General features: G+C 42.8%; 17 protein-coding genes across 31 annotated transcripts; 12 read left to right on the forward strand and 5 right to left on the reverse strand.

The window, feature by feature from the left end:
• Positions 1-1181: 1181 nt before the first annotated feature.
• Positions 1182-55426, forward strand: si:ch73-63e15.2 (protein strawberry notch homolog 2). Its single transcript, XM_047586872.1, has 33 exons — positions 1182-1348; positions 13514-13740; positions 14631-14719; positions 20033-20156; positions 37382-37555; positions 38464-38550; positions 39289-39394; positions 39928-40088; positions 40211-40344; positions 40498-40588; positions 40706-40849; positions 40969-41086; positions 41181-41286; positions 41465-41618; positions 41746-41922; positions 42238-42335; positions 42857-42939; positions 43237-43422; positions 43644-43765; positions 43902-44033; positions 44174-44309; positions 45249-45361; positions 46804-46875; positions 46970-47078; positions 47161-47232; positions 47326-47469; positions 47672-47766; positions 48754-48846; positions 48980-49111; positions 49860-49936; positions 50239-50429; positions 50775-51523; positions 51604-55426. Exons 2-33 carry the CDS (start codon positions 13636-13638, stop codon positions 52000-52002), a joined length of 4773 nt encoding a protein of 1590 aa, XP_047442828.1. The 5' UTR covers positions 1182-1348; positions 13514-13635; the 3' UTR covers positions 52003-55426.
• A 1273-nt stretch (positions 55427-56699) lies between these two features.
• Positions 56700-75346, forward strand: tjp3 (tight junction protein 3). 4 transcript variants are annotated; one of them, XM_047586457.1, is made up of 30 exons: positions 56700-56869; positions 63115-63171; positions 63695-63819; positions 63950-64052; positions 64144-64438; positions 64526-64629; positions 64731-64920; positions 65075-65150; positions 65249-65346; positions 65508-65580; positions 65891-66058; positions 66213-66316; positions 66806-66890; positions 67553-67629; positions 67985-68084; positions 68870-68955; positions 69929-70007; positions 70153-70226; positions 70560-70623; positions 70717-70873; positions 71257-71365; positions 71452-71671; positions 71765-71970; positions 72069-72164; positions 72270-72349; positions 72453-72663; positions 72791-72891; positions 73184-73753; positions 74295-74353; positions 74435-75346. In XM_047586457.1, the coding sequence occupies exons 2-30, from the start codon at positions 63124-63126 to the stop codon at positions 74559-74561; spliced, it is 3885 nt and encodes a 1294-aa protein (XP_047442413.1). In that variant the 5' UTR covers positions 56700-56869; positions 63115-63123; the 3' UTR covers positions 74562-75346. The 4 variants fall into 4 exon arrangements, with proteins under 4 accessions (XP_047442413.1, XP_047442411.1, XP_047442412.1 ...); XM_047586455.1 differs by lacking the exon at positions 56700-56869 and adding an exon at positions 59064-59563; XM_047586456.1 differs by lacking the exon at positions 56700-56869 and adding an exon at positions 60495-60773.
• A 267-nt stretch (positions 75347-75613) lies between these two features.
• Positions 75614-90107, forward strand: arhgap45b (Rho GTPase activating protein 45b). 4 transcript variants are annotated; one of them, XM_047586460.1, is made up of 24 exons: positions 75614-76218; positions 77172-77406; positions 77956-78138; positions 80236-80376; positions 80507-80591; positions 81625-81697; positions 81857-81926; positions 83013-83144; positions 83304-83365; positions 83464-83574; positions 83663-83743; positions 83846-84013; positions 84160-84297; positions 84391-84581; positions 84817-84941; positions 85041-85127; positions 85212-85313; positions 85392-85555; positions 86975-87163; positions 87254-87391; positions 88007-88278; positions 88405-88642; positions 89040-89151; positions 89269-90107. In XM_047586460.1, exons 1-24 carry the CDS (start codon positions 75943-75945, stop codon positions 89727-89729), a joined length of 3834 nt encoding a protein of 1277 aa, XP_047442416.1. In that variant the 5' UTR covers positions 75614-75942; the 3' UTR covers positions 89730-90107. The 4 variants fall into 4 exon arrangements, with proteins under 4 accessions (XP_047442416.1, XP_047442415.1, XP_047442418.1 ...); XM_047586459.1 differs by having other exon boundaries at positions 75617-76218; positions 77157-77406; XM_047586462.1 differs by lacking the exon at positions 75614-76218 and adding an exon at positions 76288-76717 and having other exon boundaries at positions 77157-77406.
• A 972-nt stretch (positions 90108-91079) lies between these two features.
• Positions 91080-95340, reverse strand: polr2eb (RNA polymerase II, I and III subunit E, b). Its single transcript, XM_047587312.1, has 8 exons — positions 95142-95340; positions 94541-94715; positions 92431-92546; positions 92231-92311; positions 92069-92127; positions 91895-91973; positions 91408-91480; positions 91080-91220 (listed from the first exon to the last, which is right to left on the reverse strand). The coding sequence occupies exons 1-7, from the start codon at positions 95196-95198 to the stop codon at positions 91415-91417; spliced, it is 633 nt and encodes a 210-aa protein (XP_047443268.1). The 5' UTR covers positions 95199-95340; the 3' UTR covers positions 91080-91220; positions 91408-91414.
• A 2319-nt stretch (positions 95341-97659) lies between these two features.
• gpx4a (glutathione peroxidase 4a) lies at positions 97660-101252 on the forward strand. 3 transcript variants are annotated; one of them, XM_047588107.1, is made up of 7 exons: positions 97660-97791; positions 99358-99452; positions 99531-99675; positions 100049-100200; positions 100374-100398; positions 100538-100597; positions 100899-101252. In XM_047588107.1, exons 1-7 carry the CDS (start codon positions 97726-97728, stop codon positions 100929-100931), a joined length of 576 nt encoding a protein of 191 aa, XP_047444063.1. In that variant the 5' UTR covers positions 97660-97725; the 3' UTR covers positions 100932-101252. The 3 variants fall into 3 exon arrangements, with proteins under 3 accessions (XP_047444063.1, XP_047444062.1, XP_047444064.1); XM_047588106.1 differs by having other exon boundaries at positions 97681-97818; XM_047588108.1 differs by lacking the exon at positions 97660-97791 and adding an exon at positions 98934-99105.
• A 961-nt stretch (positions 101253-102213) lies between these two features.
• Positions 102214-145912, forward strand: pip5k1ca (phosphatidylinositol-4-phosphate 5-kinase, type I, gamma a). 3 transcript variants are annotated; one of them, XM_047587240.1, is made up of 18 exons: positions 102214-102664; positions 118039-118070; positions 118900-118986; positions 119127-119257; positions 119366-119483; positions 122833-122985; positions 127467-127766; positions 128428-128636; positions 130272-130355; positions 130545-130593; positions 132655-132739; positions 133525-133686; positions 133954-134095; positions 134949-134981; positions 135183-135302; positions 137809-138082; positions 141476-141565; positions 142603-145912. In XM_047587240.1, exons 1-18 carry the CDS (start codon positions 102532-102534, stop codon positions 142603-142605), a joined length of 2205 nt encoding a protein of 734 aa, XP_047443196.1. In that variant the 5' UTR covers positions 102214-102531; the 3' UTR covers positions 142606-145912. The 3 variants fall into 3 exon arrangements, with proteins under 3 accessions (XP_047443196.1, XP_047443197.1, XP_047443198.1); XM_047587241.1 differs by lacking the exons at positions 141476-141565; positions 142603-145912 and adding an exon at positions 138245-141447; XM_047587242.1 differs by lacking the exon at positions 141476-141565 and having other exon boundaries at positions 102215-102664.
• Positions 145913-148424: 2512 nt separating this feature from the next.
• LOC125009476 (ras-related protein Rab-11B-like) lies at positions 148425-151977 on the forward strand. The gene is made up of 5 exons (XM_047587481.1): positions 148425-148560; positions 149464-149659; positions 149953-150146; positions 150286-150366; positions 150461-151977. The coding sequence occupies exons 1-5, from the start codon at positions 148521-148523 to the stop codon at positions 150604-150606; spliced, it is 657 nt and encodes a 218-aa protein (XP_047443437.1). The 5' UTR covers positions 148425-148520; the 3' UTR covers positions 150607-151977.
• An 821-nt stretch (positions 151978-152798) lies between these two features.
• On the forward strand, positions 152799-160515 carry marchf2 (membrane-associated ring finger (C3HC4) 2). Of its 2 annotated transcripts, none has more exons than XM_047586718.1 (5): positions 152799-153188; positions 156083-156358; positions 156673-156877; positions 157046-157255; positions 157338-160515. In XM_047586718.1, exons 2-5 carry the CDS (start codon positions 156162-156164, stop codon positions 157494-157496), a joined length of 771 nt encoding a protein of 256 aa, XP_047442674.1. In that variant the 5' UTR covers positions 152799-153188; positions 156083-156161; the 3' UTR covers positions 157497-160515. The 2 variants fall into 2 exon arrangements, with proteins under 2 accessions (XP_047442674.1, XP_047442675.1); XM_047586719.1 differs by having other exon boundaries at positions 152802-153188; positions 156673-156868.
• An 839-nt stretch (positions 160516-161354) lies between these two features.
• On the reverse strand, positions 161355-165673 carry LOC125009100 (ras-related protein Rab-11B). The gene is made up of 5 exons (XM_047586720.1): positions 165507-165673; positions 164039-164234; positions 163540-163733; positions 163088-163168; positions 161355-162077 (listed from the first exon to the last, which is right to left on the reverse strand). Exons 1-5 carry the CDS (start codon positions 165544-165546, stop codon positions 161932-161934), a joined length of 657 nt encoding a protein of 218 aa, XP_047442676.1. The 5' UTR covers positions 165547-165673; the 3' UTR covers positions 161355-161931.
• A 1417-nt stretch (positions 165674-167090) lies between these two features.
• On the forward strand, positions 167091-173149 carry LOC125009345 (signal-transducing adaptor protein 1-like). Its single transcript, XM_047587239.1, has 13 exons — positions 167091-167275; positions 168281-168352; positions 168445-168564; positions 168662-168718; positions 168808-168959; positions 169115-169246; positions 169393-169462; positions 170244-170346; positions 170438-170527; positions 171597-171680; positions 171829-171873; positions 171961-172086; positions 172192-173149. The coding sequence occupies exons 1-13, from the start codon at positions 167189-167191 to the stop codon at positions 172254-172256; spliced, it is 1203 nt and encodes a 400-aa protein (XP_047443195.1). The 5' UTR covers positions 167091-167188; the 3' UTR covers positions 172257-173149.
• fsd1 (fibronectin type III and SPRY domain containing 1) lies at positions 173043-183316 on the reverse strand. The gene is made up of 13 exons (XM_047587237.1): positions 183065-183316; positions 182229-182324; positions 181275-181406; positions 180421-180522; positions 180142-180164; positions 179551-179672; positions 176945-177154; positions 176760-176858; positions 175711-175858; positions 175544-175626; positions 174966-175217; positions 174744-174832; positions 173043-174656 (listed from the first exon to the last, which is right to left on the reverse strand). Exons 1-13 carry the CDS (start codon positions 183299-183301, stop codon positions 174546-174548), a joined length of 1704 nt encoding a protein of 567 aa, XP_047443193.1. The 5' UTR covers positions 183302-183316; the 3' UTR covers positions 173043-174545.
• Positions 183317-185316: 2000 nt separating this feature from the next.
• On the forward strand, positions 185317-190718 carry LOC125009534. Of its 2 annotated transcripts, XM_047587577.1 has the most exons (5): positions 185317-185718; positions 185926-186312; positions 186686-186739; positions 187179-187307; positions 190167-190718. In XM_047587577.1, the coding sequence occupies exons 1-5, from the start codon at positions 185676-185678 to the stop codon at positions 190331-190333; spliced, it is 780 nt and encodes a 259-aa protein (XP_047443533.1). In that variant the 5' UTR covers positions 185317-185675; the 3' UTR covers positions 190334-190718. The 2 variants fall into 2 exon arrangements, with proteins under 2 accessions (XP_047443533.1, XP_047443534.1); XM_047587578.1 differs by lacking the exon at positions 186686-186739 and having other exon boundaries at positions 185319-185718.
• Positions 190719-190943: 225 nt separating this feature from the next.
• si:ch211-129c21.1 (uncharacterized protein LOC563087 homolog) lies at positions 190944-205522 on the forward strand. The gene is made up of 14 exons (XM_047587956.1): positions 190944-191115; positions 197374-197868; positions 198083-198225; positions 199462-199524; positions 199895-199993; positions 201240-201339; positions 201677-201787; positions 201873-202024; positions 202147-202319; positions 202591-202747; positions 202832-203054; positions 203440-203555; positions 203744-203945; positions 204053-205522. The coding sequence occupies exons 2-14, from the start codon at positions 197760-197762 to the stop codon at positions 204796-204798; spliced, it is 2394 nt and encodes a 797-aa protein (XP_047443912.1). The 5' UTR covers positions 190944-191115; positions 197374-197759; the 3' UTR covers positions 204799-205522.
• A 1534-nt stretch (positions 205523-207056) lies between these two features.
• On the reverse strand, positions 207057-213138 carry scamp4 (secretory carrier membrane protein 4). 2 transcript variants are annotated; one of them, XM_047587749.1, is made up of 7 exons: positions 212989-213138; positions 212432-212458; positions 212178-212306; positions 211896-212052; positions 209590-209691; positions 208817-208934; positions 207057-208673 (listed from the first exon to the last, which is right to left on the reverse strand). In XM_047587749.1, the coding sequence occupies exons 2-7, from the start codon at positions 212436-212438 to the stop codon at positions 208485-208487; spliced, it is 702 nt and encodes a 233-aa protein (XP_047443705.1). In that variant the 5' UTR covers positions 212439-212458; positions 212989-213138; the 3' UTR covers positions 207057-208484. The 2 variants fall into 2 exon arrangements, with proteins under 2 accessions (XP_047443705.1, XP_047443706.1); XM_047587750.1 differs by having other exon boundaries at positions 212966-213128.
• Positions 213139-213938: 800 nt separating this feature from the next.
• chaf1a (chromatin assembly factor 1, subunit A (p150)) lies at positions 213939-224048 on the forward strand. Its single transcript, XM_047586793.1, has 16 exons — positions 213939-214228; positions 215498-215545; positions 216354-216949; positions 217178-217237; positions 217369-217613; positions 217709-217790; positions 217879-217947; positions 218111-218328; positions 219884-220052; positions 220163-220243; positions 220936-221037; positions 221131-221380; positions 221792-221948; positions 222069-222393; positions 222491-222575; positions 223243-224048. The coding sequence occupies exons 1-16, from the start codon at positions 214165-214167 to the stop codon at positions 223350-223352; spliced, it is 2661 nt and encodes an 886-aa protein (XP_047442749.1). The 5' UTR covers positions 213939-214164; the 3' UTR covers positions 223353-224048.
• Positions 224049-225204: 1156 nt separating this feature from the next.
• On the reverse strand, positions 225205-232944 carry ubxn6 (UBX domain protein 6). The gene is made up of 11 exons (XM_047586794.1): positions 232767-232944; positions 230868-231025; positions 230547-230611; positions 229910-230038; positions 229710-229807; positions 229006-229081; positions 228815-228899; positions 228456-228675; positions 227781-227911; positions 227496-227644; positions 225205-227095 (listed from the first exon to the last, which is right to left on the reverse strand). The coding sequence occupies exons 1-11, from the start codon at positions 232847-232849 to the stop codon at positions 226970-226972; spliced, it is 1320 nt and encodes a 439-aa protein (XP_047442750.1). The 5' UTR covers positions 232850-232944; the 3' UTR covers positions 225205-226969.
• Positions 232945-235820: 2876 nt separating this feature from the next.
• On the forward strand, positions 235821-245582 carry uap1 (UDP-N-acetylglucosamine pyrophosphorylase 1). Of its 2 annotated transcripts, XM_047588054.1 has the most exons (11): positions 235821-235959; positions 236734-237044; positions 238452-238656; positions 239136-239311; positions 239437-239609; positions 241678-241871; positions 241994-242134; positions 243314-243502; positions 243730-243771; positions 244711-244777; positions 244869-245582. In XM_047588054.1, exons 2-11 carry the CDS (start codon positions 236762-236764, stop codon positions 244959-244961), a joined length of 1563 nt encoding a protein of 520 aa, XP_047444010.1. In that variant the 5' UTR covers positions 235821-235959; positions 236734-236761; the 3' UTR covers positions 244962-245582. The 2 variants fall into 2 exon arrangements, with proteins under 2 accessions (XP_047444010.1, XP_047444011.1); XM_047588055.1 differs by lacking the exon at positions 243730-243771.
• Positions 245583-247234: the final 1652 nt, after the last annotated feature.

Genomic DNA, 247234 nt, shown 5'->3' on the forward strand with positions numbered 1-247234 from the left:
AGTATTTCATAGGTTATTTAGAAGGAGTAAAAAGTAGCAACAGCAAAAGCCATGTTTGATGTTTTGTGGACTAAATTTAGGCCCATGGCTTCTCTAGGTCCAAATACAATTCTAGGCCCCCGGGCTACATCGCTGTGGAACGTGTGGGTTTTCCTGCCTCCTCTGTCTCGGGGTGCCGGTCTGGCCCCACACATTGTTGCTGTAATTTACTCAAATATCATACGATTGTACCACATCGTAAATATTAAGGAGTATCGCTTCATTCACTACATCCTTATATACACATTCAGCCAATTATTCCATAAATACTAGTTTGTTAATGTTATTATTATGTCCAAACTATTTGTTCTGTTATTATTCACCTCTTTCCTTATGTTTGTATCTAATCTTATGTATAATAAATACAATAAAAAACTAAAAAACAAATACAATTTGTGAATCAAATATCATACTGATGAAATCACGTTTATCCACCTTATAATAACCTTTAAATGATACAATTTTCCCAGATATGTTTTATTCAATGTTATTTTTTAACTGTATGTGATTCAGTTATACTATCACTGTCACCCCGTTCTCCTGACTAAAACAGAACATCCAGTAAACAGCCCATTTCAACTGAATATGGCCTCAAGTGGTCCGTCAAGACAGTTATCTTTTTCGTGGAAGACTTTAATAGACCTATTTTACGGAAAAGGACTGACTCACGTAAAATAGGTAAGGATTCAGTTCACTTCTAAATTATTCATCTGTAACATTACACAAACTTACGCAAGGCTGTATTATATTGTATAAACCAAGGCAAATAAACGTACGTTGGCCTTGTTTTATTTTATACTTTTATACGTGTTCAATATATAATTCTTGCATAAAGCTCAACGAAATGTCGCATTTTAAATGAATAAGAATATTTCTATTTTACTAAGGTAATAAACAGCATGCACATGCAACCTGGTCCATCGTCATTAATGTGTTATTATTATTTAATGCGTTTATTAGCAAAAGGGGCAATAACTGATCTATAATTCGGTCATTTGCTCTCGTTTATCCTTATTTTATTTATTTGTTCCAACTTGCATTGGCTCAGGTGTAGCAGGCATTACTGATGAACTATTTATGGCCTGCCTGCTTTCTGCTCTCGATCAACAAGCGGCACCTCGCGTGACGACAGCGGCGGAAATATTTTTTCGCTATTCAAAATGGCACCGTCTCAATCAGGAAGTGGAGAAAACAACTACGAAGAATAAGTTGGATAAAATTCCTCGTTTCTGTTACTTTGACGCGGGTGTTCGCTCAAAATCGGTTCGTGGGCCCGGGGTTTGGATTGAGACCGAGTAACACATTAACAGTAAGTGTATTTCGAGGATATTGTGAAAAGGCGAACGACACATCGGCAGTTGCCTTATTACAAGACGCGTACAGGGCAGCCTCTCCTAGGCGCGCACGTTTTTTACGACGGGCTACGCCGGTTTCTGAGCGTCCGTCTTGAGCTAAGCGTTATCAGAGTAGACGTTATCTGTATACTTGGAATGAGTCGAGACTAAAATGAATAACGGTAGATGTAAAGCAAGCAATAGAGATGTGACGTTGGAAATATTTTACGGTGGCGTCAAGGAAGGCCATCAGCTATCTAAGCTAACTTTTTACTTCGGTATAAGCTATTGCTTTGATATTAGCTAACCCCCAAGTAATGTGGGTCATCATAAATCCTTGCTTAGTACGTTACTTTTCAAAGAGTACCATGACCGTGTATGCGACCGCTACAGTCACTTTATGTCAGAGTCAAGAAATCACCTGAGGTTCGCTTTGTTAAACTACGCTGAATTGTTATTCCATTAATATGCGCAGGCAGTGTACAAAACGAACATACCCAAAGTCGGAAAACGGCTAAGAGCTATGCTAACCTGGCTAGCATAATTAGCTAACCAAAGTACGCCCGCTGTTAGGAAATTAAATAAGATCTTGTTATTGTTTTTGCCATCCCCCGTTATTGGCAGAGAAAGTCAAGTTTATAAATCATCAATTATTTTTAAGGCAGCGTTTGTTCGCTTGGTAGCCCTTGCTACATGTAGCGTGTGTCGGCCGGGGAGCTAACAGTTTCAGTAAGACTGTACCTAGAGCTTTGGCTGCTTTCCTTTGTGCTTTGTAGGGACCAGTGTGCCTTTCTACTTTCCTACAGTGGAAGCCACATTTCGCCGCACACCGGTACAGATCGTTTGCAAAACGTTACTTAAAATCCACGTTGACAAACAAGTAGTTTTATCGAACAAACACGGACATGCGAATGTGTTGTAGCTAACGATAGTTGAATTAATCTTTTGGAACAATACGTTTTGCGTTTCCCCAAAGCACTTCGAGTTAGTTGAGAACTATTGCCGATCTTTATTTCTTTCCTCAGACAGTGTGAAATGTATTATAACCATTTGTTACAGTAAACGAGGAAAGGATAATGGTTCCCTTTAATTGTATGCTATTGTTGTAGCAGAGCTAAGAAGTGAGCGTTTGCTAAGAGAGACGTGGCTATACCGTGTGTATTCTTTACATATACTTTGTAACACTTGAAGTGATTAGTATGAAGAGTTGAGAGTAAAAATGGCACAGGTGTTTACTTGCATTTTACATCTTTTGTCATTTCAGATAAAAGTAAGTATTATTGAAAGCGTCAACTTGGCAACACAAGCCACCTCACTGTCATATCTGGGGGTGACTCAGAAACCTGAAGGAGTGACCAGGAGGAAATGAAAATAACTCAAAGCTGTCCCCTATAGTTCTTTTCTTTTCCTGCAATTTTCACTCTTTGTTGTTGCCTGCAGCTAATGCTAGCCAATCCTTTTGCAAGCCTTGACACATTAGGTTGCTATGGTGGCTGGCTATTTTTCCTAATGATGGCATTACTCCGTGTTGATGGATACTATTTGGTGACTGTGCAATGAGCAAATGCTAGGTTCCTTTCTCAGTTTAATTCAAGTGCCCCAACCCCCAGTGACACGGTCAATGGCCTTGGTGTCATTGTTTTCAAATCCCTCTCGCATTTCTTCATTTGCAACTCATTCACAATGCTGCTGCCAGAATACAGACAAACGTCAAGAGGAGAGAACACATTACTCCACACATTATATCACAGACATCAGCTTCCAGTTAAATATGTTCTTGAATTCAAGGCCCTACAAGTCTGTCTATGGTCTGGCCTCAAAATACTTTAGAGATGTGAGTACAGACCTGAAGGTTTTATTCAAGTCTGTAGGGAATGGTTTATGCTAAACACTTAGGCAATCAGTACCATTTAAAGTAGATATATCCCAACGTTTTTAAGACCAAGCCAAAGAGAGTTAATTTTTTCTTTGTTTTTAATAAGTCAGATTTTGTGCTGCCTTTTAATTACAAATTCTGATTTAAAACATTTTTTTGCATTCCATTTCCTGAATAATATCACCCCCTCTTTGTGATAAGGTGCTTTTTAACTAAACATGAATTCGAACTTGCAGCCAGATCTGTCTCATCTTTTAGAATTAAATAGCAAAGGATGGGTTATTTGTTTCAATTCTACAGTACATCTGCATGATAATGCTATTGAAGACGACCACAGGAGAAGTGGTTTGTGGCATAGTCATGTGTTTGTTTTGTCCTGCCATTTTTTTTTTTTATATATAACCAAAACAATAGTAAATATTTCACAAATAATACTGGCTGCTTTTGAACAATACACATTTATTATTTTCAGGGTGTGTGTAAATGCCAGAGATGCATGTGGAATAGTTGTGCAGATAAACTCTACATAGTGCTCGTGTGTATTCATGTGTGCGCTTATGCTTCACAGCTCCCTCTTTCCTAATTTTCCTACTGTGTCAGACAATTGATGGCTGCCTGCCCTGCAGGGACTCTGAGGGTCACAACACGCTAGAGCTGTTGGTACACTTTGAGCTCAAAGACTGAAATGCAGAGAACATGGGGTTATTTTCCCAATCAGAATAAGCAAATTAGTCAGATAACTTTTAAAGGAGTCAGGACATGTTTTCTGAAAATTTTATATGCCAAAAGTTTACGTAATGTTCAGGCATTGTTGGGCACAGTTATCTTAACCAAACAGAACACTGTATTTTGTTTTGGATATTAGTTGTTGAATCTCCCCGTGGTTTGGTGAATTCAAACACCTGTGATCCATGGCTCAACCATGGCTCATGCCCCCTGCTGTTTGTGATTTGGCCTCTATTCTCCCTCCCCCTTGTCTTTGGTAGTTCTTTTTCTCCCCTCTCCAGTTGGTGCCAGCGATAAATCTCATTTATGGCCAGTAGGTTGATTAGAGTGAGAGTGAAAAATGTGGAGTGGAGGAGGGGAGTGGGGCCTAGGTAATATGTTTGATTCAGTCCCTGCTTTCCTGGAATGTGTACTTCATCAGATAAAAGTGCATGCATGAGGCACAATATGGATTTTTGGTCGGAGGATAGCGACCGTTGTTTTCAATTTTACACTGTGACGAGAAAATGTGGAGTTTTTGAGTCTCCCGTGTCCCAGCTAGCATCCAGACCTGAAGGCTATGTGAATCTCTCTGAAGCCACGTAAGAACTCTGTAAGAGATGACTGAAATGCAGGAGAGCATGCGACACTTGACATACCTCACTGCCTTGTCCTTTGGTTTTCTGTGGAGAAACTGTGTCAAAATCCTTCTGAGAAAAAGAAATGGTGATTTCAAAGTGGGACTCATCCAGGAAGGAAATATGAGAGAAATATTAGTGTCCACATTGATGGATGGTTGTGTCGTGATCATCTTAGATTTATAACCGACTCCATGTAATAAACGGAGAAGGAAAGGAACAGTTATTTGACGGCTGACATACAGCCTAGGCTGTTGTTTAGTGCTCACATAGGTCATATTTTAGATTTAAAAACTGATCAGCTAATGTTTCCCAACACATGGGCGCCTGACTGCAGATGTCAGGTGTTATGCTTCTTACACAATATGAGAAATTGAAATGATTGTTTTATTCACACTGACCCCATTTAATTGGATGACCTGGCGCAGAAAAAGCTTTTAAAATGTTGGGTTAGATTAGAAACTGTTTTGATTAATTGTTAGAGTCCCTTTCATTCACCTGTCTAAAACCATCTGGATGAAACTGACAGAAAATTACCTCATATTTCTATCACTATTGCCTTGTTTTCCACCTATGAAGGACTGCCTGACACTCTTTTAATGTTGTCATCTTGTTCCATCCCCCTACTACTTCTTCTAATGGCATCTGATTGGAGAATTAATGAAACCCTTGTAGCATTTTACATTTCCATCACATCTAATATTTACGTCATCTACAGATCCATCACCCCAGCCAGACATTGAAACATGGTATATGGCAAAACATTTGGTAGTTCATTTTTTATATATCTTATACAATGTTACATTAATATAGAAAATGTGGACAGACCAGTGCCTGCCATTTTCCTTACATCAGTGTGTAATCATTTAGATTTTTTTTCTTGGAAATGTTCTTGACCTCTGTTTTTAGTCATCAGTGACTTTGTATTTCCTTGTCCTTTTATAAACATGTTACACCCTAAGGCCTATGTTTTGGCGAGTTGTTATTGTGAGTAAATATTTACAGTCCCTGTTTTCTTGGCACTAACTGGCACTGGCAATTCACCCCGGGATAGTTTTTGTTATTGTGCCCATTAGGGAGAAAAAAATATTTTATTAATCACAAACCGAGATTGTCTGTATGGGAGAGCCTAGTCTGGTGCAGTATTTGCAGCCGGCTTATTTATCTTAACTCACCTTTGTCCTGAAAACGGTTCAGTTAGTGTTACTCCACTTTCTCCAATTGGATATATAATTTTTTTTTTTTATTTTTCTGGTTAAGCAACAGTTGGATTTTTCCATGTCTGAAACCTGCCCTTCAGCCATCGGGGCTGTGTTCGAGGTGGTATTTGTGTGAAGATTAAATGGATTTGAGCCAGAAAAGGATGGATTTTGACAAATTCTACCACTTGCCGGAGAAGGATAATGCAGTACTAGACTGGGACTGAGACTTGTTGTGTGAGTGATATTGCCCCCTTGCATAGCCAGACTAATACAGGCAGGGTGGAATAATTCTATGTGTGAAAGTTAAACCAATCTGATTAACAATACTGTATTTCAAATGACGTTTATTTATATATATATTTTGCGTGTGTGTTAATGCATTACATTTTTGGAAAGAAAATAACATTATTGCAAGAATTATGACATGTGCAAGGCCATAAGCCTTTAATGCAATTTACCACTGAAAATTAGTCTTTGATGACATATATTAAGTACTAACTAGTAGACATAATAAGAGCTAAACACATGGGCCTTCATATTATACAGTACAATACTTTGCACTTTATAACTTATATTATTATAACTTCTAATAGTGATGCAGCTCTTTGAGAGAAAGAGCCAGGCAGCACATGAGGGAACATTTTACTTTAGTATTTTGCTCCCTTGTTCTCACACATGCAGCAGCTGAGAGTGGGTGTAGGCAGTCTGTACTGTGTTTTTTTTTTTTTTTTTGTTTTTTTTTACACACTTGCACACTTTTTACACACTAGACTAAGGCCCAGCTAATGGCATTTAATTCCTATGTAGCATTACGTTTCATCAAGAAAGAAAATATCCCGCACCCGAGCAACTATAGAAGTACCATATTAAAAACTGACAAATTGATATCATGTTTTGCTGTCCCACCCTCACGCAGGAATGTAGCGAAGTTATTACCAACTCTCTGGGACTTGTTTAATCATCAAATAGCAGCATTTTGTTCACTCATTGGGCCTTTGACCTCCTTTGTGTTGGCTACTCACTTAAACATCCTTTAAACATTTCTTGTGATCAGCCAGCAAAGCTAAACGCTGCAGTCAGCATAGCAAAGTGGCAGACACAAACAAGCTCCCTGACACCGTGCATGTGGCGCAATATTCTCACGCCTACTAGACAAGTGAGGTGCAGTGGAGCGCCGTCTGGATGGAGTGGAGCAGAGTTCACAGAATTTCAGTGCATTTTACAAGAAGAAGAAGCAGGATTTGTGAGCAGTGTTCAGTCCATTTTACTTCCCTTTGCTGTGTTGTGGGATTGTGACATGTGCATCTGATGGCTTTTACCGGGTGGTATGACTGACTCTCCGAATACCCACGGTTGGAGAGGGGTGGAGATTCAGAGACATGGAACCAGCTGCCTCCAATCAGCTGCAGAGTCTGTCTGGGGTTCAGACTGGGTGAAAGGCAACAGCCACCGGCGTGCTGTCACAAGAGAGAAGGAGCAAGGGGGAATGGATGCAAGAATAACTGGGCCAGGGTGACACATAGTGGGTTGCCACACTGCAGTAGTGGGATTGGGGTGGAAATGGAAAGGAAAGGAAAACAGCAGACCGCAACTGGTAAGAAAAGAAGTGATGAAGAAAGTGATGGAAAAGCAAGTAAGCAATATCAGAGTGTGTGCGGCTGGTGTTGGAGTCGGTGAGAATATTGAGTGGGAGGGTGACAGAAATGCAGAAGGAACCGGCCCACATTTTGAGAATCGAAAGGACCAATATGAGTAGGCTTCATTGTAAAGGTGGGAAGCATCTGAAAATAAATGCTGCCAGAGTTGTCTTTTTTGTCAACAACCTCTGCATTTCTCCACCCTGTGACAGTGAAACAGTGAAACAATACTTGTTATCAGCTTAGACAAACACGCAAACGCATACTTTGTGTAGATGTGTGTGAGGGACAAAACCACTTATTTAAACGCTGTTATATCAGGTACGTACTGACTATTTCTGTTAAAAATTTGTCTTGGTAAATGACACTGTTGCCTGTTCATCTGACCAGTTGAACTGGAGCAATAAGGGCTAAGGAGCCGCATGCCGCGAGCATGTGTCATCATCCCTCTATTCTGAGAAAATTAGACGACAGAGGAAAACGGGGCAAAGAGGCAGCTAAGTGGATCGTTTTCTCTTTGATCCAGTCAGCTTTGATCTATTTCTGGTAGGTGCTAGTGGTGCTAGAAGTAGAGGGATTTGCACCTAAATGAGTGTCATCAAGCCTCTCTAAACCGTAGTTTTTAATGCTTTTTTTTTTCTTTCCCTCCTTCGCTCGTTTCCCTCACCTCTCTTTCCTCTTTGCTCTCTGGCCCCTTTCTCCTCCCATCTGCTTGTGTTTTTATTTACCACAACAAAGCCGTCCTCTGCACCGCAACGGCGTGATGAAGTTCTCTCTTTATGGATAAATTACTTTAATGTCTAGTTCAGCTGGTGTTTGCGGGTGCACAGATATCCATCATCACGGCCAACTGGTGCCGAATAGCCACTTGCAGCGGGTTGGTGAAGATCTAATTAGGATTAATCGTTGTTCCCTTGCAAGCAGCTAAATCTTTGAACCCTGCCTTTCATTCAAGAGTCCTTTCAAATAACTGTGCATTTGTTCAGCGTGTTACTGTGCGCAGTCCCAGTCCAGAGACTCTTAAATGCAATAACAACAGTCTCTTAAAACCAAATTTGTTTTCATTTCCCGGCTCTTGATAAGACGCCAGATTCAGTTACGCCGTCATTCGATCATTATTCTCTATCTGGTGTCCTGCTCAGTTACTGGCCTGTTCACAGCCCCTTTATGGTAAAGACTGTTACACTCAATGGAAATTCTGTTGTGGCGAACAGAACAAGTAAAGCTTCAGGTTTGTGCTTAAGGGTATACATTGTGTGCGTGCGCGCACTTGTGCATGTGTACACGGTGGCGAGCAACAGACCCTTTGTGTCAAAAAGGTGCTGATTAATAATGCACGCCGTTTTGAATGATGGAGCCCTGTGTTTCCCTGGGAAGTAACTTGTTCCTTTTATGAATATTTCATCACAGTAGCTAATGAATCCAGCCAGTCAGGGAAATCATAACCAGCTAACTGCCCCCTTGTTGCTTTGGTGTGAGGCCCTGATCCTTTCTAACTGGATTACTGGTGATGCTGATGGATTCAGATTGGTGATGAGCGAGCGTCGTGCATCGGATTGAATGATCGTTGTCAGCTTGCTTATTAGTAGTGAAGGCAGAAGCAGACTGCAGGAGTGTGACAGATGCCAACAGATGGTTGTCGCATGGGAAACGCATGTACCGTATGTTTTCCCTGTTACAATACATGCAATTGCACTGAAAGTGCAGTTGTGTTACTTTCGCAGATAATTCGTGATTACTATACAAGCATCCTGGGCCATTTAATCCCATGGGTTTCACCTATAAAACATTGTAGCCTACAAAAATGCGCAGACACAAAATCGTTCCAAGAGAAACAGGGCAATCGTCAAAAAATAACTCAAAATTAGTGTCCTCGCCGTGTGAGTCTGGGGGTCTTGGTTGTCGTTTAGGAAGCATTCACGTGCTGCATCTACCAGTCTTTCTAGATTTATTTTTTTGTCCACGCTGGCACTTCTGCTCTGGACATGTTTAGCCACTTGACTGCTGTGAATGAACATTTAGTGTTCAATGAACTTCTGTTCTCCAGAGAACAGATGAGATGCATTCAGAGGGTCTCGTGTCTACATAATCATGTGCATTACAAGTCCGCAGTTCCCTTTTATGTGCAAATCATTTCAATGTGTGTGGAATTCTGATTACGCATTAACACTCAATATGTGAGTGTATAGTTGCGAGTGAGATGGCACACGCGCCAGACAGGGCGGTGGTTCTCCTCGTGAGCAGTAATCGTGATTTAGCAGCTTAAGGAAGTCACACTTCTCTGGCCGATTCCCATGTGCTCGGGCAGCCGCTGATAGTAAAGGCCACCAGAACACGAACGGGTTGTTCTTCACACCGCTGACTGCATTGCACCTTTCACCTGTTGTACTTGGCAAGCGCGTGTTGGCCGCTCTGTCAGACAACACACATCATGGATTTGTAAAATTACAGAGCCGTGCTGCTCGCTAACCTCTCGTCTGCCTTTGTCAGACGCAGTGACTCACACAGCTGAGGACGACCGAGCGGCCTAGAATAGTTCCAACGCTGGAAATGCAGTTTCTGAAACTCTTAAGACGCCCGGTCTCTATATTTGCAGTCCTTCTGCTCACGTTCAGTGAGCATTGTGTGGATTTGGTTGAGATTTTATGAAGCACAAGAAGTGGCATATATCTGCTCGCAGTGAGCCTTTGCTTCAGGCCACCCAGAGTGAGAGAGATAAAGGGGGAGACACACACGGGAGGGGGCTGCACAAAACCAACAGTAACCTTTGATAATTAACAGATTTAACAGATTACAGTGTAGAAGACTTCCTCTCTCCCTCTTTATAGATTCATTTATTTTGCCTGGCATCCCTGATTCGGAGCAATAATTAAAATATTGACAAAGCCGATAAATTTGACACAAACCAAGCTGGGGTACACACAACACGATTTCATTATGCTTTTTGTTGAATGAGCTACTTTATCCCACACGCTGCAGTGGGCATTCATCATCTGCGAGCCTTCTCTCCCCCACTTTGGCACCACTCCTTTCCTCTCTGCAGGAGTTGTTAGGGTGTTTGCCGTTTTCTGGTAATGAGATGCCTTACAGGAAGGAGATATCTGGGACCACTCTTATAATGATCAGTATCGATTATCCTCAGAGCCTCGCTGGAGGGGTGGGGGTTGGAGAACAGGGGACAGCAAAAGACACATTGTTCTGTTGCTAAGAGACAGTAACTGGCTTGATACCGGTGAGCTGTGGGTGGTAGGGGGGAAGAGGGATAGGGCCTTCTGGGAACCATGTTTTCTTTATTAATCACTGCAACAAGAGGCAATTTTGCCCTTTTGAAAGAATCATAAGACGTGATGGTGTTACACTGGGGTTTGAGACGTGGGTGATGGAATGACTGAGTGCCTGTCTGCTGAGGCGAGTCAGAAAAGCTGAGTGTTCTCAGCTGCCACACTTTTCACACGGACTCAAATTATCATATTTTTGGCTTAAAAAGCTACACTACTACCACTATCCTGAGATAATGTTGGACGGTTCACAATTTGAAACAGATAAAGTGCTGATTTATTGAGTGCGCATTCTTTGTTCAGACAGAAAATGTTGAGACACTTGGAGTCTAAATATAGTTTCGCCAGACATCATTGCCGAAACAAAGAATTCCGTCGTGTCACATTAAATAAGGTTTGCTTTCTATTTCTCTTTCTCCGTTCAGTTCACATCTGACTTTAAAGTGCGCCTCCACAAGCCTTTTGACTAACCATATGTGATTGACTCTCACTTCCCTGCTTTATATGCAAATAAACACTTTCATTGTTTGGGAAGCTTACACACTCGCGCGCAGCAAGATGCATGTGTGTGGAAATAATATCCTGTTATGAGTCAGTGAAACGGAAAAAGTTTGATTTAAAAAAAAAAAATAATAATCGTTTTTGACTCAAGTAAACAGGTCAGACTGACAGAGAAATATAAACCCACATGGTGTAGAAACGTACACAGTTACAGTAATGTTACCAGTATTGTGTTATGTGGGCAAACTTTGCTCATAAAATACATTTTTACCATGTTCTCTTGTGGCTTAATGAAGTCTATCTAAATCTAAATGTGTACAGACATCGAATAGCACTGTTCATGGTTCAGAATTTGCAGCAGACAGTAATCGGTTGCTTGAAGACGTCAGCTTTAAGCTACTGCGACTCGTGGAGACACATTTTAGAGCACTGGTGCTGATAAAGTTGGAATAAACCAGTGTGATAATGGCATTAATATATAAATAAAGTGTTCTTAAAACTTTATCAACCAAGCTTTTCCAAATAAATAAGAACATAAAGACGAATGTGTCTGTAAAAGAAAAACAAAAAAACACATTCCAAGTTTATGGGCAAGAGCGTACTCAGTCTGAGGCCCTCAGATCTATACGGCTCTGTGCTTACTGGGTACGTTCACGCCCATTCTTTGACTTGTCTGCTCCTCATGTTAATGAGAGATGAAGGCTGTGAACAAAGGCTGAACAATGAATGTTGAACCATTGAGATTGTCATCTGTTGGCTTCAGTTGCAGCTAAAAGGGGTGTAATAAAACTTACAGCCTGTCTGTAGGGTTTTATTTTGAGTACATTTCTGTTATAAAATGTATAGGCTCAGTCTGTAATTACCCCCAGCTCCACTGCTTTCCTGCCCCTGTTTTCATCTGAACTTGGCTGGAAGCGGGCCTTACACATCGAAAAAAAATATCAAATATACTTTTGCTTCAGACCTTCTGTCTAGGTAATTGGCCAGTCAGTTCTCTGCACTTGGCTACCTCTCATTTGTTTCACCCTCATCCAGACAGTATCACGCTGGAGAAAATGGCCTCCCTTTGTGTGTGTTGGCCATCCAAATGGTGAACACGTTGGGTTAGGTCTCTGTCTCGCTCACATTCACAAGCACACACTCAGCTACACAAAGGCCCTCTTATTTAGACCCTCATGAACTCTGTTAGGATTTATTACCTCAGCTTTGTCCCTGGTGAACACGTCTGACTTGTGTTCCAGATTGGGGGCAAACTGGAAGGAATGAACGGAGGCGAGAGGAAGGAGGGTTTGATTAGTTAGGAGCACAGGAGTGTTACTGATGTTACACAGACGTGCGTTGTAACGTGCTGAGAGACTGCCCTGATTTAGTTGTCAAACTGGTGAGATTTGTGGAACATTCGTGAAGATTTGGTCTGGTAGCAAAGAATCACTTCTGATCTATATGTTGTATGTGGAATCAGTAATTTACAGGGTGTGCACCATTATTAGAAAAAAGCGATTAAACATCTATTTTAGAATAGTAAAGGAGACCGTAATTCATACACATTAATCCACTTTGTGTCTTCATCAAAGTATCAGGTTGCACAAATACAGCGCATGCTGCCAGCTTTTGATCTGGGGTTATGCCATAAAGTATATCAGAACTGAGTAAGTCATTGTGGTTGCTTGTTTAAACTTCCTCTAAAGGGTGAAAGCTGCCAGCTAAAAATATGCTGCAAAACATCTATTGTTATGCCCTCAGATTTCTTCCATTTTCATGCAGAAAGAACACTGAAATAAAAACGAAAACGTTCACGTTGACTTGCTAACGGAGGGGATCACGTTACTGTATTTGGATCTGTGTGTTTATGAGGAAGCTGCAGACATTTAAGTGGGAACCCTGTGGTGCTACAGGAAGTTTTCCGCCTTGCACCTGTGAAACATACACACAGATGTCGTGTGAGTTTTGTATGGTTCAAGATGTCGCTGATGTTAATTGGCTCTAATAATAAATGTGGAACCATCAGTGATGTCAGATGACATCGACATAATGAGTCAGTCACTAAATCTAAGCTCAAACTTTGCTCTATGAATAAGATCTGAATTCTGTTTGCAGGTGAATTAAATCTTCAGCTCTAGAACACAGATAATATAAATAAATAGATTTACTGCGTTCCACATTTTTTTCTCTGAATTTAAAGTTAAGTAAGTTGTTTTTTTTTCATGATTCCTGAGCTTTGATTTGGTATCGATGGTCACATTTGTCATAAACATTCCTCTGCAGCATTTCTCACGTGTCACTTCTCCCACTCTCTTCTTCAGGTCATGGAGAGCATTCGCCCCTGGTAAAGAGTACTGTCTTCTACACAGCCAGCTCGTGGGTAGCGGTCGAAAAAGGTGCATAGTCAAAGTCAGCTGGTGGTCATGTGTGAAGCTGTGGTCTGATGCCCACCCTCCCCTCAGCGCTGGCCATGGACGGGGAGAACTACCTGCATCCAGAAGGCCCTCAGCTGGACGGTAGCTTGTTCTCTGCCCCCTCTAACCTGGAGGTACGCTCTGCCAATTTATTTGCCTTTATTTCAAGACCCTTTCACATAAAAGCGCACAGTTTAGTTTCTTGTCTCAGTAGTTAGAAGTTAGAAGTGTGACGTTTGGTTGAAAATAATACAAATATCAGTAGAACATAATTTCAAATGCGGTAAATATCATCTTCACTACTTGTTTACTTAAATGCATATAATTGCAAGCAAATAAGTACTGAACAATGAATTGGATAAAAGAGCGTTAGAAGACACACTGAGAGAGTTTAATGGTGTTGGTCATATTGGCCAACAACAAGCGAAGACACTCGAGCTCTACCTAAAAATAAAAACCCCTCAAACATTCACGGATGTCTGAAAACTTCAGTGGAAAGTTACAAGGAAGTGAGCTTACCTCTGGTATCATTCGCAGCTACCATGTGAATGTAGATTTGTCAAGGGATGCAAATTGTTAGATTATATCAAATGAGCCAAGCAGAATTTATTTAAAGGTGTGTTAAAGAACAGAATAATAAATGGAAAATACAATTGCCCAATGAGCCATTGTTTAAATATGTGTATGTATATATATATATATTTGATATTTGCTGCTATATACTAAAAAAAAAAACTTTGGGTAATCCTGCTTTAAGGTTTAAAATTCAAGCACCCTTAACCAACAGAATAGTCCCGAAACATTTTTGAGCGTCCAAACGAGGCTCCGCCTTCCGTTGTAAGAGCTCATGACTTAACGATTGAAGTTCCAGAGAATTTCTTCTGAATCACAAGGGAACAGTGAAAGTGAAACTATGTACTACTATGCCTACACACGTACACACACACGCACACTCTATATATGTATATGTATGTATATAAACATATATGTTTGGCATGACAGACTTTCATTTTCTGTATTTTAGAGTTCCATGTATGCCTCCTCGGGTCCCTGGGGATCCTTCTCTCAGCAGGCTGGATACAGCATACACTGCCCTATGCAATCTGGAAACCAGTAAGTCAACGCAAACTCAACACAAAGAACTGTTCCTGGTATGAGAAAAAACAGCGCAGCAGCAACAAGTATCGCGTGTGAAGATGGAGCGACTTAGAGTTCGCTTTTCTCACTTTGCAACAAGTTTCCACCTGGTGGTTAGGAGAGAATGCTCCATAGCAAATACCACACTGAGTACCTGGCCTTCAGACTGAGCTGTAAAGCGTTGAAAATGGGCAGTAACTACCCACAAGAGTTTCACACATGAAGTAACAGCCTCTGCGCTCTGAATTATTATACTTTTCTGGTGTTTGCCTGTCTAATGCTTTATTGTCAAATGTATTTCATGTCTGCCACATACACATAGCACACAAACACATACGTGGCATGTGAAATTTCAATCTGTCTCAGTGAGGACTAATCTATCTGACGATTGATCGATTGAAGATCTGTATTGACCCCTAATACCGTCTGACCACCTGTTATCCTGTCAGCAAACCACCGGCTCACATCACTGATGGTCTTTATTAGACCTCTTTCATTTCCTCGCTCAGATTGTTGTAATCGCTCTGCAAAAGAAACGTGTTTGTCTCTTTCTTTCCACCCAAGGTGTGTGTGACTTTCAGTGTGTGCGTGTCTTCAGCAGCGTGTGAACCAGGCATACGCAGTTGCACTCCTTATCAATATCTACAGTGTGTGCAATACTGTTGAGCATGCATTTTGACAGCATACACAGTAAAGCTAGAATGGTTAGCACGTTCTTTCCTTACTGGCTTTGGTTTGATGTGATTTATATCAGCTTTGGTGAAGAGGTGTTGTAATTAGGGAAGTTTCTTTTAACATTACCGATGCTTAAAGGTGTTACAGGGTTCTGTTCTTGTGCCTAAATGATAAATATCAGTGTGTTAAAAGTGCTAACATTAGCAGGGTGTTGTTAACCAGGAATACATAATGGGCGGGTCGATTACATTTAAGATTCGCGTGGGTTTGTACGACACAGTGATTAAGGACTTATTTTAAGTCTCATATCAAAACTTGACTGAAATCATCACAGATCTCATATATACAGCTGAAGCATGTGTATGAAGTAAGTCTGATCAAGAGGCAGTGTTTCTGTTGCTGCCTGTGCAGTGTTTCTTTGAAAGTTCAAGCGTCGGATGACGTGAAAGTGTGACCTGCGGTTTTCAAGTAGACTCAAAGTGGAATTTTGTGACATCAAGCTGGTTTTACACACTCTTATCGCACTCATTGACTTACAGGGGCCTGTGGTTCAGAGCAAGGTTTGTATGATTGATATCATCTACGTCTTTGTTGTAAAGACCCTCGCTAGTAAGAACAAATTCTTGTGGTTTTGAAAATGGCACTAATTGTAATTATTCTTGTAAGAACAGGATGCAGCAGACATTTTGAAAAAGACAACTAGGCTTCAAATTTTTTGTTCACTCATTATAACCCTTTTTTTTTCATTTCAACCAGTTTTCATCTCAGCTCAACTAAAGGGGGTTAAACCTAAAGTTTTGCACCTCTGCTTCTGATGCTCAGTCTGACTCCTGTTCACATGAGCATGCTCATCTTTTCAGGAGGGAACTGCAGCGCTGCAGAGCAAGCTGCTGCCTTGATGACTGACTTGGACTCTACACTTGGAATGTAATTGATTTGACTTGAGAGCCCTCAGCTGTCTGCTCACACGGCCATTGAGAACAAGCAGAGTAGTGGAGAGATCACATGACACCAGTGAAGGAGAGAATATGAATGACCCAGTGATGTTTGCACAGGTTAATGTGCAGACTGACCTACTGCGCTCACTCATAGCAGATACTATTTCTATGAACAGTGACTAAAGACGTCACATTTAGTGCACCTCACTCGGAGGGGAGCTGTAGTAGAATTGCATTGCGTGCTGATAATAGACACAGTTCGCTGAACGGTGTCTGTAGGGTTCGCTGTCCGCACAGAGTCGCATTTGCAGACGAGTGGATGAACAATTGTTTGCCAAAGTCATTAACTGACTTCAACCAGAACACTTACACATCTGCCAGTAGTTCCTGAGAGGATGCTAATTAGGCTGCATAACTGTGGATCAGCCGCCAGGACATAGCATGAAGCTTGAAGCCTGGGAAGGTGTATTTACTCATGGTTATGTATTTATTTTGGCAGTGCAGATCTTGTGGGGATCCACCCGCCTCACAATTCATTTCAGAGATGGAATAAAAACTAAGGCGGGTCGGACCACCTGTCGTCTGTCCAGTGACAGCTAAAACCCTGTGCTATTGACCCAAGTCTGTGTTACCAGACATCTGGAGGCAGCAGGTATCTGTTCCTTCTACGCGCTCTAATTGTGCTCTAAATGTGTGAACTATCACCAGACGGTTGTAAAGCACAGTAACCCCTGCGCTCATGTGAACAAAAACTGGATGTGTTGGAGATCGATACATTGTAAACAGTCCACACACTGAAATGATACTGTACATCAGTTGATACCTCCCTCCTCTCTGAAGGCTCCGTTGTTACTAGTCGTCTGTTGCCTGCAGCTGCAATGAACTAACCGAACTGCAAGAAAAGACATTATAAGCAGATTAATGTGGTTTTTCTACTTGTAAATTAAACCGCAAACTGCTTGTGTCCAAATGAGTCTGGGTGAATATTTTTGCATGTAAACATGACACGTCTAATTGAATTGGATTCAAGATTGTTTGACTTGACGCCTGATGTCAAGTGAAAACTTGGCACAACTCTGAAAACGTGCAAACTGTTGAGATTGTCTTTTGAAGAGACGTATCTTCTCTCGTGAGTGCGTTGAACTGCCGTTTCTCAACTCAACAATTCCCCGTTATACTCTACTAGACTATAAAAAGTGTGACCCGTTGTCTGCCGTCTCTGCGTTATTTAGACAAACTGGCTTCTTGCAGTACTGTGAAACTAAACACTTTATGCACACTACCGGCCGTGGGAGGGGTTACATCTCATGATTTTGATAACAACAAGGAAGTATTCTTCCAAGGAATCTGGGCCGTTGGAGTGTGTGCGTCTTTGTTTACCTTGTACTCTCTGGCACCATGTACTGTACACTTTGGTGGACTGTCTGTTGTGTTTCGATGGAAGTGGCATTGGTTCATTAATAATCAGTCTGAAAGGACATTCTCTGTTTACCTTCAGTTTTAGTGACTCCTTGTCTTCATCTAAGTACTGTTGAATTCTTTTAAATGGCGTGGTCCTCTTCTCACTCGAATGCAATACAGTACCTGAATCTGAGTCCTCATAGCTCAGTGGTTATATTATAGAAAAATTCCACAGTGGTCAGTGGTTGAAATGTTTTGTAACTTTGTTGCTTTTTTTTTCTGAACCCTCAGAGCCTTTAAAACTTTGGACAGGAATTTCACCGTTAAGTACAACTTCTGTTAAAAACTGTGATAAAGCTAACTGTTGCTAATTAATGAACGGGATGAAATGCACTACATCATGCTGTGTATTGATACCAGTGTATGAAAGTAGTGGCTTTTGGAACTATTCCTCAACTGTGATGGCGCGGGGTTGTCTTTACAGTTAAAGGGAACCAGGCCCTTTTATAAATTTAACACATGCTAGATTCAACAAGTGTTTAGCAAACACCGCATGGAACGAGCAGTTTGAAACACTCATTGATAAACCTTCTCGCAGTTGCCAGATGACGACCTCCCTCTGTCGGTCTAAAAATGACACGAGTCTGTGCGTGGCCACTGAACATCAAGAGATTGTGCAATGACAGAGAGAGATGTTGACATCTGTGATCGGCTACAGAATACGTCGTGTTGCGAGGCTCGATGCAGACGACTCTGAAGTCAGTCAGCAGCTTTGGCTGCCAGCCCTTGAGCAGCTTTGTGTTGTTGGAGAGCAGCTAATGCCGGCCTGCCAAGACTTCTGCTGTAATAATATCACAGTCGTATCACTATTGGCTGAAGGGCCACAAAGGGGATTTCCAGTGTGGATCGTTCTTTACCAGAGTTTTTCTGAGAACTAAATAGATTCTTCACCTCTTTTTCTGGTTTGTCGTCATCACGCATGATTAATCTTTTTTTTTTTTCCAATGGGCAGACCAGATTTTTTTTTTCTGTGCCACATTTCTTTTCTGTGTGTTTGACTTCATTAAACGAAACCGTAACAAATATCACATTTTAATTGTATGTGATTAATATTTCCCCTCCCCATCCCAAAAAGGACGGGGGCGTCTGTGGCTATTTAAAAGGATGATTCTTCTTTTTGAAAACAGATACTCCCCAAAAATAGAACATAGTCAAGCTTCAACATTGAGCGTTGCTGCATGTTGTTATTTTGTTGTTTAATAAAATTCCGGTAACCACGTTTCCATAGTATGATTTCCGTACACCGGCTCTGGGGCTGGCTTTTTATTCTCTTGGTGTGATGTGAACTTAAATCAATCAGTCTCACTGATCTCTGGCCCGTGGTTAAAGACACACAGACAAATCCTCTGAATAGCTTTGGCCGAGCGCAAAGCTCTCTGAGTTTAAGTCCTGGCACGTGATTGGGTGAGAGGAATATGGGATGGTACATTTACAGTTGCACCTTTACAGTAGTTCAGTTTTGCTTTCGCTTTGATGGTGTACTGACTTGTTACGTTATGACGACTTGTACTCAGCAAGAAACTGAAATTATCTCTTGTGGGGAACAGAAGGTTCGCTGATCTGTGTCACATAGTAAAGTAGGGTTCAGGCAAATGGTTGGTATTCAGGAAAAGTGGATCTTCATAGCAGGTAGGAGCTTGACTGTGTGTTGTCGCTTCTTAATCTCTCGCCTGTCTGCCTCCTTCTGCCCTCCTGAGCTCAGATAAGGTTCTTTTGTCTTTAGTGCGTCAGTTGAAGTTTCTGTTGCCAAGTTTGGAGACTTTTTAGTTCTGTTTTATTTTATTATTATTATTGTATTGTAATCATTATTGTATTACTGCTCTTCAATGTCCATAGACTTTTCCGGCCTTTGTTCCTTTTAGCGTTTAAGCTTTAACCCGTCGTCAACAAACAAAACTGAAAGTAACTTTGACCCATTTGATTTGAAAGATGATTTTTTTTTTTTTTTTTTTTGATTTGCTAAAACATGATCTAATGCAGTATTATGATGTTATATCACAATACCGGATAGCATCTTCAGAATACCTCTTCTTCCTCTGAAACTGAACTGCTTTACATGGGATACTTTTCAGTGGCTACTTATTTGTGCGCTGGAGCTGCTCATTTATCAGTAACGACTGTCGTCCTCGTGGCAGTAAGGTGTAAAACGACATGTGCCAGTTTTACTTTGGATAAGTGGCACCTTAACAAACCAAACCTCTTCCTTCCCCTACAGGCAATACCACTTGAACAGCAGCACTACCGTCACCACTCCGGATATGCACATGGACATGTACTCGGGATTCCCTGATGTGGATTTTCCCGGCCTCAACCTCCAAAGGAATGGAGACTTCTCCCAGGTTGGTTTCATCTGACCGTCGTAAACGTTGTAATTCATGCTTGCAGTAAAGTTACATTACACAAATCGTTAAAAAATTATATAAAAAAAACACTCATAATTACACTCAAACAACAGCTGAATGTATTGAAATGCTCGTGTGTGTCTTGTTGCTTTCGGGGTCAAGCACTCTTTTACCTGCTTATCAGAGGGAAGGACCGTTCCTCCCTCCCACCCTTTCATCTAGTCTTTCATGTGTATTCAGCACGGGTTACTTTACCCAGAGCAACCTTATTAAAGCCTAGTGTTGTCTAGACGACTAGCCTCGCCTGCCCCAGTCCTGTTTAGACATGTCATTAATAAGACACTGTAATTTAACATTCTTCCACACTGCACCTTAACACATCACAGTTGAACCCAAAATCTCTGTAATTTTCCCGGCATGCTGTGAGTTGTATCTACGATACAATTCTGCATTATTTTAGCTTTGTAAGATAGTTCTTGGATTGGTTTTGAGCCCCTATGAATAATTTGAGTGTCTGTGGGATTATCCTCGTCTAGGACATTCATTTGAGAAGGGTAAACGCTCAGGCATGGACAGCGAGGGCGCAGCCCTCCACTCGCTCACTGACTTATCCTGGCGTTCCAGATGGTTACTATGCATCATTTGCATTTTCTATTTCTGTGCTACTTTTGTGTCCTCCCAGCCAGCATTGTATAAGCAGGAGCCACTGTAATGACACACACCAGTGAGTTTCTCATCTTGAGCCATTTTGGCCTCGGTTAATGAGTGCCATCGTAGAGCCACAATAAAAAAATATAATATGCAGAGAGGATGAGCTTTAAAGAGGGGTCACCAAGTTGGATGGCAATTCCCAATTTATTATTAGCCTGTCTGGCATTAGGAAAGGCAAAGCTATGAGGCCCCCTCTTAGTTCAGCCTAACGCCAATTCAGTAAATAGTAACCGCTGGGCTGACACGTTATAACAGTGGCACTGGATGAGGCATTTGTTCCCTTACATAGCCGATCTGTTTATAAGGACTTTTTTTTAACTTGGACTTGGTTTTTTGGTTGGACAGTATTTCTAATCAAATATAGACGATCAGAGACATGTTCTCTAAATCACGACAGTAACACATTGTACATTAGCAGCTTAATGTCAATAGAATTCATTTGACAAATATGTCTTTTTATACTTAAGAGATTTATGCACATTTATAGAAAAGGAAATGGGAAGAAAACATATTTTTCATGCAGCTTAATGTTAAGCCAGATCTTTTAAAGCACACGCAGTTATTAAATGAATTTTTTTAATCCTTTAATTAATTCTAATATAGAAGTAAACATGATTTCATGTGCTAAATATGAATTACAAATAAACCACATAAAAATCAAGTAGTGCGATGAGCCAGTTTAATGCTAAAATACTTTTTGTTTTCCTCCTTTTTATCTAAGATTCGAGCAAATATGCAGATATCAGTGAATTTTGTAGAGGAAAACAAAATCACACAGTTGTAAGTAAATGGTTTTAATTCTATAAAGGTGGGATTTGAAGGACAAATGCTACATATAATTTTAGTTTCCATTTTGAATAAAGTGATGTGTCATCCGTCACGTGCATCGGAGTGCTGACACGTATGTCGTGAATCATGTGGGGTTTCCCTAGTTTTCCATCTGTTTTCGCCTGTTTGACGATCGTTTTCTTCCGTAAAAGTAAATATAGGATTCATGATTGTGCAATATGTGCTGGAGCCGATCGCCTGCGTGCACGTAATTAGAAGATTGCTGTGTAGATTAAATTAAAGTCGTTAGTGCATTCAAGACGAGCAGGCTCGGCCTCTCGGTGTCGGAGACGTGGATTGTTATGATGCCTTTCCGTGTGTGCGTGAGGGAGACATGCGTGCTGTGCTTTCTCAGCTGTTCTTTCTGGTTTTGGACACACCCTACCACGTGAGGCATGGAGAGAAAATGTAAGTCACGGGGTCATCATGACTAATCCGCTGCCTCAACGCTCAGACCCCTGTTTTCATCCTCCATTCCTCACCAACCCTTCCAGGCTTTCCTGCTGCCTGTGCACCAGACCTGTTGTTTCCTTCACGATGCAAATACAGAGGACTGTCAGGCGCCTGACTATGGTAGATTTTTTTGATGCGATTGCTTAGTTTGTCATGTGACTGTGACATTCACAGTAAACAAGAACTTCTTCAAGTTTGCGCGGATTAAAGTGAAGTAGTTTACGTAATACTGCAGTCCGCGTTTTGTAACTTTGAACCACGTTCATAGACTTCATAGAAATGAACGGTTCACGTTCGCTTTTCCAGGCTTGTTTTTTCAGACCTGGCGGAAACAATTTACGGAAAAACATGATATTTTTTCTCCAGGATCTGTACTGCTCTTTTCAAGTAACTCCTTCAAGTGTTTGGGTGGAATAAGCTCTGTTTGCACAGGATTAGTTTGACGTAATTCAGGGACGTGATTCAGATATGCCACGCCATGTGTTTGGTCTGTGTTTCATGTGACACTTTCACATGGGATAAATAAACTCTGTGTTTTACACTAATTTATGATGCATAGCTACGTCTCTACTACTTTCTGTCTCCCTCCACGGTGTGTCAGAGACAGCTTTAAGTATTTTGCAAATTACAATGGATAATAAAATATACTTTTGATAACATTTATTGCCAAGGAAGAAATTGCGTATGACCTGACGGTATTTAAATCAGCTCCACATTAAAGCCAAATTTAATGATTTCATTCATCTAAATGGGTGAATAGTTCAGAGACATCTCGACTTTGCACCATAACATTTCTGAAAACTTTGATTCATAGCACATCCTTCATAATTCTTCAGTGACGAGACAAATCAGAGATGCTGATTCACACTGGATTAGTTTTATGACAGAGAGAGAAAAGGGTTCAGGGGATTTTCAGGATAATTTTTACTTTACAAACTACGGACATGGACGATTCACATGGGCTTAAGATCACAGACGTCCTCCGACATCCTCCATACATACATACGTACATCCATACTCCCAACGACATCGAGTCCCATCGACTGAAAGCTCAGGTGGCGTAAAGCAGATTTTTTTTCCTGAATGTCGTTATTTCCCTCCAGACTGAGTGAAAGTCACGTCTACGCTCACAGTCGGAAAAACGGTGCGTTCAGTTCAGAATACGCAAAAATATGAACACCATGTTTACCTCAACTATTTCCCTGTTTCAGTTACAGCTGCAGAGTCATTAGGGAAATCACTTTTGGTTTGCATGGCTTCCCGCTGGGTTATAGTTTGTTTTTACAGTTCACCATAGCTCAGTTGGAATATCCTTGTATTGTAAGAGTCACCGTTGCAGCATGTGGACAGGAAGAATATATCTTGATTGCGTTTGACTTCAAACGAGCAGCTGAGTGTTTGTTTGCATTAGATTTAATGGGGCCCTTTGAGGCTTTTGGACGATCTGTCAGCTGCCATTTATCAACAGGTAACTAGTGAAAGACAATACGTGGCCCGTGCACCATGATGTGTCACATTTTTAATGACATTTATTTGATTTGGAGAATTGATCTGTACTCCAGTGGCGCCACAACACGTCCCTTTAATGACGTAACACAAACTTCCACAGAAACTTTTTGATTTGCTTGTGAGACATTGAATCGGCTGTAATGAAGTTAAACGTAACTGATGCTTTCATAATTAAGTCATTCTTATACCATAGTAAGTGGCATACATGTATTGGTTTTCTGTTTTATTTACGTTTTAAATTGTAGATGATTAAATTGTGCAGATTAAATGCTCTACAAAATAGTTTTATGATATCACTTATTTTAGTTTATATGTTATATATTTGAGTTTATAGTAATTGACCATAATTTAATGTCACTACCGAATCACACAGGAATATTATTGGAGAAGAAACTTCCTCAAATATAAAATATCTACTGTTATTTTAGCCCAGGGGCAGGAGCAACAACACCATCACTTAGCCTGTGTAATATAATTATTAACAAAACCAAGTTGAAGTTAATCTTATTTACTGATCTTTGCTCGTGTCAAGACTCGATGGTAAACAGAGTCTGACGTGTTGTTATCTTTATTATGGTCAACGCTGACGTTTCAACTAAGATGACTCTGTCCACATCGCCAAAGGTAATTTGAATAAAAAATGAGGCGTTGCAGTGTGAATGAAATGCCACAATGGCTCGAAGGAAACCTGCACAGTTTCCATAGGGACATTTGCATACGTATCCAAGCCTGACACGGGTGACGTTCTTGTGCAGAATATCAAAAGGGCAACAAGATTTACTGGAAGACAAAAGAACAAAAGTCATTCACTAACCACCCTGGCTAACCTCAAGAGGTGAGCTTGTACGTTTGTAGCACAGACATAAACACACAGACTGTATCTTCAGTGTACAGTACAGCGCACGTACTCTATTTACGCACGTGCTCGCGCTGCAGCACGCTTAGCCGCATTCCCAGTCTTAGTTGCTTGTTACGTATTCTTGTTCTGTCTCTGTGCGGTTCTTTTCACTATTACCTACACCTACCCTCACGTAGTGCATTTCTAGGAAGAGTTCATTTGCATTAAGTGTGCTTTTGCAGCTCCTCAGTTTTGCTTTTTGTAGAATTCAAAACTTCTGAGGTGCAGCCACAGATAAGTTATGAGACAAGTTGATGTCTCTACCTAAGAGGATGGTGTTGCTACATACTTACACCCCGTACATGTAGTTAGCAGCACAGACAGACAGAGACAAACTGCATGAGGAGGTTATGCTTCTCAACAATGAAAAAACCCCATTTAGTGTGAGAATTGACTGAGACCCACTGGCTCCTGTGATGCATGCATTCACTTCTGCACCTGCATCTGCAGCTTCACAGACCCATAGCATCACTTTCATGTGCAATATGCAGTCATTATCTGTGCAATTCAATGCTCTTTGTATGTATGTATATATATATATACACACATATATATTGTTTATTCTATTCTATTTTTATCTTATTATTTATCTTTTATACAGTCTTTATTCTTGTTATTTTTCTGCCTCTATAAATGCTGCTGCAAACATGCAAATAAAGGTTTTCTAATTCATATTTTAGCCGTTTGAAAAGTGCTGTGCCTCAGAGGTCACTGGCCCTTATCTCGTGCTTCTTGACTTTTGTTTTCAAGCCAATCATGATATAAATCAGTTGGTAGTTCTCAGTTACTTCCTTATAAGAACTAACACAGTCACTTGGCCTACTTTTAAAGGAGGAAGTCAAAGGTTCATTTGAATGGTTGGCAATGTGGACGCTGTTTTCCTTAGGGAATGTGTTTCACACCTGATCTCCTCCCCTTTTGTATCTGTATTTTATAAGAATCAAAAGTTTCAAAAGTAGTGAAGTGAATTAATTGGATCGCGTGAATCAAACTTGATTTTCTCTTCACGTTGCCTCAGCCGCAGTACACCTCACCGCAGAGACAGATTTAAAAAACAAAACAAAAATACAGCAGATGTAAATGTGTGTAAGTGGGTCAGCGGCTTTTTTGGGGTCAATGAAGTCAGACACGCATCTTTCTCTTTTAGGCTGTGACGCAACAGAATGTGTGTGATTAGGTGTTAAAGCGTTCTAAAGAAGCCTATCAATGATTCATTTCTCTCTGACGGCCCTCTATGTTCCACCACGCACACACACACACACACACGCGCGCGCACAAATTATTCAGAGGATTCCCACTCATACGATGATGCCACTGTGGACAGGCGCCACTCCGTCTCTGAGAGCCTGACTCCCCTTCAGCCTGACAGGACATTACAGTCCCTCACCGTGCGAGCTTCTTATATCTTGAGTTCCTGGAAGCTGGGTCCACAACTCGGCCCCTCTCTTCCACCAGTAAAGGAGATAAATCTCATTATTTCTGATTTGAAATACCACAAACTTCTCATTTGCGAGTGCCTCTCAAACAGTTAATATTGGTTACAGGAAAAACTCGCGCCGCGCTATCTCTGATCAGCAATTTGAATTCGTTATATCTGTTTTATCACCCCTAGTTCCAGTAAGCTTGAATGACTTGTAAAGATGAGGTATTTGTCTGTAATTGTGCACAGATACAAGTATCGACTGATGCACAAAAAACTGGCAATCTCCACCGAACGCCCCAACACATGTCTGACAGTTCATTTGTCTCATTGTTCTTCTCTAAATACCTTTGGGGCTTCTTTGCTGATTACCACAGTAAAGCTAAAAGCTACAGGTTAGCTGACAAATCAAGCCCCCCTTGGATGTGTATCTGCATTTTTGCAAGTAGCTCGCCTCCCCCCTTAGCTCATTAGACAACCCTTTTACTTCCTCCTTTTTTAGCTCCTACACCCCCGAGCTTTTTTTTTTTTTTAAATATATTCATATTTATTCATAACAACCTTGAATGTATAGTAAGAAGAGCAGCATGAAATGTACTAAAAATGAGACAAACAGTGGAGGATTAAACATGCGGAAGCAGCGGGAGGTGAACCTCTAAATATATGTTTAACTTAAATATGTGGCCAGGATTAAACATAGCGTCGGTGTGAGACGCAGTCAAGCGCATATGTTACATACAATGTGGTACCCTTAACAGTAAAATGGGCCCGACTGCCAGTAACTCTAGTCACTTACCAACAAAAGCATCATTTCCTGAAAGCTCCTCCCCTCCTCCCTCCCTCTCCTCCCCAGCTCTCCCCTCCCCTCCTCTGCTCTCTCACTCGCTCTCCAACCACCTTTTTGAGCTCTGAGGAACTAGTCCACAATCACTATGACTAAGCCCTCTATGCAAATACCTGCCTGTCCTGGTGAAGCAGGAAGCATGTTTTAGACTTAGGCTCTTGCCTCTGTTTGTGAGAGGAGCAGAGCTTTTTATGTGCCAGCTCATTGTCCAGAGCAAAACTGTGGCAGAGGCAGATGTGCGCTTTGAGCCAGAGGGGACCTGTGAAAGGGCAGTGAGAGTCCACAGTTGGCTGGTAGCACGCCAGCTGTAAGGTGATTACCAACACATGGAAGAGGCTGCCGAGTTCAGGGATTCGAGGTGAAGCGGGAGCGTATGCATGTGTGTGTGTATTTAGTCCCCCAGCCCATACTGCAGCGTTGGACCCATGTCTCTCATGCAGCTCTGGACTAAGTTGTATTCTCAGCTGGGACGACCGCTTCCCAAGGTACTGGTGCTGTTTGCTTCTTTTCGCCTTGTATAACAATAATCGAGTCTGCCGCTGTTAAAGTCTTATCTGTTGATTGACGTTAGAGGAGCTGCTTTTCTGAAGAGTTTTATTGTTTGCATTGAGGAAGTCACAGATAAGACCTGTAAGCAGTTCATCACGCTCTCACGGTTCGTTGTGTGTTTAATTTTAGCTTCCTTGAATGAATTTTGTAAATACTTTTAAATTACACCGCTGACGTAGATGAGACTTCAGACGTAGTCTGTTGTTAAAATACAGGTGCTAGAATATCATGGACAGCTGACACCTTAAGCATATGAACTAATAAAAAAAACAATTTTACATTCTTAAGTTTGTTTCTTGTAAATCTTACACGGGTGTCTAAGACTGACATTGAACTTTGATGTCAGGCTTAAATCAGATAACAAAGCAGTTTTTGTCTTTATTTTATCTTTTTACGACATCGTCTGTAAAGCTGGAAGCACGGTAAAAGTTTCTTAGTCAGGTGGTGAGTGTCGTTGCTGACGGACCATTCTTCCAGTCAGTCATCTGCTGCACCACTGAGTCTCTCATTTCCAGCCAGGAACTCTGACAAATGGTTGTCTGCCTCACTCCTTGCTGTCTTCCAGTAAGTGCTAGAACCTGATATCTTGTCAGGCTAAATAGCGCTCTCGTCGGTTTTCTGGATGACTATTAAATATGTCCATTGTTTTCTGCGCTGTAAATAAGAGCTCCGGTGTCTTTCCTGAGCCGCGATTCATTAGACTGCACAGTATTGGCAGAAGTGTCGCTTATACCAGTTTAATGAGTTTATTAGTGTGAGGCTTGCCGAGCCCATTGCCACAGAACTTCTGATGAAGCTGACTGACTCATCCTGCCCTGTCAGCATTTCTTCCCTCACAGAAATAAGAGAAATGACACAATAACTGGTTTCGAGTCAGTGATTATTAAGTAAATAAAAGGTTTATAGCATCGTAGCATCCACGCAGGATCACAATATCTCAAGTCGTCAGGTGAACACAACAAACAAAGCAGTTTGTTTACTGTAATTTTCCTATGCACGCTGGCCATTTAGAGGCGTAAGAGATGGCCGACAAAATCTGCCGTCCGTGTTGCTGAAATGCATTGAGAAATGACTGACTGCTGTTTCAAGACGGCAACAAAAAAAAAAATGTGAAACTGTCTTTTAAAGAAATAGGTAGTAGAGGAGCTGCTTGGTGGGCACATGTTGTCAGTTTCCTGGTATTACATCAAACCTCGAGCATGACCCCAGGCGTGCAGCTTACGGGAAGTGAATAAAAAGTGATGGTTAGGATGAGTGAGAGCTTTTGAGGGGGGGGTTCACAGATGAGGGAAGATAAAGGATGGGTGCTACTACGCCGGTTCCTTTTGCCGCAAGGTGCCTAACAGAATTTGATGTTATTAAATGCGTGTCAAGGGCATTGTGTTTAATGTACACCACAGCCAGCAGATTAAGTTATGGTGGTGCGAGATGAAGACTCACTTACATTGTACCTAACGACAGCTGACTGGTAAAAGCTATCCATGCTAACGGCAAACAATATGCAAGATTCAGTAAATCAGGAAGAGAGTGTTTCCTTCACTGCTCTGTTTTTGGCCATAAAAACAAAACTCGTCACTCTGATCAAATCCACTCCTAAAACTGTTATCAACAATCATTTTTTAAAGTCATGTGTTTTAATGTGGAAATTACAATAAAATATAAACAATAGTTGCTACTTCCTAATTCTGTTTTTCATTTATCTTCATGCGTTGCCTCACTAAACACCTCGCAGCCAACGAGAGCTTCTAAAATGATCGCGGGGTCGGCTCAACACTTCTCAAGTACCCTCTATATCAAATGAACTAAATATAAATAAGAAGCTTATTAACCCCGCAACGAGTTTCCCCTTTCCCTTTTACATTTATTAACTTTACATTTGCTAAAATAATCCTCCCTTCTGCTTTGCGGTAATAAACGATCCTCCAGTGGGTCTCTACTTATTACGGGGCAAAAGGTGAAATATTATTGGAGGGTGGTTGCATTAGGTTACGGCCATAAAACTCTGCGGTGCTACAGCAAGAATATTCTGGGTTCATATCTGCTGGCCAGCTGGAGTATTTATTTTTGAAATGTGGACATATTGTTTATCCAGGTCCTTCTCAAGGTCCAAAAATATGCCCCAAAATGTATGTCACACCGTTGTCCTACTCAGTGGATGTTGGTGTGTTTAATACTTTCCACATTTACTTCTTCTTCCACCACCTTTTGTTTATAAAAAATCCCTTCTCTCTGCTCTTTGTCTGGATGGTCGTAGATTATTGGTTATCATCTGCTGAGTACGTTTCACGCTGATGTGACGTGCGAAACGTTCAGTGAGGAGGCGGTGATGTCTGAAGAGTTGTTCAGAGCTCAGGATTGATCCTGCCCTGACCCAGTGTGACGGCTGTGTCCCTCTCCAGACTGAATTAATATTGAACCACATTCCCTCTCTCTGACCGAATGTGAAACTAATTAATTTCATTTCGTTTTTTAGTCAATTCTTTCACCTCTGGATTGTTGGCAGGATAATCCGGGAGAAAAATGCTCTTGTCTGCCAACATTTTATTGCCAAACAGTTGTAAAAGAGTAAGTTCTCGGAGTTGCATTTGACACTTGGCTACAAACCAAATCCGCAATTTACGGGCAATGAGCCCACCATCCTGACTCAGTGTGATTGTAGTCTATTGACCACAGGTGTGTGCGTGAATGTGTGAGTGTGTGTGTCACACACCGGGCCGAAGAGAAAGGTTATTTGAGGTGAACACCTTTTCGGAAACACTTTCCACGTAATGAAATCTCAACTTTTGTTGAAGACAGTACTGCGTAAAACTGAAGACACCTCTTCCTCTAAATAATATAATCTCATCTGTTTGTTCTTTAAACGTGTGACCAGTGGCCACATTCACCCTTTTTCTTCAGAATTTGATAACATTTTCAAAGTTCCGTTCAACTCTTCTAAAAGTCAGGGTTTACCCCTATTACAAGTGCTCTGTTATACGCTGTGTTGAAATTTCTGTTTAAGTGAGACGTCATCTTGCGTCAACACTCCCCTCACATCCCCTTCCTTCAGCGTTCAGGATGCAGGCTCGCACATGCACTTCATTTGTACAACGCATTCTGTGTGAATCATCCTTATGTTTGTTCTTTCTTCAACCTTGTCCCGAGCCGATCATGTTTCAGGGAGTACCGTGTACCACAAAAGCGTTTTACTTCTCATCTTTGCTGTTCATCACGCGACACCAAAATGTCCAAAATACCGTGTGCTCTGTAGCGCGATGGCTGGTCCAGACATGATGTCAACATTATCTGGGTGTGAGATATGTGACAGACAGCGGGCTCAGAGAAAAAAAACTACAAAAGAGCTATGTCAGCTTCTCCGTGGAAAAACACAACATCACTTAGGTTATATTTAGAGATTTTATCAAGGTATTGCTGTGATATTTACTAAGGCACTGGTTCATTTCTTTCAGGGAAAAGTACTGTGAACAACCTTGACGAATTGCGCAATAGTACTGAGGGAAACTTGTGCTATTTTAAAGGCCGATGGTAGTCACACTGATCGTTGGCCTGATTAAGTTCATCCTTGTTCACTGGCCATTTGAACTGAAACTATTCATGCCCAATTATTTCTGACAGCATTTGATTTTAATATCATTTTAAAACATCGGCTCAGCAGCGTGCATCAGCACAGATTCAAGGCGTCGGTTTTAACAGTTTAGATACGCCTCTGTGAATGTCACCTCATCCTCGTGTTACACGTCTGTGGGTGACTTCCTTTTGGCACCAGCGCACGTACAGAGAAGTTGACATTTCTCGCACTGCCATTTCTTGCTCTTTTCTCTCCTCTGTTTTGTCTCCCAATTTGTACGACTTGTCGCTAACTCGGGCTGTCCTTTGCTGGATAAGGCAGGATCCTTTCCTTTGTAGATTCTTGCTGCTCCTGATAGTTTCTAGTAGCCAGCTCGGCGTACATGCTCAGCAACTAGACCTCGCAAACCTTCTAAAACTTGCAACCAAACGCTGAACCAGCTCCGTCACTCGGGTGCACACTTGACGTCCTTTTTATTTTCCAGAACATATGAAAACACTGGAAAATTCCAGGAGGCTTGTAAGCAGCAAGCTTTAGTCAGACTTGGCATGACATGAAGGCCTGCCTGTCAGGAGGTTGTTGGACCAGTTGCGCGGCTTTGATTGGCCTGGAATTGGTCTGGAAAACGTTAGACTGTGACACAGTAATTTTGACCTTTAAACTTGAAAATGTAAATACAATGAAAACTAATTATTATTTCTCAGACCTTCCCTTCAAAATAACATTTGCACGTGTAGTAGCAGTGCAAGAAAAAAAAAAAAGGTTAATTATTCTCACTGATTAAATAATATTGCCAGAGGTGTGTGAGGAGTGTGTCCAGATTTTAAAATAGATTGAATGTATTTTCTGTTGAAGGGTCTTTTAGACCAAAACAGATGTGAAACTCTCCATGTGCAAGCCATTAAAATACAGTGGCTTGTTGACAAATTGGTTCCTTGATCAAAGGTCGGATCTGGCTGTATTCATGTCAAACACTGATCGTTTTTTTCAACAACAGGTTAACCACGGACCCGTTTTGCCCCCAAAAAAAAAAAAAAAAAAGGAAAGCAAAAGAAAACCTTCAAGCTGTGCTATTAATATCACAACGCTGCACATATGTCAGGGATGCGGGGCATGTAGACAGTTACGCATAACATAATCCAGACAGAAAGAGAGACACGGGTGGAGACTTCTCACTTCCTGGCCCCAGATCCACCTTATGAAAAACACACACATTGACCATCAGTCAGGTTCTGTTGACTGCGTAGACGAGGTCGACACCTGACCCCCGAGGGGCGGGGGAGCTCGGGTAAAGGTTGTTTCAGTCAGCTGATCACATGGGTGGTGTGAGTGATTTAATAACTATCCATCCCACCACCACACCCACATGCACAAACCACAGAGCCTGTCGCAGAACCTCCTATGACCCTGTCAAGTAGGTACACTGAAATATTATCTGACATTCTGCACTGTCCACATTTCAAACATGAACCTGCCCCCTCCTTTTTTTTTTTTTTAACCATGTATAAGCATCACTCTCCTGGTTGGACTATGACTCACACACTACTGTCCTTATTATTGTTATTTCAGGAACATTTTCAGAATTTAGAGGTAGGCTTTCTGCTTCTTTAGTTGGCCTTTTATTTTGTACAGTAGTGTACAATCGTAGTCTTAGATTTGTGTGAAAATTATCTACACCAGCTGTGTCCTAACGGAGTGATCCCGAAAAAAAAAACTGAGCCACACACAGATTAATATCAGCAAAGTGCTGGTTAAGAAGATTTTTTTTTTTCCCGTGGCCGAATTCTGTGGGAAAACAAAACTAGGATAAACACATGAAGAGGGGCTGAAACGGCAGAGAGAAGGGATGACTGGGAAAAGGGGTCGGGACTCGAATGACTCGGGAGAGAATATGCAAGAGACGATAGAAAGGCATGTGTAAGATGGTGAGGTCATTTAAGGTGTGTGTGCTGGCGTGTGGGCGTGTGGGGTAAGTGGCGGGCCAGGGTGACTTGTTTCCCTGGCCTTGGAAAAGCCGCCAAGCTGGCAATGTGTAGGAGGGGAAAGCCCTGGGCCCGGCCTGGCCGAGGCCGCGGTCTAGCCTTGCTCCGAGGCAGGTTATTGAGTTTAACAGGATGTGGCCTTGGAGGATAACAGCATGGCTCTTACCTGAGGCCTCAAGTATGAACTGAAAAGGCAGAAATAATCATTTCTTTCTCTTCACAAACTGCGTCGGCACCAATAGGGCGCCTTCACGGTTGGGAAGTCGCTAAGGAACCACGTACCCGTCGTTGCAAGGGTGTCGACATATCAGCATTTCCAACATGCCAGAGAAAATGCCAGGAAAAAGGAGCAGCGGATGCCGCTCACAGGAGTCATGTGTCTGTCCATGTACACTTACTTTCCAGTTTAGTGGGAACATGAGTGGAAAATAATGCATCCTAACATAACAGCCCTGCTGTGAATCCTAGTTTCATGAAGGTTATGGTATCCAGCATTAGTTTCAATTAGAGAGCTGTCGATTAGTTTGTACTGACGCACGTTTCTTTTATTTTGACAACCCCATGTATTCTAGACCAAATATCAGCAACACACCCAGTTTAACAGCACCACAAACTACATCCTCCAAAATGATCAAACGGTCGCAATATCACTTTTCTTACACATTGTAACAGCCATCAAGGGAGGTTTAGTGCAGGACTGTGACAATGGAAGGCATTCGTTTTAACTAGTGTACCTAATAAACTGGCAAGCAAGTATGCAGCATGCCTACATGGATGGTGTTGACAATAGGGAGGATTTGATTACTACAAACTAGTTCCAGTTGTTTTGACTGAGAAACTTGAACTTCTTCAGCCCCTCGAAAAAACCGTACACAGCTGTCATGGATGGGGGCTCTTAATTAGAGTTTTTACTTGAATAGGGAAGAGCAGTGTCTATCTATCAACACTGGTTTACAAAGCTTACTAAAAGATGAGGCTGCTTGACTTCCTTGTGTGGTTGCAGTCATTATATCAGAAACGGCTGTCCCACACTTCTCCCACGGTAGCTCTTCAAGCTGCGCTAGTAGGACTGATGAATGTTTCAGCTTACAGTAATGTGTTTCCCAATATTTATTTTAGCCAGTTGTGTAGTTTCCTGCGATAATGGCTTTTTTTTTTTTTATGATGCAGGGATCGTGTGACGGTGTTTAAAAAGACTCTTCGCACCATATAACTAAGCCCAGCTGTTTGTGCGCCGCTCATGTTTAAAAGTCTATTTCTCCCGTTCTGATTTTAAGAGCTGATAACCGCCGCCTTCAACCACAACCAGAAAGCACCTCTGCAGCTCTGCAGGCATGTTGTGAGCTGAGGGAGGACTGGAGCTGTTTGTCACCCCTTCGTGCTCACGTTAATTGTCAGCAGTCAGACAACCGTCATTATCCAGGCACTCACTCAAATACAATTTACTCCTTCTGTGGTTACACAATTTTCTGCACGCGCGTATGTGCGCTCTGCTGCAACAAATCTTCAACGTATCTGTGTAGCGTGTACGACGGAGGATATGTTATCGCCTTCAGAATTCATAGCAGCGGAGAAACTGAATATAAAACAGCAACACTTGAAAGGCAAAATACAGGATGGCAGTCACATTTCTTTTAACCTATTTCAGGGCAATAACATAAAGATTTCAAGCACTTTCATCCCCTGAAAGCAGCATTATAAGGAACGTGCACACACAGAAATGTGCACAGGTCCAGATATTTAATTTATTGCGCAGCAAAGGAAAAGAGTGACAGAGAAGGAGGCAGGATTAGTAGTTATAAGATTGCGAGGCTGCGCCGTGGAAGGAGGCAGATTACCATCAGAGCAGTTGGAATTCAAGCCTTATCTCTGCTTGGCAGGGCCCACTCTTAGGAGCAGTAGATGCAGTAGCCCTGGGTTCAGGGCAACCGGGGGACAAACACTGCTGCCTCTGTTCCGCTCCGCTTCACAACTTGATTAGCATGGTACTGAGGCTGGGCATGTCTTGCTTAGCACCGACCGAACTGCTGCGGTTGTTTGCCGCGTTTGCTCTCTGTCTGGTTGGGCCGTCTATTTAACAACACTGCGTTCGCTCGGTACACTCTGTTACATGTGCTTGCATGACGCAGGAAACCTAGAGGTCATATCTTAATGGAACACGGAGCAATGACCCGCAGGTTTAGACGCAAATCACATATTTATGAGAGTAATTTGGGGTCAGGGTTGGCAGCACATTGACATCATTAGAAATAAGGGTTTCATAACCGCAGCCGCTTTCATAACAAAAGCTATTATGACAGCTTTAATTGTAAGCTTAAGATTTGCAAAATCCAATCTGAGTGAATAGGTTTAGCTTGTTTTATTGTTGTGAAAATCATCTACTGCTAACATTTCATTTATTTCTGCTGGTAGATAGCTGTTGCGAAATAAGATAAAATACCGGAGACCGTGCGCATCTGTGGGTTTGATTATATTTCCTTGTAATGGTGCCGCTGGTGGCGTTGTGTTCCTTTTCCGAGCCTTGTTTACTCATCTGTGCTCCATTGGAAATTCCGAGAAAGGGAAGCTAGGAATGAGGACACACAATAGGGTGACATAGGAACGATCACACTTGGCAGAATAAATGTACAAAACAGAGAAAGGGAAGGTGGTGAAAAGTGACAGGGTATGTGTCTGGGCAGTGATATGTTTCCTCTGTCGCTGCGGAAAGACCAGTTGTTCAGCTTACCTGTCTGCAGGGTAGAGAAACTTTACAGAGCCTGCTTGCAGAGATCATGCCTGATCTTGCCCTCAGGAAGGGCACACAGGAGCACACAGACAAAGAGAGAAAAGGAAACAGAAAAGTAGTTGGAGAGAGCAACTGATTAGCGCCGCAACCTTTAAAAAGCACTCCTGTACATTTCCGATACGCAAAACGGCCGCATGTTATGGTCAGTAGGTTTCTTTAAACTGAATGTGTCCCCATGTACTTGCATGTGTAAGCACACGCAGGGCCGAGGCGGTCTGTTTACCGTACTCGCTATTCCCCATTCCCCCATGATGTCGTCATGTTAACACTGGGAGCTCCACGTCCTCTCATGCCTGTGAAACATTTGGGCTGCAATGTGAGTAATGGCTGGGAGTCAGCTATGACAGACCTCAGTGCAACTTCTCAGTATTAATAAGTAACGGCATATTGTTAAAACTGAGTCAGAATCACAACCAGTCGTTTATCTCTCTGTGGACTTTTTTTTTTATTATTATTTTGGCTTCTTACAGGACAGCATTGTTCTAGTCACAAAAGTCCTCTTCAGTCCCAAGAGCGTTCACAGTCCAAACAAAGAGTTGGACATTTCAAGTAGTATGAAAAGATTCATACGTGCACAAAGTCTCATCCTTGTGAATTATAAAGGAATGTTCCAGTGAGCTAACTTGGAAGACAGCTTGTCTCTGTTCAAATCCCTCGTAATAAACACTACTGTATGTCTTTAAGAATCACAGTTTTAAAAGGCTTATGTGCTCGACTATTTTTACTTTTTTTTTTCTCGGTCTGGGACCGATATCTTCCTGTAACTCCATTAGCTGTCGGGCAAATGTTGTGTGATATAGACACACTTCCCAAAAATGCATAACCGTTCCTTTAAAATGTGGCAGACCACTGCTGAATTAGCAATTGAAACCTCTGGGCGTATTCAAAGATGCTTCATCTTTTTTTGGAGACAGATGAGAGGGGGCGGGAATCTCCACACACGGCTTCGAGTTAGATGTGCATGCGTACGGTCACGCAGTGACTACGGGCGCACGCACGCTTCCAAAAATTTATATTTCCAAAAATTCACGTTTCCGCTTAGTTTGTCTTGGTTTTGCCATGCCTCATCACCCACATCACTTGATCCCTATCTCCCCACATCCATCTTTATAAGTCACATGGGGCCCAGAGCTGCCTGTGAGAGGCTAGTTAAAGAACATGGTATGCTAATGGTTTGGAAAGGACGTGAGCAGAGGGGCGACTGGAAGGCAGCCATAACTGAAATGACACACACACGCGCTCTCATTATGCCTTACCCCTGGCTTTCTATTTTACATACTCTAACACATCTGTGCATGATTAAATTTTGTTTAGGCTACTCGTGTTACTCATAAACTGGTGCAGTATTGACTGAAATCGAGATTGAAGGTGGCACCTTTATTGGGCAAGGTTCACCCCCATCCATACTCAATTTCACGCCTTCCTTTTCTTCTGGGTTACGCACATTATCACTGTGCCGCGTCTCGTGTATGAATAACTCGAATTTATATTCCTCCTTTATTTTTGCTTGAAGTCTGATGATGGATTGTTTGCGTGTGTTTTTATACGGCGGTTTTAATTTGTAAATCTACTGTGTGTGTCCCTTTCACCATGTTAAAATATCAATGAGCTCTGCTGTCTGTCCTGAAAGTTGGCCCGTTTTTTAACACGTCCTCTCTCCCTCCGTCTTCAGGACCTGTCCTGCATTGATGACCTCTCCACCAACTCTCTGTTTTCCTCTCCGGCTGACTCGCTGTCGGAGTATGCTGATGCCCAGTCCTTCATCAGCACAGACCTGAGCTCGGTGCCCACGCTCTGGGACATCAACACTAATAACACAACCACACCAGCACAGAGCCAGTTAGAGGTCTGTAGCAAACTCCCACATATATGTCACAACCAGAAGAACTGGTTGTTACAACAACACCTTATTCAGCGTATTCCTTATGTGATGTGGTATAATGTGATGCCGCCTGCCAAGCCGTATCCAAAAAACAAAGCTGAAACAAAGGGAACCGGACCTGTTGACATTTCACCACTCATCCAAATAGCTTCTTACGTTCTAAATGACTGGTGGGGAGTTTATATTTTTGTCTATAAGGGAAATCTGTGGGTGGTGTTCAAATGAAGCTCACATGACTCTGGTCTGTTAACAACAAGATTCTCACCTGCTATTTCAGGTACCCGAGTGGCGTCTGTTGTTTCTCAATCAGTGGTCCTCTCACTTAGATTTTGTACAGAAGTTTTTATGTAAAAAAACAAAAAAAAAAAAACACTACTGATTGTTGATGTTACGTGTTGTGTCAGGGAAACACACAATAGTGGTATGTGTTCACATTTATGGTCTCGGAGTCGGTGATCTGAAGAAAGCAGCTTTGTTCTCCAGTGTTGTTCCTCTGTCAAGTTTACTGCTGAGTCCTCTTTGAATTAGACGGGACCGAGCGTATCTTGTTGATATGATCAGAGTATATTTATTTCTCCTGCATTATAAAAGCCTTTTATGTCTTCCTTTTCATTCTGCCCTCATTTCATCCATTATGTTTCCCAGACACACGGCTTTATCTTCCTTTTGTTGTTGTTGTTGTTGTTGCTGTTGCTGGCTTTTCACAGCCAGACAACAAATTGCACATTGTTGAGTGCTGCTCCATAAGGCACCTACGTACATACAGAGGCAAACACACATTTATAACTCAGGGTTTTTTTGTTTCTTTCCCTGTGCATTTGTCTGAGTGTTTCTTTGAGTTTTCACTTCTTCATTTTATGTTTTGTTGACAGCAAAATGGCACCAATAGGTTTCAAGGCCTGGCCAGTTTGGATGATATAACTGCTATTATCACCACTCCACCTTTAGGAGGATTCCAGGTAGCCACACCAACCTCTCAAATCTGATGTAAAAATGAAACTAAGCTCTGTGTCTGTTCAGCACTTCTTAATAAGACGCAGATAGCCAGATTATGCTATATGTCACATTTGCAGCTTGTATGTTTGCAATACAGAAAACAATGCTGAGCTTTGCGTAAGCTGACGATCCCATTTTGACAATGCAGTACATGAAGTTAGAAGTACTTGGTAAGTTAAGCTAATACAAAGATTGGGTGAAAGATGATGAAAACACTGCCGCCATTGGACATTCTGCACATATATGTTGCAGAGAGATTCAGTGATACTTTGTACTGTCATTGTCTTTTTTGAATATTTTATATCATAAGAATAGAAGCAGTGCTATTCACCTGCCTGTCAAAAAGGGATCTTTTGAATTTTTACCTTCTCGGGTAACATTCAGCTGACATTGCCTAAATATGAAAACCATTCTTTTTTCTGCATTTCCATGCTTCCATGTTTCAAAGCTTTTCATTCTACTTCAACTGGTTTTGTGCGTCTTTCAGTTTGTCTTGTCATCTTATTCCTGGTTATTGTTCCTTGCTGAGGAGCTCTACTTGTGCTGTGTTCGTTTCTTACTAACTGGACGCTTGATTCTAACTTTCAGCATCTGTCTCTGTACTAATGTGTCTTCAGTCAAATAAAGCTGTAAGAACAGTAACTCAAATCCAGCTATTTCTCATGTGAATTACATTACTGAAGTCTCTATGGTGGTTACAGGCTCCAAGAAACCAGTCGCAACCAGAGGAGGAAGAAGATGCTGAGGAGGAGGAGACAGAGGAACTGGGACATGTAGACACATATGCTGAGTACAGACCTTCCAAATGTAAGTGACATGACGCAATATTTACATCTAATAGCCTATCCAGATTTTATTTAAATACCCGTGAAACAGCTAGCGGAGTGCAGTTTGTTTCCACACGTTCACTGTAAAAACTAAAAGCTACAGAGGTCTCCAAAAAGCCCCGTCTGCTTCGATAGGGTGAGCTCAGCTGTCCTCACTGGACGGCAGCAGCGTTGACTGAGAGAGCCTGGGGGCAGGGAGGGCCACAAAAATGTATCTTAAAATTAGCAGGCACACCTGAGGTCACGATGAGTCATCGTTTTTTTTAAATAGTTTTCCAGGAAGCAGAAGCTCCTAAATGCCATTAAGAATACAGACAGAACGGGTTAGTCGTTATTGTTTGGCCGGATACTGGCATCAAGTCACATGTAAGGTCAGACATGGAAAATTAAAAGGCTTCAAATCAGATTTCATGAGGACTTCAACATGGCGGTGCACTCAGTGTACTGTCAACATGTTTGTTTGTAAAACTGTCCTTTCGTTACACTTATGTTCCGTTTTTCCCTCCTCTTCAGCCACTATAGGAATTTCTCATCCTGACATAGTGGTGGAAACCAACACGCTGTCCAGTGTCCCTCCTCCTGACATCACATACACGTTGTCCATCCCAGAGTCAACTATTAACAATGGCCTGCTGTCCGCCCTGCAGCTAGAGGCTATCATCTATGCCTGCCAGGTACACACCGCAGCGCAACGCATGCAGCTCGTATTCTTCGTTTTGAATGATGAATGATTGATGTTGGGATTAGGTAGGTGGGTTTATTAATGTTGATGCATTTGCTCTTTGTGCATCCTCAGCAACACGAAGTGATCCTTCAGAACAAACAGAGGGCAGGCTTCCTGATCGGAGATGGGGCAGGGGTCGGAAAGGGACGCACTGTGGCAGGAATCATCCTGGAGAACTATCTTAAGGGAAGAAAGAAATCACTATGGTAGGAGAGCTTTACTACTCACGGAGGCAAAATCAAACTAGTCTGAAACATGATACCCGTAATAGACTTTAATGAATGGGATTTGTATCCACTTGAATGCAAAGTTTGTGCAAAAGTGGACTGAATGACTGATTTCCCCGTTCCCGCCCTCAGGTTCAGCATATCCAACGACCTGAAATTTGATGCAGAGAGAGATCTCAAAGACATAGATGCGCCGAATATTCCTGTGCATGCCTTAAACAAGGTGAGTGAGGTGGAGCTCGTGTGCTAAACTCCGAAAATCATTTTTACTCTAGTGGGTCAGAGAAAAAGATGAAACAGCGCCAAGCATATTGTAAATGTTAATGATCTGTCGCTGCAGATAAAGTATGGAGACACAGCTACCTCAGAAGGAGTCCTGTTTGCAACGTACTCTGCGCTGATTGGAGAGAGCCAGGCAGGAGGGCAGCACCGGACCAGAATCAAACAGATCCTGGATTGGTGCAAGCCAGACTTTGACGGAGTTGTATCCTTTCGATTTGACGTCACGTTTAATGTCACGTTGCTCTCGGATGACCTCACCCGGCTGCGGTTTTACACAAAGTGTATCTGTGTTGTTTTGCCCTTGACCTTCCACCGTTATAGATTATTTTTGATGAATGCCACAAAGCCAAGAATGCCACTTCTACAAAGATGGGCAAAGCAGTGCTCGACCTGCAAAACAAGCTGCCACGGGCCAGGGTGGTGTATGCCAGTGCCACAGGTGGGATGACGCACAAATAAACACACGCTTACATGCACAATTAAACACAAAAAGTTTGATATATATACATCTAATTATATTTAATCTGTTCCAGGTGCCTCTGAGCCAAAGAACATGATCTATATGAGCCGCCTGGGTATCTGGGGTGAGGGCACGCCCTTCAGAATATTCGATGACTTCCTGCACGCCATTGAGAAGAGGTTCGTTGGACGAAATTCAATCTCAAGTTTTAATGTTTTCCGGAACTTTTCTATCACTCGGTCACATATCTTCAAATTGCTTTGCTTACTGGAAAACGTCTCGCAATCAGTTTGTGGTTATGGCTGGTTGACACGTGATGAAACGATGTTGAATAATTAACATGCTGTTTGATAACAGGGGTGTCGGCGCCATGGAGATTGTCGCCATGGACATGAAAGTTAGCGGGATGTACATCGCCAGACAGCTGAGCTTCTCAGGGGTGTCTTTCCGCATCGAAGAGATCGGTCTGGACAGTGACTTCAAATTGGTCTACAACAAAGCTGCCAAACTGGTGAGGCTCCTGGCTGTTACTGTGGAAGAAAAGAATCAAATGGCTTTGTCTGTAATATCTATTTGAGCTTGTCGAGGGAAAGGAGAAAAACAAACTTTTAACTGACACATCTGGAATCTGTGTCCAGTGGGCGGAGGCGTTGCAAGTGTTCATGCGTGCAGCTGATGAGCTGGGCCTGGTCAGCAGGAAGTCTCTGTGGGGGCAGTTCTGGTCTTCTCACCAGCGCTTCTTCAAATATCTCTGTATCGCTGCCAAGGTCCGCTGCCTGGTGGAGCTGGCCCAAAAGGAGCTGGAGGCCGGAAAGGTCAGCACAACTCACTCTTGTTATAAGATGAACATTCAGGGAGCAACTGATTTTATGTTTAATGAGTTAAGAGGGCTGTGGATGGACTAAAAGGACGATACAGTGTTTCTTACAAATAAATTCCACTGTAGTAATTGAAACTAAAGGCGTCAGTCTGATTTTTTTTGGCCTGAGTTCATTTTAGTTCATCCAAAAAAGGATCCACAAGGATTTTGAAACATTTACCACCATGATGTGAGAAATGAGTCCTTACTGAAGGTTCAGGTAACACAATGGACAGTCTGGCTTGATAAAGTGTTTTTATTTCCGACACAGTGCATCGTTATTGGGCTACAGTCTACCGGAGAATCACGCACCAGGGAAGTCTTGGATGAGAATGACGGGCATCTTGACAGATTTGTTTCTGCAGCAGAGTGAGTGAACAGTTTTTGTACATTTCGGCGATTTTGTGTTGACAGATTTATTTGAAAGAACATCTACTAAAATGACAGAGTGCCTTAACTTCTAATGTTTAGCTTTGGTGGAAAACAGGACAGTCATCAAAATAATTTTCCAGTCTTGGAGAACTTGTCCCTCACCACATACATTTTCGAACAATGCATATATTCAGGCCGTGCAGTTTAAAATCTTCACCAATCACCCTCGTTCAGAGTAGACGACCTCGTAAATTATTAGCAGCTATTTGATCGATGGAAAAGAAGAAAAGGAAGTGCGGAGTTCTTTGAACTGGTCTGACCTTTAATTTCTCGCAGCAGACATGCCTGAAAGTCTGAATAAATTAGCCCCCACACAACATGTTCATCTGCCTGTCTACACCTGACAGCTATAATTAGGTCAGATCAGGAATGTGCAGGGTGTCTGTCTGACACGACTATCCCGCGTTGTGTTGATTGCTTTGCTGTCAGGATTAAAGTCTCTTTCTCCTTCGCTCTAGGGGAGTGTTCCAGTCTCTTGTAACAAAACATTTCCCTTCGGAGAAACAGAGGAGGGAGAAGGCACCGGGGAATAAAAGAAAACGTAAGTGAAAGCGGGACGCATTTGTCTCCACGCGGCAGAATGTTTACCTCTAGGTAGCATTGCATGTGTGCAACAGTTTCCATCGTGTGCGGTTAGTGTTCAGCTGATATTTCAGACATGTTCCTTGTGGTCTAATTTAGCATTTAAAATGTTGCCTGCACTGTGCACTGTGGGTGTTCCTTTGCGTAATAGTTACCTCACTATACAGTAAAACAGATACAAATAAAGTGGTTTTGAGCTGTTTTTTTTTTTTTTTAGTTTGTTTGTTTTTTGTAATATTCTGTTGCTTCCAATCAGGGAAGCCTAGAGGTCGCCAGCCGAAGGTACCCAAGCACACGGTGGACAGCGGCGGTGTCATCAACATCACCGACGACAGCAGCAGCGACTCGGACGGCATGGACACGGACTCCAACTCCTCACCAGACTCCCTGAACCTAGACAACGATGACGTCATCTTTGTGAACCACACTAGCTGTCAGACAGGTGAGGAGGGGTTTTAATTTTTTCCTCCAATTGTTTTGTCAAAGCGTGACAGGGGAAGTCGCTCAGCCTGTCAAACCAAACAGATGCACGTCTAGACAATGGACTCACTTCTTACTCGATGACTGACGCTGTAGCTTTGAACGCCGCGCTGGTTTTTTTATCACCTGTAGGTTTGTGTCGGGGTTGTGCTGTTAAAGTCCTTCTCTGCTTTGTGTTCACAGCCAGGATAGAGGAGATGAAGCAGAGCCTCCTCAACAAAATATCAGAACTGGGAAAAGAACTACCTCTCAATACGTTGGACGAGCTCATCGATAAGTTCGGAGGACCCGATAAAGTCTCCGAGGTGCGAACTACAGACGTTCAACAAAAAAAAAGACTCGCAAACCACTCGTTCTGCTCTTCTCACCCCTCCCTGCAGCTTTTATTTCTTTTTTTCATAGCATCCAGTGACGGTATGCGTTTGAATCTTTTCTCACCAGATGACTGGTCGGAAGGGCCGTGTGGTGAGGCGCCCTGACGGCAGCGTTCGTTATGAGTCACGGGCTGAGCAGGGTCTCACTATCGACCACATCAATATCAAGGAGAAAGATCGCTTTATGTGTGGAGAGAAGGTGAGATACAGCAGTAAAATACGTGTATTTCACAAGTATATAATTTAATGATTTGAAGCGCCGCAGTTGATCCGCGTCTTAAAGCGCCGCAGACATTGTTTTGACGAGACAATAGAATAATCGCATCTCGCTTCCTACAGTTGGTGGCCATCATCTCAGAAGCAGCCAGCTCTGGGATTTCCCTGCAGGCGGACAAGAGAGTGAAAAACCAGAGACGCAGGGTCCACATGACCCTGGAGCTGCCGTGGAGTGCAGACAGGGCCATTCAGCAGTTTGGTGAGTCAGGAAATGTAATCTCACAATGAGTCCTTTAAAGAGAAAGGGGAGAAAATGCTTGAGAGCAAAATGAGAGAGACATTCTTGTTTTCTATTAAAAGCAACTTTAACAAGGAACATGGGAACTTCTTTTTGCGGAAACTCTTTTGGTTTAGTGTTACACAAAAGTCTGTTTTTATTTATAACAGACCCCACATAATGTTAACCAACACGCGGCCTAAGTGTGTTGTTTTTTATAATGTTGTAATGGGTTGAAAGACAGGCCGACCTTTTTCTCTTCAGGGTCAGGGTCAGGGTTAGCTTTCTATTATTTACAACCCTACAATATTATCAAATGTCTCACTCAATTACAGCTAGGGTTGAAGTTGAGTTTTCTTTCAGTTATTCAGTGATGTGCTTTGAATTCATTCAGAAAAACTTCCTCAGCTGTGTAAAAGATACCGTTTTGTATGCTGAAACATAAACACACACCGACAAAGACCAGAGAATAACGTCTGTGTCCACATTAAGTGCCCCGTAGTCTAGCGTGAAACCTAACTCTTGTTGTGCCAGTGTGTGTTTGCGCATGCAGACATAGTTCTTTCCTATTCTATACATGCTGACGTGACAGCCTCACAAAAAAAAAAACACTTGGGTTCAAGTAGGCGGATCTTTTCTCACATTTCACTGTCATTTGATGTTGCAGGTCCCATCATGCCACCAAGAATATCCCCCGCTTAGTTTCATGTTTCTAGGTCTAATCTGCTCTGTCGCTGGCTGCAGCCTCCTTTAAACAGAAATGCGTATATTAGCATCAGGCTGATCTTAATGTGCGATTTCAAACCTTAGGAAACAAATACCCCGCTTGTTGAGTTTCACTATTTCCACCTATCAGTCCACTGATACACAACTCATACCAACGTTTGTTCTCAATGTGATGTGTGTTCCTTGTCTTTCCAGGTCGAACTCATCGGTCCAATCAGGTCACAGCCCCAGAGTACATCTTCCTCATCTCAGAACTGGCTGGGGAGAGACGCTTTGCCTCCATTGTGGCAAAGAGACTAGAGAGCCTGGTAAATATCGCAGCCGTAGGGTGCACTCACACTGGGGTCAGTTGTTCTGTGCCGTGCTGAAGCACGAGTGAAATGTGTTTCAGGAGAAAATAATCTTTCTCATCTAGTGAGAACAATTGTTCCACTGTAAACTGAGAAGATGTGTGTTTTTGTGTTTATTGATTGTAGTACTCTGGGTTGCCAGTGACTCTGCCATTTGCTTCTAAACACTCTGTCCTTCCTGTTCCCCGGGATATTCCCTGGTTTTCGAGCTCTCTGTGAAGCCTCTTTTAGTGTCGGTTCCCTTGAAGTTGCATCAATTTTTCTCCACAAACCTCAAGAGATTCCGGGTCTTTCCCTTCCCCGGCTCAGTAACGGAAAACCGAATAAGCAGAAAAAGAGCCTGTCTGGATAATTTATAAGTCCACTATTATTTTCCACAGTCACCAATGCATTTCTTCACACGCGGCCATTTATTTCCATAGTGACACTGCATGACAGTTCTTTTGGGAAAAGGGCAAGGAGGGTCCAAGGGGATGGAGCTTCCAGGAAGTGTCTCGTGCGTTTGCCAGCTGCGTGTGTTAAATCTGTATCAACAATCTTGTCTGGTCGCCTGCTTGAACCCGATACAACACAAATGCGCACAAACAGGGTCATTCAAACTAAACAGCTGAATGCTTTTGCAATCAGCCGCCTCCAGATTAGCAGTGACGCCATCTTTGGCCAGAACCCCTTTGTTTTGGTATCTCTCTGTGTTCTGTCTCTGGTACGATATCCCGGAGCCAGCAGCTGACTCCAAGGCTCGTCTTCTTGTGGCTTTGTCCAAAATATCCTTCGCATTTCCATCTAAGTAGTTGTGTCTACAAATCTCTGTTATTCTTGTAGCTGACACGACCGCTCTGCAAATATGCTGCATGGAGTCCTACTGAGGCGCAAAATAATGTCAGCGGGGAAACGTTCCTTTTCACACCTGAACTTTGTTTCCTTTCACACTGTAGGCAGAAGGCAGGCTGCAGCGCCACAAAGTCACACTATGTTACGTGTCTGCTGTTCGATGCCGAGCGACATCCAACTGTTGTTTTCAACTATATTTTAGTTCCCCCTCCGTCGCTGGCGTAGTACAAATCCATTAAACAAAATAAAGTTAATACAGCCTAATGACGTTTTACTATCATGTTAAGTATGGATTAGAGAGCTATAAATCTAAATATCTACTACCAGGTCACGTTAATCCTACAATAATCAGATGCAAGTAGCCGCATAATAATTCTTTTGTTATTGTTATGAGCATTACAAGGCTGGTCCTTGAAGCCAGGTTGCATAATGAGTGACGGTCATTTCAAATCAACAGCGCACATGCTCCTGTGTCAGACTACGTTACTATGATGATGCTGTGAAGGCTGTAAACCTAACACTTCTGTAGGTACGACTACTAATAATACTGTTGCTAATCCACTGTGCAGGGTGCGTTAACCCACGGAGACAGGAGAGCCACTGAATCCAGAGACCTGAGCAAGTACAATTTTGAGAACAAGGTAGGTGAATTCAAGAAGCTCTGAAATTAGGATTCTATAGTATATTTGTGAGACACGTTATATTCTGAGCGTGTATGTCCCCTCTTCATTGCAGTATGGTACCAAGGCTCTTGATAAAATCACCAAAGCAATTCTTGGCCACATAGACAACAAGGTGCCCCCTCCCAAAGGCTACCCTGGGGGTGACGCCATGTTCTTCAGAGGTATGTTTGAGCGTTGGTCGACACACAGCATCTGTAAACACGATGAGCTCGATCGATAAACCCACCATCTTTTTATTTGCAGACATGAAAGTTGGAATGATGGATGTGGGCATCTTTTGTAAGGAGTCTCGCTTTGGAATCAGTACGGAGAAAGGTAAAAAGTACCCGATATGCTAGTGTATTAAAGACAAATCAATCACTCCACACTGAACTAGTTGTATTAACTGGTGTTGTGTTTTTATCTCAGACTGCAGCATCACCAAGTTTCTCAATCGCATCCTGGGCCTGGAGGTCCACAAGCAGAACTATCTGTTCCAGTACTTCACTGACAACTTTGACTACCTAATTGAGAAGGATAAGAAGGAGGGCAAATACGACATGGGGATCCTAGGTATGGAGATTAGGTCTAACCCAAAAATATACAATGCAAATTGTATGTTGTAATGTTACCTACACCAACAAAAAGTTAAAATAAATACAATGACATGACGGTGAACACATTTGACCCATTACTGTTGGATTACAACTGGTGACTGATAAGTGAAAATGTGATTCCTAACTTTGTTGTCTTGGTTCTTTTCTGTCCCCGTCAGATCTTGCACCAGGTAATGATGAGATTTACGAGGAGAAGCAGGAAACTTTCCTGACAGTTGGGAATCCTCAGGATGGTCAGGTTGTTCTATATAAGGTAGGCAGCTCATCCGTGTGCTTAACCTCAGTGATTTTCTTGGAATATGTCATTTGTTGTGAGGCACTACGTCATTGTAGTAACATTATGAGTTTGATTGCATTGTACAACCTCTGGTTTGAAGAAGAACTGACTAAATCTAGGCTCAGATGCAAGAGCATTGGGCAGGTTTGTCTCAGATTCACTCATTTAGCTTTTGGTCTTTTCTCACTACACATTATTACTAATGTTACAGCCAAGTCATTGCACCGTTGTAGTCATGTCAGACTTGAGTTGGCCTCTTCTGAAACTGAAGTTTGGAAGTAGTCTCCTATTTGTTTTTTCTTAAAAACTTGAGAACAACATTATTTACAACATGGCAACAACACATCTGGGGATCTACAGGGATATATTCATGTTGCAACTGGTCCTAATGTGACTTAAGAGGACTAAGAAACTAGCGTTACGGCTAGACATCTTCACAAATTATTCAACAAATGCAAGTGATTGTCAATTCATTAGGACATCTGTATAGTGCACATTTTTATGTATACAAATAGACTTGGCACCACAATAAAACTTGTTCACATCAGCAGCGCTCCCACAGGTAACTTGAGTAGCTCCCACTGCAGAATGAGTTTTGATTGATGTCACTTTGCTAGCGTAAGGCTGTGATCATACAGGCTTAGCCCGGGGCTGTGCAGTCTGTATAGATACTAGAGGAAGGTGGGAACTGGATAATTACTGGTATCTGCAGGCTCACCTACACTTGACATTTCAAAGTTGTCGGCGAGGCAAAGTCCTGCAAGAGGACCAGTTTAACAAGTGTAAAGAGTGCGTTGGGTACATGCTTGAATTTTTTTTATACAACTATATTTGGTTTATGTTAGATCATGCTTGAGTTTCAGTGAAAAGGTCACTTAGTTTCTTTCCAGCAGTGTGTGGACGTGTGGCTGCCTGCCTTCTGCTTTTTAATAGCTTTAACCTCTTTTGATTTCGCTCCTACAGATCAGCGTGGACAGAGGTATGACCTGGGATGAGGCCTACAACAGGTCACTGAAGCTCAGTGCTCCCGATGAGGGATTCTACCTTTCTCAGAAGGTGAGTCAGGGTGACAGGGAGCAAACACGTCCCACCCTGTACTATTATACTCTCTGCACGTGTATGATTCAGCAGGATGTCTCCTGGATGGATCGACTTTATCCTAAGACCAGCTTTCTCTTTGTGCTCACAGCTGCGAGGTAACCATCCATGTGTGCTGCTGGCTGAACAAGGAAGAGGCAAGAACTTCATTGTCTACAAGCCCAACATCGGGAAGCAGACACACCCTGAGAGCCTTGACAACTTGCATCAACGTTACCGGAAGGTAAAGTCGGGACAAACTGAACCAGTTTTACTAATAGTTGTGACTATACATAATGTTCATGTTATTTATTACATCTATGTCTGTTGGGAGTGGGCACGCATCCAAACAGACGGCTATATAATGTGATGACACTGCCTGACACTACACTCACTTGGTTCAGTGTTACACCCACCAAGTGTGAAGTAGATTGTATGACTAGTTTTCAAGAAAAGTCACAAACACCGACCCACACAGTCCTTCTTTTTATATACATGTTGTCATTTTCATTAAAGGTCATTTTTATTATTAGGTTACTACACATTTAATATTTGTGATTAGGGTGACTTACTAACACTTCCTGGACTGAATCGCTACATTATCGTTGCTGTTGTTAAGTACACAGTATGTCTGTATAGATGGAGTCTGCTGCCCTCTTCTGGACATTGTATGCTAGGGCTCTCCAAAGATGAACGGTGTGGCAACACGTCCTAAACTCTTAAACCTATTACCTCCTTTTCATTAGCATTAAAAGTATGGGGTGATTTATTTTTATTGAAGCTGCACTTGTTTTCCACTCTAAACGTGAACGACAAAGTAATGATTAATGTCCTTTGCTGTAAATCTGCTGAACACAAAAGTCATTGTATCTTTGACACACAAATGATTATAGATGATATAAATCTGTAACATAACACGGCTCTTAGTTCACTTTAAATGTGTTTCCACCAATTGTGGATACAAGTACTTAGCTTTTATTGTTCTTTTTTAGGTGGCTCCTGAGGAAGCCAGGGACATCTGGGAGAACCAGTTCACCTTCTCTTTCAAGAAGTGCAGTCACGCCAACTGGTAAGTAGGAATCAGGATTAATGGCTCATTGCATGCAATCAGGCCGGTCCTTATTAGGATTCAGTCGGGGTGCTTTAAGGTCAGATGCCATTCATGAGGATTTGTAGGATCACGTGAGCACTAGTTGTGAAGAAATAACTTCCAAGTCCCACTTAGACCCTTGTCGTCAGATGACCAGTGAGCTGTTTGAAAGTTCAAGATCGGTGCCGTCTCTGATACCGTGGACAGAAGGAATGTTTCGGAAAAGTAACTGTGGCGTAGGCAGAAATGACTTGACAGTCTATTTTCTGCTTTCTCTGCAGGAATGGGAAGTGTAAGAAAATTGAGGAAGGCCAGGAGTGTCTGCAGGGTATGCGTCTGCGTCAGTACCACATGCTGTGTGGAGCTCTGCTGCGAGTGTGGAAGCGCGTGTCTGACGTGGTGTCTGACATCACCAGCTCCAGCATCTTGCAGATCGTCCGCCTTAAAACTAAACAGCATAACAAGCAAGTCGGTGAGTGCAGCCAGCCGCATTAGCAGACACATTAAACGTGCACATTTTAAATAGATTTTTTTTAGATTAATCTGTCACTTCTGGTTTAAACTCTACTGTACCAGATTGTGGTGATTTGATTTCATACGAAGAATTTGCTGACAAATCTTTATGATCAGTTGAGAAAATGAAATAGTTCCTCGCTTGTTTGTCTCTTCTCAACTTCTGCAAGCGCAACATTAACAATGACATTAAATTATTAGGAAACACAAAACATGTTGCAGTTCTCTCTCACAGTACGTGCGGCTGATTTGATGAGACTTGTGCATCACTGATAACTGTGCCCACACTCCTCCTTTCTCTCAGGCATCAAGATCCCAGAGAACTGCGTGGCCCGTGTGCGCGAGGAGCTCCTGCTGATGGACGAGGAGGTGAAGAGGAGGCGAAAGGAGAGAGAGCAGCGTCTGGCTGAGGAGCACAGGCTGAAAATGGACCAGACAAACAGACACCTCCTGGATCTGTTCAGCCAGAAAACCATGCAACCATGCAACTCCCTAGCTCAGGCTATCGCCCAGAACCAGATCATAAAACAGAAACTGAACCAAAACGCTCTGCAAAGGACTCAAGCTGGGGGCATCGCTCAGCTGCAGAGAATGCAGGCTCAAACGCAGTCCGGTTTAAAGCCCCCTCACAGCTTAAACATGCTGGCCCTACAGAGAAATCCCAACCAAACCCAGCAAAGGACCCACAACAGCTGGCCTAACCATTCCACCTCCACCTCCTCCACCAACCAGGTCTCTCTAACCAACACAGGTAACCTTGGTTTCCCGCAGTTTGGCCCTCAGCACTTCCTCTCCCCCTTTCAACAGCCGAAGAACCGGGCTCTCCCACTCCACCAGGCCCCACTGTCTTCCAAGAATCCCCTAGATGAGATCTTCGACCTGACCACGAGCTCACCGCCCCCCTCTTCAGACAGCGCTGAGAGCGGACTGAATCTGGACACTCTGGCGGGAAACTCTGCCGCGTTTTCTGACGACTTCACTGATCCTGATCTCGCGCGAGTGCGCAGATCTCTGCCCCTGCTCAAATACAGCACGACTCCAGACCACAGCACAGCACACCACACAGCAGCAGCAGCCCAGCCTCAAGACACATGACTCCCCAAGTTGCCCAAATCGCACCTGCCAATACACAGCAATCTCCTCACCGCACGCAACACAGCACACACACACAGCACAACGCACCCCCATACCCCACAAGCTTAGACTATGACCTGCCCCTTTCCCCACAGATGCCCACACAAAAAGACAGCCCCTCGTCCTCGACCTCCCCCTCCACGTCCTCCACCTCGTCCGCCTCAAACAACCTAATCCTCTTCTCGAACCCATCCTCCTCCACCACCTCCTCCTCCTCCTCCTCTCTGTTTTCCACCTCTCCCTCCTGCTTCCCCAGCACCTTCACCCTCCCCCAGTCAGACTCCTTACCCAACGGCCACTGCAGCTCTGGCGCTCTCAACGTTCGCGAGGCCCTGAACAGCATTCTGCAGGCCGGACCGGACCGCAAGTCCGTCATTCATTACCGGCAACAAGACTAAGAGCTTCGACAGACACGGCTGGACTGGACTTTTATCGTTAGGTTTTGGTTTTTTTTGTTGTCGTTTCAAGCAGATCGGTTCTTGTTTGCTGCTGTCTATGATCACACCCTTGGACCTACTCCCTCTCCCCTCAGGGCCTATAGTCAAGTCACTGCCTGTCCTGCGCTGGGCTCTCACCCTCCTCTCTATCCACCTGTAGCGATCACCTGTCTAAGGCTCTCGAGGTGACGCTCTTGAGGCTCGATCAATATCAGATTTCTGCACCAAAGTGCGTCCTCCACAGTAAAAGGCAGCTGTTTAAAAAAAAAAAAAAAAAAAAAGAGAGAAAAAAAAAAGGAAGTGAATGAACATGTGAAGACTGTATTTCATTGAACACGCGAGCTGTCAAAACACGAGCTCATTCAGTGAGGTGTGGAAATCTTTAATAAAAAAAACTCCCGCTGCTGATTTTTACGAGGTATGATTGGTGAAGTCGCTGGAAGCTCTACATGCCTTTCACCGGTTAAAACCCGCATCGTTAGACTCTGCTTTACTGTTACTTCGCTTCATGGCTGTTCTTTCCCGGACGAAAACTAAAACAAAACACGTATGCAAGGCTTGGTTTGAAAACAAAAGAATAGTGTTGAACTGGAAGACATAAATAAAATAAATAAAAAATAAAAATAATAACACAAAATCTTTTAGCTGACTAGCCGTGAAATGCCTCAGTTTTCATTCTTCTTCTTCTGCGCGCTCCCTCTTGTTTCTCTCCCTGCTTGTATGAACACTAGTGTGAGGAAAAAGGGAGAGGAAGAGCAGTCTGCTGTTGCAAACAGTGCCTTCGGAGAAATCTATAAATGCAGTCTTTTAAATCCATGTAGCCTAATGTATAGATTTGTACTCCTCAGCGTTGGTTTTAATTTTAATTTAATATGGTATATTTGTATTTATCTTTTAGCCCCCTCTGTCAGTTGTTGTTTGTGTTACACTATGCTGGTGTTGGGTTTTTCATTTAGCCTGTATATGCTTGTATGATCGTTTGTGCAGCCGCTCTTGGAAGAAGAGCAGCAGACTTGTCCTTTTATCTGTGTCCTTCCTGTCCCAGGTGAAATGACAGTGTGCTAGGGGATCAGTAATCTGACGCGCCAGATGGTTTGTTACAGATTCTGTGATCTCGTGAGAATCCCGTGAGCATCCAGTTGCCTCTCAAGGTAAGGGGATCAGGGAGATTATTGAGCTGCACGGAGAAAAACTGTGTCCAAATATGTTATATACCCCATTTATTCTCTCTTTTAAAGCTGACAAATAGCGTTTTTTTTTTTTCGGACGTGACTCCTGTTTTGTTTTGATTTGGAATTCCTCAGGAAAGTCTTGAGTGTATATTTTCTTCGTGTGTGTGTGTGTGTGTGCGTGCGCTCGTGTGTCATTTCGACCAACACGGATATGAAAATGTGTTTTCAGTCTTTAATTCCAGTGAATAACAAAAGAATTTTCAAGCCCTGTCATTTTTGCTAATGGGAGTAAACCTCTTCCAGCAACATATTACGACATCCAACATTTATTCAGTATCTTATAAAAAAAAAACAACAAAAAAAAAAAATCTGTGTACATCTCCGGTGTTTAGGCTGTAAAACCTGTGACATCTGGCCATCTTCGTGTGGACACCATGCACTGTAGTCAGTTGGGGACAAAATGCCGGGAGGGGTTCAGCTGATCAAAAAGCAATAAAACCGTATTCTACATTTGTTATGAGACAGATAAGCCTAAGTACTGTTTACGCTCAACAGGCAAAGCTCTGTGGTGACCTTTGCATGGTATGAACCATTTTATTTCTGTCGTGCTTCATAGTCTTTGAGTTGAACACATTCTGAAATGCATACAACCTTTGTAAAGTACGTTTTCACACGATGAGCGCAATGCGCTCTTGATGTTTTAGTCATCGTTATTATAAAGGTTATTGTTATTTATATTTAAGGGATATTTAGATTTTAGACACGTTATCTTGCTTATTATGATAGTTAACAAGATGTTTGGTCAGGGAAGTTACTAGTTTTCAAGATTGCTATAAAACAAATTCTATTATAACCTGCCACCAAATAAGATTGCACTGTTCTGTACTGCTGTACAGTGTCTGGATTTATTTCTGCTTTTCACTTTTGCTTTCCTCAAGTACAATTGTTTCTCCAACTTGTAGACCTTTGCCAGGCCTTCAGTTCGCAGAGAGATACCAAAGTATTCCACAGACACCCCCTAAAGTTACTGGCTCTAAGATATCAGACCTTTTATCAAACTCAGGAAGAAACCTACAAGACGAGTAACGGCGGGGCGTTAGCAGAAATATATATCATTTCCCCTCATAACAGTGGTGAAACTAATGAATTCATGTGCTATTTTTTTTTTCTCCTTGACTGTGCTGTGACACTTGCTGTATTTATGTTTTAGACTAAATGTGATGGGTTTGTCGTTTGTCCTTGTGAAGATGTCAGTGATTCTAAATGTTTATGCCTTCTTAGGGCAAAGATCAAAGGCTGTTTCTTGTTAAGGACATTATTTTTCTGTGGACAGTTTTATTTTTTATTTGTCTCGCAGCTGTTGGACATTTAATTCATGTTAACGTCGACAGATTCTTGGGTCAATTCGCACCTGGGTTAAACTGCAATGTGCAATGGATCTGTCCAAGCCTTCGCCTTTCCCTCAGTGTGACAGATGTTTAGGATCGGACTGACTCGCTCACAGTATCTCAGATCGTTGTTTTTTTATTATTATTGGCAGAATCCTTTCACAGCGTCTTTAGTTAATTCATTTATTTTTTAATATTCCTCATTACCCACATTCCAAGTCATCAGTCGGCAAAAAAAATTGCCTTTATGTGTTTTATAGTCACCCAAATACAGCTTTATGCATTTAAGGGATATGGACAGCAATTTTAGGAAAAAGGCTTTTTTTCCCCCCCACCAAGAACCCCGTATTAGGTAGGCCTTTAGTCATCTTATCATTTTGCACTAAGAATGGCATAATCAAGTTACTGTTGTTGACTATGATTGAGCATTGCAAGCTTGTTGTGTTTCTGTTCTTTGATGGATTGCTCTATGTATACTGTAACCATCTCTCTCGTTTCTCCACCATTTGCATATTATATAAATGTTATCACTCTCAAATAATTTATTGCTAACAAAAAAAAATTAAACAAAAAACATGCTACTGATTGTATGTATTTTTAAACAAAGCCTATTTTTTCTGTAAAAAAAAAAATGTGTTCAGCACTTTTATTCTGGGTTGTGCTTTTGTTTTCTATATATTTATAATTTAGATCCAAATGTATATATTGTAAAATTTGTGCCTTTCGACTAATTCTTTAAAAAGGTTTTTCTACTCATTAAAGGAAGGACTATATGAAATTGCAATCTTAACTTTGTAAACAAATAAAAACTTGAAGATTGCTGAAGCTGAGTCTCGTTTGTTCGTCTGGCTTGTCCAGAAAGGCCTTTATTTGAACCTGTACCGACGTGGATGTGAGAAGAGTCAGCACGTGTGACCAGGGTTGCCACCCGGCCCGCAAAATACGGAATCGTCCTTTATTTTGCAGTTAAATGTTGCGTCCCGTATTGAACCGATACAGGACGCGATTTGTTCCGTATTTTCATAAATGTCCAATACATGTGTCTGTATCACACATATACACTAAATATAACAATAATGAACAAAATAAAACAGGAAATACTACGTTGTGGTATTACTTTGTTGTGCGTGTGGCGCTGTCACGGTTGCCTAGAGACAGACGCAGCTAAAAAAAAAAATAAAAATAAAAAAATATATATACATACGGATATATACGCCTTTTAAAAATGTCCGCAGCACCCGGGACTCCACCACGTCCTCAAAAGCGAGTAACAAGAAATACACTTAGAAAAAGAAGTGAGGGAAATCTGTTGACTGTTTAAATCCCCACCCCAAGGACCGTGGTGGGCGTCCCTTATTTCCATTTCTGAAAGGTGGCAACCCTACGTGTGACATCGGCCCTCATTCTGAGAAAATAAAAAGAAGAACTGAAAGTAGAACTGAATTATTCTACAAGTATTTGTTCTCAGCAGAAACCCACAAATCCCATCCCAGAAAGGATATAAGGACATCTGAGTCACACTTCCTGTGTAAATGGACGTCAAATCGTCCAGTCATCTAACCATCCAATTTGTGCACGTCATAATAGAGTAAATTTTAGTTGTGTGGAGTCTGTACGACACAGAACAAGGGGCCATCTTGAAATCAGCTTATTTCATATTTATTCCAGTTGCTGTGTAGGCTGCCTATTGTTATAGTGATGAAAAATATTTTAAATCTGAAGTTCCTTTAGTAAAGCACAGGGCAATATACGGTAGAATTTAAGGAAGCAAACAGTAAGCCTCGAAAAGACCAGAGCTTATCTGTAAAGTTTGTACTTCCTGTTATATAGGCCTATATTGTTTATCATTTTATGATTAAAGATTACTTCCCACACTTACAATATCTAAAAAATAAATAAATACAAAAAAAACTTCCACTTACATGAAAGACTATCAACAAGCAACTACTCATTAACTTGTGTTCAATCACATATACCGCATATCGCAGCCAAAACTGGGCGGGGGACTTATTTAAGAGGAGGACAAACTTCCTGCCATTGACGCGACACTCGCGTGCTGACGTCACGAAACTCACCTGTACGCCGCGCCGTCTACGCCACGCCCCTTCACCTGAGTTGAGGAAGATTTAGGAGAAACTTTTCAAACCAGCGACACGGTCAAGTTGAGACAGCGAGACGTTGAAGAGCTTCTCTCGGGAGGATTTTTGAGCTTGGACGAGCTCGTCTAACGGTGACAGACAGATAAAGGCACAGAGAGGAAGTTTACAGGTACGTTTGTTTTTGACATTTCCGTCTCTTTTCATGTGGTACACAGGTAGTCAAAACGTGTGTCAGTCCGCAGCCTGTGGAGGGGAAGGTGAAGTTCAAAAGAAACGCCGAAGCTTGTGTCGCCTTTTATATAAGTAAATGACATTTTATATTTAGAAGCTTGACAACAATTAAGAAAATTAGCTGCTAGCCAAGAAATTTACAAGCTAATACATTAACACTGGACTGAAAGTTTTACAGACAATTTACTTTTTTTTTTCTTATGTTCACTTTGAGTAATTAAAGATGCATGTCAGGTGTGTGGTTGTTTTCGCCGTGTGTTCAGGAGCGTGTTTTGTTCTGAGGCTAACACAGTATGTATTTATATTTATTGCTATTTAACAGCTGTCTAGATGTTTGGTTAGTGTGTTGGTGGAATGGTGACTGTCAGCTGCTGGCCCCACTTTCTTTTTCCTCGCCCTACTGGTTCTGCCGCACATGCAAGTTTCTACTTGCCTGCCACAATCTTTCACAATAGTTTCGACTGCATTCCCCACCTGCTGCGTCTGTGGAGTCAAAGGGGAAGACTTTGACTCCAGCCAGCGTATTTACTGATACACGGCGAGATTAAGAATGGTAGGAATCCATTAAGGCGAAGGCCTCGCTGTTCAGGGAAGTTCAGTGACATGAGAGAGAATCCTGAAGCTCTTGATCAGAGCTGAAGGTTTTTTATCAGCAGCCATCACATCTTCTTCTAGAGATGTGTGTGTGTGGGACTCTGGTTATATCAATAAAACATGTTTAATTGTTATGTTAGTAGTGCTGTGTAGATGCCTAATACTGCTATAAATGTTATTTTTGATTTCTGAGCACCCACAGATGAAAAAATGACAACATGGCAACATTTGCATACCTATATCACACACATATCAAAGGGGCGGTTGCCTCTTTATAATAGGCAATAGAGAATTTTAATGTCACGCTTAATGCCCTTCACGTTGCAGAGTTTTGCATCTCTAGCTTGTTTCATCTTTAAAACCAGTTTTTGCGTGTCCTCTTTATTTATTTGTTTTTTTTTATTATTATTTGTTTTATTTTTTTTTTTTTAAAAAAGTCCTAACATGTATCCTGTAACTTAAAGTGAAACCATTAGTAGCCTATATGAGTCCAGGTAAGCTATAAAGTAGGTGTGTATAAACACTGCTGATAACATGCCTTAAGTAACTCCGCTGTGTTGACGGTGGAAGCTACAAAGCCGTGGTCTTTACAGATAATTACAGTCACTCTTTGGGCTTTGCCAACGTCTGGAGTATTTGTTTTGCTAAGATCTATATTTACTCAGAGAAGTTTTGGTTTCGACCTCTGCTAATCGCAGTATGTTGAAGTACATTTGTGGCTCATGCGTGCATACCTGTGTACATCCATGTCCTCCTGCTTTGTTAATAATTGTCAGAGTAGCTTATTTCGACCACATAGTGTTGAGGAGCTTTGGTTTGACCTCACATTAACAGTAAGCGTCTGCATTTTTGGTGACGTGGCTGGCTAGCCTGCGGGTGTGCAGGAGCATAGAGTTGGTAGTTTGCATGTTGGATGGCCAGTAGGAGTGGCCTTAGCTCGAAAACGAAAAAGCTTTTGAAGTGACTATTGCGGAACAGAGAGTGACCCAGGAAGGAGGGAGTATTTACCTACTAGGATGGGACACACCTTTGCTGAGTGGTTGTGTGTGGTTACAGTGGTACTTGCTGGTTGAGCTCTATTTTCTACAGGTCGATTAATAATTCACCACCGGGCCTCCCACTGATCTGAGGCCAGCTGTTAAACCTGGCCGAACCCAAGCCAGGCTCTTATGCTGTTGTAAGTTTTATTATTCACACATAGTTATGTGAATATAAACTCTCAAGGGTGTATGTGTGTGTATATATATATATCCCCCTCTAAACAGGGTCGAGCTCATAGTCAGTACAACCTTGACGAGGCTGGACACTGACAAACAGAAAGGGATTGCGGTGCAGCACGCCCATTCATTGGGGCATGAATAAACATTAACCACAAAGCAGAGAGCGCATCAGAGCTTTCTGTTGCTACAGTGCTACTTCCTGATCCTTAGACACAACAGAGCCTCTGTAGGAACCCAGGAAACTTTACTCAGAGCGAACAGACCTATAGTGTAGCAAACACCCCGTCAATTATTAACAGCCCAGCGCTCTCATTCCTCCAACGTAACCATAGCACCCAGCGGTCTGAAACTCAGCCAGCAGCTTGGGACCTACTGCTGTCCTGTGGGAAAGTTAACCAAGACACACACATACCACTGACAGTTGGAGCAAGAGGACCTATTTGACTCCATGAACTCGTCACAAAGGGAACCATTGAGGAGACAGAACACAACTGTGGAGTGATGGACACACTGGTTGGAAGCGGAGAATGAAAGTTTGTTTTCTTTTAGATTAATAGCGTCTCTCTGTGGATTGTTTATCTTTGGAGGACTTGCATCAGTGGCCATGTGTGACTGAGAAACAGACTACAAGGTCATTCACTGACCAGCACCCACTGGAGACTTTTTGTGTCTGTGACTGAGTTGGTGAGCAGGTGTTTTCTTTCGGAGAAGGGGATCACGTCGCTAATATCGTCATGAATCTGACGCAGCGGCTCAAGATGCTGAAACATTTTGGCTCCGTCCCGCCGGAGCCTCCGCCGCCACTGTTGGTGGTGCCCGTAAGTGAATGGATAGTACAGTACTGCAGCATCTCAATTTATCTGTGTCGCACTAGATCAGTTTGTAGTTCCTCTTTATGTTGACTGTAGTGCAGCAGTGATATAACTTCAGCTTAGTTTAAAGTCCAGAAGGTTCTTAAATGTTCTCTTTTGTTTAAAAAAAATAATAATAACATTGAGATATTTAATATAACCCACAAAGTAGAAGTAGTGACGTATCATTTTTGTCTTCAGATAGTGATGATATTGTGATACTGACATGTTAGAGTCTGAAAACTACATAGATAGATAACAGAAATAAAGCATACGTCACAACATTAACTCAAACTAATGCAGTTATAGAATATTTCCACACTGGAAGAAAAAATACTGCGGTTAAATACTGAAGAGCTATGTAACCGTGTGTTTTATAGACTAAATGATCAATGCTTGGACTGGGTAACTGACAGACATTGGGTAAAAACGAGGCAGTTTGTTTGTTTTTAAAGCCACAGATATAGGCTGTTGATGGAAATATGTGCAACGCTTTGCATAAAGCATGAAAAGTTTTGCATTGTAAAATTCAGTCTGTAGAGTTGGAGTGTTCAGTGGCAGAGTGCATAAGTGTAAAGAGTATAGTATTAGAGAATTATATTGTGTGTGGTTTGAAAGCAGCAGTATCTATACCAAGGAATCACTGAGTCCTGAAATTAGCCTCTCGCTAGTATGTCTTTATTACAGCCCCATCTGGCAGTCACATTCATTTCTTCTGACCGATAACAACCTGTCGCATTTAAGGCGATTCTCTGTCCTCATCTATCGGGGGTTTGCTGTAATGCAGCTCCACCTTAAATCCAGGCTCATTAAAGGCCACTAGAGAGTATCTATGAGAATGGGCAAAGACTGGAGGGGGAGGAGCGCTCTGCAGGTGAGGCTGCTCCTACATGTTTTTTGTCTCCTCTCCCTGCTGGGAGAGAAACGCCACAGCTGGTCATATTACAAATAATTTCAGCAACAGGATCAGGTTTCTGCTGGACCTCAGCCACCGTCTGTTCAGAGCTGATCTGAGCAGAAAAGTAACTTGAGTTGGACAACCGTGGATCTGTGATTGTTTTGCTACTAGCGTATGGAATATAAAGAACTGGCTGTTCATTGACGCTGGAGGCCGCAGGTGTTGTGTTCAGGCTAGAAGTCTCAGCGGGAAATGGAAGTGAGGTTCAAAGACCAAACGGTGAGTGGAGAGGGAGAAGTGCACAGCATTCATGATTCTTAAAGCCTACATGTGTAATGTGTTTGTCTAAACAAAGCTGTCAACATTGAACAAAGGTAGGAATTGTTCGTGATCTGTTTGAGCCCTCAGACCTGGCAAGGTGAAACCCTGAAGGAGTGACAGAAACGATCATGGGCGTAAACCACTAAATAAACAGAAATCTCTGCCTACTCTCGGTTGACATGTGCTACATTTGGATTAAAATTTTTTGGTGTGTCAGATTTGTATTGTGTATTGTATTGTGCTGTCCATGCAGTAGTTACTCAGTTTGTCTGATCCAGTGACGCGTCATATTTGTGACTGGTTTAATTACTGTAAATCACCAAATGTACAAAACATGTTCATTAAACCCCTGTGACTGATTTTTGCCTTTGTTCTTTCAGAGGAACATTATAGTAGTGACTTTCTGGTCTACTGATTCACATTCATCACATAGCTACATCAGTCTGCTCTAAATCTAGGGTTAAAGTTTAACAGCTTGTATCATCACTGTGCTGTAACTGAGCTTTTTGAGTAGCAGCTTAGTGTTGCAACAAAGCCGACCTCGTCTTCCATTTCCTCTGAGGAACAAGTAGTTTTACAGTCTCGTTTGCTCTTTGCTCTTCCCTCGAGTTGTTACTTCAGCTAATCCTGATTTATCATCCATGGTAAACGGGCTGGATGTTCAAGGACGCTCTGTAAACGAGCTACTGCTCTTTTCAGATTAACAGATTTGAGTCGCCTTTCAGTCATTCACTTGCTGTCGTAGGCTTGTAGCTGAAACTGTAGATATTAAACAATAAGAGCCAGAGTATCAGTGTTGGTGTGATTAAAATGGTAGCTTGGTATCAAGTCTGAAAATCCATGGCCTACTTTTATTTGAGCAATCAGGTCAGATGGTGTGTTTTTTTTATGTCCTTGGGTTAATGATTAACTTGGTCAAACAAATGGTCCACGGTCCCAGTGTAATACTGTACACCTGCACTTCGAGTTACCCACCAGAGATTTTTGTGGTGATTGGGTGGGAGACTTCTACACCTCAATAAAGTTAGATTGATGTTTTTTTTTACAAATATAATAGCACCAAATGAACTAATCCTTAATGTGAAACAACAAAATAAAGCAATCCATATTACACATGTAGGTGATGTGTTTGGGTGTGACAGGTTGTTGGTTCAGCAGGTGTTTGCTCTCAATGAATTTCCTTAAGGTAGTACATGTGTCAGTCTGTCAGAGCCTCGTACTCATGTGGCTTTCAGAGTGGTTTTTGACAACTGATTACAACGTGATTCCTCCGTGTCACTGACTAGACTATCAGGCTTTACTTGTTCATACTGTGACTGTGTCTTCATTGGTCTATGAAATATAGTTCAGGACCAGCCGGCCCTTACTTTTGTTTTGTTGCCAGTATGTGGAAAATGCATATCACGAGAGGCATGTTACCACGTTGGCCGTCAGGTAAAAGTGCGGTGTCTTCATTTGGTGATTATAAAAATCCTTCCCATCAAAAGTAACTTGTAAAAAATGTACAAATACGCACGTGTGATTTTATGATTGAGATGAAAGTCAGACAAGGCACAGAGGTTCAAATGTTTCACAGTATGTCTTCAAAACAAGTATACGTAAGACTGTATGACTGTTGATGAATGCAGTCTCCCTAAACCCCTGGGGCGGAGTGATCCGACTGTTTACAAAGAGTCAGCCATAGAAACGCGTTGTGAAAAGCAGGTGTATCAGTGTCACTGGAAAAGGAAATATATTTGTCTGGGACAATTAACTGATCCACAGAAAATGAGTGACAAACATTCACTTTACACATCACTCAGGGTTTTCTTGGTTATACAAAGAGTAATTATTTATTTATCACTGGCTTTTGGACTTTTAGAAGACATTGAAGACACCACTGACAGCATTTAAACTCATTCTTCCACTATTTTCAGTTATTTTAAGAAAGCAATAGACTAAGCATTAAGTGATTGAGTGTTATTTGCAGTGTCTGTTTGCCTCTATACATTATTCTTCTATCATTTTCCTACTGGACAAGCCCCAGATGTTAGATGTTGTCAGCGCCACATAGTCGTGTGTGTGTAGCCACATTCCAGGTAGCCCCTCCTCCACACCGGTCAGGCAGGATTGTGACAGGTGTGAACACGCTGAGATCAGGTTGAGGTGTACGTACACACACACTCTTTCTGTTCGGCTCAGGCTCAACTGTCCGCCTCGTAAGGACCCAGGTCATATGACAGGATTAATAAATCATGACTTGATATTTTCAAATTGAAATCATTTCACGTTTGTTGTTTGTTTGTATTTTTCTTTTCAGAAACCCGGCATGGAGGAGATAACAATATGGGAGCAACACACAATAACACTGGCCAAAGTAAGTGGATGACGAATGTCTCATGTCTAGTCTGTGATTTTTTTTTTTAACTATTTCAGACTTTAAGATTGTATCTGTCAACTACAGTTAAATACGAAGACAATGTATGTAGCACATTAGTGCTGTAGTTTGTCGGTAGTTATACAATTGTAGAAGTAGAAGCCGCAACGAATGGCACAAGGGAAGTTTCGGTGTAGTTGCTGAGGGTATTATTGTGAGGGGCTTTCAGGGGGTAGACCTGCACCGTGCTTCAGACCTCTCAGTTTCACAGACTTCATCAGGAATTCAGAGCGACACACCCTGCTGCACCACAGCACCAGCCAGCTCTTCACTCTCCTGCCTCATACTCAACGCCGCTGGAATGTGCTCTGTCTCCCTCTATCTCTGCACTGCATCTCCCACACACGCTCACACTCTACCCACCTACTTCCCTGCATTCTTTCTCCGCTCCTCTGTCATTTTATTACTGTGTCATCTCCATTTTTTTCATCTCTCTCGCTCTCTCTCCCTCTCAAAATGGCAGGATCCCAAACTGGGCTTTGGTTTTGCCCTATCAGGAGGCAAGGACAAGCCTCACCCGGACAACGGGGACACGGCTGTGGTGGTGTCAGACGTGCTGCCAAATGGACCCGCCATGGGACGACTCTTGTAAGTTGGTGTCACATGACGGTTGACTTAAAAAGACACATGACCACCCGCCTGCACGCGTGTGTAAATTTACCTGGAAGGTGTGTTAACTTAACGACAAGGTTCATGTGTGTCTTCTTGTGCCCTGCAGCACCAAAGACCAGATTGTCATGGTAAATGGAGTATCTATGGAGAATGTTCACTCTAACTTCACCATTCACACCCTCAAGTCTAGTGGCAAGACAGCAAACATAGTGAGTATGGAGAACGCAGCAACTTCTAATCTTTGTTGTGTTACTGTTTGACTGTTTCCCTAAAATACCGCCTCCTCTTCAACTTCTCCAGACGGTGAAACGTCCTCGCAAGATCCAGATCCCCGCTACTACGAAACCGACTCGAGCAGCTTCCCACTCCAACCTCCTGGACCAGGACCCTCCCAGGCGAACACGACGCTACTCCGATGCCAGCGACAACAGAGATGGCGACCGCTTCCGCTATCGCGCTCGCAGCACCACACCTGACCGTAATGGACACGGAAACACACTGCCACTGATGTCGTCTGGATACAAGAGGCTACCGCATAACAATGCCGCAGAGACGCCAATCAAAACTACATTGGTTAAGAAGAAAGTCACAGATGGTAAGACTTCACCCTGAGTTTAATAATAACTCCACGCCTCATGTCTGTCTGAAGTGCTGATGTCTGTGCTGATTTTTTTTTTTTAAGAGTATGGATTGAAGCTGGGTAGTCAGATCTTCATCAAGCACATGACAGACACCGGTTTGGCTGCAAAGGAAGGCACGCTGCAGGAGGGAGACCTCATCCTCAAGGTAAACATCAAGTTGTGTTTTAAGCTACAACTAAAGCCTGACACAGTCTGTGATGACTGTGGTCCCCTGTTTGTGTTAATCGATTTCTTTGCTGTGAGCAGATCAATGGCATGACGACTGAGAACCTATCACTGCTGGAGACGAAACACCTGGTGGAGAAGAGCAGAGGCAAACTGACCATGACAGTCCTCAGAGACGAACGCAAGTTCCTGGTCAGCATCCCAGAGGTGGCCGACAGTACCCCCAACAGCGACAACGAACGTTACAAAGACAGCAGCTCTGAGCTGGAGGGTGAGAATTCACTCAGAGGGGAAAGGGTGGTTAATTAAATGTGTGGGTACTGGACCAACGGGAGATTCCCACCGCAGAGAAAACAAGTGTCGAAATTACTCAAAGGAAATAATTTCTGGTAATAATTTTATTATTATTTTCTGTCCAATCACAGACATTTCAGACATTGACGAGGACATGGCCCCTCGCAGAACATCACGTCAACCCAACAGAGAGAAGCGGACGCGCAGGTACAGACTTACCCCACTCTGCACCATCCACTAAAGAAGAAATTAGTATTTATAATAACTACCCTTTTTAATGCACTGAACTTCTATTCCTCACTCAGACAAAGAGCTGAACCTCTACCAGTCAAGTCCCGGGATTCATCACCTGTGCGCTCCACATTGTCTCGGCCTCCTGCAAAAACCTACGCCCCTCGCAGAGGTCGGTCCTACAGATGATCACTTTATTTCTACAGCCACACATTAACGGTTCATCTGTTACCATTGTGTTGCCTGTAGAAATATTCACAGTATATACAGTATACGTTATACAATTACTTTGAAATCCATGCATCATTGACTGATTGAATATTGTTTCCACAGCCCCTTCTGAATCAGAGTCTGACCGCAGCACCTCTCCACCTCTCGTCAGGAGACAAAGTCCAGAGAAATACAAGTCAGTTCAGTTGCCTTGATGTTGTATTGTCAAATAATAATCAATCAAAATCACTTTCAGTGTTTACAATATTGTAAGAAACATTTTTTTGAAGAATTGATAGAGCTTTTATTACATCGTGGATATGTGTTAATCATTTCAGACCTTTTAACCCAAACCCAGATTGTGTGACAACTGTTCTGTGTGTGTGTTGGATTTAGGATCACAAGACATTTAATGACATTTGTCTAAGTTTGACTTTTGTCAAAGCTACTTTGTATATGGAAATAAAGTTTTGTAATTCTTCTTCAACATTTCTTTCTTCATGCAGAACTCTGTCAGGAATGTCCACCCTTCCCAACCCCCAATCATCCCCTGTACACCACAACTGGAGTGCCTCCTCTTCCTCACGGCCTCGCAGGCCCGTATCCGAGTCAGACTCGGATCGTAGTCCTTCGCCTCCTCCCAGAGACAGCTCCCGCATGGACTCTAGATATAAGTACGAATGTTGCTCATCTAAGATTAAATTGGAGCACTTTGTGATAGACCATACCTTCATCGATCTTTAAATAAGTCATATTTATTAGTAGGTCATGTTTTTGATTCTGATTTCTGACTTTCTTGTCCTGTTTTATTTTTCTGTTTTCCTGCAGAGTTCTCCCTGATCTTCCTCTCGTAGGCTTGAGATCTTCTCCCATCAATGTTCGCCAGGAGCCTCTACGACGGGTTAACTCACCAGTGAGAGTCCAGCCCCCAGGTCAGCACTCATACACACAATCCAGCCTCCTTGTGATCACACACATCCCGGACTTTGACACCTCTCTGGCAATATTTACTTAATCTTTATTTGACACCTGCTCATCAGTAAACATTCAAAGTGAAGGCTAGAGACAAACATGGAGACTGCTCCTGAAAACGGGTTTGGTTTTTGAATGGTTTAAGATAAGGCCCCAGTAGTTTTTGTATGGCTGCTGACATAGTGATACACATGTAAGACACAGACTGTTATTTTGGCACAGTTGTAATGATATACGCAGTCAAAATAAAGAGTCACTTCACCTGAATTATAAAAATATATTTGGTTGAATTCAAAAGAACTAGAAGAGGTTTCCTATTTATAAAACCTCTAAGTGTCAGTAAGTCAGTGGCAGCTTACAGTCCACATTTAAATTGATACATACTTGGATTTTACACGTACAATAATTGGATATTTTTATAACCGCTGTCATTTTCTTTTTCTTCCCAGATTCTGATTCTGAGTCGGACGACACGTCGGCGCCTCCTCAGAGGCACAGCACTTCGTACAGTCAGGAATCTCTCAGCAGATACAGGTACAGATGAAGGTCCGCCCCAAACCCACCTCCAACCCCCACCCCCTACCTGAAACTCAGCAGCATCTCATGGACCAGAAACTGAGCAGACTGCGTGGCTCTTATGTTGTTATACTAATATAATCATAAATTTTATTTGCCTCTTAACCATAAATTACCTCTTTCTGTTTTGATTTTTATTGATTAACGCATTTTGTGCCTGAAGTCTCATTTTGTCGCCCGTTTTGTTTTGGTTTGTGCTTTTGATTGTGTACCCAGTGTGCTGACATTTGTTAACCAATGAAATAAAAGTGACTTTCCCTGAACACGTTCCTCTCCTGTATGTGGCTAAGTGTTGATCAAACACAGGACACATAGCATTGACGCGTCAGTAGAACAAGTTTCCCATCCACCAGTCAGTTCATGAAAATCTGCATGTTTAACACTCACAGTAGACACAACCACGGAGCTCATAACTACACTAACGTTAACGCTCAATTCTGATCAGTCACAAAGCTTCACAGAGAGAGCTTCCCTCAGAGATAAGGTGAATATTCAACATTTCAGTCTCCTCCTCTCATCAATAATCATCATATTAGCCACTGGTCCCCCCTCACCAAAACATAACTGAGATTTGTTGTCTTCCTCTTCCCTCACTCCCACCTCCCTCTCTTCTCTTACAGAGTCCTGCCATCTGTTTCTCTGGCGCCTCAGGTGGAGCCGCCACGATGGAGCCCTGCCAACAACCCACCACAGAACGGTGCGTCTAACGTAATGACTCAGTGAAGTGTCTGTGTTTCTAGTGTTGAATATTTTTTTTAAATCAAACATTTCCAACCTTTGTTTTTTGTTTTTGACATTTTCTATACTATGGTGTCCACTCATCTAAGTAGCTTGTTGAGTTCTAAATAACTGGTGTAGTTTTCATTAGGAAAATCTGTGGGTGGTGCCCCACCTGAAACTCACATGAACAGAGTCTGTTAACAAGATACAGAGAGAGTCCTGTTTTTATAAAGTCTCCATAACAAAATCAGCTACATTTTTTTAGCTGTCATTTAGTGAATTTTCTGTCAAACAATGGCTTGAAATATGATTAATTTGATGAAACTTTTCAGCCTCCACAGTTCACTCAGACTCTGAGTCAGAGGCCAGCTACAACGCTGTCCCCCGCAAGAACTCCACAGACAGCGAAGGCAAAGCCAAAAATCGATACAGGTGAGAGTTATGTTACTGATCGCCTGTTGACTGTCTCCATCATATGAGGCATGTTGGTGAAAAAATGCTAAGCTACATTTTGACAAGTTTCATAATTCCATCTGTACATCTGAGGGGATCAGTTCGACCTGAGGAACTATTGACAGTAAACCTGAAGTCTATTGATAGTAAATTGACTGAGGTTTGGTCAGATAATGGACAGGTCACTTCGTAAGACTAAGGTCTAGTAAATAATTCGTGATGGGTAACACACTCCCTACGTATCCTAAATATCCTACAGAGTGAGACATGGACTGACAGAAAGAAATGTTCTTTCAGGGGGAAGTGAGTTCAGTTTATTAGACTTTACTAAAACCAATATTGAGGTCTGATAGAGCTCTGGTTACTACAACACATGAGGATATTTAAAACTAAACTTTAAATACAATTCTACTGAAAACATTTGGAACAACCCAGGATGTTTTGTTGTGTTGAGTGTAAACCTGGGACGTGGGAGTTCACCTTTAGGTTATTGTTGTACTGTGGAGATGTGTGAAGTTGCACTGGGAGGATGTCAGACTGGTTCATCTGCTCAACATGAGTAAACACACAGAACACAAGTGCTGTTTCATCATTGGACACTCTGTACACACCAGTGCACATGACAAGACTTCCTGCAAAGGTTGCATCACATATTGATTCAAGTGCTGAGCAACATACCACATTCATTTGATAACTTGCTGTAATTCAAAATTAAATATCTTGTATAACTTTATTTTTTTTTGTTCATCTTATGTTTCTGTCAGAGTGCTGCCTGAGAAATCCCCATCAGTCGCTTTAAGTCAGAAGTCTTCTCGTCGCAAGCCATCACCTGCCAGACCACCTGCAGATGGTCAGTGTAGATCTCGTGCTCTCCTTGTCTGTGTTTCAGATTAGATCATTAAACATTAAAGTGGTCACACCTAACATTTCAGTCCTGGTTTATTTGGCATCACCAAAAAAAATGAATCTTGGGAGCCTTACCCCGCTATTCTTCATTCAGTTCTCATTACCTCAATGATAAATACATTGGTCGGTGCTTGTCATTGTCTGTAGCTATAATATTATCATTTGTACTGGATTAATATTACTTTTAATGTTTTCGTTGTTGTTTGTTGTGTGCGCTCTGTAACTTTTTATGCTGCTGCTATTTTGGCCAAGTTTCCCCTTGAAAATGAGATCATTGATCTCAGTAGGACTAACCTGGTAAAATAAAGGTTAAATGAAAAAATAAAATAAAAAGTCACCTGTAGTTAGTAACAGCGAATGCAGTTTAATCCTTTAAGTCAGGATCCTGCTCTTCAAAATAAATAAGGCATTAATAGGCTGCTTTCTATCAGTCTGTGAACAGCACTGGACTGACATTATGTTCCATCTAACAGCTCACTGTGGCTGCTCCTTCTTGTGCCATCGCTCCCTGCAACATTTCAAACTGATCTACAATTACAAAATGACAAAAATACCAGTTGACTTTAGTAATAGTGCAAGTGACTCAGGCTGTAACAACACAAGAAATCCATTAGAGGTGGTTCAGTGAAAAAGAACATGGCATTTCTTATGACTACTTCATAAAAGAAGTTGTTTTACCAGTGAAATGTTTTTAATGTGAAGTTTACTTTGCCTTATCAGCTAAGGGAAGGCTATTGACTACCGTCCAGTTCTAGCATTATGAAATCATAATACTTTAAACCAGCATTTTTTCCAGTAACATCCAGCGACACCCAGTCCATTATAAGACTCACTTAGCAGCAGAGAGTGATGTAACCCCCCTTAAGTTTTAGAGCAGTGTGAGTCTTGACCAGTCTCTGTTTATTTATGTCATTCAGATTCAGATTCTTCTAAGTCAGATCAGCTTTCACATCTCAGGAGGTCTGGGAGCTCTGAGCGGGAGGATAACCGCCCCAGGTACGGCAGAGTGATTCTATTCACCTCAACACACTCACATTAGATCAGTAACCTGCAGACGTGAAGGCTCCTCTCCTCCATCATTTCCTCTGGGATTGTATTGTACGAGATTAATATCACAGATTATGTTTTCTCCACCTCTCAGAGTTTCTCGTACTACTAATGGAACCGGCACCGTCAAGTCTGGGATTTCTGTGAAGAGCAACCCACCACTCTACTGTAAGGCTCAGAATGAATAACACAACTGGCAATGAATAGGTTTTGAGTTTGATAGTTATTGAGTTTTTATTACTTCCACATTTACTTATCAGTTTATTGGTTTAGTAACGTATTAGGTAAATATAGGCTTAATTAATTGGTGGTTTTCCAATGTTTTAGTAAGTGGTCTGTAAAAGTTATACATGTTATGGCATGTACAAAAAAACAACTGGTCTTCAGGAAAACACAGCCAGTTGGGCCCTTTTTTTTTTTTTTTTTTTTGGATATTTACAGTAGAACATTATGAATCAAATTTGTCAGAAAGGAGTTTCACTATTTCCATATCTCTTCCAGCCAAGCCTGCGGAGGAGCCCATCTATTCCCTTCCTCCAGATTCTTACCCGACATCTAACCCGGGGTGAGTGCCATGTTTCACTTTGTTTTAATAAACATTTCAGAGCCTGTAAATTCCCAGCACCAGTCATCTGACTCCTTTCTCCATTTTTCTCAGGTACAGCTCGGACGTGCACACGGTGTCGTTTGTGAAGGAGCGAAGTTTGGGTCTGAGGCTGGTGGGAGGAAATGATGTCGGTATCTTTGTAGGCGGAGTTCAGCCAAACAGCCCTGCATATGAACAGGGAATGAAAGAGGGAGACCAGATCATGCAGGTGTTGTGATTTTGCTTGTATTGATTGTGTTAGTTTGTTAACTTTAGGTGAACGTTAATGAAGCACTATCTTTAATATTGATCTAGACATAACATCACATTACAATTCTGAAAATCTATTCTGATTCTATGCTAAGTCACAGTGTGATTGACTGTTACATGCAGGACTCCTATAGCGAATCATATACTGTATCTCCAGTTTGATTATTAAACAGTTTATTTTTTCTTTTTATGGTTTTGAACATGATCTTTGTATGAATGTAATCCAGAAGTCGTCTGTTAAATATGTTTTCATGCATTCAGAAGTGGTTTGGCTCGAATCTGGTTAAGTGTCTTAAATAAATCCTCTCAAACTATAACAGACGTGTGTCTCATTTTGTTCAGGTGAATAACATAGATTTTGGTCATTTCACACGAGAAGAAGCCGCCAACTTCCTCCTCAACATCAGGACAGGAGAAGAGGTTGCGATCCGAACCCAGAATAAGATGGACCGTAAGTGTGCAGCAAAAACGGATCACGGGGTCTCTTCCTTTGAATCCCGACCAGTGACGGGATTTATCACTTCTGACTCTTTTCAGTCTATAAGAAGATCATCAAGTCCAATCTGGGAGACAACTTCTACATCCGCACTCACTTTGACCACGAGGCAGAAGGCCCTATTGGTCTGAGCTTCACCCGAGGAGAGGTGTTCAGGGTGGTGGACACAATGCACCGTGGGAAGATAGGACACTGGCTGGCCATCCGCATGGGGAACGACCTGCACGAGATGGACAAAGGCACCATCCCCAACCAGGCCAGGTGAGGGAGGAGGACATGGAGAAGAGATTCTGATTTCTAGGTTAACTAAAGGCCATGATTCAGTTTTCAGCTTGCGGTCATCTTCTCCCACAGGGCGGAGAATCTGGCCAGCCTGGAGCGGGCCCAGCGGGGGACTGGAGAGAGGCAGGTGACGGGGCCGAGAGCCGAGTTCTGGAAACTACGGGGTCTCAGAGGGAACAAAAAGAATGAGAAGAACAACCGGCGGAGTCGTGACGACCTGCTGCAGCTCACCATCCAGGGCAAATTCCCAGCATACGAGAGAGTCTTGCTCAGGGAAGGTTAGTTTTTCATCCTCTCACACCGTTGGCGATAATGAGTCCATATCTAGTCGAACAAGTTTTCACAGCGTTGACTTGTTTATTTTGTTTTCTCCCAGCTAATTTCAAACGGCCCATTGTCATTCTGGGTCCTCTTAATGATATCGCCATGGAAAAGCTGGCCACAGAGATGCCTGATGAATACGAGGTGGCAGGTTGGTTTCTTTTTTTGTGACATTTTCTAATCTGATACTGTTTTTACGTTATACATGTTCTATTTACATTAAACATTGTTTTTCTCTCCTGTTGCAATTATCCAGAGATGGTTCCTCGCAGTGGGGCATCAGAGAGCAGCTCCACAGTTATTAAACTGGACACAGTGAGGAGAATAGCAGAGAAGGTGAGCAGTCAAACCCATTTATGTTTGCGGTAACATTTTATCATGAAAAGCCTGTTTCCTGTGTTCTGTTTACTCTGGACTTTTTCTTTTTCTCTCCTCTCAGGACAAGCACCCTCTGCTGGACATCACTCCTACTGCAGTGGAGAGGCTGAACTACATCCAATACCATCCCATGGTCATCTTCTTAGACCCTCACAGCCGCAAGGACGTGAAGGCCATGAGGCAGAGGTACAGCCCCAACTCCAATAAGAGCTCCAGACGCCTTTACACACAGGCACTCAAGATGAGGAAACACTGCAGCCACCTTTTCGCAGGTAATCCTCATTAAACTCAAACACTTAAGAGTTGTTGTTTTGTTTTTCCATCTATTAATCCCTGACAGATGTACTCGTACAGATTTACTTGTCATTTCACATGGTTCCTGTTCCTTTTGACTTTCAGCACGTGTCGACCTGCAGCCCAGCTCCAATGTTTGGTATGAGACTCTAAAGGACAAGATCCGCCACCAGCAGTCCAAACCTGTCTGGGTGTCAGAAGTCACGGTACAACTCACAGCTCCTCACACACACAAACACTGACGCACATTTAACTTCTCTTCATATCGACTTCCTCTTTGGTGGTCAGTAAACTTTAAGTTCAAGGTCTACTTTACTACTTGCATATTTAAAAAAATAAATAAAAACAGCCTCTAAAAAGATGAGGAGTGGGTTAATTTACTCAGTTAAGAATTTTTAATACAATAAACCTCTTTGTCCCTATCAGAAATAAATAAAACAGAAAGTAAATAACAGCCTTGTTTTATTTTAATAACAGTTCATTGTCCGTTCTGTCCAGTTGGAGAGCGGTGGAGAACAGGATCTAGATGCTCTGGATCAAACTCAGTCTGACTACCTCAGTGCTGCCAGTGACCTGGAGGACACAGACGGAGAGGCCTTCACAGACGGAGAGGCCTACACCGACAACGAGGAACTGGACGAGGCTTACCCCGGGCAGAATGCAGCCGTGCGTCCCCGGGGCTCCAGGATGGCTGGATCTGCTTTAGCCCGGTCGTCTGAGCCGACCTACGGGCACCACAATCCCGCTGTGGAGCCCGACGACCATGATGACCTGCGTTCTACCAGAGATATCCCTCCGCTGATGGACGTCCCCGAGCCCAGGCTGCTCCACCAAGAGCAATACAGCCCGCCTCAGAGCCCCGATGAGGAGGATGACCGCTCTCATCGCAGTTTCACAGACTCAGACTTCAGCGCTCTCGATGTAATTGCACCAGCCACTCCTTCAGATGGACCACCAGATTTTAGAGCCCCCGACCCCTCCACTCGAAACGAGCCTTCGTATGCTGAGGGGCAGGCAGAGAGCCCAGAACCTGCCAGCCTGTCCACTATCGAAGACAGATTACAGGAGGTTTGTGCTCTCATTCACGTTTAAAAGATTGTTGTACACCTGCATTTTATAAGCTGAGACCTGTTTAAGTTTATCAAAAATAATAAATCGCACTATAATGGATCCAGCAACAGAACAAGAGAGAATCACTTACAAAGTGAAATCAAAACTAGATTTTTCTCATTTAGCTGGAGGTGTTGCATCACAACGGTTCAGTGGGCACAGTTAGTGTAGACTGGCTCCCCTCAACAGGAAGTAGATAAAACCACCGAGTGAAAAGGATCATTGGTTGATAGCTTTTGTTTTGAACATCTGAAGTTGCTGCAAATTCTTTCTTTTAGTTTCTTTTTGCTCTTGTTTGATGAACTAGTTTTCTGATTGTCGTAGCAGTGAACTGTGATTTTGAACTTTGCTTCTAGAGGTTTAAAACCTACTGAAAACAGCGACTGTCATATGTATGTTAATAACTGTTTAGAAATCCTGATCTACATTGTCGTCCTTGTTTAACTCTTTTTTTGTTTTGTTTTTTCTTTTTTTTCTTTTTTTTGGACCAATTTTTTAGGCTCGCATGGCAGAACCACAGGCACAAGCTGACGCAAAGAAAGCTCCACAGTTAATAGTGTAAGTCTTTGGCTGTTTACTGAGTAAAGACACACTGAGAGTCTGTGCCCATTTTGACCCCTATATCTCTCCTGTCAACAGGTTAGCACATCACCACCAAGCAGTCCAGTACAGACGCACAAAGATCCAAGGCAGCGACAGCTCCGAGGAAGAGGAAGAGGAAGATGAGGCGGAGGACTTTGAGTGGGGTCCTGCTACTGAACTCTAGTGGATCGAAGCTAAAGCGTGCCGATGTCAGACGAAGACATGGAAACAAGTCCACTCCTTCAGCAAACCTTTTTTTACTGAGTATTTTATAATTTATCTGAATAGGCCAAGTTCGCATGTGTCACAGATGAGAACACTGAACGTCACTGCAACATTTAACGACAGCTACGAAATTTAACATCACCAAAAAGAGTGACTGTTAAGATCAACGTGCCTGATTTCTCTTTGTTTTTTTATTTAAGAACAGTATGTGAAACAAATCATTCCACTCCTTTTTACTGCTGCTGTGATATACAGATTCTAGTGTTATTGGAAATCATATCAAATGAGTCTTTTCATGGAAAATACACAGAGCCACTTATGAGATATTTTAAGTAATTTTCCTTTATTTTTTCTACATTAAAATGTTTTAATTTCATAAATGCATCTGTTTAATAAATAAAACCCTTCAAAAGACTTTATTTTCACCTCATTTCTGTATACAAAAACATTTTTTTATTGTTATAGATGAATAGATACTTTATTAATCGCAAACTGTGGAACTTGACTGTTGCAGCAACGATGTACAGACACTCGGCACAGCATACATAATAACAATGGACCATGACCATTTCAAAGCTGAAATGTCTAAATCTAAAATGTGTGACCGCTTTGTGCCAGTTTCCTTTTACTTTCTTTTTATGAGGTTTGTGTTCAACCCATTGATTCCCAGGAGGTGATTTCAATTTCAACAGTTAATTTTCTGTTTTTGATCGAAATAAATAAATAAAGTCACTTTACACGGTTTCATGATGCAAGTGGTTCAGGTTTCTATATTGAATGTCAACTTTTTCAACACCATGATCTCAGTTACAAGTTAAATCCTTGATTCATTTAACACGAACGTTACATTTCTGTACATCATGTAAACCGTACGATCAGGTGGCTGAATAGTCTTGTGGCGCATGAACGCGTCAGGAGGGCGATTTTAATTTAGTGTCTACAACAGCAGGTGCACAGAGAGTCGCCGGGTCACATGCTGGAAACACACGTGTGTCAGGATGGACTGATTGCTGGGAATCTGAACCAGGTTGTTTCTGTTTGGTTGGCGACAGGCCGCAGCGAATCCTCCTCTGAGTCAGAGTTTAATTTACGAGGGAGGAAGCACGCGTTTAGTGTCCACATCCCTCTAGTGTAACCAAAACCGAATTCATCTTAAAAGTTGTTGTTTTTCTTGTGAGTCTATTTCTCCCTGTGCGTCCTCCTCCACCTCTTCCAACCCCCCCTGAGGAAACCAAACGAGCGCGCAGAGCGGATGCCGGCTGCGCAGGGTTTGCGGTGAGCTGTCTGTCTCTCTGTCTCTCTGTCCCTCTGTCTCTCTGCCAGTGAGCCTGCGCGGCTCGATGAGCGACGGCAGGAGGAGGAAGACAGACAGACAGTTACCGTGGCTGAAGGTCGGCTTGGATGGCACAGAGCTCCCGCTGAGCGCCGGCTGCAGAGCGAGCAAGTGGCGAGTCGGGGGGTGGGTGGGGGGGCTGTACGTCAAACTCAAAGAAGTCGGGATGGACGGCAAAGGCACCCTAAAGATGTTCCGGAAGAAACGGGAGCTAATTAAGACGCCATCCATCTCGAAGAAGAGCCGAGCAGGAAGCCCCGGGCCGCAGAGCAACGTCCCGTCTGTGAGTAGCGCATCACTTCTGGTTTGTGTGTGTGGGTCAGATGACCTTCATGTGGAGGGGACAGGCTGCAGGGAGGGCTTCGACCAGGGCTGCCTGTGTGTGAGTGTGTGTGTTTAGGCTTCTCTCGCCAGACAAGTAAGTTTGATTTGGTTTTCAGTGCGATCAGAGGCGGAAACTGTCACCTGACTAGTTGAAAACCTAAAGTTATTAATAAGCAGACTAGTTGTTGAGATGACTGCCTGGTTGGACACCGACTCACATCTGGTGAAGTAGAGTGTAGGTAGGAAGTAACCACTTCAACAGTGGTAGTGAGTGCCTGCATTTTTGGGCTTGTAATTAGAATGGGGACAGGGCAGTAGGGGGAAGGAGCATGCTGAAGCGCGGAGGCAAAAGTAGCTACAATCCTTACTCTACGGGTGAGAGGGTTAAGAAGGCCGAGTCGAAAGGCAAGGACAGACTGGACATACTGCCCAACAAGCACAACGTATGGCTCAAACAGGTACGTCCATGTCTCCACAATATGAACGGCAGAGAGACCGCTGAGTTTCTTTCGAAATAGTTGCTCGGTTTAAGCTCTATGGTTTTGCCTGAGGAGCACCTGTCACCGTTGAGAGCTGTAAGATACTGTCTGAGTGGAGGATGAAACCCACCGAGAGGCTAAAATAAACCAGTTGTATAATTTTTATCGGGTCCACTGTTCCTAAACAGTACAGGTTGTTGGCGTTATTCGACACTTTGCTCAGTTTGCCACACCCGACAGCAGCTTGGAGTCAGGAAGTATTGCACAACGCGATGGAGGATCTTGTGAAAGTCTTCCTATGCATGTTTACCAACAACGCTGCTGCTGCTGTTTCAGGGCTCAGAAGCTCATTGGCAGAATGGTGTCGTCGTTCTGTTGGGCCTTGACCTTCTCTCTCTGTCCTCCTGTCCTCACTCAGCTCTCCATCCTCCAGGAACAGCCTAAGAAAGATGCGGGCGACGCCACCCTCTCCTCTTCCCCATCTTCTTCATCATCCTCTTCAACTCTTACCCCGACCTCCGCCGGACTCCAGGACCCATCCCTGTCCTGCCCGGGAACCCCGAGCATCCAGCATGGCAAGCTGGCAGCGATGCAAGGGGTGGGCTGCCCGTCGCCTGTGACCACCCTGAAGAGGCCGACCGCTCTGAGCAGACACGCCAGCGCCGCAGGTCCAGTTCAAAACCTCCCTGTCTGCATTACAGGCTCACTCATCACCGCTGATCTTGAGCCTCCACATCCACACCTAACGACACGCAAAACTACATATGAATGTTAATGCTGAATGTCAGCATCTGTTGTTTGGTTCATTTTAATATGTTCATGAGCCAAAGATGACCTCCTTATGTCGTCTTTAAAGATCTTGAATTCACAATCAACACCTAAAGGAATAGTGTCTATGTAAAACTGCTACTGGCAGACCATTAGCTTAGCTTAGCACAAAGCCATTCATAGAGGGGTTGTGTCGCCCTGTTTCTGGGAGTAGTTTCTAGGCATGTTCCTAATCTTTGGGCAGATCGAACCCTGCTCATCTTATCCAACTCTGGAAAGCGATAAAGCATGTTTTTTAAAACGCAAACCTATACCTTTAAAACCTTGTAAGTTACAAATGTTTGGCCTAATTCCTTGGTAAATGACACAGATTTAATCTTAACCGTCCTCCCGACTGATTCGGTCAAATGCACATTTGCTGAACAGTGCCTCCTGTGCATCCTCCTCAGGGTTCCCGCTCCAGTCGTGGGTGTTCACCAAAGGCCAGGGGAAGGGGGCCCTGACCCCGACGACTCCGTCTGACGGTCCCGAGTCGACGGCCATCGAGGTGGAGGACATCCCGGCCCTGCTGAGGGATGTGGCACGCTTCGCTGAGGCCGTGGAGAAACTCAAGGACGTCGTGCTGGCTGAGGGTAAGAACCGGTGATTTGTCGCCCCACTTCCACCAGGCAGAGAGCGCGTGAAACCCAGCCACAATTTAAGACCGTCATGATTTTGTCAGCTGAAACGTGTCTGAGGACATGCGCTGTGGCCTGATTTGGTTTGAACTGAGCACTCTGGGAATCCTCTTGTTACGCAACCATTGCTCGTTTTGATCTCTGCGGAGACGAAACACGCTTCTTTTCTGGTTGAAGCCAGGAATGATTTTAGCATGTGACGCCGGGCCATTGTTCTGTTGAGTGTGGTGGTTTAAAACGCGTGTGATTGTAGTGTGCACAGCGAAACAATACTGTTTTGTGTCCGCCTTCCCCTTTGCGTTGCGCACCCCTCCATTTTGACTATGAAGAGGACGTGAGGGATCCATGGGAGTTTTTTTTTTTTGTCTGTCTTACATCAGCCCTGTTCGCCAACACGTGTGCGTTGCGTGGGAGGGGGAGGACAAAATAAGGGTGGAGCCACCTCGAAGAAGCAAACTTACAAGTGACTCTGAGCTTCCTCTCTCCAAATGAAGGGTTGTGTTTCCGCTGCACCAGCAGAGTCAACCGCACTCTTGTCTCCAGCAGGAAGCCGCCTTCTTGTTTACTGCTGCACTCTCTTCCCCCTCCTGCACGATGCAGCTAGCGACACCTGATCGCGCAACACTTCAGGGGCACCTGCTAAGGGCACAAACTTTGATCTTAAAAAAAAAAATAAAAAAAATGAACATGTGTTGTCACTAATGTTGGATCCCAGTAGTGGCCGGGAGTTTTGTTTGTCTGTCTGTCTGCTGTTATCAGGCTCCGTTCTGTAATGTCCTCCACCCACGGCGAGCTCTCTAAACAGGAAGCCATGATGGATAGCCTCTGACAGAAAGGCCTCGTCCACACTTCCTCCTCTGATAGGCTGGCTGCGCCACAGGGACGTGGCTTTCTCGTCTCCTCAATCCAGAGGGTCGGCAGAGCTCCTCTTAATCCGGTGCTATCCTCATGGCCCCTTTATATAGTTTAGCGTCGACATCTTGCCTTGTTCTTTGTGAACCACAGAAAGCAGATGTGGCACCACACCAGATCTGGTTTCTAATCTTGCAAAACAATAGAAAGGTCCACATCCTCTGTGGCACTCTGGTCACTCTGTTCTTGTTGTTGCTGCTGCTGCTGCTACTGCAGCAGCAACAACACTGTGACACACATTTTTAGTCAGACTGTGGGAGGATGGAGCAGCAGTTTACCTCTGTCAGCGAGCGGCCTTCATCAGGAGTGTGAGGTTGCAACATTAGGCAGAAGTTGACAAAGACGGCGTGAGGAGGAAATGAGGATGCCGTCTGTAGATGGGTCACCAGTGTTGTCGAAGCAGATGGTGTGTATCTCCACCGTCTGACACACTGACTTGTTTATCACCGTCCTCCCTGTCTGCAGTTGAAAGGTCTCGCTTCTCTCTTCTGTCTGTCTGTTTTTTTGTTTTTTTTTAATGTTAAATACACACTGGCAGTTGGTTAGCTAAACAAGAACACATATCCTCAATGTGTTTATTCACCTATAAACACTTGAAAACTAACTTCTAATCTTGTTGATTTAATCAGTGATGTGTAAAAACTGTGGGCCTGACTATTTCTTGGTTTGAAGCATTAACTTCCTGGAGTTTCGTCTGGTTGTTTTGCAAAAATGCAGAGAACGTGTAAATGCTCCGTTGAAGTAAAGATGCAGAATTCAGCGCTGTAAATATTTTGACTTCATTTCTAGTTTTACTGATGCTTTCGAGACAGTCAGACACCGGAGAATCGTGCCTATATTCAACCCGTTTTTTGGACAGTTGAACTTGTGTAGTTTTTAGATGCTGGAGCCCTGAAGGCACCGCAAACCAGCCGTTACACAATGCTCACAACTTGCGCTGCCACAGCAGAGTAACTCTGACGTTGAATCGCAAAATGAACGGCTCCCGAGGAGGATGTATACGGGCTTAGAAGGTGTTTGCCGTCAGCAGCTCGTACCGCCGATCGCTTGTAGGCAAGAACGCCTGAGTCCTCCCTCCCCCGTTGAGACGTTTTTTTTCCCCTCGCCGCCTCTCGTCTCACCTGCTCCGTCTCGCCTCAGGTAAGGAGAGCCAGCGGCCCGTGGCCCACGAGTGTTTGGGGGAGGTGCTGCGGATTCTGCGCCAGGTCATCAATACCTATCCTCTGCTGAACACCGTGGAGATCCTCACTGCTGCTGGCAAGCTCATATCCAAGGTCAAAGGTCAGTGAAACCGAACGTTTAGGTTCAAATTTGATGAGGACTTAGTAGAAATGTCAGTGACTAAATCATGATCATGGAGCCTCCCTTGTGACTGTACTTGTGTTCCTAACTGAAACGTATGATTTTTCAGGTTTCCACTATGAGTCTTGTAACGACGCAGATAAAAAGGACTTTGAGAAGGCCATTGAAACCATTGCAGTTGCTTTTAGTAGCAAGTAAGTACACCATGTACCTTCACGTCACTGCCAACCTGTCAAAGTTACTCTCATGTGTTTTCAGTCCAGGTATCTGTTGTGCTTCAGAGGAGGTAATAACGTGGAAGCTGTAGTTCCCCCCCTAAAAAAAAGATGTCACCTCTGTTTTACACAGAAAGCAGCGGGGCCGTGTGTATTAATGTCTACAAAGTAGACTGCCGTTGAGAAGTGCAGGGATGGTGACACATTTGCATGAGGCAAAGCTGAAAACAGGAAGCGGTTTTTCTTCTACCGTATGACACAAAACCAAAACTTAGACGCTGTAGAGTACCTGACTGCTAAATGAACAGATTGCACTGACTGAGATAATGAAGCGTGAGAACGCTCCCTTGATTTTGAGAGACTTGTTAGGAGCAGAGTGTGTGAGTTATTAAATGTAGCGACTCTGACGTCTCTCTGAGTCTTAGTTTTTTTTTGTTAACCCCAACGTGAATGTTTATCGTAAAAACCTTTTCAGTGCAAACCGCAAAAGGAAGAAATAAGTTTTCGGGATGAATCGAGCGTGTTGCGCCAACAGCTCTGTCACATGTCTGTCGGTGCCATTTCAGGGTTTAGACAACACAGCTGTAGGAGGAAGTGAGCTGGCAGAGACGGTTGAAATCTGCCTGACAAGTCTGTTTCCTCATTTCTCTCCTCTGCTCTTCCTCTCTTTCGACTCAAACAGGGTCATGAACCAAAAACACCAAGATGGAGATTCCACTTTTTGGTGACAGTTCAGCATTTTCTAGAGAGAATTGTACATAAAAAGCACAAACATATTTATTATGGAAATACATGAAACCAGGGACAAGTAAAGGGGATGAATCTTCTCTTATGATCACTTCCTGCTCTGGTGTACCTGTGGAGGTTTCATTCAAGGCCCTTACCTCTTCCTCTTTTAAAACCTGCTCTTTGCTCGCGACTCTTGGCCAGGGATCACAGTCGGAAGGTGAATTTCTGACGCGTCTTCTTCCTGCTGAGACTGACTGCGTCTCTCTCTGCTGTTTCTCCACAGCGTGTCTGAGCTGCTGATGGGTGAGGTGGACAGCAGCACGCTGCTCTCCCTGCTGCCCACTGAGAAGAGCAGGGTGAGTTTATCTCGGAGATACCCGAGTACTAAAGTAGAAAATACTAGTTCATATTAGGTTTGCACTTCCTATTTTCCACTGGGTGTAGAATAAAAACAAAATCCCCGGTGGCGAGCCCTGGTGCATTTGTCATTAATGAATCATCTCTGTGCTGTTTAGTCGATGGAGAACTTGTACACGGCGTCAGGAGCGGACGGGGGACAGTTCAGGAGCGACCTGCAGGACATGGGTAGGCAATAAGTCACTGTCCAGGTTTAGTTGTCTCTTTCAGACTGTCACTGATGCTAATGTTGACTCCATGTTGTTCCATCTGTGAAAAAGGTAAATTTTCTTTACTATGTGGTTCAGGGGTCGTGAACATTTTTCAGGCTAAGGACCCCAAACTGATGGAGAGATTAAGTACCTACCTACTATGTGTTCTATATTAAACTCGGCCTAATGCCGTTTATAAATATACATTGTTATTATCATTTTCCATTTAATATTAAGCTATCCCTTATCTCTTTACTAAAATATGTTGGATCCATGTTAATGTGTATTAAAACTAATTTAAATTTGTGGGGGAAAATAAAACAAATATATATAAAAAAAAAAAGTCTAATCAACCAAAGCTTTTGCGACCCCCCCTGGCAGGTCATGGACTCCCTGTTGAAGACCTATGATCGAGTTATCTAGCAGGTGTCCTCCTGCTGATGTTACTACTGTGTATAGTGTGTTACAGCTGGCTGGTTTGAGAGCCAGAATTAGAATAACTGAGGACAAATAAAAGAGCAGCATCTTAAGAAAGTGATAGTTCGACCTCAAAAAGACCACTGGCCGTAGTGAAACGCATGATAGTAACTAAGCCATACGCTTTAAGCCACTGAGGTGTCACCACATCAAAACTCCTTCCACAAATAAAACATAGCCTGAGACGAAACTTTGCTTTGATGACTTTTCCTCACAAAAACGTGGATCGATGTAACTCAAACATATAATCACATACCAAGCGTGTACTAATTGTGCAAGACTCCTGCAGCCAAATGCAGCTTCACTGGTCAAAAACCTGTTTACTATCCAGGTGAAACACGTGACCTAGTAAGTAAGGGTAGGTTCCTATTTGTAGCCACAGCCTTACAATTAGGCCTCATATAGAATACCTTCAAACACGTATGTATTACGGCTCCTAACATGCTGCCGCCAAAAGTAAATCCTCAATAAAACAGACAAATGTTGCGGACGATCACTGCAAATATTTCCCAAATGAAAGCGGCGTGTTGTCACAGCCGTGAACTCGTTGCTGTGCGTTGACCTGCGCGGGTTTGTCTGTGTGCAGGCAGAGGTGAGGAAGTGGACATTATCCTCCAGCGCAGCGAGGGAGGGGTGGACTCGGCTCTGCTCTACGCCAAAACCATTTCAAAGTACATGAAGGACCTGATGACGTACGTGGAAAGGAGAACTTCACTGGGTAAGTGGAAGTGCGAAAAACAAAACAGTGATTGTTTATAGACAGGTTCAGGCTGCCACGACTGGTATGTGTAGTTATATTTGAAAGTTTACAAGCAGAGTTATTCACTATAGATAAAAAAATAATATTAATCAATGTCTGTTTCTTCCCTGTCACCAGAGACTGAGTTCTCCAAAGGCCTCCAGAAATTATACCAGAACTGCAAACACAGCATAACACACGTAAACCTCATTTCTACCACCTCTAAAGATTAAAAGAGCAAATGCAAAGTTCTGTGACATTAAATGTAATTCCTCTGGTGTTCGTTATCTCCCTCCAGCCGCACATGCCCCTCTTCTCCATATACTCTCTGGCTCTGGAGCAGGACCAGGAGCAGAGTGTGGGGCTGCAGCAGGCCAACACCACCCTGCACAACCAGACCTTCATCCAGGTAACTCTAGACGGCCTGTTTTGAGTGATTACAGTTCTTGAATCCACTTGCAGCATCCCTCCTCTTATGTGCTATTGTGTCTGTGCAGCCCCTGTTGCAGCGCAAACAGGAGCATGAAAAGAGACGGAAGGAGATCAAGGAGCACTGGATTCGAGCGAAGAGGAAACTGGTCCGTCTGCTTGATTCTTCTCATTTTTTTTTTTTTGTTCTTATTTACTCATAAAAAGGAGATGTAGAAATATTCTGTGGGTTTCTGTCTGCCGTCGTTTAGATGGAGTGTGAGGCTAACCTGCGGAAGGCCAAGCAGACCTACTTGGCCCGCTGCGAGGAGTACGACAAGGCCAAAACGGCAGCCAGCCGGGCTGAGGAGGAGGGAGTAGGGTCAACGGCGAAGTCTCTGGAGAAGAAGAAACGAGTGGAAGAAGAGGCTCGCAACAAGGTTCTTATCAGCAGCAGTTTTATTTCTCCTTTTAAACGTTAAGCCATGCCTATGAAACGGGGTGATGTGTGATCATGTGGGATAGAAATCCTGTTCATCAGCTGCTAACCTAATAGATTTAACCAGATGTGTGTTTGCATGCGCAGGCAGACGAAGCGGAGGCCACCTACAAGACGTGCATAGCTGACGCCACCACTCAGCAGCTGGAGCTGGAGCACACCAAGGTCACGGTCCTGAGGCAGCTGCAGGACGTCATCAAACAGAGCGACCAGACCCTCCGCTCGGTCAGAACCCACGCACACGAAGCCACAGTCCTCTCTGCAGTGTCACAAGCTAACGCTCGTCGTTGAAACCCCGCATCGTCTTTTCTCCTACAGGCGACCATCTCCTACTACCAGCTCATGCACATGCAGACCGTAGCCTTGCCCGTCCACTACCAGACTCTGTGTGAGAGCAGCAAACTGTACGACCCCGGCCAGCAGTATGCCGCCCACGTGCGAGACCTGCAGCTGCCAGAGCAACCGAGTGTCCAGTACGCGTTCGAGGACTACTCCCCCTCCAGCTCACAGTAAGGGCTTCGATCACAGCCTCCATCACTAGTTTGAAGATCCACTAATTTGCACAGAAACATGAAAACATGACAGTTAGATTATTTATTTACTTTTGAAGGAACCCAGTGAGCACTTTCTCTTAATGTCCGGTCTTTGCACTAAGCTAACCAGCTCTGGTAGTAGCTTCATAATTGACATATAAGTACTCTACTGGAGTAAATCCATCTCCTAATGTTTTTTACATTGTTGCAGCCATGGCCACAGACCGAGGAACGACAGCTTCAACACTGAGACGCACCAGAGTCAAACAGACAGTCCTGCCATCATCGTGGACACAGTGGCTGTTGACAACAGAGACACGGAGGCCAGTCGTAAGAGTAAGTGATTCCTGCTGCGGCCGTTGATGTTATTAATTCATTTCAATCCTTATTTTTATGTGACTACTAATATTATGATCTGTTTGTTCTGTTCTCCAGGACAAGGCCACAAGTCATGGGGTTCAACGGTGAGCGATGACAGTGTTGCAGGAGACGGAGGCCTGGACTCTCCTACTGCCAGCACAAGTTAGTGGCAACTCTGTGGAAATAGCTTCCTCTTCTGAGTATTAGTTTAGGAAGTTTAAAGAAATAAACACGGTTTGTTTTTAGGTGACATCACTAAAATGGCTCGGACGTCATCGACTGGAACTATGTCGTCCAATGAGGACGCGGATGAGAAAGACGGGAATGTGGCCTCATTCGAAGCCTCAAGTAAAACCCACAGACTTTCCTCTTTCAGCGTTGCTGTGTAATCCTTTGAGCGTGTGTGACGGTGTTATTCTGTTGTAGACATTAACGGCATGGATCCAGACGTGGTGGTGTCCACCAGACCTTTCCGTAACGTGGGCCTGTCCAAAGCAGCCCAGACCCACCGACTGAGGAAGCTGCGGGCTCCGGCCAAGTGCCGCGAATGCGACAGCTACGTTTACTTCCAAGGGGCCGAGTGTGAGGAGGTGAGGTGCTCCAGCCCCACAGTGTGGGATTCATTAGGTTGCTAAAAATTAAAGATGATGTTTAGGGACATGTTCTCGATGTTTGGGTTGTATCGTCTTCCTACGATAAAACAACACACCACTTTCTCTTTCTAATAACTTTAATAGTTTCACTGTTAACATTAGTGCCTTTTTTTTAAATTGCGCCTCAGCTGCATCTGTTTTAGTGACAGCATTTTGCAAATGAGTTGGGTGGGCTTTATGCAGTGATGGACAGAGGACTAACACTGACGTCATCTGAGCGCTGTTGAGTTGTAGGTCCATTCAATTTCACGCAGAGGTATTTCTTTCTCTGTATCGGTTGAAGCGCGCCTTATAATCAAATCCAAATGAAGTGTTACCCATTCTGACAAGAACTGACTAATCTGTGTTCATCATTTAAAGCCTCTCAGTGTCAGCTGATAAAACTGGGTCATGTCCTGCTTTCCTCTACATCCACGTTGGCTCTGGCCATAGAGTGTTTACATCGTTTTATAAAGTCCATCTTTCAGGTCATTATCCAACCACCATGTTGTCAGGTAAACATCGGTCGTGCAGCCGAATTCCAGACCTATAAATATATTGTAATCATGGCTGCGTGAACTTCAATTATCATGAACTCATGACAGAAACTAATAATACAAAAACTTTAAAGAAACAGGCCTCTGGGACAGTTCATCATACGTACTGCGTACTTCCTGCAAGAGCTTGAGTCACCAGCTCTAAAGAAACAAACTCTAACAGCACGTGATACGGTTTAAATAGGTTTAAATAATAAAAAAAAAAGCAAAAAACTAGTTGGTATCCTGTTACCTGGTGTTATATGAACACAAACCGCAGATCAGTATGTTTGAGGGTTTTCAGTCATCTAGGTCGTGGTGTGCCTAACTGCACTAGTTTGAGTTCCTTTGGGTTTTTTGGGGGGCACAAGTCAGTCAGAGGCTTGACCAATAATCCTATTTAGCTTCACTGATGACGTTCTCTTACAGCTGGAACGACATTCTTCACGAGTTTTATATTATTTAACTCAGAATGGGTAAAGATTTGATTATTCATTGCTTTCAGACCAGTTATTTAAAAATTCAGTGTTATATAACCTGCTTTTCACTTACCTGTCATCTTAATGTATTAGATTCACTACATCTTTAACAGTAGGGATATTTTAGATGATTTACTTTAGTAAATATTATACTTTTACACAGTTAATTATGTCTTCCTCTTTTTTAATTTTGATGTTATGATAATGTTTTTTTTTTGATACTCAATTCCTCTTATTCAGTTATTGCGCTACAGCTTTGTTTATCAGTTTCATTCTGTACTCCAGGCATGTGTGTTGGTTCTTTTTTATGTGGTTACGATGACGTAGGTACTATTTTAATCTGCTTTTCTCTGTCCTCTCAGTGTTTCCTGTCGTGCCACAAGCGCTGCCTGGAGACTCTGGCCATCCAGTGTGGCCACAAGAAGCTGCAGGGCCGTCTGCAGCTGTTCGGCAGGGAGTTCTCTCAGGTAGCCAGCTGTGCCAGTGACGGCATCCCCTTCATCATCACCAAGTGCATCTCCGAGATCGAGAGACGGGCGCTCAAGATGAAGGTGAGGAGGGATACACTCGTAGCGCGTTTTAAAGGAGCGTGGATGTCTTTGCCCCACTGTCGGATATGAGCTGCTGCTTCCTCTTCGCAGGGCATCTACAGGGTGAACGGGGTGAAGACGCGCGTGGAGAAACTGTGCCAGGCCTTCGAGAACGGAAAGGAGCTGGTCGAGTTGTCCCAGTGTTCACCACACGACATTAGCAACGTCCTCAAGCTTTACCTCAGACAGGTACACATGGATGCAGACATATTTTCACCCGCTGGTAGCAGCTAAATAGACATCAGCTATTTTATTCGACGATCACTCCTTCTGGAAGAGCAGGTTAATGTTGGTGTGCGTTCCTGTTGAATGCACAGCAAGTTTTGCAGCTTTTTTTTTTTTCCCTTTCAAATTTTAACAGAACAATTCAGACATGAAACTCTAGTCTTAGTATTTATATCCATAAATATAAATGTAAGAAATATAATTTGCACATTTGAGACTTTCATTGACGTTCAAGTCCAGGACTTGAGGTAAAAAATAAATCAATAAAAATAGTTGTGGTCTGACATAATGCAATTTATTGCCAACATGATAGGAAATTATGCCTGACTCACAGCACACTAGGAAGAAGATAAGGGCACATTTAACATAAACACTAAATGGTAAAACAAAGTGAGGAAGTAATGAATAACGAGCAGTTGTTACATAGAATATCACAACTTATTGTGTCAATCTCAAGAGGATCAATATAATTATGCGTTGTTGTATTTTCTTACTCCAAAGAAAGATGGAGGACCAAGGGACTGCTGTGACACTGTGTGAATGTTTAAATTGATATTAATCTGTCTTCTTCTCCCCCAGCTTCCAGAGCCCATCATGCTGTTCCGTCTGTACAACAAGCTGATGGGTCTGGCCAAGGAGAGCCTCCACAGTGAAGCAGACCACCACGAGGGAGAGGAGGCTGAGCCGAGCAGCACTAACCCGGTAGTGGTCCGGGGGCCAGAGCTGGTGGATCTGGGCCCTGACACGGACCCAGAGGTCCTGGTCCTGGTGGACAGCCTGAAGGAGCTTCTGAAGGAGCTTCCCAAAGCTAACATCGCCACGCTGCGCTACATCATTCGCCACCTTCGAAGGTCAGTAATCAGTCCTACTAAAACGGCACGGAGGTCAAACTCCAGGTCCTGTTGACTTTATTTTATCATCTGAACCCACTGGAACCTGATCCTCCTTTCATCTCGCATCTTTTCCTTGCATCACAGGATCGCAGAGCTGGAGGAAGATAACAAGATGAGCCCCAATAACTTGGGGATTGTGTTCGGGCCCTCCCTGATGCGGCCCCGGCCGACTGGGGCCACGATATCGTTGTCCTCTCTGGTTGATTACCCCCACCAAGCCCGCATCGTGGAGGCCCTCATAGTCTTCTATTCGTCCATCTTCCAGTCCAAAACGTCTCAGTCCCACAAAACCTGCCGCAGTCCTTCCATCTCCATCCAGCAGGTACGTGTACTGTAACGTTGAGCTTTAGTACATCGTTATCACTGAGCCTGTTTACGCGTTAAGGAAATGAAAGAAGAAGAACAATGGATTTATGACACCAGAGAGAAATAGCTTTTGTTTCTAGATGTTCCCAGCAGACGTGATGTGTCAAAAGTTCACATTAGAGAACTTGTTGCTTTGTTTGAGGAACTCTAAATAGTTAAGTTGTAAAAAAGCTTTCAAAGAAGCTGTCAATCTTTAACAAATACCAACAAACAGATTTTAACTCTTCCTGTGAAAATCAAGAGGCTTAAATCTCAACACATTTGCGACCTACGTATTTATTTGAAACCTGTATTATCTGCATTTTGAGGCCAAGAGACGGACACTTAAACAACACGTCTTTGTTTCATTTTAGGAAAGTATTTCTCAGGAGAAGATGGGGAGCTCTGCTGATGGAGAGGAGGAGGAGGACGGCAGCAAGGAGGTGCAGAACAAACCAGAGTCTGACAAGACGGAGGAGGGATGTGGTAAGATATTTTATTGTCATCTGTGGTAATGACTTACCCTTAAACATGGTGCTTTACGCGTTACTGCTGCTGAACAAGTACAAATTTGTACAATATGACCATTTATCTCCAACTCAGGGAGTTCTTTGGGGTCGCTGGGCTCCAGCGAGCAGCTCCCTGACTCCGACTCAGAGCTGGACGAGAGCGGCCAGAGGAATGCCCTCTCCCCCCGCCTGACGAAGCAGGAGAGTGAGATTAGCATGGAGGACGACCAGCTGAGCTACCGGGACAGCCTGGACCTGTCCGGTCAGTCTGCGACTCACACCGACCTCGAACAGGATGTGGACCAGGAGCAGGACAACCCGGAGGGAGGAGAAGAGCCCCCCGCTCTGCCACACAGCGAACCCCCAGACGACGACGCTGGAGCAGAGCAGGACGTGACGGCCTCTCTGGCTGAGCTCAATGTGAACCAATCCAACAACAACAACAACAACAACTACCCTCCCGCACTGAGCCTGTCGGGGCTTCCACTGGCGCGCCTGTGTGGAAAGAAATTACCCCTGACGAGAAACCGGGACAGCGAGCCCGAGTTTGTCTGATAAAATCATTACATGTCAAGTCGGGATATGATCCATAAAATTTTTTAATCTGTGTAGATCTTCGTGGTTGTACTGGTCTATCCTGGCAGTGACACCTCTGCACGCTTCCTGCTCTTTGATGCAATTACTCCTGTCGTTTCAAAAACTTTGGCTCAAATGATTTAAAAATGAGTTGGCTGTTAAATTTTTAAATGTCCCCCCTCCCCCTTTGCTCTACAAGCTTGAGCAAAAGTGTGTAGCAAGTCGCATCAAAATTTGGATGATGTGCAAAAGCAGATGGTTTTATTTCAGCTCTTAAGAAGCAAATTTATTATGTCGTCTGTATTTTCTTAGTATACATGTTTGGTCTATTTTAATAAAAATTCTTGTATTTTAAAATGGTTTGTAGTTTTGTCTTGTTATGTTTTACAGAGGGAAGTTACAGACATAAAAATAGCTACAACCAAAACATGTGATGAACTGAAATTTGATTAGCGTTGTGGGCTGGTATCCATAACATGGCTACAGTACATGAGATTACTGGAGAATTTGTTTATGCATTTGATTGTTATCACATAAAAATAACGTTAGGAGGAAGGAGGAAGAGACACTTTTTGCCTGGCAACCTCCCAAAACAATGTCAGTTTGACTATGTATATATATATATATGTATATATGTATATATGTATATATGTATATATATATGTATATATGTATATATGTATATATGTATATATATATATATATGTGTATATATGTGTGTATATATATATATATGTGTGTGTGTATATATATATGTGTGTGTATATGTGTATATATATGTATGTATATATATGTGTATATATATATATACATATATATATACATATGTGTGTATATATACATATATATACACACACACACATACAAATATATATATACATATATATATGTATATATATTTGTATGTATGTATACATATTCTTTTAAATGTTTCTACTGAGCATTCTGCAGAGCTGACAACTTCATTCAAAACGAAGTAGACTTATGAGGAACAATACTTATACCGGAGCCGGAAGGCAAATGAACCTTCCACCTACGTGTGTGGTGGATGCAGCTACTCGACTATTTAATACAGCAGGAAATGAGAGGACGTGACTTCGGTACTGCGAGGCTCAGTAATAAAACACTGAAAGCTTTAGTCTGCAGGAACTACAGGATGGCTTTCTTCAAAAGGAAAAATAAGGTAGGAATCGACTGCTTCAACATGATTTATAGAAGCCATAATTATAAAAAAGTGGTAAACTCATGTAACTGGTTTTGCAGGGCTTCGTATTTTAAAATGTGAACAGTGGTAATAAGCGAATGAAAACAGTCTGACAACAAGATATATCCATTTTGAATTCTTTATTTTACAAAACTTAGGAGAAATATTCAAATCTGAAGTGAAAAGCAGAGAGATAATCCAGGGTTTGTCAAAGCTGTAACGTTGAGTTTCCTTCACTGGTCCAAAATTCTGATCCAGAACAATAACTAGAAAAAAAAACGCATAGTTTTAGCATCGATGCACTTGTGATTTACCACAAACCTATTTTGACTGATACACCATGAGTCAGCAAAACCCAATTATATAAAACATTCTAAAATACAAATATGCTTATAGCTATGAGCCTGATATAAAAATGTATCAATATTAGTTTGTTACAGCTTAAACACACACCTGTCTATCACTGGACCAGTCTGTATGTGATGTACCTTCCAGCTGTTTCACTAGGTCTGATGATCTTCACCACCTGGAAAGGTTCAGGAGTAACAGCTGAATGTGGATATTGTTGTGTCATTTGATGGATTATCTGTGCGCTGCATTATAAAAGTATTTGCATTCTGGCTTTCATTGCAAAGGCAAATTATGTCATAAATCCACAAAATAATCATTGTACATAATACAGGGAATTTATTTTAACACTGGGCTTGTTTTCACATGTGTCAGGCAACCACCCGAGTCAGAACAGAACATCCCGATTGGCTCAGATAGCTCTGTCACTGCGCTTGGGGGTGGTGTTTATACCATGTGGTGTGATGTGAAGAGCTCCTTGGAGCAACATGGCCAATGATTACTTCTTGTTATAATTCTGGCAGATCTTAAAAGCTTTTATCTGCATAAAGGATTACATAAATTACATAAATTAGTCTTCAGGTTATGTTACCTGTCCTCTTTTTAAGCCAAAGTAACGAGCCACAGGGTCTCCCGCCTGGATCCTCGGCAACTGACTTTCCTTTAATTTACTGAGGTAAAAATATCAAGGATAATAAATACATATTTGCTCAAAATAATGCGTAATCTCAGGTCGAGTAGAGTAGTTCAGTGTATGAAAGGATACTATCTCGCCAGAAGCTCTGTCACTTCCTCTTTGGTCATGACAATGTGCTCTGGTACGAGCTGAAAGTCAACAGAGCAGAGAATCATAAACAAACATGGAGGCACAGTACACAGGCTCATTTTGACATTTACAGTTTAATAAGGCAGACAGCGTGTTGTTTACCTCGTGCTCTGTGATGTTAATAAGCAGCTCCTGTTGTAGAAACTGTTCCAGTATGTACTTTGGTGCCATGTCAACGAGAGACTGTGAAATATTTACATTAACATGTTAACTATCTGGACAGCATCCAAGACGGAGTAGACTCAAGGCTGGTACAGCACACATCGTGGAAATGGATGTGTGAACACTAAAGCGGTGTTTACCTGTTTCGCCGAAGGCGTCATGCCCATCTGAACAACAATGATTGCGCGTGTGATGTTCTCCTCCTGCATCCTCTGACAGTACATCTTAATTGTCTTGATCCCCACCTTAGGCTCCTCTGATAATGACAGAAGCTGGCTTTTTAAAACTGCACAACTACGAGTGTCATGCAATGTCACATAAAATCTAGGTTTTTCCACAACGCAGTTTTAGGTTTTATCACATCACTTGTCTGTGACAAAGTCAAAGTCAGTGTTATTGTCAATTTCTTCTATCCCACGATGAAGAGGTAAACGGATAAAGACAGACATTTTGTAACACACAAGTAAACAATAACTATAGTGCACAGTTTAAAATGCATTGCAATTCAATAAAGGAATATAAAATAAAGAGTCCCCAGTGTAGTATATGTAACTGTTAGACATAGCAGCAGTAAGTTTTTCTGGTGAGGTAGGATTGTAACCGTGAACGTTATGTCGTTGATATTTACATACAGTGGGGGAAATAAGTATTTGATCCCCTGCTGAATTTGTAAGTTTGCCCACTTCCATAGAAATGATCAGACTCTGGTTTTTATGGTTGTTTACTGGTTATGGGTATAGACAGAATATCAATCGAAAATGCATAAAAAACACACAATCTAAAAGTTATAAATTGTTATGTATTTTATTAAGGGAAATAAGTATTTGATCCCCAACAATTCACTTAGAATTCAGGCTCCTACAGATTGGCTGGTGCGCATGTGGCACGGAGCTGTGCTCAGTCAACTAATTACCAATACTCCTGATCTTAACTCGTCATGTATATAAAGCACACCTGCTCTAAGAATCAGTTTCTTACATTCCAACTTCTACAGCACCATGGGCAAGACCAAAGAGCTGTCAAAAGATGTCAGGGACAAGATTGTAGACCTGCACAAGGCTGGTATAGGTTACAAAACCATCAGCAAAAGGCTTGGTGAGAAGGTGACAACTATTGGTGCCATTATTCGCAAGTGGAAGACCCATAAAAGGACCATCAACTGTCCTCGGTCTGGAGCTCCCCGCAAAATCTCGCCTCATGGAGTGAGGATGATGATGAGAAAGGTGAGGGAGCAGCCTAAAACAACACGGCAGGAGCTTGTTAATGATCTGGAAGCAGTTGGGACCTCCGTCACCAAGAAAACAGTTGGCAACACACTGCGCCGTTATGGATTGAACTCTTGCAGTGCCCGCAAGGTCCCCCTGCTCAAGAAGGCACATGTACAGGCCCGCCTTAAGTTTGCCAGTGAACATCTAAATGACTCAGAGAAGGCTTGGGAGAAAGTGCTGTGGTCTGATGAAACCAAAGTTGAGCTATTTGGCATTAACTCGACCCGCCGTGTTTGGAGGATGAAAAAACGTGAGTATGACCCAAAGAACACCATACCCACGGTTAAGCATGGAGGTGGAAACATCATGTTTTGGGGCTGTTTTTCAGCAAAGGGTACAGGGCAACTTCACCGCATTATGGGGCCAATGAATGCAGCCATGTACTGTAACATCTTGGACAAAAACCTTCTTTCCTCAGCAAGAACACTGAAGATGCCTCGTGGGTGGGTTTTCCAACATGACAATGACCCAAAACATACTGCCAGGACAACAAAGGAGTGGCTCAAGAAGAAACATATTAAGGTCATGGAGTGGCCTAGTCAGTCTCCAGACCTTAACCCGATCGAAAACCTGTGGAGGGAGCTGAAGCTCAGCCAAGAAACTTGAAGGATTTAGAGACTGTCTGTAAAGATGAATGGGCCAAAATCCCTCCTGCGCTGTGTGCAAACCTGGTGACGAACTACAAGAAACGTCTCATTGCTGTGCTTGCCAACAAAGGTTTCTCTACAAAGTACTGACTTGTGTTGTGCTTGGGGATCAAATACTTATTTCCCTTAATAAAATACATAACAATTTATAACTTTTAGATTGTGTGTTTTTTATGCATTTTCGACTGATATTCTGTCTATACCCATAACCAGTAAACAACCATAAAAAACAGAGTCTGATCATTTCTATGGAAGTGGGCAAACTTACAAATTCAGCAGGGGATCAAATACTTATTTCCCCCACTGTATGGTCGGTGTATTAGCGATAAACTTACCGGGAAAGAAAACGAACATCTGGTCAGTGGGGTCGTCGTTGTGTGCCACCAGGACTGTGAGGTCTGTGCGTCTGGGACGCCCCTCACTGGGCTTGTCCCCAAACTGACTCTTGAACTCGTCCAGAGTCTGGTCCAACTCGTCCTGGGTCACCAGGTAGCCTCTATCGTGGCACAGCTGTGGGAATAAAGGTGAAGCAACGAGGATGTCAACACTGGAGGCTAGGCAGACTACAGCTCTGAGGTACACTTTGAATTACCGGTTAGTAAACCAGGGCCGCCGTACGACCCTCGTGTGTGCTGTGACTGTGTTATCGTTGTGATCTAGTAACACTGCACTGACTTTGCAGTAACTTATAGTTCGTTGTATCGTTTTGAGCCTGAGAGCGCAGCTTCCCCCAAACAGTGGAGGTATAAACCAATACAAAACAGCTACAGTCTCTATGTAGTCAAGAGTGTTAACGCATAAGCCACAAACTACCCCACACCGACGACATATACAACCAAATAATAACTTATACGACATTACAAAGCGGAACATCGGTTTAAGATTAGCTTCATGCTAAACGAACCATTCAAATACAAAGGGAAACTTCTCACGCACTTGCATGATGGTTTTGCGAATCTTCCACAGCCTGTATGTTTCCTCTTCGTCGTCCATGTTTTCTCAGCTAGTTTATTTACTCTTTGTTTGATTTAAAAATATTTTTTTAATCTATTTTTCATGTATCACATTTGCTACTGCGACCAAACAACGAGTCGCACGTTTTCGATTTCCGACACAGGCTGATGACGAAAGCACCGCATACACAAGTGCCTCGTGACGTATGCTCCTATATTATATAAGTGTCCAAACATCGTGATTAAAGATAATCACACCTCGTTTGTAAAATTCCCTAAAATGTAAATATAGAACACAATATTTGGGGAAAAAAGAACAAGGAGAGAATGGATAAATAATAATTATATATATATATATATACTGGGTACAATATATCTGCGTGGGGTTATCAACTTGCTTCAGACACTGTTTCAGCAAAGATACTTTTTAAAGCAGGAGGTGATTTGACGTAAATCAACATTTGTGTATGAAATATTTTGGAAAGATTATCAGATTATTAACTATGCATTTGGATTTTTCTCCTTCGGGATTACACCAACTTAAATATTTTGATATGACCAGAAGTCTATAACTGTGGAACCGGGTGAAATTATTTTGTAGAGAGATTTCCGAGTTCACATTAAGAAACAACAACAACAACAACAAAATGTATGGTTTTGAAGTAACTTCTTTGCATTTGTGAGAGACTGAGAATTTTTGCTTGGCATTCAAATAATGATGGGTATTATATTTATATCTCATTTGTATCACATTTGTTTCACATTTTCTACTGCAACCACACAACAACTCATTCTGTTGTTTGCCAAGAACTTCTGTGCAGCAGTCCATGTCAGTGTGGTTTCGCTGAAAATTATGACCCATTGTAGCAAGTAGGTTAAGTTAAAATGGGCCTGAACTTAAAATTAATTTTACAAGTTGTTGTCTGTTTTTTTTTTATTTGTTTTTTTTTTTTTATCTCATCTCCTTTCATTTGATTGAGCAAATCTAAAAACTGTTCCTTTATATTTTACTTTATAGGTAAGTGTACTTATATTTGTAATACAACCCTTATTAGCGATGAGTAGAGTTTCCTATGCTTTGCTTATTTACTATACAATTTGTCAGGCATATTTGTTGTTCTTGTTTGTTACTTTGTTACTAGTGAAGAAAGATTAGTTATCGCTGTAAAATTTCAAAAACCTTTGACATTCACCCATTTTAGTTGACTTTCTCTATGTCATGGAATACAGTGAAGACAGTCACCCACAAGTGGAGAAAATATGGCAGTGACATTATCAAAAATGTATTATGGTGTTAGGAGAACCAAGATGGAACCCAAATTGTTAAAGGTAGGACAGCCAAGGAAACAATGCTTAATCAAGAGAACAGCATAGCCATAGTGAATCCGGTTTGCCACAGTATCATGTTTTGAGCAGCTTTTCTTCAACTGGCATTCAAATAATGAATGAAATTGGAACGGAAATTTTTCCGAAACAAAGACTGGGATCATATTTTTATATTGTTAATTAAAACAGACTGCATGCGTAATAAAATTAAAGGGAGATTTACAAGATCCTTCGAACAAGAAAAAGCTGGCGTACTAAACGAGGTGGAGGAACTGAGACATCTTGCTACACAAGAACATCAAAATCGTCATATGTCAGTCCTTTATGTTTATGTCTACAAAAGGTTTAGGCTGAATGTAGTTATTGCCAAACAAAGAGGGCAGCAGAAGGAGAACAGGCAACAAATAGACAACATCCACTATGAATGCAGAAGTGAACAAAGGGCTGGAGAACCTGGAGGACAGTCTACTGAAGTCCATGAGTTCAGTGAAGGAGGCTCTTGAGGAGAAAAGTGCAGAAACCACAGAGACTGATGGACACTGACCAAGCTCCTTCACTACTTTGCTGTTTATGTCATCTTGTTTTTCTTTCAGACAATACATAAAAAATAAATAAAAGCATTAAATGTTATATATTTTCAGCCTATAACTAAATTTGGCAATACAATATAATAGATAATATATATAAATTTATTCTACATTTATAGAATGATTACATTTCAGTAGAACTACAAATATTAAAATATGAGATAAAATAAGATTAGATAAGATAAGATAGGACTTTATTTATCGCCGTGGGGAAATTAGAGTGGCAGGGAACAACGGTGCAAGATACAAAAAGATACAAAAAACAGAACAAGGTAGACAAGAAAAAAAAAGTGAACACGTTATACAAAAAAATATTAAGTGAACAATAAATGAATAATAAAATTAACTTTAATCAGCAGCTCTCTCACTTGATTTAAACTAATACTGGATACTGTAATCTCTTTAAGATTTAGTATTGTTTTGTTGATGAACTGTATTATTACGCTGTCTTGGAGCCGAGTGGTCGTTGTGTGGATATGTTTTGTCCTGTAGAGGGCGGTACTACACCCAGTACCGTCAACACCACCACAAATAAAAAGGAGCAGAAGAAGATCTCGCGTCTTTCCTGTCAAGCTCCGTTTCACTGAACAGGGGCGGAGTCGGTATCCACAATGTACAGTGACTTAGTATAAATGTGGCCTCATCTATAACAAAATGAGGCCATTGTTTGTTGTTTTGGCTTTCGGGGCCGTGGCGAGCAGTGGAGTACTTCTCGCGATGGTACTGTACTTTGTTCTATCCACAACGGTAACGTAAACCCATACTGTTGTTTGAACGCTCCCGTGATTTGTAATTTGTGAAACAGTTATGTCTGTAGATATCCTCTACTGAGTTTGCCTATTTGTAGAAGTTTTTTATATATAGATTTATTAGTTATTTTACAGGTTGTGTTTGACGCAGCCTCACAGGATATCCTCATAAGACCTCTTATCAGCATGTTTAGGTGATGCATGGATTAAAACAGTAACACATATACATACTTTCATTAAACAGTTCATACATTAGTTTGCACGTGCATTTTTAAAATAAAAAGGTTCCACTGAGTTTGTTAGGCCGGATGTTTTTGCAGCATCACTCCCTCCTCTTGGCTGCTGCTATCATCTGATTGTGTTATCATCAGAGGACACAGCTGAGGACACAGTCACAGACACTGTCAGTGTCCTGTTAGCTCATTTTGCTGACCTAACCCTAACCCTGTGGCAGCTGATGTTTTATTGTTTGAGAAGTGAACGTTTGCTTTATGTTACCAGCACCCGATAGGATATTCCACTTTATTTGCGATGAGCCTTCTCTGTAAATATTTCATCAGTATTTGGACTGGCACTTATTTCTAACCATTTAGCAAGTCATAAAGAACGGATACTATGCAGCCTCGACAGAAGAAAAAAAGAAAAAAGTGAATTAATCCTTACAAATCAGATGAAACCTTTTGCCTAATCGCTTATTTTGTTGAGAAATGCTTTGCTCCGCGCTTTCCACAGAGGTTCAGAGCAAATAAATACCAGTTTTGTAATACTTGAAACAACAGCTCTCTTGTTTTTGTGGGATTATGGATTAGTTGTAGATTGAATAAATGTTTCTGGTCCTGGCACTGACTTTCATGTCCGGGTGTGACTTAGGAGTTCTACTGTTTTTTTCATTAGTTTAGCAATTACAGTAATATTGACTTTACATGTTTATTCTGTTGCTCTTTGCCCTGGCCACATGGAACTCGTTACTCCATAGCCCAGTTCTCTTTCTTTTTTCAGAGATTAAGTTGTGAACTGTGGACTGCAGGACATATTTGCGATGTTTTTAGTCAGCAGGAGAGAGGGACCAATCAGAGAATCACAGCGTATCAGTACTGTTAATGATCGCCTTCTCCCTTTATATGAGGGAGGACGGCGTGTGCTCTCAGTAGCGGGGTTGAGGCTAAGCAGTGATAGTGTAGCTGAAGCCACTGAGGGGTTTGGAGATCTGATAGTGCTCTTTTGAAGGGCAGCCATGCGCCTGATAGGGTGCTCGGTCCTCTTCTCTGTCCTGCTGCAGGCTATGGTAAGAAGAAATTAGATCAGCACTGAAACGCTCATTTTTGTGGCCGGATCAGCATTTTTCTTTTTTGATGTTTCTGTCTCTGTCTTCATATTTATTACGTAATATTTTTTTGGATTACTGAATATCAGCAGAAGCATATTTCTTGCTATGTATTGTTCCGAGTGTCAGCGCTCTCTTGTTCGTATTCATCGCATTTTGGATGCAAGCTCCCGCTACTCACTAAGTTTTTCATACCCCTCTTTTTTTGAACAGGCAACCCCGACAGAGGACTGGCAGAGGGCCACATCAATTTATAATTTCTCCGCAGTTGATATTGATGGCAATTTAGTTTCCCTGGAAAAATACAGGTGAGTGGAGCAGCATCCCGATATGTGCAGCTTACAGTCGCTGTGTGTGTGTGTTCATGTGCCTCTTTGTATTTTCAGGGGGAATGTTGTCATCATCACCAACGTTGCCTCTAAATGAGGTAAAACTCCAGTGAACTACTCTCAGTTTACCGACATGCACGCCAGGTACGCTGAGAGAGGTTTGAGCATTCTCGCCTTCCCTTCAAACCAGTTTGGGAACCAGGTAAATAACACATCATATTAAAGCTCTGTGCTACTCTTAGGCTGTGTTTTTATCTGTGCTCAGTGATGCTGTACTGTGATCTGAAAAAACAAAAACATTGTATCATATCAACGGTAATTTTACTATTAAATAAAAAGATGTATTGTAGTCATTACAGCCACAACATTAAAACCAAAGTTGAGTAGGAGTTCTCTGCCTTCGGGTCAAGGGCATTGTCCTGCTGTCGTCGGAGAGTATCCTCAGTTTAATGTTGTGACTGATGCTGTGGCTTCATGCACTTCAGAGGGGAAACAACACCCCAGTGAATTAAGCCCACTTCAGTCGTATGTTATTGAATTTTTTTTAATCATTTCTCACTGGCTTTATTTTGTAGGAGCCAGGCAATGAAACTCAGATCAAGCAGTTTGCCCAGTCCTACAACTCTCAGTTTGACATGTTCAGTAAGATCGATGTGAACGGGCCCAACGCTCATCCTCTCTGGAAATGGCTGAAGGAGCAGCCCAATGGGAAGGGCACGTTTGGCAAGTGAGTGGCGAAAAAAAAATGTGCGATTAAAATCTGGAGCAAAGAGGTGGCACGAAAGCTTGTTTGACACAAACTCCTCTAACTCGATTCTACGTCGCCTTTTTATTCTTGTTATGACCAAGTGAGCTCAAGCAACTCTTTTCTAAAACATTTTTTTCTTGTCATTCCTGCAGTAACATCAAGTGGAACTTCACAAAGGTAAATATTTATTTGTTATGTTAGATATTCTATACATTTTTTTTTTATTGTTTTATTGTAAAGGTAAAATTGAAAATGATTGATTCTTAAATTTCATCTTCAGTGCCTTTCAGTTTTCTCTTTTTCTGTGTCTCTCCAGTTTTTGATCAACAGAGAGGGGCAGGTGGTGAAAAGATATGGACCCCTGGATAACCCAAGTGTACGTAAAACTCCTCAGTAATTAACAGGCCTATGGACAGTCTACATAAATCTGTGTGTTTATCATGAAGACCTCTACTGTACTTTCACTACTGATGACATTTATTTATGTGTTGCCAAACTGCTCATAGTTCAGCATCAGCTAAAGTCAGAATCGAGAGAGACTTAAGCATTTTAATAAAATACTTCTAGTGACCATTCATTAACACATTGCAAGATTTATATGTTATCTGTGACTGTGACTGTCTAGATAATACGACTGGGGCATGCAACTGTTTCCAACTTGATGCTCTCTCTTGCAGGTGGTGGAGAAGGATCTTCCCAATTACCTTTAAACGCCCTATGTATAACTCATACCTGCCTCACTGAACCTCCATCCATTTCTTCTTTCCGTTGTTCATTCCCATCCTTTCTCTGACATTCCAAGCACTAGAGGATATGTTTTGGGTCCACCCCAGACCAGTGACGGTCTGTTCAAAAACCTGCATGGCAGGCAGGACAGACCTGATGAAAATGGCGTGCAAACCTGCTGGGAGGATGACCCTGTGACATATTCTTATGGTGCTCTGTTGTGAAGGAGAAAGGATCTTTTAGCACACTTTTAACTCAACATGTTGTATGTTTTCAAAATAAAATCTACTAAGGTTTCGTTTTAATTACGTGCCAGTGACATTTATTGTGTGTTTCTCAAACATTATTTTCGACTGTAAATATCGCTAATGGGTGTTTTGTCCCGAGATGTTCGAGTGCACAGTGATATTTACTCCTTTTGTGTGATGAAAGCGGTTAAAAGGGACGTCTGCTAAAGTGTGAGTTGTAAAATCTTCAACTAGTGAACAGTAGTGGTGAAAATGCACACACACAAAAAGAGTTTAGGAATAACTCAAAAACCATGAAAAACAGCACAAGGTGTTGACCTGTCCTCTACATTCACTAGATCCCAAACTGATCAAGTATGTGTGGGATGCACTGAAACAAATGTGATTAACAGAGACCCCTGTCCTCAACCCTGAGCACCCAAAGGCCCCCAATAACAACATTCCCAGACATCACGGGTGTTGTTGGCACAAGGGAGACTTACACAATATTTGGAAGGTGCTCATATTGTCTGATTGTCGTACAGTATGTTTACTCATACAAGGGAATGGTTCTACATTTGACCAGTTGTCTTGCAAGGCACCAGGACATGGAAATAGAGGGAATCAAACTAGCTCTGGGTTATCTTTTAGTTTTTGGGGAATTTCTTTGTCAGTAGCAATAATTGAGATTAATAAGGGTCAAAAAGAAAAATCACACTTTGTAGAAATGACAAGTCACAATCAAAACTCAAATCGCAAGCGGATTGACACAATTTAAATAAAACCGCATTACTTGAACCACAAATATAGTAAAACATGCAACAGAAAGCTGCCTCGCCACACAACATGTGCCTCATCAGGTCAGGGCTTATCAGGTCGGGTTGACCTCTCTCGTGTATGTAGAGACCAGTTTGTAGCGATGGACTCAGGACAACACCGTCCCGAGCCGACTCGTCAGGCCGCTGCCTGCAGTTCCCTGGGTCTCCTGCAGAGGGAGCCGCGGCGTCCATCAGCACAAAAAGCGGGCAGCGGCAGTAGCGGCAAGTGCGGCGCAGTCGACCTGGGAGGAGCAAAGAGGAGAGGAGGAGAGAGCAGAGGAGAGGAGAGGAGAAGAGAAGACGAGAGAGGAGGAGAGGAGAAGAGAGAGGAGAGGAGAGAGGAGCGGACCCTGCTGCCGTCGCGAGGAAACACCGCACAGATGAAGGGACCGTCACGGACAACTACCACACATCCATCCCGTCTTTGATTGGCGCCACACAGCAAACGACAGCTTCTCCCTTCGTCTGAGCGGGATCGCGCCGTGGCCGTGGGTCTTTCATCCGCCTGTGTGTGTTTTTTTTTTCCTCCGGGAGGTTGAATGGAAGCAGCAGCCGAGGGAGCGGTCGGGCTGTCGGAGGCCGGTGAAGGGAGCCCTCTCTCCATGGCCGCAGCATCCGATGATGCGGACACGGTGGTGGGAGTTAGCTACGGGATGGACGCCGCGGACATGGGTACTTTTTCCACTTATCTTACTGAGTCTGAATTTACTGCTTATACGATTGTCCCCCCACCAACCACCCACCAGCGTCTCTGCTGCTAGTGACCACAAAGTCCCGACTCATCTTTGCTAGCAGGCTAGTAGCTAACTGAGATGAGAGGGCGAAGGGAGCAGGTGGAGGTGGATACTATACATACTGCACTTTATACCGAGTATATACGTATATATCCGCAGTACTGGGCAGTAGGAGACGTAATAACCATGTGCAGTATTATGACATGAGGGGTGGCTTATGATATAGCTGTTAACGTTTCTAACAGCCGCGGGTGCAGCTGTCACAGCCGAGCGGTTCATACATACAGACACATACATGAACCTGTCACAGTGGTAAAAGCACAGCTGTCCATAATAACACCGGCTAACTAACATGTCTCTGTCCTGACTCTGATAAGCTTTCACCCAAGCAGCTAAATGGACCTAAATTTATTCTATTATTTACTGCCTTATCTGAAATAAAGGCCCATCGACAGTGGGTGTGAAGATGCCGTTTTATTCTTTATAGTAACCTTGGTTCATGCAGACACTCGCCCAGTGAGTAAGCAACACCACATCAGCCCTGTACCCGCCTCCCTCCATTAGCTTCCTAGGGCTGATTTCAATATTCTGCTGTTTGCGTTCAAGTGTCTTAACGGTGAGACACCCATCTATGTCTCCCACCTGCTCCTGCTGGAACCCCATGTTCCTCCGAGCTCCTCATTCAGCTCCTCCTGGATCCAGGCTGAAGCTCAGGGGAAACCGGGGCTTTCGCAGTGACAGCCCCAAAGCTCTGTCTGCAGGTGTTTATATCACACCTCAAGGCACATTTTTTATTCTTTGGCTTCAGCAGTTGCTGTTCTTCACGTGACCCTGTGCATGTGTTTATTTATGAGTCTGTATTGTGGTTACTTGTTATGCACTTTGGCCTTTGGCCTTTTAAATGTGCTATAGAAATAAACTGGTATGGCATAGTATGATGCTCGCCACTTTATTGGGTGCACTAGTGAAAACGAATGTATTCAATGATGACAGTCCTGCACTAAATCTTAGGTTCGTCAACGTTATAATTTTCAATTTATTTTAAAGTGTCTGAAAGGTGGTAGTCCAACTGCACGGTCATTTTGGAAAAGGTATTTTGTGGCGGCGTTAAACTGAATTGAATTAAACGCGTGTTTCTTATTTAGCCTGGCCCACTGATTACTCTACAGTTTTCAAAATAGCATAAACATGTGTCGTATTCAGTAGTACGACAAACCACAGCCTCCAAAGTGAAACCACAGTTGTATGAGCAGCTACGACACCGCGCCTCAACCTTCACGAAGCTAAGATTGAGAGCAGGGCTGATACAGTACAATGCATTAGTGTTTACTGGTGTACCTAATGAACTGGCAGCCCATTGGCGGCTGGTGCAAGGATGTGTTACCATTATTTGGGAAGATATCCTCAAGTCAGTCAGTGGTAATAATTTAAAGATTTGAGTCAAGAATCTTGTTCATGCTAAAAAAAAAAAAAAAAAAAAAAATCATCACACATACGCCAGATCTTTCACACTCTCAAATATCCATATGAAACATTTGCCTCGACTAAAAAATAGTTCAAGTAAATCGAGAGACAACTGGAGAGTTTTCTGGGTCACTTCGGTGCGGCTGATCTTCCTTGATTAAAGCTGTGGATCTAAATTTCAGCTGAAGGTGCTGCTTCATTTGTTAAATCAGTCGCAGCTGATCACCAGACCTCACGAGAAGGCGCAGTGGCCTCCAGACTGAAGTGAGAGTCTCCTCCACATTTCCATGAGTGGCATGTTCAGCTGTTAGCTGCTCTGTGATTTGGCTGTTTGTTACTTCGCTTCTGTTGCGATCAAATTTAATTTTACTGTTTGTACATTATCCAAGCGGATGGAGAAGTATATGCAAAAGCAAAATTACCCATATGTCTGTTTTTCCTTTATAGCCAAAATTAGTCTGCACAAGGTGCTACACTGGTGTTATGAACTGGATGTTTTCTTCTTGAACTGAGAGGAAACTGCCAATTAGAGGTCTTACATTACAGGTAAACCTTTAGTTAACAACACCTGCACCGTTGTGTTTGTGCAGGATCAGTTGGAACAGCGTGAGAACATCATGCTCACTTTTAATTTGTGCGTCTAAAGGAGTCGTTAAATTTCAGTTTGTGACATCAGGGCGCTGGGGGATATTATTTATATCGGTTCTCAACCTGTGAAGCAACATCAGCGCAGAGTAAATAATGTTACGTAACCCGGCGAGGACCTTAAAGCTAATGGATGTGCATACGTGTGTAAATTGAACACGTGGCTGCCTTCAGATGTGCGCTCAGCTCTTGGGTCGGTTGCGTTCGCTGGCCTCATTCACTATGCGTCGCAGTTTTTTTTTTTTTTTTTTTTTTCCCCATTGTTCCAGGTGAGAGAGGTGCTGACTCTGACCCGAGCTCGGTGCTCCCTCAGAGAACAGGCTCGTGAATCAAAGGGGCCGTCTGCTGAGGGTTATTAGTCGACATTAGCTCTATCACAAGGAGAAAATGGAAGCCAGGTGTCTTTGGCTGCACGTGGCTTTTTTTTTTTTTCTCGCGTGCTGCGGGCTGATTTCACAAGTGTTGCTCAGTCGGTGCCTTTTAAGGTAGAATGGAAAACACAAGGCTTGATAGATAAATTATTGATTCTTCTGTGCCACACGCTGCATAAGCCAAATACAGCGTTTGGTGTAATTTCTTTGTAATTAGACGGAGAGGAGAGGCTGCTGACTGTTTAAGCGTCTTGTGTTTAATGTCCAACCATCTGTCACATCGTTAACCCATGTACCATTCTGCATCAGCTGTAGTGTGTGTTGGTGGTGGTGGTGACGATGGAAAGACGTGTTTCGGTGATTTCCAGCATCCGTGCAGCAGTTTCCCGACATGCTGGCAGAGCAGCGCTTTAAGAGTCGCAAATAAAAACAGCAGACGGTCCGTAAACAGAGACGGGAAAAGTTGATACCGTGCCTAAAATATACAAAACACATCTGATACGTCATCCAATAAATGTGTTGTTCCATTAGAAAACATGCGTTTGCTGCGCATGTTTAGTTAGTTGCCTTAATTCCAGACTAAGGCAACACAGATTTTACATACCCTACCTTTAACCTGTATCACTGTATGTGCAAACACAGTGATATTATCAGAAACTACACCGTGTCATAATTTAGCTCCATAGTGTTCCCACGCAGCTGCAGTCTGCAAGTTTTTTTATTCCCCACAATCAAAGTGAACCTACATTTCAGATCTTATTTTTGCTCCTCCGACAGAGTTTTGTGCGTGCGCTCCCTTTAAAACAAGCCTTTCATACGTTAAGCTAGTTTGCGTGATGAGCCCCGCAGCAGGGAGGCGTCCTGTGGATCACACTGTGCAGCATCTGTCAGTGAAGGATCTTAAAGGGGAGGTCCTTTTAAAAAGCAGCTCAGCCCAAATGTGTCATAATATCTGATGACGCCGCGTCGAGGGGGAGGTTGTTTCGCCGCTTCTTCTCGTAGAGCGACGCCGCCAATGACAAGCGCCCGGGACGCCTCTCATTGGCTCCAGAGAACGGTAAACGTTCACGCGTGAAAGAGTCGAGGTGAGCGCTCGGTTTACGTCAGATCCTGCGTATGTGTAATTGCAGGGTGTTGTGCGGCTCGGCGGTGTGAATATAATGCTGTGTGGGTGCCACAGCTGGCTTTTAAATAGCTGTCTTAGTGTTTAGTCCCATTCACGGCTTCTCATCATCGCCAGTCCTAATTTGTCCCCATAGTTCCCTGTCTGCACCACAGTATTAATCTCACTTTATCTGCTCCCTTTTCTTTCCTTTCCTTTCCTTTCCTTTCCTTTCCTTTCCTTTCCTTTCCTTTCCTTTCCTTTCCTGAGCCTCATCCATCTCCTCCCCTGTGACTGATTCCCTCGGTCCAGCCTGTCATTTGTCACCCTCCGTCAGTCCTCCTCGCTCCCTGTTTTCCTCTGTTCTCCACTTTAGGCACTGCCCGTCAGAACTGCTGACGGAAGCACAAAGGTTGGGTTGCCTCCTGTGCAGCTTGGAACCATCCATCGACTTCCTCCTCACTCCTTCGTCAGGGTCCTCCTCTGCCCTCTCCTCCTCCCTCCGCGGCTGCACCTGCCAGATTCAGTTTGAGGGACGGCGCGTTTTGGGGCTTTTTTTGACCCACTGCCAAGTTATTTGATGTCACGTTATTTTGCGTAGACGATGACGCAGTTCCCTCACGGCTTACGTGGTGCTGGTCGTGCCTGCAAGTGGGGGATTGCAGTACAGTGGCTATTTTAAACCGGAGTAGTGCTGCTGTGAGCCGCTGTGCTCGGCCGTGGTTTTTTAATTTTCACGGCGATGCCCGCTGGATGGATGAGTGAGTCGACGAGAAAGGGGAGAAGAGTGAGGTAGAAAGGGCAGGAGAGACGTAGAAAATGCTTTTTTTTTTTTTTGTGCTGTGGTGAGTTTGCAGCTATGATAAAGCTCTAGCTCAGTTTCACGCTCACGGGGCTGCGGTGTTATACTGCACTGGGGTTCCTTCAGAGGGCAAATAAGGCAAAGACCTGCTGTTTTCAATTAAGAGAGTTTCTGCGCCCACTGCGCAGGCTGTTATTAATTCATAAGTAGCACCTGGAGCACGAGCACAGAGAGCTGACAAACCGATCTGAGCCGCCCACATAGAATTAGAAGCGATTATTTTCAAGCAAGAAAGCATTTGGCTGCTGCCTGTGGGTACCTCACTTGTACGTGTCAAAGCCCTTGTGTGTACGTCCTTTGATAGACTTGTTTTACTCTGTGTGTCACCTGGTTGAAGTTTAGCTAACAGCCGATTTAAATTATAACCACTCTTACACGGTTATCCTAATTTAAACACTTAAACAGACTTTAATGTCCGTTTAACTAGTTTAACACTCACCTGTCTGTTCTTCTTCCTTCTTTTTTTCAAGCGCTGTGTTTACTCCACATTCTAACAAAGAAACAAAGAAATGGTAAAAAAAAAAAAAGGCTGTAGAAACTGGAAGCCATCCCCTTGCGTTGCCAGGAAGTAGATATGGGACCATATTTTGTCTTTTTTGGTCAAATGAATAATCAGTCAGAAATGATTTGCCATCTGAGTCTCATCAAAGCGAATGGCATGCAGAGCCTTACAGCGGGGAAGAAGCATTCATTAAAGTCTAACCCTAGCAGTGTTGATCCAGAGGAGTAGTAGAGAAGATTTAGGTTATGAACACACCCATGTCACCTCATGGTGCCTGATCAGAAGCAAAGACTGTGTGGGACGCACTAGAAAAAGTCAGTCCACAGATGCTCCAGTCCGGATTGAACGGGGCCACATGAGTTCATATCAGACGTGTTTGTATTTAGGATTTAATGTGTAGCTGATTGTGTTAGGTTAGTTGTTGTGGAAGAGAAACAGTTTGTTCCAGTTTATTCAACTTCCCTGTTGTTAAGAAATAATGTGTGAGGATTTAGGCCATTTAAGACTAGGCAAATAATTTTGCTATAATTTAATGCTTCATTATCACGTATTACATTGCTGGTGCTGCTTAATAGCTTTTTGTTTCAACATTTTTTAATAGCTTTTTCTGAGATTGTTTACTCAGCAGAGATTCAACCATATAATTGTGTTTTAATACATTGTAATACGCATCACGATGATAAATTTCTTCCCCTGTTGAGTGTGTAATCCAGCCCTCTGTCTGCCTCACAGAAATAAGTTAGTAGGCAGAAATATGTTCTATAGAAAAGTACTTTCACTGCATTGCAGGAAAAAGAATATTTTCCCTCGCTCCTCTCCAGCTTCTTCCTGCAGAATACCTTCTGTTTCCAATGTGTTTCCACTTTCTGTGGGCAGGATTCATTTTCTGTACAGTTTGGCGCTAGATCAGTAGCTGCAGACTGTGTTTATTGGCTGCGTTGTGTTTTATTGAAAGTCTGCTGCTGTTTGTCTCTCGGTTTTTCTTGAAGCGTTCATCTTTACCTACAGTACCTGTGGAGATCATCTCTTCACATGTGCTGCAGCCTCACGCTGAGCATAAGACACAGAGCTGAGCTAGAACGGTTTTCCTAGTGTGAGGTTGCACAACAACGCACTGGCACCGCTGGCGTGTGCAGTAATCACATGTTGTGCTGGATCGTCTGTGTTTTCATCTAGACGGCACCTTAGTGGTGGTGATCAGGGGCGAGCCAGGTTACATGCAGCTCTACACCGCGTTTAGATTGAGGCATGAGACGACCGTGTGACCAGTAGGTGTGCAGGAAAAACACATTGTCATATGTCGCCATCGGAAGAGGCACAAGGTTGGTACTGAAGCCTGGGTTTCAGCTCTGCACTCAGACAAGATGCTGCATTGAGTCTGCTGCCGGCTGTGTAGGTTCTTCCGTGCAGGTACGATGTGACGGGAGCAGCGGTGAGCTGAGCTGTTGTGCAACTCTGTCCCTTCTGTAGTTAGAGCAGATTAGCCTGTACTGAGTCACCACCACGGCTGCTGGAGATGCTGCTCTCAGCAGTTACACAGCAGCACAGGAGTCAGACTGATCACCACCTAGTTTGTTTCTGTCAGGTAGTACTATTACCTCTCCTCTCCTCTCCTCTCCTCTCCTCTCCTCTCCTCTCCTCTCCTCTCCTCCGTCCTTAAAAGGACCTCTTTCTGCCGCCCCACAGCTCCCACCGTATTCTGAAGATCAGCAAGGATCACCGAGCTCAGTTCTGATCTGGGAGCTCGGTGATGGAAATATACTGAAATTGCATAAGAGTTTGCACACAGTGTGTGTCATTTTGCCCGGAGGAATGAGCTGTTTTTAGATTTGCCCAGAGAGCAGGATGCTGCAACCCTGTCTGATTCTCCAGGAGCAGATTGACCTCCCCGCCGAAGTACCGAGCATGTCAGTCCAACAGTATAAATACATTTGAAACCCCTTGTGAGTACAGAATGAAGTATTAATTGAACTCATCCACACAGAAATGCTAATGCTACAACTATGTGTGTGGACTGACTCAGTCCTCATATTGACTCACACTGTGGGTAAATGTCAGATTCCTACTAACACACGAGGAAACGTCTGCACAGCTGAGTGTCTTATTGAATTATTGTGGTGTAAGTGTGTGTGTGTGTGATGCGTTTGAAATCCTCCCGCCAACACTAGACCTGTCTTTGTACCCTTTAATGCACACAACCCTCTCTTACATCCCCTCACCTTGAATTTCCATTTCAAAGTCCGCTGAGCTTTCAGGCCCCTCCGAGGAGAAATTACACTTTCATACCCACCTGTTCCATTAGCTCAATCCACAGTGTGAAATTAAGATTTACATGTCCGTGGCTCCTCTGAACGGTGCGGAGACTCAGACTGGAGCCTGGAGTCAGTAACTGGGCCAGTCATTTGAACCACTTCACGTAGTCACTTTGAATGTTTAATTCAAAGAGCATCGGCAGACGTGACGTTTTATTGATGTTTCTTATCTGAAGGATTCTTTTGTGACACGAGTGTAATTGCTTGCGTTAAAGAAATAATCACTCTTTGTGATTTGGTCACAGAGACTGAGTTTTATGTTCATTCACACCAAAGCAGTGGCACGGAGACGTCCAGAAACCCAGAGAAAGAGACAGACAGTCTCTTAGCTTCCACCTGTCCCTGCATTAGTCCCATCTTATCCCAATAATCCAGACAGTCTCATAGCCTGGAGAGAAGACGGGATTTGGATTATGGATAGTAAAGCAATAGTGACCATAGTCTGGACGGCATTTAGGCTGCTCTCTGTCTGCTAGTGTAAACCACAACAAATCCTGGCACTGGAAGAGTCCAAAGATGTTCAGTTATGTCCTGTTGCTTCAGTTTAAACCATTTACAATTTAGCCATTGTTTTAGTCAGCCATTGTTTTCCTTTAAAAGTTCAAGATTAATGCTGCTTCCGCCTAAACTATTTGGCCGGTTAGTGCAGCCTGTTTGTTCTGGTGTTAAATGTCCATCAATCCCTGGCGCAGGCTGAGCAAACTAACCAGGTGTGTTTGAAAAGGACGGTCTCTCACAGCTTCCAGTCTGGTGCAGTTCAGGTGTGATCTGGAAGCAAACGGAACAACGACGGGATCTCTGTGAAGCAGTAAAGACTCTAATTGGGAACTTTGAAGAATTATAATTCTTCAATTATTCATTCTGGATAAGAATGTGGGCGTGTGATGATTTTCCCGATAAATGAAAAAGGGAAAGGCACGTGAAACTGCAGTGGTATTTCTCTGTGTAGGTAGGTACACTGCCATCTAAAGGGTCAGTTTCTCCCCAGGCTTTCATGGCAAATGTTTGTTCAGATATTTCAGGGTTGACCAGAGCAGCCGCCGCGCCGACAGACCCAACCCGTCGCTCAGTATGTAAGGAGTACACTGAGTAAACAGAGTAAATCAGTTCATGTTGTGGTCAATCGTTATGAAGCAACTACAACATTTAATCAGCTACAAAAAACAGCCCAAATAATAAATAAAATGCCTCACGATTAGCTCTATGTGATGTAATTCTCAAGGTTTCTATAGGTTAATAAACATTCTCATATTTCTATTTTCCTTTATGCACACTGTGTCTGTTCTTTGTCATCTAGCCCGAGGCTAATGGATTTTTTATTTTTTTTTTCTCTAGCCAGCTTTAGCGGGGAAGCTTTTTATTAAGTCCGCTTCCTCGCCTGGTGCTATTGATCCTGACGCATGGCTTGGCATAGTAAAAAGCTGTCCTCCCCAGCCTCTCGCTCCCTACGCGCATTCACCGTATTGTACAAAGTGTATGATGCAGACTGACAGCAGAGGACAGAGCGTCTCTTTCCCCTCTGTGGGCACCACGTTGTTCAGTAAATCAAAAGAATACCGAGGGGAGTGGGTTGTGGAGAGAAGGTTGTGGACGTGCTGTGCTGGCACCAACTTGCCAGTTTATATTTTGATAGCGTATCTATAGCTGGGTTGAACCGACTTTATCACAGAGTCAGTAATTAGCAGGCCTAATTGACAGTGAACGCTCCTGTGTGTGTTTACAAGCAGAAGCGCTGAGGATAAGCTTGTAAGGGTGGTGTTTTACCAGAGTGCTGTAATAGCGAACATTTAAAGCCTCTTTGAAAAGATTAGCATTAGGACGCTGATGACTCTTTAATAATAAGCATCGCCATCCAAATAGCTGATTGAGGAGGCCAAGTAAGAGGAAATATTGACATAGATCCAAACAGATATGTATATATATATGTGTGGATCAACTTTAACTTTTGCCTAATTATACTATTCAAGATTTATTCAGCGTATAGCTAATTAAGAAAGGCGTTCTCCTACTGTTCTCAGCCATTAATAATTGTACATAGAGCTTTAAATTTGATGGCTTTTGCTGATTGTGTCTTTATTATTTATTTGCTAAAGGTTATTTTCTATGTCTTCAAACAGTGTAAAGGTTAAACACTGAACCCCGGCTATGATTTGCTTTTCCATCGCAGGTAATTATGTGAGACGTCTTGTTTACACAGTGTTAGCCCAATAATAAAACAGCTTGCTGTCATCCTCATCTGCTGACAGACCCGTGAAGAGGTCAGTGTGGCTGAAAACAAAGCCTGCACAGACTCGTCCTGGGCCTTGAGATTATTACATGTGTGCGCCGAGTAAACATCACATTATGAAAGACACGAGGAGACTAATAACACTAGAGTGTGTCCAGAGATGCTCAATTATTTTTACAGTCTCCTCTTGCTCATTCAGCGGCGGAGGACGAGGGCCACTCTGGCTGCTGCTGAAATCAAGGGCTCAACGGTGGAGTCGCCCCATGACACTGATTTAGGATCAGTTTGCCCACGCTGTTGTGTAACACTCCTGAGCGAGGTGAACTAGGCTGAGGTTAACCATGTATGAACATATTCTAAAAATGGAGGCCCTTGAGGCGGCTCTGCCCGTCTGAACTCCTACAGCATCGTGGACACGAGAGAACCAGTAGAACTCTCCTCTAAAACAACCACACGCTGTTGTTGGAGATGATGTTACAATCCCACAGCAGGCGACCAGGCAAAATACTGTCACGAGAGCCGACGGTAGTTTACTCCGCTTTGTACTCAGCAGGATGTTGTTGGTTTTTGTTGGTTTTTCCGCTCTTTTAAAATTGATGGAGTTCCTGTAGGTCGGGTCAGGCACTTTGATACGGTGATAAAAATGCTGTGTTGTCGTTGCATGAAAAATTAACAATCAAGTCAATCGACTGGAGCGGCATCACGGAGCCCCCGCTGAGATAACAAACAGTCATGTCAGAGCCGGCCTCGTTACTTAGCTCTTCCTCAGAGAGTCCCCGTGTTGATCTGGGTCAGACGGTTCTGTCGGTAAAACACATCACTACCTGCTGCAGAGTGTGGTGGGAACAGTTAGGAGACAGCCCTGTGTTGTTGGTTCTTTTTGTTTGCGTTCACTAATCTACCACAAATGTTTGGATGTTTTGTTATACACCAGTCAGGCGTATCATTATGACATTACAATGAATACTGTGTAGGTCTTCCTTATTCCTTGTTCTCCTGTCAGTGGTTTTAATATTGTGGCCGATCGGTGTATGTAATATCTTTGCCATTAAATATCATTGTGTCAATATTCAGCCTTTCTTGTATGTGCGCTTGCAGTCAGGAGCTCTGACTAACACCGATGATCTCATTACGAGGTCATGTTCTTCCGGGAAACCTGGGTCCTGGTATTTATGTGACTGTTACTTTGATACAGATCACCACCTGGCAATGGCAAGGCCAGATAGGCAACAAATAGGCCCCCAGACATGCTGCAATAGAAAACTCTACAGACCATATCAGACCAAGCCACGTTATCTCATTCCTCCATGGTCCAGTTGCTTAGATTCTTTCAGCAGTGGACGGGGTCAACGTGGACTCTCTGACTGGTCTGCAGCTAAAGCTGTGACACTCTGTGTGTTCTGACGCCGCTCTATGCGCATGACATTTTGAAGCGGCTTGAGCTACAGTAGCTCGTCTGTTTGATCCGTGAGGGTCAGCCTTCGCCCCCCTCGTGCGTCAGCGAGCCTTGGCCACCCAGGACCCTGTTGCCGGTTCACCGCCTTTTCTTCCTTGGACCACTTTTGATCGGTATTGACCTTGAAGACCAGATGCATCCCACAAAGTGCACCAGCTTCGGAGCTGCTCTCTCACCCAGTTGTCTAGACGTCACTATTTGGCCACTTGCCCATTTCCCCTGCTTCTAACACATCAACAGGTGCCAAGATAACAAGATGCTCTTCACCTGTCAGAGGTCGTAATGTTATGGCTGATAGGTGTTCATGGCGCCGTATACGTCTGCGTGGCTGTGCTAATGCCCCATTTAACAACACGTGGAAGGCGGCATCTGTCTGCTGATTCCAGGCGCACGTGCCTTAGTCATAAAAACGCTGGTTGACCTCATTTTGGGGCGCCATGGAAACAAGAGGGAGGAAAAGGGTGCGTGTGAGGGAATCTAGGCACGAGGCAGGAGCAGATATATCTTTATATATCTATCGCGTACAGCTCTAGAGCACCACCCAGAAAGTAATGCAGGTTATTGAGGCGGATGTCACATTACATTACTGGGAGAAGGTTTTAATAGAGGAGTGAAAAACGTCTGGAATTAAGATCAAGTTAGCAGATTATCCCACATGTTTTTGATGCAAGGCATCCATGTAGGGACTTCTTCAGGAGCCACGCCGTCCTTTTAAGCAAGTTTGGACACGAGTCAGTTCCACATGTGTTTGCATGTCTTTTTATGTGGTTGTGTTGCTGTTGCAGACCTTCCATGAATTGTGACGACTTTATGGAAACGCTTTTCATAATTTACAGGTTGATTAATTACAGAAATATCCACTGTTGTCCAGTGTGTTGCTTTAACATTGATTAATAGACTGATCAGATGTTAGTACATATAGGCAGAGTGGATGCTCTGCTGTGACACATGCATTACCATTTTAATGAACTGGCTAAACTCTGTGGAGTAAACATAAAAGCTCTTGGACGCTCTTGTTTGGACGCTTCTGCATGAACTGGAAACAGCCACGGTTCGCTGAAGCTGTGCCGTGAGTCTGGGCATATGAGCAGTTGATCATATTTGTGCATCACGCGCAGCTTTTTATGTGTGAGAGTAATGCGCACAGGTCTGTGTCTCACTTCGCCTCTCACGCCCATCACTAGCCGGTAATGGACCACTCACTTAAGGGTCGTAAGAAAGCCATAACCCAGCAGTCTAGCTAGGCAACAGGTTCGGCGAGAAGCTATTTATTTGGAAGGGCCTATTTGTTGTTCCGTCCCCTGAAGAACTCCACAGCTCGCCGCAGCGTTATGGTGAAGGGCTCATTTTTCCTCGTGTCCTCGTTCTGCAGCCTCTTAACACTGAACCACAAGGGTTCCTGTTAAAGGTACATGGAGAGATGATGACGCAAATGACATTGTGGTGTAAGAAAGGTTCATTGCTGAAGACACCTTTTAGATTAGTTGACTTTTCAGTTAACGCGCCTTTAATTTGTATGTGATGACTCATAAATCAATACGTGAGAACAACATGTCAGCTTCTGATTTAGTGAAAGGGTTTTGGAGACGTTTACAGGTTGAAAAATGCCTCATAAATACTTCACAGTCAGACTGATGCTAGATGCGCGGCCTGAGCAGAACATTGATAGCAGCATGTCAAAAAGGCAGCCGTCAGACTGCGCTATGTGGGTTCAAATACGGCCGTGTTACTGTTAAAACTGTCACGGCGCTCGCAATCAAGCAGGGAGCACGTGTTTGGACTCAAGTCTCCACACACACACCCCCATGTCTCTGCATACTGTAAGAGCTGTCCTAACAGGTGTAGACATGCAGAAAGAAAGAGAAGTGGCTGGAGTAAGATGTACAGATGACACTAACCCAGCCAGTCGCCCGCATGCACACACAGTCACAAATGAATAGGCATGGCAGAAAAAAGCAGGAGAGCCTCCCCTTAAATTATCTGCATTGCAAACATTCCTCCATCAGCATGTCGGTGTTGGGTTGTTTTCCTCCGATTTTTCTCCCGTGATATTCCAGCTCGCAGGGAGCTCTATTGGCACGATTGGTTTGCTCGTCCCAGTGTGAATATGTGTGGGGCAGAGGGAGAGAGACAGCGGGATGGAGCAGGAGGAGGGGAGGCAAACTGGCTATTCTGTGGCTCAGTCACATGGGCGTCCACGAGAGGCAGGCTGACAGGCGCACAGAGGCTGAGAGGCTGGCTACCAGGTCAGCTGCAAACACAGAGTCAAGCTGCGAGCATATATTCCCACTCCTGAGCGACACTGGGTTATGTACACTAGGTTAGCTGTTACTGTCCCCGCTAGTGTGGGACTCACAGTGTTAGAGGAAGACCCAAATAGAAAGTCATCTTCCGTCTCTGGGCATCCTTATTTAGCCTGAATTGTTCACAATGATAATGCACATGCCTTGAACGCTTTCTTTAAAGGTGCTTTGCCTCAAAACATGGAGGCATTTGTGATTTAAACCGTAAAGCTGATCAAACATTACTCAGAGTTGTTTATGTCCGATGAGATCTGAATCACCCAAAACTTTTTTTTTCCAAACCAGATTACAATACAAATAAAGGAGTCAGGCATTATGACATGCAGATATACCAGGACTAGTTTTACCTGGTCATTTCTAATAATCACGGTGGTCATCTGTGATCTTAATCATGTGCGATCGTCCATGCCCGTGATCTGTAAAGTAAAAATTACACCTCAAATTACCCACTAATAATTTTTTACTTTTTCACAACTGAAAAATTGATTTGCGTCTTCTTTCTGCCTCGCGTCTGTTAATAATTAGGAAGGATGTGCTATAATTCAAAGTTTGGACAGATGTTAGAGATGTTAAATCAAGCATTAATGTGTTCATTGGCAAAGTTGGAGCTGATTTAAATACCGCCAGGCCATTGGTAATTTCTTCTTGATAAATAGTATCAGTAATTAATGAGTAATTAAAACAGTCTCTGATGCAGTGGAGTGCGATGGAAAGTAGCGGAGCCATAACAACGGAATGTGAATTTGAGTAAAGCACCCAGTTTGTTTATCCCGAGTGAATTAGGTAATTTCTGAACCACAGGACGTCCTCAGGTAAAACCACTCCGGCTTTAATGGAGGCATTCTGACCAGAAAACACTGGTGTAATCTCTTACATTAGTCAGTAACCACGTGGAAGTCTAATGCCTGTGTAAATGGTACGTTTTATTCCTATCCACCTAAATCAAACCTTCAGATCTGCTCATAAACACAGAGGGGCTCCCAGTATGTCTCAGCTGCATGGAAGCCGTTGTATCTTACAGTAAGTGAAACCAGTGCAGTCGTGAAGATCTTGATTCTTTATCTGGTGTCCAACAGTTTCTAAACATGTTAACAGTCTGGTCCATCTGTGATATTGGTCTCAACACTCAGACGGTTTTGCTGCTGTTTGGTCATGAATTCCACCATCTGGGCGGCTGATAGTGGTTATGATGACAACAGGGAGGGAATTAATCAGACGTCTCCCGTCCACTCTCTTCATTCCACAATTCCACTTGCTCATTTTGTGGTCTCTCTTTTTCGTGCCTTGCTTGGCCCTTTTTCTGTTATCATGCTGAGCGTTATATGTCTATAATTAAACATCTATTTCAGGCCTCCCTGCTGAAAACAGTTCTCTGATTGCCTTTCTCTGCTGCCTTCATCCTGTTATTAGACCAGTAATGGTCGTAACGTAGCAGATGTAACAGTGCTCTGCTTCTGACGTTTACTACAATACAGCGTGTGCTTTTAGCATTTGGTTGTTACTGGCTGTAGGTGATTTTAACCATGAGTTCACCATGACTGATGCATGGATTGTATACACAATGATTCCTGAAGAGGCATGTAGAGGCTCCGTGCCCCGGCATCTTCCAAATCTCAAGTCCGTCCAACTCCCAGCTAATTGAAACACGAGACGAAAAGGTGGAACATGAGCGGGGTTGACGCCGATGCCAAGGTTAACAGCTGGCACGCGCCTGCCACTCAAAGCGGCTACACCTTTAATTATACATAGCTTTAATCCATAATGTAATATATGTAATAACTGGTTAAATCCAGCCACGTTGGCTTCGTCTTTCGGCATCTGAGTTTGCCGCTTGCCGCTGTCGCAACAATAACGCGCGTCCAGTCACAAACACAGAGCCGTACACGAGGCTTTAAAAGGACCTGCTGCCTGCGTAGCTGATGTTACAGTCACCTGTCGTTGTGTTTGACACTGTTATCATGTCACCCCTTGGGATTCATCTCAGACACGGAAACCACCGAGGACGCTGAGAATTGGAGCCTCTCCATCACAGAGCCACTCACAGTATTTTTCTTTTTCTTTCTTTCAGATGCTGCCGCTAAGAAAGCCTTCATCACAGAGGTGAGCCGCCATCTGTCTCAGTGATCATCTGCTCCGTTGGGCTTCTCTGTTTGTTCTGATCTGCCACTGATCAGTACGAGCCTCCGCTTTGGTTTTAGGCACAAAAAGTAAAGCCATAGTGGTTTCATTTAAGGATCATAGAGTTTTAACACTGGCTTCAAATAATGTCCCTCACATCTACATATACATACATATTTACATACATATGTATATACATGTATATATATGCAGTATATATGTGTATATATGTATATATATGTATATGTATGTATATATATATATGTATATATATATATATATATATATATATATATATACACATGAATATATACATGAATATATACATGAATATATACACCAGACCAGTCCAAAGTATTAAGCATCGTTTTCTTTGACTTTGCTGAACCACTTGGCTCTCATGATCTTAATCCTTTTAATTTGGTAAATCCCATTCATCTGGGATATACTGCCCGCTACTTTAAAGCAAACCTTTTAAAGTATTGAACAATCTATTTAATTGGAGTATTTAATACTGCTTAAAGGTCAGATTAAACCAAACATTAAGTTCAATGAACGCTACTTAACAGTGTCATCAAGTGTTAACACTGGCTGAAATGTAAATCATTCAGAGTAGCTTCTACTATTAAGTAGTCAGATTACATTATAAAGCACACAGTCAGGTGTGAAGATGTGCACAGTTTGAGTTTGATTAATAAGGTACATTTCACTGATTAGCAAAAGTGCTTCAGAATGAATGGATACCTGCTCAGTGAACTGTCAAAGCTTGAAATGCCCCTGAGTCACTCTCACTCTCTCTTTGTGTCATCAGATGCCCTCGTCTTCAGGCCAGCCTGGTCAGGGGAAGAAGATTGGCCACAGAGGGGTGGATGCATCAGGCGAAACTACTTACAAGAAGGTACTGTGGAAAGCACTGTTTCCATGGATAATACTTTTAGACAGAAACCACAGCCGTGATTCTGTCCTATTTCTCGAGCCAGGATGATTTTTCTAAGGCAGTATTTCATTGATATGTCTCCCTCCCTCCCCCCTCTGCAGACCACATCGTCAGCCTTGAAAGGTGCCATCCAGCTGGGCATCGGTTACACAGTGGGCAACCTGAGCTCCAAGCCTGAGAGAGACGTATTGATGCAGGACTTCTACGTAGTGGAAAGCATCTTTTTCCCCAGGTCGACAGTACACCCAAACAAAATGCTATTAATTAGAGGACGTGTGCTATGAATGTGTGTAGTTACTAAAGTGGGTGTTTTTTTATTGACTGATTTTTCTCAATCTAGTGAAGGGAGCAACCTCACTCCAGCCCATCATTTCCCGGACTTCCGCTTTAAAACGTACGCTCCTGTGGCCTTCCGCTACTTCAGAGAGCTGTTTGGCATCAGGCCAGATGACTACCTGGTAAGATTTCACTCCAGTCTGTGTTCCTAAATAAGCTCATTTAAATAAACAGGTAACCTCACATGAGCGTTACATGTGTTAGAAATGATGTGTTGAGCGTTGAAAAGCAGAAACAAAAAGAAAAACTGAACAAAAAACATATGAATACAGACATGAACTGACTTTAAATTCTAAAGACGGACAGGGTTGTTTTAAAAAAGGAAAGCCTGTCTCTCCCCGTCAGTGTGGAGGACCTGGAGGCTGCATGATTCAATGCACAGCCCTCCCTGAGCAGTCCTGCTCCACACACACACCCCGCTTTGTCAGTGCTTATGCATTCTCCATGTGCACGTTTCTTCAATGCATCGGTACTCCAGCCACGTGGAAGCACCGCACCGTGGCCACTTACCTCTCTCAGTCAGGCCTCGGTCCCTCATCTCTACATGTCCACACCGAACACCTGGACACATGTGATCATCAAACTGTTATACCGCACTCTGCTATGACTCTGGTCATTAAGAAACAAACTAAATCTTTCTTTCTCATTATTATTAATTAGGTTCCTGAGGTGGTCTTGGTGCCATCATTTAGTCTGGTAGAGTAGATGGCGTTCATTTTTTTTTTATTATACCTTTCCACAACAGACTAGTCGACCTTTAAAAGAGCTTCTGTCCTAACGAGGTGTTCGGGAGGAGCATCGTTACAAGAGATGCATTATGTTCTCATTTATATTTGCCTTGGGTGTAACCGGGGTTTGGAGGTGGAAACAAAAACTCTGTTAAAGCTGCTGCCAGGCCACACAACCGCCCACACATGCACAAGGAAACAAGCAACAGATGACAGCTATGCCTGAAACTATGTGAATACATTTTACATAAATAATTGGGAAATTATGTGTGTGTATATATATATATATATAGATATGTATATATGTGTGTGTGTGTGTGAAGTTTTAGGACAGCGCACAGTATCCTTTGGTTTGGTTGGTCAGGGCTTCGTTCTCCAAACTATACCAGAACTATTTCAGGATAAAAACAAGGTGGAAAGCTTGAAGACATGGGGGGGCCGGCCTCAGTCTCTAGACCTTGAACCCCTATGGAGGAGGTTTGTGATGAACTGGACAGAAGAGTGAAAGCAAAGCATCGTACAAGTGCCACACATTTCTGGGAACTTATGCAACAAAATAACTCTCTGAAAAAATATTAGATTTCCATTTTAGAAAGAAAGAAGTGTGTTCACATGTTAAATCAGTGACTTTGATGAGTTGAGGGTTTAGAATATATTTTGGGTTATATATTGATTCAATGATTTTTTTTAACTTCAGTTGTTTATTTGATCTATGCTTTCATTTCAAAGTAAAATGAGACATTCAACTGCATGCATTTCAATAACAAAAAGAAATAAATATTGAAGTGTGCTAAGACTTTTGGCTGGTAGTGTATAAGCAGAAGAGTTGTCAGGTGTAACAACTCGTAAAACTGATGTGCCTCATTGATATTTCACTGGCCGTCCACAGACTGGTTGGTAAGTGCTCAGATGAAGCTGTGAGCAGTTTCGGGTGATGTCCGATCTCAGGCAGCCAACGTTCTTGCTGCTTGTTTATTGCTCTTCATAGAGATAACCAGGAGAGATCACACTCTGAGGAACCTGGTTAGTTAGTAATCTAGTAGATGTCTGTCTAAGTGGTGCCAGACTAGGCAGCTGACTTCTTTGCAACGGCTCATTCCAAGACACAAAAACAGCTGCAGAAGCCATAATATAGTTGACTCTTTAGTGTTGCAAAGTATAGGCAGCAGGTAGATAAATATCTATTTAGCTCTGCTGTTTATTAAAGTACCATCACATCTGCAAAAATACCTTTCCGTCAGTTAAATAAGGCTTCTCTGTGTGGAGATTGCGACAGCCTCCAGCTCGACTTTATATGCGTCTGTTTGTCTGTGTGGGTTTTCTCCCGGTGCGCCGTCTTCCTCCCACTGTCTGAAAACATGCTTGTTTGATTAATTGGTGATTCCAGATTGTCCGTAGGTGTGCTCGTCTGTGTGAATCGTTGTTTATCTCCCTCCGTTAACCGTGTGAGACTGGTGACCTGCTCAGGTCGTACCCCACTCCTCGCTCAAGAGCAGCTGGGATAGGCTCCTGCTTTGTTTTTCGATTTCAAGTCAGCCACAGCATTCTTGACATTTTTCCTCCAATCCCGTGTAGAAAAAAAAAAGGTATGAAGTTAAACATCAGACTCTCAACAGAAGAATGTTTGTAATGTGAGGAGAGGTTAGATGGCAGAGAGGAAGAAAGGCGCTAACGTGCTGATTAGCTGATCATCTGAAGAGGCGACTTTATAGGAAATAGAAGAAGAACATGATATGAAAAGGCAGATTCTCCCAGCTCAGTCCAGGTGGCTGGGACCTTGAGGAGATGTTTCTCTCCTGTTATTACCTGATGCAGTAAATCTCCTGCAGTTTATTACGCAGCGAAGCTGTGGCAATAAAAACTCAAATGTGTGTGTTTTAATCTCAGTGAGTCAAACTCATGTGTATGTGCTGCCTCCGCTCTGCTCCATCATAGGCTGTACTTCCATCCACACTTTCTGATGTCTCTACATGATGGTTCTCTCAGTGTGTACCGTATATTTTATTGATATTAAAACTCTGGCTCTGTTTCACAGCGTGCGTGTCTCAGCAGGCTGCTGTTTGTGTTGGATGCTCAGCTTTTCTGAAATGATCCTCAGCTCCGCAGGCAACTCCCGGCTCGCAGATTCTGATACAAGGCAGCCGCAGCCAGAGTGCTACGCTCCATTAACATGCTGTTGACAGGGAGATATCACCAGAGTCTTATATTGAGTGACTTTTTTTTTTTCTTAACTTTTTGGTGACATTTACATGAACTACAATCTAAAAAGAGGTTTCCAAACTGAAGGAAAGGTGCATGCACTGCATGTACAGTGTCGTTTGGGCCACAGTTGCTGTGGATCGGAAGCAATTAAAGAATGTAAGCTACTTCTTATCCGAGTCATAACTCAGTTAAGTCTGAACAAACAGATACACACATTCACAGAGCCGGTGAGACTTACACAGATATCACTATCTTCAGTGTTTTTATCAAAATCATCAGATCCTCAAATCCCTTTGAAACCACGGAAAACACTTTTTTATCTTTGGAATTTGCCGATAGCGACCGGTTCAAAAAAGGTTCAGTCTGTACACGTTGAATGAATGACTGCAGGCTAAAAAAATGTATCCACCACTAACACGACTCTTTATTTTGATTGTTTTCATTTTATTTGTGCAGAGTTTTTCCACTCGCAATCAGTCTTATTCCACTTCAAGGTTTCCATCATTGTGGTGGCTGAATGTTTGTTTCTGTGTGCCCGCAGTACTCCCTGTGTAATGAGCCTCTGATCGAGCTGTCCAACCCCGGAGCCAGCGGTTCGGTCTTCTATCTAACCAAGGACGACGAGTTCATCATCAAGACTGTGATGCACAAGGAGGCCGAGTTCTTACAGAAACTGCTGCCTGGATACTACATGGTGAGAGAAATGCGCGTGCAGTCAAAACATGAGTGGGAGGGAGACCTTTAATGGCGACTCTAAAGTGGGAGTCATTTGAGAAGAAAATGAGAAAAATGTGCTCAGCAGAGTTTTATAATGGTCAGATAAGCTGCCGGCACGTTTCAGCTATTGACCTACGCTTCTTCTTTTCTTCCTGCTGAGCTTTGGTCCTTTTGTCATTTGTTGGAGGCATCACTCACGTGTACAGATGTAACAATAAGCCCATACTGTCCATCAAAGCCGTACAGGATTTGCTGATGCTGGAGAAGAGGCAGAGAAGCCTGTCAGAGGCCGCTGCACACACTCATCCATCACACTTTCATTTAAGTGCTGACCTCTCTTTTGTTGTTTATATCTGTTACATGCTTTATATAAGACCCTCGAAATCTCTCTTCAAGGCTCGACGTTCTCTCATATAAAGCAAACACAACAGACTTATCGTCTCTGACTGAGACCTTTTGACGAGGGGCTGGTGGTGTACCTCCAGTAGCCGGATGTGCCGCACTTAAGCCCAACAGAGCGTGACGTTCTCCAACATTCGCTTAATGAAGTCGACCAGGAACAGCTCCATGTATGTCCATGCTAGCAGCCGAGCATCTCTCAGCCCTGTGTTTATTCATGTGCTGCGGGGCAAAGACCACTGCAGGAATTCGTTTAATCACGCAGGGGGACGTTAAGGGCTCGGCACATTTGCCGTGACCTTTTTCCACCGTTGGTCGTGCTCCGAGGCGTTTTCACAGGTGTGATTGGGTCTGAGCGGGTGGTTTAATGAAAGCAGTGGGATTCAGGCTCACGTGGAGCGGCAGTAGCCCCCGGCTGGAGCAGGCGGGCGGAGGAGAACAGTTTTTGCAGGCTCACGGGAAAAGCTTCTAAATGTAGTCTTCATATTGCAAGTGTGTCTGCGTTTGAAGCAAACGCGCTGGTAGGCAGCTGTTGGTGGAGCTCCGCACGCCTCCTACAGCTGGATGAGGAGTCGGGCTCTGAGCGTCACGCGCATCGCAGCGATGTAACCAGCTCCGCTCTCCCCTCTGTGTGTCTGCCCTTCTATTCCACAGCATCCCTCTTCTCTGTCCTCCCCTGACGTCTTAATGTCCTCTCACTCTCCCTCCCTTATCTCCAGCCCTGCCCTCGTCTTTTAATCCATCCTCTCTCCATCCCTCCTTTCTTTTGTGCCCATATTTATTCCCCTCTCCCTCACGTGTCGGTGTTGTTGGCTCGTCACAGCTCTGCCCTCGTAACATTGACAGAAGGGTCGTGTGTGGCTGAGGGCTGAGGATGCTCTTTCTCTCTCCCCCTCTCTTTATCTCTCTCTCTCTCTCTCTACCAGCATCTGTCATGTGAAGGTCATTCACCAAGTGCTGAGCCTTTTCAGCCACACTTCCGTACGCATCCTCCACCTTTCTTCTGTCTGATCATCTTTCTTTCTTTCTTTCTTCTCCTGCCGTCGCTCCCCACTGCTGTGTTACTGCTATATGGATCACCTCTCTCTCTTTTTCTCTCTCTCTCTCTCTCTCTGCACTCATTTCTCTAATGGGACTGAGCTGGACCAGGTCCCAAGGTCGAGGCAGGTTTTTCACTGAGCACCCAGCCCGACTAACCTCATTTATTCAGATTGGAGATAGCGAGGAGAGCCCCGTATGGAGGAAAGACAGGATCATGTGTAGTTGTTGAATCACTTTTTAAAATCCACACAATCCAATGTTGTTGTTCTTGTCTCTGAATAAGTCAGGAATTATTTCTAATATCAGTGCCATTTTTAAAGTTGTTTCAGCCATGTTTAAGCCGTCTCTCTGTGTTTTCACACGTGACCAATAGGACTCAGTTCGATTAGTGAGCTTTTGTTTGTTTTTTTCAGTTATCATTTGGTTCAGTTGTGCTTTCAAACTGCAATTTCTGAAGTGCACCAATCTTTCTGAGTAGCGTCACATGGTTAAAAGGGGCGCTCATTGATTGGACCATGTAGGAGGGGAAATCCCTCCCTCCCTCTCGATGTAAAGAAAGTCAACAGTCAGCGCTGCTGAACACAGACATGGAGCAGCTGAAGTTAACTGTGTTTCTTTTTGTCATTTATCAAATGCTCGTGACTCAGCAAACCGTGCACCATGACCACATAAGGCAGCAAAGCGCGAGAGAATTGCAAGGGAGCATTTTCTCTCTTGCAATTAACGTTAAACGAATAAAAAAGAAACAACACCGGAGGGAAAAAAATTGTCTATTGTTTACTCCAGTGAGTATTCGTACTACCTATGAACTGCACCATAGCTTGGTTGAGCTTTCACACCTGCTCAAACAAAGCAGACTGTCAGAGATGTGGTCTGTTTAAAGCAGACCACACGACTCTGGTGTGAAAGTGGCCTCAGATAGTACATCGAAAGCTAGAAATATTTTAATCAGTTTCAATGCCGTAATTAACAGTTATTCTATTATTTATAGTGTTATAGTGCTTTTTATTCAAGACGTATCTGTGAATTGCAACATGAAACAAAAAGTCACTAGAGCTGCAGCAAGTCGTCTGTGCCGTTGATGATGTCTGTTGGTGTGGTAAATGACAAAACGTTGCAGTGTTTAAACCCAAAGCATCTTTAGATGGTCGCCTGTTCACCCTGAGTCACTTAATTATTTATTTGTATTATTTTTTATTCCATTGCTGTAAAGCACTATGTGCATTCGTGCTGTGAAGGGTGCTACACAAAGAAAGTTTTAGTTACTTATGGTGACAGGAATACGGAAAATGAGCAAAACCTGAACCTGAACATCAGATTTGATGGAATTCTTTCAGCAGAGACCCGGTAAAAATATCTCAGCAACATCTGGTGTGTTTCAGACAAGATCTCAACAAAGACTCTTTCAAGCAGAGATGGATGGCTGGTATGACACAACACTGAAGAACTGAGACTTGCATTGCTCTCTAATCGAGTGCAGAGAGAGAGATATTAAAAGTATTTGCATAAAAGCATTAAAAGTATTCCTCACAATATTCAACATTTCTGCATAAAAATTACTCAAAACATCAGTCCTGACATTAGACAAAGAGAACTCCATCAAAAAAAAAAAAAAAAAGGAATGGGCAACTCAACTTAATTTAAGGCCTTAATTGAATTCATGTTTCCAGTCAATGTAATGTCATGTAATGAAACTTTTTTGTAATGAAAAATATATCCGGGATATGTCACAGTCTGACCGTGACAACAAGTGTGTGACGGCACAGACAAAGACGTCTTCTGAGGGTTTTGATGATCATCAGACAGGAAAAGGTTGCAGAACCATCTCTAAATCCACAGTCAGACAGTTTGTGAAGAGATTCAAGACGACTTTTAAACTCCAGAGGAGTGGTCGACCAGCAAAGATCACTTCAAAAGCAAGATACATAATAGTGTAAGTGGTCACCCATTTCTGCCTATCTGCGGTTTTCTAAGCGTCACGTGGACAAGCCAGAGACAAGCCAGGAGATTATTGAGAATATATTTTATGGATTTTAAGGATGAGATCAAATAGAATTATCTGGCTTAAATGAGAGGCTCCTATCTGGCAACAAATTAAAAACTGCATTCGAGCGTCAGGAGCTCATCCCATCAGCTGGCGCTGCTAATGTTGTTCTCTCGGCCAGGACGACTTGCCATCATTGAAAGATCAATAAATTCAGAATAATTTCAGTGTGTTCTAAAAGAAAATGTCAGGACGTCTGTCTGTGAGCACCTCACTTACTGTTGCACCTCACATGCAAATCATATGCAAATGACTCTCACACTGAAGTTTTGAGTCATATTCATTTGAAAATTTTAAGTATGTGAATAAATCTTGAATTAACTTTTGTCCAGTAATATAACTGGGTAAAAGTTAAAATGTGTTCTTCATTCACAGCATGTTAATCAGTCAATAGACTAATAAAATAAAAAAATTGTTGCAGTCCTTTTTGTCACAGCTTAAGGTGACAACTTCAAACATTTTTTGTTTTAGTTGTTCCAGACCCAATGTAGTTTGAAATATAAATATATAATAGCTATATTTTTGAAATATTTTCTTGAATCGATTAATGGATTATCAAAAAGCTCAGACTAAGTAAAAATACAACCACAGTGTTTGACCTATCACTTCCATACTCAGTATCACAGCTCTGTGAAAACCCTCTTGATTTGTCTTGTGTGTGTGTGTAACTCATTCCGGTGTGATCAGGTGATAGCTGTGTAACTGTAGACAAACTGTGTACACATTGAGACATAACATGTCCTACTGTCATTGTAATATTATTATAATTAACTCATACAGGCAGAGAAAAAAGCTCACTTGTGTCGTCATCTCTCTTTTGTTCTTTTTTCGTTGGACGTCAGCCAACTTGTCCCCTCACATATATCAGCTTCATCGCCTAAATCAGTTCCCTTCAACAGCTCAAACTGGTCTCGGAGGTTTGATTTGTGATCCTTTGTTTTCTCCCTTTCCTCCCTCCCTTCCTCCGCCTCCAGAACCTGAATCAGAACCCTCGCACTTTGCTGCCCAAGTTCTTCGGCCTTTACTGCGTCCAGTCAGGCGGGAAGAACATCCGCGTGGTCGTGATGAACAACGTGCTGCCCCGAGTGGTTCGCATGCACCTCAAGTACGACCTGAAGGGATCCACCTACAAGAGGCGAGCGTCAAAGAAGGAGAGGGAGAAGGCCAGGCCCACCTTCAAAGACCTGGACTTCATGCAGGACATTCAGGACGGGCTGATGCTGGATCAGGACACTTACAACGCACTGGTGAAGACACTACAGAGGGACTGCCTGGTGAGAAGGATGTCTGGACAGCTGCTTGCTGTGCGCCCAAGTCTACACTCGCTTCTGTTTTACGTTCCAACAGACAAGAGACAGACGTGTCAGGACACAGGGAGGACGAGCTTAGGGGAGATAGTGAATGCAGTTTACTGGCTATGAAGGAGGATGTACACAACACCCTCATAAAGACTCTCCAGAGAGCAAGAAGAGGCCTAAGCAGTAGAGAAGGGACAGATTAGAAGCAGAGGGGAAGTAAGAATGAAACGATGCATAAGCCCACAGGGAAAGAGATAAACATAGAGACATGTTGTAGAAAGCCTTCAGATGAAAATGGAGAGGAGCTGGAAATGCCAGGACGCTTTTGGTATCCCAATCTATAAAAGAGGATCACCGCTGAGAGATTAGATGCAGGGGGGGAAGAAGGTATTTATGAGTGTTTGGCATTTCCAGGATCCCGCTCCATAAATTAGAGCTTTGTTACGAGCTAGAGCTTTAACAAGGTGTCTGGTCTGGTAGCAGGCCTGCTCTCGTCGTCTAAATCACCGCCTCACATTTATACTGCATGTGCGCCCACTGGCTATCCCGTACATTTTTTAATTATAAATGTGTGCATGCTTGTGAATCCTGTCAGTCTTTGCTCTCCGACATTTGTCGTTACGCGCGCTGTGCTCAGGTGCTGGAAAGCTTTAAGATCATGGACTACAGCCTGCTGCTCGGGGTCCACAACATGGACCAAGCGGAGAGGGAGAGGCAGATGGAAGGCTCCCAGGGTGACAGCGACGAGAAGAGGCCTGTGGCTCAGCAGAAGGCCCTGTACTCCACAGCCATGGAGTCTATCCAGGGGGGGGCCGCCTGCGGAGGGTCCATCGACACCGACGACACGTGAGTTTAGCCGCAGACACAGGGGGCCGATCTGCCATCGATTTGCCAAAAACTGGCTGTATTAGTAGCTACATGTGAAGAGGAGCATCAAGTCATCGTAATATAATGTTACGTTACAACTTATTTACCTTATTAACCTTTCATGATAGTCGATCCTCTTTCATGGCTTCATTCTTGCCTTGTCTACTCTAATATGTTTTTATTGTAACGTGACCTTTTAAACATATTTTAAATGCAGACTAGAACAAAAGCAGTGTTTTAGAAATGATCTACGTCCAACACGTATCAAATGGCCGTTCACACAAGGACCGGTGCTCTGAACCTGACCACCATGTTAGGCTCATAATGTCATGTAGGACTTGGGAAAGCTTGAATAGCAGCTTGATGTCTTCACAAAAATCTCCAGGTAGCAACATCAAGAGGCTGAAAAAAGTGAAGCCCGAGAGTCTCGCTCTAATAGAGTCAGTCATTGTGAACGTTAAAATGACCAACTTTACAACAGAAACAAACATGTTTACAACCTGGTACAAGTAAAATTAAAGTGTAAAGTGTAAATTACAGTCGCAGGACCAGACTAAAATGTGTATTTATAATTTTTTTTCTCAAAATTTTTGGTGCTTTTGTTTTTTTTTTCTCTCATTTTACTTTATTTTTAAATCTCCATTTTAGTAGTTTAGTGATTAGTACACATAAAATAGCAGATGTTTTATTTTTTTAAATCAAAACGTATTTCTACACCTGTAGCTTTTGTCAAAATTGAATAACTGAACTGTTTTTTTGTAAATTCAGTTGTTTTTCCCCTTAAATATTTTTAATAATGATAATAAATTAAGCCTACATGCACATGATAGTTTGAACTTACACTAACAACTGTCTGCCTAAGCAAACAGAAGCATACACACACACTTTTCTTACTGGACGGTGTTGCCTTTTAGCGTCTAAATAAAATAAACGATCGGTAAATCGTGGTGTAACTTAAGCCTTTAAAATGAGACTAGAGGAAATTTGAAACGTGATACAAAAGCAGGCTGCTCCACCTTCAAGTAACCCTAAACTTCAGATCTACCCAGAAAATAGTCAGTAGTTTTGTGCGAGTGCGGCGCAGGTGTAAGGAAGTAGTGCGATTGACCTCTCACTTTCTATCTAAGTAACTCTCTGTACAGATTTTAGTTGAAAGAAGCAAGAATTGTTGGTAAAAACGTTGACTTGGAGGAACATAATTATATAAGATTTAATGTCAGAAACAGTTGAGCTGAGTATTTTCATAGTTCAGCCAAACACTGTGTGGTTGTTGGACCGTGGATCATTCGGTCACAGGTGAACATGTAAAATGTCAGAAGGCCTGGATCAAGAACTGAGCTCTGCTCTGTGTTGTGTTTGTTTAACAGGACAGTGAGTTGTCAGAGGCAGAGAGGAATCAGAGCAGGTCATCATCATGTCGTCTCTAATGTTCATATCTGCAGTCATTTCTACCAACAAACACCAGCGCTGGCTTTAAATGTTGACATTCAGCCGGGGTTTTGGACTGACTGCTGTAGTCACAAATGTCATAAACGACTTCCTGCAGCCGCTCACAATAGCATCACCATGCACACGCCATAAGATACTGTTCCTTTCCCTTTCCTTTCCCTTTAGGATGGGTGGTATCCCAGCTGTTAACGGAAAAGGCGAAAGGCTTCTTCTCTACATCGGAATCATCGACATCTTGCAATCCTACAGGTGATGCTCACAGACATTATGTAGCAACAAGTAGTCCCCCCACGTCTTCAGCTGCACTCTGTGTTCCTGCTGTACTTCAGACAGCACATTTAATGTCTTCAGGCTGCACGCATAATGATAGTAAACATGATTCATGTTGGTTTACTGCAGAAAGTAAAACTTCTTTTAAACGTGTCTTTGTTTCTACAGGCTAATCAAGAAACTGGAGCACACGTGGAAGGCTTTGGTTCACGACGGGGTGAGTTTTAAAGCTCTTTACACAACACAGAGCATTCAGATGCAGTTTAAAGAGTTAAACGTGTACCAAGTCTGATGGATAGTCATCATCCTAATCTGTCATTTACTGGCTTTTAATGAGCTTAAGTCAACATGACTTATTTTAATCAATTTTTGCTTTGATGGTGGTTTGGGGAACAGAGAAAAAAAAAACACACTTGTGTTTCAGATATATTTAGACGGTCATTTTTTGTAATTATACACTTGACAGCTGGGACATTCTCCAGCCGACCCTACAGAGGACAGGCGGCTACAGAAAATGGATGAATATATACGAATGGAGAACTGTAGGCCTCCATAAACAAACATGGCCAGAGCCTTGGAGACTGGCAGCTCCTACCAGCCTACACACAGTTTATACTGTGTGCTGCCAGTTTTTTTTTTTTTTTTTTTTTTTTTTTTTTTTCATTTTACTTGAGATCTGGTTGACAGGGCACCTACGCAAGTGTGGAAAGTATGGACTTTGATTTAATAAATTTCCAGGTCTGGAAAAGTATTAAAATGAAAACTAGTGTGTGGAAAAATATTCATGTTTCCAAGACTGTTACTGCTGTTCACTTTCCTGAAACATAAAACTATGAATGTCAAAAAAAAAAAAAAAATGGCTACATGATGGCTATGATGATCATAGATGGATTATTCATGTGCAACTGATTGCCTAGTTTTAATCTTCTGGAAATTATTTGGTGACCTAACAGCATGTACACTCACACCCGTCCAACTGCTTGTTAACACAAATAGTTAATCAGCCAATCACAAAGCTCATATCATCTTAAACTGGTTTCTTGAACACAACAATGAGTTCACTGCACTCCAATGGCCTCCACAGTCATCAGATCTCAATCCAATAGAACCTTTGGGATGTGGTGGAACAGGAGATTCTCATCATAGATGTGCAGCCAGCAAATCTGCTGCAACTGTGTGATGCTATCATGTCAATATGAACCAAAATCTCTTTACAACACGTTGTTGAAAGTATGACACGAAGAATTAAGGCAGTTCTGAAGGCAAAAGGCGTCCAACCTTTTACTAGCAAGGTGTACCTAATGAAGTGGCCAGTGAGTGTATATTCAGATTAATGAGAACGATTAATTCTTTAATGTACTTACATTGTACACAAATATTTACTCAAATGCCATAAATTTGAATTTATTTTACTGTGGAGTCTGGAAAAAGTATGGAAGTTTGAGTGTGTCCCTCACTGACTTATACGAGAGGGATTTACAGCACAAAACAAAAAGACACAACAGAAAGCTTTGCGTCAATATAATGTAATCTTTATCCCGTAAGGATGAATGGATTAGAATTTAGTCCGATAGGATGAGATGATAAAGCAAAATACTTCAACATTAAATTCCCTCTTTACTACATGTATTATAGAGTATGTGGATATGTTTATACTCTGGGATGTTTGGAGTGCTCTGACTCCACCTGCTCTATCATCTCCAGAGCATCTCGTATCTCTCCATCCACTTCTGTTCATCATCAAGTCTGCTCTCGAGATCGAATGAGTCTTTCCCTTTGAGACACACGTAAGATGTGTGGGAGACCAAGCAGCTTCCTGTACGTCAGTGTTTATGACGATAATGGATCCTCCACGCATGTCTCCGTGTTACACAGAGCCGGTGGATGCACCCAGAGGTGTCCACTGATTCTACGGCAAACAGCTAATAACTGAGATGCTGATGCCTCCGCTTCCTCAGTCTCCTCCGTCCCTCACGTCCTCTGTCCCTCCGAACCAAACACCAAGTGTCATCTGTCAGTCTCCTGCCAGTGTTATCTCAGTCTGCTGCAGCATAAATAATGAAGAGCCGTGTCTGTAGCCTGGTCTGACTGTGTTTCTGTGTGAGCCTCGCGTGCATTTGGGTGTGTTGTCGAGTTGCAGTTTGACCCAGAGAAAAGACGCACTGAAACGGGACACTAAAGGGGACTAACAGACGGTTTAATCTACTGTAAGAGCCAGTTTGATCATTTTACTCATGCACCATTTTGCCTCGCTAATCTCTCCGTCTCTGCCCCTCAGGACACTGTCTCGGTCCACCGGCCAGGCTTCTACGCGGACAGGTTCTTCAAGTTCATGAGCAGCACGGTTTTCAAGAAGAGCTCCTGTGAGTTCAGTTCACGTCAAGACACTGCCTTAAATAGTCAGACGGGGCCGCGTGGGAAGAGACGCAAATGTCAGATGTCCAACTTGAGCCTTTTTTACTGCTCAGCGCTGATAGGAAAAACTGTAGCTAAAAGCCTTATTAGGGCAAGCTTAATGCCACGTGGGGAATACTTTAGTTGCTTTTGCTTTTCAGGATTTTCATACCAGACAGAAGAGATTTTAACTCATGATTTATAATGAGGCTTCACAGTTTAAAGCCTGTGATGCATGGAAGCAACCAGCTACGCTTTTGTTGACTCATCCCCTGATAGTCTGCACAGAGAGACGGTACATTCAGGTTCATATCTGTTTGGACACTGACACATTTTTGTGATTTTTAAGTGTCTACCAAAGCATGAGAAAGTTACTTATTATTTTGTAGAAACAATGATGTGAGATTTACTGCTCCTGTCCATGAAACGACATTAGTCAACTGTTTGTAATTAATAGACACATGCCCTCCACTTTGAATATGAATAGCCTCAAATTAAAGAGCGTAAATCCTCTGACTGTTTCTGTGATAAAACCAAAAGCTAAAATATGTTTCAACGTATCTGGATCTGACTGTATGTTTTCATTTGTTGGGATTTTTTGGTCTTGACCCACTTTTTTGATCATTTGCAATTTTTATATTAACATATAACATCAGTACGGGTTTTATTATTTGAAAGCTGGTTAATCTAAATCACGTTCAGCACACCTGTGTTTTCACTGTTTGTTACATCATTGCCGTGCATTGTCCCTCAGCTTTGAAGTCCTCCCCGTCAAAGAAGGGCCGCGTGTCTCTGACGGTGCCCAAATGCGTTGGTCCCGGTGCAGCCTGGTCAGCCAGCCAGCTGCCATCTGAGAGAGACGAGAACATCTACGACCTGAGAGGAGCTCGGAGCTTCCCAACGCTGGAGGACGAGGGTGAATACGTTGTGTGTCCTAGTGCAGAGACATAGACTGAGGCAGTTCAGGTCTGATGAACAAGGGAGGATGGAAGGAGGTTAAAGCCTCATATTGTAAAGAATAACACAGCTACTGCCAGTCATTGCCAGCTACAACTACAGACATGGTAAACAAAAGGCTACACAAGCAGTATATGAGAACAAGTGGAATAAGTGCCAACGAAGATACAAAAAAGAAAACTGATCTCTCTCTAAGGTAACCTCTGTTCGTATGTCCGTCTCCCAGGGCGACCCGATCTTCTTCCATGTACTCCTCCTTCGTTTGAGGAGGCCACCACAGCCTCCATTGCCACGACTCTCTCCTCAACCACCTCTCTGTCCATCCCTGAGAGATCTCCCTCCGACACATCCGAGCACCCCCGCTACAGGTACCCACACGAGCATAAGTGCACGGATCAGCCGCAACCTCAAAAAAAAAAAAAACACTGACGATCGGTTTATTTCTCCACAATACAATGTTCTGCTGGGAATCCTTTGGTCCTGGCATTCATGTGGATGTTACTCAGACACGTAACACCCACTCCATAGCAACGACACTCTCCCATAGCAGCACCCATCCCCAGCAGGATTATAATGCATCTTACCACGCCACAAAAACTGCCTAGTAACAGTCCATAAACTATGAGAAATAAACCAAGGTATTGACCCGGCTTATAAACTCCATACATCCCAAACTGATCAAGTATCTGTTGCACGCTCTGAACCAACCCAAGTCAAAGAGGCCCCTTCCCCTCAACACATATGACCCACTAAAGGTCCCTCTACCAACATCTTGTTGCCACAGGACACCATCAGAAGGTTGGTGTGTTTTTGGGGGTGCAGGAGAGACCCACACAATATTAAGCAAGTGGTTTTAATGTTGCGGCTGATGCATTAAATGACTGCATTCTGGTGCATTTTAACAACATAACATTTATTTGAGATGTAAATCACCATTAAATCCATCTATTCGGTCCCATTCTTGAGCACTTATGGGACACAATTGTCAGTAATTAATGGTTAAATTATTGTTCAACATACTGACAATCTAATAAATTAAATGTGTCTGTCATTTTTCAGTGTGTACTTTATTCTTATAAGTTCAGTTTTGTGTCACAACATCAGCTTTGCGTGGTCATTTCTGAAGTCACTAATGTAAACATTCAAGGACCTGCACAGAGTCTGTTAGCTGCTGCAGTCCTCATGCACACTTTCTACTGACAGTGTTTCCTCTGTCTCCAGGAGGCACACCCAGTCTCTCAGCCATGACGGAAGGTGAGCCTGGAACACGGTTCTACACATTTCTGACACATTTATGTTCTCACAGCAGTAAACATCTCTGGGTGTGGTGGGCGGGTAGCAGAGAACATGTGAAGTCATCCTGTTTATAAGTAGACCCATTCTTCCTGTTTGTGTGTGTTTTGATGTTTCATTTCCTCTCCGCACGCTGTTTCACATGTGGTTGTTTGCATGCAGGACCCAGGAGGAGCTGCGTGTGCGCGAGGAGGACCAGCAGACCATCACAGTGGAGGTGGAGCTGAAGAGACACGACAGTGAGCCCACCATCTCTGTCCCGCAGCCTTTACCTGAAGCCAGGTACGCCTCAACACTGTGACGCCAATAACTTACCAATAGTTACTGTCAGTGGATCAGCTGTAGGAAATGGTGCCCCGTTACATCGTTACAGACACAATTTATCTCTTTGTGAGGGAGTGTGGACCACAACTATGTTAACGATGTTGAAAGCGAGGCATGATTTGACTGAACACACATTCCCACGTCACACTGGTCAAATCGGCTCTGCCCCTTCTGCCTTATAAGTGTATCAAATCCACACATTCACAACCAAGACGGTTTAAAAGAAAGGAATACTTCACCGAACTGTTTAAGTTTGTCTGAATATTTTGAGTTTTTGTTAATGATGTCGTCCTCAGACACACAAAGAGACACCTTCATGGTTGTTTCCATTGGTAATAAGGCTACACAGGCATGTTAAGAGACATCATTTTTTTATATGAACTATATTATCTATATCGTCTTTGGGCAGAGAAGTTGTTTCTCTTTTGCGTTGCTTCCTGTTTTAGTATTGCATCTTGAATAAAACATTGTTCACTGAACTGTAAATTGATCCGTACGAGCTACAGTACCTGAAGCTACAATTATTTGGCAACATACTGTCAAACACAGATAAAATGTAATTTAAAATGTTTCAGTTACTTCATAACCCTCTGCCTCGAGGGTTATTATTCGTACTGAGACGTCAAAGCTTGAAAAGTCACACATCTGATCCATGTATCTGTGATACGGCTCTTTGTCTTCCTGCACGTTTCCGTATTTGGCTCGACCTCGCTCAGTTATCTGGAAGTTCAATGTCTGTCAACGCACACCATTCAGACTATAAATAATAACAAAAACACGCACACACACCACCCTGTGTCCTTTTCAGTGTAAACAGGGACAAAAAAAGAGGAAGTTCTTTTATAACTGTGACCCTGATGCAGTATGGCTAAGAGCTGCTGTGTGACCCCGATCATCTACAGCATCTGACACCTCTATAAATAACCTGCCACCGGCGCCTCATCTGGACTCACCTAGATGTTAGATCAGCACACCTCTGGCACACGCAGTCTCCGACACGGCACAAACAATGGAAGCGGCTTAGCCCATTTGTTTATTGGGCTCCTGTTATGGACAAATAAGTGCTGCGGGGGCTGAGTGGAGCCGGTGTCTGCAGCAATCAGGCTGTGAGAGAGTGCGCACATGCATGTAAATTTATGTCATGAGGTGCGTTTTGTTTTTCGTGAGGCAGACAATGGGCCAAAGAGGCTCTGACATGGGAGGAACCAGACAGTAGAAGTGGGGCAGTGGGCCAGGAAGCCTGAGGCTGCTCCAATTAAGCTGAGATGACCTGACACTTTGCATGTTTTAACCTGGTTTTTAATAACCATTTTTGAATGTGCATTTTAATTTTATTTGAACGTTTAACTGAATTTACAGCGGTGACACTGTTTGGACTGAGAAAAGTAAAATCTACTGCGGTAAACTGTGGTCAGACCCCTGCAGGCCTGATCCGAACGGAGGAGAGGGGCTCGCATTTATGTTGGGTTAGGTCAGTGAGGATCAGGGTGTGGTTGCCGCGGGAAACCAACTGAATAATCGGGTTTGATGCCAAGAAGGCAGCGGCTAGACATATGGCCTGTGGGTGTGGGAGGAGATGGCAGGGAGGAAGGAGGAAGGAGGGGGTGACAGGCAACTGCATTGACCATCTGACTGACCCGGCTCCTCTGAGCTGCCTCTAACCCACCTGCAGTTGCGCGAACTGGCCGGACGAGAGTGACAAGTACAGAAAAGGGACTGGGGCGAGTGTTTGGAAGAAGATAAGTAGGAAAAGGGATGTGTGAAATAGAGTGGGAGGCAAAGATAAAAAACATCAGGCGTGTGAAAAAGAAGTGAGCTAAAACAGAACGGGGGGGAAAGGGTTCAGCGTCGTAAAAGAGTGTCTTTCTGCGTGGCAACCGCCATCCCGTCATCTCATTCATTCAGCCAATCACTTCTGTCTCCGAGACGTCAAGTCTGCTTCTTTTGCTTTGGTGGCCAACTGTCGGGCTTTTCCTCTGGTGGAGCTAAGCTCAAACGCAGAAGCTGAGAAATCCGCGTGGATGCGACTAAATCCGTCCTAATAGTTGATGATCTGGCCAGAAACAATAAAGGATTGTGGCAGCACGCAGCCAGCTGGCAAGTCTTAGAGCTTAAGCAGCTAAAGCACAAACGCCCACACACACACAGCTGCTGAGTTTCAGTCAGGGCCAGTTTTCCCTTGGTCCCGCGTCTCTGCACTGCTGCAGGGAAGTGGCTCATGGCAAGTGACCAAATGAATGGATCTTCTTTTGCCCTTAAACTGCATGGACATAGATGGAGGGATGTGTGATGTGAACTGGACTTAGAGTCCCCTCACATCCTCTATTAAGGTACTTTTAAAACCTTAATTCCCCCGAAAGGTCATTCTTCTTCTGAGTCAGTCTCAGTCCTGGCTGAGACACACACAGCACTTTAATAGCACTAATGTGAACTCAAATATTCTAAAAAATCTCCTTTTCCACAGTGATGTTCAGGAAGTAGCCGTTGTAGAAGCAGCAGCAGCAGCAGCACCACCGCCATCCGGCTCTTCGTCAGCACCCGAAGTGGCCGCCGCCTCCTCCTCCTCCTCCTGTTGCGCCCCAGCTGCTCCCTCCTCACCCGGGCCAGGCGACGAAGCCCCGTCCAGCCCCAAGGTGGTGGTGGAGGCGGACAGAGCCAGCCAGGTGTCCGGCTCAGGGTGCACCAGTCAGGCTTCAGTCGACGATGACGATGACGTGCCAATCACAGATATCTACTTTGTAAGTAAAACACGCTTACTCAAAACAGCAGCTTCATCACCTCTGTTTTTCAGATTGAGTTTTTCTTTAATTAGCCATCACATCGCCACGTATGTTTTATCAGGGTCAGTGTATTTATGGTTGTTGAGTCAGTAGTCTGAGCTGTGTGATGCTGTCCTCCAGAGGCGCTGACGCGTGGACCGCACAAAGGGAGCAGAGGCTCAGGCTGGTACGCGAACACGAAACTATTGTTTTAAGTGTGCAGTGTGATCAGCTACAGGAGATGCTTTTTGAAACATTTTGTGGGAATTGCTTGTTCACTTTTTTGCTGAGAGGCAAGTTAGAAGATCGTCTGGCGTTTATGCCGAGCCCAGCGTGTTGGTAGCTTCGCATTTACCACACGGGTGTGAGAGTGGGATCAATCTTCTCATCTGCCTCTTAGAACAAAAGCATACATCCCAAAATGTTGAAGCATGTCTTTAAACATGGCGTGCTGCGGTGTGCAGTCTGGTTTGGAGTGTTTTAATAGCATGCGCTCATTGCTGTCTTAAGTGATCTTCAACAAGGCTTCAGACACACACAGTGGATTTTCTATGAATAAGAACTGGTGATTTAGCTGCTGGATACCATGGGATGGTTTTGCGTTTGCAGGTCTAAATGTTCCCTAACACACACACACACACACACACACACACACACACACCCTTATAAATATATGTATAAGTGTCAGGTGGAGGATGGGGAGCAGAGCCAGTGATCACAGTTACAGATAGAAACGTTCCCACCTGGCTGCTCTCCTGCTGGGTGTCTCCTGTCAGGAATCAAACACCCTCTAATGTGGCATGAGAAATCCTAAAGACCAACAGGTTAGTCAGTGAGCTCCTTCAGTTATTTAACAGTGCTCTCATTTAACCAGCTGACGCCCAGTTCTTGTGCTTCGAAAGGAGCACGTGCTCCCTCTGAGCTCTGACCAGGGGGGTTTTTCACCACTGCACGAGGCAAAGCAACGTATCCTGAAGTGTTAATATTAGGGAGTGGACTTTGCTTCATCAGCCTTTAAGATCCAAGCTAACTTTTCTTAACTTCTTGAAATGAAACTGGACTGGATCTCTGCTACATCACTCATACTGCAGCTCGTCCTCTCGTCATTTATGTTCCCTGACAGTTATCTCCATCATCACCGTCACTCCTTCCCTCTTTCCTCCCACACAAATCAGGATTCTGCATGATCGCACAACCTGCTTTCTCCACGAGTAAACCCCGTAGGAGCCGCTCCAGACTATTCACACATGAAAAGCGGGAACCGTATTACTGGCTTCACGTGACACACACTGGGTTTCAGGTACAAATACATGTGCATAGTTCAAGTTACTGCTGCATGCACTATGAGTAACTTCTATCATGACTGCAGGAAGATACGAGCACCAAGAGCAATTTACACCAGTTCTGCTGTTAGCTGACTAAAGGCTAAAGTCCAGTGTAGTTTTATTACACACACACACATAAAACACTGTTAAAGGAGACACTGGAGACACAGCTGGAGTTTTTGCAAAATGAACACAAGTTAGATCTCAGTCCTCTTCATTTCTTTTTTTTAAATTTATTGACATGTACATCTTCCTCGAACACATTAACATCATACACGCACTCGCACTTCTGCTGATATTTACACGTAGCAAACTAGCGTCTCCTCATTTAGCCTATTTCAAGGAGACATCCACTCGGTGTTAACTTACCATTTGATATTAATTCAGTTGCACTACAATAAATATATCTGTAGGTGGATCTCTGAGGCTGAAGTGACTGATCGACACAGAGGGAGTTTCACTTCACAGGTTTCCAACAGCCTCCTACGCGTCTGTACCCCATGTCCGATTGCTTTTTGTTAGTTTTTTCTCTCCTCATCCTCACTTCCGTCTCCCTCCCTAACACTCAAATCATGTCCACCATCCCGTTTTCAGTCTGGACCTGCATTTTCTTTTTCTTTCTTTACTATTTCCACACTCTCCACCCTCTGTCTCTACATTTCCTCGGCCCTGTGATTGTCGTCATGAGTCACAGTGAAAGTGGTGAGACTGTGGTGCTGAGTGGAAGTAGGAATAAAAACAGAACGGCTGCCAAACATGTGAATCTGCCCGTCGCCACTGACTCACCCAGTGTGTGTGTCTGCTGGAGTCGCACACATCCAGAACAGTCTTTTCCATCGTCACCTCAGCACGCGTCCTGTTTTTACCTTTTTTTTTCCCCCTTTCTCCCTCATCCGTCTGTGCCTTGTTTCAACTATTTCATTTCTGTCTCTGCCTGTGTCACCTACCTGTGCGGTTGTCAGTTTCCCGATGGGAGGACCTGGGTGGTCTCTCCCTTCCGACAGAGGAGAGGATGCCAGTCCGGTTGGCCAGTAAGTGAGCAGTGTGTTAGACTGGTGGTAGACTAGATTATTCCCGCATACGTTGGTGTTTATAAAACACGATCAGTGTCGAGAGGAAGCAAGATTTTTCTGGAGTGTGCCACGGGAGCCGCAGTCTGTCATAAATTGTGTGATTTATCCACAGCCGGTGTTGAAAGTAAAATACAAAGCCTGCTCTCCCTGTAGAGAAGCGCGAGAGGCGGGTAAACAAAAGACGGGACGCTTCCTGTTTGACAGACTGTCTTTCTTTCTCCTTCATCTTCTGCTGAGTCTCCATTTGTTTCCTCACTCACTGACAACTTGCCTCATCCCTCTTTGAACCTAAAGTATGAGAGTAGTGTTTCACTAGCCTTTATTAGCCATTATCAGCGCACTGTGTTGCAGCTGCTCCCATTTCTCAAAGGGATGGTACCTACCTACCTACCTACCTACCTACCCTTAAAAGACTGTAGCACTGGCTTTTTAGAGATGACGCTGAGTTCAAACGCTGCAAATACACAAACGCACAAATGAAAATATCCTGTTCCCTTGCCTTGCATTGACCGAGGATGCTTTCTGTGTGTGGCTGTCTTAGCATCCTGGCTTTTTTCTCATCCCCATCTCCTCCCTCCCGCTCCTCATGCTTCCTGCTTGGCTGACGCAGCAGCTCATCCCTTGATCTGTACATTGGCACTTTGTTCTAATGTTACAAAAAGAGATACGAATCAGAAACACACCAGTAAGACCCACTGTAACATTGACATCACTCCTCTTTGAGAACTTAACCGCAACATGTTCAACTCTTCCAGGATCAGCACTTTAATCCTGTTTGTCAGATTCACACTTTCCGATGTGTCTCAAAAACATTTCCTCCTTTATGCATCCCTAATTTTCATTTCCTGTCTTGTCTTTTCTCCTGTGCTCTCCTGTGTCTTTCTCTCCTGCCTGCCCCTGCCGCTTGTCTCTGTGCCTCTGGCCTTTCCTCTGTCCCTCTGGCCCCCTCTGCTGTGGTGGGTGTGTAAAAACAGCCTCCAGAGGACAGGACCTGGGTGTACTCTCCGCTACACTATGGCTCAGAGTCTAAGGCCCTGCCAGATGGGGATTGGGAAAGAGAGACAGTAAGTGAGACTAAAACTGTAAAGTACAGGAAACTCGGTTCCGGACCGCGTTACGGTGAAAGGGTGAATTTGAACGTTTCGCTCTGGAAGAAGCTTCCACAGTAAACGCAGAGGCAGCTTCTCAAGTCCCAGAGTGCATTGCTATTACCAGAGTAGATTAAATCTGAGCCCGGAAACCCACCACCCACATTACTGCATTCATTTTTCATTGATAATTGGGTGGAAATGGTCACTGGCTCTCTGAGTGATCATTTAGTCCACGACCAGCCATCTCGTGTCCCTCCAACAACAAGCTGCTCAGATCCATCAGCCGCGTGAAGCCACTCATGCATCACTCCCATGGCTCACGCTGTTAAAGGCATGTGAACTAACATCACCACAAGTCTATTTATTTCAAGCAGTTTAATTGTTGGAGTTTACATTAAGAGTGAAGAGGGGGGGTGAAGATTTAGACTTAGGTAAAGTTATTATTTTACATGGAGGTCGTGTGCTCAGTGTAGCAGCATCTGTTCAAACTGTCAGGTTCTGAGAAAGTGTTGATCTTGACATCTTAGACTTAAAAACCAACAAGCTTAAGACAATGATAATATCATCATCTTCGTAAAATAATGCCCTATGTCTATTTTCTATTTTTAATAATATATATTCAGTATTTGGTTGAGTTTTTTGTGTTTTCTGAAAAACCTGAAAAAAATGACTTGGGCCATTATTTGAAGAGGGTGTCGATGTAGAAAAAAAAAAAGAAAAAGAAAGAAGTAACAATGAAAGATGTAATTCAAAAGTGTGTTGATCTTTGTTTTGTTTTTTCAGTTTGTGTAAAAACCATTAAGGTACTCAAGTGTGTTTCCTGTGTTTAAGCTCACTATGCTTCTTTTCTGTCTCCTTCTCATTTTGTAAATGCTCTTTGATTTGCTGGCTTAATGTTTCACTTTATTAGCAAGTAGTGCACACAGACAAACACGTTTAATTCCCAGGGGGAATAATTAATAATGTATTATATTCTGAGTACTTTACCTCAGTCTGTCTTTCTCCCACAGTAAGTCCTGTTCTCTGGCAGAGAGGAGTGAACGTCTCAGTGGAGAGGACTCATCCGTCTGAAGTCCAGACCTCAGTGGTAGCAGCGCCATCTCTGTCTGAACCTGGATTTAAAACAACACACTGAGAGGAAAAAGTGACTTGAGTACTAAAGGGGGAGAAAATCCACACAGTGAGGCCATCACTGATTTTCCAACCATCCCTGCCTTTCACCCTTGACTAATGAAATTTATTATATCGATTTAATAGTTATGTGTGTGTGTGACAGTGCATATGAGGCTGTGGTCTTATATGTTTGACATACTTGGGTGACCGTCATAACTCAGTGTTGTTCTGTGTGACACGGGCAGAGCCCTCCAGCAGACTTTAAGTTGTCTTTCCCACTCCGTCAGCAGAACATACGGCCGTGAAGAGAAAGGAGTCGCTGGTTGTGGAAGCTCCGCCATATTCATTTTATTTACACCAGGTCTTTCCTCATGAAACACTTAGAGCTAAAGCAGATTTGTTACATTGTGTTTACATTTATGCATTTTGCTGAATAGTGTGAAGCTGTCGGTAGGAGAGGGGATGTTGACTGCTCCATTTCAAGTCAAAATGCTGCGTCGTACGTGTAACATGCAGACTGCAAAAAGCATTTTCAAGTCTGATTGGATGTTTCTTACCAGAATGCACCTCGGGAGTTAACTTGGCTCGACTTTATCAATGAACGCAGCTGTTCAGCTTTAGTCATCCATCCTGGCCACGTTGTAATGCTGTGAACTGGTTTAACTCGTTTCCAAAACCAGTGGCACACGTGAACAGGTTCAGCCAATCAGGATAAAGTTGCCAACATTAATTAACTGGCTTTATACCGTACACCATATTCACATGTTAGGGGCCTTCACTGACATGTAATATGCTTTATAACATGTACTGTATGCTACCTCCCATACAGTGTAGTAGGCAGTGTGTGAAATTTATTGTTGTCTTCTACATAGTCACAAGATCAACCTGGAAACCATTATCTGGCAGCTGATAACAGTTTTTTTTTTTTTTTTTTTACATAGAAATCTGTCAAGGTCTGTTACACATTATCTCATGTAAATGTCTCATACTGAAAGAATATACAGTTTTTTAGACCCAAACCATCGTCTGTATTCACATTTACACTCACTTGTGTCCATGTGCAACACAAATCTTTTGACTTTTTGCGTACCCTCCAGTAAACAGCGGTGCAGTCACCACATTTAAAATTGGCGTGCAGTCTGCCAATAAACATGATGAAGAAGAAGAATGACTGTGATCCTACTGCCATACAGGTATCTTTGACATCTGAACAAGTTTTCTGTAGATCACTTGCTACTGTTGGTCAGAATCAGTATCCTAGTAGTAGGTAGTATTTTGAAAGCAGCCTGTTTGAGGACCCTGCCTGTGCTCACAGAACAAGAGTTAGAGTGAACACGATCATTGATCCCAACAAACGTCTCTGTCATCCTCACATTTCTATCAGTGAAAATATGCAGTTAAGTTTTTTTTTTTTTTTGCTTTAGGGAATATTTACAAGGGTTGAATTTGCTGCAAACTATTATTTATTTGTATTTCCTTGTCATATTCAATGTCACTGGTACTTTTTTCCCACTCTGAATTCTTTTTTTTTTCTTTTTTTTTTCTAAATGCATCCAAAGAACTTTCAGTTGTGATTATTTCTTCACTGTTTCATCTGTTCAGTAGTATTTAAATTCTGCAGGTCCATCAAACATGAAGTGTTAGATGAGTAAATTCAGTGTTACTACGTTCTTCACTACACCCCGTCGCGTTGAAACAACCGAAGCTCAGGCCTTCCAGACAGAAGGCACCACTTACAACACTAAGGCAGCAGACATTGTCTTTATAGTAATATTCGCATCAATGCAATGTCTTCCAGTGTCGCCCTACTTTTGGACAGATGCTCTAAACTGATTAGAATTTATTTAATTTTTCAGGTGGAAAAATAATCCTCATATCAGTAAGACTTTCTACATCTGGTCACTCTCACCTCCTCGCAGTAAGAAATCCAGTCAGCAGACATTTGAAATGTTTGTGGACGTAGAGCATCAGTTGTAGTATTTGCATTCGATATCGTACCTGTTATATGTATATTTGAATGAACACAGCACGTCGCCGTGCCGACTCGCAGAGACGCAACAGTTTGTGAATGAGCTGAATGTCGTTTGCACTTGATAAGAGGACCTGCAGATGAAACTCGTGATAGAGGCCAAATAAACAAACATCACATAATCCAGAGGGCATATTTTTCAGCCTATAGGTAGATGTTTCTGCTCACACATGCTGATATTTAGACAGAATTTATTTTAGGATTGTGTGCGTGTGTATGTGTGTGTGTGTGTGCGTGCGTATGTTGGTGAAGTCAATCACAGTCATAGTAGGGTTAGTGTTTACTGTAGTCTCTGTGGCTGACACCGTAGGACTTGCAACTTAAGACTTCAACAGATTTTTGTTAAACCTCCTCTCTTTCAGTTGGTCGGTACGTTTCTGTGTGCGTTTGTGTAAAAGAGGAAGCATCGGTGTCGGACACGGTAAAGTAGAAATGGGTTTGTTCTCATGACGTGCAGTTGCCAGTCGTAATCAGTTTGCTGTCGTTCACCAGATGAAGACCATAGCAGCAATATTTTGTACAGTCTAGCTTTTGAGTTCATTTTAATTGCCTTATTGAGAAATTTTACATGTAGGTCTGTTGTTTATATCTATTTTTTTTTTTCACTTGTGCTGTTGTATTTATTTTTCTTTCTCATAGTTGTGCTCCTAAGAATGTGTACATAAAACTATAAATACATATATAAAGATATACAAATATATTTTCCATTTGAATCTGAGAATATTATTTTTATTTGGTTTTATTTTTGCTGCTGGGCAAGAAATGATTGCAATCCACATGATTTACTGTACCATATTCTTCAGTGTGTTTATGGAGATGCAGCTGCTGTATATTTATGGTCTGTAAACCACAGCTGTTTCTTTGTACGATATCCAAAACCGAAAGATTTGTGGGTTTTACTGTTCATGCAAATCAATAGGGATTCTTCCAACTGTTCAGCTGTGTTGTGTATGTGTTTTCAAATCGCTGTGTGCCCTCGTCCAATAGGGAGAGTCCTCTACAGAGACATAGCATGACTTCAAAAATGAATATGCATATCAAAAATGTGTATTTATGTATATCTGTGTATATTCATCTATTTATACGTGAGGATAAATAGATGGCTGTGTGTGCGTGTGTTTGGACTCAATCAGAATGAATACAAAATAAAAGCAGTTCTATGAATTGTTGTCCATGGAGGTGATGTCATCTAATTTTTATTTATTAGTTCATTGTTGGCTGAATCAGCTTCTCTGAAACTGAAATTAGTAATAGATAAATTGTACAAATCAGCTATATTAACTAATTATATATAGATGATATATACTTCCTGTTTTTACCCCATCCATTTGTACACCCAGGGGTCGGTAACACGCGGCGTGCGGCTCTTTCGTTCCTCTGCTGCGGCTCTCCGTGGCGAGCGTTGCGGAGCAAGGAGGCTGAACAAAAGTTTTTCACTTTTTCACGCTAACTGCCTCAGAAAAGCACAACTGTTCAGTCAGTAGTTAAAAAAAAAAAAAAAAGGTTACACAACAACTGAATGACATTGATTGCCACACCACTCACACTCATGGTCATAACCATTGACTGTATATACTAGGCCATAACATCAAAAAAAAACGCTTAAGTGTTTTAATAGTGCATTGCAGCGCATATACGCCTTGCTATCGAGTATTTAATTCAAATGTGATGTATTTTAGTTCGTTAGTTTTTTAAATATAATTCTAGATTTGAATTCATGGTGATCTTGTAACATTAAAATGAAATGTGTCGGTATTTACTGTATTGCTTGTTGTTTATGCTACATTGAGGCAATATTCCATTTCAATATTTAATGTATTTACTGTATTTATTGCAAAGGGGCCGGGTACGCCTTTCCACTTGACCACTCTATGACAGATGTGTTGCAAAAGTGCACTTCCGGGATGACTACATTTTCGTGCTAAACTGAGGCTATGTTGTACAACTTGTACTGACACAATTTTCCATTTCAATATTTAATGTATTTACTGTATTTATTGCACGGGCGACACAGTGGCATTGTGGCTAGCACTAATGGCGCCCAGCGAAAGGGGCCGGGTACGCCTTTCCACTTGACCGCTCTATGACTGATCTGTTGCAAAAGTGCACTTCCGGGATGACTACATTTTTATGCTACATTGAGGCAATATTCGATTTCAATATTTAATGTATTTACTGTATTTATTGCAGGAGCAGCGTGTTTGTTAGGGAAAAAGGAAAGAAAAACTTTTACATTTTTATGCTACATTGAGGACAATCTTGTACACAACAGCCTCCCAGCGAGAATGTGCGAGTTCCAGTCCTGTTTGGGCGGTGTCCCTCTCGAACCTTGTCAGGATGTACGCTGCTAATAACAATTTTTTTACTCCACTTTAATTATTATGTTGATGCAGGGGCGTAGAATCGGGTCGAGACGTTAGGGACACGTTCCTACCATTTTCCAGCCATTACTGGCTCATCCCTAAACTAGTCCATAGTATTTAGTTAATAATTACGGTACACAGTTTGTGTCTGCTAGAAGTTCCGCCTCTAACCTAAATATCACTCTCCGAATGGCTCTCGCTGCTGTCACTCCATCTGCTTGTAGTGCTACTCTTAACCTGCTGCTAGTTGCACAGCACAGGGGGCAGCATTGCATTTATCCGCAACCGCAAGTGTAACTTGTAAACATGTTCTGGCCTTTGTTCTGCCTGGTTAACGTCAGCTAGACGGATTTTAATATCAGTGGTGTCATCTACATTTGTATTTGTTCCTGTTTGCCTGCGTGTGTGTCCTTTTCCTAAACGATGTCAAGGAAAAGAAAACTCCAAATAAGACTTCTTTTGTAGTCGAAGTGTAAGGTACTTCAAGGGTATATAGCTGCATAGGGTCAAGAAAATATTTAATGATAAAACAATGTTTTTGCATGTTTACAAATGCAAAAAACCATCAGCTTTCAGGAGTGCTGTCTTGGAGAATTTTTGCGTCCCCACCAATGTCAAAATCAAACCTACTCCCTTGCTTATTATGGTCATGGTCTCATTGGGGCGGCTGATTAAAGAGAGAGCAAAATAAGTAAAAAATAATTTATGAAAACCTGCCCAGAGATTATCCAACAAATTGCTCTTTCCTCATGGCTCTTTCGGCATGTCAGTGTGTTGACTAATGTTAACACGAATCTGGCAAGTTCGAATGTGCAGAAGAAAATTGTTAGGAAAGCCACTTTAAACAGCAATAAACCCTTTAAATGCCAGTTTAAAAATTTCTTAATCACTGACTGTTGGCACGGATCAACAGACTCCCACCTAATCTCAAATGCAGTTTTTTCCTGTAGCTGCAAGAATCCTGACAGTCTGAGGAGACAACTTCCATAAGGTAAAAAGGACGCATTGTTTCATATTTTATATAGTCAAATGTAAATAAACATTATCATAAATACATGCTGAAACATCTATTGTATGTGTGTGTGTTCCCTTATCGTTTAATATATTGTTTAAGAAACTATATGACTGTGATATTGCTCAATCTACAAGCAGGCGCAGTGTGTGTCCACATTAGGAGAACAAAGGGTGTAATAGCTCGTTGCGTTCTCCACCGCGCACGCTGATTGGTCGGCCTTTTCAAAGGACTCAGATGATTGGTCGAGATACTTGTCATTCAACTAGATTACGTTTCTGATTGGCCCAAATTGAAGTTCCTACTCTCACGTGCCTTTTCTCTTCCTTGAAGGTGGTGTCTCCTGGTTAGCTGCCGGTGGAGAGAGGCTTGTTGTTGTTCTTGAAGTACAAAAGAAAATATTCGCCTAAAATGGGAACCAGGGATGATGAATACGACTATTTGTTCAAAGGTAGTTTCTTTTTTGAATGTGGGTGAATGACAGTAGCTTGGCCTTTTCCTGTAAGGCTTGGAGGGCACCAGTAGTGACGGAGGAAGTCAACTAAGTCAGCACTAATGCTAAAGTTAGCTCCATTAGCGGCAGAGGAGCAGACGATGACATGTTGCCTGCCGAGTTAATTCTGATGGCTTTCTGTTACAAATCTAATGTTACCAAGCGTAATATTACTAGTACTCGCAATAGTGTACACTTTATCCGTGCGAGTCCACTAATGTTAATTAGCAGGCAAAGGTTAGGTAAATAAGCGACTGCATAAGTAGCTAGCGTGCTAACACGGTAGCTACTTGCCCTCTTTAAAAACAATAACTCGAGACGAGTTCAGATTGACTTTTATCTCTAAGACCGTGAATAGCTGCCCTCTGTAGCACAAGACGGAAACTTTTTTGTGTTTTTTACTCGTTTAAAGACCAGAAAGTGTGCATTTCTACTGACAACAAGAACTTGTTGGCAGCGAACATAACCACTGTCTGACATGTTTCTCTGTGCTGCTAACGTCAACATGCAAAGGTTTGATGGATAAAACACCGACACAGTCAGGGACGGTACTACAGGTACAATAAAATGATAAAGTCGACCAGATTTGTGAACTGTCGATCTGTGAACTAGGACCTTGCATTGGCTGTTACAGCACTACGGGTAGTTCAAACAATAAGGACTTTTTTCCTGCTTGAAATCTACCAGTGATGTCTTAAATGACCTCTTGCCACGATGGACAGACACTTAAAAATGTCCATCTAGCTAGACTCCGTTCATTTGAACTGAACTGAACTGAACTGAACTGAGAGACAGCCTGTATCTTGATATTTTAATATTTAAAATAATATATTTTTTATGCGGTGTGTTCTTCTGTTCCAGTCGTGCTAATCGGAGACTCTGGAGTGGGGAAGAGTAACCTGCTGTCCCGTTTCACGAGAAATGAATTCAACCTGGAGAGCAAGAGCACCATCGGGGTGGAGTTTGCCACCCGCAGCATCCAGGTGGACGGCAAGACGATAAAGGCTCAGATTTGGGACACGGCAGGACAGGAGCGCTACAGAGCCATCACCTCAGCGTGAGTTTGGGTCGTTGTGTTGAGGCCATAGGGCCGTCTTTAAAGGGAAATATTGACACAGTTACAGGTATGTCAAGTTTCTCTGCGAACCCATTAGGATGTTGAGGGTCCTTCTTTACACATTTAACCACTTCCCACACACTACATTATATAATGTAGTATAACAAAACATAGTTATCTTCCGTAACATGTTAAACTTGGTGGAATAAATACCTTCTTTTAGCCTCACCGTATTGTCACATTGCAGTATTTCTTGACTCATCCTTTTGTCTTGACGGCTTTATTTCCATCAGGTATTACCGAGGTGCCGTCGGGGCTCTCCTAGTGTACGACATCGCCAAACACCTGACGTATGAGAATGTGGAGCGCTGGCTGAAGGAGCTGAGGGACCACGCTGACAACAACATAGTCATCATGCTGGTCGGAAACAAGAGCGACCTCCGCCACCTCAGGGCCGTGCCCACCGACGAGGCTCGAGCATTCGCAGGTAAATTGTTAAGTGATGCAACTGGGGAAATAGCATTTTAAACATTCATTTGATGAAGTAAAATGGTTTTTAAATCCAAGTATTAACATATTGTATATATTGACATAAAGCGCGTTTGTCCTTGTCTTCTTGAACTCAGAAAAGAACACTCTTTCGTTTATTGAGACGTCAGCCTTGGATTCAACTAATGTAGAAGAAGCTTTCAAGAGCATTCTCACAGGTAAGAAGGGGATGAACAACAAGATGGACCGCTTAGCGTAAATATCTGCGGTGATGCACTGTTAAAATTTACTAACTCATGTTTTCTATCACAGAAATCTACCGTATTGTATCTCAGAAGCAAATTTCGGACCGATCTGGACACGAGGACTCTCCCGGCAACAATGTAGTCGACATAAGTGTCCCCCCGACCATGGACGGACAGAGAGGCAACAAGCTCCCTTGCTGCCAAAGCCTGTGACCCTCAGATTTTCTTTTCCTGTTTGACTCCGTCAGTCTTTCCTCTTTTCACCTCTGCTTTCCTTCAGTGCTGCTGTCATTACACCCTCATGGGCTCAGAAGTCTCTGACACCAAGACTCTTGTATTTGACATTCCTGTTTGCTGTTGGTTTGTTTTTTCTCCGTTTGTCTTCCTCTGATTAGAGAAGAACTTAAAATACGTCACAACCTCATGGTAGCCAGGGGATGGAGTGTAGAGCTATCAGGAGGTCAATCTCGAAGCTGTAGTAAACTATAATTTTTAAACAATGATGCATAGTAAACTATAAGTAAGTACGTGATGATCCTATTGACCCATTCCTGATGTGTGGGGAGTGGTGAGGGATCATTGGGGCTGCGTATCAATACTCCAAGTTTCTTCCTCTTGCCTCATTTTCTCAGTCTGCATGTAGAATTGATTTGTCTCGGTGAAATTCCAGCTTCATGTCTGGTCGACCTGATTCAGTGTGCATTGCAATAGAGGAGAGGAGACGAGAAGAAGGTAGGTTTGGAGTGCTGATGTGTATTCTGTCTGGAGTTTCTGGATACGTCTTTACTTTTAATTTTGCTCTGAGCCCTGTGCCCACTCTGGCATGAAATTAGCATGAGCCAGGGATCAGACTGGCTCTGACTGACTGACTTAATATGGGCAAGTGTGAAACAAATGACTGTTTGTGTGTGAGTTTGTGTGTGTGAGTGTGTGCTGATCTTAGTGCATAAAAAAAACCAAAGGAAACAGATGCAATCAAAATCAGTTTTCTCATTTCAGGCTGTTAAGATTGCAGGAAATTGCTGTATTTGACAAATTAGTCCAGGCTATTTTCAAGGAATGTGTAACGCTCCACAGGAGAAGTATTGTTTTAAATTGTGATGCGTGATTTATTATTTGTGAAATCAGCCTTCAGCTCCTCCCTTCAGTCAGCTCAGGTCAAACTCAAGCTGTCTCAAAATGAAAAACATTTTTGCACTTACGTCCAATAATTTCAATGGAACAAATCACCCTATTTTAGCATCTGTATCAGGCAACAGTTTCCCCTCCGGTATCTGTTGCAGGAGATAAATGGAAATATGTGTGTAATCTGAGAAAGTTTTAAATGGAACCCCAATGAAAAACACTCTTCATGCAACACTTTCACTCCAGCCACTTTAACAGAGAAAATGGAACTGAAAATCAAAAATGCAAATTGTTTATACAGCTGGGTGGAACAGCTGGCAGAAATGCTTTCATGTGTGATTTATTCGATTGTTTTCTTGTGACATTTCTTTTAAAAAATGTATGTACAGTGAGCAAACATGATTTGCTAATTTTGCTTTACACAATGTACTGAAGCATAAATAAAACTAATTCACAAGAGCCTGTTTTTTGGATACATTACTCAGTGTTCTCGAATCATAAGATTTACCCGTACATTTAGACAGTTGAGACGGCAGCATTAGAATAAGCTGCAGAAGAAAATGGTAATTACATAGATACATATGCTAAGAAAGTAACTAAACATTTGGATATTGTACGTGTGCGCATGGTGCATTCATACATAGATCAGCACAGGCAAGTGCATTTGTTATTCAACACAAACATGGGCTGTAATCCGTATGTAATAAATAGAAGAGCTGTGGTGCTGTGAATAAATGAAAGTTTTTTAACTGGTTGGTGGTGGTGGTGTCAGGGGAGGTGTTTGTAATGAGTGCGTTCAGGCTCTTTTGACAGACCGCAGAAAATGTGCAAACGTGATGTATCACACAAAAGTATTATTTATTTTTTGTTTGTTTTGTTTTTTACAGCATCTAATAAATCTATACATGTTATATATATGTTTCTTTAGGACAAAATACAAATAGTGGATACAAATGCTGTGATTTTATTGATAACTATTTATAATCTGTCTTAGGATATTTATTTTAAACTAATATGACGACAAATAAGACAATTGTTAATTTAATAAGTATTCTTCACTACATCCGTATATAAAATGATATTCACTTTCCAATTATAAGACGCCCTTTCTTTACAGGTCTGCAGAGTAAAAGGCTGTGTAGAAAATGTCTGTTGGTGAGTGTTGACTGTGGAGCGGATTCTTAATGGTTGCCAGAGATCTTACAGTCGTGTCTCTTTTTATTTCCTCTGCCCTATCGAGCATGTGGCTGTGGTGAGGGCCCCTCCCTTTGGCACGCTGTTGTTTTTCACAATCACATTTTTAGTTGGTCCGGACTGTGTTTTGCTGGCGGCCGCGGGGGGAGGCAGACAGACAGACAGACACAGGCAGACAGACAGACACAGACAGACAGACAGACTGACAGCTCCTGATCACTGACCGAATATCATGGTGTGAACCATGTTGAGCCTCTGGGGAGTATTTAAAGCCCGCGGAGAGCGGAAGCGTGGCCCGCATGGCTCAGACCAGCTGAGCTGAGCTAGCCGTAGCATTAGCTCCTCCACTAGTAGACCACTGCTCTTCTCGTCCTCGCGTATGCAGATAAACATGAAGGTAGAAGATGAAACGAGGGTGTTAGGACGGTAACACCTAAAACACCACCACAAGAAGAAGAAGACGACGACGACACGGGGTGAGTAGTTTCATTTCTCTTTCACCAGACAAGACAGTTGACAGTCCACTGACAGCGAACAACACAGCTGTGACGGGAACACGTTTACTTACTGGAAATTTGATATCAAACGGGAAATGTTCCTTCGTAGCATATTAGTAATAAAGGAAGAACGCGGACAGCCAGTGCTTGTGTCTTAAATATGCTGCATAGCTATACCCAGCTAATTTGTGGCGCCGCGGGGTCGTACAGTATCATTATGCTGGTGTGAAACTAGTCTGTGTTTCAGACAATAGTCTGGATCAAAGCTCCAACATCTGTCCGCAGCCTCTGTAACCTCAGCTCCGACACATTTCATAGCTGCCTCCGAGAGTTTGTCATTGCTTTAAATCGAAACGTTTGCCTTAAAATTTCCATTTATTTGCGTTTCTCAACTGGCCAGATGTGAAATGAATTTTAATCCCCGTGTTTACGGCCGGCCCCGGGTTAAAGGACAATAAGTGAATGGGTTGAGCTGGGGGGTCTTAGTTTGGGGGCCACCTCTTTGTTTATCTGGGTCAGTGGATTGAGCCCCCACACTGGATCAGCGTGAGTAAATAAAAACACAGAGAGTAAACGCTGTTGCGGTGGGATCACTGGTGAGATCACCTGACCTGTGTGACCTGTGTCAAGGAGTTAATGTTCAGGATGTAGAATCTGGGTTTCACCAGATGTTTGAAAATCCTGGTGAGCCAGAGCTGCCTGGGACTCACCAAACCAAATTACACGAGCACGTGATGTAGAAATAATCAGAATCTATTAAATAGCCTTCATGCCAGTGTTTCCCTGAGGTTGAATCATCTTTCTGTTTAAAAACAGGACACAATGTTCTCCTCTATCAGATCAATGTTCTTCTCTATCAGATCGCCAGAGTTTCATAATGGATTTTAAAATGGTTCTACAGAGCTGATGCATGTATATATGAGATGTAATTAAATAAACACAAAAACATTCTTTATTAAATCTCCCATTTAGAAACAAAAGTGTGGTGTTTACCGTAATATACAGGGTTGGTTTAACATCAGTGCGTTCAGAGTTGAGTTACACACATGTATGTGTGTAGTTACTATACATTTTTTTTAATTTTGTTTTTCTTTCTGTTTTTGTTTCACTTCAACAGTTGAGGTTTTTTTGTTTGTTCAGTGTTACTCTAGTTTTTGTTACTTTCATTATTAGTTTCATATGGAGTGTATTTGTCATGAGCACAAAAATGGTTTCACAACGCAGACACGACACCTTGGGAAACGAAATGGATAGTTCACTTGGTTTAACACAATAACTTTGATCATAACTTTGATTATGTTGACAGCAATAAGTCAAGTTGAAATAGCACCATCACCAGAATAACACTCGGTCTGAACAGATGCAGTACCCACACATTACATTCTCACGCCATTATTCATAATAAATCTATTACTCCATCAAAATATAATCATGTCTCTCAGCACTATGCATTTGTAATTCATCTGTCAGTACCCGGGATAACTGAAGACCAACGCGCTGCAGGCTGCAGCGTGTTCATGTGAATTCCTCCTATCTCCAGTGAGGGGTTATCTGAGAGGAGGCAGCTGTTTATCAGTCTGCTGCACATCACTCTGGCTTTTAGAACGGGCTCCAGGAAACTGGCTCTCCTCCAAGTGGACGGCATTTTTATAAATTACTACGTCTTCTGATAATTTTAGTTTTTTTTTCTCACATGACGCCGACTGTGACAATGCTGAGCTAAACTAATCGACCGACAAGCCAAGGTGGTAATTTTGAGTAATGTGCTGTAGCTCTCCATGATGGCCTGTAAATACCCCCTGGATACTTCCTGTGATGGATTTCCTGTAATATGATGTTGTCTGGTGGTGATGCCAGAAGTAAAGGTGCTCATGAAAATATGGCCGTACAGAATAATATGGAAAGTTATGGATGCAGCCAGGATCACTTGTAATTTTAACAGCTTCATTATAGTAAAGATTTACACTTTATACTCAGTGTATATATATATATATAATCATCCATAACATTAAAACCACCAAGCTGTGAAGTGAAAAAACACTGATGATATCATTACGATGTAAAGTTCTCCTGGGAAATGATGTTACTTTTAAATGTTCCACCACCTGAACATTGTTATAAGCCAAGTATTTTCCCTTGGCAACAGCAGGAGGGTGTTTCTTGCATCCTAGAGCCATACGTTCGTCCGGTTACGTGACGTATAGGCACTCAGAGATCCGTGTGTTACAGCAGAGCATGTGATTCATCAGACCAGGCCATCTCATTGCATTTCTCTGTGGTCTGGTTCTGATGCTCATGTGTCCATTGTAGGAGCTTACAGCCGTGGATTGGGGTCAAGCCGGGACCCTGACTGGTCTGCGACTACGCAGCACCACACAAACCAAACTCTGTGTGTTCTTTCAGTCAGAACCAGCATGACGTTTGTCGGCAGTCTCATCTACAGTATTTGTCTGTTGGATCGTTCCACTCTGGTCAGCCTTCGCTCACCACATGCATTAATGAACCTTGACCACCCATGACCCTGTTGCTGGTTCGCTGCGTTTCCTTCCTTGGGTTATTGATCGGTACTGACCACAAGAGTACAGCCCACAATTGCTGCCGTTTTGAAGACGTTGTCTAGCAATCACATCGCCAAGATGCTCAAATCCTTCAAATTGTTCCCGATTCAAACATTAACCTTTGAGAACAAAATGTTCACTTGCTGCCTAATATATCCCACTTGCTGACAGGTGCCATGATCAGTGTTATTCACTTGACTGGTGGCTATGCCCAGGTGGCCGTAATGTAATGGCTGAGTGATGTATTCCTTGTGCGTAATAGTTTATATTCACAATCAGCGTCAAATCTCCTTGTTTCTCTGCGTCCCTCTGTAGAAACATTCCCAGGAATACTCGGTGCTCCCCGCAGTCCTCCCACACATCCAACCCCTTTACGCCCTCAACTCCCATCTGCATGGACGCTGTAACCATGACGACGGGTGGGTGTTGCCACCTGCCCGGCTCTCTGTGCGACTGCGCCAGCAGCACGGGCCTGTGGAAGAGCGTGGAGGAGGCAGGAAGTGACGGCTGCCAGGCGCTCTACGTCACCCAGGTCACAGCCATAGACGGACGGTTGCTGTCCTCTGTCCTCAAACCCATGAGCGCACAGAGGTACGACTCACACTCGCGCATGCACACATGAAATATGGTACTGGATAACACAGAGCTTCCTTATGTAATTTAATTTGTTCTCACGCCGCCTCTTTGTTGCCTGGAACAATATTGACTGTAAAAGTGTTTCTTTTGAGCTTATTATATTTGCCGCTTGGTTTCCCAACACATTGGTGTGTGTGGAGCCTGCGATCACATGATTCGGATCCCTGTACTCAACCTCACCTGTTGTACCCCTGACGGGAAGTGAGCCTCATCAAACACATGTATATTTGGCTGCTTTTCTTCTCTGAAATTTGTCTATTTTGTCTCAGTGATGGTCCCATCTGCCGCATTTGCCACGAAGGAGGCAACAGCGAGAGCCTCCTGTCCCCGTGTGACTGCACGGGGACCCTGGGCACGGTGCACAAGAGCTGCCTGGAGAAGTGGCTGTCGTCTTCCAACACCAGCTACTGTGAGCTCTGCCACACGGAGTTCAGCATCGAGCGCCGGCCGAGGCCTCTCACAGAGGTAACAAAGGTCAATGCCCTTTGCCTCGTCTGCACCAATCTCTCTCCTCGTCCTTTTTCTGGGCTGCTGTGTGTCCTTTCTTCCCTCACATCTCTCTGCTTGCTTGCTGGTGTGTTACTGCAGTCTGTCTTCTCTGTTCTTGAAGAGCTTATCGTTGGGTCCTGTCTTTCTCCACAGTGGCTGCGGGACCCCGGCCCCCGTAACGAGAAGAGGACGCTGTTCTGTGACATGGTGTGCTTCCTGTTCATCACGCCTCTGGCGGCTATTTCGGGCTGGCTGTGCCTGAGAGGCGCTCAGGACCATCTTCACCTGGGGAGCTGGCTGCAGGCCGTGGGTCTCATAGCCCTCACCATCGCCCTCTTCACCATCTACGTCCTCTGGACCTTGGTAAATATAAATATGCATTCAGCTTCACTCTGACGCTCACCAGAAACATCGAAGTCCGACACTGACCTGCTCCTTTCCACAGGTGTCATTCCGCTACCATTGTCAGCTGTACTCGGAGTGGAGGAGAACAAACCAAAAAGTCCGTCTGCTCATTCCTGAAGCCAAGGAGTCTAACTCTTCCCAGCATTCCTTGCTCTCCACTAAACTGATGAAAAAGTCTGCCAATGAGAGTATAGTATGAGGCCGACTGGAGACGCTCTGTGATAACGGTGTCGTTCATGCGCGAGGACCGATACTCTGATTACACCCGCTGGACAGACTTTGAAAAAAGCACTTCTTCTTTTTTTTTGTTGCTTTTTTCTTTCATTTTTTCTTATGCCTCATCAGTATACATTTTTCGACATCGCATTTTATAAATCTGTCCTGCGGGAGGACTGAAGCAAGTCTGTCGTGATGTTGGGCGTTTGTGACCAAGTTTATGCAACGGCTCTGAAGGATGCAACAGCACAGAGGGACGATTCCTGTCTCGCCGTCATGGATGCGGTGACGTATCTATCAAGCAGTGACGCTAGAGTAAGGGACTGACTGAGTTAACCTGCGAGATTCAATAGTGTGTGCATCGCAATGATACGTGTTTTCAGTGGGCATGCACTTAACCGTCTTAGGCCTTCCATCCTCTGCACAACCTTGCCCCCCCCCCTCGAGAACGAGGAGCTCTTTCATGCAATTGCGTGATCACATACTCATCTGTAACGGAAAAGAAATGCAAAGCTCAGCTTCACGTTTTGTCTGAGATGAAATTTTCAACACGCGCCTGATCTCTGTAAGTTTCTTTCCCATCAGTTCGGAGAACAGATGGTTGCATAACATTAGCAAAAGCCAGAGATTGTGCAATAAAACACTGTGGACATCGACATACATGAAGAGACCTCTACCGACACGGACAGTTATGCATGCAAGCAGCACTGCTAATAATCTTTTTACTGTTATTGTATCCTAAAACCAGTTTTTAAACCACTGAAGTATGAACAGGTTTACTATTCCTACAGAAGAAGGCGTCGGCCGTGTCCTCTTAGAGGCTCTTGTATCGTGAGCACTTAACAAGTATGTCTTTATATTTGTACCGATGGACAGAGGACTCCATCAGACTGGCTTTTAGAGGAACATTTCCACACCTAGTGTTTGGTGGCCGCTGCAGCGTATAACAGCGTCGTCTCTATTGCCTGTTGAAGTACTTAATTATTGGGTTTTTGTTTGCACATTGTGTCGACCTTTCCATAATGACAACAATCAGGGATTCAGATTCTTCCTGTGATCTTTCACGTTTTGGTTAAACTGTTTCTCTGTTTTGACAAAAGTAATATTTCTCAGTGAGGGATTTTTCAGCGTCGGGTGTTATTTTCCACCCACACGTTGATGTTACTGATCAGACGCCTCTGGGACCGGCTGTGTGAGTAATTTAGGACACTTCTCTTTGTTCTGCGTAGTTTGGCGCAGCTTCTAAACCAGACTTTAGTGGTGACTGTTACTCAACTAGTAAAAGTTGATCTTCTCTGCTTTGAGGAGCGGAAACAAACCACAGTCTGCCTTGTATCCAGATTTCGGGGTCATAGCTTGGTCCAGTTTTGAACGCCTTTGTTCCACTTAAGTTAGCAAATGAGAGACGGTTAATTGCTTTTTCTGCACAGTGCAGGCTGTCCACGGGGGGGGGGTGGGCTTACACATGCAACATTACATGTAGTGCTGAGCGAGGCTTTGATGTAGAAACGGCTGATGAGGAACGTGCACTCAAACATATCGTCTCTGAGCAAACAGATGTTGATTTTTGGGTGGGGCAGGTGTGAGGCTTGGAGCTCAGTGTTATTGTGCTAATCATCTTCTTTCATTTATATCTGTGCAATTCTGTGTCGTTAAAATGTATCCGGGCTATGACGCGGCATTGAAAGCAATGCAGTCTTAACACTTAAAACATGTGTTAATTACCACTTAATTATAATTCAGTGATAAGTTACCACCTTTTCATTTGACCCATCTTGACACTTTGATTCATCTTCATTAATGATAATCACACTTTGACCATGGTTTGTTCTTCCACTATGCTTTGCATTAATTCCCTTTCGACTCGTTGTAAATACTCGTGGTGTGAAGAGGCCAAAGCTCTGGGTTTATGTTTTTTTAATTTAAAACGCATATTTACTTTAACATAATCAGACTTGAACAGCATGTTACAGCAAAGAGGAAGATGTGTTTTTTTTTTTTTTTATATACGTATAAACACATTATATTGGTTGCTACTACAAATCAAAATTCATTATTCCTTGTGCACTTTAATTTTCCTGTGAAAGGACTCTGATGATTTAAATGTTCTGAGGACAGTGGGGCTGTTGTGAAACATTAGTCATAGGACCCGGGTGCGTCTCAGTGGAGCTGCTGGCAGGAAGATCTGCCCCGGCCATATGGTTGTATCTGGTTTCTGACTGCTGACGGTGTGACATTACCAGCAAACAGTGGCACCAGAAGTTATTACCCTGACCCGGTCTCGTGTTTACAGCAACAGTTCATCTATTTCCTGGTGGTTCCACGTTAGTCCTGACTTGTTTGTGTTTGTGTCGGAACAAAGGATTACATACGGCGATACTGCGATGCGCCCGGGGCTCGTCTGCCTTACAAGCTTATGAGTCATTTGATCATCTGTGTGTTTACTGTTGGTGATAAGAGGCTTTACCCCGGGACGTGTTTTGTGAGACCCCTGATGTGATGTCAGCTGAGGTGCAAAAAAAAAAAAATGAGTTTATGTTGTTGTGTTGGGAGTCTGTACCAAGAAGCATTCGAGGTATGCAACGTTTGTGACTTCCTACCGATTCATCTTGGCGTTAAAAAGATCCTTAAGCAGTTGTCACATTTATCATAATATAACATTTTATGTACCACAACTCTAAATCCAGAAAGGGATTTTAAATCATTGTTTTCTTTGAACATGTAGAAACTACTTTTTATTGTGTTATAACCTTTTTGTGATGTTTTAATTAATGTCTTTTTTTTTTAAGAGGCTGGGTGTGTTAATATGTATCCTTTGTAATTTGTGTTGCAATTCTTCAGTATTCACTTATTTTTTTTAAACTACGATGTTTCTGACGTGCTGTGGGAGGAAAAAAAAAAGAGAGAAAAGAACAAAGGATGTCTCCACGACATACTGGTACCTGAGATCAGCCAAGAATCATTTGCAAAGCAAATAAAACATAAATTGTGAGAGAACGTCAGTTTGTGTGGCTTCGTTAGTGATCATTTGTACGTGTGTGTGTCTTCCATGTGTTGAAAAAAGAAATATATTTGATCTGCGTATCCTTTAGGAAGGTCCCATTGCCTGAGTCCTGGTCAGACATTACTCCATGTTTATATATATCATCTCTCATGGCTTTAAGTCTGTTTTTGGACCACGGCTCTGTGAACTCACTAATCCCAGTGAAAAACAAACTGCTAATGTCAAGATTTTCCTACAATATCTGTGAAGAGTCGCAGTCATTCAGCATAAGCAGCTTAGTTAGAAAAACACGAGTTCAGAAATATTCCATATGCTGCTTTAGTATTCAGGAAGCATCTGCTCTTCACGAAGGAAGAAAAAACATTTCAGTGTTACTTCAATAGGAGAATATACTCTCTGCTGAAGATCTGTACTGACCCATAATCTACTGTAGATCATGAGTCCTTCCATCAGTTTAAGGGTAAAAGTAGATTTGAAAAGTAGAACTGAATAGTGTCATTCATATTCACTACAAAATGTAGCTGTGTCGTCTTATTTAAAAGAGCCTCATCCCAGGTCTAACGTTACATTTATCATTTATACATCATTTTTGTTATACTGCCATGGGTCATTTGAATAGTGTGAAAGTGGGGCTAATTTTCATCTACTTCTATAACTGCGTCATGTCCATAAATTGAGATCACATTTGAAACTACAGCCGCTGAGTAAAAAGAACAATATCCTCCTCTGATCGTAAATTACAGTTCTTCCCATTCACTTCAGCAAACAAAAGTCAGTTCTTTTCTTCAAACCACGATGAGTGAAAGTGTGATGTACACACAAGACACGACAAACTTCTTTAGTCAAGAATTTTATTGTAAATTTATACAGTTTTTAACCTGAAAGTAAAACAATGACAACTTCAGCCAAATATTCTTCAATAAATACATAATGAGGACATTTTTGGCATGACAACCGGTGTAAGAGGGAAGTAAGACCCACACTGTCAAACGCTTAATACTGCTTCACCAGGTTTGCTGTTGGTTAACTGCCTGTAGTTTATATACACAGCACCATCTAGTGGTAACCGTTGAAATGCATTTCACAACTTCCCCTGGAAGTCACAGCGTTTCAGTCAAGTTCAAACAACAACAACTTCCCAGGCTTCATTAAGACAGCGACGACTACCTCGGCCCCGCGACGCAGGAACCTTCTGAAATGTTGCTTTCATGGCAGAAGAGAAGAGCACGAGTGACTTCAAGAGTAATATATAAAACATGACCGAAGGTAGAAAAAAAAAAAAAAACAACAACACAGGATTAAGTGATGAGGGAGTTGGCTGTGAGCAGAGTTGCAGGGAGGTAAAAGTGCACAGGTGATGTGATGTGATGTCGAGGTGGAGTGGGGGGGGGAGTGAGTGTCATGGTGTCGAGCGTCACAGGCTTTGGCAGCACTGCAGTTTGTTGCCCTTCTGGCCGTCGGTGGTCGGCGGGACGCTTATGTCTACGACGTTGTTGCCTGGAGACTCGTCGTGCGCAGACCTGTCCGCTATCTGCTTCTGTGACACAATGCGGTAGATTTCTGCAGAGAGGAAAAACAAACACTTGATAAGTTATAAACACTCCCCTTAACGGCTCAGCTGCTGACAAGGCTCGGAAATGTCACGATGTGCTACTCAAGGTCAGATAAGTCGTGAATTATATGTGTATATATATTAACTTCTTTAAACTTTAGCTGACAACCCAAACTCTCTGATGATTAAAAAGTGCACAAATGAGCGTATACTGGAATTCGGGTGAGGAGGAATACTCCTCATAGAGTGGGGGTTTATTTAAACCCAAATTACGTGATATAATTAACGTAATGATGATGGGACGTCTCTAACTACGTCAGCTTCACATGTGCCTGGAGTGAACTCTTTTGATCATATCTCAGTCCTGTTAGCAAATAAAAATCATTTAGGGTGCCTGCATACACACAATAATGTCACTGCATGTTTCCATAATAAAATAAATAACTTGACGTGACAGAGAAATCTTTTGACTTGAGAGTGTGGATGAGACTTTAGTAACAGGATCCTGAAATAACAACAGTAGATGAAGTAAGTTAGCGCCTCCATGCTGGGGATACTCTCCAGTTAAAAGTAGTCTGATACAGGAGGCCAGCACCATTATGTCACACCGCTCTCTCCTTTTTTAAACACTTAATGGATCCTGCTGCACTATGAAACTGAAACTTTTCTTTTATTAGATTTCATTTGTTGATGGTGTCTCGTATTTCTTCACCGCTACAAAGTTGAATTGTTTTCAGTTAAATTTCTTATGGATGTGAGTTGCAGAGGAAAGTATCTGAGGTAAAACTCTGCCTATGAACAGGACTCCAGCTGAGCAGACGGCTCAATGTTCACGGTCACAAGCACAAAAGTTTGAAATGTCTCAATGCAATCTGAGCGATTGGATCTCAAAGCATCTTGTGCGCTTTCACAACTGCACTTTGAGCTTCCCACTTATGAAGGGTGTGAACAGGCCTAAATTGTCTACAGAAGGTTCTGAGAGCACATGATATACTATACTGTGCTTTCCTCTACTTACCTGTTAAAATGTTCTTGAAAGCTTCTTCTACATTTGTGGAGTCCAGCGCTGATGTCTCAATAAAAGAGAGAGTGTTCTTTTCTGATGTGGAAACAGAAGTAAGGAACATTTTAAACATTAGATATTGCTCAGACTGTCAGTGAAGGTCCTCAGTCATCTGGGTAAACTCAAAAAACAAAGCTGAAACAAGGCTGAAGGTGTCTCATCCATCCAGGGATCTTCTTCAGTTCTCAAAGGCTGGTGGGGAGTTGTTGTTGTGACTCACTAAAGTATCTAATGACGAGACACTTATCCATGTTTGGAGGAATCAGTGTCTAACGAATGTGGCTCATTAATGGTCAGTGAGTCCAGTATCGCGGTGTGAATATGAAGACAAAACGTCTTTTACGGTTGCCCTTGTTCCAGCTTTGTTTAGTGGACATTATACAGCCTGTTGTCCTGCCGCGATTTACCTGCGAATGCTCGAGCCTCGTCGGTGGGCACGGCCCTGAGGTGGCGGAGGTCGCTCTTGTTTCCGACCAGCATGATGACTATGTTGTTGTCAGCGTGGTCCCTCAGCTCCTTCAGCCAGCGCTCCACATTCTCATACGTCAGGTGTTTGGCGATGTCGTACACTAGGAGAGCCCCGACGGCACCTCGGTAATACCTGACGGAAATAAAGCCGTCAAGACAAAAGGATGAGTCAAGAGATACTGCAATGTGGCAATGTGGTGAGGCTAAAAAAAGGTATTTATTCAACCGTGTTTAACCCGTCATGCATGATAGCTGCAAAGTATTTTGGGAGGTGTTGTTTTTAGTGAGCACGCTTATCTCATAACTCATTAATGAACAGTGACTCCAGCAACTAAACAGGACATGAAGGATTAATAATGTATTCTGATTCTTAAATGTGTGTCAGTATTTCCCTTTTAAAAATAAGCCTCACTCCTCAACACAACGACCCAAACTCACGCTGAGGTGATTGCTCTGTAGCGCTCCTGTCCTGCCGTGTCCCAGATCTGAGCCTTTATCGTCTTGCCGTCCACCTGGATGCTGCGGGTGGCAAACTCCACCCCGATGGTGCTCTTGCTCTCCAGGTTGAATTCATTTCTCGTGAAACGGGACAGCAGGTTACTCTTCCCCACTCCAGAGTCTCCGATTAGCACGACTGTGACGAAATAAATAAATAGATAAATGGTGAAAACAGCGATATTTGAGGCTTAGGGTGACAGTGCACATTAACTGAAATAATCAACTTGATGATTTTAAACTCATATAATTCAGCACACAGCAGTCGTGGCCTTTTCCAGTTAAAGTGAAAGTGCTGACTTGCTGCTTCTTATCAGTACAGAGAAATCCTGTATCAGACTCTGTCCTGTGGGGAGGGGGGCAGGAAGAAGCTGCCAACGCAGGACTCTCTGGGATCTCTGACTCGACAGTCTCTCAAGGCCTCTGTTCCTGCTGCGAGTCATCAATATCCTCCAATCAGCTTTCAGCAGACACACTACACCTGAGCTCATCTCCACACCGTACATCACTAGATCTTTATGAGATAAATGTGATTCTCTCGCGGTTATCAGTGACGACATGAGATGGATCCATCTGATGGTTTGTTGCAGTAAAAATAGACGAGCTCCGTAACAATACCTTTGCCAGCCATGTTGTTTTGGAGTGCTTCAACATAAATAACAATGAATAACAGGATAGGCAGAAACATGTTGACATGAAATTGAACTCCTAGTTGTTAAAAAAAAAAAAAAAAAAAAAAAAAAGGGAAAATCATGTGATCAGTGACTCATGAATCTTGTAGTCAGATCAGACCTGCAGTTGTTAAGGAAAGGCACCATGAGCTACCAAACACAAAGATTGAGCAGGTACCTGAGGTGTTAAAAAAACAAAAAAAGTTTCCTCTAATCCTGTCTCTCCTGGACTTTTCCTGCCTCAGGTTTTAACCGCAGCCAAGTTTTACATTAAACATGAACCAGTGTGGAGAAAACAGGTCACTGCTGGGTGCGCAGAGCTAAGCTGTGTGCGGTTAAAAATAAAGGCAACTTTTCCTCTGTGGTAATAGGATTTATTAATTATTGCAAAACTACCCGCTCCATCCGCCCGGCTAGCTCCTAGCCTGCTGGACTAACTCACCGTCCGCCCTACTTTCTGTAAAAAAAACACCTAACAGGACAAACAGCAGCAGACCTCCACACAAATAAAGCGTTGCCAAACATAAAGTAACACCAAATGCAACGCTACTTGGACACGGCGACTGTAAAAACTCGCCACCAATAAAAACTTAGCTAAAAGGGCTTTCTGCTAGCTCCAGTTAGCACCACCAGCTGATACCAAATCTTACGTTGACACGGCTAGCAGGCTAACCTAGCCGCTTTTATTTGATAAATAACGTCAAACGAGGCTATCTGCAAACACGATCTGCTCGGTTTACCTTTGAACAAGAAGTCGTACTCGTCGTCTCTGTTCCCCATTGTTTGATACAATCACCTCTGAGAGATTGCAGTGATGACAGAAGAGGTGTCCCTGCCCTACCCTACCAGGGTGGTGCGCCAAGATATGACAGCAGCGGACAATGCGCACATTGCGTAGGAAGAGAGACCATGAACGCAGCGCGGTCACGTGACTTGGATGCTGCGATAGTGTCATAAATGCACAAACATTGTCCTGCACACATGTCCATAAAGTTATAACGGCATAATTACATTCCTGGCATTGCTACATCTATAAAAGTGTGAAGTTTAGTGTTTCTGTTATTTTATTTAGCCTAGCCCACTGACGGAAATGGGTTTGTCAAAAAACACAGCATAATTCATTAATTTTTGCCACACCCTCCAAAATAAAAACCCAGTTAAATCAACAGAATAGTTAATAATAAACAGGTGCTGCATACCACAGTCTTTGTGATGTTGAGATTAAGTGCAACTAAATTTAGCAACTTGTTCGAATTTTTATCACGTTGCATCAAACTTAACCTTGAGTGGAGTGGTTCTTTGAATTGTTTTCTGATGCAGTCAGATTACTGATAGAGCAGCTGAAAGAAACAATGGGCACACCCATGGTTCTCTCATGGCCTGTCCAAAGCCACCAGAGACACAGGGCCATGCTTGATCAACACAATTATTCTAGTGGAACACATTTCGTTTCTGTCCCTTTAATCTATGTAGCCAGGGTAGAAAAAACACCCCACATTATAGTCTAATGAAAGAGGAGTTCGAGTTAGTTTTAGCTAGGCGTAAACTAGAGATCATGTTTATTAAAGATAATCAATTCCGACTTGCAGCCAGTAGAGGGGGCAATCATCTTCACCAACTCCATCACCGTCTCTGACTCCAGCTGTAGGGAAAACAGCACTGAAAACTAATAAAACCTAATAAAATATCGCTTTGAAATATGTCAGACACACTGTCTGTACTAGCATATCTAGGCGACAACTCAAGTGTTTACCCGCAGCAGTTAGAGATTAGACCACAGTACAGTGTACTCAAAACCACTGCCTGCTATGACTGTTTTCACTGAGACACTTTTACTCACATCTACTATCTGCTGGCTTCTAAAGACTCATACTAAGGGTCTGCATAGTATTTAGTTTACAGTAATAATAATAACATTAGGTAAACTTGATGTCACTGCTCAGCTGTCACGTTTACATACGTTTATTATCAGGAGACATTTAATACGCTATTTTGAACGTGTGGGGGGAAAAAACAAACAAACAAAAACATTTGGCTTATTCAGTCTGTCCGAAGCCTCCTTTACACAGAAGGCATTTTGCATATTATTTTATCAATAGTGAACATTTAATATTCCCATATTATGCCAATATCAGGTGTAGCGGTCCATGTATTTTCCGTGAGGCAAGGTGCTTTCCAGCCTTAAGAAAAACATCAGTACGTCATAAACTGTAGATTTATCTTTCTCTGTAAATAGACACCCGCCCCCTTTTTCGCGTTGACCAATCAGCTGCTTCCGTGAGAGGGGTCGTCACACGCAGGTTCCCTACACAGATTTATATTCAGGAAGCTGCAGCACAGACAAACAAATCCTGCACATACACTCATGTACGTCTCATATAGACGGAATAGGGTCTGATTCACTGGGAGCATCGACACTGTGATGGCAAAGAGAGCCAGGCGACAGAGGAACCAGCTGCCAAACTGTTATTATGAAGGATTCCTGGAGAAGAAGTCGCTCAAAGATGAGGTAAATCCCTGTTTATTTTAGTTTTTTGGTTTTACATTAAATTGCCTTGAGAGAAAAAAAAATCTGTTGAGGATGCAGGACATTTATCTGTGTGAAAGAGGAGAGGAAACTCCAATAATAATTGAATGTAATTTATTGTAATTTAATTTAATTTAATTTAATTTAATTTAATTTAATTTAATTTAATTTAATCATAATTACTAATTACTAAGTGCTGCAATAGATCTGATAGGGAAACATGGTGGTATCTCACCCATGTGCAGAAGATGTCACCTGTTAACCTTAATCTTTTTTATTTAATTAATATATTTTGTGCTTAATTCTTCATTAGCATCCACTTAATAAATAAATAATAAACATATCAGTGTATTGTTTATTAGTGATTTTACCTTTATTTTACCAGTCAGATTGCTTGGGATCAAAACATCTCATTTTTAAGCAAGGCCTGATGCAGAGACATGCTTAAAGCCTCTTAAGACAGAAAACATCAGGTTACATGTTGTTCTCTGTTGACAGTGCAGCGTGTCATCACGTAATTACTCATTACGTTCAAGACAACTTGAGTTTTTGTGCAGCTCTTCTGTCCGACTGGTCGGACAACTTCTCTGCTCTTTGTGCCGTAAAGTTTAGAGCAAGCCAAGAATAGACTTAAGAGTAAAAACTGGCACGGCAGGATTTTCTCTCCTTCCAGCACTGTTGCTGATAAAAGGCTTGAACATAAACACTTGTAAATAATCGGGGGAACTCGGTTAGTTTACTGTAAAGCTCTGAAACAAACGATAGGGATCAGAGATTCTGAGTCATGAGAAATTCCCTGCAATCCAACACAGATTCCATTCAGGCCCAACCATCTCCAATCAAAGAGGTTTTTAAATATCACACATAGTTTCTGTTGTTTAAGTATCGCTTGACTCATTAAGGTTGTTGACAGTGGCACTTATTTCCTTGTTTGTCATCATTTACTGTTTTTTCTAAGTCAAAACCTCTTTGTGTGTGTTTGAGCAGACACCCCGGAAACTGTGGACCTGCCTTTGTGGAAACTCGCTTTTTTTCTTCAATGATAAGAGAGACACTGATGTAAGTTAGGAGGGTCAATAAAATCCACAGGCTTGGGTGCTTCTGTTCTCAAACTGTCTCTTGATTAACCTCTGTGATTGTGTTTTTATCAGTACATAGAGAAAATGGATCTCTGTGGATTTGTCTCGATAACAGACGACCAAAGCAAAAACCAGAGCTCAGATGCAGACAGACTGAACCTCCAGATGAAGGATGGAAATATAAAATTAACTGTGAGGAAATACACAAAACCGATACAACACATCCTCTTCCCTATCCAGAGAAATTCCATTTATTTTTTTCATGTATTTTCTCTTGATCTCTGTGCAGGTCCCAAATGCAGAGTCCCGCGAGCTGTGGAAGGGCTACATCCGCTCTGTGGCTGAGGTGTGTGGCCTGTATCATTTATCTCTCTTCAACTTAAAGTCAACATGAATTGCAGCCCTCATTTACACAGATACTGTGTCTCCCTGCAGCTGCGTGTGCCCCCCTCCCTCAACCTGCTGCCGGGTCAGATCCACATGTTGAATGAGGCAGTAGAACAAGAAAAACAAAAATTACAAAACGTCTCGCCACCTGCGGACACCAACAGCAAGGACTACATCTGCCCCCAAGGAGACATGCCAGCGTCAGTATTAATGAATTCACTAAGAATTACAGCACTAAGAAATATAATCCATGTGGACATTTGGCACATTCTGAATCTGTGTGATATGATGTATTTTTTAAATAACGTGTAAATCTCTGTTGATGACGTTTTTTCTTTGACATGTTGTCCTACAGTTGTTACCACAACGTTTCACGTCTGGAGGCAACGCTGCTGCTTGAGAAAGAAGCCAACAGAGGAAACATGCTGCTGAGGCCCGGGAGTAATGGAAACTCCTTCGCTATCACCACCAGACAGGATCTCAACGGGTCCGTCACAGACTCACACATGAAAACTTTCTTTTCTCTCGCAAAGTCCAGCTGTCGCACACGATTTCTCATCCACCATCACAGACAAACACGTTCATGTCGGCACTATATTCACTTTTGTTGTGTGTTGTGTGTCTCTCTTTCAGCCCTGTTGTCAGACACTACCGTGTGACTCGCAGACACGAAGGGGGCTTCCTCATCGACGTGGACAGTCCTGTGAGTATTAAATCTCAAACCTCGCTCGAGGCTTGCTTAGTTTTGCTCTGTGCATACAACAAGGCCCGTATATGTTTGAACGCTGAAAACGCTGTACAATGAACGTGGCTGTGAAGTGCCGACTCACATGTTTAAGGTGGGGAAAGGTGCGAGAATTACAGTCACCTATTTTCAAAGGGTCAAATGTGGATACTTCACTGTGGAGCTGTTTTATGGGCAACTTTGGCTACCTTTTACACATATATGGACCTAACTGTGTTACTGCCCCAGAGAAAAAAAAGAAAAAGAAACTGCAGTGCAAAGCAAAACTTAAGTGTACTTTGCCATAGTTGAACAATACATTAGGCAGGAGTGCCGTTGGACATTGGCCTTTTTATTGCTGTGAACAACCTTAACTGTACACAGTAAGGCGAGATTAGATAAAGTGGAGGTTCACTCAATGGCTGGAGTTTTTTACGGCTTCACTGGAAGGAGAAGTCCAGATAAACTATGATCTCTCATAAAAGAGGAAAGCGATGTCTATGAAAGCTGAGGTGCCAGTAAATAAGTCCCGATGCCACAGACTTTCTTCGACACACCTTTGTATGAAATTGCTGCCATAAATCATTCCTCACATACGCTGCGCGTATGCCACACGGTAGTAATTAAACTTGGTTTCTTCAATAGTCACGGTTGTACAGTGGTTGGGTTTTATCTTTGCACTGCCATAAATGCTGAAACACGTCCTGTTTTATCCCTTTGTATGTGTGCAGTAGTTGAAAAGTAGCCGTTCTCTGCGCAGGTCCCCTGTGCCACGCTGCACGATGTGGTCACCTATTTCGTAGGAAAAACCGATGGGGTTCTGATGCCACTCATAACCGAGGGGCCGTATGAGAAGAACATCTGTACGTACAAAAAGAAATTCACCATACATGTTCTTGTGTAACTGTTTTATAAGGTGCACGTGGCTAACGTGAACTCTGATCCTTCTCACAGCTTTTATTTGGTCTGATAATGAAAATGGAGAGAGGAGCGTTCAGCCGGCCCGGCCAAATGGTCCCCCGCCAGAATTACCTCAAAGACCAGGTACTGTGTCATTTTAGTGCTAATGCGTACATCCAAATAAGAAACGACGCAGCTGCTTATCAGACATGCTCTGGTGCCTCGACGTCAGTGACTTGGAAATTCTCCCTCTGCTATCATGCGGTTTAATCCTGGCCCTGATCCAAGTCACCTCAACATAAAAAAAAAATAAAAAATAAAAAAATACTTTCAGTAAATCATAACTTAAAACCAATTCAAAAACAAATGACGAAATGACATGAGAAAATATAATAATTATTGTTCAATATTGTTGTGCCATAAAGTGGCCACTCTTACTTCCTCAAATGCATTGTATGCTGAACTCACCTCAGCTCACAAACACTTCCCCTGACATATTGTCACACAAAGATTTTTAGATGTTTGTGATGCCACAGTTTTTTTTTTTGTTTTTTCCAGACGTGTGGTGTGTGTTCAGTCCGCACCCAGCCCATCGCTCATGTAGAGCTTGACTTGGAGCCTTTGTCAAGCAAACGTTCCACGGGTTTTGTTTAGCCTGGGACTTTGAAACTGGATGCTCATGTCAACATGCTTTCACTCATAATGAACTCCCAACGTCAGCCGGGGCTCTAAGTATAGCTTAGGCGAATGTCGTTCGTTTTTACAAATGATCAGATAAAACGTTGGGACTGTTTTCTATAAATAGTCCTGTGTTGGATGTGGATGCCTGTACAAAAGGTCTCTGTGGTTCATTTAACAGAATCGAACTGTGAAGATTCTCAGTCAGACAAAAGCTTAAAGGCGCAAAGTCCATTCAGCCTCAGTTCAACTTTTCGGCCATTTAATATCTACAATCACAAACCTTATCTATGGAATGAACCCGGTTATGAGACGGTTCGGTTTGATTATCGCCTATTATACCGCCACCAGTGCCACTGCTACTTATCTTCATCTGCATGCAAACCAGAATCTGTCACTGCCAACTTATCTTATTGAAAGTCTTATCTCTGGTTTCTCAGAGCTGGTGTGATGACGTTTGTTGTTCATTTCGGTCTTTGCCCCTCTTATTACTTCTTAATGTTTTAATGTTTCAATTAAATGTTTTCATCCCCAGGGGCTGTAAATATGCCACCTCCTGAGCCGGAGCCGGAGCCGGAGCCAGAGGCGGCCGACGAGCGCTTGTATCTGAATGACAGCTGTGAGTATCACTCTACTACCACCTGCCCCATAAATCAATCACTCGATGGGTCCGTCACTCACTCGTAGTTGCTGCTCTGTACACATAAACAGGTGTGGCTTCATTTTTTTCCCCCTGCTCTCAGTAATTAATGTTTGTGTTCACACAGCGGAAGAAAAGGAGACAGGAAACCCTTCAGCTCTTCCAAAGCAACGTGAGTTTCGCCGTCTTATCTTGACGTCTCATAGAACCCCTCCCTTTGCCAGCATTGTGGCTGAAATGTGTGTGTGTTTTTCTTTAGAATTGGAGAAGAAACCTACAAAGAAAGCACCTCCCATCCCCACCCCTCGCAAAATTCCCCTTGCTACACTGCAGCCCTTGGCTGTAAACCAGAGTGTGAGAGTCAGTACAGGCCCTCAGAAACAGAGTAAGTCCTCGCGTTGAGCTCCGTCATTTCCAGATGCTCATTTGTCAAGACGTAGATGACGTTTCTTGCCGTGATATTAAATCTTGTTTGTCTGATGTGCTCTAGTGCCTCTGGCGACGCTCTCAGAGCTGAAACTGAAGCTGGAACAAAAGGCAAAGTGTCAGGAGTGACCTCTCCCGGTGTGAACCTCTCAAAGCCATCGCCATCTGTGAGCATCTAACGCAGCAGCTGACTCAGCACTAGAGCCCCCCCCTCCCTCCACCCAGCCAGCCTGAACCAACACATGGGAGCGGAGACGAGCCGTTTCCACTCGGGACGCGGTCTTCCTCCGTGGCCTCCGGGCTCCTCTCCTCCTCGTCAGTCAGCTGTCAGCAGTGAACCCTCTCTGAAGATTAACGCTGTATCGATTGGCCCGTCTTGGACGCCCATTAGCAGATGAATCGACTTTAAAGAGGCCTGTACGTGTCACATTACCTTCACCCAGTTCTCTTGTACATTTTGCACATCCGCCACTGAGAGTGGTAATCGTTATTGGACAGTATCACTATCAGTGTTTTTTTTTTTTTCTGTTTTGTGTAATCAGCTGAAGGATTTTATATTTTTTTAAACACAGCTGAAACGGCTATATTTCTTCTGCCTTACAGGCGTGTGATGTTCATATACATGTTTAGCACACTGTGATTATATGATGACGCAAACTCTAAATGAAGGAAAACTAATATTACAGTTGGAGGTAATTTTACCTCACATGTGAAAATACTGTAAATAGATTCAGTAAAACTCTTGCTTGTCACATCAATCAGATGTGATCGAGCGATGCGTAGTATGTGCCATGCAGCAGTTTTATGAAGTTGCTTTTCTACTCTCCGTTTTACACCTTTGTGTTGTTTTTAATACATGACTTTTGTCTCACTTTGCTTCATTCCTGTTCGACACAAGACAAACCAAGAACAAAGTGCGCTCGCTCCTTTATTACCTTACTGATACATTATAGTGGAAAAAATGAAACTATTTACAATAAACTGTGACGTTTCGTCAGCAAATAAAGTGAACGCAATTCTCAGCTGGACGCTTCTTTAAAGCATTGCAGGCTACGGTTATTCGAGAGAGGCATACGGACGGAGAAACACGGCAACGCAGGAAAGCTCACCATGTGTGACACAAGACATGGACGCAACTCAGAGGTCAGGCGGTGCACGTGTAAGGACACTATGATATAAGTCTCCAGAGTTCCATTGGTTTTGTTTCTCATATAGGAAGACCCCCGAGCCTGGTTGACTCTCATAATACAGTTTAGCTGGAGCTACAGGCTATAACTAACTGTTATGTTTGGACCACAGACAGTCCACTAGATGTAACAGGGGGTCTCTCTGAAGCAAATGGAAAGGTGTGTTTAGATATAGACACAAACAAGCATTAGGGTGCAGTCAGGTGAACGGAGTATACAGTACAAGCGTTTCCAAATTCCTGAAGCTGTATCTGAGCACACGATAACTTAAGGAGTTTAAATAAGGGTCAACGCCCTCTAAGTTTCTGCGTAGAGTTTGTCATGTCCCACCCCCCCCCACTCACACACACAGTCAACACTGGATCTAATTTAAAACTAAAAACCTCAGCAGGGAGCTAAAAGACCCGGCTCCTTGCCTGGAACCTTTGGGTCTCGACTACAATACGGTTAAATGCAGTAAACAGTTTCGTCTGCATGCCTTGGCAACAAATTAAGTTAGTATGTGCTGTTCATTTCTAATGATCCTTTACTGGCTAAGTGGCGTTAAAGAAGTCCTGATTCTGTGATGAACTAGACTCTATTCAGTAGCACTGTCTACGAGCAGCTGTCTGATTGGTTTTTGTATGTCGTTGATGCGCACGGGTAAACTCAGCAGGTGACGGCCACCAAAGCCACGTTACAGTAAAGTTATACTGACACAGTTATAAACGTAAAAAGGAAGAGCGTGTCTTGCAGTGAATACGTGTGTGTTGTCAACAATTTTTTGGCCTGTCAGTTTGGAGATGAGGAGGAAGGCACAGGGAGAGAGCGGACAGGGCCGAGTGTGACTCTGAAACCTGCAGCCGGCTGCGTGACAGCTGATGCTGATGGAGAGGAAGTAAGGGCAGCGGCCAGCGCTAAATCATTGCTCTAGCAGCAGTGGGACAGTAATGAATGTGCGGCGAGAGGAAAACTAGTTAGACTACACCTAGTGTGGCCCAAGCAGCCACAACAGCCACAGTCGTACATGAGGAAGTCTGTGACCGAGAGGAAGCGGCTTTCTGTTCCCAAAACCACATTTGCTGTCATGCAACACAGACACTGCATGTTTTTAACAGGCGAAACCATGACACTCCGGCGATGTAACTCTTCGATGATATGGCTTCGGCCGCGGTCCGGCCAGAGGAGGTGATCTGCTACGGTGACCGAGCGCCGTGCGCAGCTGTCCGCCTGGCTGGGTGGGTGGATGTGTCTAAGTGAGGCTGGCGTTGGAGCTGCTGGTGCCGCTGTTCTTCCTCTGGCCACTCTGCACCATGCTGGGAACCTGCAGGCCCGTCACCACCGAGAAAGTTCCGTTCCACACCTGCAGGGCGCAGCACGCGGGCAATCAATTTTAAGATCACAGAGGGACAACTTTACAAAAAAAATTATAAAAAGAAGTTTTTCTCACCATGAAGGCTGGGATAACTGGCTGCTGGAACTTTGTTTTAAAGGTGTGCATCAGCTGCTTGGTTTTAGCGTTGTAAAAAGACAGTACACCTGGAGAGAACGAAGGAGGAAAACACATGTTCACGCAAATAAACATGGAAAATATCACTTAAAAATGCCCACAGTGACGTGAGAAGAGGTTTCCGAACATCAAACAGTGTTAAGGTTTCTGTTTCTGCCTTGCCTTCCTCGTAGTTGACGTAGACTCCTATGCTGTTTGGGATGGGGCAGTCGAGCGTTCTGGCCTTGTTGTTGTGCTTGGCTGTGAGGCTCTGCTGCAGCCAGTTGTTCAGGTGGATGCACCATGAAGCGCCGCTTTTCCCCAGCTGGTCGAATCGTCCGAGGCTCCGCAGCGCGACGCCCACGGCGAAGGCCTTGCTCTCCTTGTCGAACCGCACTTCCCAGTACTGCTGGCCAGCGTCTATCATTGTGTCGGCTGCAGTGAAACATGAGCCATAAGGAAGATACATTTCTTGCATTGCAGTGCGATCTGGAGTTGAGCGAGTAGGCGGAAAACTGCAGTTGCGTAACTTTTCTTGAAAATTTGAAAGATGCAAGTACTCAATCTGAGCCGTGCAAAACAGCTTTTATGCAATTTGTAATGCACACATTGTCTGAATGGTCTAAATGTGGATTGAGAATCATAAATAGAAAGCAGCTTCTCCTCATTAATTCAGATTAATTCAGCGTAATAAGCTAACCTACAAACTTGAACGTAGGAATAATGTTGCCTGGATCCAAGTTAACAGTGTGTACTCTTACCCAGCACTGTGTAGGACTCGGCTGTAAACCTGTCTCTGCCGGGCCGGGCTGTAGGTGCTCTCTTAGGAGACATCAGGGCCGCCCTGGTTACGGAACAGAGACGTAATACAGACGGTCAATATGAAATGATTAGATTTACAGACACGCAAATTTAGACTCGGACAGACCTAGCAGGGGAGTGCATCGGGGAGTTGGTACGGTTCTTCTCCTTGCGGATGTCCTGGATCTTTCCTCCGCTGCTGTCCCACTCCACACTCAAGTCCTCCACCTTCAGGTTCTGGTGGGCTGAGGCCGAGTCCAGCTTGAAGTTAAAGGCTGGAAATGGATAAGAATGGCGGGTTTTAATGATCACACTGGAAACTGATTCATATGAGACACCATTATTATGTCTTCTTTTTAAAATATGTACTATGTTTTCTCATCTTCAGACATAAAACTTTTAAGATGTTGTCGACTGTGTCTCCAGTCTTCCTCGGAAGTCTCATCCGACGATTTTTAAGTTTTCCTGTTCTGCTTTTTCTTTTTGAGTCCCAGCTGTCTCCCCAATCCCAATCTTTTTGTCGCTCTTTCTTCCGTGGACGAAATGGTTTACCCATACTAGAAACCCACGTAATGAAAGCATGTTTTGGATGGCATTTCATAAATGACGTTACTAAACGTCACATTAGTACGTTCCCTGATGCATGTTTTTGGGCATGTTTTGCATGGCATTTCATAAATGATGTTTAATAACGTCACGTTTTGCATAGAAGCGTCATGCAAAACGTGACGTTATTAAACATCATTTATGAAATGCCATGCAAAACATGCGCTCTCACTGCGGCTGTCTAGTGTTATTAGTATTTTTGAAAAACCATGCAAAACACGCCGAAAAACATACATCAGGGAACAGGAAGAACATTGCGCACACGGAAAAAAAAAGAACAAAAGAGATCAGGAAGCCCGATAGACTCGGACAGGTCTATCGGACCAGCCAGCTTATGACTCCTTCAGATGACACTTCCAAGGAAGACTGGAGACACAGTCAAAACCGTTAAGCAGGTGACACAACATCTCCTTAAAAAGTCTGAAGATAAGAAAACATTGCACACATATGAGACACAGTCCAATATTCCCATTCCAACAACAATAAAACTAAATAGATAAATGCATGGACTTCACAATGAAATGACAGCAATGCAGCTTTACAGACATGGTTTGGGCTCTGAGTTCTCACCGTGGGTTTCTAGCGTCACCGGCTCGGAGAACTCTCCAGCCACAGCCTTGTTGCACGCTCTCACTCTGAATGTCATGTACCGGGTGTCGAAACGTAAACCTGCGAATAAACACAACTTTTGCTGAGTCGCTTTGATCAGAATTTAAACACAAACACTGAACGTCTCCTCGCGGCCCTCCTCCCACCTGTGATCGTGTACTCCATCTCTCGTATGCCCTCCACCACCATCCAGGGATAGTCCTCCCTGATGCGCGGCGGACCCTCGTGGTTTGTGCGTCGATGTTCCAGTATGTAGTGGTCTATCTTGCTGTCCGGCTCCGGCAAGGTCCAAACAACAGTCACCGTGTTGTCGCACACTTGACACTCGGACACCTGGATCTCTGGAGTGGCAGGAACTGAAGAGAAGAGACAGATTGGTAACAAGTGGTATCCAAAACCAAAAAATATATTTTTTAAAAAATTAAAACGGAAATATCAATAAATACACAAGAGATAAACTAAAAGTGCTATTTAAAAAAATATTTTAACATCATGTATTTTCTAGAAAGTTTATCCATTTTTTTTTTTTTTATAATTTAGATTCATGTCTGACATTAAAGCTGCATTCATCGCTTTCTGCCACCAGGGGGCAGTATTACCCCAAAAACTATGTAGAAATAAAATTAAAAAAAAAAGAGCTCTTCTTCCAGGGGATAACGAAAAAGACCTTCAAGGTGCTCTTTGGTGCAGGTATCTTAAAAAATAAATTGTGAGACACAAAGAAGAAGGTGGCCAAGGCTTGAGGACCAAAATTTAAAAAGCCTTTATTAAAAGTGGCTAATGCATTGTGTAAATTAAAATGCACTTGTACACTTGCACGTGTAGTGTCAACCTGATGAAGGCAGTGTCATCTTCTTTGTTTACCTCAACACAAGTTGGCAGGCACACTCTGAAACCTATGACTAGTCAAACAACCATGTATTTGTTCAAGCAGAGGAACAAGAGGAACATTAACATTTATCTGAGGTGTGTTTGAGTCTGACTAACAAACAGAAGCCACTCTTTTTTGAGCTTCTGTCTATATCAAAAGCATTATCTTCTCTACTATCTTCTCGTATTATCACGTCTGCTGGTAACTGTGGCAATCGTCTGATTGGTTGCAGCGAGAATAGTTGTTAATATTTAGACTTAATACGTACTGTTGGCTATAAAGCGCCACCAGAGCTATTGAAAGATTAAGTGCACTCACACAGCTGTGGGGTTATATACCGCTCTGTGGTTTCACTGCAGCATGTGTGACCTGTTTCACATCAGATGTACACTCACAGTGGGTCTATCGCAATCGCTGATAAGTGGAACGTATCACAGGAAGTTCAACAATCAACCTGTCTGACATAGAGACTTCATTTTGATCTCATCTGATAAGACTTACTGGAAGAGACCGTACGGTTGGAGATAAAGGTTAATGATTACAAGTGATCACTATTGATTCATCTACAAAGACAACACTAACCAACATCTGGCCACCACTTTCTGAACTCTAGTTTCGGATATCACTGCGTAGCCAAGTTAAATGAACCGCAAATAGTGTTTTATTTTGATTATGTCACTCACTGAGGCATCAGTGAGGGAATAACATTGTAGCAGGTGCAATGAGTTGAGGTGGAATCGACACTGACATTCAGACTGTGTAGTATGTACGGTTGCGTACTTCAGTATGTAATAGTGCAAAATAAATTAAAAAAAGACATACTACTAGCATGCTGATTCTGACTGACCGAGAATAGTGAGGACCATGTGACCGACTTGTGGTAGACAAAATGTCAAGTATGCCAAGAATAACAGATAACACCGGTCAAGAAGTGTCACATTCTCAATATGTTGCATTACGGTCACCCCAGATTCATCAGCGTGTGGGAAACAAATGTGACAAAAGATCTGAGCACCGTGGGAGAGGCCAGCGGCTACGAGTGTGAACTCACGAACTAGAGGTGAGGTCAGGCCCCTTCTACTGGCTTCTGTGGGTGATTTTGTCGTAAAGACACTAAGGTACAGAAACTCCCATCACCTTGCCACATTTTAGTATTAAAAGAGAGAGAAAAAAAAAAACACTTCATCCGCCTTGACCTACAGCAGTCACACAACTAGTTGTGTCTAATTATGTATTTTTAGTATTAAACAGTTTCATGACAAACTGTGACCTGTTTTTTTTTTTTTTAAATCGATAAACATCATGTGTTCGATTCACCGCTAAATTCTAACGGCATCAAAAGATTTATTATTTATCTCGTGTTTCTCCTGAAACGATGATCATCATGTGGCAAAAACAGTACACTGTTCGAAACAATGAGCCCGTCAACCAACCAGGCCCCCGATGTGAACAATCTTTATGTTTCTATTAGTTCTACATCTTCGTGAAAACCTCTACGGAAAAAATTCAGCATCAGCTGGAAAGCGTTTCCATGGTGAGTGTAATAAACTTGGTGGTCATGTGACAACACTGTAACATAACGGCCTCAATTAATCCTCGTTTGTTGATGCACTTTCTTATATTTATCTTCAGTGCCCATAACGTTAATTACAGTTCATCCTCTATTTATATATTATGTATATTTCTGGACTTATGTTTATTGAACATGTTCTGCGAACATTGTGAAAAATTGTGCAACTATTGGATTTACACAGTATGTAGTATGCAGGGAGATTATAATTAATAATAATAGTTATTATTTAAATTAATAATAATTTAAATTGTGTGTGTGAGTTCAAGTCCATCTATCTTTTGACTGCTCGTAATAAAAGTGGTGCAGACCTGGGAGGAACTTGAGGCCTTGCAGCATCTCCCTCTCCTGGCTGAAATCCACCATCAGGTGACTCATGTTGTCGCTGGCTTTAGCCTTCAGGGAGAGGCGAAAGGCTGGGGCCATTGTCACGCTGTAGACAAAGGGACGCGCACACACAAACAAAGAAAACATACAAACACGTGGGGTGGAAACAGGCAAGGTCTATTATTCAACTGAGCCAGAGGAGGGAAGAAACAAAAAAAAAAACACAAATGGGTGAGTCTACTTCTGTTCGCTACGAAAAGCACACTAACTAGATTTCTGTCGCTACCACTGAACTCATCACCCTGGTCCACATTTAAAAAAAGAGGAGCTGGAGAGGGAGCAGCATTCATCCAGGGGACGGGGGGGGGGCTGACACAGGATGGTACAGACTCGAGAAGACAGCCGGAAACACAGAGACAAAAGGCTGTTGGATGAACAGTTTCCATAAAGCCTGTTGTCTGTAAAAAGGGTGCGGTGGCTACACGTTCAAATGCATGCATGCTACATTAGGAGATGGCTCGCTGGTTACAGGAAGCTATGACAAAAGGGAAGCAATGGAGGACTGAGTACTATACCTATCCTTAATGTCTTTGGCCGCCTGGAGAGGAGAAGCACAGGGGGAAAGGAAAAGGAGAGAAGAGATACGGAGCGAAGAGAGAACTGAGTTGGAGCTCGTCATGTTGTCATTTAACACAAAAACGTTGCTGCCGGTTGTGTTAAAATAACTGCTAGTAAGACACCACAGGAGGGACTGATTATATTGTGTATATATAGAGAGACACTGATATTCACCATTAACAATTCAGCGAGTAAAGGGGATCAGCATTACAGCAGAGCGAGGCTCTGACGGTTACCTGATTGAAACCGTCCGTCTCGGAGGAGCAGAGCGTCTGGTTGGCCAGTTCCAGCAGCTCCTCGGAGCTCTCCAGGGCTTTGGAACAAGCGCTCAGCTGACTCTGAGGAAAATACCAGCCCACAGTCAAACACAGTGTATCTGCAAACTCTTAAATGTTTGTCTTCAGTACAAAGAGACTGTTGTTCTCCCAGCAGGAGCTATGGAGTTGGCTGCATCATTTGAGAGTCATGGCTCGGTCCTGAGGCTGCACCGACATTGGTGTGACCTGAGATGTATTTAAGGTATTAACTTCTTTCACTGCAGCTATGATGGAACAAATGTTTTTGAACAAAATCTTTTTTTTTTAGCCAAGCTGAAGTAATATACGAAATTAAAAGGCACGAACCGTTACAGGATATACATAACAATGACCTAGTTGGTAAATATTAGCGTCGCTATTTCTATAACTTCCTTCTAATGCTGCATGTACATGTGCAATTTTAAGCTTGAGTACATCAACGCCCGCAGCTGCTGCTTAAAATATCTTGACAAACAGCTCATCAAATAAGTTGCGTGTTGATATTTTAGGTTGAGCTTGAAAATGCACACGGCTGACTTGAGAACATTTGTTCTACTGGGCTTTTTGTTAGAGAGCCTCAGTTTTCCGCCAGAGACAAAAAGGTCAAGACGGGCGTTGTCTTAATGTGGTGACCTAGAATCCTAAATGCATGAAGAGATCAGGATTCAATGCACAGAGACAGAGATTATATCACTAAATACACCAGTTTTTTTCCACCCATGCATTTAACACCGACTTAAAATATCATTAGTACAATATGTTGAGATCTCTCTGAAACAATGAACAGCAGCTACCTGCAGCTCATACGTGCGGCTGGCTCGCTCCTGTTTGATGCGCGTCACCATGGTTTCCTTCATCTCGTCCAGGGCCGAGTGCAGGGCGGTGAACTCGGACTCCAGGTCCTCCTGCACACGGTTGGAGTTCACCTGACAAAAATGAGGTGATCAGAGGAAAACCAAACTACGTGAAACCTGGATTTAAAAGGACACATATTACATATTGTGCAAAATCCTCTTTTTTTTTTTTTTTTAGTAGAGACCCACATAGAGTGTGACCGACTGGGGCAATCAGATTCACAACATATAATGCTTCCTTCAAATGTCATTGTGTTTACGCTTCATGTGAAAAGTCCATATGAACAAACTTGTAACCGGAAAACGTAAAGTCTGACTTCACAAGATGGAACATGTTCACAAATGGTGGAAGTGAATCGTAAATTGCAATTTATTTGTATGGAAGTTACTTTTTATTTTATAAAAAGTATATGAGTAAAATACTGGTGTTCCTAAAGGCCTCATCCCTTCCTACACAAAGCTACCCATGGTTAGCCTGCTGACTGTCTCAGTGGTCCAGTCTTCTAGTGTTACCATTTGAAACGGAAACGCAAATGTGCATCAGGTTCCCTTTGAAGGCAACATGAGACATGTCTTGGGACAGTTCAATCATCTTCGGTCATATTGGTTCTCCCGCACCACTTTGTTAAGTATCCTCAGGAAAGGCCCAGCCCTCTTTCAGAAAAGGGGCGGGGCATCAGCTTATTGCATTTAAAGCTACAGACACTAAACTAGGCCCATATGGAGCCGATCTAAAACCATGGTTACACATACAACAGAAAAATGAACTATTTGTTTGGGATTTTGAGCTGAACCTTGAAAGACACATTCTGAAGACACAAGAGGTTCACATAAACCAATATAAAACAGCCATGATGTGGGACCTTTAAGTTGAGCTGTGCGTTGTTTTTGTACCTCCAAGTTGTCCAGGTTCTGTTTTAGCGTGCAGATGAAGTTGGAGATCTCCTCGTTCTTCATGGCCAGCGTGTGGGTGATTTTACGCAGAGATTCCTGAAGAAAAAATAAAACAGAATTTCAGCAATCTCTCCGCTTTGCCATGTCTGCTGAAAGACTAAAAATAGCAGAGTGTGCGATGTAATATCCTGCATAGCGGGCTGCAGGATCCTCTCATAATCAAACGCATCGGCTCGTTGAAGTGCCTCCTCTGTGCTTGTGCTAATCAGCTGAAGAGGACACATGAGGCTTTAGGCTCCCTTTCAACACGGCCAAACACTTGTTCTTGAGATGGGATCAGAGAGAGATGTAGTTTCAGTGGACAGGGAGGAGGACACTTCACGGGCGGAAGGATGCGCATTTCTGATTTAATAATGCGGCGGTGCAATCATTGAACAGCCGACATCAAAGCTGCACTGACTACACTGCACTAGATCGACTATTATCCGGATCCCACCTCTGATATGTCTGCACTCCTCTGATGTCTAAGCCACAGTGAACGAGCCCATTCATACTGAAGCACTGTGTAATGTTTGTTGATGCGAGAGGAGCTGCGCCAAGGCCCCCTCCCCAGCCCGTGGCTGTTACACCGATACACGGGGAACAAAGTGGTTGATAGGACTCACATTCAACCGAACAAACGTCGATTACAAGAAACAACACTGCTGTGGAACACGAGTCCGTGACGCATCCACAAACTCCCTGATGCCTCCGCTTCTCCCCCACCTTCCTTTGTACACTACGCCCTGAAACGGCTTCCCCCATCAGAGACACCTGTTCCTCCGGCCCCGGCTCACCTTCTGGTCTCCCATCCTGCCTCCAACGCGCCCCGGCGCCGCTCGAGCCTCAAACACCACCGGTAGTTCTGCTCCGTCCTCCGATGTTTGCTTTAAGAGCACGGCGGAGATGGTACTGATGCTGCCGGAGAGGAACGCATCTTCGGACGGACACCGACCACCAACGCCTTTGGGCCGTAGTGCGTAGAGCGCATGCGTCGGTGGAGGATTCTGGGTAGTGAAGTTCCTGCCATGCATGCGAGTGGTGCCGCGTTCAGGTACAGTCGAAGGAAAGACACGTTGTACTACTATGTGTGCATTTACACGTTAATACGTGTCTTTACTGTTTTGCTCAAAAAAAAGGAAGTTCATTGCTATGAAACATCTTTGCTTATGACATAAAAGTTATTCAAAAGAATCGTATCACAATATTAAAACCACCGACAGGAGAGGTAAATAATTGTGACCGTCTTGTGACAATTCAGGGTTCTGCTTTGAAACCTTTGGACCTGACATTTGCGTGAATGTACCTTAGACATGTACCACCCACCTAGATCAGACCAGACAACCCCACCCCACAGCAGTTGCACACCACATGACATACACACATCCAAAAAGGTGCTGAAAAATGGCAACTGGAGTTGTAGCACTGTGCAATGTTTGTTGGTGCAGGAAGAGCTGCGCGAAGCCCCCTCCCCATCCCGTGACTGTTACACGATACACAGAGAACAGACACAAAGTGGTTGATAGGACTCATACGTATACATAAATACATGTATGTATCACAATTGCAAAACCAATATATGTTATGTTAAATAAATTATCCTTTATTCACCATCTGGGTCCAGTTTGTCTCAACATACCATATTTTATATACTTTATAGTTTAATTTCCATCACATTTCAGAGGACAATATTTTTACTCGTTACTCTTCTACATTTACCAAACAGATCAATTACTTTTCTTATTAAGATTTTGTCTTCTGAAGGTTAAACTTGCAGCTTCCAATATTTTTGTTACTGGGGTACCTTCTGGCATTTAAGGTTCTTTTGAGCCCTTATCTGTTTCATGAAAGACACATATCCCAGCTGTGTTTTAATGAAATCTAAAAGAAAAGCATTTACCCATTTTTTTAAGCTCATAATTAAATAAATAAATATGAACTTTTTAGAATCACCTTTTTAAATCACCTAATGGCCCCACAAATATACCTTGTGACGCTTAGGAGGCCTGACCCTTAGTTTGGAAATGGTTTTGATGAGCGTAAAATTCTGCTTAGAGCTGATTTGATTTGATTAAGTGAAAGTAATGACAGTTAACATTCAACATTTTCTTAAATGACAGAACGTGCTTTGCTGGCATGATCAATTTTACAAATGTAAAACGCTTTTCATACAGACAAAATCCTTAAGCTCTTCCAAGGTATGCAGGTTATTGCCAAATATTTACTAGGTACGACTAAAAAGTATTTACTGTACACTGGATGATAATCAAACAACAGTTTTGCAGGCATCTGGAAGATAATCTGAATGATTACTCTGAGATGTGAACCAGTTTCTGCAGAGAAAAACTGTTATATTTTGATTTTAACCACTTCAATCACTTCAAACTACACTGTGCTGCAAAACTCACGATTTTGAGATTATTTTTCTGCCTAATTTACACTCAGGACCTACTTTCAGTGTATGTGAAAAGGGAGATCATAAGATTGAGGTTTCAGAAGTTATACACCCCCTGCAAGCTTCAGATGTTTCTTTTTGTGGTCTTTTTTCTTCACTGTTCACTGATAATATGAAGCCACCTGTTATTGTGCGAAATCCTTTGACTTAAACTGAATTAAATACAGATTCATATTAGGTGTCAGAGCAAATCAGTGCAATATGTCTCTCAGATTTAAAGCAAATGTCTGTAATGTCACAAACGTTACTGGCGTTGTTCTGAAGCTCTGCTCTCTGGCACTAAACTACACAGAAAATAAAATATTTTATTATTCAGTCACGTCTGTTCTATTTCCTGCTGTTTTCTTGTCAATTGTGGCAGGAGGGTGATTCATCATCATGTAAACTACTCTGCTGCGTCTTAATACAGGAAGCCAAGTGTTCCTATTCAAGTGAGACGCTGTGGGGGCAATGTGAAATGCGTTTTAGCACCCCTGCACCAAAAAACCACAAGGGTTTCAGAAACCCCTCGCGTCACCTTTGCATGTCCTGTTTGTATTCGACTGCACTCAGCGTGCCAGCACAGGCGCGTTCATTTCAGTTTGTTCGCAGTCCATATCCAAAGAGCCGAAGCAGGCAGGATGTACATTTTTAGCTAAGGTCTTTCAACAGGCAGCTTTGATGACTTCTGATTAAATGCACATGTGTAAGTGTTAGGGCAAAGGTACTCCTCTTCCTTTTTGAAAGCCTGTACTGCTTTCTATCGTCGGTTTGGTGCTTATGCCTCCGACACAGACGCTCTCCTTCAATGAGACCAACTCTTCTAAGTATCGAGAGAACCCCTCCTCCCTCACCACCCACTCACCCACACACAGACACAGACACACACAGAGAGACAGCTTTTGCCTCCGTCAGATGTTCTGAAAGCAGACACAGGATGAGACTGAGTAGAATACCACCTCTCACATGATAAGATGGAAATGTGCCTGAAACAGTCGATTCTGGTGTTCCTCGCAGGTAAGGCTCTGTACTTGACATTCAGCAGATCAAAACAGACACTTTACTTTGACAACAGAAACCATAGGTGCTGAAGATGAGCTGAGCAAATGAATTAACATCTGGGCAGAGCTGCTGAAGAGTGAAACGCATGTGTCTCGTCTGCAGTTGACGAACAAATTTAACAAAGTAGGCTTATGACACTACTCTGTTTAAATCTATCCACAGTTGGGGTGGCCGGCATGGTGGCATCAATGGAAACGTCCGTTTACGTGGATGACAAAGAAAAAACTGTGGAGGTTGCCGCTGGTTCTAATTTGATTCTGCACTGCAACGTGACCTCGGCGACCTCGGTGAGAAGCCGAGTGGTTTGGAATTTCTCCCCCTCTGGATCATCAGGCAATGATTCTCGCGTAAGGTCGCTCGTTGTGATTAATGGACCCACAAATAACTCTGGTGATCCTCAGAAGCACGACTCGAAGATGAAATGCCAAGACAAAATGTGCACAATATCCGAAGTTGATGAAACGGACAGCGGATGGTATTTCTGTCATGACACAACTGAGATTCCCTTTTTAGATCATAAAGGAAGCAATGGAACAAAAGTAGTTGTTTGTAAGTATTCCTTGTGGCTGGTAAGGTTTAACTTTAAGTACTGTATATTTATGAGCATCATACACACATTCAGCAAATGATTTCAACCTTGTGAGCAGAGAGAAACACAATGTAGCCAATTTGTCAACCACTTTCTCCTACGTTGGCCAATTTTTTTTTCTGTTTAACTAGAATGTAATTTATTATTTGATTACACGGACACTGGTCTGTGATACAACATTCACCAAGTCTTTCTGTGCAGCTTGGACATCAACTAAAGCGAAGCTGTGCCATGAATGAAGTCTGCTTTGCTGCATTCACAAATGCTTCACATAAATCGGCTTGCCATGACTAAACGAATGCTTCTCGTATCATTCTGTTTCCTCCATGACAGGGGAGAACTTAGTGGAAAGTACTGCGTACCCGTCGCTAGTGGCAAATACCTCAGGTGTGTGCGCGTGTGGGTGTCTGTATGTGGCTGCATGCCTAGTTCTTATAAATTCTTCTTAATTTAGATTTTCCATTTCAGGTTGCACTGTTTCAGTGTGTTTATAGGTGGCGTGACCTCACAGTGAGGTGTCTTCTTGTGTTTCTCCTGTGATTTGTCAACTACAACATGAGTCACACATGTTCATGGTCGGGCCGTGGGAAGAATAGCTTCAGCAAGGCTGCAGCTCATGGCGATCCTAATAAAACAAAACAAAACAAAAAAAAAAAAAATAAGAAATACAAGTGTCAAAAGTAATCACTTGCTAAACATTCGGTTTAATTTTATATTAGCATCTGTGAGGTGTGAGGACGTACATTTTTCACACCTGTCTCATAGACACGTCTTTAATAAACTGACAGTATGTGTCACATCTTAAGACAAAGTTTTCCTCTTGCAGATGGTACAAAAGGCAGCAATGGGGGCAACGACTTGTGGCTGTGGATCCTGTTGGCGGTGTTTTCCGTCATCCTGATTGTCCTGCTCGTTATATTCATCTTGCACAGAAGACAACGCAGGAGAAGCAGAGGTAGTTTGCCTTCTATTTCTTTTGCAGGCAGATAACCATCTGATGCTGCAAGAGCGAACACTCTCTGTAGACCGTAGCTACATTAGCTCTGTGTTGTCTGTAGGCTGTGATGAAAGCTGATTTTAGAAAAAAAAAAAAAAAAAAATGAGGCCAATAAGCAGATATTCTCACAGAAAACTTCACAGGACCTAGTCAGTTCAAATCTGCACAGGCGAATGGCTGATTCACTTCACTACAGAGATTGGTATTTAAAAGAAGAAAAGAAGGGCACAAAGTTTTTTTTTTTCTTGTGTGTGCACTTTGTGTGTGAGAAAGAACAAAAGACATAGGAGTGAGGTTTTTTTTATGATAGCAGATACCTCCACGAGTCCTGGCCAGTGGAAGCAAACTGAGTAAGCAGGTGGTTTGTGTGGTTCAGCAGCACAGCGTGAGAGACATTAACTGTCTTGTCTTTTTCTGTATGGTTTCAGTGAAGATGCTCTAAGGCTTTAATTATAAAGTATATATGATATAATAATAAAACAGAAGAGTGACCTTTACTGAGAATAGAGATATTTTTAGAGAAGTCGTTTTAGCAGAAAGAAGCCCCCTTTTACTGCTCCAAGATAGCTCTGATAGAAGATGACATAAAAATACATCTTTAAATAATTTACTGCTTCTTGAGAAGTTGGTGTGATATTTACTACGCTAAAATTATAAAAAGGAATTTTATCCCCTCCCCACAATCCTCAAAGGAAACGTTTCATTATCGAGATGTTATGTGACAGTCTCACACGTTCTCCTACTGCTTCAAGAGAAAATCAGTCTTCGCCGACGCGTCATCTTGTAAAATATTCTACATTTTTCACTATTCATTGGTCATTAGTGCAGTTAACCTCAATGTTTCAATAGCCAAGATTCATTAAATTTCTCAACATAGTGCGTACAACACAGGACATGTGGTTAGAATAGCCGCATGAGACATGCTGTCCATGTAGAGAGAAGTGAGCAAGAGAAAATAAACCCATACGCGAAGCTTTGGCCGCAGAGACAAAAGTAGGACAGGGTCCTTAATGGCGCTTACAGAAAATGACAGTCAAGCCTGTTTGTTTTGTGCGTAATGTCACAATTAGAGGAGGGCAGCGTGGCTTCCAATTTCACATAAAGGTGTTACAACGAGCCATTTTGTGTATTTTACGTTGTGTTGTCGTTGTAAAGAGACGGGCTGGAAAAAAACTGGACAGTGATAAAAAAACAAATACATTTTGGAGACTTTGTGCTGGCGTCTGATATTCAGCAGCACACTTTGCACTGCTGTGTGTAAGGCTCAGTGCAAACTGAAATGCCGACATTTTAGCGGACTAGGACATTGACTCGACTGATTCCCTTTGAAGATGAGGATCTTGACTCTGAATGAACTTTGAAATTTAACTCTGGTGTCTTTGATGCACTCGGAGATGAATTCATTCACGTTGGCACTTCATGTTTTGAGAATGTGTGAGCAGCGATACGTGAAACCAGCCGAGGCAAACTGTACAGTGTCTATCTGAGGGGCTTCCAGGTGAGCCTTCGTCAGGCCTCACCGAAAGAGGTCATGTTAAATTTTAAACTATTGTCAGCACATGAGCCAAGATATACTATTCAATATTTAATATTTAGAATTTACCAGTCACATAACCATTTTTTTTAATTTCAGAGAAAGCTTTATTACGTTAGTCCAACAACATTTACTGTGTTAATGAATAGCGCGCGTGCAGCATTTACACTTTTGAGGTTCAGATGTCTCTCAGTAGTTTGCCCAAATGTGAAATCTACCTACAATAACTGAAATAACAGGCAATTTTTTGTTTATCTATTTTTAAAAAAGTTGAAGAGGGACATTTACACCGGTTTAATTTATTATTTATTTAAGTAAACAATCCTGTGCATGAATGTCAAGAGGAAAAAAAATATTAACCAGAAAAATTGAACGTTTTTTATTTAAAAAAAAACATTATATCATGTAATTTATTTGACAACTAACTACATGAATAACTTATCTGTTAAATATACACATTGTCTACTTTATTAGGTACACATTCTGACCTTACAGTCCTGCATTAATCTCCCTTCATGATTGTGATAATGTTGAGTTTATGTTGAAACAGCATCAGAACGATGGTGAATTAACTGTACGATCATTTTGGATGGTGCAGTTTTTGGTGCAGGTTTTTTAGCTTTGGTGCTAAACTGTAGTGAAGCATCTTGTTCTGTTGGTTCAATCCAGCATGCTGGCTATGATGGTGCTGTCAAAAATAACAGAAACAGAGCACGACATAATTCACTGGTACCACGAACCACAACCTCCAACATGAAAGCACCGATGAATCAACAGCTCTGCCACTTATTTGAAACAAATGTGAACTGCCACAACATTAACATTAACTAAACCTTAATGTGGGACTGTTATATTAGGATGTATTCATGTTCACTGTGCCGGAAACTGGAAACTAAATATATATATATATATATTTAGTTGCCAGTTTCAGGTACAGTGATATATATATATATATATGTATATAAAATGTCAGCTTTACATAGTAGAGGTCAAAGACAGTATTGTCTATTAAATACCTATTAGAAATATCTTCTTCTGGGGGTCAACAATGAGTTTTTACATGCATTTTAGGCGATTTCCTTGAGCAACAGTGAGAGGGAATTTCTATTTTCTGAAAGAGATGTGATCAATAGGCTGCAGCATTAAAAAGAAGTAGGTGAATCAAACAGACAAAACAACAGGAGGGATTTTTTTTTTCTTCTCAAATTTGTCCCAGACCTTAAATGCACACGTGTTTCCTAAATGAACTCCTCCAACACTCTGTATCCATCCTGTCAATGCAGAGGAAGATCCCATCTATGCCAACACTCGACCCGTGGCCCTCGGACAGCCCTCCCCTCAGCCCGGGGAGCCGGCGAAGAGCCTGAAGACGGCCCATTCCTCTCAAAACCTCCGCTCCCACAGTCCTGCCGGGAGATACGAAGAAGGGAGACGGAGATACGAACGCTGAACGGGCACCTCTGACACCAGCCAGCCAACCATACAGATGTGTCAGCCTCTGGCCTGTCGAGTGGGACACGGCTCAATGTTATTCAGTCATTTTGGACCGAGTTTGAATTATGTGGCCTATCTGGTATTATGGACCACTAGATGGCGGAGGGTGGACGCTGTAAGATGTAGCTAATAGAATTTCCTTCTTCCTCCTCTTCTTCTTTTTTTTTTTTTTTTTTTTTTTTAAACAAATGGTACTATTTGAATTAGTTGTTTTTATTGTAAATATGTAGAACGTTTAAAACTGTTTTGTTATGTATACACATACAGTGGTTGTATTGAAATGTTAATGTTTTTGACCGTTTTGTGCTTATTTTCACATTAAATCGTATTATTTTTGCTCGGACGCGGATTCTTTTGATACATACACGTCTCCGTTAAAACGCTCTTAATTTAATTTTTAATTTTAGTTTAAGATTCACAAAAACACAAAATATAGGCAGAAGTCCACGTCGTCCCGTCTGATCTGAGCGAGCGAGTGTTTTTCTTTTTTTTTTTTTTTGTCTTAAGAAAGGTGAGATCAAAAATCACGTGACCAGGAGTTGCCTACAGCCCAGGGCTGCCGGCTGATAGGCTCCCTGCTGGATTCAGATGTGGACTGAGCGTTACAGGTGGAGCAGGGGAAAGAAAGCTCCGAGCCGGATCCGAGCGAGGATTTAAAAAAAAAAAAAAAAAACACGCACACACATCCAGGCCGAACGCTTTTTCGTGTCGACCGGTTCTCCGGTCTCCGGTCTCCCGGTAAGTCTGACCTCCGCTAGGACTTTTAGTAGTCTACTCTGCTTGTTTGTCCGGACGCGTTTTTTTTTCTTTCTTTCTCTCTTGTAGTCCAAGGAACTGTGGCTTGTTGTGTCTTGACAAACCTGCTGCTGCGAGGTCGGGAGGTGCAGACGCGGCTAGCTGTAAATTATCGGACTTATCTAAAGATAATAGGATATCCTAATCTAATAATAGCAGCCAAGAGACAAACTAAGCAGTAGTAGGGACGCGTACAGACAACTTAGAAGCGCCGCCGCGGATAGGGTTACACTGAGAGAAGGGGACGCGCAAACTTGTCTGTGGGTGAGTGCAGAGGTAATGAACTGCGAGGTTGGATCCTGTTGCAGATCATAGCCACCTACAAACCACATACATACATAGGCTATATATATATATATATATATATAAGTAAACACACAGAAAACACAAGAGTGCAGCGAGATTTGTCTTTCAACTCTGCAAGATAGTCTACTCAGTATAAACAGTAAAAACTGTATTTAAAAAAAAGAAGAAAAACATAGAATTGAATGTAATGTAAATATGAGCATACACGTGAATCATATATATGTATATAGTGTGTAAATAGTGAAATAGAAACTATGACTGATCATGTGCAGTAGATCCAGTATAGATACAGGTTATTTACATAGCAGCAGTAGCAGCATGGGTACTATGTAGACTGTTGACTTGGCAATGTGAAAAAAAAGTGACATTTTGATTTTTCATAATGTGATTGAATCCAGTTCTCTGAGGTTATGACGGAGGAGTCATGGTACCCGCGCTCGGGGGATTGCCCAGCTGTAGCTGCTGTACTGTGGCTTCAGTCGGTTGCATTATGTGCGGAGGCAACGGTGGCACACATGCAACACCACAGAAAATGCGACTCGGCGCTCTGTGGTCGAGCCTGAAACGATCCGCGTTTTCTCACTTTTACCTCGTGTGCTCGCATATAGCTGCATCCCCCACTTTGAACGAACGGTTAGTATGACGCTCCTGGATCACAAATTACGCCATCAAACAGTCAGTGAAGTGGCTTGCAGAGATTTCACAGGTCTTGAGAAAAAAAAGAAAAGAAAAAAAAAGAAATAGAAGCATCTTTCTGGCTGGGTCTGTCTCACAATAGACTGTCAGCTTTTAACTAATGCAGGAGGCTGGTGGTGAAGAAAACAATATTTAAACAGTTAGTTGATATTTTCCCACCTGCATGAATCTGTGGCACATTTTCTACCATTACATCTAAACGTGGTTTATTCAACAACTATATTCTACATTTGTATCATCATGAATCAAAAATTTTGGGATTTTGCATCATTGTTTGGACTGATTGAGACATTTGAAGGTGTCGCCTTGGGCTTCAGGAGCCTTTCGCCGTTTCCTGACGTTTTATAATGTCAAGTTTATTTTTTGGATTATCCTGTTTGTCAGTGAACTTGGCACACAACACAGGTAGAGCAGGGCGTTCATATTTTTCCTCGGGTGCCCCTGGTCCTGCAGAGACTTGTCTGGGTGTGCGCGTTTCTCTGTGCATATGCGTGCGCCCAAGCATGCGTTGACACACAAACAGAGTGGGCTCTTGCACAAGTTGTTTTGTGGTGACATTAATGAACAGGTTGCGGAATTTCGTCTTTGTTTGCGTTAATGACTGTTAGTTGTCCGCCGGCTTTGTCCTAATAGCAGGCTTTAAAGCTGTACACACGGCGTGTTTTGGGAGGATTGTTTTCTGCTAATTACAATTCCCCTGCACATCAAAACAAAAGCTGGCAAACTACTGTCATTATGTCTCCGGGGGGGAAAATCTGGGCTTGCAAAAATATAACCTGGTGCTGAACTGGGGTGTGTTTTCCAGCGAATGTTTCACCACAGAGTGTGTCACACACGACATGTCAGAGGTGAAAACCCTCCCACAGCCGGTTTCCTGTTTAGGTCCTTGTGATGGAATACTGTATCATGGCCAGCTCACCAGCCACCCTGCCCACAAAAAGCTCAGCTTACTCTTTACTGGCAGCAGAGCAGACAACGACACACAACAACGACACACAACAACGACACACAACAACGACACCAACCAGCCGAGCAACCGGCCAGAGACGCAAACAAACTTCTTCAAACCTGTAGAGCAGTTAGTCAGCCACACAGGTAGATCGGTTACGGTTGGAGGAGGAGGCCTCGCCCATGCAGGGCAGTGTAGTGCACGAAACACAAATGAAGATTAAAGTCCATGGCTACACGGTTGTCACTCATTCTAGCTGTTTGATTTTTGGATGCGTTGTGAGTCACGGGGATGACAACAGCATCCGTGTTTGTGCACATGTCAGATGTTGCTGTGTGGGGGTTTTGTAACCAGCGTGTTGCTTGTGTTGGGAGTGCATCGTAGCGGCCGAGTTGCAATTGTGGAGACTCCTGAGCAGGCTATAAATATCCTCACGCTTCAAGTGGTTGGAGTGTCTAGAGATAGCGCTGTGGGCCTTCTTCAGCGTATTGTTTGAGTCCGTGTGCAGCTGCATGATGAGTAAAATCCCACCTGCAGACTGAGAGCTGCGTATCCTTTAAAGGTTACTGCTCAGTAGAAACACCGGCATTTACCTTAAGATGTGAAGAAACAGTTTTAGTCACACTCTTGTTCTTTGTTGTGTTTTTTTTCCTGCTACTGGGTCGACCGATGCTTCAAACATCAAGTAGACTGTGTGTTGACGATGAGCTGTATAGTCTAACAAACGGAGGCGATCCAGTGGTTCATATCTGTATATCTTGGCCGTGTGTTAGATGACAGTTCCTGGAGCAGGTTTTGCTGGCTGTACCGGAATCACCATTGGTCCCCTATAAACAAAAGTCATAACTGATTTCACGCCAGGCTTTTACCATTTGCCACTGTGAAGAGCACACTTAAGGTGATAGTTGTTTATTATTGTTTGGTCACAAAGGTGTAAAAGAGACCTCATTCAGCCAGGAAAGAAAGAACAGAGGGCTAGGACCTGGAAAAAAAAATTATAATACAGAATACTTATTAACAAGGCACTGCTATTTGATACTTATATGTTAATAAATCATCCATCATTTAAAATATTGCATAAAAAGCAGACTCAGTCTGATCAAATGCACAATCTTTAATTAATAATTTACTTATAATATGCCTTCCGGTTCAAGTCAGGCCATGGGAGAGTTCCTCCTGAGTCATTCAAAAACCAAAAGACAGCAGCAAAGGAAGAGGATTTTCACCATCGCATGAATCATAATCTGGCATTACGAAAGTTTAAGACTCTCCTACAGAAATGTTCAGGGATGTATGAAAATACTCTTTGAATAATAATGTTCCTCCGACAGGATTTTTCGATTAAAAAAAAAAAAAAAAGAGAGAGAGAAGAAAGAAAGCCCTGAAGTTCAGTTAGAAAGTCTTGACGCCTCCCTCAACAGATTTATCAGCTGAATTATGGGATATGAGTTGTCTGTGATCAATGCGTGCTTTGAGTTTGCAGCTCGTGCTCGTGTAAGCTGGTGTCAGAAACCCACCCTCAAAGCCTCCAAGTCAGATCTTGGTCGTGCTCAGAGGAACGTTCTGCCGGCGAATTTGAAAAACACGTCTTTCCGTTTCAAACAAACCAACTTGCACAATGAAGGTCAGACATCCGAGATAAGTCACAGCGACCAAAACCCGTTTGTACCTTTGCTTTTATTCATGAATTATTGCTTATGTGGAAACGTTAAAGCTGCACATTGTGTCAGTTTTTTGTTATGAATAATAGCTCATGTGTCTGTGGGTAATGTGAAACTAAAAGCAAAACGCTTACAGTGATGAACCTGCACAGAAAATGGCAAACCATTCCTCAACTCTCCAAGATGTTTTGGCATCTTTTAGGTTATTGTGTTGTTTTCATTTAGGCAATAAAGCTCTATAAATAGTTTGTTCATTAACTGCCCAACCCTTAACAAGACAAGATAAAGGCAAGGCGGGAGATAAAGACATAAATGTTGGACTTAGTGACCAGACGCATGGCACCAAATAAAATTTAATGTTGCTTGGTGTCTGCTAGATGTCTGCTAATGGGTGTGCAGTATCAGTGCTGTGTCTTCAGCTTATACTGCCTCCCTAGAGACATTTTGGGGCTAAGCCTCCCAGTAGGATCTCTTGCTGTTTTTGGCTTTTCAAAAAGAGCGAAAATTCATTTATTTACATTAACTCCAGATCAACCACAGGGGTCCCAGTAGATGTAAAAAATCAGCTGTGGTTGATTGTTGACGGTTAGAAAAGCTCAGCTGTGCTCGGCTACCCCCCTCTTGTCCACACGTGCACATGTCAGCGTGTGAGTGCGGCCCTGGGTAAACAAAGAAGGGGCGAAGAGGGACAACTGCTGCATGCGCTCCTATTGTCGCAGCCATACCTGCCTGTCTGCACCGTTGGAAACTATCCGTCAAACTGCTCTCAAAAACCTGCAGTCAGTCAGTGGTAGTGTTCAACCTACAGTCCCGTCAGCCCCCCTTTAGCCTGAGGTGGGAAACCATGCAAGACATAGGCTCTGTGACAACAAACGAGCAGTCCTACACATGCAGCGACTCGTCCCTCTGTGTCAAGTAACAACAAGGTGGGAGAAAGGCAGTTAGCTGCAAAACACATATTTAAAGCTGAGGCTGTTCAGAGGTCTCTCTAGGAAGCTTGAATGCTGTCGTTCTCTGTCAACACGCGGGGACTCTGTGGACTCTATGGTTTGCTTGATGCATCTCTGTGAAACCTACTACAGCTGAGTCGAGCTGCCGCTGCCTTTTGAGCCTCGCGCACCAAAAAGAAAATATTTTTTTAGCTTTTTTTTTTTTTTTTTTTCAGTCTGTCAAATATGCTTTGTGTGTTATTCTGAGATAAAGTGCCTTGATGAATTTTGGATGAGACTGCGTTGCTCAGTTAGTCGAAACGGAGAGAAACTCTCCAAAGAAGTGGTGAGTCTCAGTTCTGCATGAGTCCCCGGGGTGGGGGTGGGAGTGGGGGTGGGGGGGCGTGAAAGCGGTGAATTGCTGCGATCTGCATGCATGCCCAGACCTGAGCTGATCCCCTTCGCTGCTTGAACCCCGCTGAGCCCAGAGGAAGCAGGTTTTTATCAGGGAGGAGGGCAGGAAGATGCAGAGAGTGGATGAGGAAGAGAGAGAGTGTGTGGGGGTCGGCGTGCAGCGTAGCACTTGACATCCTTTTGCAAAGTTTACCGTTATGACTTAGCGTAAGTGGTGCTAGAAGTCTTTGAAGCCACAAGATATATTTGCCGTACGGTTTGGATGCTTTTTCATAAATGCACTTTTAGAATCAGCAAGCGGAACATGTTTCCTCATTCGTCTTTTTTTTTTTTTTTTTAATTGTCGTTACTGTCAGAATCATTCTGGTTTTTAATCAGTCCTGTGAGCACTAGGATGACTATCAACAATGCTAAACTGCTCAAGCGTCTGTTTAAGTTAAAGAATTTTCTTGTGGTCATCGCTCTGAATGGTCTTCTTAAGTTGCCACTTTTTTACATTCCTCCGTACTGTCACACTGTATCAGCCACAACATTATGACCACTGGCAGGAGAAGTGAATAACATGGAACATTATGTGGATGTTACTTGTACCGCATGTACCATCCACCTAGACCAGACCAGGCACCCCCACCCCATAGCAGTGACACTCCTTGATGGCAGGATGCAGCCTGACTCGGACACACACATAAAAACACTTTATGAACATCTCAAAAAAACATGAAAAACAGCACAAGGTGTTGGCCTGACCTCCATATATTCACTAGATCCCAACTGATGGGTATCTGTGGGATGATCCACAGGGCCTCCTTCCCTCCACCAGCTACAGGACACCCTCAGAAGCCCCATGTCCACTCTCTGATGAGTCACCTATTCAACCTCTACCAACTATTTTGGAGGCACAAGGGAGACCTACACAGTATTAGGAAGGTGGTCATAATGTTATGCCTGATATATGCTCATTGTGATAATCATATAAGAGAATAAAGCAGTCCATCACATCTTTATCTCAGTTGTTAAAAATAGGAGTGTCACATCTCTATATAGCCCCACATCATAATTATCCAAGAATCATTACACATAGCACAGAAAAAGTAGTATATTGGGCTGGAGGCAAACCAAGTGTCTTTTCATTTTTCAAAAGAAAATACCCCTCTGTTAATGGGCCATTTTTTTTCCCATCTTGGCAGAAAGTCAGTTTTTCTATTTCATGGTTTTGCTTGATTGGATGTATTCACATCTTTTCCAGACGTGGGCGACTGTGAAAATGATCTCCTTCAGCATCCCTCACCACTAGCCGCCAGGATGGCTCCTGCTCCTCCTTCCAGAGAGGACACCGGCAGCTCATTAGCACTGCGCTGGAGGCTAACGCCGACATAGATATCCAACTATTTCAAACTTAGCCGAAGCAGGCTGAGCATCCCTCCACGGTCCTGGTCGAACATCCAGATGAGACGTCTGCAGAGGGTGTTTCTAAAGAAATAAGACTCGGGTTGGCCAACAGACTGACATCACCACGGTGTTACAACATCTGGACTAAAAACTTGGAACATGTTCTGTCTGTGATCGGGTACTTTGGTGGCAGAGCTGGACTGTACAGCTCTCCCAAACCGAGACGAACCTGGACTCTGAGCCATGTCTCTTCTCCCAGCGCTGAGCGTCGTCTGTGCATTGGTGCTCCATGTTTGCTTCGGTGCAGTCGATGCTCACTACTCTGTCCCACGAAAGACCGTCCCCTACCACCGTAAGTCACACTTTGCATATCACTGTTGTTTCTACAGGGTTTGAATATTTGAACCATGATGTATGACCAAATTCAGCTTTAACTGCTTTTCAAATTTATTAGTTCACATTTTTGTTGCTGGAGCATTTTTTTTACCTCTGGAGTCACAGCAGCTAAAGTGTGGGAGGAAAATGGAGCGCAAAGTTCAACGTGTGATGCGGCTTTTTCTGTGCAGACGAACTGAAGCTGTTCAGAGAAGAGGGGATCTTCAATTACTCCACCATGCTGGTGAGAGATGACCTGGGCGTGCTGCTGCTCGGGGCCAGAGAGGCCATCTATGCCCTGGATATCAACAATATATCAGTCAGAAAGGCTGAGGTAAGAAAACCCTGTGAAGTCGCTATAAAAGGACGGTCTGCACAGCTCTTAGATATTAACATGCAAACTATTAAAGCAGGTGCGGCTGTGTCGCTGATGTTGTTTGGTCATATAGCTGTTAAACTTTTATGACTGCAGTTAAAATGGATCATTTATTAATTATATTATAAATCGGTGGAGTGTCTCAGGACCTCAACTTGTCATGTTCAGTCACTGTTTTCAACTTTGTTTATGGCCCCTTTAAATTCAATCTGATCAAAGTTCCCTTTCCTTTTTAAAGGCCTGACAAGGTCAAAGAATCCTTTATTCCACTGGAAAGCAAACCAGAAGCTAGAAAAACAAAGCTGAAGTGAATAATCAATCAAATTTCTCTTCTACCCCCAATCATCGCTTCAGTAGTGTACAAGCCCACAGATCTCTCTGCACACAAACATTGTGCTTTAGAGCAAGATTGATTAGTTCTTTATGACAGACATAGTGTTAGTATTGTGTACGGCGGCCCACCTCTTTCCATTATGTTATGCTCCGGCATGTTTTCAGCATGTTGAATCTATATGAATTTGGAAGTACAGTAAATCACAAACTTTCAAAGAGCACACTGAAGTCTTTTCTCACTTTGAATCTGTATCTTATCTGAGCATTCAAATACACTAATATTGATGATCATCTCTAATGAATAGACCAACTGATTCAGGAGAGGCCAGCTCTGTACCACAGTTGGTAGCTCTTCCTAGCTTCAAGGTCTCGGAGGCTTTGGAGTTTTTTTTCTTTTCATGCAGGCGCTGATCACATCTACCACCTGCCAACAGGTCATTGGCTGTTGTTCTCTGCCATGTGTTCAGCTTTGTGTCACATGAGGCAAAGACTGAAAACATTCCGAGTGTCTGCTTCTGTCAAGTCTTTGTGTATCTTTTATACAGTATGCTTTTTGAACAAAGATTAGATTGCATCATGTTCCGTGTTTTCTCATCCTCAGTATGTCTCTCCACCCGACCTCTGTACATTTGCCTAAAGAATTTGAATGAATGGCCGTGTTGGTGAGACACTGGTCTGTTGTCTGAAGCAGTCAGTTACACATGTAACAGTCACAGAAATAACAGATACTCCCATTTCAGAGCGCAACGACAGGTCTTGACGTTACACAAACAGTCAAGCGTGTACATGAGTGTGTGTGTAAACTGACTTGTGCACCATTCCTGCGTGCTTTGACACGACACTCTCCTTCTGTTGATGCAGGTGTACTGGCGAGTGACAGAGGAGAAACAGAGGGAGTGCACATACAAGGGAAAACAAGCCGAGGTTTGTGTAGCGTCTTTCAAAACACAGCTCGCTGACTTTTACTTCTTGGCCAACGATGCGGCTTCACAGGACGGCCGCTGGTTGAAAGCAGTTCACTCCCTGCTTCGATTTATCTCTCTGCATTTGTAAATCATTCATACGGGAGAGTGTTTCCCTCCTTTTTCAAGTCTTTACATAGAATTCCCTTTGTAGCGCTTCGCTTATAGCTTCGTACAGAATGTCCAAATAAAGGCACGGGGAGAAAATGGTTGTACACAGCCTTGACCTTTGGGCCTGCAGCTCAACTGCACGTATGTGGCATGTTTGTGTTTTTGCGGCTGAACTAACAAAGCTCTGACCTCGACATTCTCTCCCCTGGATCTTGTTGCAGGTGGAATGCCGAAACTACATTCGAACCCTGCACAGGGTGAACGACACCACTATGTATGTGTGCGGCACGAACGCTTTCAGCCCCACCTGTGATTATATGGTAAGTAGAATAGGTGGTCAGCCATGAGCATTTTTAGAAACCTGCGTTATTGTCCTTGCGGTAATAAAATTTTGCGGTAGTAATACTTGTTTAAAGAACACAGGAGTCTGCGCATGTTTAAAGGATGTGGCTGACATTGTCTTTTATTTTTCCTGTTGAGAACCAACCACATGAAAAGACTAGCTTGGTTTTTAGTGCATCTCTCAGTACTTTCTTAAATTGTCTGGGGATCTCAAACCCGAAGCCTCTGGCTCCAACTGATGTAAATCTTTAAAAAATCAAAATAAAGGGTTGGATTTGTTTTGACTTAATAAAAGAGCATGGTGGATTTTTTTTATGGGACTGTTTGATGTTGTGAATTAATGCACGATTAGTGCAGCCAAAGTAAGATGTAAGTTGTGCTTTGGCTGGTTTAAATTAAACTGTGGTGCCCACGCTCACTGTAATGAAGGAACCCTGTGCATACATGGGATTAATTACTCTTTGATTCACTTTATTTGGAGGTGTGCGGCACTGACGAATTAGCTGCACTATGTCAGGCTTTTGCTGCTCAGACAAATGACTTGTCAGCAGAGTTTGTTTGTATTTTGTTTGTTATTATCACTGGATGTGCTGACAATAAGAAACCACCTGACGCAGCCCATAAGGCTTCATGCTGCTGTCCCTTTAACATCCACTATGTGCTTTTCCTGCAAATTCTCCCTCCCTTTCCAGTGTAACACAAATAAGAGGAAGCGCGTTTTATCCACAAGCGTCTGATTAGCTAAATATTCTTCCTCGTATACATTTTGGTTTTCCAGAATTGAAACTCTTCAAATGTAGAACTTTATAATGTTATTATAGCTCATGGATTAAGTTTATTTTGGCACGAGAGCGAGCGGGAATTTCTTGACTGCTTCACCACAGGATGTTAAATGTTTCCTATGTAAACCTGCAGAGCCAAACAAACTCGTTTGTTTAAAATGAACACGAAACAGGAGACATAATGTCCACTCTAACTGATGATACACCGTGGTCACACAATTGATGATTCATGTTGGGAATCAACATGGAAACTCCAGTATCTTTTTCTACACTTGGTGAATGCCGGTGCAAATGTATGTAAATTGTGAAACCACGGGTGATCCTCTTTAATTTCTAGTTTTCAATCCTGATGCGGCGTTTGAATACAGCAACACAGTTTTCTACTTCCAACCCGCCTTCAACAACTTTTCCTTTCCTGTCTCGCTCTCTTTGTTTCCGACAGACCTTTGCTAATGGACAGCTGAGGCTGGAGGGAAAACAGGAGGAGGGAAAGGGGAAGTGTCCTTTTGATCCCTTTCAGAGATACTCCTCCCTCATGGTTGGTGAGTGTTGGACTCTGTCGCTGCCACAGGGAACAAAGTGCAGAGTGCTGCCGAATCTTCAAAGAGAACCCGCACGAAAAAACAGATCAGTGTGATAGTTTAGTGCCGCTTTCACTTGCTACAAGACTCGGGCACCAAATGCATTAGAAACATCAAATATCATCACATATCAAATCAGATATATCAGATATATGTGCTAGTGCTACCTGCTCACTTAACATTCAGCCGAGCCTCATTTAGTCCCATTAAACTGGCATATTATTGAGATATTGTTCTAACTCAATGTGATAAATAGATTTCCAGGAATAAGCCTTCATCTCTTGTTCCTGTCCAACAGGAAATGACCTTTATTCTGCTACATCCATCAACTTCTTGGGCTCTGAGCCTGTGGTCCTTCGCAGCTCAAACTTGGCCCTTCGCACTGAGTTTAAGAGCTCCTGGCTCAGTGGTGAGTTCCTCTCCTGCAAAGTGAAGAGTGAGTGGCTAATTATTTTTAAATGCTTTTCATAAGTATTTCTTTTGTGTGGTTTCAGAGCCAAACTTTGTCTACATGGACTTTGTGGATGAGAGCTTTGAAAGCCCTGAAGGCGACGATGACAAGGTGTACTTGTTCTTCAGCGAAAACGCCATGGAGTACGACTTCTACAGCAAAGTAGCAGTGTCACGAGTGGCCCGCGTCTGCAAGGTATAATGAGGCACGGATTAAATCTGATCAACGCAGCTGGCGCTAAACCTCCGGGCCTGTCTGACGGCGGGTCGGGTTGTTTTTAAAGGGACATCACCCAGTGCTCTTGTCTCCGTGTTTAGGGAGATATGGGCGGACAGCGAACGCTGCAGAGGAAATGGACGTCGTTCCTGAAGGCTCGTCTGGATTGTTCCCTCCCTGAACCCAGCCTGCCCCCCATTGTCCAGGATGTCTTCCTGCTGAAGCACAAGGACTGGAGGAAGAGTGTCTTCTACGCCGTCTTCACCCCGCAGTCGTAAGTATTTACTACCAAATCCTGTCGTTTTATGGCTCGGGGTGGATGAGTATCCTGAGCAGTCACACATCTCTGCGGAATAACGGAGGTGTGTGAATTCACACGCGTATACGTTAAATTAGAATGTGTCCGTTGGTGTGATGGTTTGTGTGAGTTATTATTTTATTTAAGTGACGAGTGAATGATTGGGTCAAGATTTTTAGGGATTCTGCAGCAAATGAAACGACAGACATTTTCTCAGATGGGCTGAACGTGTGACGTTTGTTTCCAGGAGCTTGTCCCAGGCGTCTGCGGTGTGTTCATACAGCGTGTCTGCTATCCGGGACATTTTCAACGAGGGAAAGTTTAAGACACCTGTTGCTGTGGAAACGTCCCACGTGAAGTGGGTGATGTACACCGGAGAGGTCCCAGTCCCCAGACCGGGAGCGGTGAGTTTAAAGAACCGAATCAGAAAATAAACATGTAAAATTGGGCAGATTTGGAAAATCCAACCCGCTACTTTGTATTTTCAGTGCATCAATAACGTGGCACATAAACTGGGGATGAATCGCTCTCTGGACCTTCCAGACAAAACCCTACAGTTCATCAGAGACCGTCCACTAATGGATGAGGCCGTTCGTCCTCTGACGGGAGGACCCCTGCTGGTCAAGAGGGGAGCTTTGCTGACCCGGATTGTGGTGGACAGTGTGTTGGCTCTGGACGGAAACAGATACGACGTCATGTTCATTGGCACAGGTGAACTAATAAAACTAAAAGATGAAACATGTTCTGCTCCACCGGAAATGTTGAGGCTGTTAGAAAAGCAGCCACTTAGTTTTAGACCTTGAAGACCAAAAATATGAAGTATTGCAGCAAATTTTCCTTGATTAAATCAGTCACAATTAACCGACTGGTGAAACCAGTGTCAAAAACTAAAATATACAGAAATGCCGTTTTCATCACTCATAGTAAGGATGTGGGTTTTTAATGGTGAGCTTTTAAACCACTACAAGTTGGTGACTGATTAAAACACACACAGACATACTGGACATGAGTGTTGGGTAAAACGCGGGTATCTGTAATATTCTTATGTTATGGACACTAGATGGTATTTATTTATTTATTTTTGTCTCCGTAACAGAAAATGGTTACATTCAGAAGGCCGTCAACTACGCTGGAGAGATGTTCATCATTGAGGAGATTCAGCTGTTTGAAAACCCTGAGTCTATCAGCATCCTTCGCCTCTCATCCAGCAAGGTAACTCACAATAACAGGTCATGCTCACAAGTTACATTCATTTAATGGTCCCTGGATATGACGTATAATGAAGTACTTTCTAAATGTATGTTTTTAAGTTTCATTGTGGTGTCACCTAATTGCCGCTTACAGGTAATGACGAGGCCTCAGTTTTGATAATGTGTCTGTGTGTGTATGTGCAAACACAGGGCCTGCTGTACGCTGGTTCAGAGTTTGGTGCAGTCCAGATGCCAGTCAGCAACTGCAGCCGCTACGAGTCCTGCGTGGACTGCGTTCTGGCCAGGGATCCCTACTGTGCCTGGGACTCCTCCACTGAGCAGTGCTCATCTGCTCCCTCAGACAATGCAGTACAGAGTCTAGAGGGGGACGTAATCCGGTGTCCTCTTCCAGGTGCAGGCATTTTTATTGTGCTGCTCAATGCGACAATATTGTACGAGCTCCAGCAGTGTTATTAGTATGCGGGCGGGCTAACCTTGTGTTTGTGTGTGTGTTTTTAGATCCAGTATCAGCTGTCGACTTTACCCTCGTTCCAGGGAACAACATCCAGCTGCCTTGCCAACTTCCGTCCAACTTGGCTCGGGTCCACTGGCGATTCTCCCACCAAACACTTCACTCCAACAACAAATACTACATCTACAGCGGAGGCCTCCTCCTCTTCAATGCTTCTGAATCAGACTCCGGCATGTATGCCTGTGACTCAATAGAGCAGATAAACAGCAGAACATACAACCAGACAGTGGTGATTTATAATTTAAAGCTCACCCCTGGCCCAGCAGATGAGGACAACTCCAGTCCTGACAAAGAGGGGGAAAACTCCGCTAATCACCGTCCTAATACAGCTGCACCAGAGCCGGTGTCAGACAACCCGTTGGCCCCGGAGAATCGAAGCAGCACTAGCAGACTAATGACTCTACAGGTGACTGTGGCTCTGCTGTCACTGGTTTGTTTCTCCCTGACGGGGGTTATTTGTTGGATGTGCATTCATGGACAATGGAAATGCTCCAAGTTTGCAAAGAGCTCGAGCCAAATCGAGGAGCAAAGGCAGTCGGTAGAATACATGCACATCCCCAACAGAACTTCAGATATAAAGCTCCTGGGGGCCGAATCTGAGAGACCTTGCAGTGCCAATAATAATCACTCTGGTGTTGACTTCAAAAGGAACGGGGGGCACCACTTCACACCTATGGCCAACATTTCAAGTCTGGACGGTCTGGGATACATAAATGATGAGTCAGAGATTTGATTCTGCTGAAGTGTGCGCTTCAGTCCGAGGCCAGGCGCACTAATTACCTTCCTACAGGTGTACGTCTACGGAGAGCTCGCTCTTAAAAACTCCTTTCACATTATAAATTCTTTTGATTTGTGGTCTGATTCTTCTTGCCAATTTCCTACGCTGTCTCTCATTTCCATGTTCTCACCGGGCAGCTGACGTTCTCGAAAAAGACTTTTAACTGGTGGGAGAAATCACTCCAGGAACCTGTGAAAACAGACATGTTTCTGTCTCAGATTGACACGCAGTGAATACAGTTGTAATGGTGTAATGTATAGTGTACAGCAAAGACCTTTTTGACCCTTATTTATTTGTTGTGAATTAAGTTTTTATCAGCTGTAAATAGTGTCAACTACACTGAACAAGTAGCATTCATCCGTCAGAGCACAGCAGCGGACAGTAGGTGATACACGATCATTGTGGTACCAACTCCAATAAATGTAATATCTTCATTTAGTGTGAACTAGTGTTAACCAGGACGTTGTTCGGGTACGTGGATATATTTCAGATTCCAAGCACATACTGTAGTCTTGGTATGATGAACACAGAAATGTCAGGGCAGTGGGGAAGTGTGGGCGTACGTTTTCTGTCAGTGAATCAACTCAGAAGAGTTCTGGTGTCAAACTTTAGAAATCGCTGCCTTGTTCTTAATAAAACAAAATGTCGCTGACGTGCACCGAGCTGTCAGTGATGATTAGCTCCTTCTCTTGCACAATGTATTTGAGGGGTGAAAATCACATGCTTGTCGTCTGGATGTTTCAAATGCTCCCAAAGGGGAGTCGGGCGGGTGGCATCAGCACACTCTGACGTTTATTCGAACTCTAATTGAACTCAAATAACAACACGTATTAGTCTTATAAGGCCATAAGTTAATACAACAGTGTCACAAGTGTGGTAACCACACTTACCACAGTTGATTTTTTGTCTTGCTTTCAGTTTTCTTGACAGTCTCACTATGATGCTCACAGGCTTGCAGTTTTTTTTCTCTTTTCTTTTTAAATCCCACGCTCATCTTCTTTACACATTTCTGGATAGATCAATATGACAGCAGCAGCAGCATCTCTTTGCCTGGGAGAGGAGGAGTATGATACCCTTAACTTATTTATTACTAACTTATTAATATCTTGTTGCACAACACTTTGAGGCAGTCACTGCAATCAAGCGATTTCTGTAACTGTCAATGAGACTTAAGGACATATTGACAGGTATTATGATCCACTCCTCATGAGCAAACTGCTCCAGATGTCTCAGGTTTGTTCTTCCTCACACTGCACATATCAGCTCTGTCCACATCTGTGTGTAGAGGGTTTAGATCAGGGCTCATGGAAGTCCACTTCACAATAGTCCCGTGTTTTGTTTTCATCTGTACGTTGTTGAGTCTTATCCTGTTTGAGGACCCATGACCTACAACTGAGACCAAACCTTCTGACATTGGGCAGCACATTTCACTCCAGAGTGCCTTGAGATGTCACTGCATCCTGCACAGATTCAAAACACCCTGTGCCAGATCCAGCGAAGCAGCCCCAGTTTTGTCTCATCTGTCCAAAGGACATTTTCCCAGAAGCTGTGTGGCTCGAACCTTGACTTTGGAGTTCACCTCTAATCTTTTGGAAGTTGTTCTGGGTTCTTTGGTTACTATTCGTATTATATGACCCTTGAATTTGTCATCAATTTTCCACTTGTGGCCACGTCCAGGGAGGTTGGCAACGCTCTCATGGAACTTAAACTTCTTAATAACATGGGAAACTTTAGTCACAGGAACATCCAGCTGCTTGGAGGTGATCTTCTAGCCTTGACCTTTTACACGCCTATTCCTAATCTCCTGAGACAGCTCTCTCCTTAGCTTTCTGGGGTTTATGTTTGTTGTGGAACACATCAAGATCCCAAGCAGCACGGTAAATATTTTTACCCTTTAAATAGACCAACTGACTGATTACAAGTTTGACAACATCTGTGATGCCAATTACAGGACACACCTTAGTTTAACGTCAAATTCTTTTCTATAGATACCATTGCATTAGTATATTTTCTATCATTATTACTTTTGTAGGTATGAAGTTATTTGCAGAGACCACTGTGGCTTTTTCAATCTTTAACATACCAATCATTTTGTACACCTGATCTTACCAGGAACAGTACTAGTACAGGTATACATGCACACGCACAGTCACAAACTCAGACAGACCTGAGTTTTATGCATTTGTGGCCAATTTATTTAACCCAGGAGGACGCAGTGTCAATAAGAATCTTTATTGAAACGTTGCAATATTTGAAGGTTAGTTTAACATACCCATTATTATTTTGTCACTTATCAAATAACAGAACAATCAAAATACTAAATTTGGCAGTTGGCCATGAAGGACACTTTAGTAACAAGAAAATTAATCGTTGGTCGGTGAGGCAGGCACCTTTTTCTCCCTTGTCAGGACAATATACTTTATACAGGCTCTGATTGGATGAAAATATGCTCAAGTGTTACATTACCTGAATTGACGACCACGCTAAATGCTTTAAATCAGTCATGTCCAATTTTAGACTTCATTTTAACAACCCATATCTACATGCAGGACATATTTGGTTCAGTCATTGGTTGAAACTAATTAGAAGTAAGAGACTATTGTTCAAACACAATAGTCACAATGCAAGCACACCGTAATCACTAAACCAAAAGAAACAAAAAACAAAAGGTTGATCTGGGGAAAAAGTGAAAGTGACAGGAACAACAGCTGATAAGGTGCTTCCACAGCGGGGCACTGACCACTAAAAAGCAAACACTGGAGCTCAGGAAGAACAAAAGCCGAGAAATACAGAGGCAGAGTCACAAAACAATGTGCACTTTGGGTGTGGCCTTTTTTTTTCCTTTCCAATATCAAAATCATAGAAAGAGGCAAGTGTTTTTGGCACATCAGTGGTAGCGACAAATCACACCGTTCAGCTGCTTCGCTGACGTGTAAGTCCACCAAGAAAAATATTTAAAAAATCAAAGAAAGCAGTATCTGTTATCAGGCGAAAGTAAAGCAAGTCATTTTTTCCCCCCCACATGCGAAATCTGCACGCAATATAAAGGCGCATCTCAGAAAAAAAAGAAATAATAATAATCACAGGCAAGCGTGGCAACAACGTATCAAAAACAAACTAAAGTCCTGCCACAACACACAGAAAACACCAGAGGAAATCGTGCAGCAGTTTACAGGCTCGTTACAAAAGGAAAAGAAAAACTGCTGTTAAGCGTGGTATAACTGCTTGCATGCAGCTCTGGTAATACACAACACAATCTATCATAAAGGTCCATAAGGCACACATCACACACTGCTATCCTACATCTGTTCTTATTCAATCTTCAACTGAGTATCTGCCAGACACATAAACCGATATTTTATTTAATCATAAAATTATATTTATCATTCGCTTTTATGAACTGTCTGTAAACAAAGTTTAAATGGAATTGGCATATGTTGAAAATTCCCTCTCCCACTACAGTCGTAGGGCTTCACTGGGCATTAGTGACAAAACTCTTTCATAAAACCTCCTGTAGTTATCGAGTCCTCTCATTAAAAAACACACAAGTAATCTGAAAGGTAAGGGTGAAGTGATGTGGTGTTTCGAGCTTTGTGTAGATGGCCGGCTGTCTGTCGCCATCTAGAGGCGACACCGAAGCATCACCACTGGCTGTTGTCGGGGTAGCTCGGTACGGAGGCAGGGTACTGGGGCAAAGTGGGGCCTTGGGCCGTCTGAGCCACAGCGTTGAACCCCGCCTCCCTCACCGGCGCGCTCTTCCACAACCCGGTGCTCCACTCTTGCTGAGCGCGCTCCATGCTACCGCCGCCGCCGCGGTACAGTCTGTGCACCTGCGGCACAAAAACAAACGTGTGTGTGTGCAAGTGTGACACTGTTCTAACAGTGTGTGTGTGTGTGTGTGCGTGTGTTCGGGTTCACGTGTGCAAAAAAAAAGGTGAAAATTGAACTAAGGCAGCTCGTGTGGCCCACTCACCTTAATGAGAACCAGTGCCATTAAAGCAGTCACCAGAGTGAAGAGCACAGTTGTGATAAGCATCACTATAGCGGAGCCCAGATTTGTGCTGAAAAATGTCACTGTTGCAATCCAGCCGCTTTGATGTGATGGCAAGAGCAAGATGGAGTAGTACTGGTTAGTGTTGTCAGACAGTACACACACAGCTAAGTGGATTTAATACAATTGTAATCCTAAAACGAGCCATGAAGCAGTGAGAACTCAGATGCAGTGGAAAAAAAATAAACAGCACAATGGTGATCAGCTGACTTCTCATGACACACTGCACAAGTGAACAGGGTTGTTATCACAAGCAAATGTTGAGTTGCCGGAATTGTTACATTGTTTACACAATAAGTTTCAGATACCACTTAGAGAAAAAATGTGCGAATAAAACTTAATGACTAAAATAAAAATAAGAATTAACACTTGAGGTGTTTGGACACACTACCCCTAGAATTCCTTACCCAGCCTTTCTTTCCATGTTTACATTCAACATGAAGGGGATGACGGTACAACAAACCTGGCAACCAAACGCAACGAAGCAACCCATGTATTACAATTGGAAAATATTTAAAAACCGTTTCACTTTTACATCCACCTTAGTCATATCTGAACAGATGTGAACAGTCAAGACGGGAGGGGAAAGGTGAGAGCTGAGAGACAAACAGTACTGACACACACTGTTTAAAAAAAACCCGTGGGAACGTGTACACAATGTTCAAAGCCTTCAAAGCCGGTGTGGTTCAACTTACCATGTTCCCCAGCCAGGGATGCCTATAGCTTGGATGAGAGACAAGACGCACTGGAGGAAGAAGATGAAGAAGAAGGCCATGAAGTTGAATGAGCTATCAGCCCTGGGACGAACGCGGAGAGAGAATACAAAAAATATCAGAGAACAGACAGCGACCGCAAAAGCAGAGAGTTGGTTTATTTTACTTGTAATGTTGATTCCTTCTTCTGGCTCCCAGACCGAGTCAAACTAGCACTAGTCTAGACAATCTGAGGCTGCCAATAAAACAAGACTCAAAAGGGATAACAAAAAATATCACTTCATACTGTAAGAAATGAGACAACATGTGACACATGTTTTATATGCCCCTTTTCAATGTTTCTAGGATTAAAATAATCATTCTGAAAGTTACATCTCAAAGAACAGAAAACGGATGAATGGACCTAATTATTATTATTATTGATGACAGAATGTTAAAAATAACACCACACGCTTCTCAGCTGCTGTGGTTAACTGCGGAAACAATCTAATATAACACAGTCTGAGATTAACCACATTCACAAAATGTTGTGAATGTGGGTTTTTATGCATTAAATTGTCAGAAGACGTGATCAGATCTTTGTCTGTAGACGGATAACGTACAAACACCTTCCATGTCCAGTTTCTAAACCAGCTAAACAAGCTGTCTTGGCACAGAAGGAGCACGTTAGCTCAAATGATGCTTCCGACATTCAAACTTGTCTGTTTTAATGTTGGTATTATACAGAGTTCCCTTAAGACTCAAGATGCTCTTAAGTGAACTGTTCGATGAACCTACATACTGTATGAGAAATCAACAAACACAAGTGTTAACTGGATCCGGCGACTCAATCTTTTCCAAGTGACACTAGTCTCCCTTAATTTGTGAATCAATACCTCACAGTGTGTCATGGCTCATACAGTTTGTGTGTGACATTTCACAGAGTGACGCGTGTGTTAGCTTTAGAGCCAAACATGGTGTCCTCCATGGATTCAGTTTCAACCACCTCTGTGTGTAAATTCTGTACCGTGGTACTTTTCAAAAACCACACCGTGCGCCCTCTGCCCATACATATCTGTCTTCCTGTGACAGGAAAAGGAAATTTAATTAGGTTGACTATAGTAGTGCACCTGTTGTATTATGTGTAATAATTGCTACAACACCCAGGAGACTGAAATGATTCCCATTTGTCCAGTTGGACACAGATGCAAAAGATACACAGAATTTCTTAGAGCCATATAATAAATAATATTAGATTTAGAACCATTACTTTAGTGCCACATTACAGCCTTTTAGCTTGTTCGGATGCAGAAAACCTTTTACAGGCTTTTATAACATCCATCTACCTTTTACCCATGAACAAGAGGTAATCGTGTCATCCACAACACTGCTGCCCTTACAAGCTCTAAGAAGTTTGATCATATTAATTGATTTCTTTGTGCTGGCGATATTATGCAGTTAAAATCCTTGTTTAACTGAAGCGTTTTGAGTAGACTGCTTCCTATATCCTATCTTGTCTTTTAAATTATCTTCAGTCACTTAATGCTGGTCATATAAGAGCTGCTAGATCTAACACAAAAGCTTTTATTGGTACAGCCTTAGGTCGTTGAGTTTTCTTATTTGCACCTTGGGACCTCTAGTAATTTGTAATAATTACAGACGTCGTCTGTGATCTTAATCCCATGTAAATCAGCCATATCCATAATTCGAATTTATTCAAATCATTTCTCACAAAGGTCCCGTGATAAAAGTAATCCAGCGTGAACTGGCATCTCTCGGATTTTTGTTTTTCGTTTTCACACATATTGTTTGATTTGCGTCTTTTTTCTGCCCCTTTTCATTAAATAATGATAAAGGATGCGTTATACATCAAAGCCTGGGCAGATGTTGGGGGGCACAGTTCTAAATCACATGACACCCTCAGGTAAAACTAATCCTGGCCGAATAAGGATTTAGAAAGGGAGGCTCTCTTAAGATTTCCCCATCTAGGCTTTTAACCCAACATTTTTTCCTTACACTATGGCCAATCAGGACAAACATGAAACTTTGACGACTAGTACCCTCGATTCTATTTTTGTTTGCGCCAAATGTACTTTTTGAATTTACCACTCTGTTAGTGTGTTAACATTTCTACCTGCAGTTTTAGGTTTGTGGGCACAGATTGACAGTATCTTAACATTAAGTCTTAGTGAGTGCGTTTGATGTTACACTGTAACCTATAAGGTATGCAGAAAACCCCTCAGGTGGTGTGCACTTTTAAACTTCAAACTGAAGTTGCTCATAAATGATCTGGTACAAGAGTAACTAACCTGAAAGCTTTGTAGAGCGGTCTGAACCAGCAGGTGTAACTACAGGGGCTGAACAGGACGAGCCAGAGGAGGGAAAAGCCGAAGTTTGTTGCCCCTCCACCACCGGCCCACCAAGCAATACACGAGATCACATTCATGAAAAGTGTAGCTGAGTACACTGCGGGGGGGAGAGGAAGGAAAGTGTGGCGGGAGAAGAAGGGAAGTGAGTTATTTGTAAACTCTCGTCTGGAAGAGATCTGTCTGAACGACTTAAAGTTAACGCATGTATATGAAAACGCGTACTCATCCAAAGCGTGTAGACTCTGCGCACTAATAGCTGCTGAGGTCCAGGAATTTCTTCCTCGATATTTTGGTAAAAGCAAGGCTTAATTCTTAGAAACTGGGGCAGCGGAGGAAAGTTGTTGACACGCTCTGAAAGAGGAAACAAAGTGTCATCATCATGCAAAAAAATTCATACATCCGTTGGTCAGCATGTCTGAGTACATACACTGCAGCAAGGAGGGAGACAACACTGGGAAAATTATGAAATGACAAACCTGCCATTTTGAAATCCCACTTCTTTCCTGGATAACAGGAGGACACAGAAATCAACTGTTAACACACTGATATCATTACAGGCATGTTGCACGTTTTGAAACATTTTTCAACATTTTTTTTTTTATTTTCAATTCAAAGTGTTATTTGTTGGCTGTATGTTCACAGTTTAAATGACTGAGATGACCTACAGCCCGTTTCAGGACTAGTAAACATCGTACTACTAATTAACCTCAGCATGTATCTGAGCTGTGCCTCACCTGAAGTACAACTTTGTTTAAACCCTTCTCTAATCCCAATACACTTAACACGCAATTACACCTACGTGTAATTACCAAATGTTTACTTTGTGTGCGACATTGCACAGTAGATGGACGCTAGTTCAGTGGTCGAGCAGGGAGCAGATATGAGCACAGTGTGCCTTTATCTCAAGCTGCTGCTTCATTTGACTGAACGTTTGGTAACTGACAAGAACCGAAAGAGTGCAAATGCTAGCGGGTTAACGTCAATCCTAACCGATGTGTGTCAGTTTTTACCGGGATAACGTTTAGCTCCTTACGTTTCCGTCGACAACTGCAGGGGTCCGTCCGGGAATCATTCAGGATGCGCTTCTTCGACCCCCCCTCCTCAAATCCAACCACGACTGCGCCGCAGCAAGTAGCGTGTGTAGTTCTCTGCGGTTTACAGTCGACACGTCCGGTCGCCTGAAGAACTACAAATCCCAGAACTCAACGGGCGGTTAACGGAAAATGCGTGACTCCAACATGACACCCGTCCACAGGGATCCGATCCCACCCATAGTCTAATCGCTACTAGACGGATCCCGCCCAGTCCCCGATGTCTAAACTGTTTATAACGGGCCCTTGTAATCACTCTAGAGCAGATAACAATTGTTATTCATTTAACAGCTGAGTCAGAAAGTAGGCTACGTTATAAAATATGTTTCAGAATCTGTGAATGGATCTATTGGCTAAAGGTGTTGGTAGTATCACGCACTATGCCTTACTTATCATAACAGTTGCGAACTAAACAGCGCCCCGGAGAGCACCAGAATAAGTGGACTTTATCGCGATTGCTGTCGTCCATCTCACATAAATAAATGTAAAAGAAACAATCCAAGTTTCACATTCACTCAACATGGCAACTCTGACTTCTGAAAGTCAAACTCCGCGGCCAATCACAGAGCTCGAGACATTAGTCAGAAGGCGTGTTCACACTTCTGTCGCTTCATAGCACAGATTATCCCTTTATGGATATTATGTGCGTAAAGATTACACATTTAGACCACTGAACAATAACAGGCCATGGGTTTTCGCATCTTAATATAACACAACTTCTGAAATTACAACCCAATGTAGGTAATTTCACAGGCCCTCCTTTGGAGGTTAAAGTTACCCTTAAACGCGCAACGCAGTCGTGCAAACCAAACACCCCTCAAGTATCCAGGTGACCCGGCGTTAGCCAATCAGAGGCGACTACGGGTGGACGTCACATACTCCCGCCAATTCCGACTGAGGAGCGCGAGGCAGCCAACGGGGTAAACCAAGCAAGGAGGGAGCATGTTGGAGCGGTAGAGAGAGTAGGCACTATGTTTAATGTGAAGTAAATTAGAAATACATGTCGTTAAAATAGCAGCGCGGTATTCTGTTCGTTGCTGTTCAGGTGTTTACGTGAACCTGTGCTGCTGTTTTGAAGTCGTTTTGTCGGAGACAACGAGAGAGGGTTAGTGGTTGGGATGTTGGCGGCGGAAAACCCAGCAGTGGACGGACATTTGGCACCAGCGACTCCCCGCAGAAGAGGTAACGCTAACACCTATCTAGCAAATGCTTATAGGAACTCTCCAACTAACACTATTATTTCATTTATTGAACGCGGTTGTATCTTAAATGACACAGCGAATACGAAATGATGACAAAACTACATAAGTTAAACCACTTCGAGCCTATAACCTTAGTAAACGAACACATCTCGTTTTAGTTAAGCAGCTATGAGCGTTTGTTATGGACATTGTTACAAACTAACGTTATTTGTGTTAATACTAATATCTGCTGTGAACTTTAAAGTATGGTGCACTGCTAACTGGCTAAGGTTACGTTGCTGTTATGATGCCGGTTGCTAACCAGGATGCTTCAACGTCACAAGAAAAAACTAACACTGCGTTAAAGTATTTAAGACAGTCGTCAATTTGTTAGTGTTTCATGTTTATTAAACTATATCGTATGATGGAAATGGCTCAACAGTGCAGCCGCTTGCTGTGCTAGCTCCTAGCCTCCACCTCAGCTGCCAGTAGCTGATTTTATTGGGTTAGCAGACAAGCTAGTCCGGTACTAGCACCAAACATCAAATCGGAAGTCAAACACTCAAAGTTAATTAACTGTCTTTACTTGTTTACAGGTTTAGTAAATGTTGGAACATTACACAGTGTTATCATCTGTGTCTATAGTTGTAGAGTTTGTGTTGTGTCGTCGTCCTTTCTTGGCCTGACAGCCCCGAGGTGCTTGAGCCGCAGACTCGAGCACCGGGCCTGCACCACGGACTGATCCACCGGTTGGCGGGAGAGCAAACCCAACACAACCATCACAGTCTGCGCAATGCTCTAACGTTAGCACGCCGATGTTTAAAAAGTGGCGTGACATTCAGTGGTGCACGTTTTCAAATGTAACAGCAGTGGACAACCTGAACTTTCTTTAGTTCAGGTTGATTAGGATCAAGTGTGCAAAAGCCTCAGTACATTAGTTACATAGCGTTATTCCGCTGGTAAACAAATGGTAGAAAAAAGGGAGAATAAAAAGTGGCTGCGTGGAAGCGATAATGTAACATAGTTTTATATTAAAAGCTTTGTTTGCCTTTGTTGTCACCTTAAGCCTTTTATTTATTTGCCACTAATGTCTGCAGTGAAAACAGTAGAGCTACTCTGGTACACAGCTGTAAAAACCTGGTAATTCATTATTCTTTCTGAGCACTATTGATGGCAATTTAACATTGAAAATTACAATATGCTGCAAAGAAGTTTTGTCATAAAGTGTTATTTTCTAACGTGTCATTGTTGTGTTGTTGTTTTTCATCAGGTATGGATTGTAAGTCCAGTGGCAATGCTAGCAAGAAACTTATCCAAGGTGAGTATAAGAATTTACACACTTTGAAAATGTTGTCCAAGAGAATGAGACTTCAGAACCCACTTATAGTTATATGTTAAACGTGTCTTTTAATGGTGATCGGCTCTCAAGAAAACGAAGAACCAAAACCACTTGACTAAACCTATCTACGGTGTAGATATTTTTACACTTGAAAATAAAGTCAGTCAGGCAGTAATTTGTAATTTATGCAATGTAGATTTTTGGAGTTGGTATTAGGGGGTGTCATTAAACTTGATTCATGACTTACATAAAAAGTCCACCCATTACACTTAGGCAAAGGCTGCACTGAAACAGTGACAAACACCGCGTGCTGCCTTTAAAAGAAAAGAAAAAAGTTTTGCTGTCAAGATAAAACAATACTGCGTAGAGAGTTGCAGAGTTTATTGTGTTGGATGACCAGTCCGTTTCTGTAGCAGATCACACAGGTTTTCGTTGTCTATTTCATCTTCTTTTCTGGACATTACATTCATTTTCACAGCCCTTTTTATTGCGCTTAACACAGGTGCACACATGCTCTAGGAGAATACAAGTAACGTGAGAAAAGCCTTTATGAATCAAATGTTGTTAAAGATTGAATCAGGAGTTGGATCGGCTGATGCACAATATTAATAGATCAATATAAGATCAGGGAGCATAAAAACATGGATCGGGACATCCCTACTTTCTGTATCACTTAGTCTCTCCAGGTTACTCCCGTCTTTTATGTACTGATTACATTGTGTTTGTGTTCGACATTTGCATAGTACCCTCAAATGCTCGAATTTTTTTATTTTCTGTTTTTTTGTAGCTCGTCTCCCATTCAAGCGCCTGAACACTGAACCTAAAGAGAACCAGCTGCCCAAGCGCCCATGTGCCCATGCCTGCCCCGAACATGGAGACTCAGACAGGCAGAATGGGGACGAATCCTCTCCGCTCTCCGTGTGCAGTGGACCGCCTTTGGTTAATGGTCGCGGGCCACTTGATGGCTTCCTGAACCGCAGGCGTCCCACGCCGTCAGACGAGAACATGGTCATAGATCTGACAGACAACACACCATCTTGTGCAAAGCGCCTTGCTTCACCTGCTCCTGCCTCTCCGTCCCTCCCAACAAAAGACCAGCCTCCCTGCAAAGACAAAACAGCCTCATCTGAGAAATCCACCGATGCCGGTGACACTCCTAAAAGACACACTTTAGACTGCACAGGAGACGACAGCGATGAGGAAGAAGATCTGACGGCATCTGTCTCGCAACTTGATACAACGCAGGATTCTGACAGTGAGCCAGAAGAGCAAAATGAGTCAGGAAATGTTTCTAGTGTTGGAAACAGGTCCGTGCAGTCGCCTTCATCAGACAGCTCCACGTCTGAAAGCTCCCCAGAAAAGTCCAGTGACCCAACACCTACAGTATGTACAACACCCATTCCCAGCGCGGTGTAATATGTACCACATATTATTACAAAAACATAAATCAGTGCCCTAATTGATTTTATTTAGACTTATGAGCATTGGTGAAACACTAGAATTATTGTAATCAAAAATAATATCAAAATATACCACATTATCAAGTCTGTTGCAATAACTTATCCCCCTTTAAATTGTGCCATTTCACCATTAAGTTTTTTTTCTTTTCAGGAGTCAAAGACGACCCCCAAGATACCAGCAGAGAAAAAGATGAAAAGACGCTCACTGAAGGTAAGACTTTTTGGTGTGCACACCAAAATATGGGTTTTATTTCTCTGTTTGAGTTGTAAACATAAACAAAACATTTTGTTTGTGTTCTTACCTACTTTATTAGAAAACTCACAGAAAATCTGTATTTATAGAGTTTACAAGAACAAGAAGAGAGGCTTCGGCTGCAACAGGAAAAGGAACGACAGAAGGAAGAGGCCAAAGCTGCCAAGCAGAAAAAGAAAGAAGAGGCACGCAAACTTAAGGAGGCACGAGAAAGGGAAAAACGTGAGAAAAAGGAAAAAGATGAGCGTGAGAAGCGAGAGAAAAAAGAGAAGGAGGAGAAGGAAAAGGCAGAGAGGTTAAAAGCAAAAGAGGAGCTGCGAAAATCCAAGCAGGAGTGAGTAACAGCAGGTCAAAGTATTTGAATGTTGGTGTAAAATGTGACTGAGATATTCATTATTATATGTTCTTTTCCCTTAAAATTTTCCTCAGGGCTAAGCTGGAAGAAAAGCGAAAGAAAGAGGAGGAGAAACGAATGAAAGAAGAGGAGAAACGGTTGAAAGAAAAGAAAGATGTAAGGCGATGCACATATTGGTATAAGCTTGTTTCTTATCAGAAGAGAACAACTGAATAATCTGTTGAATGTTCTGTTTTGTTTCCAGCGTCTCAAAGCTGAGAAAGCTGAAATTACACGGTTCCTACAGAAACCCAAAATCCAACAAGCTCCAAAGGTCAGTAGATCACAAGCTTGTTTTTTTTTTTTTTTGGCAGGGGGGTTATTACGGCTGTGGAAATTACAGAGCTCATTTATATTCCCTGTATATAAACCCTCTGAACTGCCATGTAATGACTAATATTTTGAACTGAACTCATTAACCCGTCTTGTCGTTTCAGACACTTGCTGCTGCTTGTGGGAAGTTTGCTCCGTTTGAAATAAAAGAACACATGGCTCTGGCCCCACTGTGCCGGGTTCATTGCGAGGACTCTGCTCTAGAGGACCTGGACCGGTGTTTGTTGAACCCTGCTGATAACCTGAACGGACTAAAAGACTGGATTGGGCACAAACCCAGACGGTCTGGACCCACCAAACCTAGACAGACAGACTCACTCAGGTGAGACTGGAAATCTCATATCCACACTTCTTTTCCCTCATTGCTTCATTTTTAGGAAGCTGGAATGAAGATTGTCAGTAAGCGTACGTCCTAAAGAACTAACAGATTCTTTTGGTATGTGTAAATTATAGATTTCATGCACCCTCCTAAATTTGAACAATATATATTTTCAAAATATTGAATAGTTTATTATATAGAATCAGGTGTAGTTCCTCATACGTGTAACGCAGTTTGTTCATTTCAGCATTTACTGATAGCAGCACTAGTGTTATGTACAAAGAGACAGTTTCTGCTCTCCCACTGGCTTCTCTCAGTTTAACTAAGCAAATAGGTAGGAGCCTCCTACTGGATTATCTGTCTGCTAACAACAAGTTATTTAACCCCAACTGATGCAAAGACTAGCTGCTCATTTCTTTAACAAACATGTGGAAAAACATCCAGTGGTGGTGAGAAGAGTCAAATCACTGGCATGCATCAAGTGGAGAAAACATCTAACAAAGAAACCACTAGAGTTGGGTTAAGAACTGTCCAGCGCATTAGTAAAAACTATAAGGATAGTGAGGAACCATCGTCTTCCAGGAAGAGATGTGGTCAGAAAAAACATCTTGATTGATCGTGATCATTTGGAAAAATCAAATGGAAGAAACACAACAGTAGAACTCAGGGCTGCGTTTAATAGTAAAAGTAAGAGCAGGGGAACTCGAGGGATTGGGACTGAACAGCCATGTAGCCTTAAGAAAACCACTAATCAATGAGGCCAACTGGGAAAAAAGGCTTCAACTTAGGGAGCATAAAGACTGAACTCTGGAGCAATGGAAGAAGGTCATGTGGTCTGATGAGTCCAGATTTACCCTGTTCAAGAGTGATGGGGCATCAGGGCAAGAAGAGAGGCAGATGAAGTGATGTCCCATCATTCTTAGTGTCTATTGTACAAGTCTGTGGGGACAGTGCTGTGATCTGGGGTTTCTACTCAGGTCTAGGTTCAGCAACATTATGACCAAAGAATGACGTCAGCTGAATATACTGAATGACCAGGTTATTACATCAATGGACTTTTTCTTCTTCTGATGGCATATTGTTATATTTCAAGAGGAAGTTAGGATTCATGGGGCTCAATTTGTGAAAGAGGTTCAGGGAGAATGAGACATCATTTTCATACATGGTTTGGCCACCGAAGAGTCCCCACTGAGACTTTTTGACACGTACTGGAGAAGGCTTTGTGCAGTGGTCAGACCATTATCAACACAAGATCTTGGTGAAAAACGAATACACTGGATGGAAATAAATCTTGTGACATCACAGAAGCTTCGTATTGGAAAAAATACAACATATGCTGCTATATTCAAACGGTGGTGTAATGTAATATTAGATTATGTGACTTTTTTTTTTCTTTTCTTTTTTTTTTTGGCTTGGCAGTGTATGTTTTACCAAACCCTTTCCACAGTTTTTCTTTATTTTATTTTTTTTATATACAATGTCTTGTGCTTTGGTACAACATTGCATTAGATGTATATGTGGTTAATTGCTATTTCTTTCAATGTCCGCTTTCTTTTAGGGAGTGTTTAGTAGTAGAAGGGCCAAAACCGGATGGGGTACCAGACCGTAGACGTTATGGACCCATGAAGCTGCTGCAGTTCCATGAGAACTACCGTCCAGCGTACTGGGGGACCTGGAGCAAGAAGAGTTCACACATCACGCCTCGCTGCCCCCTCAGACAAGACAAGGTAACCAGGGTTATCACATAACGGAGCTTTGCCTTTTAGTCACCATTAAGATCATAGGCCTTTATTCAGTGGTACCACTTCATTTTAATTTCTGTGTTTTTCCACCACAGGTTTTACTTGACTATGAGGTGGACAGTGATGAAGAATGGGAGGAAGAGGAACCAGGAGAGTCTCTGTCTCATAGTGAAGGGGTGAGCTTTATTCAAGGATGAAAAACGTGGATCTTCCTTTATTTTAGTTGGTATCTACATTGATTCACAGTTCTTAAATACCACACTAACAGAAGGATCTGTACACTGACATCTATAAATTACATACATTGTACATAATATTGCATTCCCACCTTATTCTTTTAAAGTCTTCATGGTGTATGTTTTGACATTGAGAAGACGCATTCAGCCACGAGTTATTAAATCAGTCTCTGCTCGTGTCTGTTTGTAATAATGATGCCGACTCATAGATTCTCATGCCAAACTTATAAGCCTATAATTTTATTTTAGTTCAAAAATGTAAAAACACACTCTGATAAACACTTATTTAAATAATTTTAATCAAATTCTTGTAACGCCACTACATACATTTACAATACAACATACAGTGAATGTACACCCCAGCCCAAACCATTTGTTGGTGATAATGAAACCTTTGAAAGGCATCTTCAGTTTTAAATCCCTCCCTCTTGGTTCCCTCAACAAGGCAACAAAGTTATCTGCACCGACTGTCAGTGCAAACAGGAGGAACATGAGGAAGGAAGCTCTTTTTGTTTTTTTACTCAAGCAACTGCTGCATCCATTCACACTGTTTTATTCATCTTGTAACCATACAACAAATGTTGAATATTAATTTCACGTTTTAAAAGTCTTGAACACTTGTTCACTTTTAGGAAGACGAAGAGGAAGGAGGTGAAGATGATGATGAAGACGATGACGGCTTCTTTGTTCCTCATGGTTACCTTTCAGATGATGAGGGAGCTCTGGAAGAGGAGGTATGAATTTAACATACCTGCTGTTTTAATTGTCTGCAGAGGGTTTTTTCTATTTTGGATTGCCCCACTGCTAACACACATGCAACCTCACAGGAGGGTGGAGACCTGGAGAAGCAAAAGCTGCGTCAGAAACTTAAAGCTCGAGAGTGGGATGAACTGATGTCAACCAAGAAGAAGATGAAGGTGCTGGAGCCGGTGGTGAGGGGCTGCATTTGGGAGGGAGAAGCTCTTGGTTTGGAGCTTCTCCAACCTTATGGTGTGTGTCTGGTAGAGCCTTTACCGAAGGCAGACACCAGCCCCAGCCCCGAGGAACTGTCACAGAAATGTCTCAGAGAAGCACAACGTAAGTGTATCATCATGTCGATGGGTGAGAGACGGAGGTCGAGGTTATGTTGAGGCACATGTTTCTATTACGACTCCTTTACGGTCTCTTTTTGCCACAAGGTCCCTGGTCACTACATGCTGCTAGTCTGTTCCTGTGTTTATGCCTCATAACTATTGTTCTGTTTACATTAAAAATATACATTTCACAATTAATCACACAATGAATAAGAATTTGAATTGGCCCATGTTTCTGTAGGAAGTTGAATTTACTTATGGTTCATAAAGAGCAAATGCAGGGCAGAGGAAATGAGCATAAATCCTCAGTCTAATATCATTAAATCAATATAAATTATCTTTGTAATGAGGATGTACTCTTAATGTTTATTTGTGCCTATTATAAAACTCTGATGTTTTTTTTTTCGTTGGGCAGTACTCGGCCAGCTGCTCCCTCTGCTGCATGGCAATGTCAACAGCGGCAAAGTGATCATCAGCGAGTTTCAGGAGTTCTGTCGTGGACAGTCCTCCTCATCATCATCACCTCCCGATCTGTCCAGCCCCCAGAGTCCAGCAGAAAACATCCCCACCAGGTGAGACAGTGTCACAGTTTATGTCTAAAGTGGAATTATTTAACTTGTGTCTTGACCAAAACTAAAACAAACATTACCTCTGTCATGTAAATGTCCTCTTCCCCCTCCCTCTGTGATTAGAATACAACTGAAGCGCCTGATCAAGAACAACGCTGTTTATGAGAAGCGCTCCACTTACAGACGCTGCTGCTGGTATGTGCACACAGAGGTCCTGAGCCGTTACGGCCAGGAGGCTCTCCCAGTGCCCTGCCAGTGGACCTACCTCACCACAGGAGCTCGCGAAGAGTCCCGTGAAGAACCCCAGGCAGCCACAGGTTCTCAGGGAAACTCTCCCACTACACCCCAGACCTCCTCCGCCACCACGCCCTCATCCTCCAGTAAGAGGAAGAGCACGGGCAGCATGTCCATCACCAAGTTCATGAAGAAATGTGCTGATCCTGAGCAGGTAGCCAAACACTGGTTGTTATATTTTAGTCGCATTTTGACATCTTTTAATGACATCATCCTACAAACTGACTGTCGCTTGGTACTGTTTCTGTAAGGTGGAACCAATGGAGACTGACGGTTTCCAGGCCGACACTGAGGAGGACGATGACGACGACTGTGTCATTATTTCCCCAGAGAGTGGTGAGTTTCCAACATTCAGAAATGGGAACAACGGGGAGAATGAAAAGTAAAAACTAAACGGCATATCGGTTATTTTCTGATTGTTTCATCGTAGCTTCATGCTAAAACAGAAATAAACAAAGCAACAGCTCGGCATAACCCCGCAGGAAGATGCTTCGTTGCTAGACTGATTGTGAACTCAGCCTAGAGACAGAGACAGGACAGGACTCTAACCTGGTCACTAGTATGTTTTTATAGCCTTCCCTTCACACCCTGATTCTGTCATTGAGTGGGGGCTACACCAGCTGTACATCTTTAACTCGTGTGCACATGATAGAAATACACTGATGCGACAATGATTGAAAATCCTATGTCACTGTTGATATGTGACACAAAGTGGCCATACAGACGTCCCATTCCCAAAGAAAAATGTAGAAAACCTGTAATAATAATGACGCCTAGAGGTATCATGGAGCGACACATCTATTGTTTACCTTATTTAGCAACCGTAACATAGGACTTGACAGATAGTAGGAGTTCCTCCGGTTAGTGGTCAGCAGACCAGTTGTTTGCCTTTATTGATACATGGATGCAGCTGCAGAGTTGATACAGGTCTTGAGTTTTCCTGTGTGGTTTAAGGCTCCTACCAGTGATTTAAAGGAACTCTTTATTACCTGTGACTTTTCAGGCCCTACCAGAAAGAACTCCGGAAAGGGAGACTGTCTAGTCGAAGTCACCCCCTCTGACACTGCTGCTCTCCCTGAGGCTAGCTCTGCTTCTACACTTGCCACAGTCTGAGGATGGAGCAGGCCGCCTCCCCAAACCTAGCTACCCTGCCACCCTCATTAATTCCTCGTTCCTGGATCTGAACTCTGTCCAAGACAGAATCAAGTCTTCAAGCAAGAATAAGCACCACACTCTGGTACAGGCTTCTCACAGGAGGTAGTGTCTGCTCAGAATAATGAGATTCCTGTTGGTTTAAAAGAGTGTATCCATCTTGCCTGTAAAAGTTGTGTATAAAATAAGAGTGACTGACTTGATTATCGAGGACAGATTTGTCTCGCGTTCATTAACCATGTCTGATTTTTGCGTTAAAGTTCCTGTCAGGCGTGTACAGCAGGGGCCTCTCTCCATATGAGATGTGTCTCTCTGGCTCCGCTTTAGCTACTGCAGACTGGGTTGGATAGAAACAGGAAGAGCAGAACGCAAATGGCCAATATTAATGAGAAGAAGCATCCAAGACGGATGTAGTTCATCAGAAATTAGCGGTGGGGAAAGACAGTGTCCAGCTGTGTGTTGTCGCTGTGACTTCAAATTGGTACATTTATTCTGCGATTTCAAATTCTGACAACTCACTGAAGTAGTTGCTAGATCTGTCCTTGTACAGTTAGGTCCAGTGTCACAATGTTTTATAAATATGTATTTTGTGTATTTTTTCAAGAATACTTGAACAAGTTAAGTTCATTAAACATGAATAAAAGTACTGCACTTTTAGATTCTGTTCATTGGTCACTTTTCATCACTTTTCTGTGGAGAAGATTTTGCATCAAGAACTGTCCTGGTAATGAAAACATTTTCTACAGTGTTTCTTCAACCTGATGGAAATCAGTCGGACGCATACAAGTTTCCACGTCCCAGAGAATTTTTACAGCTTTATTGGCGTCACCGAATACATTCAATAAAAGATGGCACATTTCGAGCAGCTCTGCTCACATTAATTCCATCTTTGCTCGTCTTCACAGATATTTATTTTACAACTATCACACTGCTGAGCCTCTTGGAAACGTCAAATGACAAACACGCACACAATGTGACAGTCATACCAAGTGTTTGTACCAGGTGTTAATACGGTAATAAAAATATTTCCTACTGAACATATGGTCCAAGGTTTACCCCACTCCTTTAAATCGTCTCAGGTTTGTTCTGGTACATGAGGCATGTTTATCCTGACGGCTACTATTCTGAATATTAGTGAAGTATTCATGTCTATGTAAATAACAGGGCAGTGTCCCAAGACTGCAGTTTGCGGTGCTGTTGAATCTTGCTGTTGAATACGTGGAGGTGTGTATTTGGCCTACCTTCACTATGGAATTTGAAAAAAGAAAAACGGATCCGTAAAATGCACCGCTTCAACATCATGGCAGTCCACTTCAGAAAGACCTTCCAGCTGAATAAGGACCTTTGAAAATCTGTTTCCATGGAGGACGAGTTTATGCCTTTTGCCAGTGGATTCAAATAAAGTTGTGAAAGCTTCCACGGAGTGTATTAATTAACTTTGAACAACAATTAGTTTTGTTTTACTTAAAACACAAAACAAAACAAAACGTCATGCTTACTTTAATACAGACTTATTTTAACCAGACTCTTCTTCCACTTTGTGCTTGTGACACTAATCCTGTCGGTGTATTAACCAACAAGTAAAAGGTCCAAATGCATTTTAAACTACATACCATCATGGTGGTGCGGTAATATGTAGGCTGATTAAAACCTGAGTAGTAAATAAATGGCCGTTACGCACAGTTTAGAAAACCTCAACTCAGCTTTTGATCATCTTAAGTTTCAGGAAATGTATCTACGTGTCTAATAACTGAGGAAATTCTTAAAGGCACAGGCCAAAGTTTAACAGACTTAACGTCTGATTTAGTAAAGATTCAGTGCAAGCAGACTTTATTACAGGCAGCTTCAAAAGCAACACAGCACAAGTCAGAACAGGACATTTGGTCAGATCACAACTACTTACTAATTACTTCGTGAGGGGTTACAATGCAGATAAAAGATTGGACAGATTTAAGAAGACAGCAGAAAAGTCGCTTATGGCTAATGTGGCCATGCTGGGAGACATTATATTACCTTGTTAACAACCGCTGTTTGGATTTGTTGTATAGTTGGTGTACAACAAACAAAGGAACACCTTGTAGTTGTTGAGTAAAAAGCAAACCCTCACCCAAACCGTGATCTGTCATGTGTTTGTGTGCAGCCTGTGATGTATTAGCACGAATGATGAGAGGTAGGTCGTTGTCATCTTAACCAACCGCTAGCAGGAGAAATGAATTCGCGTAGAGCAGAGCCTACGTGAACATGTGAACCTTAAATGAAACATTCGGAGGGAATGGATGCTTTGAAAACACAATACTGGAGTAGTTTACGTCACACCTTTAAGTTGCCGCAGGGTCCATTTGGGGTAGTCGGTGATAACGCTGCTGTTCTCACAAACTCCCCGTGTGTCTGAAATGTGTTTGATACAAACAAATACAAGACGGGACAATAATTAAAGCCACCGATTTCAATACAACAGGAGGCCGTGCTGCCAGTCTCAGCAACAGAAATGAAAATCATGACTCGGCAGGAAGCTTCTGCACTGATCTCTACAATTAAACCATCTTATCGCTTGCGTCCTGTGGCTACAGTAATGATTGAGGCTTCTGTACAACTTTACACTTGGGATGCTCTTTACACCTACAGTGTTATGTAAACCTTTAAATAGTCCTTCAAAGTGCTCAGAACACTTAATAAAATACATGAAAATATTTCGGTGCAAGTATCACGCAGCTAACGCTCCTACAAAGACTCCTTCATCGGGACATTATGTGGAATCTCAGACCTTAATGCTAGCATCCAGAAGGACGAGTTAGATTTATGACACATGGTTTGTGCTCGCATCGGCGCCACCCCAGAAGCGAGTGTGTCGTACAACACCGAGGAGTGCAAGGCCACTGCAGCGCAGGGGACAAGCAGGCAGCAGAAGCTTATGTATGTTTTGCGGTGGTGGAGCCAGACTCATATCACACAAAATCAGACCAGACAACCATCAGGTAACACACACACACACACACTACGCACATTTTGAAACACCGCTGAACGAAGCGGAGAGCGACTCAGTCACAGGTACAGCCGGCGCGCTGACATCCAGCAGCCTTTAAAACCGCAGCAGGCGCTGACACATTAACAGCCATCGATGCACTTGGTTTTCTGCTATGCTTAAAAGAAAGAGGAAGTGGTGACCCAGTTAAAATGCAATGATGCCACGTACAGTACACCTGACTGGCTGACGGTTGGGTCGAGCACAGAGGACTGCCGCCACAGAGTTTGGTCAGGGTGCAACAAAAAAAAAACAAACACGTCCCTTTGCTGTGTCCCTGTCGGTAGTGCTTCCTTCAACACTGTGCTGCTGAGGCAGGCTCCAGGGCCACATCCCCACCCACACACACACACACACACACACACACACACACACACACACAGACTAGGCTGAGCCAATGGTTTCGGGGCGAAGCCGCCCCAACTCTATCAATGCTACCGACTCCGAATTTGTAAAAGTAAGTGTTGTCGTTAATCAGGGGGCAGTTAGGCTCCCAGCGCTGCGGGGGAAAGAGGGGAGTTAGCAGGGAGAGTTCTGGGACAGAGCACAGGTCTGCTCAGCTCAGGGTCTGGATGTTTTCCAGCAGCTCGGGTTTGAGGAGGGTGGGGCTCCGTCCTCCTGCTGCTGCGATATCGGCCTGCACAGCAGCATCCCAGGAAAACGTGAGCAGGGCGGCAGGGACCTGAGAACAATGTAGATAGTAAACATCACTTATTAGTGATCTTGTAGCCAAGATCAATCACGAGAAAAACTGCCACAGTTCAGTATGAGCTAAATGTAGCACTTTTCTACAGCACTGTGACTTACATATAAACTACAGGGTGTAAAGTCATTACAATGCCGGACCATTTACCCTCAGTCAGTTTATATCTTATATCATTCAATAGATATGGAGCAACAGGAATCAGCTGAGTCTGACTGTTAGCTAAAGTAAAGAATGTCATCAGCCTTAACTGGACACTATTAATACGTCATGGAATCTTATTTGTGGTGTTTGACTAGTTGAATGAACTGAATGAATCACTACAGATGTCTTTCCTGCTGTTGACCTGTCTTGTGAGAGGACTCTGGTTTCAACTCACCAAGTTACACTCCGCAAGAGCGACTTCTTCGGTTTCTTGTAGCTTCTGACCTCCGGGAGCGATGAGTTCAAAGGGCTGCCAGCCGTCCACCAGACACTCCCTGACGAACCCAAACAGCGCAGGCAGCCGGTCCCAGGCGTAAAAGGTCCCTGAAGGCGTCACACACATTCTTCACTGAGTCACACCACATCTTTTTATCAGAGATAACGACACGCTGACAGTGTTTCCATACGTATTAAATGATCTTTATTGTCTTGTGAAACGATGACTAACGTTGATTCTGACCTTGCAGCAGGTTTCCATCAGGCAGCCTGACTCTGAGCAGGGTGTAGTTGTATTTTCTTCTCTCCCTCTGCTCCTCCTTCTCCCTCATGGCTTTAGTGCGCAGCATGGCGTTCTTCTCCACCAAATCACTCCTGAGAAACACACAAACCCCTCAACTCTGAGCATTCTCTGATAATCACTACAGGTCAGGGTCATTTTCACGGCTGGAGACACATGGCACGGCCAGGTACATTAACATATATTAGCATTAACATGGAGACTGTGAGCAACTGTGGCCAAGAGTCAGCAGTGGGAATAAGTAGTGAAGATCTGAACCTACATTTCTAGACACACTATGAATTAAAAGAATGAATGCAGTGGCTTCACATTACATACGAGTATTTAACTATTTTACTTTTTAAATAACATGGGCAGGACTTTTTTAATACGACTTTTTTTATCATTTATATTATACTGAAGCTGCGTAAAACAACAAGCTATGACCTTGGCTGAGCACAAGATCAACGTCAATGGAAGATTAAAATGAGGGCTGGTGAATCAGGGGTGAGTAACCTCACTTTCACAAAGGGCGCTCAGTTAGACATTGTTATCCTTATTCATCGTCATAAAATACATTTTGTGCACACAGAGAGTTCATAAGGAAAAGTAGACACAGCTGAAACTCAGAGTCCGTACTTCTGCTGCTGCTCCCTCTTGAGCTCCTCCGCCGTCAGGTTGTAGAACTCGGGCGGCAGCTCAAAGCGCTGCGCGTTAGGAGAGGATCTGAAAGCCTGAGGCTGCCTGTCCAGCTGTGCTCGGACCGGCTCTCCCCTCTGAAGACGATCCCTCCTCTCCTTCAACAGCTCCAGGTCATCTGGACTCTGCTCCGGGAGCACCAGGAACTCCTCTTCCTCCTCTGATCTCCATGAAAGTTGGGCACGAGGGAAAAGATGTAAACACTGAGTTACTCATGATATACATCGATGAAAAAAGTCCATGGCTGGCGCACAGAACTTAGCCTTTGATATTTATCCAGAGCATCACAACTCATTTACCTTGGCCCTCTATGGGAAGCATGACGCTGATGAAGCCCAAAGCCTGTAGGAACTCTCTACTGCCCTCCACAGGACGCACTTTCTCCTGACACACAAAAAAAGACAAATATATGATGTATTCCTTATGTTTCTTCTTAAAGGGATGCCATATATTTTAACATTAATAATTATCCCTGAGCCAAGACACACACCTGGAACACCTTGTTACTGAGTTTAATCTTCCTGTATTTCTCCTCTTTGGGGGCCTTACATATGTTTTCAATGTATCTGTTGACAAAAAAATAAAGAAAGTCAAGTCAGCCAAAGGTGGAAGATGATGAGCTTAACTTATTAATTCATTATTTCTATATCACCAGTAAGTTGGACACTAGTATTCCACTAATAACCAGATTAATATGTCAATTAGTATTAGAATAAAGGGTGTTGAGAACCTTAGATAATTCATTAATTACATTAATTTCCTCTTTAATAATAGGTAAATATTACCACTGATCATTTCCCTGTGGTTACAACAGATTCATTCTTTCCACGCACATTTGCACCCATGTAGGGTTAAAATCCGGTGACGTAACAATTTTCTGGGATGGACAGATATACTGTATAAAGGAAGGGAAATGTGTTTGTCGGCAGCACCATTAAACATGTGCATCAGACTTGGTGAATTCAATGTTGTCAACAAAGCTGTGGAAAACACTTGTGTTATATTTCCAGCAGATCTGATGCTCCCCGATGACAAAAGCCACTCTGCATGCCAAATTAAATCCATTCTGATTAATGTTTTGGAGCAGCCTTACGACATCATTTTATGTAGAGTCCATGTTACGCTGGAACTCACAATTCTTTCAGTCAGGTGGAAGAAGAAAGAGAGTCCACGTAGACGTGTTCAGTGTCTTACTTGCTTATGATGTCCACAGCCACCTTCACCTTCTCTTTGTCTTTGTTAAACGTGTGCACCATCATCACAGAGGCCTCGACAGCATCCTCCTCAAAGCGCTGACGGTCAAAACACGTTTTTATCAACAGCTGCATTAGCATTCATTCGAATCATGTTATCCTGCTGACGAGAACTAGACACATCATTTGAAGAAGACGTACCATGAAAATGGCCTCTTTGATGTGTACTTCCCTCTCACTCTTAGTTAACGTGGCTCCGGTCAGCGGACACGTGAAGTACACACCTGACACGGAGAGACAGGCGAGCTCTTTCACTGGAATTTTGGATCCCTGGACAGAAATCAGCGTTTGACAATTAAGTAATTAATAGATTAAATATTTAGGCCAAATAGAACGGCTAAAAAAACAAAGTTAATACGAAGGCAACTGGACTTGCCGAGTTTCCTTAAAGGCCTTTCACCACTCATCTAAGTTGCTTGATCAGTTCAGGTAGGCCCATGTTATGTTAGTCATCTAAGTGAATGGTAATTGTTATGCGGTGTACCCTCCCTGAGGGTTTTTCCCAGCACACATACATAACTTCCTTTACTCCTCTTTCAAATGTCTTTGAGAGTAATTACGGTACGAGCCGTTGAAAGGAAATAAACAGGAACAAAACTAATTCCTTCAATTGTCAGTGGATCTCGTAGTTGACAGACCCCGGACACGTGAATTTCAGCTCGACGCCACACACAGATGTTTCTAATAATAGATGTTTCTTGGGTAAGTGCTGAAATATAATTAAAAAAAATAATTAAAAAAAACTTTTTATATACAAATGTGCTAAAACGATTCATACCTCTGCTGTTGCTGCCTTCTCTTTTTCAGCCACTGCAGCTGCCTCGGCCTCCAGTTCTCTTTTAACTATAAAGCAAATGCATAAAATGAAGCAATTATACACATCTGTCTGTCTTTCATACATCAAAAGATCATAAAGAACAACAAAATAAAATGCGATTCTTTAATCAAACACTTAGTTTAAGATACTGTGTGATACTGTAGTGCCATTATGCATATGTGGTCTATTCACAATCAGGCAGCTGGTTCGAATACCATCAAAAACAACAATAGCACTTAAATTTAAACCATTACAGTGTAATGGTGGGGCTCTGTGTCTCACCCTGGTTCCTGATGGCGTCCTGGGAGGTGTGCACCTTCGGCCGCTGCTTCTGTTCAATCCTGGCAAGGGCTGCAGCTCCAGCCATCTGGGCTCCTTCGCTGGGAGCATAGCGATTCTTTTTGCTACTGGAGGTGCTCTGCACCACCCTGGGGTTGGCACTATGTTGTTGGAGGAGAAGAATATGAAGTAAGCACACAGATGTCTTTAGATTACAGCCACAATATATATGCTTTAACACCGTTTAGATAAGCTATGCTGATGAGTACAATACATCAGTGACACTAGGGTGGTCATATGTTACGGCTTAGGCTGGACAGTCCAGAATTTAAATGCCCTGTCCGGCGTCCTCAAGCCAAACGCTTATTTGTCTTACTTTTTGGAGTTGCATGTGAACGCTACATCTTGTCCAATGCTGAAAGACTTCCTGTCTAATGAAAGTTTGGCAAAAGAAAATGATTTTCTAAAAGTGGTGTCAATCAATTATTTGATATATTATTGGTTGAAAACATAAACAAACTATATGTGCCGGCTGCATCACAACATCACTTTATCAGAAGTGTACTAACATGCTGAAAAGACGGACCTTATACTAAGCTGAGTGGTCAAAAGAGCACGCATTTGTTATGGAAAGCAGCTGTTGTCTCCTGAGTTGTTGCCTCCTGGAGTCAATGTGGATTTTGCTGATGCTTAAATGAAGGACAGAATACTGAGTAGATGAACATAAACCACCATAATACAGCTGGACGGCTGCAAATAATGTCTGCATACAATACAAAGGTTCAAGAAAGACTGACCTTCGTTCCTTGACTATTAAGATAAATATTCACCAGTTTCATGGTGTTTTTTTCTCTTTTGTTGTTTCAGGGTTTCTGCAGGTTTCAACAAGTGAAATTTAAGACTTTTTAAGACTTTTTTTAAGACCATTATGGGTTAAATTCAAGACCTACACGAAGTATGAAAAATGAATTGAATTACTTTCAAAAAAAACAAAATAAAAACATTATTGTCACCCCTGGGTGGGCAGAAACATAATAGGCCGGGGCCAGAGGAGTTCACAGTGCCAATGAAGTGCTAATAAAGGATTCATTACTACATGTAATTTAAGACCTACAATGCAAAATATGCTCATATTTAAGACTCTTTAAGGAATTAAATTGGAATTATCAAATTTTAGACTTTCTAAGACTGTCCCAGTTTCTGCAGAAACCCTGTGTTTACATAAAACAAGCTCTTTATGCTTGTTAGGAACTGGAATATTTACCTTTATTATTTAGGGTTATGCAACTTAATTTGCACGTTTAAATGTTCTGTTCTGGTGAAACTGCACTTTATTGAATAACAAATACCGTGACCAAATACACTTCTTATTCTGAGAAATGATTTACCCTCTTCTGTTACATCTCAATCAGGATAAATCACAGATCACATTAACTTGCAGTGAACACAGTTTCTCAGAATCACTGTGTCATGACACTATCGTTATTGTGGATGTAGTGGGGTGCACACTACCTTGACTCCTACAGGCCTACGTGTCACATATGTCTAGTTTCTACTGAATAGGCAGGTCTGCTGAACTACAAGTAAATCTACCTCTCCGTATCTATATCATCAGCTAAACAAGCTTGGCAAGAGATTAGCTGTAAGCCATGTTACTCTGAGAGATGTTCGCCTCACACCGTGCTGAGTGTTATATAACTTGATCCATGTTGCTACACGTTTGACACTAAAATGTTAGAGATTCCCATTGTTTTGGTGAGCTTCGAGGCACCCTAAGGGTAATCCGATACTCATTAGTCGCCAGCATGTAGCAGTAAACTAACTAAATTCAGCAGACATTATCAGCTAGCTTTGCTGCTAACTCTAGTTAGCGTGGTAACAGCTGTCAGGATCTCCACCTGCCTTGTTTCTTCCGTTAGCTTCTTCCCAGGTCCTGCGGATTTAAATTTCATGTCTTTTTTAATGTCGTCAAAAAATTTCTTCATTTTGTTAAGGAGGTCAGAAAAAACCTGCACAGACAAGGGGTGCCTAGCTGAGCCTGGCTAGGCGGAGGACCAAAACAAAATAGTTTCAGCTGGGAGAAAACTACTTCCGCTTCACAAGTGGTGGTGTCGCCACCGTGTGGCCGAGTTCAGGACTGAAGGATTAAAAAAAAAAAGAGTCCCGCAAAAACGTTGACCTGCATGCTATAAAGAGGTTTGTGAAGAGTCAATTTCTTGGCAGTGTTTACTCTAAGCAAAGGGACAACTTTAGACTGAAAGGGCTGCTTTTCCTGATCTGTTTGTGGTGGCGGTAGTGAACTCTGTCACATGTTATGCCAAAGTTTTGACAGCTGCAGTATCTCCCTCATATGCTAAACAGACTGTTTCAGGTTCCTTACCAGGTCAAACTTTATAGTCTTATTGGCAGCCCTGCTTGAGGCCAACTGGGTGGAGACAGAAAAAGCGAGAGAAGGGAAGGACGAACGAGATTTGTCGTCTGACTAAAGATAATACATACGATACAGATATAGCTGATTCATGTTACCTGGCAGTTTGATGATGATAATAAACAAAGCTGTTGGTGATACCAGTCGCTCTATTACAGGTGAGTTAGATGATGACTTCAGATGGGATTCAGTGGATAACTGCAGGGCATGAAGACTGGGCAGGTTGATGAGACCAGGACCATGAATGAGTAGTATGAAGCTCCACAGGTCACTCAACTCCAGGCCAGAGGCACCCACTAAAAGATTGAGGAGAGGAGGGAGTGGAGAATTGGTGTGCAGGAGGAGTAATTATATAAGAAATTAAAGGGCAAGAGTTGGCTGCAAGAGATAAGAGAGTAGAGGACAGATGCTCAGTGCATCATCCTCATCCACTGGCCAACTTTGTAGCCTCATTGGTGAATATCAACTCTCTGACCCCAAAAAGATAAAGGGTTTGTCTTTCATCGGCTGAAGATGCAGAAGGTTGTTTCCTTTCTCCTTTTTTTCCCACTGTTAAATCATTCATTGTGATTATTATGTAGTTTCCTTACACAGTGGAAGAATTATCTTCTTTGGGAATATTGAATTAAAACTGCCCAATAATGACGGTGTCTTTCGGGAAAATTGACAACTTGCTGTGGCGCCCAAGGTGCCTGCAGACGCAGCAGCGCCTGAGTCACTTGCCACAGCAGCTGATGCTTGCAAAGAACTCGCTGAAGCTCAGGAAGCACCTTCTGAAGCTCTGGAGATGTTTCCAGAGCCACCAGAAAAACCTGTTGGAGCTAATAAAAAAACAGCTGCAACTTTCTGTAGTTCCTGAAGCACCTGCTGCCGCTGATGCTGGTAAAGTACCTTCCATCATTCCCAGGCTGCTGAGAAGATATCAACATTAGAGTAAGAAAAGGCTGCTGTACTAGCGCAGCAGAGGGTAATCACGGGTTAAGATACTTCTGACATAAACACATTCTTCCTTTGCCCAGCAACTGACTAAAACTAGTCTCCGTGGAGGACAGGAGAGACAACAAGTAGAGGTGTGAAGCGAGGTAAGGGGCCACAGGAGGACATCTACGTAGCTTTTCACCCAAAGAATCAAAGACAAAACAGAACTAAAGAAACAGAAACACACCAAGACCAAACCGAGGGGAATGATGTAGACGTTGCTGCTCGCAGTCTCTTGTGGGGGAACCTGAAAAACAACAGTGGCACCAGAAGAGGAAAAATAAACTGTCACCACAGGCACCTTTTTTCAGTACAACAGGCACAAATCCACAATCCACAATAAAGAGCTCTGGGACTCATAATGTGCAATACATTAAATCATTTACAATTCAAATGTTGCAGATATGTGATTGTGTTCAGGAAAGCTGAGTGTTTATGACAGAACAATTAACAATTATTTAAATATCCTTTTTTCCTGCAGAGGGTAGTAATGCACTCAAGTGTGACAGTGTTGGTGGTGCCAAAAGTCCAAAAAGCAGATTAAACCTCCTATGAATTACAGTTTTAGAAGCTAAACCTTAAGATGATTAAGTCATATCTAGAGGAGCCCTTTGAGGGCCAAAGGTGAGGTTTAAAGAACAAGTGACTTTAAACACTAGATTGCATGGTTTATGTGGGTTTTTTATCCAGCTTTGTAGTAGTTCTTTGTTCCAGGTGAGTAGAAGGAGCAGACGAGGAATCAGAATCAGAATAATGGCATGTATGTTCACACATTGGATATGTCTTCTCTGTTTAATGACCGAAGAAGTGCATGCGTGTCTCTTTCTGAGGACACTTCAGACCTTCAGAGTGAGGACATTTTGGAACAATGAGGTATTTTTGTCAGTTTTCTCTCTTCTTAACCCCACTTGTCTGAGAAGGTTTTCAGTCATCCAAGTCATGGTATATCTAAAAAGGTTAAAGAAATGCAATTGGACTTGTGCAGTTTCTTGGAGATGTTTTGCCACTCATTCAAGTAGCTTCTTGAGTTCTAAAGGTAGATAGCTGTGGTTTAAATAGAAACACTGTTGGATGTTACCCATCAAAACCCCCCTTGACTAGCGCTCGACAGAAGCTGAGTTCTATTATTATTAAGTATTGGAATAAAATTGCTCTGATCAAACCAAAAAGTCAATAACATCAGATTTTTTTGTCACTGTCCCAAACACAGGAAACTCATTGGGCATGTTGCCTTTCCAGCATGCCACCTGGTCAGGTACACCATCATACAGGTGGCGTTCTAAAGCTTGAGAAAGTGTCGTTTTGGGGGAACACATTCATGCATTCGCACGTAAACACGTTAAACCCCTTTATGGCGAAATAATGCATGCTGAATCTGTGGTATTATTCATATTGGACAATCTCCATTTGTACGGGAACTGTTAAGCCACATAATTACCTTCGATATCTGTGCATTTGTTTGTCGACGGATAACTAGAAAGTGTAAAGCGTAAATGATAGGTTAAATCTACGAGGAACACATGAATGCAGCACACACGCCGTCACTCCGTCGCTGCTGCTAATGCCACGTCAAATGTGACGTAGCAGGAGGTGTCGTCCGGGTGGGAGGTGTCGTAAGTAGTCGTATCGTAGAAACTACACGGCGGTACACTTTAATGTTCTTAATCCCAGAAGGAGCTCTTGTGAGAGGTAAGACTTTAATATTTAATTTTTTTATTTTTTAAACTGTTATATATTCACCAAACTAACCGGTTCTTCCAGAGTTAGCCGGGTCGCTGCTAATATCTCCTCTGTTGGACGTTGTCGCCGCCTGACACTCGTTTACTGTTTATAAACACAATGACTGATTAATGATGTAGCTTACATGGTACATTCACTTATTAGAAATAGAAGACTATTAACAGCAGCATATTTTAGTACAGAGTGCTGCTAACACTGCCTTTCTGGCTGCTCTCTGAACTGAGGCATCCCTGCTGTGTTTCGGTGAAGTCTTGTCTTCATGTCCCTGAAGAAGACTTTAACACAGCCTCCTTTAAAGATCAAGCCTGAAAGTTTCCTAAATATTTATATCATGATCATTTTTGACAGCATGCGATGACATCATCCCATTCAAATGTTAAGAGGTCTGCCCTCCAGTAATGTGATGGTTTCCTGGTTCAGCATGCTGCTCACAGGGAACAATTAAACTATGCAGTTCACTCTTTAAGATAATGAAAGAAATGACACGCTAGGTGTTACGTTATGTTGTCATGCTAGTTTTACCAGTGGTGGACAGATTGGAAAAATACTGTCTGTCTTCATGAGTCTAGTTTTCCAGAACCACACTCACCTGATTTATCCCCTTTAAATGTAGTTCCCAAATACGATCAAGTTTATTTTAAATAGTGGGAGCCCAAACCTCACTCAAGGCATGCTCAGTTGTAACCTATGTATGCTCCAACTTACTAACAACATCTGGTACAGTCTGTCAGAACCGATCCAAAGCACAACCATGGACCCCACCACCAGCGATCTCGCCCAGAGGTTGGCTGAAGCCGGCCAATCTCACCTCCTGCAGTTCTGGAGTGAGCTGAGCCCTGAGCAGCAGGCCGACTTGACCCGCGACCTGCAAGGGATGAACTTTCTGGAGATCAACGGTTTCTTCAAGAGTGCCATGGAGACGTCCAGCAGCAGCAAACACGGGAAGATGGACACCCGCATGGAGCCGGTGCCCAGGGAGGTCCTGGGGAGTGTGACAAGAGACAGGGAGAGTCTCAAAGAGTGGGAGCTGGCAGGTGAGCGCCATTGGAAGAAACACAAAGTATATTTATTTACTGCCTGTGTAACATCACTGAAGGTTAAGAATGCAAATTGATGGCCCAAAATTAAGAGAGGGACTGACTTTACCGGCACCACACTAGGTTAGCTTAAAGAGGTAATTTTGTTCTTTTTGATTTCCCCTTCCTTTCTAGTGTTCCTTTATAGCTTTTATGTGCATGTAAAATATCAGCAAAGTTACAAATTCCACTTTTCTCACAGAAATCCTGAAACACACTGTTTGTAGTCCACCTGTAACACATACTGTATGTGATAAAAAAACAACAAGTCGACCAGATGATCTATGAGAGCAGGTTGGGGGCATTAAAGACTCATTAAAATTAAGCCTTTCAGACAGAATGTGAGTTTCTGCCCTAATTAATTGAAAACTGAAATTGAAAATTGAAAACTAAAATGTGCGAACCTATTCTCTTAGATGTCCATAGTACAATTATGAACCTCTAAATGAGAACAACGTGACCTGCTGAGAAGGAGAGAGCGGTTCCTTAGCCTAAGAACTGACTTCTGCAGCCAGGCCAAAAGCCATCTTTTAACCCAATCTTCGGTGATGGTTTATGGCATGGCTGATTAGAGTCAGATATTCTCTATCTCTCTTCTGTGTGGTTGTACAAACTCACAAACTGTTCCCAGTCTCATTCCCCTGTGCGAATTGGAAGTACGGACAAGTCTGCTTGTATTGTTCATCATGCTTTGCGCAATCCCGCATTTTGTGGGAGTCGAAACCAATGAGTCGTTTTCGTTTTCCTGGGGGAGGATGACAGTGGAGGTGGGTGGTGAAACACATCTGGTGCTGATTTGGGGCTGACGTAAATGGAGTTGCCTCTTGACCCTCATTCATGAGGTCATCGTGCGCAGGGCGTACTGAGTATGAGGTTTGGTAGAGTAGTCAAAGTCTGGTAGGCCCGCCCAGGGTATAAAACTTGTTTTTGGGCCCCATAATAGAAAGAGTGTCGCATATTGTGTGAGGCAGTAGCAGTTTATGTAAGATAAACTGGAGTTATTATAAACTATTGAACCAGTCAGCCACAGTAAAGTCAATCAGAGGCTTGAGTATTAGGTCTTAGTTCAGGGTTTGTTTAGTACGTCAGGTCCAAGTCTTGTTGGACTTATCCTGGTTGACAGTTCAATAAAATGTTTTGATCCATTTTAAAATCATTGTTTTGGCTATGTTTAATATTATTATGAAAGATGTTGTAACTATACGAATGCAATAAAACATTAATATGTCCATCATTCAAGATTTTATATTGAGACTGTGTACCATCCTGTCAGTGTCTAGCGCTGGACCTCTGTCGCTATCTTAAATATGCTACAGTACACATGTTTTGTGACAATTCCAACTGTTCCTCTCTGTTGCCTTTCAGGTCTTCACAGCATTTCTCAGAACAAAGTAGCAGCTTTACTGCTGGCAGGAGGCCAGGGAACCAGACTAGGGGTCTCTTACCCCAAAGGCATGTACGACGTGGGGCTGCCATCCCACAAAACCCTCTTTCAGATCCAAGCTGAACGTATCTTGAAGCTGCAACAGATGGCTGACCAGAAACACAAAACCAAGTGCTGCATTCCCTGGTAAGGCACTGGGTTTTATATGGGGCATTTTTAGCAGCACGCTTGCTGTATTCCTGTCATTCCTGTCAGCCAGCTGATTCTTTTATTTGAACATCAACAGATTCCAGGTACCAAACGCAGTAGATCTTATCCCTAATGAGGGCTGTTCACACTGGTTATGCTCGGTCGATGATTAACTGGGTCAAGTCACTGTGAGCATCAAAGGAAACCCAATCAAGGAAGTTGTTTTACTGGAAAAAAGATTAGTTCCCTGAGGTGTGGCTTTAAGGCCAGTTTTCAGTTTAAAGAGAAAAGGGGAGATAACAAGATGGCGGTGGAGTGTTTAAAGTCTTTCCAACATTGTAGATGGGGCTTGAGGTTATTGAGGGTTGTATCAGAAGTGCAGTAATAACATAATCTTCATCAGGTCTATTAATACCCCCCCTTTCTTTAAAATACTGGGAAGATACATGAATCAGTGCCTTCTGTGTTGCCTTCAGGTACATCATGACCAGCGGCAGGACAATGGAATCCACCATGGACTTCTTCTCACAACATAACTACTTTGGCTTGGACAAGAACAACGTCATCTTCTTCCAGCAGGGCATGCTTCCAGCCATGGACTACAATGGCAAGATCATCCTGGAGAGCAAAGGGAAGCTCTCCATGGCCCCCGGTAGGCCCACACTGGATTTGTGTCTTCTGTCTTAATTCACAGTGTAGTTCAAAGTGTGAGAGCGACTTATTTTCGGCAAGCAGAGTTTGTGTGTCTCAAGAACATCTTGTGTGTTTGTGTCCCAGATGGAAACGGGGGGCTCTACAGAGCTCTCGGGAACCAGGGCATCATAGACGACATGGAGCGGAGGGGGATTGAGCTCATCCATGTTTACTGCGTTGATAACATCCTGGTCAAAGTGGCGGACCCCGCCTTTGTTGGGTTCTGTGTGCAGAAGGGAGCTGACTGCGGAGCTAAGGTTGGTCATACCTTCAGCTTTTTCCTCCTTATTTCTTTTATCTCTGATCTCTGCACCACTTTGTAAGGATTTGTTTTAGACAGGTGTGAAGGACATATTCACATTTTGTGGCTTCACGTTGGGGCATTTTTAGAAACATCAGAAGCAGGTATGACCATAGTTCCTGAATTACGATTCTTACGTGGCAAGTGTGTATTTTTAAGTATCATTTCCTGGAACAGATTCTCCATCGAAAGCAAAATACCACAGGACAAGGCAGCAGCACACTTGCTATATTCCTGTCATTCCTGTGAAGTTGTTTGATTTGGCGTTAGCGCCCTATTGTGGAAAAAGACAAAAGCTACCAGGAAGTGTCAGCAGCATTACCACAATACATTCAAGTATGATAGCTTTCAAAATCAACTTCATAAGAAAACAACACCTATATCAACAGTTGAGTCATACAGTATGTGATCCAGCCTGATCAGTCAGTCGAGTTGTTCCAGGTCTCAAAGTGTGACGGATGTTGATTCACATGTGGCTGGTATTGCTTAAGGGGTGTGGTCTACATCAGTTTCTACGCAGCTGCGCCTTCCACAGCTCACCACTGGGCGGAGGTGCAAGCCATTTAGATTTTTCCTTGAGCAATAAATTCATCACAGCTCTCTAGGAAAATTGAGGTCTGAACCAGAATCGTCTGCGACTTTTCATCATGGTCCCAGAAAACTCAAGCTGCCACTTTTTCCTTTAATTTTCTGTGGGTAAAAACGCTCAAAGCTTTTTTTTTTTTTTTCCACTACCACATTAACAGTTGCTATGCGTGACTGTATGCGTCCTTTTCTTTTAAGAGTAAGCTCATTTTTATTTCACTAGTTATATGTATGCATACTTCTAACAGATCAGTAGTTGGGCTGTTTCTCATAGAGCAGGCCCTTTAGTTTGAGCTGAAGAACATTTACAGTCAAAGATAGTCTAGTTCTTTTGTCCTTTGGTCCTTTGCTGTGTAACAATGCAAATGAACAAATCCAGAGTTGCATCTGTGGTTCCTACAGAGAAGAAGAAATGAACAAAGGATAGATATAAATAATGACTCTGACTTTCACTTTATTTAAATAAATAAATAAAAGCCTGTTAAATACACCAATTTCTCTGTAGGAAATATGTGGCATTTTTTTTATTGACAATACATGTTGGTACTTGATCAAAATGTAATATTAGCTCCTGGTGTTTGACTTTAAAGTTTCCACAAACGGCTGATCCCTGATGGCGTGAACAGAGACATTTACATTTCATGATCTCTCACTGAAGCTCTTGACTGTCAGCGAAAAAAAAAAAAAAAAAAAGCAGCTTGGAGATGAACCCTAACAGTCTACATCCTTCCCACATTCAATAACAATGAGCTCTTTAATGAGTGTGGAGCGGGTACTCGCAAATTTTGAGGGGAAAAAAAATAGGGAAAAATACAGTCAGTGTTCCACTAGGTTAAGCTGGAAGTTACTTGTCGTTGGTGATACATGTAGCCGGCCAACAACTTTTCTGACTATTAACTAAATGATAGTTGGAGGTGCTTATGCAGTAGATTTCATGCGCAGCCAATAGCATAATAATAAACGGTTGCTTCCTTTCTTAGCTAACACAAACGAGAAATATTTCACTGAGGAACATCCAGACCCTGCTGCTGTTTGACATTATGAGATGTGCTGTGGAGCAGAGCTGGAAGGATCAGAGCAGAGTCCCACCCTCCCATCGTAAATTACTGAGCAGCGCTAACAGTTCATGTGGCTTCACCAGCCCCCATCCCGTTCACCAACCCCCTCATCAGGACTCCACTCTGTCATTAGCAACAGATGGACGGAGGGGGGGAGGTTTTTTTTTTTTTTTTCAGTGCAGCCTTTAACTTGATGGCTGCATAAAGTAGAATACACTCATTGTTTCATGGCAGTTTTAATGTCACTTAAACACTGTTTCAAACATCTTTAATGATCAACACGTCTTTGAAGTGCGTTACACAATAAGTAAGTGGGCAGAGTATATGGATTCAACATGCATCATAGTTTATCTTGTAGCGATTCTTAAAATTATTTTCCAGGTGGTGGAGAAAACGAATCCGACAGAGGCTGTGGGTGTGGTCTGCAAGGTGGACGGTCTTTATCAGGTGGTGGAGTACAGCGAGATCACCTTGGCGACTGCCGAGAAGCGCAGCGCTGATGGTCGGCTGATGTTCAACGCAGGGAACGTAGCCAATCACTTCTTCAGCTTCTCCTTCCTCAAAGACATAGTGCAGTAAGACAATAAACATCTTTCCATATTCGGCAGGTTGGGGCCTTCTCTGCCTCAACAGTGGTTGTGTTCACTGTTCATAACGCAGGATGTTTTTTTTTTTTTTGTCTCTGTGTATGTATCAGGAAATATGAGCCACAGCTGCAGCACCACGTGGCCCAGAAGAAGATCCCATATGTGGATGCTCAGGGTCAGCTAATCAAACCAGACAAACCAAATGGGATTAAAATGGAAAAGTTTGTGTTTGACATCTTCCAGTTCGCCAAGTGAGTTGCTGTAAAAAAAAAAAAAAACCCTTAGAGGGTAGAGAAAGTGTATGTGTGCCAGAATGAGTAAACCTTAGCTCAAATTAAAAGCCTTCACAGGATTAAGAATACAATAAATAATTTGCTCTGCTTTTGAGAGATAGCCGGAGTGCATATGGTCTTCTGGCAGGCCTCTGTCCTCGAGGTTTGACTGGTCCTTGATCTGTCCTTCCATGCAAAAACCAGCCCCTTTTTCCAGTCCCAGTCCCTACCCTCCAGCCACAGCCGTGCCATTTCTCCAAAGTCTGGTCCAGCAGACACCGAATGCCAAATTCTCCGCAGGAGGATGGAGGGTTTATGAGCTGTTCACCCATTCCACCTCCTCCTAAGTTTCATGACATCAGCCCTGAGTCACGCCACTACTAATAGAACTTTACATTTAATGAAAGGATTCCTGTAATGATTGACTGATGGAAAAACACTGCAGACCAACTTCTTTCAAGGTTTACACACTGTATTTCAAAGTAATAAGGATGAAAAATAGCTTTCGGTGTCGCCGAGGTGATGGATTGGAGTTCGCCTACACTGGCAGACTTAGCAGAATCCAGATCCAGACAGTTTTTGTTCTTTCCCAGCACTGATTGGTCTAGACCTTCACAGCCTGTTGTGCTGCCATGTGACTTGTAAATGTGTAGTCAAAAGGCATTTTTAATGAATGGCATCACAGCATCACTGATCTGGAACTTTTAATGCAAACACAACATACTCAGTAATAGTATGTTTATAGATGTCATTCACATTTCCTCAAGGATCATTCAGTCTATGAGGCATCAACTAAGAGTTTTTCTAAGAATGTACAAACTTACAGTTTTTTGGTTAATTTATATGTTCAGTATATGAACTTCCTACAAGCTCGTCCGTTCCTAAGCTACCAAGTTTACAGTCATGTAAACAAGAGAAATGGAAAAATCCTCAAAGTTTCTGAAACTAAAAGAGAAGAATGAGTCAGTGGGAGAGATTACTGTAACTGCCGTCAAAGTTCAAAGGACCTTCATTGTCATTATGTTCTTTTGTAGTTATCTTTTCCGTGGGGGCAGAGCTTACAAGCCCGACGGCCGCTGGCTGTAGTCTTTGCGGTGTGTTCATGTTCTATGTTTTGAGCCAGACACATGCAACATGCGATGCCGTGTATTCCAACAGGACGTTCGTAGTGTACGAGGTGCTGCGTGAAGACGAGTTCTCCCCGCTGAAGAATGCAGACAGACAGGACGGAAAGGACACGCCCACCACGGCCAGACATGCCCTCATGTCCCTCCACCACCGCTGGGTGCTCAACGCTGGGGGCCACTTCATCGACGAGAACGGCAGACGTGTGCCGGCCATACCCAGGTGACCACAGCATGTCGTGTCACTTGACACACACACACACACACACACACACACTCATCATGTTTGACACCGTCACAGAATCGTGTTTCTCACGCTAGTGTCCACCTTCACTGTCCACACTGTGTACACTGTGTTTTAAACGTATTCGTTTAGCCTCACACTCTCACTTCCCCTTCTCTCATGTCATGCTTGGTCTTGCTCCTGTGTGTCCCGTGCAATGTTTCCAGAGATGGAGCACCAGACAGTGTCACAGATGATGGCAACAGAAAGTAATTATCCCCTTGCAGTACTGAGTGCATGGTGATGGGGTTCTGGCTTTCCTCCTCTCGTTCAGTTAACATCGTGTAACACCTCTTCTGATCCCTGACATCCCTTTCCTTCGTTTCCACTGCCGGTCGACAGACACTTCTCTGTCTCGTGACAGTTGTGATGAAGGAAATGACAGCAGGGATCTGTTTAGTCAACTCAAAGCAGCAGCCTGGTCAGATGACGTACTCTCACATTGAGCTGGTGCTAGATTGTTTCCCCTACGACGGTTTCTACTAATATATGGAATGTGTTGCATGCTGGGTAAAGGGAGCCAGTCACACTTTCTGGCAAACTTGTGGCTTTGCAATAGATGGCAAACCTTTTGGTTTTTTCGTGCAAAATAGAGACAAGGTCAACCGTTCTCCTCTCTTGCTACGTTGGCTTTAAATTTAAATCCAGCTGCTTGTTTTTAAGAAAGGAATAAATGAGCATGTGCTTCTCTAACATTCATGACACCCATGGATGTTATTAAGGCTCTTTAAGGGTGTGCTTTGTTCTCAATCATTCAGCTTCTCGGCAAATCACCTGATGTGTGAATAGCTATCGTTGTCTATAATGATTATCTAGAAATAAACATGTTGAGTGAAGGCAGCGCCGTGCGAAGTTCCTCCAGTTTGTCAAAGACACTGGGTGGAGATGTGAACACATCACCTGCCACTCATCTGTTTTTTCTAGAGGAAGTGTGTTGCGGGTCGGAGGACTAATAACTGGTCGCATTTGGGAATGATGAAGCTCTGATTCTCTGGCTTTGATCTCTAATCACAAGCTGCAGTAGACGAACAGCTGTCAAGGATTCACAACTGCTTCTCTCAGCTACAGTCCCTCTAACTCTTTCATTAGACAGACACTCATTCTCTTTTTTTCCCCCTGTGATCCTCCCTGAATCCTTTCAAACGCAGCCTGAAGGACGGGACAGACCTGCCAATCAAATGTGAGATCTCTCCGCTAGTGTCTTACGGGGGAGAGGTAAGGAGAAAGGAGGACTCTCCGGATGTTGTTCTACCCCTGAGCTCCGTGTGATTAATCTCACCGCTAATAATGTCCCGTGTTTCTTAAGGGTCTTGAGGAGTTGGTGAAGGGACGAGAGTTTCATCCAACCCTGATGATCGATGAGGAAGGTGTCCACGAGCTGGTGAAGAATGGAGTTTAATCAGTGAAAGAGGGAGAGAGAAAAGGGACAACCCAAAGACCGACGCCCCTTTATCTCTCTAAGTTTGCGGGGGGGAAACTGTGATGTCATCTCTGTGCAATAACAAACGTGGCATGCATGTGTTCACGAAAGCAGCTCTACCATCCAAAATGAATGAATGAATTAAGGAGCAAGATGAAGTGTATCCTTTACTGTTTTAGCACCGAGGTTTGTTTGCGTTGTATGTTGATGTCATACATGTTTGTTTCAAAGAGCACTTGAACACAGCTCGAGATGAAGTACACAGTCCCTGTCATAGTGACTGGATGAAGGAGTCTGCAGGTGCATCTATTTATTTTTCTTGTGAGTCTTATTTTTATATATACTAAAAGAAACTATAGGTGGAAATTCCCACCTACTCATTTTACCTTGTGATTTTTATACGACAGTCGACTGAGATGAAATGATTAGAGAGATTTTTCTTACTATTGTGTTATCACGGTACATGGTCTGGGCTGCGGGGGGTATTTATAATATCTGCTTCTTTTCTGCTTGTAATCATTGAAGATGAGATATTATTCAGTTTTCAGAGATCATTTGGTTTCTATCACCTTTATTAAAGAAATGTTCCCACCTGGAAAACCCACTGGATGTGTGTGTGATTACCCAAAGAGCGTCATCCTGTCTTTGACTAATCGGCTTACAATGTGCAGAAGTGTAAAGTTCACTGGTCTGTGTGTGCGGCACCGCATTATAACTCCTGGTCTCGTGAATCAGAGTTTCCAGCACATGGTTTATGTTCACTATGAGCCAGAGCATGCAACGCTGCTGCAGCTATTCAGGAAATATTCTCTGTGGCTTCTCTCTGAGTCACTCTTTTTCTCCACCTCGACAACTGTGATGTGAAAGACTACAGTACTGGAACTGGAGCGCAACAACACTGACATCATACTAATCTCTGTATGGATTTTTATACATATCTAGTATACTTGAATGACTGCGTATTTAACTTCTGAAAAAAGGTCTAGTCACGGTGCTACACGCTAATGCTAGCATGGCAACGTGTTCACTTTGCTTCAGTAAGCTGACGTCTGTTGATTAGAATTAAACAACTCAAACTGACGTCATTAGATTTGTAGGTAATTGTTCTTTAACCAGGCTAATTAACAAATTAAAATTTCAAATTGGTTTATGGTGATTGCTAATGATGCGTCTTCAAGCAATTTCTCTGAAAACTTTTAAACTTTTCCTCTTGGGACTATGGCTATCCTAGGCGTACCACTGTGACAAAATTGTGCAAAAGCACACAAAATAAACTCTCTACATACAGGTTGACAATAAAGTCTTTAAACTCCAGCTACTGGAGTGTTTTGTTTTTTTTTTTTTGTCGCTGTGGCTGGACTGCTTCCATCAGGAAACATTGCAGAGGGAGCAATGCCCCTCAAAAAAGACACATTGTCTTAAGAATAAGCTTGCAAATATTTAGTTTCTCCCATCTGGTCGAAAAGTTCAGGGTAGTGATGCTCGATACTGAGTGAAATTCAGGCTGGTATCAGCGAAACCAATCCAATACCGATCCGATACGATACTTTGTGCAAATACCCAAATGTTGTCTGGTCACCTAAAAAAGTTGTGTATTTCATATCATGGCTTCATAAAGAAGACAAGACATCAGAGTGATTTATTTATCTATCTATTTGAACCTCTGAGGTATATTGAGGTAGTGGCCTCATGTAGTAGGTAGCCCAGCTAATACAACAACAGACAAACCAAACGGGACACAATCATACAAAATATGGAAAAAACACTAAAATAATTAGATCATTGATATAAATTCTTATTTAGCTATCAAGAACTGCTATAAAATGAAACCTTGCATCTTAATTCTGACTCTGTCCTGTCCTCTTCTGTCCTCCTCATCGTAAATGCCTCATATTCTGCGTTGTGGTTTAACCTGAGGTGATTCACACACAGGTTTGTTTTGTTGCCATAACTAGTTTAGTTACTTGCAACTGTGCTCCTACAGTACGTTACCTCGGATGACTGAAGCATCGATATTTTGGATATTTTTTTTACCTCGTATCAGAAGCATCGATGTTTCAGCATCGATCTGCACATCAGTAGTTCAGGGCACATCAGCTGTAAAACACAGTGTATAGTACACCGGCCTCTCCCTGACACTTGACTCACCCTTTTCAAAGAGCTGGTCTAACTGTTACAGCTGTGATGAACTGCTACGTGAGTACCGCTCAGTTAAAAAAAAAAAAAAAGAAAAAGAAAAAAAATCTGTATTA

This window comes from Mugil cephalus, chromosome 6, assembly GCF_022458985.1.
Source record: "Mugil cephalus isolate CIBA_MC_2020 chromosome 6, CIBA_Mcephalus_1.1, whole genome shotgun sequence".
Lineage (NCBI taxonomy): Eukaryota > Metazoa > Chordata > Actinopteri > Mugiliformes > Mugilidae > Mugil > Mugil cephalus.

Excerpts from the sequence above, each read along its gene's own strand:
- si:ch73-63e15.2 (XM_047586872.1), top strand. The coding sequence starts at position 13,636 with ATGCCCACCCTCCCCTCAGCGCTGGCCATGGACGGGGAGAACTACCTG. Across the intron at positions 40,345-40,497 it reads GGAAGAAAGAAATCACTATG|GTTCAGCATATCCAACGACC; the intron begins GTAGGAGAGCTT and ends TCCCGCCCTCAG. Across the intron at positions 44,034-44,173 it reads GCTTTATGTGTGGAGAGAAG|TTGGTGGCCATCATCTCAGA; the intron begins GTGAGATACAGC and ends CGCTTCCTACAG.
- tjp3 (XM_047586455.1), top strand. The coding sequence starts at position 59,480 with ATGAATCTGACGCAGCGGCTCAAGATGCTGAAACATTTTGGCTCCGTC. Across the intron at positions 64,439-64,525 it reads TAAGAAGAAAGTCACAGATG|AGTATGGATTGAAGCTGGGT; the intron begins GTAAGACTTCAC and ends TTTTTTTTTAAG. Across the intron at positions 72,165-72,269 it reads TGATGAATACGAGGTGGCAG|AGATGGTTCCTCGCAGTGGG; the intron begins GTTGGTTTCTTT and ends GCAATTATCCAG.
- arhgap45b (XM_047586459.1), top strand. The coding sequence starts at position 75,943 with ATGAGCGACGGCAGGAGGAGGAAGACAGACAGACAGTTACCGTGGCTG. Across the intron at positions 77,407-77,955 it reads CAGACACGCCAGCGCCGCAG|GGTTCCCGCTCCAGTCGTGG; the intron begins GTCCAGTTCAAA and ends CATCCTCCTCAG. Across the intron at positions 80,377-80,506 it reads GCTCATATCCAAGGTCAAAG|GTTTCCACTATGAGTCTTGT; the intron begins GTCAGTGAAACC and ends ATGATTTTTCAG.
- polr2eb (XM_047587312.1), bottom strand. The coding sequence starts at position 95,198 with ATGGACGACGAAGAGGAAACATACAGGCTGTGGAAGATTCGCAAAACC. Across the intron at positions 92,312-92,430 it reads TGACGCCTTCGGCGAAACAG|TCTCTCGTTGACATGGCACC; the intron begins GTAAACACCGCT and ends AATATTTCACAG. Across the intron at positions 91,481-91,894 it reads TTGGCTTAAAAAGAGGACAG|GTGGTGAAGATCATCAGACC; the intron begins GTAACATAACCT and ends GAACCTTTCCAG.
- pip5k1ca (XM_047587240.1), top strand. The coding sequence starts at position 102,532 with ATGGAAGCAGCAGCCGAGGGAGCGGTCGGGCTGTCGGAGGCCGGTGAA. Across the intron at positions 119,484-122,832 it reads TCAGGCCAGATGACTACCTG|TACTCCCTGTGTAATGAGCC; the intron begins GTAAGATTTCAC and ends GTGTGCCCGCAG. Across the intron at positions 134,096-134,948 it reads TCCGAGCACCCCCGCTACAG|GAGGCACACCCAGTCTCTCA; the intron begins GTACCCACACGA and ends CTCTGTCTCCAG.
- LOC125009476 (XM_047587481.1), top strand. The coding sequence starts at position 148,521 with ATGGGAACCAGGGATGATGAATACGACTATTTGTTCAAAG. Across the intron at positions 148,561-149,463 it reads ATACGACTATTTGTTCAAAG|TCGTGCTAATCGGAGACTCT; the intron begins GTAGTTTCTTTT and ends CTTCTGTTCCAG. Across the intron at positions 150,367-150,460 it reads TTTCAAGAGCATTCTCACAG|AAATCTACCGTATTGTATCT; the intron begins GTAAGAAGGGGA and ends TTTCTATCACAG.
- marchf2 (XM_047586718.1), top strand. The coding sequence starts at position 156,162 with ATGGACGCTGTAACCATGACGACGGGTGGGTGTTGCCACCTGCCCGGC. Across the intron at positions 156,359-156,672 it reads AAACCCATGAGCGCACAGAG|TGATGGTCCCATCTGCCGCA; the intron begins GTACGACTCACA and ends ATTTTGTCTCAG. Across the intron at positions 156,878-157,045 it reads CTCTCACAGAGGTAACAAAG|TGGCTGCGGGACCCCGGCCC; the intron begins GTCAATGCCCTT and ends CTTTCTCCACAG.
- LOC125009100 (XM_047586720.1), bottom strand. The coding sequence starts at position 165,546 with ATGGGGAACAGAGACGACGAGTACGACTTCTTGTTCAAAG. Across the intron at positions 164,235-165,506 it reads GTACGACTTCTTGTTCAAAG|TCGTGCTAATCGGAGACTCT; the intron begins GTAAACCGAGCA and ends ATTTCGTCACAG. Across the intron at positions 162,078-163,087 it reads TTTCAAGAACATTTTAACAG|AAATCTACCGCATTGTGTCA; the intron begins GTAAGTAGAGGA and ends TCCTCTCTGCAG.
- LOC125009345 (XM_047587239.1), top strand. The coding sequence starts at position 167,189 with ATGGCAAAGAGAGCCAGGCGACAGAGGAACCAGCTGCCAAACTGTTAT. Across the intron at positions 168,719-168,807 it reads ACATCCGCTCTGTGGCTGAG|CTGCGTGTGCCCCCCTCCCT; the intron begins GTGTGTGGCCTG and ends GTCTCCCTGCAG. Across the intron at positions 169,463-170,243 it reads TCATCGACGTGGACAGTCCT|GTCCCCTGTGCCACGCTGCA; the intron begins GTGAGTATTAAA and ends TTCTCTGCGCAG.
- fsd1 (XM_047587237.1), bottom strand. The coding sequence starts at position 183,301 with ATGCATGGCAGGAACTTCACTACCCAGAATCCTCCACCGACGCATGCG. Across the intron at positions 182,325-183,064 it reads GCAGGATGGGAGACCAGAAG|GAATCTCTGCGTAAAATCAC; the intron begins GTGAGCCGGGGC and ends TTTTTTCTTCAG. Across the intron at positions 181,407-182,228 it reads AGAACCTGGACAACTTGGAG|GTGAACTCCAACCGTGTGCA; the intron begins GTACAAAAACAA and ends CATTTTTGTCAG.
- LOC125009534 (XM_047587577.1), top strand. The coding sequence starts at position 185,676 with ATGGAAATGTGCCTGAAACAGTCGATTCTGGTGTTCCTCGCAG. Across the intron at positions 186,313-186,685 it reads TGGAACAAAAGTAGTTGTTT|GGGAGAACTTAGTGGAAAGT; the intron begins GTAAGTATTCCT and ends CCTCCATGACAG. Across the intron at positions 187,308-190,166 it reads ACAACGCAGGAGAAGCAGAG|AGGAAGATCCCATCTATGCC; the intron begins GTAGTTTGCCTT and ends CTGTCAATGCAG.
- si:ch211-129c21.1 (XM_047587956.1), top strand. The coding sequence starts at position 197,760 with ATGTCTCTTCTCCCAGCGCTGAGCGTCGTCTGTGCATTGGTGCTCCAT. Across the intron at positions 202,025-202,146 it reads GAGTGGCCCGCGTCTGCAAG|GGAGATATGGGCGGACAGCG; the intron begins GTATAATGAGGC and ends CTCCGTGTTTAG. Across the intron at positions 202,748-202,831 it reads CAGTCCCCAGACCGGGAGCG|TGCATCAATAACGTGGCACA; the intron begins GTGAGTTTAAAG and ends TTGTATTTTCAG.
- scamp4 (XM_047587749.1), bottom strand. Across the intron at positions 208,935-209,589 it reads ATCCCTGGCTGGGGAACATG|CGGCTGGATTGCAACAGTGA; the intron begins GTAAGTTGAACC and ends ATCACATCAAAG. Across the intron at positions 208,674-208,816 it reads TGGCACTGGTTCTCATTAAG|GTGCACAGACTGTACCGCGG; the intron begins GTGAGTGGGCCA and ends TTTGTGCCGCAG.
- chaf1a (XM_047586793.1), top strand. The coding sequence starts at position 214,165 with ATGTTGGCGGCGGAAAACCCAGCAGTGGACGGACATTTGGCACCAGCG. Across the intron at positions 214,229-215,497 it reads AGCGACTCCCCGCAGAAGAG|GTATGGATTGTAAGTCCAGT; the intron begins GTAACGCTAACA and ends GTTTTTCATCAG. Across the intron at positions 222,394-222,490 it reads AATGTGCTGATCCTGAGCAG|GTGGAACCAATGGAGACTGA; the intron begins GTAGCCAAACAC and ends TGTTTCTGTAAG.
- ubxn6 (XM_047586794.1), bottom strand. The coding sequence starts at position 232,849 with ATGAAGAAATTTTTTGACGACATTAAAAAAGACATGAAATTTAAATCC. Across the intron at positions 227,645-227,780 it reads TGATGGAAACCTGCTGCAAG|GGACCTTTTACGCCTGGGAC; the intron begins GTCAGAATCAAC and ends TGACGCCTTCAG. Across the intron at positions 227,096-227,495 it reads CTCTTGCGGAGTGTAACTTG|GTCCCTGCCGCCCTGCTCAC; the intron begins GTGAGTTGAAAC and ends CATTGTTCTCAG.
- uap1 (XM_047588054.1), top strand. The coding sequence starts at position 236,762 with ATGGACCCCACCACCAGCGATCTCGCCCAGAGGTTGGCTGAAGCCGGC. Across the intron at positions 241,872-241,993 it reads TTCCTCAAAGACATAGTGCA|GAAATATGAGCCACAGCTGC; the intron begins GTAAGACAATAA and ends TGTATGTATCAG. Across the intron at positions 243,503-243,729 it reads CGTGTGCCGGCCATACCCAG|AGATGGAGCACCAGACAGTG; the intron begins GTGACCACAGCA and ends CAATGTTTCCAG.